We start from the raw sequence: 202,633 nt of genomic DNA, 5'->3' as shown, positions 1-202,633 counted from the left end.
ACAGCAGGGAGTTTATCCCCATTAAAGGAACAGGAAAGCTGGACGGTTGAATAAATGGACTAAAAAAGATCACCTTTGTAATAAAAGGAAGGGTGATGCAGCAAGGTGAACACTAGGTCAGCTTCTAACTGTTTCTAGGGGACAAGGAAACATTCACCTGAAACCAGGGTAGAGCTGTGACAGCCAAGTTGTCTGCAACGTTTGACTTAAGAGTGCAGCATGACTTGAGACAGTTTTAATGCTCTGCATGCATTGCTCCAGTGCCACTGTCCCTGGCACACACGAAGCGTGAGACATCCATGTGAAGCAGCACCATTGGTCATATATGTGCATGATGGATGAGCCATTTTGCTGCCAAAGGAACAGATAACTGCTGGGTGCTGCTTTTCCCTCACTTAAGGGAACAGGATCAGCTATTTTTTGTCTGTGCCACTACTGACTGTCAGGAAATTCATAGGAACTTAATCAACTTTGGTTTGATTCTATGAAATTTTTAAGAATGGTGGCAAATTGCAGTATAGTTCCAAAGCTCTTAGCAGAGTGATTAGCAGACTATGGCATTTCTGTGTGTGTCAGCTCATTAAGGAGCTTGGCCAAAACTATAAATGCTGTAGAAACAGGAAACAACAAAACATTAATTCAACTAAGCATGCAGGTAACTCAGAGGGAGGCTTGGTGCATCCTAAGAGACAAGCAAGTAGAACAAGCAGTTGCACCTTACAAGCTTTCCACACCAGCAACCTGAGAGGTACAGTGTCCCCAAAATGAAGGGTGCAAAAAGTTTGAAAATTTTAAGTTGCTCGTCATAAAACCTCTATACATATACACTACAAGAATGAAGGCAGCACTCAAAATGGCTTCAGATGTTCATGTCCTGCACCCACAGCCGCACTCAAAAGTCTGCTCAATGTTAAACATGTTTGTGGTCACCGTGAAGGCATGAGGGAGGTGCTGGAGGCTCAGTGACAAGTGACTAATCAAGAACTTTAAAGCCTTTCAGATATGAAACTACTGACTTACTTGATGCAATGTGCTATGTTGTGCTTAAGCTGGCTCTCATAATCAAGAAGTGAAAAGTGGAAAATGCACTGCAGTTTCTGAATGGAGATTGAGGAAATATGATCACCATACCCATCACCCTGGGAAGAACAGTATGGGTATAAAAAAGCTGAATGTCTTCATACACAGTAGGTTGATCTTTACAAGCAATGACCATAAAGTGCTTCTTGCATTACAGAAGAGGTGGGGGACTGCATGCAGATAGAAAATATCTCTGCCCTTCCCCTAGGTGTTAAAAGTTTTCTTTCAAGTAACAAATGTATATTCAACAAACTGAAGAAACAGCTGGTGAAAGAAGACATTTTCATGGAGCAAAGCCCAGAGCTAGACATCAAACACGTGAATTTTATTTTAAAAAAGCAACAACAACAAAAGAAACAAAACAAAGAAAACCACCCAAGCCAATGTAAGGTCTTGTCTCATTTCAGGAGGAAAATGATTGCCAGAGTAGCAACTCAAGATGTGAAGCCGCAGAAAATTATTCAGGCCAGTAGCAGAGTATTTGTCCAGATTCCAGAAAGAAAATAAAAGAAAGAGGAAAAGGGGGGGGGAAGGAGGGGGGAAAAAAGCACACCTGGGATATTGTTTAAACTACTAGAGAGCAATTATGCGTTGACACGTGCCTAAGTGATACTGAGCATACACTATTGACCACCTGATTAGGATAGTGGAATGAAAAGCAACTGGAGGACTTTAAGAGGTTGTCAGGGGAGAAAACTTAAAGATAATGGGAGACATTAATTACGCCCATACGGACTGGGTAGACACCATGTCAAAGAATGATGCAAAGACTGCATTTTTAGCCCTCATAAATGGATATTTCTTAGAATGACCACTCAGAGGAGCCAAGTAGAGAATGAACTCTTGATTTAGTCACAAGCAGTACATAGGAGGGAGTTTGAAATGTAATAATGAAGAGTCACCTTGTCTTTAGGAACACAATGTGCTCAAATCCAATATTATGGCAGGAGAGGAAAAAGCAACAGAAAAGTACACTGCAGTGCAATGTAATTTAAAAGGGAAATGGGGATATTCTCCTTCCAAAGGGAATAAGTGTAGAAGTCAGCAGAGTAATTAAAGAGGATTTTAAAGAAGCCGATGAAAGGACAAATGTTTGCAATGACATTGAGACCCTTCATTTAAAGCTTTAAATATGGCATCACTCGAAGTATCCTAACAACAACCTAAAATAATAAATAATCCCAAGTCTGGCACAGTTAATCAGTAGAAAAAAGATGACATTTAGAAGGGAAAAAAGAGAAAAGAAACTTCAAAAAGAATAAGCATGGCCAAAGAAGAAATACAGAAAATCCCAAATTCTGCCAAGTTAAATAAAAAAATAATGAAACCCCACAACCCAACACATTTAAGGCAGCCAAATTAATTTTCAAAGAACAGCTTTCTAAAAACATGAAGATTACTAATAAAGACATGTTTTACACAGTAGGGGGAAGCCTACAGGGACTCAGGGGCCCAACAGAGAGCTTTAAGGGACGAACAGTGCAGAAAAATGACCTTGACTAGAGGCTACTATCACCAAACTCAGTTGTGCACATCCAAACATTTTTTAGCTGTGGTTTAAAAGCAATGGGTATATATAAAATTTTTACTGAAGTTTGGGTCCAGCCTTGTAACTGCCTCACTCCAACATGTGTCTTCAAGCATGCTGAGAGAAATATTGCTGAAATAATAAGGTGGTGGCTGAGGGTCCCAGACCAGGTTTCAGTCCCTGTTAACTTACACACATTTCATTAATAGATAGCTCTGAAGTGAATAGTCAAATGGGAAGCACTGAGGTCTGAGGAATTAAGCACTAGTCAAAGCACCAGGAGAGAGAGAAAACAAAGACAAAACTGAGCCCAGCTTGTGGATCTGGGAGGGGTTACTGGTTCACCAACCTTGCTATCACATGGAGATGTTTAGAGATGTTGATAGAGATGGGGATTAAGAGAACAGCTGTCCATAGCAGTAAATGGTGTTGGCTGTTGTCCCCTCTTTCCCTGGTTGCTACTGGCACTCCAGAGATCCTGTCCTGCTCTGACCTATTCCTTTTATCTGGGCCATTAATAGCATTGCCTTCTCTGAAGTCTGCCTCCACCAGCATCCGGAGAAGTCTGATTTATTCATTTTCCTCCAGTGCCAGCTACAATTCATGAGCAGATACATCCTGCAGGTCTCTTCACTCACGTGAGACTGTAAGTAGAACTCATTCTTGTCCACTGGTGAAAATGGATCACAGTGAGGTCTAACTGTCCCTTAGCCAGCCTTCAAAGCCAAATTTAGCCTGAAGTAGTTCCTCATTCCTTATACCAGGTGTTTCCCCAAACATTATGATCATCTCTTATTCACTTAATGTGCATTTTTATAACAATTTAAGTGCTTTGCTTACATGCTAAGTGCAATCTCAGGTCTTGGAAGTTCTGATACACAGACATTGCCCAGTTTCCACATCTTCATTACACCGCACCATCAATGTTCTTTGTGCACTTCACAAGTCCTTTGATGGTCGTGCTCCAGGCTATTTGAATGATTCTATCAAGCATGTATGCTCTGGATTGCATGGCTAGAGCTGGTAAAGTCCTGTTTCCTGAGCTTATGCAGCATTGCTCTAGTTAATAAGTGGGATTCAGGAATCATTTTACCCCCAGGTACTTGAAGGAGAGAGCTTTACTTAGGGACAAGCTCCAACTGTCTCTTGGTAACTGAGAAAGTGTATTTTCTGCTACTTCTCTACATATTTCCTGCCTCTAAAAATATGCTATTTGAAGATGCAGTTTCTAATACTCACCAGTTCACCTGGGAACAGAGCTTGTATGCTATATTGATACCATACACGATTTCACAACCTTGTAACTCACCCATCGACTAAGCTTTCCAGTAACACTCAATTTACCTTGTTTAGCATTTTCACATGGACTGGTGGGTCTCCCTTGGATTAAGCTGAGAGGTGTTAAATCCATTTGTCCTACCAGCATTATCTCCTAAGGTTCTGTCGTCACCTAACCAGAATCTTTTGAGGTTAAACTGGAAGCACCATGTCCTTTATCTCCCTCATCCTTTCCCAGTACAAGTTTTTTCTCCTTCTCAGATTTTGTGACAGCCTGTGCTACTGATTTTGTAGGCTTCTCCCCAAGTTTTGCCATTTGCTGTGGCCACATCAGGCAAGCCAGACTGTTGGCATACTAGAAAGGTGCTGAGCCAGAGGATAGTGCATCCCAGCATGTGTTGGAACACTTGGCGCAGGCAGAGTGTGCCACCTGGAACAAAGCCGCAGAGATAAGCAGGAGTGGAGGCTGGCTGGCAGCATCTGGTCGGTAGGAGGAGAGCAGGAAGTCGTGAAGCACTGCTAGCAAATCAGGTCATTGTAAGGACATAAAAGGGAATGACATGGATAAGATACGTCCTGAGGAGGTGTGTGAAAGGGTGGTAGAAAGGACCCTGCACAGGTATTCTCAGGGGCTGGCTACACACACACCAGATGTAGCCTTGAGAATAAACTGTGCTGTCTTCAAGGCTACAAGACGAATAAAGAGTAGGAATTGTGCAATTATAGGAGTCTTTAATTTCACAGTAAATGCCAGGCAGTAAACAGTGCCAGAATAGCAGTGCTCAGATATCCTATGACAAGACAGAAAGCAGATTTCTGTATCGATTCAGTGTAACGTAAAACACAACATCATTTCAGACCTGGCTTCCGTGAATGGTGAGCCCGCTCCATCAGTCAGGGAACAGACCTGCCGGGAGGAGCAGACACCAAATGCAGAGCTGCAAGGAGAGAGGTGAGGGGAGAGGAGAAATGAACCAGCTGCAATCAAACCTCAAAAGTGAGTTTAACTCTGTTACAGTAAAGGTGATGAGGGGAACACGGAGAGTGAGGAGATGCCTAAGGAAACAGGAACAGCACAATAGAAATAATCCTTTAGATGAGGCTGCCAGTTTCTTAGACTAAAGCACTCAGTTCAGAGTTAAGGATGATGCGCTACAAACCAGGAGAAACTGCTGCTAAAGGTGAAGATCAATCCCAAGGTTGGAGAGGAGATACAAGAGAAACTGTCCAGGCTGCATTAGACACAAGCATGACCAGGCTGCAGGACAGATATTAACCACATATTCTGAGAATAAATTCAGGCTAGTAAATCCATTGGTAATTTCAGAAGAGCCAAGTGCAAGCTCCCAAAATGCAGAGGCAGCAGAGGGTTGGGAGGTACTGCAATTGCTGAGAGTAGTAGTTCCTCATAGGGGAAGAAGGGGACCTTGACCTTGTCAAGGGATGAGGGAAGTAAGGTGAAATTTAATGGCAGAAAGGGCAGATTAAACACTTGGGGACTAGCAGCAAGGACATTTGCTATAAACTGATGAAATGAAGGCTACAAAGGAATAAAAAGACCTTACTGCACTGAAGGATGAATATGAAGCAGCAGCGTGATGCTTCTGTGAAAAAGGAATGGCACTATGCTAGGATGCATCAGACAAGTTATTTTTAGCAGAGACAGAAACATTATTGCCATTGCGCAAGGCATTGTGAGACTTCCTCCAGAATATACTTGCAGTTCTACATCCAGGAAGGATAAATTTCCACTGCACAGAGAAAAACTATTTGGATGCTGAGACAAACAAGCACAAGGTGACTAAGAATCTACTAAAAGAGTTTGGTTTGTTCTGGCCAGACAGGTGCTGAAAAGGGACAGATGTATTTCTGAAGAACCCCTGAAAGAAAATTGTAAATAAAAAATGCTAAGAAAATATGTAAAATGTACAATAATGGCAAAAAATATTTAACAAGTTTAGATGGTGAATTAGAGAGTTTATACCCCTGTCAGGACTGATGTTCTGGACCAGCCTTCCAAGAAAGGTAATGAGGCAGAAAAACCTGGATCAATTTAACACTCAGTTTGATAGAATTCCCTCCATTCATTCGTAAGTGAAGGAGCCCTGGAAATGGGCAGCTCAGCCTGGGATACAGATCCTGGAGTTAGCAGTGCTAAGGTTCTTTGGAGGAGGTGTTGCTCTACCCCAGGCTTCCAGGTTTCTGCTGGTCATTGTGATGATGAAGAATAACCAATTTCCCTCTTAATTTGCTTCTAAAGGTACCGAGTTTTTCCTTCCTTTGGGAAACTAAAGGCAAGCTCTAGGTCTCATGCATTGGTGCTCCTAGCATTACAGTCCCAGAGGTCTGCTCACACATGGGGCTTAACGCTCTTGCCAGATTAGGGTCAGGAGGGAATTTTCCTGGATTGACAGAAAAATTGTGGTTGCAGTTTTTGTGTGGTTTTGATTGAGGCCTTTTTGTTTTGTTTTTCTTTGCTTTGGGTTTTTACTTCCCCAAGTTCACATCTATTTTCTAGATCCTATGTAATTTTTTTTCATGAATTCTCTGCCATTGCCAAGCTGCAGACCAATGGTTCCTTAATCTCCCTGCCTGCTTCCTGTAGCATGTTACAGCTGCAGGTTTTTTCTAAGAGGAGTCTGAAAGCACTTGCAGCACCTGTTTTGTGGGGTGAGTGGAGCAGGTGTCCAGACTAGAGGCACCAACAGGATATTCACTGCATGCTTACTCCCAGCTGCAGACGCTGGACTACAGGGTGATGCTGGAGGACTGCCCCAGTGCGAACACAAACACAGTAACTGCAGCAGCGGCTCTAAGAGGGAACAGGGGCATTAACCCTGGCTCTCAGCTGTACAAACACAGATTTAAAGGACACACAACCACTGGCTGGCCTCCAGGGCTTACTTGCAGGCAGGCAGGGATTTGGGATGAGGGGTGTGTAAGAGAGCGGAGTAGGTGTGGTGAGAGTGAGGGAGCCCCAAACCTGCAGATGCTGCATGCCAAAGTGGCATGAGCACCTCTCCCAGCTCTCTGGGGCTCCTCTGAGCCTGCCTGCAGCAATCCCAGCACCAGACTGCCATGGTCACTCTCAGCAGGCACCCTGGAGCTGGGTACCCCTGTGAGGCTCCTGGTGGAGAGAGCCCAAATTGGGGAGGCACAGATATGCCACAGCAGCAACCTCTGCTTTGGGTCAGGAGCTCTGAGCCCTTGGGTGTGTTGAATAAGTCTGAATCTCAAGGACTGGTGGTCCCAGAGACTGGAATGGGTGTCAACAGCAAGGACCATAACCAGGTTCCTGCCTGGCACCTCTGCCCACTGGGGTCCCTGTCAGCTTTCAGGATGAGTATGCTGAACATCTTAAGTGTGAATATCCTAAGCGTGGGAAAGCACACCCACCTCACAGCAATGTGGGTGCTCCGCACCTGGCAGCACCCAGCTCGTAGTCCCAGAATAACCTTTCCTGAGGATAAGGGACTCTGCTGTTGCCGAGGAAATGTTGAGCTCTGCAAAGCAACGAGCACAAGGGCTGTGCAGCCTTCAGCCCCAGGCAGAGGTGTGCAAGGAGTGCTGCTGTCAGACTCTCCTCCTGCCCCACTGCCTTCTGCATATGGGGTCCAAACCAGTTTATGCACAGAGCACAAGCCCCTCATCTTGCAGGTTTTACCCACTATGAAAGACCAATCTGGATGCCCTTCTAGCTGCTTTCTAGCTTGGAGATCATGTTCAGAACATACTAATGCACGAGAGAATGAAAAGGGAAAGGGAGAAGGAAGGTATGAAATCAGCATCAATCCGTTAGATATTTGTTCCAGAAGAAGACTGTAGATAGCAGGGCCTGGTGCAGGAAGGGACAACTGCTGGAGATTGGAGTCTGTAGCAGGAACAGAAGGGGAAAGGCTGAGAGTGCCTTGAAGAGAAACAGAGTGAAAACCCCAGCTCTGCTTAGTGACCTCTTGGAAAACACCCTCTGTGTGTTTCCCAGCCATGGGCTGCTGGACCTAGGGGCAGAGCCACTCACACAGGCAGCACAGGATGCTGCTACTTGAGGGAGGAAGGTCGGCTGTCCTATGGTGAAGCGAATTTGTTTCCAAGAGAACTGGGGTTCCTACAAAGCCTCAGTTTTGCTCCTCACCTCTGGCTTGCCTGACAGGGTGAGCCATGTGCTCCAAATGCTGCTCCTTGCCACTGTCCCCAATTCTCTCCAGACAGCTCCCGCCAGCAGCCACGCTTCCAGAGAGCCAGCTCTGCACTGCTTTCCACACTCCTGCCTCCTCTTTGCAACAGTGCCTTTGCCACTGACTGGGTGGCAGGAAAACGCCTTTCTGCAACTCTCACACCCTTGACAACAAACCTTAAATCAATAACCAAGAACACAGGGACAGGTTATTGCTAACGGAAACCATTAAACTATAACACAGGGGGATAAAGCCAACCTCTAACACTCAGAAGATTTATAGGGCACAACAGCAGGGTGTTAATTCTTTTGGCAACACAAACGCTTTCACACCCCCTGCCTTTCCTCACCCGCAGGAGCAGTGGGAGGAGAGGGGACCATGTGCAGCCCAGCTGTAGGAACACAAGGACACAGCCTTGTTCACACAACAATCAGCAGCACACATATTTGGGGTGATGCCATGCTCACTGGGCTGGCCAAATGCACACACCTAAGGTGCATGGAATAGCATATGCCGTGAGGTTCCTGGGGTTGCTGACAGCAGACATCCCATGGCCAGCTCCACCTTGCCTGTAACACTCCCCACTCCTGCCTGCCTCTTCAGCTGCACCACAGTTTCGAGGAAAGGCTGTAAAGAAACTTTCAGATCACCTAAAGTGTTTGTAGAAACCACCCCAGCTCTAAGGCACGCAAACCCTTCCTCAGGCCTGAATCACCCAACAGCTTGAGAGTATTTTCGCAGCTGGTTTAACAGACATTCTCCTTGTAACACTTGCTTGGATCCACATGACCTCAGTACTGCTGTGGCAGCTCTGAGACCAGGGAGATGCTGGTCAGCACCACCATCGATCCAGCAGTTCTGGGCAGGAAAGGGGCTGCAGGTGTGCTGCAGCCACAGGGCTTTGCATGAACTCACAGAAAGGGACGCGCATCCTCCCCACAAGACCCCACTGGGCTCTGGCTGTCACCCCCTCCTTCGATGTCCCTGGAAGAACTGCATTACTGATTAACAGCCCCCTGCCTGCCTCCCCCTATCCTGCTCACACCCTTGCCTGCAGCTGCCTCCTTGGACTCTCCCTTGTGCAAATTCCAAGGCCAGGCAGGAGACAACAGGGTGGAAGCTCATTCAGGGCCCACCTGCAGGCAGCCTCACTGCAGGCAGGAGCAGGAGCACCTCTCTCCATCTAGGGGAGCAATGAGGGAAGAGATGGGCTCCAGCCACAGTGCCAGACCATAAGATTGCTGCAAAGCACCCAGGCACAGCCACAAAGGGCTCAGAGCCTTGAACATGATCCAAATGGCAACATCAGCATCAGCCTGGCTGAACCCCCCCCAGGTTTATTGCCCCTATTCCCCTCCCTGCTCTCACACTATTGGAGTAGGTGCTGCCTTCATCAAGGAAGGGATCTGAAGGGACTTTGACCACCCCCCTCCCACCCCAAACACCATGAGGAACCATGGGAGTGGCATGGGGGTCCATCCCCTGCCCATCGCTTCTCTCCACACCCTCCCAGCTCTGCACTGCCCAGTTAGGCAGCTGCAAGCTTCCCTAACTCAGGGTGTGTCAAGAGGGGGCTCAAATGGGCACCACTGCACCCTGTCCCAGTCCTGAAGCCAGGGCACTTGGTGCCAGCTTGGGGTTCCCAGTTAGCACTGCCACCTGCAAGAGACCAGCTCCACCTGCAAGGGACTCCCAAGCTTGTCCCAGCCGAGAAGCAGTCCAAAGGCAGGGCTTTTCTCTGACTGCCAGCACAAGAGCAGGGTGCAGGAAAGATGCTTGGCAGCAGTCCCAAGCATACTCCCTTGGAGGCTGCCTGTGATCGCTCTTCTCCTCCATGAGCTGCAATGCACTGAGGGGGCCTAGAAAGGCATCATCCATCCCTCCCTGCCACTGTCCATCGTTTACTGCCAAGCACCATCACACTGCACACAGCTGTAACCTCTCTACAGTCACACAAACACCTCTCCCTCAGGGGAAATCCAGAGATGAGATGTCACTCCTCTCCTTCTGGCAAGCCAGAGCAAAGCCAAGGAGCAGGCTCGAAAGGGACAGGCAGACAGGGCAGTTGGCTCGGAGCAAGTGGAGCCCTGCCCGAGTTCTGGCCAAGGGCTACAGTCTGTTCCCAGCCCACTGACGGGAGCAGCGGTGGAGGATCGTGCACTGCCCCCCCGTGGCCATCGCGGGAGGTGCAGGTGACCCCCAAAACGGCTGGGAGCCTCGGGGTGCCAAGCCCTGCAGCCAAAAGAGCCCAAGAGACGGTCAGAGAGGTCCTCAGAGAGGCATTCACCCCGTGCCAGGCCATTGTGGGCTGCCACAGTGACAGTGATACACTTGGTGACCTCAATCCTGCCCCCCTCTTGTGCCCAGTCCACAACCTGTGCAGTATTTCATAGGGCCATATCACTGCAGAGTCCCTGGAGTCCTGAGAGGGGGACAGCCTGAACCCACACCTGGGAATAGCCCACACAAAGGAGGAGACAAGGCAGTGCTGCTGTTTGGGCATCCGCATTTATTATATGTCTGGGGCAAGCCCAGGGCTGCCACTTGCCTGGACCGCTCCAGATGAAGGCCAACGACCCGTCCTCCTTAAATATTGGTTATAAAACAAATTTCTTTTTTTCCTTTTTCTTTTTATTAAAAACCTCATCTCTCTCTCCATACTTTTTTTGCCTTTTGTATTTGAGTATAAAAGTGGGGGCGGGTGCTCCGCCTTGCCTGTCGCTACCTCCGCAGGCTGCGCTGTGCCTGCCGCAGCAGAGTGTCGAAGTCCAGGGAGTCAAACTTGCTCTTGACAGGAGCTGGGTCGAAATCCTCCCGGTTTGAATCTGGAAGAGATGGGGAGAGGCTGTGTTGAGCCCATGGAAACACTGGCACAGTTCTGGCCATTCCCACAGCAAACTTCTTATCTTATTTCACATGCCAGCCTCTAGACCCAGAGTTGGGCCAGCCTCCAACACAGTGCTGGAGAGACAGGGAGCCCCCATTCAACCTCCCTTCAGGGCAGGACCGTTCCTGGATGTGGCTCTGCTGTCAACCCTGACTGACCCCAAGGATGGGGACTCCTACTCCTCTGGAAAGGAGAGAAGGACCCAGGGTGCCAATCCCCCAACTTTGGAGACTGTGCAACTCACCCAAGTCAGCATAGTTTCTCCTGCAGAACTGCCTGCGGCCACCAAAGCACAGGTCGAAGGGCTGCTCATCTGGGCGCCGCAGCTTGTGTCCACTCTCGATGGCAGCAAAGGCTTCCTCAGCATAGCGGTAGGTGACAAAGCCATAGTTATCCCTGACACCGGAGGAGATCAGCAGCAACAGTTACGTTTGACCCCCCTTGGTCTGCACCATCCCCTTGAGTAATGGGAAAAGGGCAAAGGAGTCATCCCTGGGAATGGACTGACCCATCTCCCCACTGCGCTTACCCCTCGGAGCGGAAATGCAGGGTACACTCCTCAATGTCCCCAAACACAGAGAAGCGGTGCCGCAGCTCCGACCGTGTCATTCTGCTGGGGATCTTGCCGATGAACACAACTCGCCGCTCCTCCTGCAGGCAGGGATGCCCTAGCCATGAGCAGGACCTCTCGGACATAGCACCCCCCTGCATGGCCACCCACCACACTGTGCCCCAGCCAGGGCCTCCCAGCAATGCTCCTGGCAAGGCTACGCCCCCATGGCTTTCTCAAGTGACAAAGGGGCTGTGGACCCCCAAATTTCCAGCCCTAGATTGCCAGCCCTCCATCACTCACTATTGCACGTTCCTTCTGGAGGATCCTCTGCCTTTGGTAGTGGTCCTGTGCATCATAACTGTATCTGTCAGGGCAGAAACCAGGCACATGAGCTACAGAATCATGGGGGTCTCAGAAGATTGATTCCAAACACAAGGAATATCTTGAAGGAATGGGTCCATCCCTCCTCCACAGGAGGCTGGGAGATGGGTTGAGGAGAGCTCACACCCCCTGCAGGGTGGCCACACTCACCTTCTCCACCTGTTACTCCTCCTGTGGGGTGAGGGGGAGCGGGACTGGCTGCGAGACGTGGACCTGGACGAGTAGGAGGATGTTGATGATGAGGATGAGGACCTGTCCCGGGACCTGCCACATGACCCACAGCTGGAGCGAGAGGAGGAGCTGTGGGAACATCTTGAGCGGTACCTGGGGGAAGGAGAGATACAGCTGAGCCCTCCCTTTGTCCAGCATCATGAGGCTCCAAAGGAGAAAAAGACCTCCATCATCCCCATGGTATCCAGCATCCCACTCAGACAGGACCCATCCCCAGGATGGGAAAGCATCTGCCCAAGATTGCCAGGGCAGTAACAACACTACAGAAATGTTGCTCCACTTGGCTCCCAATGCCACAGAGAAAAGAGAGCAGGCTCACAGGAGGCACAGCTTCTAAAGAGCAAGAAATAGTCATGGGGGAACTGTGAAGCACAGGGCTGTGCCTGGGAGGGCCCAGGAAGGGCCAGGACTTCTGTGCTGAGCCCCACACGATGCACAGGACAACAATGGAGCCATCACATCCATGTCGTGCTCAACAGCTGTGTGAACGGAGACTGCAAGAGCTTCTCCAGCAGGGCCAGGGAAAGCTTAAGGACAGCAGGACCGGAACACCTCTGGGATTAAGCTGTGCTGCCTCCAGCCAGAAGCCCAGTCCCTCTCCAGACATGCTGGCCATAGGTGGTCCCTGCCATGGGCAAACCCCGGCCTGGCAGGGCATGCTGCCTGGCTCTGCTACGTATTCTCCTGGAGGACTGCAAGTCAGGATGGCACAGTACATGGGGACATTATCCAGCACAAGACCAGCTGATTTGCCAGACACGTTGCTTGACAGTCCCAAAGCTGCACATCCATGGAACATGGCATTTATATACCTGCTCTTTCCAGCTCCAGCCTCTGCATTTACTGGCCATCTATGGAGGAGTCCTGGTTGGACAGGCCCCTCATGCCCAGGGACATCACCAGAACTGGCTGAACACCAGGAGAATGACAGAAAGAGAAACCCTTCACCAGCTCCAGTGCCTCCCAGCCCAGCTGGGACAGGTTGCACATCACTCAGATGCACAAGGACTCTGAAAGAAATGCATCCCACAGAGACCAAGGTGTCCCACTTTCCTACACAGCCACCTCCATAAGGAGAACAGGGAGCCTCCAAGGCTGCCAAAGCAGACAGGTTTTTCCCTGCTTGCCTCCAGCAGCTCCCTCAAGAACTCCACTGTGGCTCCTCTCATTTGAGCACCAAGGGCTGCAGCAGCCCCACAGCACAAATATGAACACCTGCCATAATACCCCAGAAAAAGCATCCAAAAGCAAAGATGCAGCCAAGGACTTGTAGCACAGACAGGGTGTTCCAGAAGGAGTATGGAAGCCTGGCTCAGTCGTGGCTTTGCAGGCACACCAGCCCAGATGTGGGCTTCAGCCAGACATGGCTGGGCAGGGTGTTGCTGCAGCTCCCCCAGCCTCTGTGAGTCAAGCATCTCTTCAGAAGGGCCACAAGGACAAAAAGAACAAATCCAGCCATCTAGTAGAACCATAAAGATGTGTCTGTGCACCTGACCACCCACTGGACAACTGCCCCAAGAGCAAGCAACAATCCACTGCTTACCTTCGCCACCGCTTGGGGGGTGGAGAGAGCGACCGTGACCGGGATCGGGAGGACGAGGATGAAGACGAAGACGAGGACTCGCTAGCTCCATCCGAACTGGAGCTGAAAGAACGGCTGGCGCGGCTCCGGCCAACCCTCCAGCTGTCAGTGGAGGGGCTGGGTGAGTCCTGGGGTCTCCGGTAGCAGCGCAGGGACCTCTTGGCAGCAGCATGGCTGGGCTGGGCACTGGGAGTCCGCACCTCCTGATCCCGGCAGGGGGATGCAGCTGGAGACAGGAGCACTGAGGTGGGGGGACTGCTACACCCAGTGGTGGCCTTGTTGGGGATGGTAGTCCGATAATCCAGGGGAGCTAGGCAGGCCATCCCCACGGGCTCCTGGCTGTGCCCCATGGTGGTGTTAGGGGCTGGTGGGATGGGCTCAGGTTGGTTCAGCGTCCGTTTGGTTAAGGAGGAGATGGGTTTGATAGTGATGTCTCGGTGGTGTTTGACATTCCAGCGGGAGCCACCCTTGGCAGGAGGCTGCGTGCCAGGGATACTGCTGCTCTCAGGCTGTGGTGTACCCAGGATGCAGTAGTCATGGTCTCCCGAGCAGACGTGGCTGGGGGCTGTGCCAGCAGGGGCTGGTACCATGCTCTTCACCTGGATCTTGTTTGAGGGCAGTGGCTTGGCTTTCATCAGCTTGGTTGTCTTCTGGGTCCCTTCCTGGGGCATGGACCCAGGTGACTTGGTCTTGGCCAGCAGTGAAACAGCAGGCAAAGGCTTCCAGAGCTGGTGGGGAGGTGTCGCTGGGGGCGTGAGGCCTGAGAGAACACCAGAATGCTTACAAGAGCAGCCCTTTGCTGCAACCCACCCAGCTGGGGCTCCCTCATGTTCTGGCCCCCCTCACTCCCCAGGGTGCCCCCTAGACACATAACAGCCCTGCCAGGACCTGGCAGACTCCCCTGCCTCGCCCTAAGTATTCATTACCTGCCACATTGGCCAGCTCAGAGGCCTGCAGGCCATCCAGGGGCTTCCTGTCCTGCTGGGTTGGTGCATCTTGCTGGGTCTCAGGCCTGAGAATGGGAAAGGAGCCTTGTCAAACACAGCAGGCAAAGCCCAGCCCCTCTCCCCACACCTGGGGCACCCACTCAATCTGCCCCACTGGCCAGTTCACGAGGACAGAAGATCCAAGAGAGCTGCAAGGATAAAACTTGCACAGCCCAATCATGCCCATCCCAGTTTTTCCCCCCTCAATGCCAGCTCTGTCACAGTCCAGTGACAAACTCAGCCCCTCCTGGGCCAACAGACACAGCCCCAGCACATTTCAAACCCTGCCAGGACTGAAAGCTGCCCTGTGCCCTTGCTCTGCTGGGCTCCACGCTGGGCACCGCTGCCAAGGTCTTGGTACTCACCCAGAGCTCCCCATTAGCTGCCTTTCCTCAGGGGGCTGTACAGGAGTTTCCTCCTTCTTGGCTGAAAAGAGAACAGGTAGGTGAGAGTGGCAACAAGTGGGGGCCACAGAGCACCCCAGGAACAGCTCGGAAGCGGTTTCACAGCACCTGAAACCCCGCTCCCTGAAGATAGGAGCTGCACATCCCTTTTCCTTCACAGATACTTCCACCACCCCCTTGGTTGCCCTGAGGACCCCCAGGCGTTTCCAGAGGCCAAGGAGATGAAGGCAGAGATGGGACAAAACACCTGGGCAGGGTAACACGAGCCCACAGACAGCAGCATCTCAGCCCTCCCAGTACCACCCTGCCACAGGGAGCATGGACAGCCCAGGGAGGCCAGCATGGCATGGAGGGAGCCCTGCAGGGGATGGCAGGCCAGATCCGCACCTTCAGACTTCTCAAACTGCTCCAGCAGGCTGGACAGGTCAGTGGCTTCAATCCCTGGGCCAGGGAGAAAGCACAGCAAGTCAGATCAGCTAGAATTCTCCCAGCACCACAACGATGCACCCCCGCCCCATTCTCCCCCTGCATCAGCCTCCCTGGATGGTGGGGCAAGCACTGGGGAGGAGAAGCAGTGACAGAGCTTGCAGCAGCTCTGTGTCTCCCGCAGCAGGGACAGGAGCACCCAGCTCTGCAGTCCCAGAAGGGAGTAGTTTCAGGACAGCTAGCCCAGACCATCCATTGGAGGCAACATCCTAGCAGAGTACTGAGAAGAGACTGCAAGCCTGTGGCCATAGCTTTGCCACCCTCGCCCCCAGAAGTGCCAGGAAACTGGTCCTGCTACCCAGGTTGCCAGCAGCACCTCAGCCTTGCTGGCTGGTGACACTCAACCCGGCATCCTGCAGCCCTCCCACTCACCGATCTCGCTGATGAAGGCTTGCACGATGTCCTTGCTGCTGTCGCTGCGCTGGGCTGGGCTGAGGAGCGGCTGGTGCCTCCATGGCTGCACAGTGGGTGCCTTGGTGGGAAGGCTGCTCTCTCGACCTGCTTTCGGTGGTGGTGCCACAGCCTGGGAGGTGGATTTTTGGCCAGGCGACTCCTGCCCAGCAGCTGCCTTGGGCTCCAGCAGGGCTTTCTCCACTGCCTCCTTGCCTGGCCCTGCAGCCTTCTCCATGGCGTGGGTGTCAGGGGACTCCACAACAGGGGCAGGAGACACCTCTGCTGGACAGCAGATGGCAGCTGGGGGGGCCTTTGGGACCTGGTTGGGAGTTGCAGCCTGGGGCTCCTCCAGAGGCTGGGTGGGGACAGCCTGGGGGACTGGCACTGCAGGAGGGACTCTGCTGGGCTGAGCAGTGGCAGCTGAGGGGGCTGGCAGGGGCTGGGTTGGGGCTGGAGTCAGAGGGGCCTTGGGGAGAGAGCTCTCTCCTGCCAGCCGTGCCTGCCTCCTGGGGTCTGACACCCTGCCAGTCGCTGGCCTGGCCGGGCCACCTGCAGCCCCCGTGTCGCTGGCCGGGGTAGTGGGCAACTGGACAGGGAAGGCTGGTGGCTCTGGGCAGCTGAGCAGAGGGGTGGCAGGAGGCTGCCCAGGCAGAAGGGCTGTGCCAGGGTGGCTGCCAGCTGGGAAGGCAGTCGTGACTGGCACTGCTGCTCCGGAGTCCCTGTACGCAAGGGAAGGCACCGGAGGTGGCATGGGGATTCCTGGCCAGTAGGATGGTGGTGCCCACCCAACTGGGGCATAGGGGCCACCTGGGCCAAACAGAGGCGGGGGTGGCACAGGTGGAGGGGGCCAGGCCATGGCTGGAGGTGGGAGGCCAGGCACCACGTGAAAAGTACTGGAGGAGCTGGCACTGGGTGGTGGGGGCAAACCATGGCAGCCCATGGGCTGCGGGGTGAAGCAGGGCCAGGAAGGCACTGGTGGGTAAAGGGCATAAGCACCAGCAGAGGCTGGCGGCATCCCGGTGGGGGCCACCCCAGCAGCTGGGGGCACGTTGGGTGCTACAAAAGGCATTGGCGTTGATGGGGGTGGTGGAGCCATAGTGGGTGCTGGGGCTGAAGTCAGAGCAGTGGGAGCTTTGCCAGCAGGAGGAGGGACAGCAGCAGGGCTGGTGGGTTTGTCTGGTCCCTTCTGAGCACCATCTGCCTCAGTGGCAGAGCGCATGGGTGACACCAGGCAGGGGATCTCTGCCAGCTCTGTCGGAGGCTCAGGGACACTGGGCCACTTGCTGGCCACTTCCTTCTTGCCTTCCTGGCTGCCACCCATGTTGGGCTGACGGTGCAGCATGCGGATGCGGTACTCCCGTAGGCTTAGGGCCTTGGGTTTGGCTTCCTTAGGCAGGCCCTCACTCGGCTCTGCTGCTGGCAGGCTCTGGGCAGGCTCCAGCCCCACACCTTGCTCTGGGGGCTGAGAGGCAGCCTCCGAGACCCCACTGCTCTGTTCAGCAGATGGCTGTGCATCTTCCTGGCTCTCAGTCTGGTATGTCAGGCTGGGACATGCAGCTGCTGGCTGCCCCTCCATGCTTGGTGCAGTCTTCTCCAGGGGCACCAGAGTCTTGTTCTTCTCCAGGGCCACATTCACCATTTCTGGTGCTGGCTCCTTCTGCAGCTCCTGCTTCACCTTCTTGGGCAGGAAGGCCCCTGCTGTGCTCCGAGGCCTGCCCCGGGGTCGCGGTGCCCGCTCAGCATGCAGCTCCATCTGCCCCTCCTTCCGGGCTCGTTCCAGCTGCTGTGCCAGGAAGTCTGAGACCTGAACAGAGGGACACGCTGCCCGCTGCCGGCTGATGGCTGGCTGGACAAGAGGCTGTCCAGAGCCAGTGGAACGGAGCCGGTGGGCTACACAATCCCTGCCAGGCCTGGCCTGCTTGCTTTGGTCCTCCTCTGCTTTCTTTTTCCGACTCTTCCTTGCTCTCTCACGGCCCCGTCCCTTCTCAGAGCATTCACGTTTTCCACCTGCTGGGGCCTCTGTGCTGTGCCAGGAGCTGCTGTTGGGATGCGAGGCTCCACGTGCTGCTGTCTCCGGTGGGGAGGTGCCCTCTGGGGTACTGCATGAAGGCTCCTTCCCAGGCAGTTTCTCCTCCTCCTCCTCTTCCACCCCATTTTCCTGGGTTGGAGCTCCTGGCAGGTCCCCTTGATCTTCTGGGATTGACTCTCTAGTACTCTCTTCTGCTGCCAGGAGCTGGGGCTCCAGGTCATGGGAGCTGGGAGTGAAGGGCTGCAGGACCACAGGGATCTCCACACTCTCTCCCTCGCCAGGCACAATTTCCAGCAAGACAGGACTGCTCAGAAGTTCCTTGGCTACAGGCTCAGTGTCAGGGTCCAGGCACACAGTGAAGGTGGGCAGGCAGTAGGGGTGCATGGACTTCACGAGCTCACTCAGGGACACATCACCTGTGTTGATGATGCAGGGGTCTTCATGCTCCTCCAGCACTGCCCCAGCCTTGCTCACACAGAAATCCACAGCCTCCATGCTGCTGTCTAGCTCCAGGCTCAAGGTTGCCTCCTCCTCTTCTTCCTCCCCATCACTGCGCTGAGGCAGGGGCTGCTCTCGGGCTCGGTGCCGGCCCACCTTCCGCTCCACCCTCGGGGTGCTGCAGACTTGCTTCTTTGGCAGCATTGGGTCCTCCAGGCCATGAGCAGCACGGTCCCAGGCCAGTTCTGTGTCAGTCTGGGAAGGGGGACCACAGCAAACATCAGTTCTTGGGCTTTTACCAGCACCCCCCCAGGACAGCCAACTGTGGGTCTACTGCAACTCTACAGCAAAGCCCCATGGCAGACAAAAAGCTGGGACACATTTGACCTGCCCAGTAAGACACAACAGAGCTGGAAACCCGACACTCCTATGGGAGCATCCCCAGTCCCTGGCACCCACCACCTCAGGAAGACCCTGCTCCCACTGCTACTGGTGCCTTGCAAAAGCATCTCTTCCTGGAAAGGATGCCTGTGCCAGGAGGGAAGGCTGGGGCTGGGGGCTGCAGCAGGGACAGTTATCCCAGCACCACCCCAACACTGCTGCCTCAGCTTCCCCTGCTCAGCTGCTCACCTTCCCAACCACAGAGACACTGCTGCTGCTGCTGAGAGGCCTGAGAGTCTTAGGCTGTTCCAGGGTAGGGCTCTCGCACTCCAGCAACGGGCGGGATAAGGTGAGAAACTTCTGAAACTGGAAAGATGGACAGAAAATGAGACAGTGGCAGGTCCATGCTGCTGGAGGGGACAGGCCATGCCCAGCCCCACAGTGCCCACGCGCTTCACCCCACAGAGCCCAAGAGGAAACAGCTCTGTTTCACCCACAACACACACAGCTCCCATTGGGGACATGCTTCTCCCCAAAGCCTCTGGCACATCTTTGGCTCTACATAAAGACCCAAGGCGAAGGCATGGCCCCCCCAGAGCCCTTCTCTCACATTGGAACCATCATGAGAGTACATCTCAGAGTACTGGGGACCAGGGTCCTACTATTTCAGGGCACCATCGTGCTAGGACCTAGCAGAGCCCTGCCTGAACATCTTCCCATGGGCTCTGGGGGTCAGGCTGGATCTGCTCCCCAACTCACCGAGGGATTCTCCCGCTCACGAGGCGAAGTCAGCAGCTCGGCATCCATGATGGTGTCAAAGGGGGACAGGGTCTCATCATCCGTGCTGTCCAGGATCTCTGTGATGGCAGTCAGTAGGGACAGCTCGTTCTGTGCATCCAGGCAGGCCCTGCTCTGCTGCAAGGGTAGGGACATTCTCAGAGGGCAATGGGATACAACCACAAGACCTGGACATGGAGGACGCTGCCACCACTCCCACCCATGCCACCACCAGGGCCAGCCCGGCCGCCACATCCTGCATCTGTGTGTGAGCTCCCACCTCGCTCAGAGAAAGATCCTCAATGATGGAGATCACAGAGGAGTCGAGATAGTTCTGCATTGTCCCCAGGATCTCTTCAGCTTCTAAGATGGTTTCTGCATCCAACGATGTTAAATTCAGGTCATCCTCCTCAATGGAAAAGCACTGTCGAGGAGCGTGGGGAGCCAGGTTAACACTTTGCACAGCCCCACTACCAGCACTGATCTCCTTGCAGTACACACGTGCTCCCAACAACCTGCACTACAAATAGTGGCTGGGCACCCCCAGCACCCCAAACATGCAGGGGAAGCAGGTGGGACACAGCTGCAGATCAGAAGGTGGCACAGGGGACCTTCCCCCTTGTTTTCAGGAGAGTCCACTGCACAAAGACTTGTGCTGCTTTCATCCCGAGACCCTTCTGATTACCCAGGATGCCTCCACACCAAAAATTTCTGCCTGATTCACTCTGCATGACTGGGAAAGATGAATGGATAAAACCCCCAGGCTCTGCCCAACACCACACACTGGTCATGCAGGACAGGGAGGGGACAGGCAGGCTCCCACCACCTCACGGACTGTCACGCGCTCCTCCAATTCCAGTTGTTGGCGCTTCAGATAAGCCCAAAACCATTACGAAATTCATAACAAAAGTGCAGGAGTCAGCAACAGGGGTGCAGCCAGCTGCCACTGCCAGAGTCCTATCCCAATACCTCTGCTGCAGGCTACAAGGGGACATGGTCTGTGCTTGCAATCCAGGACCAAACCAGCTTTGTTACTCTTCCTCCTTCAAATTCCCAACCCCACATCCTTTCCAGTCCCCCAGCCACCTCCAGGGATGCTTGGGTAATTCTGAATAACTTCAAGAAAGTATTTGCACCGCACTCCAGGGTGCCACACAATTGTGCTGCAGGATGTCCAGATGCTGGGCGAGGCAGCTGAGCAGAGCTGCAGGACATACAGAGCAGAGCAGCAGCACAGACGTGTTACCGGCACGAGACAGGATGTGAATTCCTGTTTGTAGATGGGCTTAGGCAGAGAGATAATGGAGACTGGGAAGATAAGGCCACCAAGGACAGAGCCCTGGGAGAGTACACCTCCCTCCCAAAGCTAGCTGGGAGCAGCCTGTGACCCATCTTCCTGCCCTTGGAGCAGCACCAGCACTGTGAGAATACAGCTGAACCTTGGGGGATGCACATCTGATGCAGCTCGTGTTTCACGTAGGTACCACAGCTTGCATGAGCCTATGCCCATGCAGAACAAAATGTACCTTGTCCCTATAGAGAACCTGCTAATAATTTGAAATCCTCTTCTAGCAAGCAGTAAACTGAACCAGAGAGACAGCAGGAATTTCATTAAATAGGTGTTTCTAAAATACGACAGCACCAAAGCCACATGCCCAAACCCCTGGTCCCTGGGGCTCTTCAGAGACTTGCTCCGGTAAGACAGAGCAGGCACCTCTGGCCACAGCACAGCCAGGAGCCCTGTGCAACCTCAGAACACAGGCACCCCAAGACCAGGCTGGGAATCAAAGCCGGAACACCCACAGCAATGCCCCGAAGCTACTCATCCCAAATTGCCCTGGTCTGTGACATGGGAGCCCGAAAGACCAGGAGTCTGCAGTGCTTTGGGGCTCAGCAGGCAGCTTGGCAGCCCAGACCAGCCTCTCCCAGGGCCCTCTACCTGGAAGTGGAGCCCACCAGTGACACCAGGACACCACTCCACCCCACCATGCAGATCAGGCTATGGAGCAGTTTTAGAGCAGTTTTACCACTCAGCATCTCCAGTCCCCTCCCTCGCCAGTACTGGCTGTCGGTCAGAGCACAGCGCAGAGCCTGCTGGCAGCCCTCTAGGCGCAGCCTGGCTGTGATTCCCGGCCAATCCTCATGCAGATACTGGGAGAACATCCAGGCTCACACACCCAGCCCCGGCGTGCAACCCTGAGTCAGCGGTGACCGGCAGGCAGAAGCACCCGGGCCACCGGAGCAGCCAGCAGGATGGAGCATCAGCAGCCCAAGGACGCGGGGATCATCTGACCCCTGCCTGGTGATGGCAAAGGGATCCGGGGGACACCCCGGGGCTGCACAGCCCTGTCCATCTAGCCACAGGGCTGGCTGTCCCCAAGGAAAGCATGTAATAAGAGGTTTCCAGCTGTAATCAGCGCTGGACATTTGGAGGGAGGGAAGTAAAACCCTTCCACTCAAATGGCCTCTTCCTGCGGCTCCTGCCCACAGCCCGGGAGGGAGGGAGGGCAATCTCGCATGCCTTCCTCGACTCCCTTGACTCAGCGCCTTGCAACAAGGAGTCCCACAGCCGTGAGTCACCGGCCTGGGCTGTGACTCCCTTTGATCCACCTGGGGACAGGCACCTCCTGCAGCCCTCATCGCTTGAGCATCGCTTGGCTTGTGCGTCGGGGCGGGGGTACAAACCAGCCCAGCCTGCTCCTGTGTCCCTGCTCGCTCTCCTCCCTGCCAGAGACCCCTGTCACTCCTCACCCGGAGGAGAGGGGGAAACCCCCGTGCCTTTCACAGCTCCCTGTGTTTGCTTCACAGCAGCACAGCGGGGAAGAGGGTCACGGGAACGTTCAAGGACAGGCTTCAGCTCTGGCCACGCTGTGCCCAAGCAACCAGCACTGCCGGGGAGAAGGGAGGATGCCCACAGCCTCAGAATGGGCTTTGGCACGCGAGGTGCTGGGATTGCAGCTAACTGCTTGCAATGGACACAGTCTAAGCGTGGCCACTAGCTCTTGCGGCACCCACCCGGCGCAGGGTACACCACTGCGCTCGCTGCTCTGGTCCCCGGAAGGGACAACGGAGGCCCCCGCAGGCCGCTGGTGACACGTGTGCCCGGCGTGCTGCGGCTACGCCCCGAGCACAGGGCGGCCATGGTCTCCGGCTGACTGCCAAGGCCGCTCTTACAGCGCCGGAGCTGCCGGCAAGAGCGCGGGGTGATCCCGGGAAGCCGGGGGGCTCTGCCCGGTCAGCGCGGCACAGCCAGATGATGCTCCGTGGATTCCTCTGCTGCTTTCGGAAAACATCAGCCGGGAACACACCTCTCTTCCCCCATATGCAGCCCACTCTGCTCGCGTCGGGGAGGGGCGAGACGGGGTCGGCATCCTCCAGCCCGGGCTCGGGATGGCGGGGGGGGTGTTCTCCCCTGCAGCCCCTCGGCCACACAGGAGGACTCTGGCGGAGGCAGAAGCCTAAGGCTTCCCACAAAAAATCCCGACAAACGCACAGCGCAGGTGCCCCCGAGTCCCCTCCTGGGGTGCTGCATCCCCACGCTCCCCGTCCAGACAGCAGCGCACTCGCACCCAGCCCAGCCCCGGCAGGGCCCACTGAGGCCGGTGACAGCGGCAGCGCCGCTCCCCACACCTGCCTCGGCGCGGGAGCTTCTTGCTACGGGATAAGCCCCGGGTACGGCTCGGGGAACCTCCCCTGGCCCGGCGCGGGCCACATTCTGCACCCAAAGCTCCTGCCGCCGAAACCGGCGGGTGTCGGTGTCCCAAACCGCGCCAGCCCAAGCTCCCCACGGCCGCAGGTGGCAGAGGGCGGCGCCGGGATGGAGGGACCGTGGGGGAATGACTCGGGCGGCATCCCTCTGCCCCTCACTACCCAAGGCCAGGGTGTCTCCCGCAGGGGGCACCAAGCCACCCGTCCCGCCGAGTCCCGTGGCCGTGGCGGCCCCCCCGCCCCAGAATCTCCGCGCCCACACCCCACCCCGGCGGGAGAGATCCGGGCACCCCATTCCCCCCACCCACAAGAAAGGGCGCCCCACTCCGGGTGCAGCGGGGTCGTCGCCGGCCCGTGCTGCGCCCCCCGCCCGCCGCCGGCGCGGCGGGCCCGCTCCCGGCACACGTGGTGCTGCCGCCGCGGGAGCCGCCCCGGCCTCCACGTGTCACGGCGCGGACCGCCGCGCCCCACCGCCCCTTACCTGCAGGGGGCTGCCGGCGCGGAAAGGCGGCTCGCGCAGGGCTCCGCCGCTCGCCAGGCCCCGCGGAGCAGCCGCGGCGGCAGCGCCACCGGCCCCAGCCCCGTTGGCGGCGGGCACCGCTCCGCCCCGCCGCGCCGCCATCTTGGCGCCTCCGCTCCCAGCGCGGCCACTGCCAGGCGCGCCACGTGACCGCTGCCCGTCCCACACTACAGCTCCCGGCGGCCCCCGCACCGCCCCGCCCGCGCGCGGCACGCCGGGACCGCACCCTTTCGCCGCCGGCCGCGCGCCAAGAGGCAGGCACCGGCCTGAGGGGGCGCCCCGCCCCGGGAGCGCGGGCAGCCATCTTGAGGGCGGGCACACCCTCGGGCTTCGCCGCCATCGTTGTAGCGGGCGGGGACGAGGAGGGTCGGTCCCGCCCCGCGGTGAGCGGGGCGGTGCAGGCGGGACTGGCGGGAAGCGCCCCCTGGGGGCGGGGCAGACGCGCGTTTTCCCGCGGCGCCGCGGGCCCGCCCCGCTGATCCTGGCGCACACGTGTGCGCGGCCGACCCGCGTGTTCCCGCGATTCCCGGAAAGCAGAGGCAGAGCTGCTGTGGGCGCAGCGGCTCGCGGTCCCCCGGCCGTGAGCCTTCTCTGTGCCTGTGAGGTGCCTGTGCAGTACTGTAATGGTGCTCCATTCAGCTCAACCTCGGGTGGGGCTAGTGGAGGTGACACGCACACGTGGTGGGCACAGGCGGGATGAAAAAAACTATCGGGTGTGAAAGAAGGGATGGGCACTGTGAGCTGCCGTGCAGCCTCCTGGCTCAGCGATGGGGCAGGATACCCAAGTCACTGCTTGTGCCTAGGCTTGTGCTGCTCTCCGAAGCTGGCACACAGAAAATCACCTGGAGAATGTGAGGGAGCCAAAATCGGTTCAGTGGACACAGCTGCTGTCCAGCCTGGCTCCTCAGGAAGGCAAGGGATGCTAGTGTATGCAGGCGCTTGGCCTGGCTCTGTTTGGTACCCTCTGTTCAGGAAGTCCAGGGTCTCTTTGAGTGCCGTCACTTCCTGTGGCTCTTCTTCTGGCTTCCAGATGGGACAGCAGGATCATCTCATGGGGTTCAGGGATGTGCTTACAGCAGCACAGGTGCAGTGTGGACATGTGGTTGGAGCTCTGCAGATTTGCCTGGGGGGAGCTAATTGTCTTGGCCTCTACATCAGTCCCTGGGGCACAGACCTGCCCAGGCCAGATTCCCTTGGGAATCCACAGGATAGAGCTGCTTTTCTCAGCCTTGTGTGCCTGGTCATTGAGCTGAGCTATGTTTGACACATGCAGCCTCATCCTGCTGTTCTCCTTCCTTCCATCCCTGGCACAAGGGATCAAATGTGATCGCTCGTCCCATGTCACCTCCTGCCACCTCCTGTGGCTCCTCCCTAGCCACAAACTGGCTCTCTGTCCGGGGGAGCTGCTCCCCTCCACCTCCTCGTCCAATGAACCCATAGCACCTCTCACCAAAATGCCGTCCAAGCAGCATGCAGGCTGCTGTGTCCTTCTCCAGGGCCATGGATGCATGGCTGAGTGCTGCAGAGCACATGTGTTGCCATGAGGGGATGTGAGCACACCGCTGGGTGTGGGGGATTTTGCTGGATTTAGGCCAGTACCTGCCCCTGGCACTGCAGAGGAAGCAGGGGAGGCTGGGCAAGTGCTCCAGGCTCTCTGCAGTGCAGGTGTGGTTGCCCCTCTGGACACTTTGCTTCCCCTGAAGTCAACACATCTAAAGCAAGGAACAAGTCACTTTTGAAATGCCCATGTCTCTCTCCACTGGCCTGAGGAGAAGCTGTCCATAACCTGGCACCCAGAGACCTGCTGACAAGGATGTGGAACAATGTTCCCCTTGGAGCCTTGCAGCTTTCCTCCTCCTGCTCCACACCCTCCTCTCCTGTCATGTCCTCTCCCTGAGGCATATCCAGGGCATGCAGTGACCTGCCTAATCCCTCTGTGCCTGTGTGGGGCAGGACCCTGTGGCACAACAAAGCTGATCTCTTACAAAGCAAGCCTAGCCTGGTGTGCATCCTGCAAAGTGGGACCATATTCCTTGCACATAGGGTCCCTGGGGTGTGACCATAGGGAATCCCACCTGCAAGTACCTCCCTCCCCCAGTACAATCCTCAGCAGGGATGCTCTCTTGGCACAGGGCAACACCAGGCATTTCTGCTGGTTTACAAGGAAAAACAAACAACATCCAGAAAGGAAAACGCGCATTCTACATCCCTGGCTCCCCTCCCTTCCCTCTCTGTGTTGCGACCACTCCCTGGCCAGGCACAGCCTGATGCTGCTCAGGGCCATCCAGTTTCAGCCTGTGCAGCACCCAGGGTGGGCAGCTTGCTCAGGGCTAATAGGCACAGCCTGCAAAGGAGAGCTCAAAAACTCGTGTGATGCTTAAAGGACAGTCCACTCAGTGAAGAGTAATGTGAGTTCCACCCAGGCAGGAGCAAATGGGCTGGAGTTGGCCCTTCAGAGAGAAGAAAGAGCTTTGGCTCCCCAGGGCAGTTTGCTCAGCCCAGGACTGAGCTGCTCCCACCGTGGAGCTGGGGCTGCATTTTGGCAGGGCAGTAGAGGGACAGTGCTTGCCTTTGCAGACTGGGCTCTGGCCCCACAGCCGGTGTGCAGGATCCTGCAGAGCTGCATGGGGCTGGGGCAGGATCCCTGGTGAGGTCCTCTTGGGCACGTGCCCCCAGGGAGACCCTGTCCCTATGGGACTCTGCTCCTTCTGCCCTGGCATCTCTCCGACCCCAGGCCTCACCCGGGATGCTGTCACATCCCTGCCTGGCACAGTGTGCAGCACAGACCCGAGCAGCTTCCAGCCTCCTGTCTGGCAGCCTCTGCCATCCCCGCACAAGGCACAGCAAATGTTGGCTACGATGTCCCTGATTGTGCAAAGCGCTGCTGCTGCGAACCCCCTTCCTTCCTGCCCCCCGGTCCTCTCTGGCCCTTTCCCTTCCACCCACAACCTCCACAGCGCCGTGTCCTCCCCGTGCCCCGGGGCTGGGAGACTGGCAAGGTCCCAAAAAGCACAAGCCTTGAGCAGGCTCTTCCATGCGGAACAGCCGTGGCGCCCTCTACTCGTCCCCACGGCCTTCCCAGGTGGAAACCCCAACGAGCCGCCCTGAGACACTCGGGGCTCAGCCATGAGCCGGGTCCCTGAGCACTCGTCCCTCCAGTCGGGTTTCTCTCAGGCCCTGGGAAGAGCAGCCCCGTCGGGGGGGCGGGATGGAAGTCTCAGCACTGCGCCGCCCCCGGGAGCCCACGCAGTCCTGAGGACCCTCACCCACCCACGGGGGTCTGGGGACAGCGCTACCCCTCCTCCGACGGCTGCGAACCCCAGGGGGCAGCGCCGAGAGCCTCCTCGGAGCGGAGGGGGTACCCCTTTCCCCTTCGCTTCATTTTCTCCCTCACGGATCCTCCTCTCCCCCCACCAGAACCCCCCCGCCCCTCACGGTGACTGCGGGGGGGGGGGGGGGGCGCGTGCGCGCGTGCGGCGGCGACGAGCCAGGGGGAGGGGGGGCGCGCACGCACGCAACACGCACGCGCTCGCGGCGGGGGGGAAACGGGACGCCCCGCGCACGCGCAGAGGCACCCCCACCCGCCCGCCGCCGGCGCAGCCGCCCCCGCTCCCGCTCCACCGCCGCGGCCCCCGCCCCGACCGCCCCCGCCGCTGCTGCTCCTGCTGCCGTTGCCGCCGCTGCTCCGCCGGTTCGCGGCGCGCCCGCCTGCCCGCCTCTGGCCGCGGCGCTACCCGCCGCCCGCCGCGCCGGAGCCCGCGGCGCGCCGCCCATGCGAGACCCCCGCGGCCCGGGCAGCGCGCAGCGACCCCCGGCCGGGCCAGGCATGTGAAGATGTCAGTGGGCTGTGCATGCCCTGGTGAGTGGCGCGGCGGCGGGGCGTGGGGCGGGGGCTGCCCCTGGGGCTGGGGTCCCCGCGGCACCGGGGCTGGGTGGGGAGCTGGGGGCCACTTACGGGGTGGGAGGCCCAGTGGTGTCAGGGTCTGACTGTGGGGCTGCGGTCCCATGGTGTTGGTGTTGGGGTCTGGCTGTGGGGCTGGGATCCCCACTGCATTGGTGCTGCTGTCCTGCTTTGGGGCTGGGATCTCCAGCTACGGGAGATCCATGGGGTCTCCATGGCATTGGTGTTGGGGTCTCCATGGCGTTGGTGTTGGGATCTCCATGGCATTGGTGCTTGGTGTCTCCGTGGCATTAATGCTAGGGTCTCTATGGTGCTGGTGCTGGAGTCCAGCTGTGGGGCTGGGATCTCCATGGTATTGGTCCCTGGGTCTGCATGACATTGGTGCTGGGGTCTCCGTGGTATTGGTGCTGGGGTCTCCGGGGTATTGGTGCTGGTGTTTGGTTATGGGGCTGGGTTCCTGGGGCATGGCTGCTGGGAGCCGACTACAACACAGGGCTTTCAGCGTAGGTGCTGAGGTTTGGTTGGCCATGGTGCTGGTGCTGGGGACAAGCTATGGGAGTCAGCAAGGTGTGGGGACTGGAGTCCTAGTCACTATGGTGTGGCTATTGGGTCCAGCCATGGGGATGAGGTCCCTATGGTATGGAGCTGTTGGAATCCAGATGAATGGCTGGAGTCCCTAGAGCATGGATGCTGGGGTCTGACTGTGGGATTGGAACCCCATGGTGTGGGTGCTGGGGTCTGGTTGTGAGGCAAGGACTCCATGGCATGGGTGCTGGACTTCTTATGGCATGGATGCTGAGATATGTTGTACTAAGAGATCGGGGACCCAAAACCACATGGATGCTGGTACCAGCCTGGAACTGGGACCCCACAGGCAGGGTGCTGCAGGGGCATTGGGCAGGCATGCAGGTGGCACTGTGAAGAGTGACCCTGAAGCACCCCTGGGGCCAGGGCAGTAGGTCTGTGGGGTGCCATAGCTCTGCACGTGGGTGTGAGGCACAGTGTCCCTGGAGAGGCTTGGCAATGCTGTTGGTGGACATGGGTGCTGCATGGCCCCCCCACCATGGCCATTGTGGGGTGTCTGCTGGAAAGCTTCTTCCTGATTCTGGAGCCTGTGGGCTAGCAAGACCGCTGGACTACATAGGAGGTGTGATGAGTTGGTGAGGTCTCAGCACCTGGGAGGGTGCTGCCACAGGGATACTCATCTGGATTCCTGGGCTTGGGGGCAAGTTTGGGGCAAGTTTGGGGCAGCTGGCCTGGCTGTGTTGCCTGCTGCTGGGTGCAGAACATTGCTGTGCCAGGAACAAGGCAGGGCAGGGGTCTCAGAGGGCTGCTGGAACCTTGTCCAGCACCAGGTCCCCGTGGCTCTGGGCAGCAGATGGGGGAGCCAAGTTTGGGGGGCCCTGGGGAGGGGGTTCTGCCATTCCCCATGGCATCTGGCACATGAGGTCCCTGTGGGGGGACAGCGGGGATGCTCCTCAGCCCAGCTCCTTTGGCAGCATCCCTGTGGTCCCAAGAGAGCCTCCTGCCAGGCCAGAACCCCCGTGCTGGGGGGCTGCTGGAGGCAGTGGGGCGCTGTGACAGCACACGGTCCCCGTGCCTCCCCCGGAGCCGCCTCTGCCGAGGGGTTTGCAGCTGGATAACCGGGGTGGGGAAGGGGTGCCCCTGCACGGCGGCCCCCCGCCCCTGCGCTGCCTGCGCCTCGCCGCCGTGTTTCTATGAAGGCAAGCGGCCCCTTCCCCCATCCTCCTCCTCCTCCTCCTCCTCCATCTCCCACTGGAAGCTGCCAGAGCGCTGCTTCCTCAAGCAGAAAGTCACGTGAACCTCCCTGCGAGCCAGGCCGAGCAACCACAGCACCCGCCCCGCAGGCACCCCGCACCGGGGGCACGACACCCCTCCCGACACCCCCAGCCTTGGCGGGGGTCCCGCCTCGGCGGGGCGAAGGCCGAGTGACGGCCAATGGTGGGGCCCCGCCGTATTCCCCAGGAGCTGGCCCCATGCCACTGGGAATGTCATCGGCATGTTGGTGGGTGCAAAGAGGGGGGTCCTCCCTCGGTGCGGTGACGGGGAGCCGTGGGGTCACCCCTCACCTGGGAGTATCCCTGTGGATGGCTTCATGTATTGCGTCCTCCCTCCCCACGCTGCCCCTGCCCGCTGCCCCAGGGCAGGGAGGACACGCGGGTGCCGTGCAATGTGCGTGTCCCCCCCCCCGCCTCTTCCCCCGCTCCCCCGCCGGGGCTGGGTGGCACATCCAGAGCCTGCGCCCCCCTCCCCCTTCCCCTCCCCGGACTGTTTATCGGAATATAGAAAAAACAAGCTCTGCCGCTGGCCTCCCGCCAGCCAGAAACATTTAATGAGCCGCTCTGCCCAGGCTGCTCTTCAGGGCTGCATTAACTTGGAGGAGTTTCCTGCTTGGGAGCTGCTGCCGGGGGGGTTTTGGCTGCCCCCCTTCCAAGTTGTGCCCTCCCAGAGGGATGATGTACTCCTTGCCGTCCCTGGGGTTGCATCCTGCCCCACTGCAGCTCCTCTCGCACCCCTCCAGAGATGTTTCCTTGCTCCTTTCTTCCCCTCTACAAGAGCTTTGGAGCAGAGAGGCTGCTCAGCTGGGAACCTGACGCATTCTCATGCCCGAGGATGGTGGGGAGCTGCTGGGGCCAGTGGAGGGCTGAGGGGGGCTTTGCCCCCCACCTCAGATGTGGAGAGGTGAGCAGCAGGAGCATAATGGGCTCAGAGTGGAGGTGGCAGAGGCTGGGGCAGCAGCTGCCCGATGCTGGTGCCAGTGGTGCTGTGCCCAGGGCTGCTCCAAGCTGGGCCGGCAGACAGGTCTTGGCATCCAGACACCAGCGGGGCCCTGACCCCTGGGGGCACCTTTCACTCTCCCAGCATGCTCTGCACTTTCTTTCTTAATTATTTTTATTATTATCATTGTTTTTCCCCCTGTGGTGATGGTGTCAGTGCAGAGGGGGAGGAGGGGAGCAAAACGGAGTGGAGCTGTTCTTCCTCCCTGCAGGGCTGGCTCCAGCTTCATGGCAGGGAAGGAACTTTCCCAAGGTCAGCACCTTCACTGGAACACCTTGCAGAGAACCAGCCTGTGCACCCCTCTGGCAGGAGGGAGAGCTTCCCAAGCCACATGCTTCAGGTCCCGGGATGGACGTGCCCAGCCAGGGCACGGCCCATTGCCGTATCCCTCCCTTCTGCCGAGCTGGCGCCGTGCATCCCCCACCGTCACGAGGCCAAGCTGTGCCACATGCCTTCTGCGACAGATGCGCTGGGAGAAGGATGGCAGCGAGCAGGCTGAGTGCCGTGGCGGGGGGGCCAGGCAGCCCCGACCTGTGTGGGCTCTGGCTGCCAAACAGCCCTGGGGGTGCCCAGCACCTTGAGGTGCCCCTGGGCCTGTTGGGGAGGGGGGGAGCAGTAGGGGTTCCCAGGCCTCATCATGCACATCCATATGCTCTAGTTCAGGCTTTTTTCATGTTACCAGTGATGTTTGGAGGAAACATTTTACTTGCCCTGTCCCCCTCAGCAGAAAAGTGCCCGGCCAGTAGATACCATGTGTGCTGTGTTGCCTGCCCACTTCTGGCACACTCTGGCAAGGTCAGGATGGGTTTGTGGCTGTCTGGTGCTCAGTGAGGGTATTCCTCAGGGGTCCTGTTGTTGGTGTGAGGTACCATCACAGCGCTCCTTGGGGCCGGTGCGAGCTCACCCAGGATTTGCCTGGAGAATCCTGGATGGGTTAGTGCTGTACCAGTGCCAGCGGGTTCAGCACTGTGTATTTGTGCTGGGCCCCAAGTTTATTCCAGGAATGTTGTTACCTGCTCAACACAAGCTGCTCCCTGGGGAGGGAAGGGATGCCCCTGCAGGATGGGACCTCTGGGGCAGGGAGGTGCCCTTGCTACCCGGGAGGGCTTGTGGCCAGGAATGCATTGGCCAGGTGGCTGTATGCCCCCAGGCAGGGCAGGAGCCGAAGCAGCTTGAGTGTCCCCTGCCCATCCCTTTTGTGTCAGATCACTCCATTTCATGCCACCCTCTCCTCCCCCACTCTGCTCTGGGACTCTGCCGCCATATCCATGTTGCTAGAACACACAAGACATGGGTCTGCATGGTGTGCCAGGAGCATGCTGGGACACTTGGGAGCATGGTGCCCATGCGCAACAACTGTCGGTGTGTCCTGGGGCATGAGCTGCGCTGCTGGTGAGAGCCCCCAGCTCTGCAGGGTGACACTGAGCCCTGGGGCTGCCGTTGTGCACTGGGCCTGGGGAGCAGTGGGTGTGGGGACAGCTCCCGGGTGGTGGGGTGCTGGCAGGATGGGGCTGGGTGACCGTTATCAGCTGCCCGCAGGCTGCGGCTGTGGTTTCCTGCCGGTGCCGGTGGGAGGGTGCTGGGGAGCAGGCAGGGCTGCCAGGGGACTGCTGGGCCCCAACTGGAGTGGGGATAGTGGCAGCAGTCTGCCCCTCTCCCAGGATCTCTGCTGAGCAGGGTTGGGGTGGCTGCAGCAGGGGTGATGCTGGCAGGGTTTTGGGAAGTTCACTGGGCATGCTCCTGGAGGTGCGGGAGAGTGGGCTGTGCATCAGTGTTGGGTGTCCCTTTTGAGTAGGGCTGCTGGTGGGGCTCAGGAGCCCCCAAAGCTCTCAGACCGGCCTCCCACTGCAGCTCACCCCCTTCTCTCCCAGGCAGGTCGTGGATCAGGATGAACGTTAAACCCGGGGCGTAATCTCCCCTGTGGCAGGTGCTGGCCCCTGTCCAGCCCTGACCCTCCCTGCCCAGGGGCGACCGATAACACCCTGCCTGCACCCCTCTGCTGCCACTTCCTTGGGGGGGGCCCTGTGGGATGTAGCTCCTGCCCCCCTTTTGCAAGGTCTCTCTCTGCCCCAGCTTTGTGGAACCCACAGTCAGGTAGCAGAGGTTAACCTGCACCAAGGTGATGGTTCCTATGCTCCAGGATGGCCCCGTGGTGAGAGGGTGGCAGACAGGGGGTGGGAGAGTCCCTGTTTTCTGCAGGAGCAGCAGCCTCAGCCCCTCTACGACATACCAAGGGGCAGGTGTTGTGTATTGAGCCAGGTTTCTGCAGCACAGCCCAGGTGGCTGGATACAGTGCTTGCAGCCCAAGCCAGGCTGGGACGTCGGTGGTGTTGGGATCCTGGACCGTTCTGCTGCAGCCACTTCCGCCAACCTCTGCTCTGCTACATGCGTCCTCCTTCAATGAGGGTCTTGTGCACCCTGGGGATCTCCCTTCCAGGGCAGAGGTTGCTCCTGCCTGCTGTGAGAAACTGCAGGGCGGTGGGTGCCAGCTTTTGCCCACTCCAGCTCCTGCCTCCCCACTGGGAGCCCATGGCAGCTCATGGCATCGCAGGCACGCAGCTCTGCTGGGCATGAGGCAGGTCCAGGCACCCCGACCGGCCTGCTCCAACTGGCCCGGGGTTAGCCCGGGGCAGCTGCAGGCAGGGGCAGGCAGGAGCACGGCAGCAGGAGCTCTCTCCCTGCCGGGGATGGCAGCGCAGAGCTGCTGGAGGAGCCTGATGTGGTGCAGCAGTGCATGGAGTTGGGAATGGGGGTGCTGCCTGGGCATGGGGAGTGCCAGGCTGCCAAAAGTCCTTGCGGAGGGGCATTTCCCTGCTGAGGCTGGGGAGATGTCGTTATGCTCCTCCCATCTTGGTGCCCCTGCCAAATCCTTTGGGCAGCCACGGCATGTCGAGTCGCCCTGCCTGCTGCCAGCGCGTGCGCAGCAGGAGGCTTGGACAGTGGCAGGGCTGCCCCCCAGAACCCCAGGTTGCCCCCGAGTGGAGTAGATGGGGCTCCATGTCAATCCCTACAGGAACTGTACCTGGAACTGTGGGAGCTGCCATCACCATCCCACCGTGGCTGTGTCCCTGCTTGGCCTAGCTGGTGGGGAGGAGGCAGCCGCTAACAGGAAGGACACGCATGTTAGCAACGAAAACACGGCAGTGAGAGGAAGCAGAAGCAATGCATTATTGATGGAGCTATTTGATGCTGCTATATTCGGAGAGCTGCTCCGGAGTGTTCGGCAGCACCGTGGGGGGGGTGGCAGGGGGTGGGCTCAGCTGCTGGAGAGTTACCTGCTTCAAGTCAACCACATATAGCCATGGCCCTGTAACATGTCCCTTGCCTTCTCCCAGGGGAGCTTCCAGCGTGGGAGGGCACAGTGACATGTGGGTACCAGGAGGGATGGCAGCCACAGTGGGTGGCAGCTCCTGACTATGTAAATCTCTTATGGATGCCAAGGGTCCTCTGTAGCTTGGGAGACAGAGTGGAGGGAATGGAGGGGGAACAGTGGGCCAGGGAGCAGGGTGCTCTCCTACTGGGGCTGAGTTCCTGGAATTGCAGGGCCGGGTGTGGGTGTTGAGGATTCTGCTTTGGCTTCTCTTTGAAGCAGCAGTGCCTGTCCCTTGGAGGGTAGATGGTTTTCTTGGAGGACAGAGGGCAGGCGCAGGATGCTGGGGCTGTGCAGCCATGCTGCATGTCACCCCCTCCCTGCCGTGGGTTCCCAGGCCAGGAAAGGGGCTGTAAAACGAACCATTCTTGTAACATGAGAGAATCCACCTGGAGGCTCTGGAGGAGCCTTAAAACCCTGCAGCTCTGGCAGGCTGGCCCCAGCCTTCTGCAGAGGAATTGGGGCTCACTGCTGTGGGTGGCCATGCTGGGGCTAAGCTCTTGCAGGACGTGCATTGCGATATCTCAGGAACAGCATAGGAACACTGTGGGGCATTTCTCTGGTGCTGGTGCCACAGGGAAACCCCTTTCTAGCAGGACATGCCAAAGCTTGCTTGCAGACTGCACCTTCCTCTTGGAGCCCGTGGGCAGCCTAGCGGTGATGAGATTGACCCCCCATGCCAGAACAAGGTGTGATGTGAGGTGGACACCCCATATGAATCTCATGCACTCTGGGGTTCTGCCCCCCACTGTAACCTTTCTCCATCTCCTCTTGTTTTGGTGGAGATGGGCACCAATGCATGCACTTGGCTGCTGCTTGTCTGCTGCTCACATACTCAGATTGAGTTCTCTGTCCCATGCAGGATGCTCAAGATGTGACCCTGTAACTTCCCACCCTGCCCTGACAGCTTTTCCCCAGCTCCTGGGCTTTATTTCTGCCTCTGAGTGTCTGGAAGTAGTTCTGGTTTTGAAGGGTTAATCCCAGGAGCCCCCAGGATCTGCTGTCTGCCTGGCATGACTCACCATGTAGTTTCCAGCCTCCCCCAAGCCTCCTCTGGAGAGATGGAGCTGTGGCTTCTCCAGCCAAAAAAAGGGGCCCCTCCTGCCCCAGAACTCCCTTTTGATCTGGTCATGCATAGCTTTAGGAGGGAGAGAAGCCCCTCCTTGAGAAACAGGGAAACAAAGCATAGTTCTGTTTGAAAGGTGGTAGGATTCAGGGGGTTGACTGTTGTGTTCTGCAAAGGGGGGGCTCCAGGATGCATGCTGTGCTGCACTGCTGCAGGCTGGATCTGCGTGCGTGCGATGGTGCCCAGGTCTGGCTGCTATTTGGACAAGTCCATGAGGTTTGGAAGTGCCAGGCCAGTTTGTCTCCCGGTGCAGGCTGTGCTGTTTGCAGAGCTAGCAGATTTTTATTATTATTTTTTATGTAAGCGCGTGTCCGTGTCCCTGCTCTACGCCTGCGCTTGCCGGGGCCCCGGCCGGCTGTGAGCGTGAGCATGCCCTGCCTCCTGCCCTGCTCGCCTGGGATCCCTCACGCACACTCTGTGGGCACACCAAGCCATGGCCACAGGGATCAGAGAGAACTGGGCATCCCCTGGCTACCATGATCCCCACTGGGCTCTTCCCATCCGTTCGTCTGGGATGTATCCCTGTGCTCACTCCTGCTCCCGAGCTGCTGCCAGTTCCCTGGGCTGAGACCTGCACCGGGTGTTGGATCAGGGCTGGACTTTGGGGAGACCAGGAAGGCATGGGGCCCTTGCTAGGGGGAGAGCGGAGGCTGCGATCTGGGGGATGCAATGCCCTACCACAAAAACAGGGTAGCCCTCTGCTTCCCTCGCAGTGAGGGCGCGAGCACATCGTGAGGAAGGGGCCCCCCCACACCGTCGCTGCCACACACACTTCCCAGCTGCATCCCAGCCCTTCTGCTCTCCATCCAGCATCTATTTAATTATTAACTCGACTATAACCATAAACAGCTGGGGCTGCTGCAGCCACGTGGACCAGTCCAGCGCTGTCGTCAGAGCTGAGCAGGGACACGTGAGCAGTCCCGGAGGGCTGCTGAGCCCCGGGATAAATTGCTCCAGGCATGCTTGCTGTGGATGCACTGGGCCAGGCCATGGGGCTTAGGGATCAATGGGGGCTGCTCTCTGATCCCCCTGGCCATGGCACTGGTGCCACGAGTCTCTAGTACAGGGACAAAATGCCCTTTTTTTCACTGTTTTGCAGTAGCAGCATGGTGTTGGGTGGTTGTGCCTCGTGCATCTTTGAGCCTCGGAGAGGTAATGGGGTGCAGGTAGACTGTGTTTAATGGCTTGTCTTGGTGAGGAGGGCTGTGCCATCCCGTAGCTGTCACCAGCATTGCAGCCAGCACTTTTTTTGGCCTAATGACAGTGGGGGTCAGCATGCTGCAGCCCCATCTCACCCACTGCCACAAGATTTGGGCTGGCAGGAGGACAGGCAGTAAAGGGGCAGCATTCCGGGGCACTCGCAGCATCCCTGTGCCCAGTTATCAAGGCACTGACAGCATGGGTACCTCCTGCTGCGTGTGCTTTTCACAGAGTAGGGTGTCACAGAGGTTTTTAGGTTTACAGTGAGTTTTTCTTTCTGTCAGTCTGGAGTTTACGAAGACTTTTGCTATATTTAGCCAAGTGCCTATGGAAGGTGATACTGCAAGGTAGCCTTCAAGAGGAAGGGGAAATCACGATGGTGTGATGTGAACCAGGATGGGGTTGGAGCCTCACTCAGCTGATGAGTGTGGGGGACAGGAGTGAGGGGATGCTGCCTGTCCCTCTTCAGTGCTGGTCCTAGACAGCAACATGGTTGGGGAGCAGGGGGCTGCCCCCAGTCCTCAGGTGTAGGGCTTTGGGGATGCACAAGCACAGAGGGGAGGACACCCCCAAAACCTCATGGATGAGGTTTTGCACCCGCCATGTCTGCTCTGTTGACCGCGGGGGGAGTGTGCTTGGCAGGACCCAACTGGTTGTACCTGCATTACCCCAAGGCCTGGGGAGGGGATGAGGTGCAGGCCTGGCCCTGCAAGCAGGGGGATGTGGGAGGGTGTGCGTGCCCCAGGCATGGGTGCACACCCAGCCAGGGCTGTGCCGGGAGGCATTTGGGAAGGTGTGCAAGTGCTGGGTGAACACCAGCCCATGTGTGTAGGACGAGATGTACCAGCACGTGTGTGCGTGTGCGTGTGTGCTGAGCCTCTGAGCCTGCTCTTACTGCCCGGAGCTGGGGGCTGTTGGGGCTTGGGGGGGTGTACCCAGGCTGGGCTCTGAAGTCCTGGCTCATGTCCCTGCTGCCCATGGGCTTGCCGGCAGGGCTGGCAGCAGAGGTCTGTCCCAGTCTGACTTGCCAGGGCAGGAGCAGGAGCTGCAAGGGGCAGATGTGAGACAGAAGGGGAATGGGAAAAATGGGATTTTTTTAATAACGGAAATTTTCATAATGGAAATTTTTGTAAAATCTCCTAACTGGAAGGGGTTGCAGTTTTATCAAGGAAAGGAAAGACCCTGGGCTCTCCTTTCCTGGGATGGCAGTTGCTGACTGGCACATTTTATTTTTCATCCCCCCTCCCAAACAAGCCGGTTATATTTTTTTCTCGTCTGAAACTGGGGGAAAGGGAAACAAGTTTCAGAAAGGAAAAAAAAAAAAATCCTGAAAAAACTTCAGACACCCCGAAACCCAGCTAGGGAAAAGGTCTATTTTTATTGAAACTTTCGCAGTAGGGAAAAAATCCTTGCCCCGACTGGTGCCGAGCTCCTCAGCGGGACGCGGCTCCCGCATCCCCATCCCGGGGAGTGCCTGTACCGGCGCCGGGCGGGGGGGGCGGGGAACAGCTCTCCGGGGACCCCCTTTCGGGCGTCACCCCGGGCCCGTGGGGCCCCGGGCGGCGCGGGGCGGGGGAGCCGGTGCGGGGGGAGCGGGCCCCGCTGCCGCCGCCGCCGCAGCCATTGTGGTCCCGGCCGCGGCGCAGACAAAGGAAGCGCCCCCGCCCCGCCCCGCGCCCCGCCCGCCCCGCCCCGCGGCGGCCCCGCGCCGCCCGCCCGCCGCCGCCGCGCCGCCGCCGGACCCCCGCCCGCCGCCGCGCCGTGAGTCACCCCGCCCCCCCGCGCCCCCTTCCCCCCGCGGAAGTTTCCCGGTCCCCCCCCGCCCCGGTGGCGGCCCCGCTCGAACGGCGGAGGTGAGGGCCGGGGTCCCGCCTGCGCCGCCCCCGCGTCTGCGAAGTTGTGCGCGGCCGCACCGCGCCGCCGCTCCCCACCGGGGCCCCGTACGGCCCGGGGTCGCCGCGGCAGCCCCCTGCCCGCCCTCTGCTCCCCCCGCCCGGCTCTCCCTGTCCCCAGCTCCCCTCTCCTTCCTCGGCTCCCCTCTCCATCTTTACCCAGTTCTCCTGTCCCTCATCCCTCCCCAGCTGCTCTGTGCATCCTTGGCCCCTCAGCTCGTTCCCTCTCCACCAGCTCCCCTGTCTGTCCTCCCCCTCCCTGCCTGTGGTTCCCCCCTCTCCCCTGGCTCCCCTTTCTATCCACCAGGTATTGGCTTTTGGAGTGGCACCCTCAGCCTGGTGGGGTGCTGCCAGCAGCCCCCATGCCCTGCTGTGCCCTGCTCCATCCCAGCCCGCAGCTCCCTTTGTTCTTCTCCGGGTTCCTTCCCCTGCCGAAGCCCCTTGACAGCTGCCCCACGCCCTCCCGGTCCCCCTGCGTGTGCTGTCACGGGGTCTGCAGGGTCAGTGCCTGGCTCTAGGGGCTGCTCACCCACTGCGCCTCACTGTTTGCTGCAACTTCATCCTTGCTCACAGCTCAAAGGGTCCCACCAGCCTCCCACGGGTGCCTCAAAGGGAATAAAAGGTCCAAGGGGTGCAAACGCATGAGGGCCATGCACCTTCTCTCAGAAGCTGCCTTGCCAGGTGTCCAGGCTCAGGGGGCCATGGGCACAGGGGGCTCATCCTCTCTGGCAGACAAAGCACCAGCTTGACCTGGGCCAGCCAGAACTGGGGACAAGGCTGAGGGTGAGCTCAGCATCCTCGGGAGTGGGGAAGACTAAGCAGCTCCAGTTTAGGAGTCAGCATGCATGCCATGGCTGTGGAGAGGTGTCTTAGCTGGGAGGGTGTTTTCTTGGAGCCCCTTTTGTGGATCATGCTGTAGTAGGCTGCCCTGATCTCTCAGGTGGCTGGCCTCCGGCAGTCCCTGCCAGCCCGCCCACTCGGGATGGGTGATAAGCACCCCAGGGCAGCACTACTGGGGCTCCCTTGGCTTGGGCAGCCCCCAGTCCCATCTCTGCAGCCCTGGCTGGCAGAAGCCAGGCACCGTGGCAGGAGCCTGCTGAGCAACTGCCAGCCGTGGCCAAAGCCAGTGCCGCAGCAGGAGCCAAAACCAGAGGTGTCAGCCACTCCCAGGGTGAGGTGTGAGCAAAGGGTTCCAAGGCTGTGGGGTCTAACAGAGACTCACCTTCTGGGGGCACACAGTCTGCACTTAACGCCACACTGCAAACCCTCACCTGCTTTCTTCTCATCAGGAGGGTCTGAGCCTGCTTGAGTCTGGGCCAGACAGGTGTGAGAACAAACACCCCTTCCCAGGGTCTTCCCAGTTGTTCTCCACATGCTTTCAATACGGTAGCATCTTGTCTGAGCAGTTTTGCAGTGACTCCTCTGGTGCTGATCAGGTATCAGCTCTTACTGCTTCTGTTGCAAGTACAGGTAAATATCAGTGTCCTTGTTCCTTCTTTAAAGCCTTAGGTTTTGGAGTGTTCTCATTGTGGGGGAATTGTGGTTTTCACTGAAGTATAACTGAATGTGGCCTTTCCACTCCTGATGCTGTAGAAATTCCAGGTTTATGATCTGGGCATCCTTTAAAGGCTGAGAAGTGCTGAGCAGAATGACACATAAGTTGTGTTGCTTCAAAGAGGAAAACTTGTGATCCAAGGGGGATAGGCTGGTGCTGGAAGGTTTGGTGACAGAAGGGATTTGCTGTCATTTGGTGGGGACTTTTCCCCTCACCAGGAGCAGGTCACGATCCATGTAAAATAGGAAAAGGGCAGTGAAAAGCCACAGAAGTTCACTTCAAGCCAAGGTGCCCCAGGCTGGGGACCTGGAGCCTCTTTCAGCTTCTTTTCAGAGAGCAGTGATAGCTGGCAGCCGCGACCCTGAGCTTGCCCAGCCCCTCAGGATGCGGGAGCAGAGGGTGATGTGGACCGTCCAGCCCCAGGGCTCCTTCCCTGTGCCATGGCTGGCAGGGTGGTAGCAGTGCTTGTCCCAGAGTGGACTCTCTCAGCGTTCCATCTTTCATGTACTTGCAGCTCTACACTGGTGTGAGCTTGACATCTGCATTAATACGGACCTGAAATCCTGTGTGGTGGCAGAGCAGGATAGCTCGTCTGGCCCTCTCCCTTGGAAACCTCCTGTCCTCTGAGTGATCTGGGGACAGAGTGCTCCTGCTGTTGTTTGCTCTGTGTGTGTGTGTCTGTGGGTTGTGACGCTTGCTGTAACGAGGTTTGCTGCCCCATGGGTTGCTGTTGTTTTGGGTGGAGTTGTAACCAGGGGTGCTGGGGTAAGAGGGTTTCCCTGTGGCTGAGTTCCTCATGCCTTCAGGAGCGCCAGGCAGGTGTGCTTGACCATACCCTGTCCTTTCGCTTCCTGGGGTTTTGGCCCCATCCTGCACTGGTTGTCCAAAGGCCTGACACCAGTGGCAGGACGTGCTGCCAGCACAGCAGTGCGAGTCCAGCAAACACTGCATTTGCTCTGTCCCCAGTGCTGCCGGCAGCCTGCCTGTCCCTTGTTCAGCCTCTGTCACCTCTTAACTGAGTACGGAGGAGAGAGGAGTTCTGCCTGAGGGCAGAGGCTTGCCCTGGCAGCTCGAAGAAGCAATGGAGATGCTTTGTAGATTGCACTGAGGAGGTTCCCGCCACGCTCCCACTGTCCCTCCTCTCCGTGGGCATCTGTGAGTGGTCCAGACCTTGGGGCAGGCGCTGCACCCCAGCGTCATGGTTTGCCCCCGGGCTCGTGCTGCCCCAGCGAGGCCAGCTGGATCCCCGCGGCGGGAATTATCCAGCTTTTTCCCCGTTCCGGAGCGGGCGTCTGGCCGGCTGCCAGGGCTGCGGGGCTCCACCTAGGAGGCAACATGGAGCAAGGCGGCCGGCGGCGGCGGGGCCGCGGTCTCCGGAGACTACGCGTCCCAGCGTGCAGCTCTCGGCGCCGTTGGCAGCGGCAGGGAGCGAGGGGAGCGTTGCATCCCGGGATCGCAAGCCTCCATGCGCCACGTGGGGGCTGACAGCCTCCTGCGCTCCGAGGCAGCGGCACCGCGGTCCTGCCCGCCTGGGGGATCACTGTGGATCCCCCTCTGTGAGTGGAGGGACAGACCTCAGCCTCTTGCCGCTACTTTCCTGCGCTGTGGCTCTCGGCTCCAGCTCTCCCGGGCAGATCTTGTCCCTGTGGAGGGCTGCCCTGAGCAACAACCCCACAATACCATGCAGAGCTGTGTAGTTTTTCTCCACCATGTGCGTGGCAGGCATGCAGCCATGAGCAGAGATGTTGGCTTCGTGTTCTGCAGGGCCATCGGCATGGTTAGCTATGACTGAATTTTTCTGTGTTGCCGCAGAGCCTAGCAAACCTTTGATGATGAAAATCCTAGTTTGTCAGGAGGCTTTTATTCTAGGTATGCTGACAGGGTTTTTTTTTCCAGCCCCATGGTTCCCACACCACATTGTTCGTTTGTTTGCCGGTGCTGCACCGATGCATGCTGCAGGAGGGATGTGAGCTTGGTCGCTGCAGGGTGGCAGGGCCCCAGGGTGAAGGGGTCTGGGAGAGAGGAAAAGTGTCTGAAAATGTGAAAGGTGCATTCCTGAGGCTGAAACCGGCAGCATTTGATTATGGATTGTCTTTGAGACAGTGAACTGAAAGGAGTAATTAGGGACAGTGGGATATTTCCCTGAGAGTTGCAGGAAATGACTGCCTCGTGGTAAGTTGATAGTAGTGGAGCTGAAACTGGGTTATCTGTGGGATTGCATCTGGGGCTTGCAGCCTTGGACGTGATTCAATTTTCTGGCTGTTTTGCAATTGGCAGGGTGTGCTTTTCTCCCTTTTTCCCTCCTGGAGAATTCCCTGTCTACGTGTCTGAATCATCTGAGGAACAAAATGGGAAAGGGGGGACTCCTGCCATCCCTAGGTGCTGCAGGGCAGTGCCGTCCCCTGGGGCCCCAGCTGAATGTCCACCTCTGCAGGATGCCTTCCTGGGAGACCCTGGACTCTGGCAGAGTTGGGGCTGTGGGACTACGTTGAGCCTTGACCTGCAAATCCACATGCTGGCCAGGCTTGCCTCACCTGGTGCTTTTCAGATAATACTGCTTTGCAGCCTACATCAAGATTGTCACTTTGTAATAATTAGCTGCAGGTAATTATCCGTTCTCTGGCTGTCCCCCTAAATTTGTGACCCGATCTGCAGAGAAGAGCACCCTTGGGTTCAGATGCTTTGTGTGCTGCCGTGGGGGACTTTTGCACTAATATTGCAGGATGTGACCTGGAGCTGGGACACCATGCACAGCCACGTGGTGTGGTGTGGGCAGGGAGGCAACTTGTGGTCCAGATAAGCTCTGTGGATGTCTTGGATGTGCAGCTTGGGAAAAGTGAGAGGGTAATCCCTGCGCGCAGCAGGGCAGGCTGCGATGCAGGTTTTGCCTCTGGACAGGTCAGGGCCAGGTGATGTCCTGGCTGGGGTCAGCCTCTGGATGCCACTGAGTCCATGGCACATGGTCTCCTCCAAAAGTGGTATCTCCTCTTCCCTGGAGAGCCCAGCCTCCTGGGAGCTTCAGCTTCATCAGTTCTGCATTTTTAAAGCAAACGGGGTTTCTGCAAGTTGATATTGTCACTGATAACTTCTCTGGCCATGTCTTAGTGTGTTCCACCTGGGTTCCTGTGGGTTTAGTAACAGCATTGGGGTTTGCAACTGGCCTTGCTCCATCCCCTCCATTCCAAAGAAAAGGAGAAAGAGGTGAAGGCAGGCTTGTGGGGGCGGACCATGGACTTCTCCTTGTGCCTCTGCCTGTCCCAGTCACTCTGAATACTTCTCCGTGTTTGCCTCCCAGCCCTGCCAACTTCCCGTACACCAGGCACCATCACCAGGCAAAACCACGTGAATTATTTGAGAAGCTGCCCTGCACCCAGCCCCAGATAGCACCCTCCTGCCAGCTATGCCAGCGGGACTGGCCTGGGAAGATGTATTTCTTGCCGCTATCAGGGCTCCCACACCCCATCGAGGCAGCCCTGTGAAACAATGCCGCTATTTACACTTTAAAGCCTCGTTAGGCAGCCAGGAAGCAGGCACGGAGCATGCCGGGAAGCACCGGCTGCCTTTAAGGCTGGCCTCTCTTCTTCCCGGACTGCTGGGAGGAGCAGGATGCTCCCCGGCTGAGCTGTAACCGTGTGGCCCCTTTCAAGCCCCACTTCTTCATTTGTTTTTATCGTTTATGTTTTTAGCCTCTGCCTTGCTGCTGAGCTTTGCCGCTTGCAGAGAGAGCGCACTGGCTACCCAGACAGGGATGGCTCCTCTCTCACAGGTGGGCACCAATTCCTGATAGCAGCCACAGGTATAGGAGGAGCAAGATGTCGGTGCTGCTTTGCCTTTGTCCTCAGCAGTTCTTTGCTCTTTGATGGTGAACTGAAGCGATGGGAGTTCAGGCAGGGGGTTTTCTTCCTGCTTTCCACGTCCCCTGCCCAGGAGGCAGCTCCACGGCTGGTGCTGGTCTCTGCTCATGGTACCCTGCTATCTCCTGGCTGTGTTGGCTCTGCAAGGTGTCCACTGTGCTTTTGGTGCCTTGGGAAATCTGATGTTCCCCAGCTCTGTGAGCTTGGTTAGGATGTGAATTGTTCCTGCTCCAGAAAACCCACTGGGCAGTGCACCAGAAGAGCTTTCCCCATAGGCCTGATAGCTTGCAAGCAGGGACAGCAGAGGAGAATGCATGTGGAGGGTTGGGCAGTGCTGGGCTGTACATAAATCATGGGCAGAGCACCTGCCTTCCCTTCCCTGGGCACCCGCCCATCTGGAGCTGTTTACCTGCCCACACTTTTGTGGCAGGTCTGCGGACCTGGCCTCGGCAGATGATGCTGAGCCATGACATCCCTTCATGGGGTTCCCTTCTCCCCCACCTCCATGCTGAGGAGGAGCCACAGAGCTGCCCACCTGGCCATGAGCACTGTGCTGTTTGCCCAGACCTGCCTGGGCCGGTAGCTCACCAGCTGCAATGTCAGCCTGATTTTTTTCCCTTGCTGGCCATTTTTGTGTTGCTGGGCCAGCACCCGTGAGTGGCCACAGGAAGCATCTTCTGTTGGCTCAGGTTCCACAGGGGCATTGCATGCTCAGCCACCAAGCAGCATCCCTGTTTGCACCGAGCCTGCCCAGATCCTCTGTGCTCAAAGCAGGAGGCAGAGCAGGAGCATGCGGAAACACCAGCTAGGGCCAAGCACTGGGCTTGGCTTGGGAAGGGCCACATCCTGCAGGTGTGTGTCAGTGCACCTGGCTGGACAGGGCTTGCAGGCAGCTGGGGCAGTGTGAAGGAAAGAGGTGGTGATGGAGGGATGTCCGAGACCAGGCGGCATGACACTTGTGTGAGTAAAAGCTGGTGTTCCTGCTGCTGTAAAGTAACTGTGTTATTTCATGTAACTTGTGTAGTGTGTCTACAGTGAAGGTAGAATTTGGACAGCTTGTATCAAGTCCTAAGGCTGTTGTTAGTGTTATTTCAAACCACTGATTCCAGTGACATATTTTATGCTGCATTAAAAATAATACTTGGTCAGGATGCCAGTCTTGCTGAGGTCACATAAGAGGCTCTTCTCCACTCCTCTAGATCCTGACATAGGTCACTCAGTAGAGCTCCAAGTCCATATTAACCTGCTGGGAAAGGCCCAGGGCGGAAATTGAGGCTTGAGTAGGAGTGATGGCCTGGCTCATCTGCTGTCCCATCTCCAGCAACAGGGAGCTGGGGAGGAGCATGAGAAGCACAATGGATGGAGAGTGATGTGTCTCCCTGGTCTCACCCACCCCAGGAGACCTTCCTGCACCCTGAGAAACAAGATGGGAACTGAGGACCCCAAGAAGCCTTGGGCATTTAACCTTCCCATGTCTCATCCATGAATAAAAACAAAGAATTGAAGGATGAGACCTGCTGGGTCCGATTTTTTCTCCCCCTAAGGACATGATGGCCAGAAACAAGCAGTGCTCCAGCCACTGCTGTCTCTGCTTAATTAATTGGTTTGTTTTCAACAGAAGCTTGGGAGTTTTGGGCAGTTTCCTATGCATTGAACATGCTTCAATGTCATGTTGTATAACAATAGAATGGAGGAAATAGAAAGGCTGTGTTTCTAGTACAGTTTGGGCTGAATTATCATTTCTGTTAGGCACAAGTTGATGTGGATAGAGCAGAAAGCATAAATTCCTCTGCAGCAGCATCTGACCAGCACTGAACTCCTAATTAAAAATGTTTTTATCTGTAAAAACAATCTGTAGGAGCAAGGGGCCGACATTGTTAGCAGCCATATGAGAAATTGTGCCATGTCCCACTTATCCTCACTGCAGACGGGCAGGAGTGGGAACAGCAAGCCACAGCTGAGTGGCTGGGCTGGCTCCAGCCCCACAGGACTGGTAGATCCTGGTGGGTGCTGGAGAGAGGCTGGGTTCAGCTGCTGTGCGGAAACATGGTAAAAAGGCCCCAAGAAAATCAAGGAGTAAAACACATATTTCCCCTATTGCAAATTGGATTTAATGCTGGGGAGGTGACCCTCTCTATTTTTGACCAGCCCTTGCTCAGCAGTGTGTACAATCCCTGTGACTGCTGGCTTGGGGTCCCAGATGGCTTGGCAGGGGTTAAAGTCATTCCCTGGTCATTCACCTCTGTTGGCTAACAAGCTCCTTATTGCAACAAGCTGGACATCTTGGGTCCCTGTGCTGGTGGCACCGCTTTCCTTCACCCTGGTGCCTTTTGCTCCCCTCCTGTATCCATCGTGGTTGAGCTGCTGCTCCGATCCTGTCCCTGCACCCTTCCACACAGCCTGGCCGTGGAGCGGAACCCAGCCGGTGTGTCTGGCGTCTCCGGGACGCTTCCCTCCGCTGCTGGGTTTGCTTTCTGCAGTAGCGGGTGGCAATCCTGGCAGTTCGTGGGCGTTGGGAAGTGCCCGTCCCAGGGCTGCGTGCGGGCGGGCAGCCGACGGGGATCCCGCCTTGGCCCCGGCTGCAGCGGCAGCCCGGCACGGCCGGCTCCGGGCCCCCGCCTGCGGCGGGACAGGGGGAGACGTGTCTGTGCGGCAGGGCCGGCTGAGCCGGTGGAGCCGGAGCTGCCTGGCAGCTCGCCCACCGCTGCGCCCCGTCCAGGTCAGCCCGTCTGCCCGCCTGCCTGCCGGGAGGGAGCCGCGTGCCTCGGCAGCATCCTGGCGCAGCGTGCCGGGTCCTGCCAGCCGCGGGGTGTGCCGGGGCTGCCGCGGGGCTCGGGAGGGGAGCTGGCAGTCGCCGCTCCCGGGAACCTGCCCTTGTGGTGGGAATGGGCTGGTGAGTGTGGCAGCCCCTGGCTGCCCCTAAGGAGCCTGGATGGGGCTGGCTGTGCCTGGCATCCCTAATGCCTGCTGTTGGCAGGTCTGGGGGTCCCCAGGTTGCTTTCAGGATGTGGGTTGGTTTCACACATCGTGTGCTCCGTTGCAGACCCCATCACACCCCATGTCCTCTATGGGCTCCTTGGTGCTGTGGTGGGCAGTGAGGCTTTGGGGTGGTTTGATCACAGCTGGGGGCTGGCATGTGGCATCTCTCTGTCCGCCTGGATCTGGGTGGCCACTGGCCTGCCTGAGCAGCAGATGGTGGCTGCCTGGGGACCCGCCGTCCATCCCTCCGGGCGATTATTCACCCGTCACCATGACGATAGAAAGGTCAGCAAAAAGATCCTGTGTGATTCCCGGGTCAGTGGGATTAGGAGCAGTGCAGGAGGGAGGGCTAGAGCCCAGCCAGCCCCTCCTCAGGCTCACCAGCTGGACTGTCCCCCTTGGGCACATCCCCAGAGCCCAGCCAGCTGAGAACTGACAAACTTTGGGCACCAGTGAGAAACCCTTGGGATGGGGTTGGGCTCCACTGGCTGCTGATCCTGAGAGCTCAGCTCTGACCCTGTGAGTTCCATCCTGCACAGGGGAGGCCTGGAGCTGTGTGTGGGATGAAGGGAGTAGGCTGACATCAGGGGGGAAGCAGAGGAGGGATGGGGCTGTGCTGATGAAGGCTTGACTGGTCTTGCATCCTTCCACCTCCTACTCCTCCTTCTCCGTCTCACAGCAGCAGCAGCAGGGCATCTCTCCTTGCAGAGTGCCCCCAACTGACCCATGTCCCCTCTCTCTCTCCAGGCTGTTCCTCTAAGTCATTCAAGCTGTACTCGCCAAAGGAGCCCCCGAACGGCAACGCCTTCCCCCCCTTCCACCCAGGCACCATGCTGGATCGAGATGTGGGGTGAGCTGGGGCCCAGGGAGGGATCTGCAATGTTGAGGACGCTCTGCAGTTTGCGCCCCAGGGTCTCTGTGTTACACTTCTCGGCAGCAAACAGAGACTGCAGTGCATGGAGTTCAGTTAGCACAAGAGCAAAGAGGGAATTGGAGCAGGCACAGGTGATAGTGGGTTGAGAAAGAGTGATGTTCGGAATGAAGGAAGCCCCCAGGTCCTGAGCTCTGTCAGGCCAAGCCCTCTGCTAGGCCAACCCCCTGGGATCACAGGGAGCACTCCCAGGGCCAAAACAGCCCCTTCTTGAATGTCTGTGCTGCCTGGCACCAGTCACTGCTGCAGAGGAGCTGGGTATGTCCCCAAGGAGCAGTTGGCTAGGTCCCAGGAGTGAAGCAGCCAGTGATGTGGGATCAGAGCCCAGTTTTGGGCTGCAGGTCGCCCCGTGGGGCTGTCAGATATTGGCAGCCAGGATACAGTCTGCACTGTGGGGAGGGTCTCCAGTGAGCCGGACTGCCTGCTGTAGCCAGGGAAGGAGGAGCTGTGGTGAGCAGGGAGATCCCTGCTAGCACTGACCTGCCTGCATCTCTTTCCACTGCTAGACCTACTCCTATGTACCCACCGACGTACCTGGAGCCTGGAATTGGGTAAGCATGGGGGGGCTGGTGTGGACCCTGCCTGGGGGGAGCTTGTGCCTGTGGTGGGGGTGCCTCAGCTGGCTGGCTGGGGCTTGTGGCAGGGTTGCTCAGACTGCCAGTCCTGGAGGGGCTGTATGTGTTCCCCCTGTGGGCTCAGGACCCCTCCACACCTGTGGCTGCCTTCCCCTCTGATGGCTTTCTGTGCTCTCTGGGCAGGAGACACACGCCGTACGGGAACCAGACTGACTACAGGATATTTGAGCTCAACAAGCGGCTGCAGAACTGGACAGAGGTAGGGAGCCGGGAGAGCGAGGGCAGTATTTTGGCAGTGGGGGCTCCCACCGCCTTCTCCCACATGTGGCTGTGGGACAGGGCTTATCCACCCCCATCTCCAAGTGCTCAGCTCGGAGCGCAGCCCTCCATGGGTTGAGCATGTGGCTGCTGTGCCTAGCAGCCTGCGTTTGTCTGTCTCTCCTCCCCGTAACTTAGCATCTCTCTGCCATCCCCAGGAATGTGACAATCTGTGGTGGGATGCTTTCACCACAGAGTTCTTTGAGGATGACGCCATGTTAACAATCACTTTCTGCTTGGAGGATGGACCAAAGAGATACAGTGAGTACCACCTTGAGCTCTCTTTCCGAAGGGCATTGCCGTTCAGCAGGAGACAGTTGTGTGCTCAGGGGGATGTGGGTAGGGTGTCAGAGCGCAGCTGTTTTCAGCCAGAAGGTATGGGGGCACCCTCTTCATGTACATCCCAAGGAACATCTGGATGAGCCAGGTTTACTGACCTTATTTTCCTGCTTCTCCTGTTGCAGCGATTGGCCGGACTCTGATTCCCCGTTACTTCCGCAGCATCTTTGAAGGGGGGGCCACAGAGCTCTACTACGTGCTCAAGCACCCCAAGGAGTCCTTCCACAACAACTTTGTCTCGCTGGACTGTGACCAGTGCACCATGGTCACCCAGCATGGCAAGCCCATGTTCACCCAGGTACTGCCTGCACCTGCAGCTTCTGCTGCCCCTCCTGCCTTGGTTTTTTGTGCCCTCTTGGTGGCTACAGTCCCACGGGGCTGTGCATTTGGGGCTCTTGGGTATGGCTTCTGCTGAGTCTCCCAGGAGGCAGAGGCAAGCCACTATGGGAGTATTCCAGTGTGCAGCAGTGGGTTCCCAGGGGATCTGGGCTGGGGGAAGCTGGGGCAGCCTGTGCCTGACCCTTTGCCCTGCCCAGGTGTGTGTGGAGGGGCGGCTCTACCTGGAGTTCATGTTCGATGACATGATGAGGATAAAGACGTGGCATTTCAGCATCCGCCAGCATCGAGAACTCATTCCCCGCAGCATCCTTGCCATGCATGTGAGTACAGCTCCAGGAGCTTGCCTGGGTGCGAATGACACAGGGCTGCTGAGCTCCTCAGGCTGCTGTGCAGCTTGGCGGAACCTCAGCCCAGTCCCGCATCACAGGCTGGGGCATGGGAGGGCTGTTCCCAGCCTGGATGCAGCTGAGCTGTCTGTCCCTGTCACTCCTAGGCACAGGATCCCCAGATGCTGGACCAGTTATCCAAGAACATCACACGTTGTGGGCTCTCAAACTCCACACTCAACTACCTCCGAGTAAGTGTGCGAGAAGAGGGGGGATGCAGCTCTGCCATGTCTTGTGCTCTCAGCTGCCTGATGCCTGGCTGCCCTGGGGTGTGGGTAGGCTGCAAGGCTGGCTTTGCAAAAGCAACCTTACAGAGGGGCTGTTAGGGAGCTGTGGGGGCAGTGGGTCTACCAAATCCCACATGCTCACAGTGTGGCTTGGGTCAGTGCAGCACAGATGCCTGCCTGTAGGGGGTTAGGGTTAGGGTTATTGGGTCTCTGTTTTGCTGGGGCTCAGAGCATTGCAATCTAACCCAGAGTCTTTGCTCCCTGCAGCTCTGTGTAATCCTAGAACCAATGCAGGAGCTTATGTCACGGCACAAGACCTACAGCCTCAGTCCCCGGGACTGCCTCAAGACTTGCCTCTTCCAGAAGTGGCAGCGGATGGTCGCTCCGCCTGGTGAGTCTCACAGTGGCTGCTGTGCTACCTGGGGGTCTCTGGGACTGCCTGGTCAGGCCCTGCCCTTGGTGCAAGCTTGTCCCAGCCCCAGAGCTGTTCTTGGCCTCGTTTTGTGAGGCTGGGAGTGGTGAAACAGGCATTTAGCTTCCTTCTATGCTGGTCTGCCTTCCCAGAGGGCCAGAGCAGGACTGCAGGCAGCCAGTACTCCCTGCCTGGAGGCTGCCAGCTACTTGTGGAAAGCAAAGCAGGGATGGAAATTGTCATGCTGCCTCTCCTGTCCCCTGGTCTGGGAGGACAGCAGAGCTGTGGAAGTGAGGAGGGTGGTGATGCTGCCTGGAGGGGGAATGTGGTCCTTGAAGAAATGGGGTTTGCATAACAGGGGCTGGGGGGCACCAGCTTCCTCTTGTTGGGGCTGATCATGTATGTCTCTTTCCTCCACCAGCGGAGCCAGCACGGCAGCAGCCCAGCAAGCGCCGGAAAAGGAAGATGTCAGGGGGCAGCACCATGAGCTCCGGTGGGGGAAACACCAACAATAGCAACAGCAAGAAGAAGAGCCCAGCCAGCACCTTTGCCCTGTCCAGTCAGGTACCTGTAAGCATCCCGTTTCCATTCTCTCTTCCTCCTCTGGGGTGGAGGGGAGGGTTCTCTGCTCCTGCCCCTGGGAGCTGCTAGGGGGAGACCCCCAGGGACTGCCTATCTGAGCCCCCGCAGCTCTTCCCATGTGATGGGGAAAAGAAGGAGGGGGTGTCCCAGCTGCCTTCTGTAAGCCTCTTTGCTCTCCTGCAAGGGAGTGAGGATGTGTTTGCCCCACTCAGTGCCCAAGCTTGGGTTCTGCAGTGGAGATGAGGAAGTGGCCCTACAGCTGGGGAAAGGGGCTGAGCTGATGAGAGGGGGGTCTAGCGGCCCAGGCTCCCCCCACCTCGATTATGTTTCGGGACCGTCTCCCCTTTCAGGATGTGATGGTGGTAGGCGAGCCCACACTGATGGGGGGGGAGTTTGGGGACGAGGACGAGAGGCTCATCACCCGGCTGGAGAACACGCAGTTTGACGCCGCCAACGGCATCGACGACGAGGACAGCTTCAACAACTCGCCGGCGCTGGGGGCCAACAGCCCCTGGAACAGCAAACCGCCCTCCAGCCAGGAGAGCAAGTCAGAGAACCCCACGTCGCAGGCGTCGCAGTAACGGCCCCCCCGCCGCCCCGTGGACTCAGTCCCAACCAATCTACCTGTACATTTGCAACGGAGAGTGACTGGGAAGCGGCGAGGTACCGAGGGCGGATCAGCGCCACACGGATGATGGGGTGCATGGCCCGGGGTGCACACCAGGCAGGCAGCCCCCAGCCATCACCCCCGCCGCCTCCCCGTACCCCCACGCCTGCCTTCCCGATGGACCCCAGGGCAGGGGTGGGTTTCCGGGGCCGTAGCTTCGTTATTCCCCCTTCTCTCTTCTTTCCTGCTTCTTGCCCAGAGAGCTTCTCATCCCCGCCCCAACACGCCCAACCCCTCCCTGCCGAGTGGGGGGAATTAGAGGGGAGGTGTTGGCAGTGGCTGGCATGACCAGATGCCATGTGTTGAGGTCTGGCACAGCCCAGAGACCCTCCTCCCTGGGTCCTATGGCTGGTGTTTGCTGAGCAGCCACCTGCATTGGGGTTGTACATCTCTAGTCCAAGCTGGGGCTGGTTGGGGGGGGCAGTGATGAAAAGCCTTCCCTGTGCCTCGGGCTCTGCCACGAAGCCGCCTGCAACCAGGGTCAGATCCTGCAGCGCTGGGATGGTGTTGAGGATATGGCCCCGTCTCATTTTCCCACTCTCCTGCACCCTCCCCTTCCCCTCGCTCCCCAGAGCGAGAGCGCAGCACGGTCATGGGGGCACTCTGTATATAGGAAGTGCGTGGTGGGGGGCTGGGGGGCACGGAGGACCCGCAGCTCTGCCGGAGCAGCCGGTGCCCTTGTTCCCTGCCTGCAGCCCCTGTGTTTCCCTCCACCCTGCGTGAGTCTGCCTGGGGCCCCTTTGCAACCCCTGGCTCCTGGTACCTCCTACTTTTGTCTTTTTTTAAGAAAAAAAAAAATAATATTATTAAATTGTAAGTTTAAAAAAAAGAAAAAAAAATGGGAAAAGACTCCCTCAGCCCCCTTGCCCATTCCCCCCTCCTGTCCTGAGCCCTCTCACCCTGTCCTGACTTTTGTACAGGCTTCTTCTCTTGGAAGTCTCGTTTTATATCCAGTTCGGAGAGCTTCAAACCAAGGAGAGACTTTGCAGACTTCCTTTCTAATCCCTCCAGAGGTCGGGAGGGGCCAGCCCCCCGCCTCCCTTCTCAATGTAAATCTTGTGTGCTGTTGTCCCCGCTCCCCCCCTCGGGTTCGTGTACCTCGTGCTTGTACATTTCCGCGCTGTAGACAGTGTGTACGATACTGTTCTTTCAATGTGTTATCACTAGAGCAGGTGCCTCCATTGATGTTAGGGGAAACGATGAGAAAAATAATAATTTTTGGGGGGTTTTTTTGGTTTAAAAAAAAAAAAAAAGAGAAAAAAAATAATCCCTTCCAAGGAGAAGATGGGAGGTGCCGGGGGAGGGTGTTTGTGCTAACTAACCAGTTCACCCCAGCAGCCTTGGAGTGGGGTTTTGGGGAAAGACGGGAGTCCAGGCTGCCCGTGGGAACCCCCTGGCATGCCCCGTGGTGGGGTTGCAGCAAGTGCTGCCGTGGGGGGGACTGCCCTAGTGGGGGTGTACGTGTGTGTAAGAGTGTGTGTGCGAGAGGTTTGTGTGTCTGTCTGTGTGTGTAAGGGAGCCTGGAGCAGGCGGAGTAGCCCTGAAGTTCGGGGGAGTGAGGGGTGCACTCCATTCTCCCTGTCAGACGCCCCCAGTTCCCTGCCAGGGATCCCACGGTCCATGTCCCGCTGCCCCGTGGGGCTTGGGGCTGGCACGTGTCACTGAGGGAGCCGCTGCCTGTGCACAGGGGGCTCTGGCTGATGCAGGGGTCCTACTAGCACCCCATGTCTTGCCCACTCGTGGCTGAGACTGCAGGAGGCTGCTGAGATGGGGTGGGGGACACCCTGTGTTTCCTCTCCTGCTGTCCCTGTGGTTGGGCAGGGAGACAGAGCCTTGAGTCTGCCCTGGTCTGATCTCAAGCTGAAGATCCCTGGAGAGATGCCTGTGTTGGCTGCTGGGCCCCTCCATGTGCAGGCCAGAGGTGGAGGGCTCGGCCCCTCAGACCCCCAGGCATGGGGGTCCCCACGGCCCCTTTGCAGGTGGGGGTGGGATCCCAGGGTGGGAGCCTGGTGTTGCAGGGAGGGGGGCTCTGCATTGCAATTAAGGTACGATTCTCCACGCCGTGCCGCAGGGCTGCTGTGGAGGGTGCAGAGCCCTCACTGCCACGGGCACACTGTAATGCCTTTTTGTTTCTTCTTTTTTTTTTTTTTTTTTTTTTTTCTTCCTTCCTCCCCTCCATAGTTTGTGCCATTTATGAGTCATGTATGGTACCAATAAAATGACTTTTCGGTTTGAAGCTGTCCTGATCACTTATGTCTGAGCATGGGACCAGGCTGATGTAGGCAAGGCAGAGGGGGCTCCCCTCATGTCCCTGGTGCCCTGGCAGGGGGTGCGGGCACAGGGCTCACTGTGCTCTCAGGATGATGCCAGCTCGCTTCTGTCTGCTGGTTCCCAGGCAGGCCACAGCTGGCTCCCTGCCATGCCATGGAAAGCAGAAATCTCAGCAAGGGTAAGGTACAGGGCTGCTGGGAAATGTCCAGTCCCCAAGCCAGAGCAAACAAGCAGCTCGAGGCCTACCCAGACACCAAGGTGATGGGCACCTTCCCTGGGGAGCAGTGGGGGCAGTGCCATCCTGCCGTGGGAACAGGGCGGGAGCAGCTGAGCAGCATGGAGGTGTCCTGGGGAGGGCAAAGGAGGGACAGGGGACCAACAGAGGGCCAGCCTCCATGGGGACTAGACCAGTCTCCTTCCAGAAGCTGGGGTGCCCTGTGCCAGCATTGTTAGGGATATGGGGGAAGCCAGGCTCGTAAAGCAGGGCTGATGGCAGCAGAGGGTGAGGGCAGGATGGAGCTGTATCTTCAGAGTAGGGGCAGGGATTGGGTTGACATCTGCAGTGAGGGATGTCACCAGGCTGTCCTTTCCCCTGACAGGGCCGAGGTCGGGGGGGCTGCAGGATACAGGTGCTGTGGTGGGAGCTTGTGGCTAACGGGTGAGGGCAGGGTGGCTGCAGTGAGCCCGTGGTGTGGCACCCAGAGCTGGGGCATCAACACCCTTGCTCCTGACATGCCCCGAGCTCTGGCAGGCTCTGGTGGGATGCCGTGGGCTGGAGGGGAGCAATGCCTTGCAGGAGCAGATCCTGCCATCTGTGAAGGATCCTGCATGTGCCTGGCTGGATCCTGCCTGTGGACCTGAGAGCTGCTGGATGGCCCCAAGGCAACACCTCGGGGTTGACGTCTGACCTGAAAAGCCCAAGGGTACCTGTGAAGTCCCCAAACCTCCTTCCCCACATCAGCTCCAGTGCTATGAGAAACTCAGTTGTTGTTTTTTTCCCCCCCTCCTTTTTTGGTGGGATGAATCTGTGTCCTCTGCTGCCCTGCGGCAGTGCCAGTGCTGTGCCAGAGGGTCCCACATGACACTCTAGCACCCGGCATGGGCCACACCAGGAAGAAACCTAGAAGTAGAGCTGCCCTTCTCCCCGCACCACCTTCACCTAAGGTCACGGAGTGCAGTGATGCCTGCTTGTGCTGAGGAAAGTTAAGCAGTACCTGGGAGATGGTGATGAGCAAGCCAGGGCTGCTGGAGGGGCCAGGGAGCCCACCATGCAAAGGTCATTCAGGTACAGCTCACCCGGAGTCCCTGCTGGTACCTGTCCAAAAGCCCATGGTGTCCCATGCAGGGACACAGGGCAGGGGCCAAGGACCATGCTGGGGGCTCCAGCTACCCCGGGGCAGGGGGTGGGGGCTGCAGGGCACAGCTGACGGCTGGCATAGGTGGGCAGCGGGGGCGGGTACCGGCTGTGGCAGGATGGGGTAAGCGCTGGTGCTCTTAGGCAAGGAGGGAGCATCCCCTGGGCACGGGCAGAGGGCCTATGGGCGGCGGGACAGGGCAGGGGCCGGGGTCTCTGGGGCAGATGCAGGATGTCAGGGTGGGTTGGGGCCAGGAGCAGGGGTGCCCCCCGCGTGAAGTGGGAGTGCCAAGGTGCAGCGGGGAGAGCTGGGGCGGAGGGCTCCCCTTCGGCAGACGAGGGGGCCGGCGCGGTCGCACGCCCCGGACAGACCCCGGCTGGCCGGGGCGGAAGGGGCGGCTCTGTCCGGCCCTTCCCGCACCTCCCGGGGCCGCCCGCGCCGCGGGCTCGGTGCGGAGCCGTGCTGAGCTGTACCGAGCTGGGGAGCTCCGCCCGCCGCCGCTCGCCGGGACGCGACCCCCGGGGCACCTGCCCCGCGTCCACCGGGTGCGTCCACGGCACAACCGGGAGCAACCCCTAGCCCCTCCCCGCTCCTGCCCCCGGTTGCGGCTCCCGGAGCTCCGGCGGCAGGGCGGGGGATGGAAACACACGGCGTGGGAAAGCTCTGCGGGGAGCGGGGATGGAGCCGAGCGGGCGCCCAACCTTTGAGGAAAATTGCTGTCTGGGGGCCCCTGAGGCAGCTCCCCGCTTGGGGGGACCGGGACGCGTGTGAAAAATGCCGGGTTTGCCGCAGTGCCCCATTTCGGAAGGTTTTTAGATGCAAAACCTGCTTCTGTGTCTAGAGCTGCTTTGTGTTGAAACTGTGAACGGCTCAACGCACCCCATCCCGACGGGATGCAGATGGTGTGGGGCGGAGCGGGCGGGACGGCTGCCCTCGGGATCACCCCAGGCAACCCAGCTCCTGGGTCGGGACAAGAGGAAACCAGCATGGGCACGGGAGCTTAGCGGAGGGCGAGGAGAGGAGCTCTTCCCGGTGCCTGGGTCGGGACAGGTCGGTGGTGACCCTGACCCCGGTATGGAGAGGCGGCCCGAGGTGGCCGGGTGCCAAGCGCTGTAAGGGGGCAGGGTGGGGCGATCCCGGCATCACCGCCTGCCCGGCAAACAGCTAGTCAGCAATCATCGCTGAAACTTAAACAAACCACAGACCTGGGCGCTGGCACGGTGCGGCCGGACCCTGCGGCAGTTGTGGGTGCAGAGAGGTGTCAGAGGACAGGGTGAGTGCTCTGAATCCGCTTCATCCCCCACAGCCCCCCATGTCTCTCGTGGGCACCTTCTGCCTGGCTTCCCACCCCACTGCTCACAGGACTCCCCATCCCTTCCTCGGTGCTGTCCCGCAGCTCTTTCCTTCCGGGCAGGAGCTGGCAGGTGCCTGATTTTTTCTCTCTGCGTTTCCTGGTCGGAGGCAGGGCAGTCTGGGTGTTCCCGTGCCCCGACGACACCGGCAGCTCCTCTCTGTGCCCAGGAGTCCTCTGGAGCTGCTGCGATGGAGCTGGGGAACATCTCGAAGCCCACGTACGGCCCTGGCCCCGAGGCGCCGGGGAGCAGCACGCCGGGGCTGGTGACAATGGCACACAGCTTCCTGCGGCTGGTGCAGCCCAACCCCCTGCCCGTAGGTGGGTGCATGGCGGCGGGGGGCTGGCAGTGGTGGGGGGGGGCTGCTTGGGGCTGCTGGGTCCCCGTTGAGCATGAGCCCTCCTGCAGTGGTGACTGTCCATCCAGCATCCATACGCTGGGTACTGGGTAAGGAGGGATATGGCTGGGGCAATCAGGAGTGGGATCCCAAGGATTGTGAGCTGTGTCCTGCTCATGTACCATAACAGCTGTGGGGGTATCTTGGCTGGGCCCCAGGACAGGTGTTAGTGGTAGTGCCACCTTGCAGACTCCTGCCCCATCCTCCCTCCAGGTATTTTAATCCTAGGCCCCCAAAAATGTGCAGAGCAAACCCCACTCCTCCTGAAGGGTTTTTGCCTGTCTTGCAGCCCTCTGTGCTTGCTGGCCACCAAAAGCAGTGTGTGCAGTGTGTGGCAGCACGGTGTGCACTCCCTGTGCACTGCCCTGTTTGCCAGCACTTGCCCTTGCTCCTGTCACTGTCACAGCTCTGTCCCAAAGCAGCTGCAGGTTTGCACAGGTGATACCAGGACCCTGCAGCTGCTTGGTATTTGTGGGGCGAGTGCTGCCCACCTGGAGGGAAATGCCACTCTGGCTGCTGGCACTTGTACTTCCTCCTTCACTGGGCTCAGCCCTTGCTCGCCATCAATGTTCTGGCAAAGGTGTGGCTGGCACACACCTCGACGGCTTTGTGAACTTCTGTCATGTAGACTACAGGGTACAATCAATGACCCCATGTGTCATCATGGCTTGTGATGAGGGCTTAGGGCACAAGAGGGAGAGCCCTGGGAATGAAAGAGGCAGTGTGGCAGTGGATCTTTGCCCCAGCACTCATTCCACACTGGCAGTGCTCTTGGGCATCTGTGTGAGGCTGGGCTGCAGGAGGGCAGCGCCAGGGCAGTGTCCCTTATGCCCACTGGGGTGAGGAACCCCCTTGTTCTGTGGACCCCCTGAGAGCCTGGGGGCTGGCAGCACTTTTCCCAGGTGCAAAAATGCTGCAGGATGTGATGGCTGGGGAGGGCAGCTGGAAGGGAGAAAAATGCCAGACTCAGAGCTGGTCTGAGCTGCAGGTGATGCCTGGGGCTGGGAGCCCCTCTCTGGGGTGAGCAGGGTCTGGGGCCCTCCTGGAGAGCCTGCCAGGGCCCAGCACCTGCTCATGGCCATCTGTACTTCTTGTCCCCCAGGGCTGTTTAATTTTGGGCAGTCCCAGAGCAAGTTCAACCAGGAGGAAATCCACGAGGTGAGCAGGCAGCTGGGGCAGGGAGCCGGCAGTCCCAGACCACCATGCACTGGGGGATGCTGGTGGGTGCTGCTCTGAGGCTGAGCCCTGGATGCTGGGCAGCAGTAAGGGGAGATGTTCTGCTCCCTGGGGGACCCATTTTGTCTGTTTGGGTCTGGACAGGGCGCTCAGAGCTTGTACAGGGGCACCAGTGTTATGCTGCCTCTCATTCTTCCTATCCCAGCTGCTGCTCTACGAACTGGGTTTCCTGGTCTGCGCGGCCATTGGAGTCCTCTTCATCATCCTCGTGCCGCTGGTGGGATGCTGCTTCTGCTGCTGCCGCTGCTGCGGGAACTGCGGCGGCCGCATGTACCAGAAGCAGGGCCGGCGGATGGGCTGCCGGCGCCGGGCGCTCTGGGCTTCTGTCCTGCTGGTCTCCGCTTTCCTCCTGTGAGTGCGCTGGCCGGGAGGCTCCGGATGGAACCCAGGGGTGGCTGGAAATGCCGGCGCTTGGCGGCCGTGCCAGGAAACTGCCATTGTTCTCGAGTAGATCGCGGCACGGCGGGACAAAGGAGAGGAAGCGGCGGCGGTGGGAAGCTGGCCCCGGGGGGCTGCGCATTGGCACGGTGCAGACCTTTCCCGACAGCTTCCCCACGGGCTAGTGGGCTCCCCCGTGCCTCAGTTTCCCGCGTCCCTCCTCTTTGGTCCCTCAGTGCAGGGCACTGGCTGGGATGCACTGGAAGCAGGGTTCACTGGTGTGCTCCAGACCCTGCAGGCTGGGGTCTGTGTGGGTGGATTTGGAGGGTACCGGGGGGGAGCACTGGGACTGAGCTCCCCACATGCTGACCCTGCCACCCTTCCCTTGTAGGGCTGGTGGTGTCTGTGCCTTCATCAGCAACGCCCGCCTCTCCCAAGCTGTGAAGAGCACCTTCCCCAATGTGAACAACACTCTGGACAATGTCCACATCTACCTGGCCTCCATCCCCCAGGCACGTATGGTCCCCCTGCCACGTCTGGGGGGCAAGGGGCCAGGTGGGAGGAGCAGCCCAAATAGCCCCCTGGGGAAGGGCAACAGCAGGGCTGGCAGCAGAGAAAGGTCCCCACCCTCATTGACACCACATCTCTGTCCCTACAGCAAGTCAATTTTATCATCAATAGGAGCGACATCCCGCTGGACTATGCCAACCGCAGCCTCCATGGTGAGTATGTGCCACGGGAGGGGCTGGAGCATCCCCATGGCCATGTGGCGAGCTGCTCCAGGGTTGGGGGTCCTTGGGCAGTGGGGGTGCTGTGTGGGTTTGCCTTTCTGCCCTGTGGGTGTTTGCTGACCCTGCAGGCCACTGGGCTGGTTCTTATGGGGACGTCTAAAGGGACTGGGTCCGGAGGCTCCTCCAAGCTCCAGCTCTGCTCCACTTGCTGCTTTTCCCCATTCAGGGGGAATCCTCCTCTCTGGGAAGGGTGATGCAGGTGGTGGGAGACTGGAGATATCCCTATTGCCCCCCACCCGGGGGGGTGGGTGAGGGACGGGTGCTGGTGGTGTCAGTGTTTTCACCAGCTTTCCTGCAAGCCCTACGGCCTTGCAGAGGTCCTGTCATTGACACCACCTCTCCCATCTCTGCAGACATTGGGCCCAACCTGGGCAGCATGATCACCTCGCGCATCAGGAGCAGCACAGACGGGGCTCTGGGATCCCTCCAGAGCCTCTTGCAAGGTACTGGCCCCATCCCTGGGAGGCTGGCAGGGGCCTCAGGGGGATGCTGGAACTGAGAGCTAGGGTAGGTGCATGTTTGGGTAAGGCTCCCAGGGAGGCAGATCCCTCTGGCCTCCCAGCCACAGCTTGGGGCAAATGCTGTGACTTTGGGGGTGCCCTTATGTTGCATTTTTTCATGGGTTCCCAAGGTTCAGCTAGGTGAGAACGAGTCCCTGCCACACTGGCAGGATGAGGCCCTGAGCCCCCTGCTGTCTCTCCAGGGATGAAGACCCTGAAGGACACCTTTGGCAGCATTGCCATCAGTCGCTCAGACCTCGAGAAGCTGCAGAGCAACTACAGCCAGCAGCTGGCCAACCTGCGGGACAGGCTCAACCAGACCCTGCAGCGCTGTGGCCAGCCCTGCAGCCAAGTGTCCCTGGACGGGCTCGCCTTCACTGCCAACTTCAGCACAGTGAGAGGGGCAGGGTGCAGGTGAGGGGCCCCAACAGCCCCTACCCCAGCCCCAACAGCTCCCTCACCCCAGGCTCTTCCCGCAGATCCCTGGTGTGGAGCAGCAGCTGGAGGCACTGCGTGAGGTCTCTAACTCCAGCATAGAGACTGATTTAGAGGAGGTAAGGGGTGTCACCTTCACCTAGGCACAAAGCTGGGTGCTTCTGCAACTGCTGGGGCTGTGCTGACAGGGAGTGGGTCGGGAGGAGCTCTATCAGGAATTCAGTGTGTGACATGGAGGGAAGGGCTGGCTAGAGGCCTGCGTGCTGTCCCAACCATCCCTGCACACTGGTAGGGTGGACTGGGTGCTGTGGCAAGCCTGGCTGTCCTGTACTACTAGGATCTGGGGCAAGGGGATGTGCTGCTCAGCTCTGGATTGCAGGCAGGGAAGTGAGTTGTATGCTGTGCTCCCCTGGATGCAGGTTAACGGAACGCTGAACACCATCTCTGACAAGGTGCAAGAGCAGTCCCAGGAAGTGGTGGCAAGTAAGCAGGGCTTTGTGTGCTGATTTCTCCCTCTCCTAGGGCTCCCTCCTCTGTTTTCAAGCCATTCTTTCCCGGAGGTCTTTCCTGCAGCCCTGTCTGTCCCCAGGTGCCATGATGCCAATGTCATCCTTGGCCATGACTACCCCTTTCCTATCCTTTCTGAGTCCCCGCTGCCCTGCAGGACCTGGGCGGCAGCTCGCAGTGCCAGTGTATTCCCTTTCCTTGCAGAGAGCCAGGACCAGCTGGGCCTCATCAGGCAGGAGATCAGAAGATTGCAGGAAGAGCTGCCACTCCTGGATGTGGAGGAGAAAGTTGGGGCCTTTCTGAACAATGCCACATCGGTGCTGGAGGAGTACAGGGAGCCAATCATCGCCTGGGACGGGCTCAGGTGGGTGAGGGGCTGTGTCCCCAGCTCCGTTGTCTGGAGAGTTTTAAGGCTCCTGCTCCTCCAGTTGCTGGAGGTGGGGGCTTGCTGGGTGGTGGGCTTGTGGGTGCAGGGTAGTCAGAGCTACACATGCCCCTTCCTTGTTGTGGGGCCTGGGACCTTTTTTCCTCCCCATGGAAGCAGCTGGTGGGCTGGCTGCTGGGGTCCCAGGTCCTGCTGCCTGACTCCTGCCCTTTTGTCTTCTCCCAGGCTGATCGTGTGTGCCCTCCTGTGCTGCACGGTGCTGCTGGTGGTCCTCTGCAACGTTTTTGGGCTGCTGCTGGGGCCCCTGGGGCTGAAGGAAGGCGTGCTGCCACACAGCGCCAGCAGCCTCTCCAATGCTGGCGGGAACTTCTTCATGGCGTGAGGCTCAAGTGGCTGCCAAGGACATGTGTGGGATGGGTGGGATGGGCTGGCCTGGGAATGCTCAAGCTCCTAAATCATCACATTACTGCAGCCTAATGGCCTGCCCCATGGTGACTCCCCATGTAGGTGGTAAATTGAAGGTAAAACAAGGTGCTGGTGAGAGGCATTCGAGGGGGGCCCGTTTGCCCATGACAGCGAGGGCTGGCAGTGTGTGCGTGGTCCTGCAGCTCTATAGGGGAGTGCTGGCTTGTAAAGCTGTGGGAAGCTATTCTGGAATTCAAGCTCCAGGGTAGAGCCTGGTCATGCTCTGGGGGCTGAAGGCAGAACAGAGACATGTTTGTGGGACGGGTGGTGTTCCTGCAATTGTAGGGGGTGAGGGGTGTGCAGCCCCTGGGCTCTGTGAGCTGGGGGCAATGCCAGCATCAGTGCTGGGCCACAGGGCTGTGGTGCTGATGGCATTTCTGTCCTGGCAGAGGGGTTGGCTTCAGTTTCATCTTCTCCTGGCTGCTCATGCTGCTGGTGACGATCATCTTTGTGCTGGGGGGGAACATTTACATGTTCTTTTGTGAGTCCTGGCGCAACCAGCAGTTCTTCCAGGTAAGCTTGCTGTGGGGAGACAACCCTGCCTGGAGCCACTGGTGCCTAAATGAGGGCTGCTGGTGGAGCAGAGGAAGCACTGGCCATTTGGGATGCTCTTCCAAGCTGTCCTGCCATGCACTATGTCTAGTTTCTCCATCTCTTTCCTTGCTCTTAGCTCCTGGACACCCCTGGCCTGATCCCTGGCTTCAGTCTTTCAGAGCTGCTGGGCCTGGAGGGTAACACAGCGAACTTCTCAGAGATATACAGGTAGGTCCCAGGCCTGACACTGTGTCTTTGGGGGGAGTAGAGCTGCTCAATGCCCTCAGATGCTCTCCAGGAGCAGGGCAGCTTGCCCTACCTGCCCTGGCTGTGGGTAGGCACTGATCACAGGGAAGGAGCAAGATGTAACCTACCTGCACAGGTGAGGACATGCTCTTGGGAGGGGGTGGCCCTTACCTGCCCTGTTTTCAACCTTGTGCCCCCATCCTGCAGGCAGTGCCAGCAAGATGCTTCCCTGTGGCAAACTCTGCACTTGGACCAGAGTGTGCCCCTGGATGAGCTCTTGAATATCAGCCAGGTGAGCATGGGGGGTACCAGGGTCTTGAGGGCAGGGATCCAAACCCAGGGCTGAGGGGACAGTGACGGGCCAGCACATGTCCCATCACGGCCCCCTTTGCTCTGACAGTACACAGGAAACATCTCCACAGCTTTTGAGAAGATGAACATCACCCTCAGCCCCATCTCCCTGCTCAGCCAGAGCCAGAAAGACCTGCTGCTGAATGCCAGTCGGGCAGCACAGCCCCCCAACTTCACCCTCACCCTGGAGCAGGTGTTCTGGGTGCAACCTCGTGTTGGGATTGGGGCGGGGTGGATGTGGGTTGAGGAGGTCCACTGCTCTGTCCTTTTTGCTGCTGTGGGAGTCCTCTGCCATCTGTGTAACCCTTTAGGGTAACAGGGCACATCCTCTGCCTGCAAGGCCCTGGCTCCACTCTGCCCCACAAAGAAGGGGTATGGCTCCCCTCATGAGCCGCATTCCTCATTCTCATAGCTCTATCTCTGCCTTTTCCAGCTGGATCGGAATATGACACAGGGAAGCCTCCTGGATCTGGCTGCAGAGTTGGAGCAGCTGGCAGAAAAAGTGGTGAGAGACCATGACACCGCAGGGCCGTGGCCACCCTGTCCCCAAAGCCACTGGTTGCAAGGTCTCCTCTGTGCCTGCCTGGGTGTTGAGGGGAGCCCCTTCACTCTCGCCCAGCTCTTTTCCCCAGCCTGGCCCATCAGCTGGCTGTGGTGGGGCACAGAGCTGGGCACTGCTGACTGCGGCTCTTCCAGGGCACAGATGTGAAGAAGGACCTGGAAGATGAAGCTAGCAAACTGAGGGAGCTGGACAAGGACATGCAGGCCAGCTTCTCTGGACCACTGGTGAGTGATGCTGGGGGACGTCCTGGGGATGCTGGGTTGGGCTCAGAGCCTGCTGGCAGGGTCTTGTCTGAGCTGTGGGGTCTGCACCTCTGACCCCCCTTTCTCTGTCCGCAGCAAAGTCTGAAGGAGAACATCCACTTAGTGCAGACTGGGGCTGCCCAGCTAGAGGTAAGCTGCACAAAGGGAATGCACGCCAGTCTGGGGCACCCTCGAGGTCCTGCAGTCTGGGGGGCTGGTGGCTGCTGGGACTCTTCATGTGCTGCAGGGGCTGCTCATGGGGTAGAGGGAGGGAGGCCACAGACCCTGCCAAGTGCGGGCTCCCTCCACCTGAGGTACTTGGCACTACCAGCGTGTGACTACTGGGAACACCCAGCTCAGAGAGGCTGTGCCCCAGGGATTGCTGCTGTGCAGGGTCGGTGAAGTGCAGGGACACCACTTAGATCACGCTGCTGAGAGCATCTTTCATCTCAGGGACAGACAACAGCTGCACTAGACAAAGCCAGCAAAACTCAGGAGTTCCTGGAGAGGGAGACACCAAACATCATCAAGAACGTGAGCTTGCCTTACCCTGCTGCCAGGCCACACAGACCGGACTCCCTCACCAAGACTTCCCTCTGTGCAGGGAAGCCAAACCTTTCCTGGCTGCTCATCCTGCCTGCCTTCCCTGGGCATCTCCTGTATCCCTGGGTGCCCCCTTCCCTTATGGCATTTCTGGCAAGGGACTGGGGTGGGGTGAAGCATTGAGCCCTATTGCTGCTGGGCTGAGGTGGTCTGAGAGCCCTGATCCTGACATGGAGGGGACATGGGCCACAGAGGGGGCTGGTGGTGCAGCATCTCCACTCTGTGCTTACCCCTCCAGGAGACGTGGGCCTTCCTGGAGCAGCTGTTGGATTTCTTTGAGACCTATATTTCATGGGCTAAGAGCAGGGTAAGCTGAGCCTTCCTCAGTGAGGTGGAGAGAAAGGGAGGATGAGCTGCAGGGCTTTGTGGATGCTGATATATGCTGTCCCCACCATGTCCCCAGCTGACAGAAGATGTGGCACGTTGCAAGCCCATAGCTCAGTCCTTGGATAATGTGGAGGTCATTGGCTGTGACTACATCATGGACTCTGTGGTGAGTGGGGCAGCCATGTGTAGAGTGACACGTGTGTGGGGTGGCAGTGAGGTCCTCTTGTCCTCGTGCACAGGATGAGGGATGCAGGGAAGGATGAGGGATGCACAGGAAGCAGTGCTCAGCTTCTCCCCAGCAAATTGCTATGGCTAAGAGCAAAGGCCAGGCTCTGAGAAGGAGTGGGTGGTTACTGGGGAGCCCTGGGAGCAAAAGAGATGCTCCCAGTTGCTATCTGGGCCTAATGGCTCTTCCTCCACTCTACACAGAATGCTTTCTGGTTCAGCCTGGGCTGGTGCACCTTGTTCCTGCTGCCCAGCATCATCCTGGCCGTCAGACTTGCCAAGTTCTACCGCCGCATGGATATTGCTGATGTGTACAGGTGAGGAGCAGCCCCACCCCCTGTGACCACACTAGGTGTAGGGTCCCCCTGCCATCTGTCCCTTCATGTCCTGTGGGGCTGATGCTAAAGTAACGTGGGCTGGGGAGGACCTGAGACGTGGCTTGGAGCCCTTAGCTTTTGAGGATGGAAATGTTCTGAAGAGCTTTTCTCTGCCTACTTTGAACCTCCCCTTTGGGCAGACAAAGGTGCATCCCCTTTGGAGGAAGGAGCCTGGCAGGGCTGCAGCCCCAGCCTGGCTCAAGTCCACCACCTGACTCACTCTGTTTAGCACCATTTTTGTGCTGGAGCACTGGCATGGGAGCACAGCTGGATGCAGTGCAGAATGCAATGTGCTGCGTGGTTGGTGGCATTGCTACGAGGGTGCAGTGCTTGCTCACATGCCTGTGGCTGCCGGTGTCCTGGGGCTGCCCCCCAACCCTCTGGGACCCTCTGCCCAGCAGCTCCACCACCAGCACAAGCACTGACCCCTGAGGGTACTGAGTAGTTTCCAGCTGGATTTCCAACTCCTGAGGGCTACATCGTGGCCCTGCAGTGCAGCTGGTGTGCTGGGGCTTCCCCAGTGCCCCACCTGCCCACCCTCTGAGCTGGCTGGAGACATGGGCTCAGCTGCCCAGGCACCTCAGGGAACTAAAGTTGTGGCATAGGGAGCTGGGGGCTGCTGAGCTGTGAGCATGGGGCCCTGCTCTGCCTGCCTGGGGAAGGAGCACTGATGCTCTGGGGGGGGCCTGTAAGAGCCTGTGCTCCCTGTTCAGATCAGGCAGCCAGGATGGAGAGGACCACAGCACCCTGAAGGCCACGTTTTCCTTTTGTGACCCATGGGAGACCTTGTCCCACCATGAGATGCTGGGCTGTCCCACAAGGCTTCTTCTTGCCCCACTAACACTGTTCCCTCTTTTTTTCTCCCCTTTAGGAATGAAGACTTTGAGATGTAAGCTACTTACACTGCCAGGTCCCTGTGTGGGGTGGGGGGCAGCCCCTGTGGTATGAGGGGGTCAGGGAACAGAGGGAGAGGGATGAGGACCAGGGTGAGTGCCAGACCAAGGAGTGTGCTGGTACCAGGGGATGGTTGTGAAGGTGGGACTTTTGTAGAGCACACAGTTGTGGGGTCCTCTATCATCTTCCCACACTCCTAAATTTGGAGGTGCTGCTGGTCCCAGTTTCCTGAGCTGGTGGGTTTGGGGAAGCTGTCTCCACACCCTATTTCCTGTGGGGCTGGGTGATAGGAGTGGGATGATATTTGACCATCCCAGTGCATCCTGAGCTGTCCCTTGCTCCCCTCTGTGGCTGGGGGTGACATAGGTGACCTTGGTTTTGCAGGCCACCCACATTCAACTCCTACAAAATCCCCAGACCTTCCACAAGGCATTAGCCCCCATCACGTGCAGATGGAGGAGGAAATGGACAGACCCCCCTCACTTGAAAAATGTGATTATTTATTTTTGCAGGGAGCCTGCCTCTTTCCAAGGCTGTAATTTTTGGTATCAAACAATAAATGGTGTGTTTGTGTGCACTGCGGGATGTGACTGCACTCCTCAGGTCTAGATGAGATGGAAGTACACAGGGGTAGGGGCATGGAGGGTTCCCCATTGCTGGCACAAGCTGAGGCTGTGCCTGGGACCAGAGGGCTCTTTCTGGTGTTCCCAAGTGTGCTCTGCCCACAGCCAGCCTATGGGTTGATACAGGACCATTGCTCAGCATCACCAACACTGGGTGATGTTCCCCTCAGTGGGCAGCCCTTTGCACCTCTGACTGGGTGAGTGCCAGGTCCTTCCCTGGGAAAAGCCACACAAAGAGCCTCCTGTCCATGAAGTGCCGCCCCAAGCTGTCACCAGCGCGTGAGCACTTCCCTCTGGCAAGGCTGGTATGTATCATCTGTGGGTTTCCAGTGAGTTTATGGAGTGCCTGCAGCCCACACCTCCTTCCCTCTGCAAGATATGGTGGCACGGGTACTTTCTGTGCCCACCCCTGCACAGCCCATGCTCTGCATGGAAAGAGCTGCATGTGCAGATGAACAAAGGGTGACTTGGTCTAGAGCCTTGGGGCAAGTTCAGGTATTGCTTTGTGCTGCTCCTTGGTGCAAGTGCAGGGACCATCCCGAAAGCCGTGTCAGGCACAGGGGATATACGTGAGCAGCTTGACTCATTTCCTTTGTTGCAAAGTCCAAGTTTCTCTGGAGCAGAGTGAGAGGGCCGGGCCAGCCCTCCACTACGTGCATCTGCTTTATTGCTTTTCCACTTGCGTTCAGATCTAATTGTTAGTTTTTCCTTTGGGCATTATCTGAAGCTGCAGCAGCCTTGCCTCCTGCTGTCTTCCCCCCAGCAGTCTGACTGCAGAGAGAGCCCTGCGCTTGCCTATCACTCAGCTGAATCTGTCCTTCAGATTGGTTTGGCCCCTGCTTCCCCCAGGGATGGCCACTTCCTGGTCCTTGGAGTGAGACATCCAGCACGCCCTTGGAAAACATTCTGCTCAGTTTTGTCTTCTTGTTTTCCTCTGCCCTGAATCCTCAGCCTCCAGAATTCTGACAACTTCCTGCTTGTCTAGGGCCCACATGTGTGAGGCCCCAAGCCTCAGACTGTCCCTAGTGCATTGTGTTCCCTGCTTCCTCTTCCCTTGCTGTGCCTCAGGGACACCAGCTCACACAGGACTGCTGCTGGCTTCAGTTTCCGCTTGCTAGCTTTGTGGGCATTGCTTCTTCCCTGCTCTGCCTTCTCTGCAGAGCCAGTGCTGGAAGGCAGGGAGCTTGACCCTTATTCACCATGTCACTGTGGCCACCTGCCCCCAAACCCAGCCCTGGCAATGAAGATGTCTCCCCGAAATGACTGCACAGCCTTTGCCAAGATGTGGGGCTTGCTCTCAGCAGCTCCCCATGCAGTGCTGCTCCAGGGCAGTGTTCCAATCCCTGAAGCCATGGCTCTAAGAGGTGCTTGGGTCCATCCATCCATCATGCTCCTCCTGAGCAGCCCTGGGAGGTGGGTGAGAGCAGCGTCAGGCAAGGCCAGCAGCTGCCTGGAGAGGAGGCGAGGAGGCAAGGACAGCTCATTACAAAATGCCCACAGCGGCTGCCACCAGCTCTCCTTTCAGGCCACGCTCCCTCCGCTCATGTGCACGGCAGCTGCCAGAATCGAGGCGGCTCCACTGTGTGAGAGGGAAACTCACAGCACCCCATGGCCACGCACAAGGCTCCTCACAAGGAAGAGCTCATCAATAACAAGCCAGTCGCTAGGGAACCATTGCAGCAGTTCCTCTTTGCCAGGCCTTTTTCCACCACAGGGACTTTCCACAGCCAAGCCCTTGTCTGGGGGAGACCCTGCCACATCTTTACAGGGGTTTCACAAGCAAGAATCTCTCCAACGGCAGCTCTGACACTTTGTGACTGGCAGCAGGATTTCGCTGGGCCAGCCAGGTGCTTGCTGTTGCTAGCTTTCCTAAAAAATAGACGATTTACAGCTCTTGAGAAAAAAATCCTCCCTTCCTCAACTCTCTGTTGGGCCCAGCCACAGCCATGCACGGCCTGGATGGCCCTTCCCTGTGGCACACACGCTCCAGCCTGCCTGTGCAGACTCCTGCCTCCATGGCTTCATAGTGGTAAGCAGCTGAGTACCACAGAGGGAATGAGGTGTCTGGGCATGCTTTCCGAGCCCAGCTGTACCAGTGGTGAGCCACGCTGAGCAGCACCAGAGAGATGAGCCTAGCCACTTTTCAACAGAAGCAAAACAAAACCACCCTCCTCCTGAGGGTGTGTACCCGCATAACATCCACCACCACCTCAGCACTGCTTTAGGAACCTTTATTTTTAAAAGGAGTCTGTCTTCTACACTTAAGACCACTCTCAAGAGGATTAATGCAGGTGAATCTCCCACAGCCCAAAAAGGCAACAGACAGCTCCTTTACACCACAGTCCAGAATGCAGGGGCAAAGCCACAGCCATGGTTTCCCTCCTGGTGGAGGGGCCAGGCACAGGGCACCCGAGAGAGGCTCAAACCTGGATCTTCCTGCACAGCTGCTCTCAAGTTACACTGATTTTGCAAACAGAGGCACAATATGAGCCAGACAACCCTGACAAAGCCCCTTTGTATGCAAAGGGCAAAGACAGAGGAGATGGGAACAGAGGGCCCGGGTGTCCTGCAGCATAATCCAAGCTTCCACAAAGGAAAGGGAAAGGCAGGGCCAGCCCCAAGCTCACACAGGCTGCTGCAAGCTTCTCAGCTTCGAAGAGAGTTTGGGTACTGTCTGAGACAGAGAGATAAGGGAATTAGGCTGCTCTTTTCAGCTAAGTAGCTGCAATCAGTCACAGCTACAGGATTGATCCCAGAGGAACTGTGGAGAGACAACGTGTGGAATGCTGCAGCTGCCAGCATGTGTGCTGGGACCCCCAGTGCCATGGAGCTGTGCCACACTGGCGTTTAGCATCTGAGCCCAAAGCAGCAGGACTCAGTGACCCAGCTGCAAGAAACACACCCTGTTTCTCACAGGCAGAGCTTGGAGGTACCACCCAACTCACTGAGCAGAGAATAGGGGGGAAAGACTGTGGGTATCCCTGCCTACCACTCCACCACCAGTACTAGAGGATCAGGAAAGTAGAAGTGGAGTTAAAAAGGAACCAAAGAAGCCAAAACCAAAGTGCTTTGGGCAGGGAGCAGTTCTGTAGTCCTGTAGTGCAGCCAGTGTTTTCATCTGCAAATGCACCCGGCATTTGCTCCTCCACTGGCACACACAATTGCACTTGCTAGGAACAGCCAGAAAGCCTGCCCTGGCTCAGAGGAGATCCCCCAACCCCAGCCACCCAACAGCCTCTTCGAGATGCTGCTGCAGGGATGCTTTAGAAAGGAGCAGGCTTCCATACTGCCAGGACAGGTAGCATTTCCTAGGGTGGATGCAGCTTTCCCTTCCTTGTACACCCAGGGCTTGGGATCACAATGTTCTTCCCCCCCTTCACACACCGTCATCCTGTAGCAGTGCTGAGGGTGAGGAAGTCCTTGCCATGGGTGGCTGAGGAACATCATCGTCCACTGCTTTTGAGGGGATTTTGTGCTCTCGGGTGGGGTGGGAGGGGGGAAGGTGGTGCTCTGCAGGGCATCCGAGTATATGTCCTCCTGGACACTGGGACACTGCACGACCCTCTGCAGCAGTGGCTTAAGCAAGCCCACGGTCAGCTGGTTCCCCTCACTGGAGAAAGGCACTGGGTCCTCCTCCTGGGAGTGAGGGAGGTGCTGCAGGACCACGGTGAGGATGTCTGAGGCAGTGAGCTCAGTGGGGCACAGTGGCCACAGCCTGTCCAGGTAAGGGTCCAGCTCCCGGTGCTGGGCCAACTCAGCCAGGAGTGTGGTGAATATCTCCTTGTTAAGCAAGGGGCTGAGTTTGGAGAACTTCTCTGCCACCTCCACCACCCGCTGCCACTGCTTCAGACGGATGAGAAGGTGCAGAGCTTGTAGCACGGCCTTAGGCCTCTTGCTGCAGAGCAGCAGTTCCAGCTCCATCTCGTCATCTGCCTCACCATGTTTGTTCTTTCGGGCCAGCACTCCCAGTGCTCTCTTGTACAGCGGCACCCGGCCCTCTGGGCCCTCCTTGCTGCTGTATGACCAAGAGTTGCTAATGTATTGCTGGGTCAGCTCCACAAAGCTGGGCAACCACTTGGGTTTGAACCTCAGGAAGGAGGCGCAAATGAGCTCATAGAGTGGGACCATCCCATTCTGACCCACCTCCTCCAGTTGTGGCTGACACAGGACCTTCTTCCATACCTCTGGGGTGGCCCTGGCTACCAAGAGGCCGTCCCCATTCTGCTGCAGCTGCAGGCAGCTCCTTGTGGCCTTCCAGGCAGCCTTGGGGAAGGAGGCAAAGACAGAGTTCAGATAGGCCAAGTTGTCCTTGTCCATGTCAGACTGCAGAATGCGGCTGACCTCCTGCTCCACCAGCTCGTTGCAGTAGCTTTCCACCTCACTCTCTGGGGCACACACCACACAAGTCTTGAGGAGCTCCAGGCTCATGTAGCTCTGCAGCTCCAGGCTCAGTGTGCTCAACAGCTTGGCATAGGTGTCTTGTAGGCCTCGGGCTGGCTTCTGCTTCTGGTGGAGGCTGTGCTGCAGGATGGCAGCGAGAACCACAGGAGCCTGGAATGCACCACCTTTCTTCAACTTCTCCACCGTCAACTTGGAGCTGCTGAGGCTCCTCCTCTGGTAATACCTGCAGGCCTCCTCAAACACCATCTCCACCAGGCATGGCTCAGGCCTGCTGCTGTCCTCAGGTTTGGAGAAGCTAAAGCTGTAGATGCCAGTTTGAGTGAGGAGCTGGATACTGTCCTCCTCTCCCTGGGACTCCAGGAAATGTACCTCTTTCATGCTCAGGACTTCCTTTTCTATAAGCCTTCCACTGTTCTGGTCTACAAGGTACACTACTCCAGCCAGCACACAGGCCAGGATGCTGCCGAAGGTCTTCAGCCGGACAGGACTCCCTTGGGCCAGGGGGCCCCCCTCCAGGTCAAAGATATGCCTCTGTGTCCCATCTGGCTCCACCACACTCACAGAACCCTTTGTGCTCACCAGCAGCAGACCCCCACTGTTGGACACAGTGGAGGTGTGAATGTCCAGAGGTGCGAAACCTGAGAGAAGGCCCACAGAACCCAGCAGGAGTTTCCTGAAGTCTGACTCGCTGCTGGAGTGCAGCACCTTGCTGTGGATGAAACCTGCAGAGGGGGCTGTGATGGTGAACTTTGCCTTCTCTGGATGCCAGATGAGGAGGAATTTGGAAGTGGTGGCAAAGCCGGCAGCAGCAGCAGGCACTAGGAAGATGTGTTGGGGGGAAGCCAGGACCTGGTACTCGGGGCTGTTGTGCAGGACTATCCTCACAGCGCCCAGCCGCACGCCTTGCTCCCCCACCTCCAGAGCACGGGCACAGACACAAAACCTGAAGGCACACTTGCTCATGTCCGAGTGAGCACCCAGCGGTGGCCTCTCCTCACACCACACCAGGCTGGCTCCCTGGCTGCACACGGAGATGACTCGTGCCCGGGCACCCTGGCAGAGCTCCAGTGTCTGCAGCAGCTGCCAGCCCACGGCCACCACAAAGTGCCAGACTTCGGTCCGGCCATGTTCCCACACCACGGCCAGTACCCAGGAGCCCAGTACCACAGGGCTCTGCAGGAAGAGCCAGTTCCACAAGAGCTGGCTGGGGCGGCTGCCAGGTCCTCTCCAGGTCGGCTCCAGCGATGCTGTGGCGCTGGAAGGCCACCACCCGGGGCAGGGTGGGCGGCCGGCTCTTCTGCAGGAGCAGGAGGTGCTGCCCGTCCGGGGCTGGACTGGACGTGGCTGGGGCTCTTCTCCGCGGCACAACAACTCCCGCCAGCCAGTGGCCTCGGCTGAAGTCACTCAAGTCGGAGACCTGCTGCAGCTTCATCCTGTCAGCGACAGCGTGCACCAGGGCGAGCCGGGGCACGGAGCCACAGCCGCCACCCAGTCCCCTCCCGGAGCCCCGCCGCACCCTACTCCCTGGCGCCCTGCTCCCTCGGCCCTCTAGGAGACCCCCACGGACCCCTCGGGCACCTTCCCGCCGCGTCGAGCCGGTTCCGCGCAGCAACTCCCAGGGACCGGCCGCACCCCGAGCTCCCCGCACACCCAGCCGCCGCCCGAGAGAACTCCGCGCTGCCCCGGGCACCCGCGGGTCCCCCTCCCGCCGGGACCCACCTGCCGCGGCGGCGACTGCCGACCGGGGCCGGGGCCGGTGGCAGCTCCGCTCGGCGCTGCGCAGTCACGGGGCCGCGGGGTTTCCGGGCACAGCCGCTCCGCGCCGCCCCGGGCCGTCCCGCTCCTACTTCCGCCGCTGGCGCGGGGTGTGCCGTAGGGCCGCGTTCCGGGGACGACCCGCGGCTCCCCGCAGACGGCGGGGCCATTAGTTACCGGTGCGTGTGTGGGTGTGTGTACGCGTCTCAGTCCCCGAAGGGCGAGCCGAGCTCCAGCCGGCCCGGGGAGGAGCCTCTCCCGCCCGCCCCGCCTGCGGGAGCCGCGGCGGCGCGGGGAACCGGCGGGCGCACGCGCGGCGCCTGCGCGGTGTGCGGGGAGCGGCTGCCCGCAGGTGAGTGCGGGAGCGGCGGGGGGGACACGGGACCCCGCCCGCGGGGCCGGGCGCGCCCCCGCCGTCCCTTCGGCACCGGGGGCTCTGCCGGACCGGGGGCTCCGCAGGGCCGGCGCGCTCCCCGCCGCGAGGGGCCTCGCCGGGCACCGGCACCCCGTGCCAGGGCCGCTCGCTGCCCACCCGGTTAGCTGCGAGAGCGGCCGTACGCAGCCCGTGCAGCGGGAGCTGCTACTTATCTCCCGCCGGTAACGCCGCGGCGCCCCGGTGCGTGCCCCGGGTGCCGGCCCCGAGGAGGCCTCGGGGCCTGCCGCAGCCCAGACCTTGGGCTGCTCGTGGGCCTCGCTGTGCCCCGGCTGCCGGGTGGTTTGGGTTCGAGACAACTCCTTCTAGGAAAAGAAGGAGTGTTCGCTGATCGTTCCAGTTACACGGTTTCCCTCACGCTTCTCCGAACACTTGTATGGGCAAAGCAAGGTGGAGCAGCAAACAGTGGTAAAGCAGTGGGAGCTTGCAATGTTTATTATGCTGAAGGCAGAGGCACTTGCTAAATGAGCAAGCTGCGGCCTCGGTCAAACCCTGTTACGTATGTCGCTGTAAGAAAGTTTGCTCCTTAGCAGAGACTGTAATCTGAATATATGATGAGAGCCAATTAGGGTGAGCAGGTGGGTGGAATATGCAAAGCAATGAGATAATTTGAATCATTGCGATACGTGGTGATTGCAGTTCACCAGCTGTTTGAGCTCTAGCAGGAAATGTGACAAAAATGCAGAAGAGGAATTTCGAGGGGGGGGGAAGGACATCAGTTTGGCTTTCCCTTAATAAAAGGATGATCCACTGTGTCATGTGTGCAAAGAGATATTGTGGGCAGGGTATATACAGTGTAAAAATGTTAAACAGTTATTGGCTAACATGCACAAAAGGAACAGTGAGGCTTTAATGAGCTGCTGGGCTAAGCACTCATCTGCTCCCTTCCCCTGCTAACACACCAGGCAGCTATGCAGACATCCGTCAGGAGGGGAAGGGTCAGCCTGTGCTGCTCAGAGTTGCTGAGTTGCTATATTCTGGCTCCCTAATTTTTTTTTTTTTTTCTAGAACTTACACATTTTCATGTTTGCATTTTAACTCCTGCATACTTGCACTGCTGATGGTCTGTATCTCAAAAATGTTACCCACTCTGCAGCTCCACTTTTCTCATCTTGGCATGACTTTACTGTGCAGCTTCTTAGAACATAGCAGCTACCTCAGAAGTCAGAGCCGAGGTCATGCAGCTGCACTGTATTCAGCATGGGCCTTGGATCCACACCAGCAGCTGAAGCCATGGGAAAAGGGCAGGGGAAGGTTACAGGGAGAGTGTTTTTCTTCAGAAGGAAGGCATCTGAAAAGATCTGCAAGTGACATGAGCTTTTAGGTGGGAATGTAAAGGCAGTGCGGAATATTTAATGAAAAACTGTGTGGGATGGGTTCTAAAGGGCTCGAAAAGTGAAAACGCAAAGTCATTTTCTGACATGAGAGAGCTGGTCATGATAGCCAGGAATACAGAAAGAAAGTGTGGTGAAATGAAAAAATTACCTTGTATGAAAATGGTGTGAACAGATGCTGGTGGAATCATGCAGCATTCTTCTGGATGGACTTGACAGGAAGAAGCGTAGCTAGTTGGTGGTGTGAGGTGATGGACTGGGTGTTACTTTAACTGGACAGATAGAAATTAAATGCAACTATGGATGGAGTGTTAAAATCGTCGCTCAAATGTTGCTCTTTTATATCATTACTAAAGCAGGTGCATTGGGAGGTAATGTGGCTGTATTTGCATTAGGAAGCTGCTTTTCCCGTTTTTCAAGGGGGCAAAAATAGGTTAGCAGTGGTGTAACTTTAGACTGTACTACGTAGAAGCACATACGCTGCTCTGCTCTGAGTGGGATGGAAGGAATTTCTAGTAAAAACATATATACTGTGGCCGTGCTGGAGGTTGTTGCTTTGTACTGTAGAAAGAGAAGTAGGATCTCGATGGGTTTTTTGTCATCAGCACACCCTCAGAATATGTTTCTCATTACATACTGCCTGAAGGCACCTGGACATTTTGCTGCATGGATCCGAGGCTTGTATGCTGTTACTGTTTCCCTTGTTGGTGGGTTGAGCACCTTACAGTTGTAGAGGAAAGCACAGTTTGAGCAGTTTTTATTCCAATGGACAATATACAAATGAAATTGTAAAGAGTGGATGGAATACAAAAGCAGTGTGGCTGCACTTGCACAAGCTGTAACTGCCAACCCAAGAGTTTGTGGAGAATAAGCTGCAATAAGGCCTTATAGCAGAAATTTGGCCATGATGGTTGCTAAAACCTTGACAAAATCTAGCCTGCCCGATCTGTTCTCCCTCTCTTTGTTTTTAATAGTGGTCTGCTGGGCTGCTGGTGGGTGGTCCTGGGGGTTTTAGTAGAGGAGCTGGAACTGGGTCCAGGCGCTCCCTGTGCACTGGGATTCATAAACTCTTGTACTGGGTGCGGGTTGTCTGTTGCTTCCAGTGATGGATGAGCACTGGGACCTGTGTTGTAACTGCCTGTTGTTCAGCTCCAGTATTTACTCTGCAGATTCATCACATGGATTAAGTGCAAGTTTTTCCTGGTACTTCTCTGAAGAATTTAATGAGTACTTAGCTTGTAACACATTGCTTTAGAAGCTGTATGCTAACTTTTAGACAGGGGTTTATCCCTGCCTCTTGCAGGATTGAGGCAGTTTTTGAACAATTTTTTTTTATCTTGAGTGATATACCTGCAGAACACCTTGAAAGGCAAAGCATGATCACACTGAGTCCCAGGTGCATACACTCAGTGAGGGAGGAGGCAATTGCTGGCCTTGAAATGTTTGAACAAGTGAGTCCAATCTTAGTAGCTCTGGCAAGTCAAGGGACATTGGGTTCTAAAAGCAAAAATATCTCAGTTCTTATTCAGAGTCTTTATAAATATTGATTGAGGTTCAGAGCTTTGACATTAACAAATGAATAAAGATCACATCATTTGCACAGTCTTTTCCAGGTAGGGAATAAATGATCTGCCAAGCAAGTCACTATGTGAAAGTACAGTTTTGTGTCATTTGTATTCTTTTTGTCTAGCCAAGAAGTGTTACAGTATATTTTGTGAGGGGTCCACAATGAAAAGAATACACTTATTAATGTATGGTTGCATGTTGGGGTTTTATATGTGCATCTATAATCTTGAAAACTTTCAGGTTTGTTAGCCAAGGCAATTGAATGCAAACTGCTGTGCTTGATGGGCTGCATGCAAGGTTACACAAGTTACAAGTTTTGGATCCTGATGGTGTAGATGTGCATTAGTGTTATCCTCTCTATAGTATTTTTGCTATTAAAAGACAGTCTATGGAATACTGATAAGTCTGTACAGGAGCTGAGTGACAACGTGGAGCCTTGTGTAGCAGTTTTCAATGTGCACAAGTCTGAGTAAATCTCAGACTCAAAATACCAGGTTCATTTTCCCTGTGGCTGCTCTAACAAAAATCTAACAGAGCTGTGTTCATTGGAATGTCATATGTTTGGTTGGAATCTCTGTTATGAGTTCCGGAATGAAACAGAAAGGAGGTGAATGGCTGGATGTGCTCATCCCTTCCTGACTGGATCAGCTGATCTTGGGGTTGATGAGAGATAAAGCAAGAGTATGCCTGAACTTGTGTCTGCCATGGCTTTTAACTTTTAACTTTGAGCTGCCAAGACTCGTGCTCTGTCAAGTTTTCTTTTAGTTCCAGATGAAGCATCTTGGATCTTCTGCTGCACAGCAAAGTATTTGTTGTTCTAAAAATCCCCATGTGTGTGCTTCTCTTGGCCCTGAGGGGCAGTTCTCCTGTGCAGTCAGTGAATACAGCAGGATTCACTTAGCAGCATGTGTTAATGGGAATGACCTATTGACAGAATAAATTATCCATTTGAACCTAAGATGTGGAAAATGCACTGATGCTTTTTAAATGTGATGTTTAAAGGAAAATTGTTAATTATATTCAGTGTCATTGTTTTCATAAGCTGTCACGGCATTATGATAATTTGACACCTCTACAACTTACTTATAAATGTTTTGTGCATTTAGCTGTTGTTTTCTGCAGCTGCCTGGAAGGTCTCCATTAACAAAATGCAGTTTTCTGTTTGTCTTTATGACATCTAGAAAATGTAATTGCGTAAAGTGAAAAGAAAAGACCATTTGTATGGCCTGATCATCGTAGGTCATGAAACAAACACAGCCTAATAAAGCGTTGGCACGAAAGGCAAGGTTTACGTTTCTCTCCTTGCTCCTCCATGCGCTCATTTGTAGAATAGAAAATTATAAACAAGAACATTATTTAATCCTTGCCTCTAGCAGTTGTCTTTGTATGTGCTCTGTGCAGCTTTGGTTGAGAGAACGTGAATCCTAAGTCCCATTTTGACAGAGACTAGAATTTTTACATGATCGTGCGATCCTTCTGGTGCTCACCCTTTGTGTCTTGAGGTATTTAGATTTTTCTGTCTTTCTGGAAATGTAGGAAAAGGGTTAAAATGCAGCTCTGTAAGTCCAGGGACTAAGCAGAGCTTATTGATCCCCTCCTATTCACGTACACATTTGATGTGAGAATGCTGACCTAGAAGCACTGAGAGTTAGTTTATTAGTTTTGACATTGGGATTCGTTAGCTGTAATTCAATTAGAAGCACACTGATGGATGTGTTTGTATGCTGAGGCCGGCAGCTGTTTTAGGTTCAGAAACTCACAGTTCTAGTAGGAATATTGTTTTGTGCAATCTTACCCAAGATTTGTATTCCAAGACTAAAAGTGACATCACTCTTGATTTGGCTTTTAATAGATTTCTCAGTGTTTCCAATTATGTTTCTAACTAGAATAATGTCTTATTTCCCATGACAGTTTAAAAATAATGCAAGGTCTGTAAAAGAGAAACTATCAAGATGATTGAATAATGTTTTCTGTTTTGTTTGTTAGTTGGAAACTTTCTTCCATCTTAGTTGGATACATAGACCTGCTAGGCTACAGGAATAATTTTGGTGTTTACAGAAGGTTATGGTGCAGTGGTTGCTACGTTTTCTTCTGTCAGTGTGTCTTGGGGCTTTTCCCATTCTCACCCCAGCCCATAACCAGCCAGCTGGTTCCCTTTCTAGTGGGTAGACAGAACACCTCTCTGCCTATGTAAATGTTAGCTTTTCAGGTGTGAGATCTGCTGCTGTCTGTCCTACCCTTTCCCATCCAGGCAAAGCTCCTTCCCTTTGCACCTGAGGTAGGGTCTTTTGCAGCAGCATTGTTTCTTCAGGCCTAAAAATGTTTTTCTGTCACTTAGAACCAAGGTTTATGGCTAAAGGGGTGGATGTTTGAATAACTGACTCTGGAAGCCTGAGAGTCCTAGCTGAGAACATAGTTGTAAGTCAGCTAAAAATTCTCTGTAGGGGAAAGAATGTAAAAGAGATCTGGAACTGGTATTCAGTACTTGATGGATCTTGGTCTCTGAGGGAAAGACAGATCTAAACCTCTTGTGGTTGTGGGAGGGGGTTCAGCTAGTCTGGGATTGAGGCTACATCCAAAGTTATCTCCATGGCTGCCAGCTCAGAAAGCTCTGGGGTCCTAGATTCAAACAGTGAACTTACCTCTCTGTGCATAATTTATCATGGCTGAGTGCAACTACCACAAGAGCCTGCCCATGTTTTTGTGGAGCATGACTTAAGTCAAATCTCTGTGTGTGATATGCTGTTGCCATGTGTGTAATTACCTTTGGAGGTATGGGAGAAAGGCTAGACGCTCAGGGGTATGAGAACGGATGGCTCTCCCTTTCTGTTGAGTACTTCTGACATGCTGCAGTGATGGAGGAGGTTAGAACAGTGCTAAAGCTGTGATGCTTGCCAGGAAAATCCGTGATTGCAGATAAATGCGTATTTGCGAGGTCAGAGTAGTGCTGCATTTTGTAGCATCACACATGAGGTTGAGAATATGTGGCAAGTTGTGTGTTCTGAGTCAGCCCCTGGAGTGGGTTGTCTGTCACAGAAGGCTCAGGACCGCATTACTTTGTGTAATGGCTCATTTTGTAATAAGGATACTACTTTTTTTTTAAAGTAGTATAATCAGGAAGACATCAATTAATGATAGTAAAACTTCTTTGCCTTTTTAGAAAACCCTTTGCTGTCAAGTGGATTATGAAATTCATCTGTTTTAAAAAAGAAATCTCTGTAAAACTTGTCCCCTGTCTTCCATCCTCCTCCCAAAACTGAACCACATGGGATGCTTTTGAGGCTGGGGTTCCTCTCTGGCTTGATTTGCAGAGCAGCTGGAACAGATAAGGATGCTAAGGTGGAGAGGAAGTTGTGAACAAGGGTGGCAGGAGTGCTTTATGGAGGCTTTCCTTGTGTTGGATGCCACCTCAGAGTACAAAAGCAGAATTTGAAGTGCTTTGGTAGGCAGCAAATTAAACAGGTAAGAGAAGACTTTCAAATAGTTTCAGGAGCTTTTTGTCACCAGATGTCTTTGAGGCTTCACCAGCATCAAAAAAGACTGGGTACCTATTTGATATCAAGTATCACAATTCCTCCAATGAGATTAAAAATACCTAACTTTTCTAGAGGTAAACTGTGTTGGTCTGGATCATGAATCAGTTTCTAATAGAGAAGAATTAAGAAAACGAATTATTCTGTTTCTGTCTGTGTGTGGGCTTTTGCATGTCTTTGAAATGGGATATAGGACTAGATGGGTCCTTTGATCTGATTTCTTATCTGGTATAGTTACAAATGCCCCTACTTACAGCTTGTGAGAGACTGTTAGTATTTCAGTGCGCTGAAAAAGTCTTTCATGGTTGAGGCAGGCCAGATATGCCTTGAAGAAAAGATCAAGTTTTCTGAGCCTTTTTTGTCTGTTCTTACCTTCAGGGTATACAGCATGGCCCAAACGGAGAAAAAAGGTGGGCTGCTCCGGAAATCTTCAGCCTCCAAGAAGCCATTGAAAGAGAAAGTGGTGTTGATGTATGATGAAATTTTCACGGTAAGAAGTTGAACATCTTTTCTTTCTAAAGCGTTGTGTTAAATTTTCTTGGTTTAGTTTATGCCGAGGGTTTTTTTCAGTGCATTTCTCTCCTCAAGGTAAGGCCTGCACAGTGAAGGCACATGCTCCAGCCTCTCCTACTGTCATGCAGAGCTCTGTATTCTGCTCTCTTCCAAAATGTCTCCTTGTCCTGTTGGTACCAGAACCGTACCATCTGTGGGAAGTCATGGCTTTCCCAGTATTTCTCACAAAACAATTCAGAAAATAAACAGAGGCATCCCAATTGAGAGCTACTTCTGTTGGTCCTTCTTTTTTTGGGAATCTGTGTAGCCAGAATTCTGCACTGTGAGACCGCTTGGTCATCCAGCGAGTGATACTGACTCTGAGCTACCCGTGATATAGACATTCTGTAAATTCTGCCTGAATAATTTATTTGCCCTCATGCCTGTTCCTTTTCCTTTCAGACAGAGGATCCCAGTAAATGCAACCCTAGGTTTTGGGAGGAGCTATTTCTGATGAAGGTAACAGAACGTGAACATCCTGTTGCTGTTCTGCCTATGAAGTGGCAGACTGTCAGTGCAAGGACTTCTGTTTCTAAGGTGTTGGTGATGTGTAATGTGCATGAACTGCTTCTTAACCTGACAGGTCAACCTGGAGTACCTAGAAGGCAAGCTGGAGGCTCTGGATGGGGAAGAATTAATGAAGATAAAAGATAACATCAACTGCTTGTTTCAGCACTGCATCCAGGCCCTGGGTGAGGAGCACCCAATCAGAGTGGTGAACGCATTACAGGTACCACACTGGGAGACAGGGAAGGCTCTCTTCTGCTTCCGATGAGACAATATGTTTGTTGCTGGTATCAAGCACCTTGTGCTTGTTTCTTTGCTACTGAGAAGGAGTAATGTCTAAGGGGCGGTTGCTACTTACTGTCTGTGGAGGTTCCAAACGTTCATAGTCTCCTTACTCTTGGCAGAGCAATAGAAGGTTTCAGAATTCAAGAGGGTCTGATGGTGGAGGATGAAGTGGATGGCAGTGAGGAGACAAAGGGGCTTGTTCACATTGCAGGCTGTCAATTTGGGGTCTCAGAAGGCTGTGACCTTTGTGTTTTAGGCTGTGTAGCTTTTGTGTTTTACTTTCTCCTCTTCTCCCTCATTTCAGCTGCCTTCTTCAATTTCCACATGGGTCAAAATGAAATAAAGCTCTGGAGAAGTTAGTGTGAAATTTACGCAGGATATTGCCCCACCTGGACACTTCCTAACTGGAAGCTGTGAAGAATTATCACCCGGAATTAATAGCCATTTTTGTGCAAGTTGTTCCTTACCAAGGCTCTGCTGTTCCATATCTTGTATGGGAGACTCCCCTCCTCAGTCTCGATATTTGATGTTACTAGTTCACAAGCTGATTCTTACCGTTTGGTGAATGCATTTGCTTATCTTAGCTTTAGGAGTACAGGATATGAAATTCAGGTTTGGAGAAGTCATCTGTAGGAGACATTGGAGCAGCAGTGAGCTGGGAAAAGTTGATTTAAAACAGAATATTTACATCTCTGACGTACAATCTTGCATTGTTTTATTGTTATTTTTAGAATTAGTTTGAAAGGGTTCTATTAAAGTTTTAGTTATAGCTACATAGACAGCTTAGACCAGCCCCAAATTGCTAAACTTGTATCCAGACTCTTGGAAGAAGTTAGGGCAGGTCACAAGAATCCTGCCATTTGCATGTAAATAGGAACCAGGTAACACATCCTGAGCTCAAACTGGGACAATGTTCCCTTAATCAGACTGTGTTTATGTGGAAAATGATCCCAAAGCCAAAACTTATTTAAGCAATCATTTTTTGAGAATGAGCGTGGTGACCAAAGGTTTGTTTAGCCCAGTATCTGTTTCTGTCAGTAACCAAAAAAAGGATGTCTACCTTACCTTTTTGCTTCTGTATGGTTCTAGAGGTCTGCTAATTCCATCAGGTCTGTTTTGTCTCCAGCTTTATCTGAAACTAATTACTTCTCACTGGTGAACTTAAGCTGGAATCTAAAACTGCATTAGTTACATTCCTGCTCATTCCCCTCTTCACTGGCCTGAGAGGTGCCTGATGACAAAAGTCACCCCAGACATTTCCCTCTCTTAGGACAAATTAGTCATTTGCTGCCCATAAATTTTCCAGAGAGTCTGCTGGAAGCATAGTGTGCTGATACCTGTGTATTAGCAGTGATCTTCAAGAACTTGGTATGAAGCAGTAATTAAGCTGCCTAATAGACTTGGAGCCAATTTGTTTTGTTTTGTTTGATGGGGAGCTTGGTTCTTGTTGTTGACAAAGACACAGTTTATTGGTCTGACTTGGTATAGCAATGTGGTCACCAAACAGAAATTTGTGCTCAAACAAGAAAAATAGGGACAAATACATTCTTCTCCAATTTTTAATGAGTTGTCATCATCCAAGATCCTCTTTAGAAATGACAGGGCAGGAGGAAAGGTCAGACAAAATGTATGGCTTCCAGGCTGGTGGTATTAATTTCAGTATCTGCCAGTGCTAGGAGATGGTCATGCAGTGGGTTTTACTGTTGAGTTGGAGGTGTTGCCTTACATCTCACCTTCTGTTTTTTCCCTTTGCAGACTTTGTGTGCATTAATTCGAGGTGTCCATCAGAAGAACAAATCCACTTCTGGGTTTGACATCATCAACATGCTTGTGGGTTTTGATAAGGCAGAGCTGTGTATGAAGGTGAGGCCCTGGCAATGTAGAGGGAGCAGTTTGCACAGCAGCTGTGTTGCAAGGGCAGTGAGTTGCAGACAGGAGTGTCTACCAGGCAGCAGCTTTGCGGGGAAATATTTGAGCCACTTACTAAAAATAGCTCTCCTGTACCTGACAGTAGCACAGACATTTGGGGTCCCTGGGTTGGTTTGTAATGGAGCACTTTCTTTTCCTTTAGTTCCACACTGTGCAGTCACTGTGGTTTAGAGACCTTAAAGCTAGAAAAGGCTGTCACAGGCGATTACTACATAGTGTTGAACTTCATACCTTGTGCTTAATCTTTATCTGATAGTCATACCCTGTGTTCTCACATTCCATCAGCACATGTACTTTTTTAAACTTACTTGATGCTCTTCACTGTAAAAACGTTGAGTTTGGGAAATGACAAAGTAACCAGTGATAAAGCTGAATTATTGTTGTATCTTTTTCTTCTCTGTAAAAATTGTAGTCCATTTGGGGAAAACATTAAGTACTAATTTGCCTATCAGATTTCTAATCATAATTGATATATGTATTGTTAACTGGAGGTGTGCTGCTTCATCTAGAGAAAACTCATGGGAAATGTTATGATGTTATGCCAGTAGTCATTAAACTGTAGTTAACACAAAACAGTGTTGAGAAGTGATAGTATGACTATGGCCTGTGTAGAAGTAGTAATGGCTCAATTATTGACTTTGGAATAACATGGCTTTATATTGGTGCTCTTCTTGAATCTTCCAGAAAGCTTTTTATAAAAATATTTCAAGTAATTTAAAATACTGCTTTTGAATAATGTGACTGTGGTTCTTTAGAATCTGATGGAGAGCTTGGACTCCCTCCTCTGTGCAGAAGGTTCTGAAAGCCTCAAAAGCCTGTGTCTGAAGCTACTTCTCTGCTTGGTGACAGTAAGTACTTAACAGTTGTATAATAACTTAAGGGCTTATATGAGCCACATCTGAGGGATAGAACTGTTTCAAAACTTGAGCAGAATGCTGCAGTGTGAAGCTTAAGAAGGGGAAAGAAATTGTGAATGAGAACAAGGGCCAGTCCAGAATACGCATGATGGTTCTAACCAAGATGCCAACGCAGACTAGCAGGCGCTTTTCATCCTGTGAGATAGGTGCAAACTGGGGCCAAAGGGGAGAGGCAGGAGGAACTGTCAGTTGGATTCACAGGTGTGGGTTTTTTAAAGAAAAAAAGACATTTAAGAAGTCTCAGATAAATGGAAAGAAAGGGAGAAGGGTTGAGGAAAGACAAAAAGTGTGGAGTAGACCAGAATGGTGAGGATGTGAAGAATGAGGAGGTTGTAATAAATGGCCACTCATCAGCTCTTGGAGATGGTCAACTGTGACCTATTTTGACTGTGATAAGAGAAAATTGGGAGTGGGGGAGGTCTTCACTGCCCTCTTCATGATAAGATCTTGGTGGAGCATATGTGGCCTGTTTTTCATTCTCTGCCTCCTTTTTCACTCTCAGCCTGCAACAGCTGATGGCTGTTGTCATTCATGCAGCTGTGTAAAATACCACCGTGTGGAGGAACAAGGAGCTCTGTCTGTGGGTGGTGCTTGGCAGAGAGAGGGCAGGCAGGACGGATTTCTTTCACTTCATGTCTAGCTCTACTGCTAGTCACACCTTGACTTGCTAAGTGTGAGATTCTGGGTAAATGTGTCCATCTGGGAGCAGAACTCTCCTGTTCCCAGTGTGTGCCAGAGGCAGCTACAGCATGGGTGGAGGCTTTGGGTGAGATTTTAAAACTTGTGTTTGTACTCAGGTGACAGATAACATTAGCCAGAACACCATCCTGGAGTATGTGATGATTAACAGCATATTTGAAGCTATTTTACAGGTAAGGGTTCTTCCTTCTACTGCGGGTGCTCTTCCATAGTGAGAACTTTCAGTAATGTGTTTGCTTTTCAGCTTTTTCAGTGCAGTGTAGTTCACTGGCACTGTTGTTGCTTTTATTCATAGCTCAGTCATATATATATATTTTGTAATGCTCTCTCCCCTTTAGTCTGCTGTTTTTAGTCACTACTGACTATTTAAAGTATTTTCACTTGAAACATTTATGTACAGTTAGAATCTGAACAGATTTCTGGGCTAATTTCACACAGAATTCCTGTATTGAAGAAACTTTTTTCCAAAAGGCAGTGAGGATATATCAAGTTTTTTTCTGCTCTTGGATAAATTATACTTTTTTCAGTGGAACTGAGCCTTGGAGAAACCCAGAACACTTGCACAGGTAATGCTGGTGATTCACTGAGATACTGTCCAATCCTGTTGAGAAACATACATGCCCTTTATGCCCTGAAAGCCTACGTGCATCCTTTCTATGATAAATAAGCTTCTCTGTGTGCAGAACTCCCCTGAGGCACTGACACTCCCTTCACCCTAAATATCGTCTTTCAGATAGGACATAATTTGCTCTTGCACATACATTTCATGATTCTGCTCTGTCTGAGTCACTGCAAGCTTCCTGAAGCAGGCTTGAACAGAACAGTGTGATTGTTTATTCCAGATCCTGTCCAGCCCTCTCAGTCGCAGGGAACATGGATATGATGCTGTTGTCCTTCTGGCCTTGCTGGTCAACTACAGAAAGTATGAGGTAGGTGTTCTGGGTAGCAGAAACATCACTTCTCTCTACTTTATTAATTTAGAGTGGCCTCTGGATTATGAAGGCAGCACACAGTGCAGTTTTTAGCAGTGCACACTGTAGCATCAGGATGTCAGCACAGAGCTGCAGAAGCTTTGCAAGGCAGCCCTGTTATGCTCCCTGTGTCTGTCTCTGATGTATGTGTATAATCAAATGTGTATGATATTCCTACAGCTTGTTCCATGCCAGCATGAAAGAAACTACCTGGGGAATTTGCATTTCCTTTGTGGAAATAGTCTGAGGAAGGTCCTTTTGGAAGAGTTACTGTTGTGCCAAACCACATGTCTGCCTCTGTGTGTGTGTGTGTGTGGTTATACATAATCTCCAAAATAAAATGAGCTGTCAGTCATCCTGGGCTTCAGACTGAATTTGTGATTCAGAACCCGACTAGCTGACTGAAAGAGTACAGATCCCCAGAAGAGATGGTGAAGCTGTGACCAAAGAATGAACTGAAACGTCACAGCTAGTATTTCCAAGAGAAGTTTCTCTCTGTCTCTTTGATGGATTCCTCTTTGAGGAACTTTATTCATCATCGTCTTTATGTTTATGGTGTATTCCTATTTTTTTTCCATTACTCATCAGCTTGAAAAAGAAACATTTTGAATGTCAGAATAACCTAATGTTGGCTTTTCTTTGTATGAGGCATGATGCTTTAATGATCAGGATTTTTTTTCTTTATAAATAGGAATATCTTAGTATACTTCAGTAGGCAGAAAAGAGGAAAGTTCTGGAATACCCCCGCTTTAACAGAATTACTAGGAGGGAGCAGGTTTCAAAACCTACCTGGTTTTATAATAGGTCTTGTTTTGAATTATGAATAGACCTAGAGAATGTGCAAGGACAGGAGCTACACTTGGTGTCAAAGTAATGCCTGTTAATTTCTCATTCCTGTCAATGATGTCAGAATCATGAATTGCAGGTTCTGTTCAGCATTCTGTGCTGTGGTAGCATGGAACAGGAACATGGAGTTTGATTTTAATATATGGCTATGATGGAAAACTGTTAGGAATTATGTAAGTAGGGTTACTTAGGAGAGCAGACTGGGAAGACCAGAGGTCTCATTGCAACATTCAGACAAATGGTGGAGAGCTGTGTAATCCCATCCCTGAGGCATGGATTGCTGTGGACTGTAGTTTATGTCCTTAGTAAGGTAGGATGCTGTGAGTGCACATTGTCCTTGGCTCTTTGCAGTGGCTTTCTGGGGAGTACTGAGTTGGGGTCGAGTGAGGCATCTTGAAACTGGGCACTCAGAGGAAGGTGTGCTGATGTTTGAGAAGTGCAATCCATACAACCCAACTGAAGCAGATATGTAGCAAGGGGAACTTCAGCTTGAGCAGCTCCTCTGGCAAGGCTGAAAGCTACTCCCACAAAGGTTTGATGGGACAACTGCCCAACACTGCCCTTTGTAGCAGCGCTACAAGCCAAGCCTGTAGTAATGCAGCCACAAACTTTGTCCTTGAGTAGCTGCTTTCATTTGCTGTTCTCTGGCCCTTAGAGTCAATATGGTGGTTGTCTGGTTGTCAGTGGATTGTAGCACACTTGCATGCCACAGGTGCTCTGGAGTTCTCTTTTTAGTTAACTGGCACAGCTGAAAGGTTCTCTTTCAGTCTGAACTCCATTGGTTGCTAAGTTGTGTTTCCAGCTGCTTAAGAAAATCTAATAAGGCTCAAAATTCATTAGCTATGATTTTGTGTCTGGTTTTAGTGTAAATACCAGTGAGTTTTGCATCAGGATGTTCTTTCATAGTTTTGGGACATGAATTTTGTAATCTTCTCCCAAATTCTGTGGAGAGTATCTCTTCATGTTGTCATTACCAATGTTGCTGAGATATTGGCTTGCTTATTAATTTCTGTTCTCAGGATTTACATGTCTTTACTTGGAACATATAAAGGGATGGCCCTGACTGAAATCCTAATAATTTTCAGAAGTTGTTCCAACTATATACTTATTCAAGCCTTCAGCTATATTTTATGCTTTTTTTTTTTAATACTAGTCCTGATTTCAGAGAAAATACCTTTGCATTGATACCATGAGAAAGAAAATGCTGTGAGAAAAAGTATTTATTTGATCACTTTCCCAGTGTTTTAAGGGATGGCTGATAGGATAGCAAGTTAAAACATAAAATCAGGTAGTGACTTTTAAATACTTACTCTTTGATAATGTTTAGGCAGAAGTTTATTTGCCTCATGTTCAACCTGCTAGAATTGCATGTTGTGTCTTTTCTTAGAGCTGAAAGAAATTAGTTAAAATGTGGGGTTTTCCCTTTGTGTGCTTGTGTGGCAGCATATAATGTATCCCACAGCCCTCCGTGTCCAGTTTTGTGCACTTGCCTCTCCTTGATACAGGTAACTACAGGTGCTGAAGAGATACAACTTAGGAGAATCACAAGGTTCATGTGTTTTGGTTTTTTTTTTCCAGAGATCTTGCATAACTCAAATTATTTTTTAAAAAAATCTCTTTAACAAAAAAAGTAATTACTCAAGCTCCAATTCCCTGAAAAATTACCTGCCTGCAGATGAGACTTTTCTTCTGTGTCTTGATTCAAAATCAGCTTTTTTTAGTTTTGCACTGACACACATAAACGAGGAAAAATGTGCATTGCTAATCTAAAATGCTTCCTACATTATTAGCATTTGTCTTTGTAGATGGAGCCTGCGTGCTTTCTTCAGCTAAGTTCAAGGCATTTATATTCTCCAGAGACTTCCAGCTCTTAGTGGTCTAAACAAAGTGTTGATCTCTAACCCAGCAGCAGATGAGTCTGTAACATTGTCCTGCCTTCCTGGGTGCTGCTTTAAGCAGTCTTTGCAAGGTGTTGCAGAAGGGAGATAGCAGAGCACTAATGCTCCATCCCAGCGTCACTGCCTGTTCCCGCTGCAAAGCTGCGTGTGTGTCACAGATAACAGGCTTGCAGGACAGCTGCTCCACTTTCCAGACTGACAGATGAGCTGGTGGAGGGACAGAAACTCCCTCTCTTCCCAATAGAATCAGGGGACTGCCTGGCTGAGCCAGTAAGGAGGTGTCCCAGGCATAGCAGTCTTAGCATGTGTTGTGACTCTGCTTCTTTGTGTGTGTTCTGTTTTATGGGAAAGAACAGAGATTCTTCCCAGGTGATTGGGTAAACTGGGAAACATAATAGTGACTTTTTTTCCCCGAAGGCGGAACTTAAAACCATTTTTCTTTCTTCCTTCTTCCCCTACCCTGAGCAGTCAGTGAATCCCTACATTGTGAAGCTCTCCATTGTGGATGATGAGGCCACGCTCAATGTGAGTACTTGGCTTGATTCCTCTGTGCTGCTGGGGATGCTCTCTCATGTAGGGTGTAGGGTAATGAATGCAAGCATGGTGTATGGTAGAAATCAGGTCTCAGAACAGTGCTGCTCTAAGGAACACCAGTACAGTGCTTGTTCAGCCCTAACTGTGCTCTTGCAGTAGGTTAGGCAGCTCACCATTTGGACAGTTTGATCACCAGTTAAATGGTGGGGGTGGTTAAAAAGCTACGTAGCAAGGAACATGCTAAAGTTGATCTATTACGCATTCATGAACTGTCTGTACACTCTTTTCTGTCATGTGCCAAAGAGGCACAGGATGGTTTATGCCAAAGGGGATCTCATTTCCAGTGCTGTGTCACTTGATTTTATCAGTCCACAAGTCAATTCTTGTAACTCAGTGGAAGCTTGTATCTGAGAGTATCAAGAGTCCTGCAACATATTTTGGATTGTAGCCACAGTGAGTTTTTTACCCAGGCCTGGATAAAAACTGGCAGCAGACTGAGTTATGTGAGTTCTGGACTTGGAAGCTGCTCTTTAGGCCTGAAGTAAAAAATAAGGTCCATGCTAAATAAAGAATGAGAACTGTTATTCTGACTTAATTAAATTGGCTTGACAGAAAGGATGTGTAGTAGTTTTGTGATGGTGGAGGCTGTTTGCGAGAACTCAAAGGTTATTAGTGTCTATGACTCTTGTTTTGAGTTTTTGGATGTCCTTCCTCTGACATCAACTTCCTTCTAAATTTCTTGATGCTTTGCTTAGGCTTCTTGAGTGAGAGCTCTATCTGGAGGTCCAAGGAAAGTAAAGGTTCTCTGTTGAACTTAGTAATTAGATAAATAACTTTAAATTTTGTTGTCTGCGTTTTTGTATTATAATATTGTATCATAGCACTTCTTAATAGTTCAAACAGCTTCAAGGGAAATTCTGCATAGCATGCTAGATTATCTTGGGGGGGCACAGCATTGCTATGTGTGGTCAGTGTGTGATTTTCTCCCTTGAGATTTTAATGTGAAGTTTTTTTTAATGCTTTTTTTTCAGGGAATGGGACTTGTAATTGCCCAGGCTTTATCAGAATATAACAGGTAAAACCTGATTGTGTCTTGTTTATCAATACACTATTGTTGCTAAACATTTTCACAAACTTTTTTTTTTTGGTGTTAAAGCACTTGTTTATCACCTAACAGCCTTGATGCACCTGGGAGAGGCAGGGAATAATCTTATGCTTTGAGGTACTTTGGTTCAGTTGATGCTGTCCCTGCAAGTCTCAATGCATCTGTATCAGCTGGGCTGATGGGCTTCAGGAGAGATCTTGCTGTAGTGGAGGATATCCATTGTATGTTTTTACTGTCACGGATTTTACCTCTGTGTGAACTTTGTGTAAAATCTTAGTCACAAGCGAAAAGATAATAATTTGCTGAGAACTTCTCTGTGAAAAAATTGATTTAGCTGAAACACTATCTAAAACAAAAAAAATGTATCCAGGGCTGTCCTCATGTCAGATCAGAGACAATTAGGGGATGTAAACTCTTCCAAATGGTGGAAAGCAGTAACTGCTGCTGAAGAAAGAGCCAGAAAGTCAGCAGGAGGGGTAGCGTATTCTTAGCCTCCGCTTCATAAGCAGCAGCATAAAAGATGCAAGTTTTCTTAAGAGGAAAATGCTTTAGGAAAATTTGGAAACTTACAGCAATTTCACCTGAGAAACTCAAGAATTTTTTTTGTGCAGTAGGATTCTCAAAGTATCCAGAAAAATGTTTTAATTCCTTTGAAAGTCTGCTGTGATAGTTATGCAGGTGACTTGCAAGATAGGCAAATCACGTAGATGCATATAACAGAGTGAATGATTAGAGTAAAGCAGAAAAAACCTTCACCCACCCAACTTCCTTCATTCTGACAAAAGCTGTCTCAGACCATGGCCTATTTTGCTTAGCTTATTCCTTTCCCCTTTCCCAAGAATTTAGAGTTCCTTTCTTTGCATGTTACATTGTGTGTGATCAGATTCCTGTGTGACAGACAAAATAAATGGTCATGTGAGTTTTGCTAATCCATTTGAGTGCTAGATGAAGCAGTGTAGCTTAACTCTGAGGTTTCCAACCTATTTGTTGACTTCAGTTGCTCTAGTTCTAGTCTCTTCACTTGCTCCAGGAAAGTGGGATCAGGCAAGATCAGACCATGAACCATAATGGTCCATGTGGTGACCAACTCTGATTTCATCTGTAGTGGATGATGATTGAAATGAAACTGTTCTGTGGTTACTGACTCTGTGTTCTCATGTGGTTTATTACTCTTTGGCCAGTGCAGGACAAAATTTCTTAAGTTACTTGATCCCTTTCCTTCAGCGTTAGCCCAAACTGCTTGTGTCCTCTGTAACAGCACAAGCATTGTTGAAATTTCACATCTTTCAGCAGCCCCACTTCAACTTTACACAATTTACAAATATTTTGGTACCCTTTGTCTCTTCTTCTGTGAGCTCTTGAAAAGGGCTGTTGAATGTTGAAGTTTCCTCCATCTTATATGCTTATCAAATAAGAATAACTCATAGGGATTCAGGTGAAGTAACCCTAGTTCAATTTCTAACCCTGAAACTTCATCCTTATTTCTTTTTTGTTCAGGCAATACAAAGATAAGGAAGAGGAGCATCAGACTGGTTTCTTCTCAGCCCTAACTAACATGGTAAGCAAGGAAGTGGTGTTTTTCTGTTCTTAAAAAGGTGTATTCATGCAAGTTCAGCAGGCGAGTGTTCCTAAAAAGTGTGGGTTTGGAATGTGGGTTCTGGAGGTAGAGGTGGATTGAACGAATCAGAACTAAATACAGCTAAAATGGTTGTATTCTGAGGAGGGTGGTGTCTGGCTGGGAAAGCTCTTTCAAAGGACGAGATCTCTGTTCTTGTGTTGATAGCTGAAATTCTTTTCCTGCATCTTCCTCACCCTAGTTGACTTTATTTTAAAAATCACCTTATTTTAAACTTTTAATCATTTTTTAAACTTTCTTAATCCTTTTAAACGGCGATATATTTTCAAACACTAGTTGCTACTGTGGTGACGTGGCCTAAAACATAGTGGCATATAGTCTGGTCTGTCACTAGTCTTTGCAGTTTTGTTTCTTTACTGTTTTGTTTCTGAAGCCTGGATGCACTTCAGCTATGGAGTAAAGCTTGGATTCTGCCGTGGGCGCACTCTGCATTTTTGGAGGGATACCCTTCAAAAACAGTTGTGAATTTCTTCCTTGTAAAGAGAATCCACTGCTTTAGTCTGAGATTTAATTGTCTTCTGAGATCTAACTGGCAGAAAAATTTCCTGTAAGTAAGGATAGTTCAGTGTTGACAGCTGTCTGTCAGGAGTGACTTGGGTAAAACTGTGGCCACCCTGGGGCAAGCAGACAGGAAACAGTCCCTGTGTCCTGGCACACTAATCCAGGCTGAGATTCAAGAGCCAGTCTTTTTTTTTTTTCCCCCTTTTTCGTGATTCGTAAAGTGAAGCATTGGTCAGTGACAGTATGGCAAAATAAAAGGTGTTTGTATCCGTGTGCTGTCTCTTGCTAAGAGCTTTCCCGAATTCCTGCTGTGCAATGCTCTCTCTTTCCATAGGTGGGCAGCATGTTCATAGCAGATGCCGATGAGAAGATCTCTGTCCAGTAAGTGCACAGATGTTATTTACACAATGAACTGGTCGGTGTGATCCGCTCCATCGTGGAGCTGTTGAATGTCACAAAGCAAACTAGAGGAGCAGGTTCTCCTGTCACTAAAATGCTACCACACCCCTGCAAACTGTGGGTTTGCCCTTCCCTGAGAAGGAAGCAGCAGCAGGAGACACAGCTGAATAGCTTGTAGTGAAGTCTATTAAAAAAAAACCCTCCAGTGGTTTTTACGAGGCATTTATAACATATAATAGGTGTGTCAGAGGTAGCATGTGGTAAGTGATGGTTCATGCACTCTGGCCCCCACCAAAATATTTTCTAAATCCAGGGGTCAAGTGATAAATATGAGGGATTTTAGTGTCTTTAGGATCCTTTGCTCTTAAAAGAGAGGACTTCAAATGGAAAACACTGAGCAACTAGGGACACCTTCAGTGGGAAGGCAACAAAGACTGTAGTTGAGCTCTAAAAATAGCTGTTTTTATGGATTGCTACTACTTGTATTATTATTAGTACTACTAATAATTAGAAGAACAACTGGATTGCAGAGGCCGAGCTTTCCATAGTTGAAAAAAATTTTTCTTTTTTCAGATAGACTATGCTTCTGAAAACTTGGCTCCTGGTATTGTGATCACTAACTGTGGCTTTGTCTGTATCCTTCCCACAGAACAAATGAAGCCATCCTTCTGGCCCTCTATGAAGCTGTTCACTTAAACCGGAATTTCATCACAGTTCTGGCACAAGTGAGTTTCAGTGGAATGTTTCCCCATTTCTTTGTAGTGGATGTCTTTGAAATCGGAGAGCCATTGGTGAAAAGATGTTTTCTTTTTTTTTTCCTGTTGTATATTTGTCATAGGATCAGCATGAAAGATCAGAAGCTGGCCAGGGCCTGGGAAGAATTTTATGATATACTTTCTGCCTTGACAGTAAATAAGTAGAGTTTTGAGGTCACAGTTCATGTTGGAGTGATTCATTTTTGCCAGTGAATGGAAAGGACTACATGGAGTGCCTCCTGTGCCCTACTGATACTCCACTTAGGGGGAGGAAGGAGTGAGCAAACAGATTGCTGTAGCTCTCAGAGCAAATCACAGTTTTGTTAAGTTAGGGTTGAGAGAAAGAGGCTGATTCAGCTCCCAAATTGGATTAATTGTCCTGTATGGGTGTGCATGGACTGCATGTTATTGCCTGTTTTGGGTATTCTTCGCTTAGGGACTAATTGACATGGGACAGTTGTTGTTTCAAATGCTATTTTGTGTTCAGACTTCTGTGGAGAGCCCAGCCCCTTTGGCATGGGAACTAGTTGTTGGAGCATAGCACTTGTCCTTGGGCTTTCTATGGTGGAGAAACAGCCTTCTGAGAGGCAGTGGGCTGCTCTGATCACAAATCTCTGGATGCTTTTCTAAATGCTATGTGAGTTTGCAGAGGTGGTTGCTGCTGGGAGGCAGATAATGAGCCTGTCTGATCCAGTGATTGTGCTGAAAGGGTAGCCTGATGTGTTTAGGAAAACCTTCAGGTTCAGGTTTTTAATTTTGGTTTGTAGGTACTGCTTGTAATCTGTGAAAAGAACAACATCAGCAAAATGGTTAACACCTTTCCCCAGTTTATTCAGTTCCTCAGAGTGCAGCCATACATCACAGGCTAGACACTTGGCATGGCAGAGGAGACCTTTGTCAACTCCTGATAGTAGTGGTGATGGAAGAGGTCTGATAAGCAGATCTACAGCCTCTGAAGAAAGCTTCTGTTTCATGGATGGTTAATTTGCTGAGGTTCCCTGCTTGTCTTTTCCCAGGTTATTAATTTCTAGCACTTCTGAGAGATTTCTGCTCTTTCAGTTCTGTGTAATACCAACTCAGGCCATTGTGTGGTCAAGATATTGCTGAGGGAAGAGAGGCATTTGGGAGGGAAAAGAGCAGAGCAGAAAAAGATCAGCTAGAGTAAAAGCTCTTAAAAATAAAAGGATAGACTAGTTATTTGTGAAAGTGATAGTTGAAGCAGCCGCTGATCAGTGGGTTGAATTGGAGAACTGATATTCTTGGGTGGATTGTCTGTAATCCTTCATTTAAGAGAGGGCAAGGTAGGTCATGTCATGTTGAAAAAACATCGTAAAAGCTGATGAATGCTCTTGCCTAAGCTGGTGTCCATTGCTTGGTGCTGCATGAATGGCTCCCTGCTGCTGTGTGGCCCATGGGAAGAGCAGGGCTTCAGTTGTGTGGATATCTGGAGCGTTAAGAGTGCCACCCACCAGCTGTGGGTGCTCAGATTTGCTGCTGGGTGGCACTCTTGTCTCTCAATTGCTGGTTTACTGTTCTGGAGGAAGGAGGTAAGCCCCCAAAACCTATGGAAGGAAACCTGGCTTATGTAAGACTTTCAGTGAAAAATTGTATTTTAAATTTAAGTTGGTAGCTATAGGGATGTAAATTGTCTTTGAGTTGTAGTATGTGTGTCTGTGCTTCCCATAAAATACATGCATTTATAGTTGCTCATAAAGTGAGGTATTCAGAGGCAGTGTGGAGGATATCCACTTGTGAAAAATCCTGTGGAACTAACATCAAAGCAGCAGTTCTGTATCTTTCTTTTATTTTGAAGTTGTGATGATATATTAAGGCAGATGATACATTTATGTAAAACTTGCCCTATGAAATGGACACTCGCTTGGCAGCCACACTCAAAAATAGCATGGCAGATTGCCTACGCTCTCACCAGTGTGGATAGGTCTGGGAGCTTGCAAAGAGTGAAGTCAGAGCAGTAATTAGGCAGGCAACTATTAGCCAAGATGAAATGGGGAGAGTAACTGGCTGATGGAAGCTGAGAGGATCGATAATGATAGTATTATTTATGTTATGCACTGTTTTCCTGCAGTGCCTGGGCTTTACAGTGAGACAGGAAAGTAATAAATTGCCATCATCTTTGAATATGAACAGATTGGGGGCAGGAGTGAGGAGAATTTGCTCTTAGAAAGAGAAGTGAAAGGATCTTGGAGGAAGACTTCAAATGCACATCCTTGGGTTGTTTTGGGGGGAATTAGAAGCTATTAACATTGTAGACTTTTGCAAACCTTCTCCCATTCTCCATTAGGGAAAGGCATTTTTTCTGTCTGCTGGGGAGAGCCACCACTTTCTGATGTATTTTTGTGTTTTGTGGAATAGAGAAATTGATGTATGGTTTAATCGTTAGACATCCAAGGCCAGGAACCATGGCCTGGCTCTTTGGAGGAGAGGCTGGAGTTTCTTGAGACTTCTTTAGTCACGTCTATTGTGCAAGAGCATGGAACAGTACAAGTAGTGGTCTGTGTTTCTAGTGCCTGGGGAAGCAGTTGACCTGTGAATTTGTGTTTTTTCTCAGAGCCATCCTGAAATGGGCCTGATGACAACACCAACAAGCCCAATTCCAACAACACCTGTCACTCCACTTGGAACCACTCCGCCTTCTTCAGATGGTAAGAAATGTAATTTCTTAATTTTCCTGAGGAAGAATAATTTAAAACTGTAAAATAACCAGCAAACTATTTTCTGAAGATTGCAAGTAATAAGATCTGTCTGGAGCAGATGTAACTTGGTGGTCTCTTCCTGGAGTGGCTTGCCTTACTGAACATGAGCAAGATTCTTTGACTCAAATTTATTTTTATTTTGCCTTGTGTTTTGCTCAATTAAATTATGCTGATATTCCTTCTGAAAGCAGTACTGCCCCAATATCTGCATGAAGGTACACCCTGCCCATGAGTTATTCTATGTCAGCTTTTACTTATGAATATTTCTAGTGTCAGGTCCTTTGCTTGGGATTATTTGTCATTGGAACAGATTTACAGAGAATCGCTGTGGATTCCTGCTTGTAGTTAATGTATTTGTCCTCAGCTTTGAATTAATTGGGATTTGAATTCAGTCTGGGTGTGGAAGTATTCCTCCCTCTTATTCTTGCCTTTTCTTTGATAGGCTTTGTAAAGGACTGCTTACCCTGAGATATTTTCTTCTAAATGCAATGTTATGTGTCCACATAAATATGCTTTGAAATAATTTAAAATAAAACCCTTTCATTTTAAGGTATGGATAGATATAGCCTAGTTTAAGAGAAGAAATGAAATGGCTGTTTTCACATACTTTAATGGCATCTGAGCTGAGGAGTGTTTAATGAAGGAACAGAGTCAATTTGAATAGAGCACAGTTTGAAAATATTTCTGGGGAAAAGCAGCCTGGGTTTACTCAGTTATATCAGCTATTCAGGTCATTTGATACCCTAGTTAAGGATGATCCTCCTCATGGATGAATTCTATCTTGTTGCCATGGATAACAAAAGCTTCAGATAAAAAGTCCCCTATGTCTCAAGTCTCTGTGTGCATATAGCATAAAATGTGGAGGGATGGGCATTTTGTGGGCTTCTGTTCAATGTGTTCATTTCAAATGTATCCGCCCCCACACCATATTATACAACTGACAGAGTTTGTGCTTACCTACACCTACAGCTTGCTTGCACTTTTTTTTTCTTTTCTTTTTTCATTTACCACAAGACAAAACAAAATCAAAACAAAACTTCCATCCTGCTTTCAGCAGAGGCAGTGATCTTGTGAAGTTTGAGGCTTCTTGCGGCTTGTAAGGTTACTAAATTTAAGAAGAGGATCTGATCTTAATGTACAGCAATTACATTGGGAATCTTGCTTTATTTTTATCTGCTGTCACCTTGCTGATCCCTACTCTGTGATTTTTTTTTTTTTTTTTGTGGTCCTTGGCTTGGTTTAGTTTGGTGGTGCTTGAGTACTGCTGTTTTAAAGATATGTCAGAATTTTCCTCGTTTATTAAGGTCTTTCAATTCAGCTGTAAAATTTGCCCATGGCTGCCAGCTAGCAAGAGACTTTTTGGCTTTGGAATGAGAAGATTGCTTTCTTTTTCCTGCATTTTAAAAATGTGTAGTTGAATTGTTTTCGAGGTACAGTAACATGCAGAAATCCATCTGTGAGTTTCAGGTGCTTCTCTTTTATGCTGTCTGGGATAAAAAATGGGTTCGTATTCTGGTTTGAAATTTCTCTGGCTGTTAACCTATAGTGTGAATTAAGACCTCATAAAGTTTCCAAATATGTGTTAAAAAAAGGGTCTGTATTATGAACCAGGATAAGCAGCGATGTGTTCTTCAGTGTGATTTCTTCTTTTTTTTTTCTTTTTTTTTTTCCAGAAATGAGGCTTTTGCTAGAAACTGTTTATCCATAATATGTAAATCAAGTGTGCCTGTCACCATAGTTATCTAAATGTCAGTTTGCTTACTGTTGTTAAATATTCATTCACTACGTTCATTGTAACAGCTCAAGAAGGATCCACTGGGGATATAAATACATTTTTCAGACTTTTACCTGAGTCTCTGAGCTATTCATAATATTGGGAGTGAAAAAGCTTCCAGTCTTATTGCACAGACTTTGCCAACAGACCTGGCACATTAGCAACATCAGGCGCCCCAGGTCTTCAAGACTGAATGACCTAAGCCAGCTCACTCTTGGGGCCATGCAACCTTTGTAAGCTAAAAGCCCCATTATGATTTTTTATGTGATTCGAACAGTGAAGTTACATTGATCTGTTTGACCTGTTGTTTCCAAGGGCTACAGTTTTGTATTGAAGGTGATTGTATAATCCTGAGTTCTATGGGAACCTCTGCTGTACTCTGGGCCTCTCGGTGCATGGTTTAAAGAATCCTGCATTTTACTGTTGGCTTGTCTCCTTCATCCCTCTGTGCCTGCCCTTGCCCTAGTTGAAGCCTTACTTGCCTCATTACAGGGTTGAGCTACAAGCCTTGAATTGTGAAAGGCATTTTATATTAAAGCACACTTTCCTCTGAACCAAAATACGGTTGTGTACAGGATCAAATTACTTCCCTTCAGAGTCCCCAACCTAGTCATCCAACAATCAGATGTAATTCCTCACTTCTTACAAGGTCCAATCTCATGATAAATTAGTTTTTCTTTCCTCAACAGTGAGAAAAGCCTTGAGCATTCCTGAGGATAGACAGAAAAGAGATGATGTAATACTTAAGATGTGTGTACTAGTGGTCTGCAGATCTGTTTCCAGTGCAAAGGGAGCCCTGTCTTAGGCTCTGTTTATAGCATGAGAGGAGAGAGACTTTGGTCAATTGTAATTGAAGCCATCTATGATCTCCTGAATGTGAGAACTTGTGAGTTTGACCCCCTAGGCAGCCAAAACAGTCATGTTATTGTCATGTCAGGACAGTTGCATAGAGATGGAAAAGATCTCCTTGACTCCTGAGCTTAGTGCCCTGTGTTTGCAGGCATATCATCACAGAATCCCTTGAGTTTATCAAGCTCTGACTAAATCTTTTAAATTTGTTTCCCAGTAATTTCTGTTGGGGGGCAGTTTCAGCATCTCGTTCCTTGGTTAGAAATACTCAACTTTGCAACCTGCATTTCTTGTCAATTCATACCCATTTATCATGTTAACCCTCCCTTGAAACAAAGATGGCTCTTTTTCACCTGTTGGTTTACTCACCTGTGTGTTTTGCTGTCTCACAAGAAAGGTACTCTCTTCTTCTGATCAACACATTAGCCTGTCTTTAAACTTGTTCAAGTTTAAGTTCATCCTCTTTGAGCATGGCTTCTGCATAATTATACACAGTGTTTGAGACAAGGCCTCAAGACCTTTGAGACAAGACCTTCTGTAGGGCATTACAGTGTTTGTGTCTCTGCTGGAAGCGCATTTCTGGATGTGTGTTGTAGAACTGCACTCTTGAGCCCTTCATGTTGGTAGCTTGTCATCTCGTGATCTGATCATGGTATTTTGTTTGCAGCTGATGAGCTCTCATCTTGCCATGGAAATAAATCCCCGAATTCCTGACCCTATGGCTTGCATTGTTTAATTTTACCTTGTATTTATTATCTGTCCTTGTTTTTATCCCGTTCTTTGTGTGCAGCCTGATACTCCTCTGTGTTTATATATCCCAACTTTCTGCCATTAGCAGGTTTGTTAGCAAGCAGCTGTTTCTTATGTCCAGGTCATACAGAAAAAAAGAGAACTGATGCCTACAGAATCCAAGCAGTAATTTTTTCTCAGACCAGTAATTTCTCCAATTGTATCTTGTTTGCCAGATCTTTGATGTACATTAAATTTCTTTATGGGTTCCCACCTATTTCCTTCACTTTTAATTTTTTTACACATAACTGTATTAAGTGCTTTACTGAAGTGTTCCTAGGCTAAACTCCATCAGCCTGGGGATTTTTTTGTCTGAGCTACTTTATCTTAAATGGTATCAGACTTACCTGGCAGGATCTGCAGGTAAATGCATGATGGATGTTTCCCACTGATCTTTCTCCTCCCTTTCAGTATTTCTTGTAAAGCTTTCCAAATGGAAAGGCAGAGAATGGCCCTTTAGGACAGCTCAGACTCAGTCATCAGTAAAAATGTGGCTCAGTCACATGATAGAGGCTTGACAGCTCATAAACTCAGTGCTTCAGATGGTGCATGGGGAGTGGGGGAATGAGCGAGGAGGTACGTTGTGTAATTAGCTGAGGAAATGAGATAGCTTCTTGTAAAGTCTAAGGCAGATGATGTCCACTGTTAAGGTGTCAAAAGTACAGCTGGTGTCCTAGAGAAATGCCAATGAAGTGCTGTGGGTATGGAAAGTACATTTCTGCTCCCTGCTGGGTTGTGATGTATCTAGCACAAGCTGTTTTTTGCTTCTTGATTTTTATAAAGCTTCTGTTTCTGCCTTCCTTTTCTATCACTTCGGTCACGCAATAATTGTTACATTATGTCTTGTTGCTTTTGCAAGAGAGACTGTTGTTGGAAGGGAAGAATGGAATTGACACGGACCTTTTGGAACTAAAATTTCAAAATTGCTGAAACAGAGAAGGTCCTTTGCTTGGCATGTCTCTTTTCAAATTGAGAATGGTGTGAATGTTATCTGTGTTGCTTGTAAGAATTAATTGGATGTCAGTGCAGATATCCAGAGCTCCCTAGGTTGGGAATGTTGATGAGTGCTAAAACAGTGGGCTCATCTCCCTGGGAGGAGGAGCAGGGGCAGGACAGAAAAGGGATATCACTTTGCAGGGTACCACAGCCTGTGCTTAGAGCAGGAGAAATGGTCTCTGAGGGAGTGGTACCAGTCCTCATAACAAAATTTTTCCTGGGTGGGCCATGGAGGAGGAGGTCAGGTGCCCCTGCAAGTAGGCTGATCCTACCCTAGACCTCTGAGTCTCTGTCTTAGTTCTCTGTGTAATTATTTCTTGTATTTGTATGGGATAAATGTGTCTTATCTGCTTTGTTCCAGTTATAAGCTCTGCAGAGCTGCCTTTGGATGCTGATGTGCAAACTAGCAACCTGCTGATAACCTTCTTGAAGTACAGCTCAATTGTGATGCAGGACACAAAAGGTAAGTGAATTCTGTGGATGCAGCAAACAGTGTTTCTGTCAGAAGGGAGGGCACAAGACCATGCCTGATGACTCCAGAAATAGAAGAGGAGTCTCTTTAAAAGATTGAAGATTTCACCTTTTGAAAAAATTAAGTGATTTCTTATTGTGAGACAAGACTTAACGAAAGTAGGAGAGACCTAATGCTGGCGGGAGAGATGTCAGGTATGGAAAGAATGTAATAATAAATGATAATACCTAATAACCAAGCCTGTCTATATGCCAAAGGTATGAGTAGATCTGATACACAACTGTCAGAGAGGGGAAGTCTGAGACCAGAGAACTATTTTTAAGAACATTTAGAAACTGACACAGGGGGCAAAGCTCAGCATTAGAAGGAAATAACTTCCTTTCTCCTTTGGTTCAACAGGCAGCTCTGTAATTATAAATAGGACAGCAGTAACTTAGACTGCACTGGCAGTAATTTGCTTGAGGAAGTATCTTTCCATGTTGTGCTTTTTGTTTCTCCTGTAGTTCTGTGGGGGTTAATTTCAGCTTGCTGGAGTTGAAATACTGCTTAATCTCCTGCTCAGGGTACCCGAGGGTGCTGTTTTGTCCATTGTTTATATGGGCAGGACCATAGTGTGAACATAACAAGTGATCTTTGCACCATATTTCAGCCTATTACCGACTTCCACTCTTAAGTTAGATATAACAACAGAAATATTAAGGTATCTGCAGAGCTATGATACATCAATTACTGAACTTCATGAATGCTTAGCATTGAATGAGAGCAGGCCGTTTCCTTTTACCTACTAGCTTGCAATGAAATTGTGTTTGGCTGTCTTGCTCTTGTTCTGTAAGCAAGCTAGTTGAAGAAAAAGTAATAATTGGAATTAGGACCAAAAGAAGCTTGAAACAAAAGAAACATGAAAGTGTTTAGTGCACTCCTATCTGGTTTTGGCTGGGACAGAGTTAATTTTCTTCTTAGTATCTGGTAGAGTGCTTTGATTTTGGATTCCGTATGAGAATGATGTTGATAACACACTGATATTTTGGCTCTGGCTAAGTATTGCTAACCCTTTGTCAAGGGCTTTTCAGTGTCTGGTGCTCTGCCAGCGAGGAGGTGCACAAAAAGCAGGGAGGGAGCATGGCCAGGGTAGGTGACCTGACCTGGCCAGAGGGATATTCCACACCACAGAATGTCGTGCCCAGTATGTGAACTGGGGGAGTTACCCAGAAGGGGACCATTGCTCTTTGGGGATGGGATGGGCAGCAGGCAGCGAGCAATTGTATCATGAACTGTACTGTGCATCACTTGTTTCTCTTCAGTTCTGTTACCCTCTCTCACTCTGCTGATGATCATTATGATTATCATGATTATGATGATGAGGTTTCGGTTATTAAATTGTTCTTATCTCAACCCACATGATTTATTTCCAATTCTTCTCCCCACTGTGGAGACAGGAGAAGCATTGCAAGTGAGTGAGCAGCTGCATGGTATTTAGTTGCTGTCTGGGGTTAAACCACAGCTCCTTGGAACCAATGCAGAATCGGGTTTACCTGTATCTTTTCTCAGAGGTATTGCTGACAGGTTGGATGAAGACACTGTGATAATGGAGCACCATTTTCAGACTATCCATTGCAGGTTTAACTATCCTTATTGTGAGAAAACTTTGTGTGCTTCCTCAATTCTTTGCTGTGGTTCAAATTAATTACTAGTTATCTTCTCCAAGATAGATATTGAGAATGGATTATTTCTTTTTTCTTTGTGTCATCCCTTACGTATTTGAAGTCTGCTTTCATGTTTCCTCTTCCTTTTGTCTTTTGAACTAAACAACGTCAATCTTGGCTCAGTCATTTTAATAGATTGTGCACATGAAGAGGGCTTACCACCTCTCTAATAATTCTCATTTGCTTTTCTCAGGGTCTGTCTTGCTGATCCAAGTCTCTGATGGAACAATTTTATGTTTTTCAATTTAACTTCTGCACTTACTAGTCACTGTAGTGGGGAAAAAGCTAAAAGCAAGGGCCTTGGGAACTGCCACACTGGATTAGTTTCAGAGAGAGTGAAATCTGATAGAGGGGATTCCTTACTAAAGAAGCCAGTGAGAGATGAGTTTATTGTGTTATGAGACAGGAGTTAATGTTTCGTTCTTTCTTTACTTTGGTTCTAGCTTGTGTAAGGTTTGAAATTTGTGCATCTGATAGACCTAATATCCTTCCCACCATAGAATTTTGTAGCAGTGAGCTCCACTGATTGATCATTTAAAAAAAGTGTCCCTTCCAAACCAGTACTTACTAATTATAGTGGGTGTATTCCTGACCTTATATTTTGATTATAGATGGAGCACTGCCTAATTCTTTTTCCTTACAAGATCAAGCATGGAACAGACTGCCCAGGGAAGTTCTTGAGTCACAGTCCCTGAAGGTATTTGAAAGACAAGTAGATGTGGCAATTAGGGACATGGTTTACTGGGAGATTGGCAGTGCTGGATTAACGATTGGACTCCGTGATGTTAAAGGTCTTTTCTAACCTAAACGATTCTGTGATTCTATGTGACACCAATATAGTGAAGAATGAATAATTCTCATTTACTCCATGTGTCTTGAGACAGGTGGGAGCACTTAGAGGGGAAACTGGTTTGTTCCACATCCAGGACTAGACAGTTGTTTTGGTCCTGTCCCAGAGAGTATAATTTAATAGACTGTGTTTGCTAGATCCTTCTCTTGTTAGCCTCTCTTGTGTCAGTCAGAGGCAGCTGCCTTGGGAGAAGCAAAACCTCTGTGTCACTTTCTCCCATCTGTGAAACAGGTTCATACTGATACACCTCCCTGTGGAAAGTGGTCTGCTTTGTTGTCTTAATGAAGGGTGCTGTGAAAGTATGAAGTGTGTGTGTAAGTAATTGCTTGCATAGCTGCCCCATAGCTCCTGAAAATGGTCTGATGTTCACAACACATTGGCAGAAGGCAGAGTTCGTGGTGTCAAACAGGAGCCTTTCCAGCACGATCCCCAGAGAGAGAGGTGGTAGCAGCACCTACAGAAATAAACAGAGAGGCCTTACAGTATAAAAATAACAAGCCTCTTGTGTATCAGTGTAATTCTAGGCCGTTTCTCCCACTTGCTGGAGTATAAAACTTCACACTTAGACATTTTAGCTGAGGTAAGGAGATAGGAGAGACTTTTAACTCTCTAATTCCAAAATTCCTCTTCATCTTACTTAGTGCTGCGAGATGAAATCAGCACACTTCAGGGCACGTCTTGTTTGTAAATATCTGTCCCTGAGCAGCAAAGAAAAGAAAACAAGAGGTGTCAAACTAGACAGAATAGCTAGCTAAGCCCATTCTATCTGTTTTTATAATTACCATATACACACCAGCCAGCAAAGTGTTCATAAAAGTCACCTGCAAAGAAGGAATTTGGCTGATGCTGTCTTCTGATGTATATGAAAGTGTGTCTGTTTCAAATATCCCTCTCCTTTGAGTTTGACTCTTAAGGCACGTGTCTGGGATGGCATGTTTAGTAGTCCTGTGCTTTAGAGGAGCTGTTGGAAATCTTGGGAATGTGCACTGTTAAGCCTCCTCAGAATTTAGTTATCAGTATGTTGTTCTTTGTTGGTTTGTTTTTGTGGGTTTGGGGGTGTGTGATCCAAGTGCGGTGTTTTGTAGAACAAAGGTTTTTAAATGTGCTTGATTGGACAGTGCCTTGTACAACCTGATTTTACCTGGCTCTGCTTTGAGCAAGGATTGAACCAGAGATTTGTTCCATCCTACATTACTCCATGACTATATGTATCTTGGTTTTTTTTTTTTTTTTTTTATTCAAGGTTAAAATTGAGAGGAATTTTAAATAATCCAAATAAAAATTGCATTCTTCTGCCTTAGTCCCTCTGTTTTGCTCCAGCTATCTTTCAGGGCAAAAGCTGTTTGAAGTTGTGAGATGAATAAGAAGTTGGGGAACATGATCAGGGTGGAACTCTTGGCTTAAAATGCTAAGTCTTTGCAGACTCCCTTCTTTCATGGTTTTGCACAGAGTGAAGTAGGTCGTGTCTCTTAGTATTGGGGTTAAAACTTGGAACTTGGAGCGTAATGTCAGCAGTTGTTCTGCTACACAGTGCTGCATCTCTGTGAAAGCTTTGCTGCTTGTTTCATAACCTACAGCAAAGGTGATGTTTTGCTTTCCACCTTGTCTAAGAGAGGGAACAGTGTGTCTCTGCTGTGACAGACAGTATTTAGAATATCTGTGGAAGTAAAACTGAATGAGACAGAAGCCCAGTGGATAGTTACAGCGCTGTTGGAAGTTCAAATCCGAACCTTTGCTGTTGGTGCAGAGTGGTGACAAGTGGGTGGGATTTAGTGGCTAGGTTGGAAGACGAGTACTTAATTAGAGTAAACTATTAGCTATCATGGAGGAAGTAGGACTGTGAAGAATCTTCAAGCTGGACTTTTCTTTTGCTGCAACAGCTGTCTTGCTCTTCAGCCTTGCTAGGCTTGCGTGGCTCACGGAGGACTTGTTTTTTCTCCTTTGCAGATGAGCACCGGCTGCACAGTGGCAAGCTGTGCCTCATTATCCTGACATGCATAGCAGAGGTAGGTTTCTCGTGTGAAGCTGCCCAGCAGATGGTGTGTTACAGGGCTCTACCCCCTGCCTCCTGTGGAGCAGGAGCTGAATATCCACAGGGGTACTGAGTGGTGAGGTCCTCAGTCACTTAATGTTTGCTAATATACTTGATGCAGTACTGTTAAAGTTGACTTGAAACTTGAAAATTGGATGATCTTATTTGAGTTAGCCAGCTCCTGGGGATGAAGAGAAAAAAGACTGAACCTAAGCCTTTTCTCTCTTAGCTGTTAAGTGACCTTGTGGTGTGGCTTTTAGATGAGTAATGTGCTAATGGCTTTCAGCTCTGTGCTGTTCATGGTAAACATGGGGTGGGCCATATCCCTTCTGCCAAAGAAGGTTACAAGTCTGAAAGTGAGTCACGTATTTTTAGGTCCCTACAAGCAAGACAATTAGCAAATGTGGTAGTAGGATAAGAAAGCAGCATCACAGAGCTATGTCAGCAGTCCTGGCTGAATGTGGCCCTGTCTCATGGGGAGTATGTTCTAATGGCTGACTGATGTCCTGAATGGTGGTAGTGTTTGTGTGGCATTTACATTTTGCTTGCTTGCAAGACCTTTCATTCTTAAAGAATAAAAAGTAGCGAGGTTGATAGCCATGTATGGATTCTGGAATGATGTTTCTTCAGGGTGCAGCCTGAAAACTAATCATCTACATTTCAAATTTTTCTAATTAAATGGCTTTGGTACTTGTTCTTCTGGTGGATGCATAGATAACACAAGATAAGAAATTCTGTTTCTGCATAACAAGGGCATTCGTTGGTTCTGGTATTAAAGAGAGAGTATATTTATTACCTATTCTGGCTGTGCATTGTCTGGAGAAGCCTCTTTAATTTAGAGGTGGTCTTGGAATGAGATTTGCCTGAGGGGTGGAACAGCTCATAAACCTATCTGCTAGTACTGCAGTAGCTTCTGGCATCAAAATGCCAATTTAAACCTTTATCCACACAGTCGCAGAACTGGTGTGCTGGAGAACCTCCTCATGTGTTATGCACCTGGAGCACTTGTTAAATTTGCGACACAATGGTGTGTGCAGTCCAGGGTTTAAATGAGCAAAGGGGGAGAAAGAACTACTGCTTGTTTTGTTAGCAATTTCCTAAAGTGGAAGTGGGATCAGGAGGGGTTTGCTTTTGTGTGACTGGAAACATGGATGGGAGAAGAGGAAATGGACAGACAGCTTTTTAACTTTATGGCTGTATCTTGGGAGTTTTACACTGAAACATGTGTGATTTGAAAGGCAACTGTAGGGTGTTGGGCTTTTCATATCTCCTCCCTTTTCTTGCCCTTTTCAATAGGATCAATATGCTAATGCTTTTCTTCATGATGACAACATGAATTTTCGTGTAAACTTACACAGAATGGTGAGTCTTTTCTTCCAGATTGTTTTCTCTTTAGGATGCAAACACAGAGGATTTGAGTATGTATGAAAAGTGTATGTTGAAAATTGTGTCACAGATATCTAACCTAGGTTGCTAAGGCATGTGGAAATAGTGTCAGAAATGCAGTAGCTGGGGAATGATTTTGAAATTGCTCTCAGAATGTCTCCCTTCTTCAAAGAACAAAGAGCTGTTTGGCCTGTCAGTGAATTCAGAGGCCTGTGTAGCTGGCAAGGAGCTGTGTATTATGAGGTCTCTGAGGAAATCAGTGGTAAAGAGAATGTTCTGCCTTAATCTTTAGCAAGCATTAGCCCTCATGTGATATATAATAGCCAGCTGGAGTTACACTGAGTGCTCTTATTGGCTTACCCTTCATTCGGGGTGGAGTAATTCACCTTCAGGGAGGAAAGGATTTTTTCCAGAGCTTTTTCGTGTGGAGGAAGTGTGCTTACCTAGCTCATGAATCTCTGTAGTTACAAGTAACTTGAATGGTTATCCTTACTTGATGGATTCTGTCTTTGTGGTGCTGGCAAGTTCCACCTCATCTGACAGCAAAGCAGCATTTGAAAGTGTTACTGTTCAAGAAAGAAAGAAACATCTTACTTGATGGAGACCACACTCCAAGAATACTAGTCATTACCACTTAGCAACAAATTTACTGTCCAGTTAGCCTTTCTGGTCTGTTACAATGAACACCAAAGCCATTGACTACTGCACACACTGTTAAGAGCGCCAGTCAGACTTCTGGGTCAGAAACAAATCAGTATGTTAAGCAAGGGGAAGGAATTGCTGTGTGATTTGTTTTTGTCTTGGGGTCCCTCCCCTCAGTAGAACAGTGCCCTCCAGCTACATAGCTAGAGAAACAAATCCCCAGTATTAGCCTGCTGGAAAGCAGGCACAGTTTTGCTCCAGCCATGTCCTTTAGGGTTAATATGTGTAAGACAGCAGCTGGAGAAAAAGACAGAGGGAAGCCTCCACTGATGGTACTATTTGCTTGAAAAATACAATAATACACAGACTGTCACTTCAGGCTTCTGCTGACTTCTTTTCATCTTTGTGTCTTTGAAGCCAATGAGACATCGGAAGAAAGCAGCAGACAAGAACCTGCCCTGTCGCCCGCTGGTGTGTGCGGTGCTCGGTGAGTGTTGTCAGAGCACGTGTGTGCTTGTGGCTCCTGAAGCATCTCTTGTTGAGCAATAGAAATATGGGATTTGAGGATTAAATGGAGCAGTGGATGGACTTAAAAGAAGGACATTTACATACTAAAGATGTTTACAGCAATCCATGCCTATCTTTGTACATGGCTACCTCGCAGACAAATCCAAGAGTGCAGCTCTGTAGCAAGAAATCCTATATACATTTACAGAAAGTTTTGCAGAAGCTGCTTGGCCCATCTGACCTGAGTTATTAACAAGAGGGAGGGCAGTTGATTAATAAAGTCAGTGTTTAGGTGAGTGTGGTAACAGCGACAAGTACTTTGTAGATGATACGATGATGGCAAACCTGTGGAAGGTACACATATTTATGAGCGTGTTTGCTGGGCATTGAGCAAGCCTTTTCTGAGCAAAAAACCAACAGGAATGTTGGTTAGTAGCTAGGATTGGTTTTGCCTGGGGATATGGAGGCGTAGTTGAAAGCTTTTCATGCAGCACATGATTAAGTTGTGACTCTCATTACTGTGGAGGCCAAAAGCGTATATGGGTTCAGAAATGGATGGCGCCTGGCTGTTCAGCCTGATGGTGTTGAAGTCTTAGACTTTAACATTTCCAAAAGTGATTGTTGAAGCCAAGACACAACAGCTGCATGAAGAATCTTTCTAGAGCTATCAGATTTCATACACTCTTCATCTACACTGTTTTTAGTCACTTTGAGTCACTCTGCTGGGCTGTTACTGCCTTAGGAGCTTACAGCTCACGATTGTTACCACTGGCTTGGTATAAGCATTTCATGCTGAAGTTGAGTTGAACACACCCCCACACACATTCAATTGTCATTTATTAGCTTCTCTCAATTGTATTTCTATACTCTTTGCCTCTTATCTTCACCCTGGAAGCCCTGAAATGTTAGACGCATTCTCTTTTTTTTTTCCCCCGAATTAGTTTTGAGCTGAAGCTTAGCCTATGTTGAGATCAAACTAGCTTTGCTTGCTTCAGAATTTGTTTTAGAAAAAATAGGTGTTATTTACAATGTCTCTTTAAGTAACATCTAGGTTGTGCATTGTTTCTGGTAAGAGTAATTTCCTAAAATGTGCTTCTTAATGGAATTCTCCATTAGTGACAGGGCTTGAAATATGAGAGCAATTCTAGACATCAGAATTCATGGTGTATGGTCTTTATTTGACTATAGTGGGGGAAACCATATGGGGAAGCAGTGCCTCAAAGCAAATTACAGTATGTACCCTCAGTTTCCAGTAGTTTCTTTTCTAATTCTAGCAAATTTCTAATGTTCTTTAGAACAAACAAACAAAAAAGTGAAATCCCTTTCATCTAAGCAGGACTATTGTCTGGTAGAGATAGGTAGGTGGGGCAGTTTGACTTCCTTGTAGTCTACTAGAAGTTAACAGTAGCCAGCTCAACACTTACTTTATCGTTTTCTTTTCTGTCAGATTTGATGGTGGAATTCATTGTAACACACATGATGAAAGAATTTCCTATGGACCTCTATGTGTAAGTGTCTGTGGGGTAACTCATTGTGATTTCATTTGAAGTTTGAATTCAGGTGGAATCCTGTTCATACAGCAATCTTCTGGCTGAAATAACACTTTGTGGCTGGTGGGAAGCAGGATGAATTGCTTTTCATGAACTCTTCCAGTAACTTTTTCTACTTCAAAAATCCTCTGTGTGCCAGAAAATTGAAAGCAATTCAATTTCAGACTGTTTTCCTAATCTACTTGATCTAACACAAAGCTTTTCAGTCTAAAAGAAGTTTCATAACAGAGAGTCATTGCAACAATCCCCACTTCCCAGAAGATGAATCTTGGTCTAGAAACGGAAAAGGCAGTTTTGAAAAAGCAAAGATGACTGACATGAGTCCTGGAAGGCAGTGTGGGGAGGGAGGGAGGGAGGTTTAAGCCTGAAATAGCCTGCTAGGCAGCACGGGGTAAAACTTAGCAATGGGCAAAAGGAGAGAAGTGAACAGAGCTACTCATGAGCACTCCATGTGTCCCACAGGGGCCTCTCCAGTGCTTTGTACTGCTTTAGCCTGGAGGGCAGAAGGAGGATTTAGACAGTTTGTTGGCTTTGCTGTGACTGTTTGTACAGTGCTGAATTTCCCCAAGGCGTGAACAGCACTATATTCTGTAGGAAAGATAAAGACACATAGCATGTTTTCCCTTAAGGTAACTTTTCAGCATGTTCTGATTTTGCCCAAATAACCTTGCAATTACAGTGCCTTTTCAAGGGTTGTGCAGTTCAATTGAGTTTGTGAGAAATGGTTTTTTTAAATGACAATTGCAGAACTATTTGTAGATGGGTATAATGCTCCTGAATTTCACAAGAAAGGTGTGAAATGCTTGGACTCAAAAGCAACATCACATCTAGAAACCCCATAACACTAAAATTAATGAGCAGTAGCAGCCATCAGTGGGCATTTGTATCCATTCATTTTGGCATGTTTGTGCAGTCCTTTCACTGTACTCCTGTCTGAAACCATCCCATAGCAGACGCAGTTATTGCAGACCAAGTGGATGTTCTGAATGCACAAGTGGTGTCACACTTCTCTGCAGTACATTTAAAAGGTGACAATATGAAGCTGCTGCTCAAGGCTGGGCATATTAATATTTAAAAGAGAAATCCAGGTTGCTTAGACTAAGGGTACTTTTTATCCGGTATGTGTATTATGAATCCTCAGCACGAAACTTTTAAAAACCAGAGACACCTGACCAGGATGGATAATTTCATAACTTGACTTACAGCCAAGCAGATACAGAAGTGAAAAGATGCTGGGCATTGTCCAGTACCAGTAACATCAGAAATAAGAGGTTTCTCCCCAGAGAGATTGCTGTTCCTGGTTTGAAGACAGCTGTCTATCCTAGCTGGTTTGCTTCCTTTTCTTGGTTGAATTTATGAGAATCCAATTTGAAATATAGCACTTAATGTCATGCTCAGCAATTATAAATAGTTTTACCTTTATTCAAAGTTAGTTTTAGTTCCTACCTTATTGTGGTATTTTTGGGATTATCTACAGGTCTGAAAAGAATAATGTATACCTTCTGCATATTTTTTTGCCATAGCCTTATTTTTAAAGCCTTGTCTTGAACTTTTTGCCTCATTTTGAATAAATTCCATGCAAAGTTTTAGAATTTGATTTCTCCGTGTTTATCTGATGTGCAGTGTCTTTCATGAGTGTCTTTTCAGAAGGATGTGGATTTTAATGAGATAATGTGGCTTTGAGAAATAGGGATTGGAGAAAAAGGTATTTTTCCTTTTTGTAATGTTCCTTCTATTTTTTCTACGTGGCAATAGCTAAAAATAGCTTGGCCTAACACATTCAAATTTGTATGTATTTTTTGGCTTGTCCTTAATGATAGTGTTAGTGAATTTACTCATTGTATTATATTTTTAGTTTGGATGTTATGTGTGAAGAATGTTTGTGCACCTAAGAGTTTGAATGAACACTAGATGCTATAGAGACCTCCAGGATTTGGAGACTTTACAAGTGCATTGCCTGTATGTTGGGGGATTCTAGAGCTTGTTATGTGTATTGCATGATCATTCCAAAGCTTATACTTAAATTATTTTAAGTATGAGGGGACTGGAAAATTTGATAGAAATATATATATATATGAATGTAATTAAACCACACACCTCAGTCAGTAAAAATCCTGTAGTTTTTTTGACACCCTCATTTCCTTTAGCCTCATCACTGGGCACAGAGAAACTGAGAACCTCCATTGTGTCCCAATTTTACAATAATGTGCAGTCTCACATATATGGAGCCTGCAAGTTAAGTAACTCATTTTATAGTTTGAGGCCCTTAGGTAAAAGTAGCAAAGAGTGAAAAGTATTTATTAAACAGCAAACATGCTTTTGTGGTCAGTCTAATCCTGTTGAGCTTAAACTGGCATACAGGCCCCTTTCTTTCATTTTGTCAGATTCCTTTTTTGTGAGCGTTGGTTCCTCTTAGGAGGCCAAAGCCACAACTCCCATCCTCCTCTGATAGTCTTTGAGTTTGTTTATTTCCCTGCTGCTGATTTCAGAGATATTTCCAGGCTTGATGTAGAATTGCAGGAAGATGCAATGTCATTAATCCTTTTCCCTCTCTTTTCCAGACGGTGCATTCAGATTGTGCACAAGCTGCTGTGCTACCAGAAGAAATGCAGAGTGAGGCTTCATTACACTTGGAGGGAGCTCTGGTCAGGTACTTGGCCTCTGCAGAGACAGTCAAATAGGAAAAATAGCTTGTTCCATTGCTACAGGGTTAAAAAGCAAGCAGCAGTTCTGTTAAAGCATCATTATGTTGCTTCTTAGTTGCTACATGCAAGCTGCCTCCTTCGGAAAGCCATTTCATTATCATAATGGTAGCTAATTTACTTTCTTGTCTGTCCATGCTCACCATGGTATCCAAATGTCTTTGTTTTTCTGTTCCATTACCTGAGTCCCTCTTTACCTGATTGGAGAAAATGGAGTCATGTTTTATGGAATAGTGTTTCTCTCTCACATATTTGTGAGTAGAAAGGAGATAGGCTCTTAGGTAAAGGAGAGGGACCTTGCTTTTCCTATTACTGTAGCAGATGCTCACACTTAGAATAGTTGTGCTGCTCCTGAAGAAAGCAGCCTTGAAATGTCAGTGTGAGGGAAGAGAGGCTTTTAACTCTGACCTTTGAGTTGATGGTAGATAGTCTGGTTCATGCCACTTGCATCCAAAGATAGATAAATAAATATTGTGGGGTTTGACATAATCTAGTGGACAGCTTTGTAGGACTCTTATATGATGCAGTTCATTGCGTGGGAGGTCTGAGGAAGGGAGTAGGAGAATGGATGATGAGACCTAACAGGCGTCTTTGGTGGATATGGTATGTGCTTCAGTTCTTACCTAGCAAGCAATCAAGTAGCTCAGCCAGGAAAGTACAGTTAATCCCCTTGCTGTTGTGGCTTAAACAAGTGCTTTATGAAAATTCAAGGCAACATGGCCTTACCTGTGTATTCCTGGAGCTGTGCTTGAGACCTAGCATCAGTGACTTGCCTGGTGTAATGCAACTCCCTTTAAAAATTTGAGAGAGGGCGGCTTTTGAAAGAGGCAGTTATGAGTGGTTTGTGAAGCTTTTCTCAATTGACTCTGAGTACTTCCCTTCAGTAGCCTTGCCCAGCTGAGATGCAGGTACAGAGAAATGAACCAACAACCCGAGTCATTTTCAGTTACTTACTTTTCGCCTTGTGTGACATGTGGCCCATTCAGACTTTCTAAATTATTCCTGCAGAAGGTGAAGCGATGCCGCTAATTAAGGGATTAGCAGTTCCTTTTCAGTTGTTTTCCTCAGAACAGAGCCCCTAGAGGCATGGCTGCAGTGTAGTGCCAGCTCAAGAGATGAGTGTGTACATTGTGGATGTCTGTTGTGAATGGAAATTGCATCTGACAATGTGTGTGATATCTTCTCAGCAGTTACAGTGAACCAGAGCCATTTCTATTTGGCCAGGCTGGCATGGGTCTTTTCTACACACTGGCAGAATGGAAGTTTGAAATGTAGCACCTTTTGCTTGAAAGTATTGTTCCACAGTTCAGGGAGCACACTCTTAGGCATTTTTCAATCCTTAACTTTCCCTGTTTTAGGGGAGGGGAAAAAACAGAAATCCTTGGACACACTGAGATTCAGCATCTTGGGATATTCTTGTTAGCAGTCTCTAATTAACTGGTGTTTATATAGAGCTTTGGAAACATCAAGTGCCTCAGAAGTGTTAAGTACCGCACATGCTTTGAAAGCAAAGCAGTAACATAAAACCACTTGGATTGGCCAGGTTTCTATGAAGGAACTGGAATGTCTGCACACCTGATGTAGCTGCAGAGCTCCATGCTCACTATAGATTTCTGTGTGTTTAAGGAGATCCTCTCGTGGGAGTAAACTACCATAGAAAGTTGCAAAAAAATTTTTTTTATAGCATGTTGAGGTAAACAGAGTTCTTTGGTAACTGCTGAGTGGTTTATACAGGCTGGAAGGCCCTGGGTGAAGTGGTACACACACCTGTAGAAGGGCAGGTCCTGGCTGCCCCAGACATGCTTCTAGAATGCTATATATGTTGCAGAATAAATGCTAATTGCCAGCCCTGTCTTGAGATCTATTTCATACTTAACTCTTACCCTGTCAAGGTTGCTCTTGATTACCCAGAATGCTGCTGCCTTTGATGTGAAAGAATGTCTCTTTCTCTGGTTTTGTTCTATGTGACAGACAATTCCAAACCGGAGCACAAGACTTCTGAATTAATTTCTGTCTCTCATATGACCATCAGGCTTTTATTTTGGATTGAATAATCAGTTATCACTGCTGGAGGAACAGCTAAAAGGGAGCAGCTATTCACTGTAACGTCTGAGATATCAGGTTGTCCCATCAGGTGTGCTCTACAGAAGGTCTTCAAGCCCACACTTGTCTTCTAGAATGACAAAGTGTATGATGACTGAAGCAATGCCCCTGTGGTGCAGCGTGGATAATAGGAATGGAGGCCCCCCAACAGAGCTGAGCGGAACAAAGAAGCTGGAGGGAATTTGTGTAAGGATATATTGAAAGAAAGGGAGAGAGTTCTACCTGGCACGTAAAAGGAGGAGAGTTTTTTCAGGCAGAAAATTGAGTGGGAGAAGAAGACAAAGAGAATACTGTGGGGTAGGTAGTCAGTATAGGGTGCGGAGGAACTGAGATAAAGGTTGTAGGTGGAAGCAGTAGCAGTGTATGGAGCCTTCTGTTCACTTGCCAATTCTAATGTTAGCTAATCTCTAATTAAGGAAAGCCACTTGTGTGTCATCTGATGGATTGATGCTCTTCCGTTGTGGATGCTTTGTCTTCAGCATGGAAGGCCAGCAGCACTTTGAGAAAGTTTCTGCATTTACTATTTTTTATTTTAATTTGCAATGGTGGTAGAGAAAAGCAGTGGATCCAGGTGCTTTGGCATCTCTTGGGACACATATCAGGCTGTTTATGCAGTCTGTAAGACTTTATACTTTTTTAGATATGCCACTATTTGGCACATTGTTTCCATATGATCTTATTTCTGTTGAACTTCCTTTTGCAACATCTGAGCTTAAAGAAGAACAATATTGTTACAGAGTCTTTGGATGTGATCCAGCCTTAGCTTCTCTATTAGAATAATTTTTTCACGTTAAGTAAAGGGACCAGGGCACTCAAAGCAGTATAAATCTCTAGCTGTGCTGACCAGATGACCAAGAATGTTCAGGTGACAGAGAAAGATGCAAGGATTTGAGAGCTGAAAACAGGATTGACAGAAAGGAAAATCTGTGGGTGGCAAAAGTAGTGTGTAGAAGCTGGCTCTAGCTAAAAGTAGTGTGAAAATAAATATCAGATCACTAGTGGAGCTAAATTCTGGAACATCTTAAAAAGAGGGCTGGAGAGTGAAAAGAAGTTGTAATCTGATTAACCTATGAAAGTGACTGGCAAATGGAAATGCAGTTAGATTCAGATCCAGAGATGTCTGTTGATCTTGGTTCTTTTTTAATAGGCCTTTTCAGTTGTCTGTTCACTTCAGTTCCATCAGTGGTTAGTGTGCAGCTCTTCCCTTTGAGTGCTGAAGAAAACCTTCAGGTTTTTCACCACTGACAGTGTACCACTGCTGGTGACTAGCCTGGAAATTTGGCCAAGGTCAGAAAGTCTGTGTGGATATGACTGTGTTGACCTGTTTGCTTGCAGACATTTTGGCCAACTGGAAATCTCCTGAGCTGTTATGCCAGGTACCTTACACTTTTTAAACACTGATGATTACGCTTGAATGTCAAGTGTAAGGTACTTCATAGAGCCGATTAGGAAACTTTGGAACAGCCAGTTCCCTGTTCTCAGAAACAGCCCAATGTTCTTGGGCTAGTTTGTACAGCACTTGCATGATGGACAGTGCTATATAGGTGGTTGTTGTTGTCAAGCATGTATAAGCTATGCCAGAAGAGTTTTCATGAGTCATTTAAGCTTTTTATATAAAAAGACCTCATTCTTCAACTCCTCCCACCTCAAAATTAGCAATGCTTTAGCAATTCACTCTGAGCTTAGGGGATGCAGGTAACTTCTTTGCAGTTGCTATGGTTTGCTTTAAGCAAAAGCTATGTTTAAAGAAACAGAAAAGCAATACTAATAAAGACTTTTAATAGCAAGAGTAGAGCCTAAAAAAATCTGAACTATAATAATAATAATGGTGAAATAGCTGTTTGTTGGGGCAGTTGAATGCAAAGTAGGATTAAAAGTGGGCATTGCCATTAGTAAGTGTTGAAGATCAGTTTCCAAATTGTTTTAACATAAGGCTATAGTTCCTTACCTTGTAGCTTAGTTAATTTGGTAGATGCAGAATGCACTGGTAAAATAAGCATGCTTCAAATATGTAGTACTATCAAGAAGTTAATTTTTCTCCTTTTTCATTTTAGGGTCATCAAAGCAGACTTTTACGATGCTACTAGACAAAATACACTTTTTTATTCCCGTTTTTGTCCACTCTTCAGATCTTTTTGTCAGGTTCTGTATTTAAAGCAAGGATAGTACTGCATTCAAAATCTTTTTGGGTGAATACTAAAAATGTGAAAGGTTCCTCTGGGGAAGATTTTAAAATAAAGAAGCAATTTTTTGTGGGGGAGAAGCTCCCCCCTGACTTTCAGTGTATATAACACTGCCCTTATGCAGTGCATATTTAAAATGGTATTGTTTAATCACTTTGGTTTATTATTTCTGTGACTGAAACATTGATTACTGGGAGTATGTTATCTATGTCATTTCTGGTTCTACAACTGTTGATCAGGTCTGCTTCAGCCTTCTGATTTATGTTGCTGAACAGGCTGGAAGTCAGGTGATGTTGTGTCTTCCCTTCATCTCTAATCCAGCTGTCACTGTCACATTCTGCTGCAGCTACATGGCACGGGAAGCTTATCATCTTGCAGCTCTTGTGGAGGCAGGATTCACACACTGGTGTACTAGACAGTCTAGTTCACTGGCAGAGTTCCTGATCACTAGATGCCATGAGAGTTTGGAAGACCGTAGAGCTGCTTGGCCAGTTAGCAAATGGCTTAGTTTCTCACACAAACTAAAGGCTGTAGCTGTTATGTGCCATGGAATACATACTGGGAGTTTGCAGCCATTTGGGGGTCCTGTTTTCTTCACTCATAGGGGTGTTGGTGCTTGTGATATGTGGTACTGTGTTGGCACAAACTGGGTTCAGGAAGACAACTGTTAATCCTGTTACCTATTTCAGGGAATTCAGGAAAGGATTGAAATTGAAACATGGTTTTATAAAATAATTTTTTGTTTATAGTTGTGGTGTGTGTTGTGGGTTGATACTCACTGATTTATTTAATTTGTACCCCTGGGAGCACTCTATTACCCCAAAGAAAACCCCAGTCCCTTCATACAAAGCTCACTTACAGGCAGAAAGATGGGAAGGTCAGAAGGAAGACTGCAAGTGTCTACTTGTGGTATTCTGCTGTCATTCTCAACTGGTGGGACAATTTCATGCTCACCTTTCCATATGACCTCCTTCTATCAAGGCTAGAATATTTTCATAAGAACACTCCAGCCATTTGGTGAAATGTCCTGGTATTAAACTCTTAAAGAAGGTAGTGTAAGAAATGCAGAAACTCAGTGGCTTTTCTTGTAAAGGACGATGTTCTAAATTCCCTGCATGGGTCATTTATTGGAAGCATCTGCTTTTACTTAATTCTGGTTTACGTTTACTTTATGTTAACATATTTTAATACTGATGATAAAGAGTTTGACCCTGATAGCTGATGAACAGAAAAAGAATAATATAAGATTTGGTGCTGTTATTGATCCCCTGGTGAGATCAGGATGGGAATTTCTCAACAGAGCCTTGCTCAGATGAGCACAAAGGGAATTTAGTAATTTGCATGGATAAGTTTAGCAACCTTTTGGTCATCTTCCCTCAGCCTGGCAGGTCTCATCCAGATACCTTGCTCTGTCCTGTTTCAAATAAAGCTAGCAAATACTGGAGAATTTGGTTGTGAATCCCTAGCAGTTTGCAGATCACAGTGACCTTGTGGAGATGGTGTGATAGTTTCTCCTGGGAAACGGTCCCATTGATGATAGAAGTGTTACAGCTGTTCGAAGTTGTTTCTTTCTCTGCCCGGAGGGCTTGCAGCATTCAGAATGCAATAATTTATCCCTGGCCCCTTTTTGTGTTCAGGCAGTATCACTCCTAGGTTCCTTACCTTGCTGTCTTTCCATGTTCTCACACAATACTTCTTCTCTTTCTCCAGATTCTCCACCTTTTCTGTTTTAAAACCCCAGGCAAAAAGTGCAACCGTAACTCCCAAGACTACTATTTAACAGTGTGGACTTACACTGTCAGACAAAACAGAATTCAGCTCAATACTACCCTTCCCTCTAAAGAGGGATGAAGCTTGTAGGTCTGTGCTTTTTTTTTTTTTTTTTTTTTTCTTAAGAAAAAAGCATATTGTTCATCTAGGCTTTAGCTGAAGTTGGAAAATTTGTATTCTTTCTTACTGCTTGCTGGATTGCCATCAAGCAGCATTGCTCTGGCATCAGCAATCAGCATTTCCATTAAGCTTGCAATTTCACCCTGTTGATTCCATTTAGGTGGGAACAGTGAGTTCTGAGGATGGGGGCTGTATAAAGAAAGTGAAGGGTTGGAGGTGAAATAGCCTGCTTGACTGATCCTGGGAGCGATGGGTTATGCCAGCATGTGCTCCAGCCCTCTGGCAAGCTGTTGATTCTCATTAAGAAAAGAGCCTGCTTTCATGGATGTACCCCTGAGAGCGAGTCATGGGGAAAAGAGGGAACAGCTGTAGAGTGCTGGTGATGGGGAGCCTGCTAGTTGCCAGCTGCTTTTTGCCACAGAGCTGTGGTGGCTGGGAGGAGGAGCTCAGCAGTGCCTGTTGGCAGCAAGCCGGGAGGGTAGAGGAGCGTCCAGCCAGGTAGTTGTTACAGCAGTGAGCAGGGTGCTCCCTCCTGATCAGAGCAGAGGGAAGGAGCTGGAGCATGTTGACTAGTGATGTTGACAGAGCTTTTATTGCTTCCTCTGCTCCCCTGAGAGGGGACTGCAGCATTGGTGCAACAGTCTTGTTTTCTAGTGCTGTGGGTGATTGACAGGAAGCTGCAAGTGCTGTCCCTGAGTAATTGGTTCGCTTGTCCAAGGATGCTGGGATAGTTTGTGCCTCAGGGAGTTCTGGTGCATTAGTTTGTAATAGCAATGTAACTATTTCTTGGACACGCTTCTTATTCCTACAACTCTGTCTGGAAAATACCTCTGTTTGTTCTTTCCTGTCAAACCCAATCTGTAGATACTCATCTCCTCCTGAGTTTCTTTTGATCACTGTTCTTCTGAGTGCTTGCCAGTGCTGACTGTGGCCAGATCTGCACCATTTTAACACTTAGGTCATCTCAGAATGTCATATTTGAGCCTTTTGCTTCCCTAAATCTGAATTGCCTTTCAGGTATAGCATTTTTTAGAGGTGATTACTCTTCTGGGATCTCTTCTCCTCATAGGTGCACAGTGGGCTATGTGGTTATCCTAGCTTAGCCCTTGTGACTTCCAGTCTGGAACAAGAGAGTGGACTGGTCCGTGGTTGTGGTATTGTTGTGCTGTGAGAATCTGGTTTTTTCACATTCTGTACTGTAGTTCCCCTCGTGTAAGGGAATCATGCTGAATTTTGGAATCTGGAAGAACATATAAGAAAGCATTGTTTGGCCTATTTTTTTTTAAACAAGTGTTTGATGTAGACCATTTAGAGACAGAACACTAAGCATAGGTGGACCTTTGATCTGGCCAGGTACAGCCAGGGCTCCTCATTTTGCTCTGTTTATACTTCCAGTGCTGTTGCAGATAGAATGGTCCTGTTTTCTCTTGTATGTTGGAAGAACTGAAGCACAGAAAGACCAGTGATGCTTCCTGAAGAATCTAATCCACTTTATTCTCAGTTGTGGCCTTAGTTGCACTAAGCCTTAGCAGATCTGGCTTACCATGTGCTACAGTGAGTAGTGTGGACCTTGCCTTGAGAATACATACATGTGAACAGGGTGGCTATAGAAGATCCAGGGTGGTTATTGTTCTGCTGAAGCACTTGTAGGCAGAGGACTTCTGTGCAGCATGGAAGTGTTGCCCAGATGTCATGATCGGCTGCCTTCTAGTGATATATGCGTGGGGATCCTTCTAAGGAGGCTTTGATTTGAGACATGGGGAGGAGGACACTGAATATACTGTTGACTCAATGGTAACTTCTAGAGGGAATGGGAAAATCACTGTTCTTCCCAGTGTGCCCTGAAAGTTGAAGGGTAGAAAATTGGAGGATTTTAGTAGAGCACTAGATCCTGTTAATGGCTGTTACACTGCAACTGAGGAGCCCTCACATCTCTTTCTCCCTCGCTGCTTTCTTGAGGGCCATTATATGCACCATTAGAAGATTTTTGACCTGTAAGCGCAGCAGATGCAGTCACAGAGGCCTCTGTACTGTGCTCAACCCGTTCGAGCTCTCATTGATGAGTGTCTCAGAGCTCTTCTCTTCTGCTGTGTTGTGCAGTAACACATCAGAGCCTTCCGATGCTCCTGGCAGAGTCTGTGCTACATTCTGACTTGCCCAAGGGATGATACTACTACTTTTTTTCCCCCCCCCTTTTCTCTTGGTCTATCTCCGTGGTTCTGTTGCATTACAAATGATCCAAACAGGGAACACTGAGACGCTAAAAAGCCCAAAACTGTTGTGTGAATCCCAATTCACCTGGGGCTGAATATACTTCTGTTTGAAACAAGGCTTATAGGGAAAATTTCCCTTATATGCTGTGGGAATAGGAGTAGGGGAAGGAGGGAGTGAAGGGCATCTGTAACAGGAATTACCTCCTTCCTGGTAGAAGAAAAGGAGAGATGGTGGCTGCCTGCAGTTTTCTCACAGAGGATTGGTCTGGGGGAGGGCAGCAAATAACTGAGCAGGAGTACTGCTGCTCCTTGGCAGACAGAGTGGCTATGGGAGGTGATAAGGGAAAGTGTCTTCAAAAGCAGCTGAGCAGAGAAAGAGCTAAGAGGTTCTTTCACTGCAGTCATTTCAGTTTAAAAAGTAGGGGAGGGTATCTGTGATGTCACTTTTCATCCTTTTGCTGTAATAATTCTTTGGAGAGAAAATTGCCTAAGAACCAACCTGCTTTATACCACTTTTCACACAGAGCCAGTCACATGGCTCTGTGTCCACTCAGCCTGCTTGTCTGCTTGGGTTTCAGGCTGTAAACATAGTTGTCCAAAGCTGTGCTCTCTTCTTGTTGGTTTAAGAGGCATAGCCAGTGCACTCAGTTCAGGTCACTTACATGAAAATACTGGTGGCTGCTTGTTTAGTTAGAGCCTTCTCCCTTTATTGCTAAAGAAGTACTAGTGACCCTGTTGTATTGTGAAGTTATGGATATTTCAAGACTCACCACAGTGGGTGTTTGGGTCGGGCCAAGAACAGATACCTTTAGGGAGGAAAAAAAAGGCTCTAGAGGGTATTGCAAAAATGGTGCTTTTTTCCAGTTAATGCTGAAATAGATCTCATGCCCAAACCATCCATTGCTGTTAAATCCTGGAGCATAATTTGGGATAAGGTGGCTGAGCCCAAGCAAGGATCACGTTGTTGTCTGCCTGTGCAGCTGGGAGACTGAACTGCTCCTCTGTTGGGGAAAAAAAAAAAGGGATAATTTCCTGGCTAGTGTGCAAGGGCAGCCTGCAGGTGGGGTATGAGAGGCGAGCAGTTGATTGCAGCAGGGAAAAAGTGACACATCTGGTTTGGCTTCAGATTGCTCAGGAACAGTGGCATCAGTGCTCCCTTGGAGCTCGAGGGCAGAGGGGTGTTCAGTCAGTTGGACTTTCCTCTAAAGGTTTATTTTGTGTGTGTAATTGTTGCTGAAGGGCACTAGGCATATGAAGCCAGATCTAAAAGTTGTTAGTTCTGAAAACTTCAGGGCATAGCTGTCCTCATTTTCAGTACAGGGGCTGCCTTACAAACAAACTACAGAGACACGGCAAAGGGATTTAAAGGTTCCACAGTGTTCGTGTTCCTTAGAGACACTTGATAGAGGCTGCTGCAGAGTGTGCTGGCGTGGAGAAAGATTGGTTGCTCTTTTAGCATCAATGTAGTGTATATCCTAGTTAGGAACACTGCAACTTTTTCTGGAATGTGTGGTTTCCTAACACTTGATAAATTTGTCAGTGCAGGGCACACAGTGGCTGTAAACCTCTGACGGATTAGTTCTTCTGACCAGGCTCTGAGCCCAGCGCTCAGTTTCTTCTTCATGTGAAGCATGTTCCTCTCCTTCCTAGTTCTTAGGGAAGGAGCAGCACAGGTTGTTTTGAGTGGGCTGTGATGCAGTGCAGTTCAGGTATAAATACTGATTTCAAGCAGAGGTAATCTCTTGTCTTCTTTCTAACTGAAACAGGAAAATTAAACATAGATTCATCACAATGGCTGAAACAAATGTAGGGAGAGAACAGAGCTAGTTCTCCTTCAAGTGTTGTCACCAATACAGAGCAGTACAAGTGCTTCAGGGTGGTCTGTGAGAAGTATTGCAGTGGGCAGTTGTAGGGTGCTTGTCCTCATCATTTGGTGAGTGCTTGTGCTCTGGACAAATACGCTCATTCTTTTCAAAATAGTTCTCCTCATCACGGGCAGCTTTCATGTTCACTGTTTTTGGATGTTCAGTGGTGGCTTCTTGTCACGCTGTGCCATGACCTGCTGGCAAAGGCCATTCAGCAGGGCTCTTGCGGTAGAGTAAGAGGCAAAGAGATGAACATGAGGCTTCTCACAACTTGTCAGAAGAAATCCAGAGCTCTGCTACTTTGCTTCCACAAACCCAAGCTGCTGGTAGTTGAACAGCAGCACCTGTTCATGAGCTGTGGCCCTGTGGACTGGCATGGCTGGGAAGGAGGTAAAGCCTTGTAACTAAATGCTTGAAACTCTGAGATGGAGAGATGGCTGATGAGCTGCTGTGACAGAGATGCAGGGCAGCTGTCTGCAGTCCAAGGCACTGACTGCAGGAGACTTTTTTGCTGTGGAGGTTTGGTTACCTTGGCAACCTGTTTTTAGCTGGATCTTTGCTCCAGTGGAGAGCCCATCTGTACCTGCTACTTTGTTTTGAAACGTTTGTTTTGCAGAAAAGTAACTGACAGGGTATTTCCAGAGCTGTGTTATTGTGGAATCCAAGCTCTGGTTTTGGTCCCAGGAGTTTCTGATGATGGGGTGATGATGGTGTGGAGAGTTATGTGGCTGGATTGAAAAGGTGTGAATGAATGTGCTTTATGAGGTGAGCTGCAGACATGGAAGCGAGAAATGCTATTACTGATGGTTAAATCCTGGAATAGCTCTGAAAGATACAGCACTTGCACGTCTGGAGTTTGTAGAGAGCTTTGTTCGTTCCTGGTTTGCAGTTCAGCATCAGCCACCCACTGGAAGATTAAACTGAAGTAGCTTCTGCCTGTGATGAGTAAATACCCGGCTTGGGGCTGTAGGCTTCCCTTTGGGTGTGCGTATATAAACTTTTGATACTCATGGTGAACTTCTAGTATTGTAAAGTAGAGGTTGCAGGACTGCATTTAGAATCTGGCAGTTTCCTTTAATTCAAGATCTGACCAGTGTGTTCACATCATTTTGCTGTAGGTGTTTTGACTTTACCTCTGTAATCTTGAAGGGGATGAGTATCTAAATTCTGCCCATACCTCATTCCTGTTCCCTGTGCTTTATCTCTTCCTCTTTCATAGCCTGTACTTTGGGCTGAGGTGAATGGTTTTTTCTGCATTAGCTGTGGAGCTCTCCCAAACCACAGCTTATTTTCTCACAGGTTACTGGGTAGTGTGTGATGCTTGTGTAATGGTGGGGGGGAAAAAAGGGATTAACAAGTTCTACTTGTGCCTGTAAAAAAATTGGAGTCATGCCTGGTATTGTTCTGTTGGATGAAGTTACCAATTAGTAGATAATTAAGAACCTTTAAAAAAAGGTGTGTACAGTGTTCCAGCATTGACTTTTCATGACATCTTAATTCAGACGTTTTAAGTCTTGAAATCTGTTGACTTCAGAGCAGAGAGTACATTAAGAACCTCTTCCAGTCAGCCTTCAGCTTTTACTCTTGAACAGCTATAATGCAGAAAAGCTAGTTTTCTGAAAATCTCAACAACTAGAAAAAAAAAGATAAGGAACTTTACATTTTATTAAAGTGCATGGAATACAGTTGTTTATTGTAAAGTCTCTTTGATTAAAGCATTTTTAGCCAACCTTTTTGTTAATTACCACTGTTACTAACTGCTACTGGGTGGTTACAGCAGGAGCTTTTGTTGTTTTATTATTTAAGACAAGTTTGAACCAGATCTGTAATCTTTATGGCACAGCCCCAGATAACTGGCACAATAAAGTACTACATCCTTCTTTTTAGCAGTGCAGTAGCATTGACACAGAGCTACAGAAAAGCTGTGCTGTGGGGGTTTTCTTACCTTTTTTATTTTTTATAACTGCATGTATCAACAAGAGTGACAGTTTGGGGCTGACTATGCATATATCATGTTGGTGATATATGAAGCAGAAACAAGACAGTTGGATTCTCCAACCCCAAAGCTCACTCCAGGATCTAGCAGATAGAAAAATCTCCATGAGCTGACTGAGCTAACAAGAGATGTACCTTGAGCCTGAGTAGATTTGATTGGGAAGTCAGTGAAGGAGAATAAATGTGGGAAGGTAAAATAGCTGTCACTTACCTGTTCAGCCGAGTATTTTAGCAACAAAAAGCACCGCTAAACCCTACATATAAATTGATATATTTCTGAGGTGAATAGCTGGCATTTAGTTTAGCTTGCACTAGGTTATGTAAATGCATCTGTATTTAAGTGACTTGATGATGATGGCTTTGCTTTTTATACTATTTTAAAAATACTTACTATTTTCTCCTAGCTTTGATCAACTTGTTGAAGTTCCTCATGTCTAATGAGACTGTGTTGCTGGCCAAGCACAACATCTTCACCCTTGCTCTTATGGTGAGCATCTTTACCCTTGCACAAATCCTCTTATCTTTTAACAACTTAATTGTGAATTAATCTTAGGAAAGAATTGTAATCCTGAAAGGATTCCAGAAAGGATTGCTGGCTTGTTAAGGAGATATGAGAACAAGGCCATGAAGCAGAGGAGTATCATTGTGGTTGGTTTCTCTAGGTGTTTGGAAAGGACAGTGCTTGGACTAACTATAGGGTTGGCTCACTGAAATAAGTCTATGTGAGGAAAGACCTAGTTTAATTTTCCAGATTTGATAATATTTTTTTCTTGTTCTGTGGCCCTTTGTATGCAGAATAGAAATGTGTTTTTCTGGTCCCAGATAAAACAGTATTTAAGCTTCTTGTCTGTTTCTTTGGTACTATAAAGAAAATGATAAATAAAGCAATGAGGTAATGTCATGCTATCTGCTGCAACTGCAAGCTGTTTATTTGAAGGTTTTGGACATAGTTTGTACTGTTTCTGATGCAGAATAGATTTGGGATAAATATTCCTGTTGCAACTTCTTTTCACTTGTATAGGTTGTGAACCTGTTTAACATGTTCATCACTTACGGAGACACATTTCTGCCCACTCCCAGCAGCTATGATGAGCTCTATTATGAAATCATTCGGATGCACCAGAATTTTGACAACCTTTATTCTATGGGTAAGTACCTCCTGACTCGTCAGGATTGCTGCTGCCTGGAAGTGAGTGTGGTGGAAGAGGGATGTTTGTGTCAGGTGTTTCCTGTCTATCTGCTACTGATGTGTGTCATGCTGGGTGAACATGTTTTGTGTACTAGGGCATGTTGGTAAATTAAGAATTGAGAGAGGGATAAACTTGCTAAAAGGATAATTTTTTTTTTAAGTGTCAAAAGAATACGAATAGACTCCTTGCCCCTCTCTCTGTCACTTAATGTTGGAAATATAAATTTGTTTTTACAATGGAGTATGTGGTATTTCATGCATTTCTGTGTAGTTTTCCTCTATTACATTCAACAATTTCAAGTCAAAAGGCAGGTACGTGCTGCAGAACCACCCAGCATAGAGAACTACTGAATGCAAAGAAGAATTTGGAGAAGAATTTGAGAAACTTATAGCAAGAAGCTTGGTGTGCTAGACAAATCACATCTACTTCACTCTTTGCCAAAGCAACCAAGAAAACAGCCCTCACAAACCTGCTTGCAGTGACAAGTGAATCACTGGACTGAAGAATGTGCCCACTGGCAAAACAGGGAGAAGCTGCCATCCTTCAGCGAGAGAGGGAAGGGAGCCAAGTGACACCCAGCAGGAAAGAGGAGCAAAGAAGAGCAAGGAATGCATGGAGACAGAATCAGGCAGTGTTATACGCAGGAACCTGCAGCCCAGGGTAGCTGCAGCAGCACTGGTGTGCTGCATAACTTGAAGCTGTGAAAAAAAGAATATAGTTATGTTCTTTGTTTGCTTTATTATGAAAGGACCTTTCATTCATTTACTTTCTGTTCCCTTCTCAGCATGATCTCCCAATGAACAGGCGTTAATATAAGCATATAAGGAGAGTTAAAGGGCAGACAGTTGGCCACAGCCCTCTTCTGACATGAAGAGAGACATCCTCACCTAAATAAAAGTAGCCGACTACCCTCTGTAACTGCAGGCAGAAACAAGCTGCCCTTTTGTATGAATTCCCTACAGTTTTCAGCCATTACATAAGGATTCACTTGGCCATTTTTGTGCCCTCTGAGTGCATAAGATTTTTTGCTAACCCGTTTTCTACTCTCAAGAGTTGCAGCTAGTAAAATGAGGTGCTTTTACTAGCTAATAATTTTTTCAAACCCATCCCTTGTGGAAGCTGAAGATACGTGGAATAGAAGAATAATGCACTCAGATACTTCCTCAGTTGGGTTGCAAAAGGCACACCACACCTGACCTGTTAAAACAATTCATTTCTCACATGAATGTTTGCCATCCTACGCAGAGTAAACCCCATTTAATTACTCTTGCAGATGCCTGAATTGAAACTCTCTCTACATATATTACTTCAGATACTCAAGTACAGTACCTACTATTTGACAAAACAATGTTACTCAGAGCTGACAACTTTTTTCTGCAGATGACATGTAATGGTAGAATAGAAGGCGAGAAGGTAGCACTGTCTCAAGCTGATGAAAGCCACCAGGAGTCCTGATAGTTTCCTTTGCTTGTCAGCCCATTTCTGAGACTACAGTGACCCTTCTGTCCCCTAGCCTTGGGGTATTGGTTAGCGCAGATGAGAAAACTGCCGTGTCCTTTAGTTTTTCTGTTAATGTGGTTGAAACTTTGCATGTTGGGAGTGGAGGTGGAATCTAATTGATTTGGTTTTTTTTTCTCTTGTTCTGAAACTGAACTTTATCCAGATTTGCAGGACTGAAAGCTTCTGTCCTGCAATTATAGGCATAAGTATGTGGCCGATGTGCTTAATCATTCACTTGCAACATCCATGTTTCTGGATGATCCTAAATTCAGATGGTGAGCTGTTCCTTCACTTCTAAATTGAGGGTGAACTTTTGTTGTGGAATCTAACCCCCAGAAAACCCTGTATGTACAAATTAATAGAAAATTCCCTTTGTTCAGGCAATATGGAAATTAATCAAAACATCTGCTACAGGATCTGTTACTGTTCTGATGCTTATCAAGAGATGTGCAGGTAACTGCCACCATAAAAACACTACATATTTTGACCTAAATAAATATTTTTGGTACTCTGGCGGAAAAGAATTGGGTTCCCTAGTTGTTCCTGTTGCAGAATGTTTCAGATCTGCTCTTAAGTCTGTCAGAGACCATCTGTGCAAGAGAACACCACCTTTCTTCCTACAGGGAGTGTTTTTTCTTTAGGCTGGTGTGTAATTCCTGTCTGCAACTCTAGATAAATGGGCATGTAAAGAATTTCATCATTGCTGGAGAGGGTTTAAACTGCAGTATGTAGTCCAGTTCAGATGGAACCTTGCATAAGCAGGAGCTGGAGGAGAACAGCTGTGTGTGGAATAAAAGCTATTCTAAGCTTGGGACACTGCCCTGTTTCTGGGCAAAATGAGCTGTGTGTGATAATGAAAGCAGTTAGGAGGACCCTGGTTCTTCTGTCCCCTCTGCCTCCAAGTTGTTACTCTCTTCTTCTCACCCCTTCCATGTTCCTTATGTTTCTTAGGTGGGCTTTGAAGGGAACTTTTGCCCTGGATCACAGATCAACTCAAAGATGACCGTTGCTTTGATGTGGTTCCTGGACTGCCATCTTGCCAAAGCAGAATTTTTTTTTTTTCCCCCCTGTTTTGAATTATGAAATTGCCAGTTCTGTGCCAGCACTGTTAACTCTCTTCTCCTTTCAGTTCTAAGGCTGTCTACCAATGCTGGTCAATGGAAAGAGCCTGCAAGCAAGGTGACCCATGCATTAGTCAATATTAGGTAAGGAGTAGAAGTTAATTACTCTTTTAAAGTTTCTCATTTCCTGTGTGACTACATTTTTATCATGACGCTTTCACATTTGTTTGAATGAATTTTGTTTTCAATTTGTTCTAATTGTTGGGCTAAATTGTTGCTCTAAACAGGGCCCACAGGCATAAAGGAAGGATCACCAGAATTTGATTGTCCTCTAATAATTCTCTCCGCTCTTCTGTAGACTGAGTGCTTTGAAAGCATAGCACAAACTGTAATGAATTAATCCTCACATCGTTCTTGGGAGAAGTTACACAGTAGAGGATAATGCTGTGCTGGCAGAGCAATTGTGAACCTAATGGATTTCTGTTGCGTGATTCTATTGTAATTCCACAAAGCTATGAAGGGGACTGTAAGCCTGCTGTAATAAGCAGATTTGAGGCCTCTTAACATTGCAAGAGTTTTGTGTGTGTTTAAAACTGATTATTTAAGGACATTTCAGTGTTCTCTTAAACTTCTTCTTCCTGTTCAAGGGCAGAAGGGGAAAAGTTATGCTTTACTTGTAAGACTAAAGAGTGTAAATCTAGGTATGTATTCTTTCACAGTGGCAATAACTTATTTTTCTGGCACCTGAAGCAGCTACTACTGACCAAGCTGGGTACTGGGCAAGAGGATCATGGATATGATTGATTGGAAAACAGAGGAATGTTGAGAGGGAAAATTTACTTCTTAGCTCTGGCTTGTAAGCAAACCATAAAAGATATAAGTATTTATACTGAAAAAAAATCTGTCTACCGCTTCCCTAGTCACCCCAGACACTTGGTGTCTGTGCAACACCAAGTAGCTCACTACTGTTGTATTTCTAGGCTAGTACTTGTTTTCCTCACTACAAAAGGCATTGTGTAGGACAAACTCTCTGAGGGCATCTTTCAAGTCAATATGCATCTTACGTGTCTGTAAACCACCTTAAAGATTCCCTTAATAAGTCTGTAAGCTTGATAACATCATGTGTGATTCTAGACTTACTTTGCTACTATCCTTATTTTTGGTTTTTTTTAAACAGATGTAAGTGAACACTTGTGGGTAGATAGTGCACTAGGAGTAAAGCAGCAGAACAGGTGGCTGTTGACTAATGTCAGTGAATGTGACACAAAGTGTCTGCTTTGGGAATGCTGTGTGTAACCACGGAGGGAAGTCTAAGCTGGGAAGAGAGAAAAACCAATTGATCACAGAGGGTTTGTGCTCACTGCTGGTTTGTGGAACTGAGACTTTGCATGGGCTTATTTCCTGTTGGCTTCGCAACTGCTTCTGTGAAGATCAGCGTGCAATTGAGACAAGATGCAACCAAAAAACTGGCACTGTGATACCCCTTTGTATTGGTTCTGCACGGCCTGGTTTTCGGTAGCAGGGGGGGCACAGAGGTGGTTCCTGTGAGGAGCTCCTGGAAGCTTCCACCATGTCCAGCAGAGCCAGTCTCTGATGGCTCTGAAAGATGGACATGCTGCCGGCCAAAACTGGGCCAAGGAGAGAGGTTGGAAATGCCTCTGTGATGACATATTTAAGAAGAAAATCGAAACAAAGTCACACAGTTTTGCTTCTAGTCAGAGAAGACGAGGAGGTGAGAACATGTGTGTCCCTTCAAGGACAGCCTGTATCAGACATGTTCAGAATGTGGTGATGTCTGGAATCAGTGAAGCCTCTAGTCTGTTTCTCTTCTGAACTTCTGGTAGCTTTCCCCTGCTCCACCCAACTGCTCATCTGTGTTGAAATTTCATGAATGACTGCTTTTCATTCGGTGAAATTAGTAAAGTCTAAATTATGGATGATTCAAGGCCTTGAGAGGGATTAGAATTCTGAGAAGTTAGTCTGTTTGATTTATCCCGTTTCCTCACTCCCAAAAGAAAAGGAAGGAGGGAGAATTTTGTCTTTTGGTTTGTTTTCTTCTGATGGTAAAAATACTACATTTGAAGGGTTCTTTAGTTGACTAGATTTCAGAGCAGCCAGAGAAATCCAAGGGTGTAGTGTGCTTGTGTGAAGGTGTCTGACAGTGTGATGGTTCAAAGTAGTGACTGGGACTAGAACTAGGCTGAGCTCCCCATTATCTGGGTATCTGTTTGTTTGTGCCCCTTCTGTTTTCCCTTAGAGTGATCTTAGTGTACTGTGTCTTATTTGGCTGCTTTTGCCACAAAGGAAATGAATTTAGAGGAATCCACACTGGATTTTTTCCTCACCTTGCTTCATCATTCTGGAAAGTTTTTGAGTAGTGGTTACCTGCTTTTTCCTGTAACTGTGCAGTGCTAAGTCATGCTTTGGTTTATATCTTGGTCTCATTACACAAGCTATTTAAAAATAAATAAACATTGCAATTTCCTTATCCTAGGGCTTTTAGTGGGTTTTCTAAATGTAAAAGCATCTGCCTGTGCATGCATACAGTGGGCTTCAACAAGTGTCTTAAATCCTAGTGTACAGTTTTATGGGTATTTCTGCCGGGAGAGGAGTGGTGAGTTCTTTACAATGTTCAAAGGCTGCAATGCATTTGTGTTACAGGAATAACTGTTGAGGAGACACCAGAACAGTCCTGCTTGTACCCCACAGTGCTGGACTGATGAGCTCAGCTGATTAATTGTTTAAATAGAGAGTCAGGATGAGTAATGCCTAGAGAATCTTAGACATGTTCTTCTTTAAATTCAGCCACAGAGAGAGATCCTGCTTTGTGTATCCTATTATGGTATGAACAGTACCTTTTAGTTGTACTAAAAGTTCTCCACTAGACAGTCTGAGTTTTGTTGTTGCTGATTATTTGATTTTTCTTGTCCTTATTCCAGTGAAAAAAGGAGTCATGAATATTCTTTTTGAGTATTGAGAGATAGGAAGCCTATTCCTGCCTTCTCTCCTTTCTACAGATAATTCATAATTTCTGTCCAACCCAAAGAAAATGAAAAATTGAAGAAGAAAGAATAATAATATCCTTATCTGTCTGAAAATCTTACATACCAAACCGGAATGAGTGATTCTGATTGCTGTCCTATCTCATAATAGTCATTATGATTTCTGTCTGTGGATTTGTCTCTGTGGTTTTCATAAATAATTGAGATGTGGTAGACTGCAAGATATAGCTGCAGCACTGATGGGGTTGAAATAGGAAGGTGCAGCAGTTGGTGGTTTGAGAACTTACCTTCTCACCTCTGAGGAAATAAACACATTTTGAGACAAGTTTTTTTTTTTTTTAAACTAATGAGCCTCTTCAAGATAACATTGTGCAGGTTTGCATTTAATAAGAATTTTATTAACGCAGGGTTCAAAGGGGCATTTTCTGATTGCCTATTCAGTGAGAAAGGTGGCAGCTGAATCCCTGTATTCTTTTAATAGACTTTCTTCTGATCAGGATTTTTCCAAGGTGAATAAATAGATTAACTTGATGATTAATAGACTGAATTTCTCCCTTGTCTGAAATTCAGCCCCATCATAATTTTTAAAGTAATTCTATTTTTCTCACTGAAACACTTTTAATATGCAGAGAGTAAGTTAGCAGCATGGAACTAGGTGATAGGATTATTTTTTGAAGGTGTTTTCTGTGCTGTTGTAGCATACGCTGCAATCCTCGCTTGGGTGCTTTTGTTCACTCTTCCATCTTGCAGTTACTTTTGTTCCACTTGAGCCACCCTGTGTGATCCTCTTTCCTTGAATGGAAGGTGCTGCTTCTCCCAGGGCTGCTTTTGGGGCTGTAAAGGAGAGATGGGATTTGGGAGGAGCACTCAGAGCATTGCATGGATGCATGTAAAATAGTTGTGCTTGGTGCCAGTCTATGCAGGAGCACTCTGAAGGAACATTTGCAATTTTACTTAGGCCAAATTGGGCTGTGCTTGTTTGCTGTAGGACACTTGGCCCTGACACTAGAGCTCCTGATAAATTACCAGCACTCACAGCACTGCACTTATTGAAAACCTTGACAGACGACAAGGCTTAATTCAGATATTTCTTAGAAAGTGGGTGGCTGCAAGCAGTCCACATCATACCTTCAGCATGGTTCCACCACAATGAAAGGAATTTAGCATCTGTTTAAGGGGAGAGAAGACCAAAATGCTGGTGACCTAGTTATGTTGCAATGGCTTTTTTGCAGGATGTGTGAAAGTGGACCTGCTGACAGAGAAATGCATCTGTTTTTGTGGCGTAGGTGGTGACCTATGGATTACAGTCAGCTGAGACTGTGTACAAAATATGTTTACATCTGTACACACACACTTCCTTCGTTCTCTCTCTGTACAGACATAGTGGACATACAAACACATTTCTTGCCAATATGAGTGAGATTGAAAATGGGAGAGCAAGCTTAAAGCTTCTTTATGAAAAGAAATGATCAAGAAAATCGATGGGCATATATATTAAAAGATGGATGTCTGTGTGCACATTGTAGGTATATGCACTTACATAATGTGAATATCCATATAGGGTTGTCTGTGCATATATAAATACATACATAATACATATACAGACATACCCACATATATACACTTAAATTATATATATTTATTTACATGTAGAACACACACAAATATGTTTCCTTTGACAATGGGTTTATTAAAGCCATAATCTCCCAGCTGAAAATACCAAGCACCTGCTTGTTTGCAGCTTCTCCCAGATGAACCACAAGGGTTGGCTAAGGACGCTCAGGTGTTGCTCCTTCCAGCAGTACTGTTGCACTGGATGAGTCCCCTGGGACTGTGGGACCATGTGGAACTGCTCAGGGCCAGCCAGTGCAGAGCAGCAGAGGGTGCTCAGGCATGCAGATTACAACCCACAATGATCTGGAGTTCATTCCCTGCAATTCTTAAAACCACCTGTGAGGACTACACTGATGGAATAACAACTCCATTGAATTGTTCACTGAGGTGTGTTTAATGGTAATGACCTCTGACATGCTGTCACTGCTAATCAGCCTGACTGAGCTCAGATCACAGGATAGTACAAGACAGTCAACAATTATTTTTTTTAATAAGAAAAAAACCAACAAAGCTCAAAGAGAAACCCAGAGTTGTATATTATTGGTACTTTTAAATCATAACACAAGCTTAGTAAGATTATGGATCAGTTCTTACTAAAATGATGTAAGGAAGCTTCTGAGGTTTATGCATCCAAGCTATTTGAAGAATTAGTTCATTGCAGTTTTCAGGTGGTAGCCTGAAAAAATTCTGACGCTGAAAAATGAATAGCAGATTTTAGATGAGGATTCTGGCTTTGTTCTGGTTCTTTTTTAGTGGTCTGTGGTTGCTCCTCACTGAAGTAGCAAAACTAGCAGACCCTTCTTGTCATTTCATGTGTTTCTTGTTGCATGGTTTTCTGATTGCACAGGGACTCTGGCACAGCAGAACAGTTCCTGGAATGCCACAGTGGTTATAAGAGAGTTATAGTGGTTAGTCAGAGTTCACCTGCTACCACTGCTTGTTTTTCACTCGACCTTGCCGTATCGTGATAGGGAAGGTTCCTTTGCTAGGTGGAACAGATCTTGATGTGAACAGATCCTGGCATTAGCTGGCACCTGAACAGAGGAAGCAAGTGGTGGAAAGGGAAAGACCTTATGACCAGCAACATATTAACAGAAGAATCAAAAGGGAAGGAAAGAAGCATTCCTATCTTGGGTTGCAATGTTTCATCTTTTCTCAGCAGTCTTTATACATGTTTCAATTATTTTTATTAATGTTTAAGGCTTTCATCTAGTCTTGTAACTTCAGCGCTTCATTTCTTGTACATTATCTGATTTCTTCTCGAGGCAGCAGTGTTAGTTTTCAGTTTTTGCTTTTATTTACTAGCTGATTCATCTTGGTGTATTTGTTTTACAGAGCCATAGCCAATTTTGTTCTGCTATAATTTTCTTTCATTCTTTCTCATTCATGCAATGTCTTAATTAAATGTTGTCTCTGCCACTGGCCCAAATCCAGAGAGCAAATCTGTTGGTTGAGTGGCATTGTATGGACCAGTTCCACAAACACAGCAGCATGGTTCAGCAAGTCAGGTACAATCCCAGGTCACCTTCCTTCTTTCTGCTATTTACTTCCATTTCGGTCACGGCTGCCTGGGAAGGGACTCTGACAATGTCAAGCCTGTTTTCTCTTTAATCAACTTTTATTTTCAGTAGGTTTTTGGAAGGATTGATTTCTTTTTTTTTATTTTTTTCGTGATGACTTACAGTTTCTGGAGCTGATGCTGATTTTAGGCGAAGATGTTTGTATGGCAGAGAATGCCTCTGTCTGAGATACCATAGCCATGGCTTGCTTTCTTCAGTGCACTTGGATGTCATTCTGCAGAGATCACTTTTGCTCTAAAATTTCATCCTCAAAGTAAACAAGGCTTTTTGGATTGGGGTGGGGAGGATCTTGAGGTGATGTATTCCTAGGATGGCAGCCTCACTTAACTGGCTTTCTTAGCTTTTTTCCAAAGTCTGCAATTGTATCGGCTGCTTTCATCCTCTTTCCTCATGTCTCAAAGGCAGCAGGCTGGCCTTCAAGAGGGGACTGGGAGCAGGATCCACTTCTGTACTTCAGCTGCTCTGTAAGGTTTGCTGTGGAGGTGAGGCCTCTGTACAAGGGAGGATTGTTTGCTGGGTGGAAAGGACACTCCTCTGCAGAACAGCTACTGCTTGGCGGCCTCTTCCAGAGTTCAGCCGGTCTCTTAATTCACGTGATTCTCATAAGGTGAACATCTCAAAGCAGTTTGCCCACTTGTGAGCTTTTGTCCTCGTGGACATTTTATTGGAAGCATTTCTTCCTTGAAATCTTAAAGTTTTGGAAAGGTAGGCAAGATCTGTAGGCTACTTAGCAGTTTGCTGAGAAGTGTTGCCTCCATTACCGACATATTAGAACCCAGATTTCATTTGCTCTTTGTCAAATGCAACTGCTCTGTGAATAGGGAATTCCTGTCTTCAGATCTCTGCTGGACTCATGGGTGCAGATTGTAGGCTTACAAGGTGGAATTATAAAAATTGCTAGCAGATTAACTTTTTTTGAAAGCTGTGTGTGTAGCCTTGGGAGTGTAATGTTGGCAAATAATTTCAGCTTTCTTGCTGATGAATTTGGGGTGCGAAGCTTTGGGAAAACAGTAGAGAGAAGTCAGAGACTCCTCAATGCAATTGTGGTCTCCTATTTGATTTATGTAATTGACTGCACTGCCTGGTCTGAGGAAGTGTGGCACCAGGCAAGAAATTGTTTTTTGTTTTGCTTGCCAAATACCTTTCTCTGTAGAAACATAAAAGTAGTGGAGAATATGTGTTAGCATGGGGAGTACTTCTGGTTTATTTCAGAAGTAGATATAATATTTATTGGTCAGAAGTTGTTTTTCTGTCTCATTTGTAGATATTTTGGTCTTGAATCCCAGTGCTGGACACAGGCAAGTTATGTCTGAGCTCAGTAATGCATTAAAGCATGTACTACACACCTAGGATGCAGACTTGTAAACATCTTGGGTTTTTTTTGTTGAAGCTCAAAGTCCAGAAAGCTCTGCTGTTTCTCACTCTGAATTGTTGTGTTGTTTCCTCCTGTTTATGGGAACAATCTTAATTATTTCTCTGGCACTGTGGCTGGCATGAGTTCAGTTCCTAATTGATAGATTTCAACCTTACAGTCAATGTCTTTGTTGGTAGCTCTGTTGCAGCCAGGAAGCAACCAGATTCTCTTGGCCCCAAGAACTGGCTCTAGTGGAACATGATTGAAACACAGTTTGAAACAGCTGCTTATAGCTTGTCGAAACTTCGTCCATGCTGGTTTTATTCTTTGGGTAAATAAAAGGGACTCTGATCTCTGCTGGTCTCAAATCTAGCTTTCAAGATTTGCTTTAGTGGAGAAAGAACATTAAGCAACTTTCTTCATAACCCAAACAATGTAAAAATTATTGTGAGCTTAAATAACATATTTTTCCCTTGGAAAGTGATGTTGTATAATGCTGTTTTGCTCTTTCTGTTTAAAAGAAATCTGTTGCTCACAGCAGCAGCCAGAATTATTATTCCCTCTGAAAGTCTGGGCTGTGGGATGTGTACTTAAAAAAAAACCTTTCAAAAGCCAGTAACGTGTATTTCTTATTATCTTACACTAGTGGGGGGCCTAAAATTTGGGTTTACTCTAGGAATGTAAATGCCCTGTTCTCTTAATTTTTCTTTTAGGACTAAACTGACAAAGTACCCACTCATTAAGTACATCTGCTCATTAAGGTAATGAAGTACCTACCTTATCTTGAACTGAAAGCAAGGATAATACATTGTTAGCATGACTGTGGAACTACAGTCTTTTTTTTCTGGTGCCCTCCAGATTGCACCAGTATCTGGAACTCAGTTCCCAGGGAGCTGTGAGAGGAAGACATCTTGTTTGTAAGACTTTGTTCATTAAAAGAAATACTCATTCTAGCTTTTGAAGTGTTGGGGTTTTTAGGAGCTCTAGCCATGAAGGCAGAGAAGGTTGTATCACCCTACCAGCACAGGGGCTAACTTTGCAACTCCCAGTAAATACAAGTTGGCTAAGGTGAAAGTAAAATGCAGCTTTGAGGGGACGGGAAAAACAGCTTGAGTGAGTGTGATTCCCCCTCCCTCTTCCAAAATGTGAAATCGCTGTGCTCTAATATCTGTGAGTCCAGATTGAAACACTAAGATACATCAGAGTTTCTGGTGGCCTGAAATAAATCGACTGCTTGGGAATTCCAGAATGCTTTTCTTACTACTCTGTGTAGTCTTGATTTTTTTTTCTTTTTTTCCTAACCTTTGCAGCTACAAGAAAATTCAGAAAATGATGGGATAAGGCTTGAGCAGTAGCAATTTCTCCCTTGGCTCTGAGGTCAGACCTCTCTTGCCCATTTCAAGGGATGCTGACTGAAGGTTCAGCAGTCAGAAATGCCAGTGTGCTTGGCTGCTTCTCAGCAATCAAAGCCAAGCAGGTTAAGGTAACAGCGATCTCATGAAGAATTCATCTGTGTTGGGTACCAGATTCTGATATCTCATCCTGGTAAGGGTTTACTTAAGGTATGTTCCTCTGGCAAAACTGCCCCAAGTGTGCTTCCTCACCCTGTGCTGTGCTCACTCGGAGCAGGTGTAAATTGACAGGGTTCCTGCCTTCTCCTGCTCTCTTCAGGGAGCAGCCTGCATCGTGCAGCTGCAGGTAAAGGAGGAGACTGGGGACCTGACCCAGGGTAAAACTCTCTAGGCAGGACAAAAAAGAACAGAACAATGTGTTTTAACGTGTTCTGTTCTCAAGGCTTCGTTGCATACACATATGTGACTGATTGTGTCAGCCTGTAGAGGGTGGGGGAACAAACAGCTCAGTGTTTGGGACAAGAAGACAGTCTCTCTTAGCAGCAATGACCTGTTAAACTAGTTGTAAGCTGGAATGCTACCAAGTGTTTTTACAGTATGTCCAGAGTCATCAGAGGTCACTGGTGTGACTCTTTGCAGGCGTCTAAACTCATGTTCTCTTGCCTGTGCTGGTACAGTGCAGGGTGGTTTTTGCAAACTGTTCTTGCTGTTAACATCAGCATGATCGTTGCCTAAAGCTTTGCTTTAAGTACTGGGCTTGAGACAACAGTACTATGAGCCCAAAAAATGAGAACTTTGGTATTACTTGGCTGGGAGTCTGAAGTAGGAGATCACTGCCACATTGAAGGCACCTCACTGCCATGGAGTCCTGTTTGATAGGATATAAAAGCATGGTCTCAAATGTGTCTTATTTTCAGGGTGACCAGAAATGGAATGACCTTAAAAGTTCCCTGGCAATCCTTTTGCCTGACTTTGCTAGAAAACTTTGAAAGCCTAAAGCTTTTTCACGTTGCTGCTTTAGTGATTAATTAGGTCATCACTTTGTGTGTTAATTACAGTGACATTTTTCTTCTCATTAGCTGGATTATGGAAAGTTTTCGAGTCTGTGTGGGATGGGAAGTAATGCAACCTTTGTGGCCAAGGGAAGGATGATTTCAAACTTTAGAACATTGAATTTCAATGATGGCTTTGGGTACTGTAAAAAAAAATGCTGCAATCCACTATACAAAATGTGGCTCGTAAGTGCTTTGAGGGCAGGATAAATGCCTTTTATTCTAAACAAACGTGTTATGTTGCACACATTTTGGGTGAGGAATTTTAAACTGGAGCCTTCTTCTGGAAGGTTGTGTATTGTGTTAATTAATGTAAAGCTCTTGCTGCTGACAGAGGGGTGTGAATATGATATACTTCATATAATGTCCTTCATGGTGTGTCTGAAAAGACTTTACAGAGAGGTTGTTAAGCAAGGCAGTGTACATGAACAGTGGCAAATTGCTTTTACTTACAGTTTTTTCTAATTATTTAATGTCCTCCTCATAATTTTGCAACACTGTTGGCTTTGAAGTCTGAGCTTGACATTAAATGTTTATGAATATTTGAGATGAGCTTGTCTGAGGCAGACGTTCCCTTGTAAACTTAGAAAGCAATAGGTGTACCATACATTGTTCTTAATTCCTTAGTTTGAAAGCTGTGGTTGCTTTGAGGTTAAGCCCACGTGTGATATGTTGAGCCTTGCTGAAGGAGCAGAGTGTGCCATTCTCACTGGGTTGCACCTATTTTTCTTCCTTGTTTGGTGACTTTTACTCTTAGCATGAGCTAATGTCAGAAATAAAGAGTCACAGAACGAAATTGTTCAGGATCTGAGATTTGACTGGGAAATAAAATAAGTCAGATTGCTGTAAGGGAGGCTCTCCTCAATATGTGTGATCCAATAGTGGACCAGATAGCTCAGTGCAATCTCCATCCTTGGGAGTTTTTCATATCTTGCCTGAGTATAGCTGTGAGTTACCTGGCCCAGTGCTGAGTACAGAGTTGGACCATGGAACCTCCCAAGGTCCTTTTTAACCTGACCCATTTGATTTTAGAGAGCAGTCTCTACACTGCATGGTCAAATGGTAAAAGAAGCAAGAAAGCTTGTTTTCATGGAGTGTGTTGTGCTATGTGTTAACTCTGGGCCTGTCTGCTGGATGTGCAGAGTAGAGCACTTACTTAAATCAGTAGGTGCTTGGCATCTATTTTCTTTCCCTGAAAGACCAGTAAAGGGTAAAAACTACAGAGCTGGCTGTATGTGTTGCTGCAGATGCCCAGTATTGTCTGCTGTCTGTGATCTTACCATCAAATTGGATACTGCCGATGAGATCCAAATATGCAGCTCAGTCATTTGTGAGGAGAAACTGTTCTCAGTGTGATTAATGCTGTGGTTGATGACGGGCACAGAAAGCACTGCTTTGAATAATGCCCATAATGGCATATTCCCCTGTGTATGTGTTTAAAGGAAGAGTCTATGGTTATATGAGATTGAGGGCATTTAAGAGGCAGCTAATGACAAGTGAAAATTATAGCTAGGGTAGATTAATTGTTAAATGAATTGTGCCTGCCCTTGCTGTCATTTTAATGTGGTATTGGTCTACGTATGATGTTATGTAGCAGGAAGGCATCAGAAAACAATACCATGAACTTAAGTTCAGGTCAGAGGAGTTTAAAGGCTTAGCCATTGGGGGTTTTTCTCTAGTTTAGACATCTTTTTGGAGTGTGGGGTTTTCTTCTTCCCCTCTGGATACTCAAGGGACTCAAGGAGCCCTCTGGGACTACAAAAATCTTTGGTTTGATTAATTTTGGTTTAATAAAGTTTTTTTTCCCCATGCTTTTTTTGACTGTGGAGTAAAGCAGTATTTTCTCATGAGTTTAATATGAGCTTTGTATTAACTGTTTCTGGAATGAGATGATACTAACTGAACTTGGTCTGGAGCATAGCTCAGGGATTTTTTTTCTTATTTTTTAAAATTGTACTCTATCTCCAGGACTACATATTTAACTTTGATTTGTCATGGGGCTGCTTTATATTCATGCCTTCAGTCTGAGTGGAGCATAAGGGAAATTAAGCTGGAAGAGGACTGAAAGCAGCCAGGCCTAAGTCTCATCCTGTCATTGCTGTGAAGAAGTCTGTCCTTTGAATTGATTTGGAGTGATAGTGGGGCAGGAAGGCACTGGCAGAAGCTGTATGTCTCTTGCAAGCTTTTGTTTACACATGGCCAATAGCCTCATTTGAGTGAATTTTATGTGCTTTCTAGATGAAATGTTATCACATACGCTTCGGTAAAATTTAGTGGTCCTATCAAGACTTAACTGTACTAAGGGATTCTTAGGGCCCTTTTCTCTGTCTGCTCATGCTTTTTTATTTTTAAAGTATTTGCTGTATTTGGAGGGGAATCAGTTCAGGCCAAGGGCACTTAGAGGATGTGAGATTTGATTGCTTTCAGCCTGCTAATCTTCATGATTCAAACTGATCTTCTGCACTCAGGCAGAAGAAAAATATTGCCATCTACACAGGAAGATAGACTTTCTGTTAAGTATTTTCCTTTCCTAGGAAGAGAGGAGGCCTTCAAATTCATCTTATAGAAAGATAAACTTGTATGGGGACAGGTGCAGACAAGCATCAGGAATCATGATTTCCTTCTGAAGGACACTTGGCTCATGCTTTGCCCAATCCAGCGAAGAGAAAACTAGTGGATACTGCTAATGTAGTGGAAAACAAAGGTGATGTAGAACAGCTCCTGAAGCTGAAGGGTAGTTTGTAATGGGAACAGATGGATAGGGACGGAGTATCATGAATAAATAAAAGTTGTAAGTGGAAGGTTTTCTAAAATTAAAAGCACTGAGAGTCTGGGACACTCCTGTAATCAGTTAGAATGATGCAATCTAAACAGGGAAGGATTATTTTGAAGCTGAGAGTCTGAGAGAATGGGGAGAGCCAGAATCACAGACTTGCACCAGGAGGAGCCCAGGTGAAAGATGACTGCTCAGGTTCTCAATGAGCAATGAAGGTGGGGATATTTTGTTGGTTTGGATTTATTTTTTTTTTAATTCCCCCTCCCCCATCAGTAGTGTTATCTGCTCCAGGGCATTACAGAGATGGATCAGATCGTGTTGGTCCATGGCTTAAGATGTGATTCATATAGTGTGGTAAATACCATTGTAGGGTTTTCTATGGTATAAGGCTTGTAAAAACTTGTAGTTGCTATATTATATGTAGGTTATTTGCTTCCTGCATCAGTGATTGAGAGCCTGTTAGTGTTAATAGGGTAGCCACTATAGAAAGACTGATGCCACTCCCTCCTGTCAGTCAGGGATCACTTTTCCACTGAAGGAAGACAGTAAATGTCTTCGGTAAAATTCAGGGGCTGGCTAACAAATTGCAGTTTAGAATGCATTACAGATGATGAATGTGATCTCCTTAAAGGGAAATCTGTTCGTTTGACTTAGTGCTCTTACGATTAATTGCTTGCCAGCTTAAATTGCTCCATAAAATGCATGCTACTTTATTTGATCTCTTCATGATGAGATTAGCTAGGCCATGCTGGTTCTCTGTATGTTAATTACATTGGTACTTTCTTTTTCAATTTAATTATTAAATTGTTTAGCACAGCGTGCTTTCTCCTAGCCTCAAGAAAGTTGTCTATATTTTTCTTTTGACCACTATTTTGTAATCATACTGCCCTTTTTCCAGAAATATTCTGGGTTCCTTTATAGAAGTATCACACACTGTGGAGGATACATCCTGAGTTTTTTCTGTGTTTTCTTTGGTGTGTTGCTGAAACACAGAAATGGTGCTAATCTTGCACAGATTCATTATGTGACAGTCTAGGATGAGGAATGTCTGAACTGAAGCTGTGGAGGCAAATTTCCAGAGTTGCTACACAAACGGGAATTTATTCAGATAAAGTAAGCTTTCTGCTTCTGTTGAGAAGTGTAAAGCTCACTGAGTGGCCAGGATGTTTGCTTTTTATCTCACCTGGAAAATCAGTATTATAGCAGTTCAGTATTCTCTGTGTTGTTGATGAAGGACCAGGTATGCTTTCCTTGTTCTTGGAGGACTTCTCTGTACGCAGTGACCATACCCAGGACACATTTTTTCCTGAAAACCTGGAAAATGGAAACACAAGAAGGTGAACAGCACTAGGATTGTGGTGACAACTTACAACTACTGAAGGAGGCCAGCAGAAAAAAAATTAAGGAAAATTTAAGAAAAAATGAATTTAAGTTCTCATTACCAGACTTGCCCCAGCCTTCATGCTCCCTTCTTCAGTCAGGGACCTGACTACATGTGCAACTGCTCCCCACATGCACACACAAAATAACCCCCTGTTCTTTTGCAGTGCTATGACTGGGACTTGCACATAACCTAATGTTCCCATAGCAGCATTACAGAGGCTCTGTTGAAAAACTGTTGGTTTTATTTTTTAATTTTTAATTTTTTATTCTACTGTACCACTCTAGATAAAATATGTAATATGCATCAACTAAACTGTTAGTTGTGTTGTTTAAAATCATTCACATCTCTGTGTCTGAAATGGAGCTTCTCTCTTGCCCAGCTATAATAACTTTTTTTTAAAAATTGCTTCTCAATTTAACCCTTCTCGCTCAGAAAATTGTGTATTATCTTCTATTAGGATTGATTCCCAAAGGCAAGGCAAATTTTTGTGTTTATTAACCTAGCCTTTCATTTCCCATGTATCCAGAGCTTAGAAAATTCAAAAGGGTGTCGGAGGACTAGGAAGGTTTCAGAAAGGGGCATCAAGAATGACTGAAGGCATGGAACCAGATGTGTTATGAAGAACATTTATATACATGACAAGTCTTCAGGCTGGAAGAGAATATATAAAAGAGTTAGTAAAAATTACCAAATGTCAGAGAGAAGGTGAACGGGAGCTGTAAGAAGAGGGTGCATCAGAAGATCAGATAAACTCAAAATAAAGAGATATTGCTTCATGCAATACTTAGTTAAGCTGTGGAATGTCTAAAAGGTTATGTGAATTTAAAGCAATGATTCTACAAATTAATGGAACAGAATTTAATCATGGGTTACCGGATCATACAGATGTCACCTCTGCTTCACATATCATCTTGAAGTGTATGTGGCTGGAAGTAAGGGTTCTTTCTGGGACAGTACCTTTTTGGTTTTTCTGCTCTTATACTGTTGCCTGAGCTCCAAATTCTAGACAGTTTTGAAGCAGGGACACAGAGACCTTTGCTACCTCAGTATGGCAATTTTAAATGTCTACATAAATTTTACCTGTCAGCATTTTCTCAGGAATAAGTTACTTGCTTCAAAGCTTTTAGCCAAGGGTAAATCAACATGTCAGCATCCCTGTCCCACTGCTTTCAGGATGGAGGCGTTGCAGGTTACTAACAGTCACACATCTGGTCATATACATGGTTTGTTAAATCTGTCACTGCTTTCAAGATGAGAAGGCTGAATTCCCATGTTAGGTGTCCATAAGGGTTCATTGTTAGGTGAAGGAGTCTCTTACCTACTCTTTGACTCCCACTCTCATTGTGTGCAGACAGGAGGCCTACAGGCCTTTTTTGTGGCTTTCTGGTGTTACTTTGTGCACCTGAAATACTGTCTGTGGTAATTTAGAAGAGGGATGTCTAAGGAGGAATATGAGCTGGTCTCCTGTTTCTCAGCCTTTTGCTCTTTTCTGGGAGTGGCAGAGAAGTGTGTGATTTTCTGGAGCATTGGTGAAGAGTAGAATGATTAATCATGGAAGGTTTTTCTTCCCTTGTGATTTTCCTTTAGGGTTTCAGTCATCTTCACTGTTCATTTTTTCTCCAGAAAGAGCTCATGGACAGCTGTTAGGATCATGTACTCATAAATCTCATGAAAGTAAAACCCGTGCCAGCTGAGCAAGACATGATTTTAGTTAAGACTAACAGGATTTTTTGTATTTTTTTTCTTCCATGCTAACCCCAACCCAAATATAAAAGTCTTCTAATTTCAGTAGCCTCTTGTTTGTCAGCTAAAAAAGGCTGAGTTGATGGAGCCTTTTGATACTTCTTTGATTAAAAAAATTTAAAGGCCCTGTGGTTTTTTTATTTGGTTAAGGGGACAAATCCTTTTACTGCATCTGTAGAGAAAGGAGTTGAACGGGAATATGAGCAGGGTTTTTTCTGTTGCAGGTTACTGTTCTAAAGGAAATTCATGTTGGCTAATTTATCATTCGTTCCTTTTTCCTTCTGGCTGCTGTAGATCCCAATGCACTGCTCTATAAATAGATGTATAAAAGGTTCTTTTGCTGACATCTCTGAAGACAACTTTCGATTTCGCTAAATCCAAAGAAAAAAAAACCTATAGTGAATTCTCAGTGCACAGGTTAGATGAGTTAGGAAAAGAAGGGGATCAGGGTAATCTAACCGCTGCTGTAAGTGCCTCAAATAATGATCTGTTCTTTGTAATGCGTGTTTATCTATGAAAACCAGCCAAGGTGAATTAAAGGAGCATCTGAAAACAGGCACAAGTAGAGCCACATATCTTAATGTTGGCTCAGGTGTGGACTACCTGCATATGGAGGTGGGGAGGATCTTTCTCTTACTGAGGGACTACGACTGTGGCTCCAGCTGGTTCTCCTGCCCAGTGCTGGTCACACAGGCCAGTTCTACATCCCTACCTGTGCTCCCTACAACAAGCACCAACACAGTGGAGGCTAAGAAGAGTCTCCTTTGGAGCACAGTGCTGACCTGACTGAGTGCCAGGCTGAATTTGCCTCCCCAGCTGTTTCTTCCCCAGTCCATGGTACTTCTGACAGGGAAAGCCATCTGTGTTACAGCCTTTTTATCTTAGCTTGTGGAGGCAAATGAAACACAGCTATCCTGATGTTTGCAGACTAATGTTGTGAAGCAGTTCAAGCTGCCTACTCCGTACAAACCTAGTCCTGACTGTTTAGGCTCTGAACAATGCAGGTACAGTTCTGGGAAGGCTGGGTGCTGAAGATGTCTCTAATTCCTGACTTTCTAAACAAACCTTTCCTTCTCTGTAACCAGTTACTCAGCTGAGTTTGCTTGGTTTGGAATGATGCTGCTGTGGAACCCTACTAAGGCCCCATCTGCTAAGAGCTTGTATTGATTTGTGTCTTAGTTTATAAAAGCCTTCAATTCACCTGTGTAAATGCCATAAATAATGCATATGTACTAGATGAAATGTGCTGTGGGAACATCCCAGAAATCATTTTGGTCTGGTTTGAACAGAGCTAATCTAATCATGGTTAGGAGTTTCTCAGTAGCTGTGAAGCAGAAAGTGTATTGTCTTCTTCTAGCTTAATGTATTAGTCAGTACACAGGGGCAGGAAGATAGGTATTTGAAAGTGGTAATCAACTTTAATGAAAACAAGAGTTTCTAATGTTAAAATACTACAAAACTTCAGATGAAACTATTTGTAGATTATATATGTACACACATAGTGGAAGTGTAGTCAAGTCCAGTCCTGTGCCTGTGATTTATCTGCATAATCCTCACATTTGTATGCCTCTTTGTCACCAGGGCTGCAGTGCTTCAGAGGCTATATGTATATTTACTAAATAAATCATTTTGCCCACTCATAGCAAACAGCCACTTTGTGCCAGCAACATTGCAGAATGCATTTTAGTATATAGGGGACATTGATGAATAATTTGTCCTTTGAAAATTCCATGGGCTTTAGGGCACCAAAATGTATTTCAGGTTGGACTAGGTCCAGATGTGTATGAGAACTCCTTGGCAGTCTTGTAGAAAGCATATGGGAGTTTTAGAGGTGACCTCTTTTTAGAAATTTAATTGGATTTTTGTTCTATTCCATTATGTGTAAAGAAAGCAAAAAGGTAAAGGGATGTGGTATTTGTTAGATTGTTCAGTTAGGAATATCCATCATATCAAGGCAGATTTTTCTTCACAGTGGTCTGTGGTCATGGCATCTTGAGTTCTCTGCATTAGAGAGATCAGCTGATGGAAAGTGGTTCCTGTAGAGGAAAGAGAACGTATTTGTATGCTCATAAATTTATTCTAATCAATGTTTCCCTGGCAGTTACCACAATTACAAGATGAAGAATGTGTCTATGTGCTATTAGCATTGTTAATTCAGAGGAAACATGGATGCAGCCCATTGTCAGAGCTGAGACTTGTCTTCCTGTCACTTTTCTGCACTTGATAGCCCCAGAACTGCTGATGTGATCAAATAGGACATTGCAGACAACAGTGATACGACAAGTCCAGAACTCAATAATTCTGCTTCGAATTGTTTACCGTCAAGAGCTTTGTATTGGCTAAAGCAGACAAACCATACAAACAGTTGTCCATTGGCAAAGAGATTTTAGGAATTTGGGGTCATATGTCAGCATTCATTACTGAAAGGACCTCCAGGAACTTAGAGAGCCTAGAGGAACTTAAAGAGCTCTTGTATGTCAGCGCAGGGCAAGATTTCAGAGCTCCTTGAGATTGATGCTGGTGAGACTTGGCTTGATGTTGATTCTCCAGGTATTATTTGCTGACAATTATAGCTCATCTGCTCAACTAGAGAACTCGTAACAGTAGAGAGAAGTATTTTAAGAGCCTTTGTGTGTCAGTTTTATAGCAGAGATTACTGAGGGTCTATGGACATGTGGAACTCATCGTGTTTCCTTTGGAGCTCCAGTGGGCATCAGTGACAATGCTGGAGATTCTAAGAGTGAGTGATGTGACAAAGTGCTTGTTGTGGAGCATCCCTAGAAGACAAGAATGTTGAGGGTGCCCTTCTTAGGTGATGAACATAAAAATAGTCGTACATGGTAAGTTTTTCAGTGATCATAAGAATTTCTGATGAATGTTGCAAGTTACTGGAAGACTGACTGAAGGTTAAATCATGAAGTAAATGAAGCGTGTGATCTGAATTGCTTTTTAACCTGTCAGGCAGTGCAGTTCTTGAAAAGCAAGTACCAGTTTGCAAAAAGGGGCTGTATCTTGAAAAGCAGTGTTTCAAGAAGCATTGACTGACAGCTTTACTCTAGGTCTCGTGAAACGTTCAGCTAAAAAGGTTTATTTAACCCTGGAAATATTAACAAGAGACAGAAAGTGATTTTATGATGGTATATATTTTGCAATTTTTTCCAGTGTCTGTTTCAAAAAAGGGTATTGTGTAGGTTCTGGGTGTGGGTTCGGCAATCACGATGGGCGCCAGACTGTAGGTGCTTTGGGGTGGGTCGGACGGTCGGGACGGACTGGGATGAGAGATCTCTGAAGTCAGATCTTGGAACATGCGGTTTATTGCAAAGGGCGTGGGTATAGGGGCACTGCTCAGAGCTGCAGCTGGCAGCTCTGAGCAGGCCCAAGAGAGCAAGAGAGTAAGCGGGTAAGAGAGAGAGAGAGCGAGAGGAATGAGAGTGAAGAAGAAGTAATGAGAATAGAATGGAATGGTGAAGTCCTGGTTACAATACAATAAATCATCTTCTGTACTGAATATTCTAATTGTCACTAACCAATCTAATACAAGATACAAATCCTATAGCATTTACATACAGCCTATCAGAGTTCTTATATTACCATAGAGTGTTACATCTTAACTTCTAAAACTACTCTTTGGACCCCTTCTGCTGAGCTAGTAGGGTCTGCTCTGACCCTTGGACCTGCCTGCAAGCAGAGGGTATTGTTCCATCAAGAGGGGATTACCTTCAGTCGGCCATACCATTGTTTTCCAGTTGTTCAGTAACTAAGACTTGGTAATTCAAAGGTGGCTTTCATTTCAATGTCGCTTATAGTTTTCATATTCCTAAAATCTTTTGTCAGGCAATCACATTTATAAGGCTTTCCTGTTTCATCTTCCCCAACATATTGAAAATTGGAGAAAGGACAGAGAAGCCTCAGTTATGAGAGACTAGTGAGAATGCTTTGAAGATTTCAGTATCATAATCTCTTTAAAACAAAACCTGTGGTATGCTCTTTAGAGTGTTCAAGCATCTTTGACGAGATAAAGAACCAAAACAGAAAATGAATGTAAGGCTAGCCATGGAAACCAAATTGCAGCTGCAAATCACATACCCATTTCTTAATAGGTGATTAACCACTGTAGTAAATGACTGAAAGGATAGGTTTTCTTCTCCTGTTCCTATCCCAATAGAATACCTTGATAAGAGGTGCTCTAGCTATCTACTGACATGAGAGTAATGCTGTAAGGGTAATATTGAAAAATGTGATATACAGAAGTTCAGATAAGCTGATCTACTAACTTGCAGTGCCATGAATCAGGTAGATTGGATCAAAGATACCGTTTTGCCTTTAAAACCTAACAAATTCACTCTGGATGCTTGTGCTTTCGGCTTTATCTTTGCAATGAGAGATTTCTCCTCCAGTACATCAGTCACGGGCATACTGAAATTTATCCATGGAGCAATTAAACAGAAGGGCAGCCCTGAGAATTATTTTGAGACATTTTTGCTCTTAAGACCACAAGACAGAGGTAAGATTCAAGGAGATGTCAGTAGGCCACAAGCTTTTCATTTTTCTGCAGTTTGCAGTCACCATGATGGCTGTGCTGAGAGAGTAGGGGCCAGGATGGAGGACTTGTGCTGCAAGGAAGTGTGGAGAAATTATTCACTAGCTTAACCTTCAAGCAAAAATATTACACCTGTAATTTAAATTTTCAGCAGTACATGTTTCAGTTTTTTTAGGGGAGTGGGGATTTTTCCCATTGTGTTTCAGAATGGAAAGAGTTTTTGTACTCAGTTGTAATAGCAAAAGAAAGCTAGAGTGCTTCAAAGAGGCCTTAAAAAATAAGATTTCACTGAATGAGTTTTGCTCCGTTTTCCATGTTTAGTCTTGGAATTAATGGACAGGAGTAGTAATCATGCTAGGAAATGTCCTCAAACCCAAAGAAAGGTAAAAGTGTGCTGATTATTTCAGCAAAGTCTCTCTTTTTTAAAAAGTGCATACATATAGAGTAAGCTTAAGTGCTGGTGTTCTTGAACACTGTGATCTTGGGGATGCCAAGACACCCCTTGGCACAAGAGGACTGTTTATCAACTCTGGGGGGTCTTTAGCCTCGCACCTGGAAGAGGCCTCCTGTATCCGTGTATCCAGACACTCTGTGATTGGAACATGACAGTTCCAATTCTGGCAGTCCTATAGCAATGCTTTGTGTGCAAAGGTAGGGCAGGAGCTGAATCTTAATGATGCCCACCACCAGGAGAAAGGAAACTGTGCTGAACTGTGCCGTGGTGAATTGTGGTGAATCCCAGCTCCTGCCAGAGCTGGAAAAGAACTCGACCTTTAGCAGCTGTCTAAAACTGCAGTTTTCCTGGAATGGTTAAAAGTGATGGTGTGATTTATGATATGTTAAAAACCATTAAAGGAAACAGGAAAAGCAGTCAATACTTCATGCAGATCTATTGCTGGGTCATGAAGAGCTGCTCTGAGGGAGGGTGTAAAAAAGCCCTGGACAACCTGTTTTGGAGCTTTTAGTAGCTGCCCCAGCACGTAACTGCAGAGAATCTGCAAGGGCTGCAGGTCTGTCCTTGCTCTTTTCATGCCACCTCCTGATTCTGCCTGATGAATAATGGCAGAGGGGTTTTGGGGCACCAAATCAAACACTCAGGTTTGCCATTGGTATTCAGGAGGTTAAGCACTCTGTTTACTCCTGCTCTCCTGTGCCATTTGCATTGAGGCAAGAGGTTCTTTGTTTCTCTGCCAGACTCCCTGTTTATCACTATGCAGAATTAAACCTTAGAAGTTGCCTGAATATTAATTTTTCAGGCTTTCTGAGAACTGTGGAAAGTAAAGGTTGGGGAAAATATATGGGCTTCCATTAAGGCAGAATGATGAACATGCTGAGCAGTGAACAGGCATTCCAGCCTGTAATACACCCCAAACTTGGGCCTGCTACCAGCACCTCTGGCCTCCTGCCAGGACCCTGGCAGCAACTTGTACAGAGCAGTTGTACATCTCCTCTGAATGCAGGGATGTTGTGTCTGAAGGCTTAGAGATCCATAGATCTTGAGATGAGCATCCTGCTCCATGGCAAGAGGAGTCCTGCTAGAAAGGCAGGCAAACCCTTAGTCCTTGGTAGGTCTGTTTTGTGTATATGTGCAGTGTGCAAGGAAATATTCCATGCTGGAGCCAGTGGGTTTATTTTAGAGATTGCTTGGAAAGAACTTGGATGTAATCATTTTCCGGTGTACATTTGAAATCAAAACACTTCTCAATATTTGGCAATTCATATTTTGAGATAGCACTTCCTTTTTAAAAATAGCTGCGTGCTTTCAACATGCAGGTTTGTCACTTTTATCCCAAACCTTGTATTTCAAAATTGAACTGAAATCTTGAATTTTGTCCAAAGTTTTGAATCAACTCAAGAACAAATATGGGGAGGGGAAAACAAAACTTCTGAATTTTGTTCCTTTCTTGTTGAATTATTATGCGGCTTGTCTGTGAATCCAAATACAGTTCTGCCCTTTAGATAGCATTCATGGTTTTGTTCTATTTGTTTGGGTTTATATTTTTTTTTGCTTTCCCCATTTAATTTCTTTTCTAGAAAGAGGTTTATGCAGTTTTAGCTTTCTCAAATAATGAGCATGCTGCCAAGCCTTGGCTCTTGCAAACTGCTAAGTGCTGTTGCCCATTAGCATCAAATGCCACAGCCCATATCACTTTGCTCAGTTGCTCAGCAAACACATGCTGGCTGTTGTATTGGGTTTGTGTGGCATGGGTTTGGTAGTGGTGGGCTACAGGGGTGGCTTCTGTGAGAATCTGCCAGAAGCTTCCCCTGTGTCCCATGGAGCCAGTGCCAGCTGGCTCCAAGGTGGATCCGCTACTGGCCAAGGCTAAGCCCATCAGTGACAGTGGTAGTTCTTCTGAGATAATTAAGAAGGGAAAAAGTTGCTGCACAACACCAGCAGCATCTGGAGAGAGGAACAACTCAGACACCCAGGTCAGTGAAGAAGGAGAGGGAGGAGGTGTTCCAGGTGCCAGAGCTGGGATTCCTCTGCAGCCTGTGGTGAAGACCATGGTGAGGCAGCTGTGCTCCTGCAGTTTATGGAGGTCCGTGGTGGTACAGAGGTCCACGTGCAGTTTGTGGAGGATCCCTTACTGGAGCAGGTGGAAGCCCAAGGGAGGCTATGACCCCATGGGAAGCCCTCTCTGGAGCAGACTACTGGAAGGACCTGTGGCACCATGGAGAGAGGAGCTCGTGCTGGAGCAGGCTTGTTGGCAGGAACTGTGATCCTGCAGAAGGGACCCATCCTGGAGCTGTCTGTTCCTGAAGGACTGCAGCCTGTGAAGGGACCCACATCGGTGCGGTGTGTGAAGAACTGCAGCCTGTGGGAAGGACTCATGTTGGAGAAGTTCCCAGAGAACTGTCTCCCATTGGATGGACCCACACTGGATCAGGGGAAGAGTGTGAGGAGTCTCATTACCTTCTCTGATTTGGTTGGCACTTAATTAAACTAACTTCCCCAAGCTGAGTCTGTTTTGCCAATGTTGGTAACTGGTAAGTAATCTCTCCCTGTCCTTATATCAACCCCTAATCTTTTCATTATATATTCTCTCTCCTGTTCAGCTGAGAAGGGGAAAGACAGAGTGGCTTTAGTGGGCATCTGACATCCAGCCAGGGCTAACCCACTCTGGCTGTTAATGCAGCAGTTAATCACTTTGGTACTGAATGGGTTCTGTAATGATCTGACCTGTTATTTAAAATAATAATCAAAGTTCTCTAGTGACTTGCATGATTTAATTCCTTTAGGAGTCTTGCAACAGATGAGAAAATTTTGCCATGCAAGCTAAGTTACATTACCTGGAGAGCTGCTGGCAAAGAATGGTTTTAAAATACAGTCAGGAAAAGGATGTCGTAAAGAAGAGCAGTGTGGGTGAAGGGAAAACAGGGTTTGGTATGTGAACAGTGAGCAGTCTGATTGCTTTCTGTTGCTCTAACACGTTTTTTGCTGCAAGTTTGACTAGAGTTTTTGGAGCAAGATTTTTACAGGATTTTACCTGGCAGTAAATGCTGTATCAGTCAGGCTAGAGCAGTGTTGGATCTGGGTTAAGTTGTCAGAAATTTCTTAAGTGTGTGCCTATCAATAGTAAGTAATTATGCATATGCTCAGGAGAAATGCTAGCCAAGGGAAAGAAGACATGCAAATTCTTTTCCTCTCTGAATGTGGTGGAATCTGCAGTATCACAAAAGCATGCAGTAATCACTGACGGTTTAAAACCTTGTAATAGTGACCTGTATATGTGCTGAATGCCTTTATTTAAAGATATGTGCTGAATGCCTTTATTTAAAGATATGTGCTGAATGCCTTTATTTAAAGATATGTGTGTTCCTCCATGTTTTCTCAAATGCTTAAATTGGGCAGCTTTCCCTTCATGGTGTATGACAGCACTCCTATCAAACGTTTCTAGTGCTGGGCTGATTTTGCTAATGCTGGTTCACAAGCAACATCAGGAAAAAGATTCTGGCCCTTTGCCTGCAGACAGAAGAGTGGTTAGGTGGGACAGGAGTAGGAATCAGCCTGCTGCAGTGGGTGGACCACCAGAAAAGTGTTGCCTTCAGTCTTTGAATGGAAGAGCTAAAAGGAACTGAAGAAAAATCAGATAGCTGACAAGTAGTCAACACTGCATTTTTGACAATGTGAAATGACAAGTCAGGATTTCAACAGCCTTTTTTAGTGCTTAGATTTTGTTGTTTGCTAGAGCAGTTCTGAATCAAATAGAACTTAGAGAAATGAATGCAACCAAGTGTGGTGACTTCCTTTTTCGTATTAATTAATTCTCAAATAACTGCAACACATGTGGCTTTTTTCATCAAGTTTGCTTTTTTTTTTCCCCTTGCATTTTCACTTGATTATGGACAACTTTTGTGTGTCGCCAGTTGTGGTTGCTGAATTGGGAAGTTGTGTGGTCTTCCCCAACTGCCCTGAGTGTCTACAAACCTTTTCAGCAACAACTGAATACATGGATGCTTTGTGTTTCAAAAAGAAAAAGAAAGGACGGGATAGAACACAGACTGTGTTGCACAACTCAAGAGGTTAGCCCAAGGTCTGGAATGTTGAATTAGATCTGTTGGTGTAAGAATTGTGCAGCTTAAGCTTCACAAAGAAACTGGCTTGAGCTATCCAAAGCTACTGCCCTGGTTAGAACTAATGTACCTCTGTGGTGTGTAGTTGTGTATTAGCAATTAAAAGGAAGAAGCAGAGGCAAACCTTTAACTCTCCTTCCATAGAGAAAAGGGCTCCTTCCTTACATCTTGCAGATCCTCTGCCACCTGTGTTATGTCACATGTAACTGATTAAAAATCATGTGGCCTGTTTTTGCATTATGGTTTTGTAAGAGCGTTGAAAAACGCTTAAATTCCAAAGCACGAAAGACATATCAGTAGCAGAACACTGTAGGAGTTGGGCTTTTTGTTTGACTTGATGGATGGGAAAACATGAGCATTTAACTTTGAAATGTTTGGTGTGCTGCTGTTTCTAAGATTGGAGAACCATACTTGACTTTTGAAATAGAAAATGCACTTCACTGGCCTTGCTTTCGCTAACATCCATACAAAGAACAGAGCAGAAAAAAGCATATGTCTAAATTACAAACCCAAAGCTTTGAGGGAGGGGTGAACATGTGGAGGTATGTCAGGGAGGATGGTGGGTGATTTGAAAAGAAATAAATGCCTCTTCTGTGACATGGGTAAGTCTGTTCTCAGAGAGCTGCACTTCTGTGGCATGTTCAGCTGAATGGGTTTTGTCAACATCTGCCTGAAATTTGTTGCAGGATAAGGATGTGTAAAATGAAAGCAAAACCTGGAAAACCTAGCACCATTGAAGTGATTCTGGAAACTCTTGGTGAGGCACATGATAGAAAAAATAGTTGCCCCTTGTCCTCTGGGCTGTGATGAGTTGACCCCCAATCCTCCTTTTGTCCGGTGAACTGGGAGTGTGTGGGCACGGGCAAGTTTATCTCTGGCATTTTGCTCTGCAGTCAGAATGGATTTACTGCATGCTTGCTGTCAGTAGCTCAGTCGATAACTTGATCAATAAATCACTTGCTTCTGATCATCACCTCTTAGTGAGAGTAGAGATCGCAGTAGTGTAGGTATTTGTGAGATGTGTGGATATTGGGATGGAGGGAGCTTGGCTTTCAGGGAGATGGGTCAGGTTAAGGCAATTAAATGGGGAAGATGATTTCGTACTCATACATGAGTATGAAATACAGGAAAGGAGGTAAGATGAAGATCTCCACTGGTCCTTAAACCAGGCATCCTGTCTCAGAAAAAACAGAATCTTAATCAACTGCAGGTCCTCCAGCCTTTCAGACATGAAATAAATACCAGAAAAAGAATACCATTCATTCAGCTGTAATGCTGTTTGGCTCTAGCTTTCCTTAGCATTGAAAACCAACTTCACCTTGTCCCAGGTGACATCTTTACTGAGGATGTCATATTCACTTGGGCTGTGTCTGGGGATGTCAACAGAATCTATTGCTTCAGTCTTGGTCCTGGATTTTTGAATTCCACTAGGCATTTTTCAACAAATGTGGTTCTCATTTGCACCTGTCTGACAAGAAAACATTGTGAGGTTTGCAGCATCTTGTATTTTCAGAGGTCTGGACTGTAAATAATGGGTTTTGGTTGGCATGGTAGTTGGTAGCATCTCAAAGGCTGATATTGTGAACTCTGATTTACTTGGCTGTGCAGGTACAGCCATAGCTGACACTTGGTGTAATTAAGTTAATTAAATACCATTGTGGGACTCTTTTTAATTTCCTTTGCAAAGTAGTTTTGACTGTAGCTGATTCTTGCTTAGACAATGTTCCTTCTCCTCATCTCTCTGTAATTTAATATCCAGCTACTTCACGACTCGATTGCATTGTTCTAACCCTTTACTCGCTCAATACAGACAAATGCTGATGCTTCAGTGCCTTCCTTTTCCTCTGGGACTTCTGTTGCAGGCACAGGTTTTACTCTGAGTCAGTAAAATAAGGTTGTGCTCCATGACCTAAAGAGATAGGATTGTCTTGCTGCCACAGCCTGCAAACAGGGTGTTCAGGACCTCATGCAATATCTGCTGGCTCACACCTGACAAAAAGAGATAAGAAGAGTAATTTCCAGTGCACTCTAGATAATACAGGGTTGATGGCAAGTTTTCACTTAGTTAATTAAACTAGCAGCCTACTCAGAGCCTTTCTCAGAGAGCTTTAAAAGGTCCCAGTGGGATGGTTTATAAAGTTTCTTAGGTTTCACTCCTAGCTTGATGTGTTTGGAACTGGTGTGTGCATCCATACAGTCTTCTGTGCTACGTGTGGCCTCCAGTAGTCCAGGCTTTCCTCAAAGTTAAACATCCTGTGATTAAATACTAACGAGGATACTAAAAGTAATTTTAAAAACTTCAGGTTTTGATTCTGTTCAAGGTTTTGCGATGTGTCTTGTGTCTCAGGAGGCTTAGATGGCATCCCATAACCTGAATTGTGAAGCAATGGGTAGATGCTGACCCACTTATAGCACTTGCAGAGAATAAATATTTGCCATAATGCTTTACTTCAGGTCCTAATCAGAGAAGGTGGCCATGCAAACATGTATGGTAAACTACTGTCAAATGTGCTTTTTTCGCTTTTTTTCTAGTCTTTGCTTTTTTTTTTTCCCCTCACCTTCTGGATTTATTGTTTCTTCATACCTCACTGTTTGTTTTAGAGAGCAGGTTGCCTTGTACATGGGAGTTAAAAGCTGGTGTAGCTGAAGGGCTGTGTTTGGTGTTAAGGCAGTGTTCTGTAACCCATTTCACTGCTCTACACCACCTGGCTGCAGGAGACTATCACTCTGTTTGCATCACAGAATGCTTGGATACTGGAAGAACCACAGCCTCTTTGGCCTGTGGACTGTACTTGTTTGGTACACCTGAAGAACTTTGGACAAAGGAATGTATATGAGGTGAGAGAACTGGGAAATAGGTGCTACAGGAAAGGTTGTTAAAGCTCTGAAAAACTTAGTTCCATATTAATATTGCTTGCTATGGCTCTGTGCAGATATTAAGCCAGGACCACAGCCCGAGGGCAGTAGGTGTTTTTTAAAAGTATATATTAAGGAAGTTTCAAAGAAGGACTTCTCATTTTAAAAGTTGGCTGAATCTTCAAAATTGGTAACACAGATGTGGAAGAAGGATAGACATCATGCCTAAAATCCCATAAGCTGACATACATCATGGTTGGCTCTCACACCTTGGACATGCTAGACTGAGCTGCAGGTTTCAGTGCTGGCAACCCGAGCCTGGAGGGCAGGCTTGCTCTCTGTGATGTTTATCTATTCCATCACACAGCTCCAGCTCTGTTTGTAGTTAGAAGTGAGTAGGTATAGCTGGCTGCTGCTCTCTGGAATTGAGGTGTTATGAAGGGTTGGTTTTTTAATGTTTTTACTTTGGTTAAAGTAAACTCTTGCCACACTCACCACTAGTAGCCAGCTGTTTTAGAGCAATGAAATGTGCCATAAAATATGTCATTTGATCTCTCATAAATGTTTGAGATGAGAAATGTATTTGCTATCAAGTGATAGCTTTGTTGTAGAAGAGTCAGTTGCAGATCAGGAGATGAGCAGGAACACAGATCAGGCTGGTGCCCCATGCTTCAATATTTTCACTCTCAGTGCCTAGGTAATATTTTCTACTTTCATTCATACCACTTAAACTATCAGTGCCACTGGTTATGGATACTTAAGAATTCTGATGCTTATTGAGAAAAGGGAACAGAAATGCTTCTAGATTAGTTTCCAGTGATGCACTGGCTGCATGAAAATAGGTGAGTGGATAAATTCCCTAAGTTGTAGTCTCAAGTGAGGTTGTGCAGCTGTTCCAAAAGATGAGTTAACTGCTCACCCATGAGGACTTCCTTAGTTAAAAAGACAAATAGAAGTTAAATGAGGTATTTGATTTGCTTGACTTAAATTTATAGACATGAACCATAAAAAGAGAAAATCAGCATATGCTGCAAGCTGTGGTGGTACCAGGTTGGTATCCAGCAGACAGTGAAGTTTCAAGATGCACTGCGTAGCTGCCTGGTGGTTCAGAAAGCACACCCTCTGCTTCTGCCCTTGCAGAATGCAGCTTGATAAAACCATGCCAAGAAAAGTGAGAAGCTCAGTTGCTGTGTGTGCACTCTTTTGTCCCCTCCTTATTAAATAAATAGACCATGTATCTCCGTCTGCCATGGAGCCTGTCATCACGATCAATAGGTTTTGGGATGGCAGAATTGAACAGGTGTAGCAGTTGCTTCTCCTGTGAAATTGCTGCAGTGCTGACTCGGATATTTTCAGTGAGCTGTAAAGCAAGTGCTTTTGACTAAAATATCCTTTTGTCTTGGATTCTTCCCTGCAGTTTATTATTGTGTCTGGAAGATGCCTCCCACTGTGAGTTGTGGACTTTCAGCTTAATGTCAGTACTCATTAAATTGTAGGAGCAAAAGAAATTTAACAGACTGGAGTTAAACTACAGTAGAAGAAAGAATTTGATACAGAGTTCCAGGGAGTTTGCTTGCTTTTAATTGGTGAAGACAGCTTAGGTATGGTAGGTATGTGTACTTTATAGCAATGCTTCATGGATGTGTGTTAAAATAATCTAAACCCTCTCACCTCCTGCCAGGTGGGGTTGTACATACGGAGCAACTCAATCTAATTGTTGCAGGCATGGAACAGATGGGGTTTTATTGTCTGGAGTGCTGGGAGTGCCTATGAGAGCAATGTCAGCAGGATCCTTGCCCCAAACAGCACTTGCTGACACACAGCTTGCTGCAGGAAGATTGGCTTGGAAGCTTTACACAAGTCTCCAGCAACCATGGTTGTGATGGCTTGTATAGGAGAAAATGATATGGGAGAAAATGTGTAATTTACTTGCTGCCTTGTGCTTGAGCAGTTTCCAACATACCACATAGTAGAACACTGAGCTCTTACCACCTTGTTGTTTTAAGACACTTTGTGGAAATAATTGCTCTTATTTCCACTTCATAAAGGAGAAACTGAGGTGTATGAGAGGGAGAAGGAACTGCTGTTGCAAATCACAAAGAAACTGGTTACTTATTGATTCCTGTTCCTGAACAGTAACTACTTCATCTCAGGCCTTCTTTTTGTAGTAAAGCAGCTTTGTGGAGTGTGATGAAGGACAACTATGCCCTTTCCTGCTTGCCTATCCTGAGCCTTCATCATGGATGAAGCTTAGTGCATGCTGGAGTATTTGTCCATCTCAGATAGTGCCAGTTTTTATTGCAGAGGGCAAGTGAACTGGCTGCCTTTGCTGTGCATTCAGTTTTACTCAATGAAGACTGAGATGCATTCCCTGCTGCCCAGTGCACTGCTCTGGCACAAGCAGATGAGAAGATGAATGTCTGCAGTGAGTACAAAGTTGCCCTCAATTTCCTGTGAAGGGGTAAATACCAGCCAAGAGCTGCTGCTTTTCTACTCCACTCTAACAAAATGTAGGAAGAAGTGAACTTGTGGTGTTGCTTTTATGGTACAAGAAATGTTTGGGAATCCACAAGAATACTTCATGTCAGGCACTGCATGCTGGACCTGTGAAGTGCAAAGGCCAGGTTCATGCCGGGAATGATGGCTCAGCATTTCCATCTCTATAATAAGCTTTGCAGCCTTTCTGTTCTTCCCTTAGCCTACTTTCAGCACCTCCACAGTGCTTCATTTTGCTGCTTAAGACAAGAGGACAGTGTTGTCTTATGGGACTCTGGAAATGTAGCTGCTGTCAGGCAAGAGTGGGTATTAGACAGCTCATCTGCAATAACTTGATGGGGAGAGTCTGGAGGTCAGAGAAAACGTGCTGAAGAAATGCTGCCTGCCTGAGCACAGTGATTTTGCTTTCCCTGCACATTGGACCCAGACCAGCTCATTGTGAGGTTAAGGAAGGCGAGGTACCTTCCTTGCCATGGTGGATCACCTGGGCTGGAAGATCCTGTGAACTGTGGGACCAGTACCTTCATGCTGGTGTGTTTCAGTTCTCATATCTAACGTTAAAGCTAGTGGCAAATGAAATTGAGGAGTTAATTAAACCTTTTCTTTCCATACATGCCATATTGGTTTTCATAGGAGCCCTTTTCTATCAGCAGACTGTGTTTTCAGAAGTTATTTTACTCTGGGCCCCTCTGCAGGGCAGCACTGGTTGTTTCTGTTTATCGAGGAGTAACTCTAGGCAGTTTCTAAAGACAATAAACCCAGGTTTTTAAATGTTGCTGTCTGGAGAGCTACTGCAGCCACTGCAGAAGCAAGTCCTGTTGCAGTGAAAACAGTAAAGGGAGGGGAATCCAACTTACTTGTGGGGATTCCTTCTCTCACCATAGCTCTAGGTGAGAGCCACAGTGGGATATCCCTATTTGGGGAATAAAAACCCCAGTAGGGCCCACATGGAGATTCTTCTGTTTCTTACCTTCCAGCATATTTTGAGGGAGAAAGGGCAAGTAACAGTAATTTCAAGACTGGCCAATTTCTGCAGCTTCAAGAATAGCCAAAGTAGAAACTTTCCACCAGCTAGAGCTTTGCAGTTTGCAGAGGACAGACTGCTCTGGGATCTGTTGCTGTTTCTCTGATCCTCGCTGTTCTGCAGTTTTTCACTTCTGTTTTTCTTGATCCTATGTGCCCTTCAGTCTCCTTTTTCCTATCTCTCTGCTTCTTCCTTTGGTATTCTTTCTGTGTTTTTTCCATCCATGGTTTATGTCAAACTGAAGTCTTTCATGATGCTCAGTGAGTAGCAGCACTGTTACAGATTCTGTTGCCAATGCACTTTTCTGTGCTTTTCCTGTTCTCTTGCATTTGAGATCCTTACCCCCTGGGACAGAAGCTTTCCACCACTCTGGCTTGGTACAATACCTGTTACAGTGGGACCTGCTTTTACTGTCTAATAATATGATTAATGCAGCTAATACAAATAAATAATCCATTTGCACTTCAAGGTTTCTAAATCAGGGTGATTTCTCCTGTAATCGTTCTCCTCTTCATGAAGAGTTAAATGAATGCAGTAAATATGCAATAAATGCAAACATACATAAATGCAAGTGTCCTAGGTCGTTCATCCTGAGAAATATGCACATTCATATGTGTCTCTACATGCTTCTAGCATCATGGTGTGTAGGTAGCTTGAAGAGCTGCATGAAGAAGTGATGTGAGTTGTGTTTTTTGGAGACCATTGGTATGGCTCATGTATTTATTGGGAAATCAAGATCTCTCCCCGGGAGACTGAGGAATAAAGAATGTGGAGATGGCTTGTGATCTGCCTTAGAGCACTAAGCATTAACCTCAAGACAAGACACTGGGAGCCAGGTTTTTAATTGCTGAGCCTTCTACTTATTCAGCATCCTTCCTTTCTCCTGTGACAGTCTCCTCTTGTCAGTTCACTGCTGAACTGTGGATCTGTCAGAGGAGGCAGTGTTGCTGAAAGGAGGCAGTGTTGCTGAAGTGATATCTCTCAGTCCCTGGAGAATTGTCCCACGAGTGCTGTGAAATTTGTATGACAAATGGCAGCCAGCCCCACTGAGGGAGGGACTTGGCAGTGTGGAAACATGTAAGTGCACGTACTATGGAAGGCTGTGTGGGAACTGCAGCGTTTTGTCTTTCAGTTGATACTTCACCATTTCCTTGCTTTACAAATGTGTTGAAGATGTCCATGCTTCATGAATACCAAACACAAGGGTTTTCTTTTTTATCTCCCATGATCAGTATGAGGATCTCAGTAGAACACATCATCACAAATCTTCTGTAAGTGCTTTAACTGCTCCCTTCCCCCTCCCCAAAGCTACTGGCTAGTATGGCAGTAATTGAGGCAATCACAGTGTAAAAATAAATCATTGCCAAGGATCAGCTGTTACGTGAACTAATGGTGGCAGAACCACTGGTCTCTTGTCCATTACAGGGAGACTGTGTTTCAAAGCTCTGGTCTCCCGTTGTCTCCAGGATCAAAAGCCTGTGAAGAGGCATCTCTGCAAAGTGAATTCCAGCTGTTAATCAGTGAATATCCCAGGAGGCCAGTTGCTAAAAACATGCCCCAGGGACAAGATATATTTTGAGAGATGGAAGAACAGCAGAGGTGTATGAGAGTAGCTGATGCAGAAAGTGCCGTCTGGGACGGATAGCAATGGAATTTCTCATAGCAGATGAGCGAGAAGGAGCTGCACCATGTGCAAAGCCTGGCCCTGGTGGGCATGTTGGGCAGTAAGAACTTGGCTACACAGAGCCAGGATTGAATCCAAGCTCTTCATGCTTCTTTACCCTAGGCTGCCTGTGAGTTCAGGGAAACAGCTCTGCAGATGGTCAGGTTGGGGAGGAATTCTTCATAGTTAAAACAAATTAAACAGCTGGACTTCATCTAGTCACTGAGGACTTGTCCATTCACCTTTGAGGAAATGAGGAAGGAGACTTGAATTCTTTCCCTTCCTTGATGTCTTCTGATTCTTACTGCAGTGGCAGCTGGTTGCTGGTTTTGCTTTCACTGGGTGAATCCCAGCTGTGATTGCAGCTGCTGCTCCACTAGCTCAGATCCAAGCAGAGACTTGTGAGCAGGCGGCCCATGTTGAAGTGCTTCACAGCAGTGGGTACAAATGAATGCTAAATCTGTTCCCTGGTAAATGTTGGAACCATGTGAGTGCACTGAACCCGTCTGAGCTGCCAAACCTTCTGTCAAGCCAGAAGTTAAGTTGTTGTAAGTCTGTGTTCCATTTTCTTTCAATGACTTGTAGTGTGTCCTGTAGGAGTATAAATATGACTCCAACCAGGCATGAAACGTGCAGCTTGAAAGCCAGAGTGTTGGGGAGGCTGGGTAATGGACAGTGTGATTGTGACTCACAGGAGCTGCTTCTCTGGTCACACTGAAGTGGGAAGAGCCTGGGCATGCCTCTACCTGCCTGTTTGTCCTTCTCCAGAGGGAAGGGGGTTAAGGGAAGCGTGGTAGAGGCAGTGCTGAATTTGTTTTCTGGATGTAACTGTCAAGGCTGGTGAGAAGGCAGAAGTCCCCCTGTGCCTAGTGTGTACAGATGCTGTAGGAGCAGCTGCAGGAGAGACTGGCCCTGTGTGCTGACTGGCACCTGGTGTGCTGGTGAGGTGTGGCTGGCAGTGTTGCAGTGAGTGTAGCACAGCCAGGAGGGTGAGGAAGATGATTCTGTCGCTCTGCTCTGCTCTCATGAGACCCCACCTGAGGTGCAGTGTCCATCTCTGGTGTCCTCAGCACAGGAGAGACGTGGACATGTTGGAGGCAGTGCAGGGGAGGCCATGAAAGTGTTAAGAGGGACGAACCCTTTTGTGAAGACATGCTGAGAGAGCTGGAGAAGAGAAGGCTGTGGGTAGACCTTATCGTGGCATTTCAGTACTTAAAGGGGACTTAAAAGAAGGCTGAGGAAAAACTTTTTAACAGAACTTGTTGCAACAGGACAAGAAATAATGCTTTTAACTAGGAAAGTTGATATAGATTATATATGAGAAATAAGTTTTAAACAATGGGGGTGGTGAGGCATTGGAACAGGTTGCTCAGAGAGGTGGTGGATGACCCATCCCTCAAGGCATTCAAGGTCAGGTTGGATGGGGCTCTGAGCAACTTGATCTTGTTGAAGATGTGTCTGCTCATTGCAGGGGAGTGGTACTAGGTGAGCTCTAAAGGTCTCCCTACAACTGAAACAATTCTGTGAACCTATGAATTGCAGATTCTGTTTGGGTTGGGGTTTTTTTGGGTTGGTTTTTTTTTTTCCCCCTCTCCTGCTCTCCACACCGTCCACACTGTTTATCTGTGTATTTAAAGAAGTAAGGATGCTTCTAGGCAGGTTTTTGTCCACTGGCTCTGGTTGGCACCACTGAATATCACGTATTCCTAGACTGAGGCACAAGCTCTTAGCTGTGATGAGGTCTGGAGAAAGCAGCTGAAAGTTCTTCTGCAGAGGGAGGTGTGGGGAGGAGGGAACCTATTAGAGTGAATTTTTGTGCTGATGCATATGAGAGTGGAAGCCCTGACTGCTGCACTGTAATCTGGCTGAGCAAGAGTTCTCCAGGCACAGTTAGAACTCATCTGTGCCTAGCACTGACATGGCCTGTTCCCATGATGAATACTTACCTCAGCAGTGGGTCTCTTGAGTAATATCCCAACTAGAGCAGTTGGAAACTCTGTCCCAGGGAGTCTTTTACTGTCCTGCCATTTATCTTCTCAGCAGCACCTGACAAGCAGAGGGGAAGGCTGAGGAAATATTCCAGCTGCAGTTCGGTGGGTTTTTTTCCCCAATTGCTATTTTACTTTCAGTTTTAGATTTCTCACATCTGCTTCTAGGTCTACCTAGAAGGGAAAGGTAGTGGTGCAGGTTGGTTTAGGCAGTGAGACAAATGAGGCAAAGGAGCAGGAGTGACCAGTATTCACTGCTGTGTTTGGGACACTGACATAAGTTATCTGTAATGATCTAAACTGGGGATGAGGACTGAAGTTATTATGGTAAGAATTCAAAATGTAGTGGTTATAATGATGGATGACTACAAGTAAGAGCTAGCTACAACATTTTAAATTGAGTGAAAATCTGAAGCAATAAACCATCAGCTTCATCATACCAGGCAACAAAGTTCCACAGAGCAAAATGTCACGTGACACTGATTTTGGAAGGGATGAGGAGCTGCAGTTCCTGAGCAGCATGGGGCAGTGATGGCCAGGTTTGCTGCCTCTCTGCTGGAACATAGAGCAGTTTGCAGCCTGTTCCCAGCAATTCCCCCTGCCAGAGCAGCAAGCACAGTCCAGTATCTGCTGGGGCAAATGCAGCCACGTGTAGGACAGTACCTGTGCTTGCAATTTCCAGCAAGCTCATGTCAGAATCTGCATTGGCCTCAGCAGGGAGCATGCCTTCGGCAAAGCAAACAGTACCGTGTGGTGAGGGAGGACTTTCTTGCAGGACTGCCTCCATGTGTACCTGCTCAGACTGGCACGGAATTTCTGCTGCATCTGTAATTTGTTCCTGAGACCTCTGAAAATTTCCCTCCTTTGTTTCAGAGCCATCATCAATCACTTCAACCCGAAGATAGAGTCTTATGCTGCAGTGAATCACATATCACAGCTCTCTGAGGATCAGGTAAGCCACGCATGCCATGGCCTTTTGTCATGTTGGCCTCTGGAATATGGGTGTTCAGGAGTACCTTGTGCTCACTGGGACTGATGATGTGGCAGCAGTAAGAGAGATGCAAGTGGGACTCTTGTGTTCCTTGTTCAGATGCGTGTGAGAGAAAGAAAAGCAAGAATTGCTGTAGCCAATTTTACTGTCACATACAGAGATTTTGGTCCTGCAAATGTAGAAAGACAGGTATGATCAAGGAAAATATGCAGCATTGTCAGCAAGTGTGTTTGGAGACTGAGGGTGCTGGCATTCAGAGTGGGACAAGAAGTTTCTGGCAGCAAACTTAGTTATTAGAGAACTCTTGAGCACAGTTTGATTTTTGTCTTTTGGTGATATTGGGGACCCAGAACTCTGGCAACAGCTGGTAGAAATTTTCTAGGGTGTAATTGAATTCAGTTGGGTTAGATTTTAAAAAGCAGAGGTTTTTAATAAAGAGGGTGATTGGGTTAGGTTTCCCTTCCTTAATTTGGCCTGGTTTGCTTGCTTCATGTTCTGCTTGTACTGCATAAATTTGTAAATGTGGCTTTTTGAAAATAGGCTACTGTGAGTGGTCTCAGGAATGGAAGAGATGGCCTATTTCCCAAAATAAAATATTGGAATTATACATTAATCAGTCTTGGAGAGATAAATGACTCTGCAGGAGCATGTGGTGGACAAAATGCAGAGCTGCCATGCGAGCTTGGGGAATCATCCTAGACACAGCTGCATCAACAGCTCTGGACCTTCTGGAGAAGAAATTGTTTATGCAGTCTGGGACGGACCTTGGGTCTGTCCTAGGTAACCTAAATTACCTTGGGTTATCCCTTCCACTGGATGGGATTCCATACTTGTGCTTGCTATAAGGTCCTGACTGTATCCTGCTCTGCAATTCATTTCTCTTTCTGTCCAGGATATTTTTACTATTTCTTGATTATACCCTTTCGTGTTTCCCACTAACCTTTTCATTTATTAACGTACTTGATCTGTAATATGTAACACCCCAAAGACTTGGGATGAATGCTGTACTGATGCAGTGGGGGGAAAAAAGGTGGCCTCTACTGCTTTTTATTCTCTTCTTGGTAGAGTTGGATAGAGGAACATTGGTTTTAATTTACTCGATTTTCCTTATTATTCTGCCTCTGAGAGTCACTGTATCCGCAGCTATGCTTTGTGATGGTTCATGTTATCAATCCTCATTCATTGATGATACACTGATTACATCAACCCAGGCCTCCGAAAAAGAAAAGCTTTGATAGCCCAATTTAAAACTGGAGGCTTGGATAGAGGGGAATTTTGCATAGTCTTTGAGTTAGTCTGAGAAAGGAAATGAGCTTTTCACTGTCAGCTCTGTGTAGTATTCTTCCCCCAGCAGTTCAGGGAGGTCAGGTTAAATCCTTTCTTCCTTGTGTGTTATTCGTTAAATAAAATCCCTAGCAGCAGGCAGATAATGAAATCAGTGCTGATGCATGAAGCATTTTGAGGAAGATGATTAGGAAGTTGAAAGACAGACAGATTTCTCTTTTTTCTTTTCTCCCTTCATGCTTTCTCTCAACATAGGGAGAACATCAAACAAAATAAAGCAATAATAGCCCCAGATGAACTGCAGAGAAATAAGGGAGATGTCACTGTGGTGAGGGAGTGTATGGTCTCAGGGTGTTTAATCAGCACTCTGCAATTTGCTGCACAAGGAGGAGAGGGATGGAGACTTCTTGCCTCCACTTTCCGTTGCGCCAGTGAGCTCAGGTCTGTGTGTTGGACTGTGGTTTCCCCTCTGTCAGTAGCTGTAAGTACATGAGAGGTACTGGTAGTTGGCCCAGATCAAGCCCAGGGTCTGGCTTTTGTGGGCTAACAGAATTTGCTGCTTTCATTGTGTGAGCTGTTCAGCATGTGAGTGGGAAGGGGAGGGATCAAGCTTGCCTTTTGCCTGCTGCAGTCTCTTCCCTTTTTTGTTTTTCCTTCCAGCTGTATCTTTTGTTTTAACTTGTGTGTTCACTTAATTACCTATTTCTTCTCTCCTTAAATATTTTCTACACGGCATCCACCATCCTTTATAGCCCTGTCTTTTGAAGTGTAGCACATTGAAATATTTAATGCTGACATTTGTGTGTCCACATAGATACTACATTTGGGACCGGTCATTTTCTCCTTTGAGTTATTCCAGTAGTTTCAGGAGAGTGGTATTTCTTTACTGTAAACATTTGTTTTTACAGTTTCAAGGATTCAACTTTTCTTTTAATGAAAATTTCCTTCTCAGACACCAGTCTTTGACCAGATTCTCATATGCCTCCTTACACTCCTCTGTGGTATCTGAGAATCTGCTGTTAATCACGCAGGCATAGCTTTGACATAGCTTTGTCTGAAGGGGAATTTCCAGCTGCTCTGATTTGTTTCAAATTTACTGGAAGCTAAGTTGTGACACCCTGTTTGTGTGTTAGATTATTTTTTTTATTTATTTCTTCTTATATTTTAATATCCTTAAAAGTAGCTAAGTAATCAGCTCAAAGAGATTTTGCTCTATCTTCTTCTTTTCCTAATCCTATTGGAGCTTTTATTACCTTGTTAATCACTAATGTCCATTTATTACTATTCTAAGTCTGTCATTTCAGCGCTTTCTCCTTTTTTATTTACAAGCATTAATTTTAACAATATTACATGCTGGGGGAATTTGAAAATGTTGGGCATGGGATTGTTTTAAGCATAGACTGTTAATGCCACTGTATGTTCTCAGCCCTGGAGATTTCCAGGAACCATAGTCTGAATATAGAGGTTTCTGGTCTAGGCAGGTGTACTTGTAAGACTTCATGGTACTGCTTTGCTGACTGTTGTGGGGTTTATCCACTGTTAAGGGGTTTATCCAATGTTCTGATCAGAAATACTGGGAAGAGACCTTTTCCATCCCATATTCTCTCCAGCAAAGAGTGGGAGATTCCCAGGGGCAAGCAAACGATGAGCCATTTCAGTCTATAAACACCATGGGATCCTCAGTGCCTTTCTGCAAAGCATTTCCTTGCCAAGGCAAGCTCAGAATCCGTCCTAGTCATTAGCTGTTTTGACCTTGCTGTAGTTCCTCACTATGAAGCAGGGAATGTCTTAGCCAGTTATTGGCATCTTTCCTCACTTGCTAATTTGTTAAACCTGACTTCAGTGTTAATTTGTTGTTTTGTGGTATTCTCTCTCTCAACACATTTGGCTCCTCCCTGCACATCCTTCAAGAGATTGAAAGATGCTGCACAGTCAGAAAGAGGAGATTGGTCGTTAACTGCCAGTATAATTTTAGCTCTTCCATGCAAGTGATTATTCCCATGTCTTCAAAGAGGTTTTGGTACATTCTTGAGTCAAAGGGCAAAATAGCCTTTTATGAAATGAATTCATAAGCTTATCTGTGCTTTCCAGATGATTGGACTGCCTTGTACTTAATATGTTGGAGGCAGTAGACTTTCTTGGTGCCATATCTGATCTGAGAAGCTCCCAAAATATTTTCTAGCATAAGCAGTTGCAGAGAACAGGGTCAAGGCAGTGAGGAAACGGCAACACGAGAGTTGCTCTGGAAGAGCAAATGCAGACAAACAGAAAGGATGAAAACACAGCATGAACGGTCTAGGTGGGGTCTCACTTCTGCCTTTTCTGGATGTGAAAGAGCAGCTGTTGGTAGGGAGGCAGCTCTCTGCCTGATAGCAATGTAGTACAGCTTTAAAGAGAGGCTAAAGTGAGAGGAATTTAGTCGTTTTGGTTGGATCTTCTCTGAGCAGGAATGTGTTGTGGTGCCTTGCATGCCAATCAAGTCCTGTGCCAGTTAGAAAATTGCTCACTAAAGTCTTGTTTTCTCTTTGGCACCTTTTCTCTCCACGATTTCCTCTCTAAGGGTCTTAAAATTGAGATGGGAGACATGCAGGACTGATAATGCTTGTTAGTCAGGAACATCTCTGTGCTTTTTTTAATAGAAGCCCCCTTCTCAGCCACACTGGGGACATTATGCCACCTCCAAAATGGAGGTAAAGTTCAGTGTGAGAGACTGCTGGGAGCACCTGTTTTATGTCTGATAATTGCAGATGGGAAGTGCTGGGAGCCAGAACAGATTGTGATGGAAAAACAGGACAACTCTATTGCTTCTGAAATTGTGACAAATGAGTGTAATACTTGGGTTGTTTCATACTGTAGTACCTTTGTAACCGAGGTAGAATCATAGCATTGTTTTAGGTTGGAAAAGACCTTTAAGATCATCTCGTCCAACCACTAACCCAGCACCGCCAGTAGCTGCAATCCAGTTTGGTCAGGCCATCTCACAAAGCCATTTCCCTTTCACTGAGGTCATAGCTCAGCTGTTGAGTGCTCCTCCTTGCCAACCCAATCCACATGGGCTTCTGTTACCTGGTAAGGCTCTGAGGGACTAACCTGCAGTACTGCTCAAGGAGGTTCCACAAGCGACTTCCACAGAAAGACACAAAAGGGTGTAGCTGGTTTTAGGTGCCCTAAAGTGTTTTAATTCCAAGCCATTGATGTCAGGGTTTATTCAGCTTGTTCTGGTTTCCATAACTAGTAGCAAAACCACTGGCAGATACCAAATGCTTTGTCTTTTTTTAGCACTGCTGGCAGTGTGTTAAAAAGCCTCTTGGCAATGTCTGCATTTGATATTTTTTAAATGCCGAGTACTGTCAGTGCTAGGTACTACCACAGTAAATCCCCCTAATCTCTTACATTAATATAACGAGTCATGAGGGCTTGAGAAATACTTTATAATGGTGCTTCACTTCTGAAATGCAGTGAGCTTTGGGGTAGAAAGTCTCAAGCCTGCCAGCGTTGTGTTGCACACAGTAGTGGGAACATGAAACCCCAGCTAAGGAGGGATCACCAAGGCAAGGCCTTAATTTAAAGTCATCATGTCTTTGCAAATGAGGCAGGGATGTTGGCTTTCATGGTCTCATTACAGACACCTACTCATGACTAATGGCTTGAAACAGATTTTATCGTTTAAATAGAAAGAGCAAAGCTGCACTGGGTGAAATTGGAAAGGATCTATATAAAAAGTCTTCTGGAATTGGCAAATTGCTGGTTAGCTTAGCTGATGGGAGTTTTCTCTGGTTTAGCTATCTTCCTTTTTTTTTTCCTTTTTGTTTTTTTGGTTTATCAGAGAAATATCCCTGCCATTTACTAACATCTCAGACTGTTTTATGCAGTGTGCCAGACTGAATGAGTCTGAACAGGCTCCAAGGTCTGATCAGCTTTGCAGCAAGGAGATTTGAAGCTGGAGGTGAGCTTTGGAGCAGTGACATTGTGCTGTGTAGTGCCTTTTATTAACATGCAGAATGCAGTAAACTGTGCGTCAGTGGAGGAGAGGGGACAACTGTGGTAGGCCGTTAGAGAGACAAAAGAAGGACTTTGATTTTTAAAACAGCTGCTACTGGAGAGATGCATCCCCATTCCAGTAAGAAATGGGAGAGAAAGCCTTCCATTCCCTTCCTTCAGGCTCAACACAAAGGTGCCCCAGCATCCTGCCTCTCTTACTGTTGGTGGCACTTTTAGCTGCTCTGTGCCTCAGAGGCAGCATGACCCCCAAACACCTTGTCTGCCCCTGGAGCAGAGCAGTCTTTACACCCTTTGTGCACTGCAGATGCTGAAGCATGTCTTGCTTTCCACCACTTTTGTGAGCTGCCCTCTTGGCACATAAGGGACTGCCTTGAAGTACAAACCAGTAACAAAGTAAGTTCATTAAACTTCAAAGCAAGGCTTGCCTTCAGTTCTTATGGCTGTTTTCACATCCTTGCCTGGCTTTGCCACTACCACTGATCAGGGCCAAAGACTGCAGTAGTACAGGTGACCATTAAATGTTGGGGACTTAGCTTGGAAGAGCTGTCTTGGGGAGCTGCTACTCACTTCTGGCTGCCACTGAGTAAAGTCTCCTGGAGCTAGATAAGTTTCTGTGCTGAGGCTACAGAAGCTACACTCAGTGATGTGAGTTACGAGCCCAACCTGATTCACAGCTGGGAGTGTACTGAGCAAGAACCATAGGTTTAACTTTGTAATAAGCTCCCAGTCCACATTGTGGAGACAGGCTGATGTTGCTCTAGTTCCAGTGCTTGTCCTCTTCACCAGTGAGTTTGCTTCACAAAACACTTTACAGAAGCCTGGCAGATTTGCTTTGTATGTGCTTCTTTTGCACGTATTTGCTTTTTATTGCTTTTAAACCTAGAAAAGGGGCTGTGGATAGCTAGAGGAAGGGGCTGCCGGGTGGGGTCTGAACTCCTTCCTGCTGTTGCTGTGCTGCTTTGAGCAAACCTTGAGCCCTGTGTCCTCCTGAGTGAGGAAAGCCAGTGCGGAGCCCTTGGGGAGCCAGGCAGCGTTTGAAGTGCTGTGTGGTCTGCCAGGGAAGGCTGCTGTGGAAGCACAGAGCGATGTTACGGATTCCCATCATTGTTAAGTGCCTGTATAGGGCAGGGAAAGCTCCACAGAGGATTGCAGCAGAATGATCAAAACAGTCTGCATTTATAAAGATTAAATTACAACTCTGCACATCTGTGATTAAAGCAGAAGCTGTCAGCGTCTGGCTTGTGTGAATGCACAGTTCAATTTGCATTTTGTAAAACTTCAGGTTGAGAAGGCTTTTTAATCCCTTGTGAAACAGGAACAATAGGTGTTGGCTGTTGCCATAATACATATAGATACCGTGCAAACTTCTTTGGTCATCCTCTGTAAAGCTGGATTTATAGCACTATGATTTGTTGCTCTAGTCCCGAGCTCCACCCCAAGCTTCCTTACACTCAGTTGTCCCTCTGCTCGGGAGTCCTAAAAGCAGACAGGCTGCAGCCTGCTATGCCAGCTACAGACAGCAGTGCGGCTGTGAGCAACCACTCCTGGAGTCACATTTTCCTCACAAAAGGGGACAGACTGCAGTGACTGCCAGCCCTGCTCATTCTGGGGCTTCTTTAGGTTAAAACTCTCACCTTTAGGGACTGCTACTCTTCCTTCTCTCTGGTAGTATCCTGCTGTTACAGATGATGTTTTTCTGCCGTCCTTTTCTGGATTCTCTAGCTGAAGCTGCAGCTGTTTCCCAAAAGTGACAAATTGGGTCATCGCTCTGCTTTCAAAGTGGGAAACAAATGGAGCTTTGTGGTCTCCATCCCTCTCAGAGCAGGAGAGTAAATGCTGCTGAGCCAAAAGGTGCCACATCTGAACGGAGCTCCACATCTGAACAGAGCTTCCAGTCAGCTGGAAGATCAGTTTTTTTTGCTCTCTGACACTTGACATTTGGATGTTAAGACAATACGTAGAAATTTATTGTTCACTGTAAGGACCTCAAAGGCAAACCTTTTAATAGCGGAGAGGATGGCATCCCTGATGTGTATCACTCTTCCTGGCTTCATGGTAGGTCTGAGGCAGGCAGTGGGATTGCTCAGGGAACCAAGATGTGCCACTCAAAAGACAGCAAGCTGGGAGAATGGATGTCCAGAGGGATGGAACTGGGAAAGGTGGTTCATCAGCCAAGTGCCAGAGGCTATAAATCAATTCTACTGCCTTAGAGGGCCCTTGGATTCCCCCATGGCTCAGTTAAGGCACAAATAAGCTCCTGGGGAGCTAAGTATTGCTGGCAGCACATGCTGTTTGAGCAGCAGCATCTGCCTCATAGCCAGCAGGGGTGTAGGCCTGCAGAAGGATTAATTCATAGCCCTGTGTTTGCTTTCACCTGAGCACCTGTTCGGAGGAGTTCCTCTTTCACTTCTTCTGATCTGTGGATTTACGTTCTCCACTAATAACTGCTTCACAGCAAGAATTTCTAAGAGGAAAAGTGTATTCTGGCCTCCCAGACAAGAAACTGCTAAATTGTTGTGGAGCATTGTCTGACAGTAGATAGGATTTCTGGAATAAGCTGATACGACCCAGCAAGCATCACTTGTATCAATGTTAACTGGTGTGTCGCAGTTGTATCAATGTTAGTTTAAACTAGCAAGCTTTTCTCTTCCATGAAAAGAGGTCATAGCTACAATGACCTCTTGCAGTAAGATGGATAAGTATGGAAAATATGCTGTTATAATCTCAACAATTGGAGAAGGCGATAATTTGCAGACTGTCACCTAATAACATTGTTTCCAGTGGCTCCTGCCATGTGCTTTAGCCTCTGAGTTGGAAACTTTGCCACTAATTGTCACTCTGTGTAGAACCCCGCTAATGAAATGTTGTGCTGAAGGCTTATTTGTGCACAAACCCTATCGTGGTTTCCCAAGTGTATTTCCCTCAGCAGCTGCAGTTCAGCAGACTGCATTTGTTTTTGAGTTGGATGTAAAAACACACAGAGGATGCTGTTGAAATCATACTCTAGGGCTTCCTGACTACTCAGAAAATGTTGGGTTTGGGTCCTCTGTGAAAGCTGTAGAAGTTCTTCTGAGTGCTTCTCCCACTTGTGATGGCATGAATGAGCTTCTGTCTCTGAGACAGTGACAGCTACTTGCAGGGACAGACAAGGCATCACTATAGCAATGAGATTTAGTGTCAGGGAGCTGACATGACATGACTAGCTAACTCTTCTAGGGGTGCTTTGGCTTTCGGAAGGTCTGCAATACCTTTTTCAGAGCCAACTGAGCTGCCCTGGAGCCCCCTGAGCATGTTTAACACAATGGAAAGCTGGAAATAACAGTACTGTGGGAATACTATGAGAATCTGGGCACTGCTCACAACTCCCCTCTGGTTATATTTCTTCAGCATATTGTGAACCAAACTATTGCTCTTCCTGCAAGTAAGGCACCAGTCTTTTCACTTAGGTAATGCATTGTACTTTGCAGCCTTCTCCTAGTTCAGTGACAATGAATGTTCCAAACCCAGGACGAGTCCATCCTTATGTGAGTCTGGAGGTCACACAGAGTCCTGAGATGTCTCTCATTCTGCCAGCAGTTCTCTTTCCAAGTGTTTAAAGGAAGAGTGTGCTTAGCTGGCTAATTAAGGACTGCGTCTCCCTTTCCAGTTCTCTTCTGCACTAGAAATATACCCCTCCCCAAATCTAGGTACCAGCCTCTGCTCAGCTATGTCATGTTGGTGGTTTGCTGTAGTCAGGCATCTGTCCAGCTTGCAAGAAACATTAGCTGTCCCTGTCACCCCAAGGTTTATCTGTCATTTTATATAACAACTTATAACACAGAACATGGATCTAGATGGAGCTTCATGTGACTGTATCTGCAGGTGTTTTTGTCCCTTTCATTTCTTAAAAAAGGTAGTTGTGAACTGCAGCGTAGAGTTCTTACGGCTGTGTTTTGTTTGCAGTAAGTGGTCTCTTTGTTGAACATCTTGAAACACTAGAACAGGGACAATCTTCCTGCTGATGAAAACAGAAATGTGGATTTGTTAGGGAGCTGAGGTAGGCATGCTGGAACTTAGACTTTCTGATTGTCTGGTTTAAATTTTTTGCATCTAGGCTGCTTTGCTGGGAGTTTTCTACCCTGTCGTTAATGTTCCTGAAAGCTAGTGACTTGATGGAAGCATCTCGCTACAGAGTCTTAGTTCTCACCTCAGCTGGAAAGATGTGCCTTTCTATTTTAAGGGATGAACCTATTTAATTACAGTACCACCTACAAGTCACTTTATAGGCATAGAAAGGAAACTTAGGTCTGTTGCTGGGCTAAACTCCCCTTCTCAGAAGAATAAAAAGAAAGCTGCTGTAATACTTCATCTCGGCCTCTTTGCAGATACCTGAGTGTGACACACTTTTTGCAGGGGAGAATAGTAACGTGATTTGAACTTAATTTCTCTGGCTGATGACAGTTTTCCATATCATGCAGGTTTTGCTGAGCTTTCCACCCTTAGTAGTGCCCAGAGGGATAATATTCCTGGACTGCTTGAGTCCTAAAGTGCTTCTGTTGCTATTTAGTTTGTTGATGCATCAGAACTAGGACTAAGCGGTACTGGGGCTGGGCAGTTAATGTCATACCAAATGTTTTAGCATAAAGAAATTCGTCACTGACCACTCCTGTCCTAATTGCTCAAGAAGTTAGTTGTTAATGTGTGGTCTTGTCCGCTGTATTATTAGCTTAAGGTATAGCCTGGTTCCTCATCATCATCCAGAAACCCTTCAGTTGAGTGAGGCATGACTTGAAGATGGAGGTTTTGTTTTGAGATGGGGATTGACACTGCCGTGTTTTTCATACGAGATCATAACTCAGTGTGACTTCAGCTTAGGTATGTCAGGAAGACCTTTTTCTGTGATGAGTTTGGAAAAGGTCAGGTTAAGATGCTTGAAGAAAAATGGCCAGTTGGCTTGATTCTGATCTTTGTTTTAAAAAAGAATGATGTAAAAATCTGCCAAGTCAAATCCGGGGAATAAGTAGTTTTTATTTTTATGGTATTCATCTGTAGAGACCTGGGGGATGGAGGGTGGAAATCACCTGCCTACAGTCTCCCCAAGCCCCTTACTTTCCAATGCTTAACAGCATTGTCATCAAAGAGGTCAATCCAGACTCTGGGCTGTTAACCCTCTCCAGTCACCTTACAGCCTTGCACCTGTGTGCTTACAGACTGCTGCACGTTCTTCTGCCCTGCTGCTTGTAACTGAGTCAAGAACAGATGCTGGGGAAATAGCTACAAAATGTTTTAAGACACATGCCCTCTGTCACTCGCTCTTGGAAAAGGCGATTGGATTGTTCTGATGCTCAGTGTCCCTCCCTGGCAGAGGTTCTAATAAGCCTGCTAGGATAAGGGTGAGGAGCATTTCAGATCTCAGGCTTCTTATGTTCTCTATAGCTCCTACTGTACATTCCCTTCTCTCTGGGTACTGAGCTGTTGTTCTGGCACAGTATTTGACTGGAGATTTTTCCCTGCCCTTGTTTTTTCTGTGGGTGGCTGAGTGTCATCTCACTGCTGACAGTGCACGCATTTGAGAGGATTCCTTTACATGTGCTTCTCTGGCATTTTATGATTCTGTCTCTTTCAGCATGTGATAACAAAATATAAAGTAGGTCACTATTTCTTTTTTTCTTTTTCTTTTCTCGATTCTGCAGTTCTTGTGATGTTTGAATTCTTTCTGATACCAGTTTTGGAGACTTGTGACGAGGAGAGTTCAGTAGGTTCCTAAAGCCTTGGTAGTCATCTTAGGATCGGGCCTTAACAGGACGCTAGGGACATCTCTTTTTGTAGCCTTTGTGTGCCTTGGCTAGCCTGTTAATTAGTGCCCTTTACATGTTTTAGAGAGTTGAGAAGGAAAAATGATGGCGCCTCTCCTAATGCACAACCATCACTTGCTGCTATGCTGCATCCTGTGGCTGCTGCCAGCCCTGCCCTGCTGTCCTCTCTGAGTTGATTGTAGATGGCAGTTGTTGTCTAGAAGCAGTAAACAAAGTGAACAGCTCTACTTATTGCAATTTGTGAAAATGCACCAAACAAAAGCTCTAGGCGCAGTCACAAGTCAGGCCTTAAAAGGGCATATGGAAGAAATTTAGTTGAGTCAGGCCAGTTCAGGCTACAACAAACCCCAGACCTTTAAAGTACCTGAATTTTTCAACCTGCAGACTTGCTTCTGTGTTTTATTTATTCAGTTCAAGAAGTGTTGGGGTTAAATTATAGCACAACTTCACTGAAACTCCCTTTAGCAAATGATTCTTAGAACTGTAAGATCAGAGTCGCTACAGAGTAATTTAAAATGTGGTCCCCTTCAGCTTCTGCCACGGGCTTTCTCAGCAGGGTAAGTGTGGTACCAATTTATTCTGTTAGCCCAGGGTGAGGATGGATCCCTCTAGTTTATCCTGCCTTAAAGGTGTGTTGTTATGTGGTCAAATGCAGGCAAACATTTTGTAGAGCTTCTCTGAAATATGAAACCGAGTTGAAGACACAGAGAGACCTGGTCCAAAGCTTCCACCCAAGCTGCCTTCTAGTGGCGTTGAATTCCTGAGGGGACTGCTCAGCTGAAATGCCTGGTTAGTCAGGAAAAGCCAAGCAGAACTTGAACTTATGTATTAGTATAAGGTGCAGTTTCTTAAGAAATTTTCTAAGCAAGCATGAAATCCTCTGTACGTATAGTCAAAAATTCAGATGTGAGAATAACACCAAGAGGGCAATGCAGCAGCATTTTGGGAAGAGCAGGGTTTGATTCCCATTTAAACAAAAATAGTTGTGCAAATAAAACTACCAGCTGATGCAGTACAAATTAAAGGTTTTAAAATCTGGAGAAAAAGCTGCTGAGTTGTTAATCCCTGAACCGAAGCCCTCAAGTCCTTTTAGTGAGTGACTTCAGCTTGTCATCTAATCCCTTTGACTCATAGAAAACAGACCCAGTGTTGCTCTCTGTGGTGTAGGAAGAGGAAATTAAACCAGTGAACTAAATAAACAAATTGATTAATTGGCAACAATAAAGAATTGTGTATGCACTGTATCTAATTGCTTTCTTTATATTGTCTTCCTCAAACTTCTGGGAAGACACGGGTTTATGGGTTGCACATGCAAAAATATGCTAAAAAACCCCACCTCACCAAGGCTTTGAACCTTTAGCTTCAAAGATCATTTGCGGATCATCTTATGTTGCTTTGGCCAGTCTCTAGCAGGGACATTGCTCAGCCAAGCTGAATTTATGCAGTGGAAATTCAAGCTGAAATGGAATATACCTCAAGATCACAGAGTAAATCAAATCTCATTTCCTTGCTTGCAGGCAATGTGGGCTGTGTGGACTTTCTTCCTCCTTCTCTTCCTCCTCAGTAATTTTAATTCTACCAGATCAGAGCTACCTTTTTCTCATAAGAAGTACTGAGCAAGGCTTCCCTGAGCCTTATTCAAAAACCCATCAGAGCTAATAGTTTTGAAAATGTTTGATGTCCAAGAGGCACTTGGGAGCATTAAATCCTCACACAGGGATTTTTAGGCTGTAGAACACTGGTGTCCTCCAAGCATTGCAGAAATTACAGTGGAAATATTTCCATCACAGATCCTGCAGGTACTGATCCATGGAATATGGCAAAAGAGAAGTATCTAGAGAAAGGAGAAGCATTGGTGATCAGCTCCATATCCCCAGGACAGTGGCGTCATCTTTGCTTAAGTCTTCAGTATATCCCATCTGTATAGCCAGCAGGTTCTGTTTAGAGCTGTGACAGGAAAAGGTACATGTTTTTGATTCAGAGGGACAAGTAGTTCTCTAGCTTGCTGCTCACCTTGCTGATCAGCTCAACTTGAGGAGTCAACAGCTGAAGCTGCTTTGGAAAGGAAGCATAGGTTGTGTTCTCCTCATCCTTTGGAGAGAACAGGTGCCAGCACATGTCACCTTTTCCTTGATTGTCAGCGGTGGGTATACAGCCAACACGGTGATCTTCTCTGGCCAGTCAGCAATAAACCTCACCTTTCTGTCACGTCCTTCCTGCCCATCCAGCATCTGAATGTCTGTGGAGATAAAAGCTCGCTGTCATAGAGGGAAAATGCCTCTTTTCAGTGTATCTCAGCCACTCATTCTGAAGAGATTTGTCTCCTGTAGTGTTTGGGGTTGTTGTTGGGAGCATATGAATCGTGAGAGTGCTGGGCTGAAGAGCTGGTAGGTCTGATATTTTAAGGACTTAAGTGGAAGAAATGTTTATGGGATAAACAGTGTATTCCAGGGCATACAAGGCCTTTTTGTTCTCCGGATATGTTTTGATTGCAAGATGCCATTTAACCATGCCAGGAATTCTTCTTCAGAGGCATAGCTATTATCTTGGACTCTGACAGTTTCTGTCACGTATAAGGAGAAAGGACTCAAAACAAATGAGTGTCAGCAACCTTTGGTGCCTCTGTGTTTATTCTAGAGATTGCACATGAATGTTTTTCTCTGAGAAGGACAGTAATAAGCAGCAGACAATTTGATTTCTCAAAAATATCAGAGCTGTTTTCTGTGTGTGGTCCATGCCCAAGTCTGCTCCCACTCAGCTTCACCTTGTTGATTGTCTGCTGCCCAACTTTCCAGCACATCTCCATTTCAGTCAAAAAGTGTCTCAGCCTACAATGTTCAGCATCTCATCAGGCCTGCTCTTGCTAGTGATTATCTTGGATAGTAGCTTTTACATTTCCATCTGTCCCAATAGCCATTTAAATGTTCCTTTTAAATTAACTTAGCAGTCAAGTTTAAGCAGTTCTGGTTTTGCAGGCAGAGAACGTTTTCTGTGTTGGCCATGGATGCTTCCAAGCATTAATGGTGTCATTCTGTTTCAGTTCTGGGCATTGCCCAGATGGAGTTTCAAAAGAATGACACATTCCAGCAGCACAAAAGGGAATAATTCAACAAATTAAAATGTTAACAAGCTGATATCCTTCAGCATATCAGAAATTATCTGGTTTCCTTATTTCTGCCCTTATCACAGACTTTGTCCATTCCTTTTCCTCCAGCTGTGCAATGCAGATTAGTCTAAGATCCCAAAGTGTGTCTGGGGTTTGTGAGGAGTCACTTAGTTGGGACAGATTTGGTTTGATCCCATTGTCTTGGTAGGAATTTCATAACTGCTGTAATTCTTGTAAACCTGACATGCACAGCTGCATTCCCAGTATCTTAGCCGTCTCTACTCCTTTACTTTCTCAGTCCCTCCTGATGTCAGTACGGCCTGGTCCCCAACACCCTTGGTGCTTGTGTTTAGGACGAAGAGACTTCTGACTTGCACAGTAGAATGTCTTATTTCTGCAGTGAATGCCTTTGAAGGAAGAACTCCAGACTCTGGATTGCAGGCTAGGTGATCTGCCCTTAGATTGACTTAAACCACTTGTGGAACTGCAGCCTTAGAACCAGACATTTTGCAGCTGAAGTTTTCTTTTCACTACAGCATTTTTCTGTCTGTAAGGATCATCCAGACAGCTTATAGCTGTCTGTTCCAACTCCAGATTTGCAAAAGCCTTAAGAGCTAGAACTTTTATATAGGTTGAGTCACACAAACTTCCAAGCACTGCCCACCTTTCCTGATTAGCTTGCTTCCATAACATACTGCTACTACAGTCTTTCTAGCTATTTGTAGCTACAGCTATTTGTAGCTAACCAGTTGACTATAGATCTTCTATTTCTTTTGGGCTCTATCTTTAGAAGGCATTTTTGCAGACTGAATTTTAAAGTCTCTCAGAATCGTTAAACTGTAGAAAAGTATGCCAGATATTGTCATGCAGGAAAGGACTCCTGGAGTCAGTGATAAGCCTGGAAATGTTGGCTCAAGACTCAACAGTAGTCATAAAGACAAATTATTAGAGAGAACACCAAAATAAAGGAGGAGAACTGTGTTGTCACTGTGTAAGTCTTTAATAACCCATGTTTCAAATCTTGTGTATTGATTCCAGTGACCTTAGTTCATAAAATATACTGCAGAACTGCAAAATAGTGCAAAGAATCAAGCAGCTATTTGCTCAATGGGTCTCTTGGCTATCCAGACTTCTTGCTTGTATTCGAAAGTTTTTATTTTCCCTGAGAACAGACTTCAGTTCATTTTCCACATGTAGTCAGTTAGGCAGGTGAGCTTAGTGTTTTCTCTTTCTTGGCTTCATTGCATCTCCTCAGGCCACTGAATGACTGCCTTTTATCACTTCCACTAATTGCTGAAATGTAAGTAGCAGCTAGGGAACTGATCTTTCTAACATCTGCCCCTCCAAATATATACCTTCCTTCCCCAGTCCTAGCTCGTTTTCTCTAGCATGTCCTATATTGATTTTGACTTTAAATACAAGCATCCACTTGGTTTATGGCCAGTTTTTTAGCATATTGGTATTTAGTTTTGCTGCTTCCTTTAATTAAATTTATTCATGCTGTGCAAACCAAGTTTAAAAATATTTCTGATCATTAAAAAAAAAAAAGTCATGAGCTAGATTAGCATCCACTTTTTCTCAGCAAGCATCAGACCCAGGGCTGTACATTCATAAAGGCCATTTGCTTGCTAGTTGCTATAAAAGATCAAAAAAGAAAATCAAAATGCATGGCAAGCTCCCTGGCTTTTTGGACTGTCTGTGTTCTCCTTTCACTTGTCTTGATCTTCAAGTCAGAGTCCTGGTGAGTTTTGATATGGTTTTGTTTCTAAGTTACTTTGCAATCATTATATCCCATAGAAGTCCATGGTGGCTGTGTGAGGGGCACAAGCTCTCTTGGATCCTCTACTGATTACTGTGAACCTGACATAGTTCCCGAAGCCCCATGTGACTGTAGGTGTTTGATTAGACCATAACCAGAATAAGCCTCCCCATTGTTTCTTCCATGGGCACAATTAGGTTTTGGTTTCCTCGAACTGGAGCAGTGCACTTGCTTCTGTCTGGATTTGATTGAGCAGAAAGGACTTTGTTGCATATCCTGCCTTAATCTATTCTCTAAACAGCCTTATTCCTGAGCTAACTGTCTTCTGGGCAAATTTGAATTTCTTTACTGGGAATGAGTTTCCTCTGGTGTACATCAGGTATCCTGTTGTCATTTCATCAAGGCAATCTCAACTGAAAGTTGTGTATTTGAGTTCCAGCATTTGCCAGGATGCTTTCTGGCTACTGGTCCTAGAAAGATTTTCTTTCAAACCTTTTCTTAAAATCTGCAGCAACCATTTTTAAGGTTCTTATATCTGTTTTTGATTTCTGTAATAACTTTGTTTGTCTTGGCTTCTCAGTTTAGCTGGAGCAGCAGTTCACAACTTAAAACTCTTTTATCTTGTCTTGAAAACTAAGGTTACTGGCCTTGCTTTGGTCAGTTAAATGGTGCTGAAGAGCTGCTGCTGACTATTTTTTTCCTCTGTGTTCAGGAGGACAAGGTCTTCTGTAAATAGAGAATTGCACCAAAGGTTGCACACAAATCACAGCATTCATTTGCTGAATGCTGGTTAGCCACTTAGGCTGAACGGGCAACATGAATAATAACAGTGAGCATAAGGATGCTCTTGTCCTCTTGTGTGATGTTTTGATGACAGCAGTTGATTTACTGCTCTGTGAGAATGCAGCTGGTAGATAAAAAGCTTCTCCTGGAATAGCCCATCACATTTCAGCACTTAAGTTAATTGTAAGCACAAAGGAGAAATAAAAAAATTAACGGTCCAGTCCATAGCTATCTGCAGTGCATTTCAAGCCTTGGCAGAATTGCAAGTGCTCTTACGTACCTAGCAGTGAGAAATGTTTTCATAAATGCCACCAGCTGGAGATAAGGGTTCACAACTCCAAAATGGGCTGTAACTCCAAAATAGCAAATCTATCTATCTCATGGTTTTATGCTGCTGCCATCATCCTGGCCTTTCTTATGCTGCCTGCCTTTCTCAACAAAATTTCTAAAACCAGGCAATCTCAGTGGGCCTCATTCGGTTTCTGGCGTTATTTCCCCTTCCAGATCTAAATGTCTGCTCTGGAGACTGCTTATTTTATTAACTGATAATTTTAAAGATATTTTGTTTCAGGATCTTTGACTTCTTTTTCCCTGCCTAGGTTTTGAAAGTGCCAGCATTGTGCAGTATATGGATGCTTTTTCCCTTGGCAGAAGCCCACTGAACCCGTTTTCCTCCCTTGAATGGCACAGAGCTTGCCTCCTTTATTTTCCCTGGAGAGCCTGTCCCTGGAGTCTGGCAAAGGGCACTCAGGGTCCCACAGAGAATGCCAGGTTTTGTGCCAAGTGGAGTATGCAGATCAGTATAAACCCACTGACCATCTTTGAAACTGGGAAAGGAGGATTGGTCTTGAGAAAAAGCAGTGTGAGGCTACGTGCATTTTTGCTCCGTGTGCTCCAAACCTCAATGGGTTGAGTAAAGCACATTTAACACGTGTGGGAGTTGTGTGTGTGTGTGTATAGACGTGACTTCTTGAAATTACTCTGCAGCAAAAGCATTCCTGGCATAGGCTTTCTGGTAAGGTGGGCAGGCTCTCAGCTGCCTGACAGCTGGAGCTCAGAAGGTATTGTAGCACAGCACTACCTAGTCCTGGTGATGGCTGCAGGAATGTCCAGGGTTATCACCACATTAATCTGTTCTGCTTGTCTGTACCTCTTACAAATTAAGTGCCCTGCAAGTTGTGCACATAGAGAGACCATATGTCTCCCTTGTTACTTGCCTTTGTCCTTGTTTGCAGCCTTACTGCTTCTTAAAGTAGCTGTTGATTCTTGGGAATGCCTGTCCCATGGGAGCTTGGAATGGGCACTGTTTTGTACATTTACAGTTGCTTCTTGGTGAAGCTGGATAACAGTTTTGGCTTTGAGACATTTCTGAAAGCTGAGTGGTTTCCAGATTGGTTGGATCAGTGTGTTTTTTTACCACCATTAAATAAGAGTTGAGCACCTAAGGCTTCTAATGGATTGTGGGTTTAAAACATTTCTGAAGCAGGTAAGTCTTGTCCCCAAAATAGGATGCCATTTCTGCTAGCAGAGTTCAGAGAACAACAGTAATTTTCTGAGTGAGCTTATAAATTATTTATCTTTAGAAGAGGCACCTGTGGGCAGAGGAGAAAGACTGTAACCGAACCCTCACACTCCATGGATAGAAACTGTTGCCTTTGTAGGCTTGTTCCTTTAAAGATCACAGATCCCTGTGAGATCATTGAACAAACATCTGAGCTACTATATATTATCTGAGCCTGGCAGGCTGGCTGTATGCTGAGGTGAGAAAAGGGGGTGTGAAGTGTCCCTCCTTGATGTTGCTAAGTAAAATAATAATAATGATAATCTTTTATGTACGATCAAAATCTTTTGCCTTAGGTAGAGAAGTGGTGAGGCCTGGATTTCGATACCACTCAAGTGCAGATGTATAAAAGCAGACCTCAGGAAGGATTTAGGACATTGAGAGTTAGACTTATGTTTAGTTGGGTACAGAGCAGTTCACTGAACACAGCAGGACTGTGAGAAGTGACTGGCAGGGACAAAGGACAAACTAGTGGGCAGAGACAGTTCACTTCCAAACTCCTGAAAGTGGTGTCCTGGCTAATGCTCAATGAGCTGAGCAGAAGGAGATTGGCAAACACAAACTAAAAAGTGTCAGAGTAGACCTGGTGGGAGCTGTGTGCAGGGATCCCTGCACCAACCTTAGCAGTGGAGAGCAGGGTGAGGCATCTCCTGTCCCTATTTCCTGGCTCACTCATCTTTGCTATGTGCTGCTCAACTTTGTCTGTGTGTCCAGCTCCAGACACTGAACAAGACTCCCATGAGTTCCATCAGCTTTGGATTCTCCACAGCAGGACTGGAGCAGGTACTTATGTCCCATTGATACCCTGGAGCTCGTGGGCAGCTGCATCCACCTCTGCAGGCTGTTCTTCCCCCTAGTGACCTCTTAGAGTCTTACTGCCCAGCAGTGTTGGTGCATCCTGTGTCAGTGGCATCCTGTTTCATACCTCAGAGGAGAAATGCATGTTTGTTTGCTTCCACGTAATCTTTTGGTCTGGCTGAACTTTTTACTATTGGAAAAATACCCTTCTTCCAGGAGTTTTTCCTGTACTCAGGGCAGAAAAGTTGATGCCTTCTACTCTGGGAATGACAGATGGTGGGGGCTGTCTTACAGCCTCATGCTCTCAGCCCATGAGAGGGCCATGGGTCCTTCACTGCATGTAGTACAAGCTGCAGCTGCTGTATGCAGATCTGAGGCACCAGAGCAGGATTGACAACATGCTGTGTGTCTTACACATATGTGGCATGATTACACTTGAATCTGCAGCCCACATCTTTGTCTTTCCCGTCAGACCCACTCCACATCCTCTGGATCCATAGATATGTGCTGCACACGCAGCATGTCTTGGAAATCTGAGTTGTGAAACTATCATAGCAACATCCTCCTCCTCTTTGTCTTAGCATTCATGAACATGGAATTAATAGTCATGGCTTGATCAGTGTGGGGGTGAGGAATGCTGCTAAAGCATCAGCACTGCATTTAGCTCCAGGATAGCTGCAAAGGTAAGGTAGTGTTGGGTCAGACAAAAGCTCTGTGCTGCTGCTAGTCCTGGATGGGTGCTTTCCTGGAAGCCAGTGTGAACGGCAGCTGCTTCCAGCATGTGTGTGTAGCATTGGCAGCTTTAGTGGAGCCTCTCTCTGAACTTGGCTCCTGCAGACAGTGAAAGAGGAAAGGGAGAAAGAGATCGAATGCAGCTGGGATTTGGACAGAGTCTGTTGGGAAATGTGGCAGCTGTGTGTGTATGTTTTTATTTAACTTCTAATTATTTAGTTATGTTCTTTGTCTGTGGTGCTTCTGGGGATTAATTTCAACAAAGACTCCAGCCTGCATCAGCAACTTTAAAGTTGCTCTGTGAGAAGTGTGATGGCACTTGGAAAAAAAAAATCATTTTCCATATTAATTAGAAGTTACTACTGTAAAATTGGTATCAATTATCCAGCACTTTATTATGGAGAGGCAATAGCCTCTTTGTAGTCCAGGTGTCAGCAGCCTTTTCATTACAATGAGAAATGTTGCTATCTGGTTGAATTCATGTGGAGAAACACTCGGGCTATGAGCTGTTGTGAAGATTAGGGAGGGAGAAAAAGGGGAAGATTTGCACTAAACCTGGAATAAACAAGCCTGTTTGAGGACTGCAGTGTGAAATGCACATTTCTACTGGAATAGGAAAACCCTAGTGTCTCTTCCTACAGCCTCCACCCTCTGAGCTGAGGGGATAGACTGCTGTGTTTGCTTGTGGTGTTTTGGGCTTTGCCCAGGTTTGGGAGGTGGGACTGCCAGAATTCCCTCTGTGTGTGGTACACAGGCAGTGACAAGCACTCTACCACTTCTGCAGGGAGGACAGAAGGCATGTTTGGCTGCCTTCAGTCCCTGTGCCATGTCGTGCAGTAGCAGTGATGAGAGGTTGGCATTACATGCCCCATAGACTGGCTGCTCCATCCCCTGGCATGGGACAGATGGGAAAGAGCCCCTGGCTTTTCTGTCCTGTGAGGGCTTGCTAGTCCTGACCTGGAAAGCCTCCCACATCCCAGCCACGTGAGCAGCAGGGAGTTGGTGGGGGCAAAATAGTGCATGTTAACCTGGGCATTGTTGGGGTGGTTTTTTGCCTTTTGCTTGATGTGAGATCATTCAATCAGTGGTGTTCCAACTGCTCCTGTCGTGGTAGGTAATGACTGTCTTATGGGCATGGAGAGGCTTTAGTGAGGTACTGGTGATGCTGACTGATTTCATTCTTGTGCTTTCCTGTGCTGATTAAAAAGATGGTGTAGAGACATTGATTTGTTCTTGCTTCTGTTTTTCCTTTTGTTTTTCTGTCATTATCTTTGCATGCTTCCTGGAATCTACCCACCATCAGCTCCTTTGCTGGGTGCTGTGAATTGCTGGTGCTCTCTAATTTTATGTTCCAGTAAGGCAGAGACTGCAGTTGCAGATGATGAAAGATTCTGCAGGTTAAAAAGTTACTAAGCAATGAAGCAAATGATGTCTGCCAGATAGATGGGCCCTAGTACTGCATGTTGCCCATTAGGTTTTATTGCTGGTGCAGCTCCCCCTGTGGCTTTGCTGCTAGCAGTAGCTGTGTCCTCCTGGGCACAATGGGGATAGGAGACTGCTGGGTGTAATCGCTGTGTTTCCCCAGGACAGGCTCTTCCAGGAGGTCCAGTCTTTCTTGAGAGAGTGCAATATGTTGGCTCCTGTTGAGGATTAGTCAGAGGGAACAGCTCTGGTGCAGTAAGGAGGAAGTTGGTTTGGAGTGACTAGTGCAGCAAAACGATGGTCTGTTTTGAATGCTGAAAATTTCAGGGCAGGGGCAATTGCTTCTGGGGGAAATGGTTTCAGAGATCATGTTCACAAGAGGCCACTGACCCAACCAGCCCAGGTTGTCCATCCAGTTTGCAAGGTAGTGGTGAGCTGGTGGATGGAGCAAAGTAAGTAGCCACAAACTGTGAAATAATCTTGTTCCTCTGGGTGCAGTGACCTGGCATGGCTTGGGTAGGATGCTGCAGAGAGCTGAGCCCTTCACATCAGTCTCTCCATCAGAATCCAGCCCTCCTGCCGTGTTCCTAAGGGGATGCCTCTACGCACAAGTTGCTGATGTTACCAGGGAAGGAGAATTTTATGGGGCATGGGCAGTTGTAGCTGCAGGAGGAAGCTGAAATCTGAATGCTGCAGAAAGCACTTGCTGTTCAGAGGAGCTCCTGAAAAGTTGTTTTGGGGACACACATGCAAGGACCTGAATCCCTAGCATTTCTCTGGAATTTCTGGAAAGCAGTCAGTGAGTGAGTGGTGGGGCAGGGGTTAATTTGATGGCAAATTATCTTTAAATTACAGTTGTGCAGGTCCACTGAGTTCTGGTTTGTTGCAGTGGAAAAAATGAGCGAATGTAGCCTCTGGGGCTGATACAGGTAACTGCAGGAAGGGAATTCAGCAGCCTTCGCTCTTCTTGTATTGACCGTGTCTGAGTTGCTTGCTTCCATCATACTGCTTTTTTAAGACTCTGATCCCCCTAAGGTAACCTACAAAAAGAGGTTTAGATTGTGACTCCATTAGGGTTTTTTTTTTCCACTGCAAAGATCCAGTAAACCATTAAAAAAAAAGCTGAATAACTATTTAAAATCTTTTTAGAAGAAGACCAGCTAAAAGTCCCTTCCTTAAAGTCCCGTCCCATACTTGACCATCTTGGAATTCATGTTTTCTAGACGAGAGACTTCCAAGAAGAATGGGTTGAACAAGACTTTGAAGGAAAAATGCTTTAATCTCAAAATTAAATTGCTCTAGTTCCTTTGGATGTGACAGAAAGGTGCAGATAAAGATCTTGCGTGTTTAAGGAAAAAGGCTGTTCTTTCTGCAGTAGTTTTCCTGAGCAAAAGTCAAAGCAACATGTAAGAGGGGCAAAGGATGCTATCACACAGTCTTCTATTACACAGAGGATGTGAGTTTTTTGTCATCTGTGTAGGAAGCTGATGTCTTTTAAACCTTCCTGTTAGACATTCTTAATGCCTTCTGCTGCTCTTTGACCTGTCCTCTGTCTAGCAGCTGCATCTTAAAGAGCAGATGAAATTGTCTCAAGGATGGCAGGTCCTAATCTCAGTAACAGTTTCTATCCATTACAAGGTATGAAGTTGAAATGATCTGTGAGTGGGTTTATCTCAGATCCCACGTAGCATTTTTTTTCTCAGCAGCAGCAAGAAAGGGAAATTATCAGGCAGTGGGGAGAAGCTGTTTATTTTTAACTTACCCGTTTCTTTTAAGTTCTATTTCGTAGTTAAAGGAGATAAGGAGTGGAAGCCAATGGAATACATAGCTAAAGGGATAAGCTGATCTCAAGTTCGCTGCAGAGATTACGATAAGTAACAGAGTAGAGACTTTGGGGCCTCTTTTTCCTTCCCTGTCCTCATCCTAAAGTATCAAACCGAGTTCTTAGCTGCCTTTCAAAGGTGATGCAAGAGGGCAGACTTAAAGGTATGGTTACAGAGCTCACTACTGCCCTCAGAGTTTACTTCTCTTCACCATGGTTTGAGGATACCTCTCTTGAGTATCTGAAGAGATCTCTGCTCAGAGCTAGCAAGGAGGAATCCTGATTCTTCCTAAAGAAACGTGCATCCATTAACTGATCACGCGTGTGTGGCACTGTGCATGCCTGTGTGTGTGGGAATACAAGGAGACTGAAGGGAAGGTTCCTGGGGAGTGAGGTAGCCCTGAATAAAATGCCTTTGCTCTTGAGTTACTGCTGGAGAAGCCTGTTCAACTCCTCACCTTTCAAACCAGGTTCTTGCCCTGCAGCTTATTAATCTTGGTCAATTTGGCTGCTTCTGATTGACAGGAGCAAGCTGCCAGATTTTTTATTGCTCAGAGGAAGGTGCATTATGCTATTACACTCCATCCTTAGTGGATAGTTATTCCTGTGCCCAGGTGGCTTTCTTTCGTCGTTGCTCTTGGCTCTGCAATACTTCTTGCAGCTTCTGCACACAGGAACAAGAAGGGCAGGCTGAATTTGGAGATGGCTGTCATTGCAGGGGTTTCTTTCTGCCAGTGGAGCTGACAAGCAAAACAGCATTAGGAAATGAGTCCTGGAGAGGAGGCTGCGAGCCTTTGCAATACTGGCAGGCTGTTCTTAAATAACATTGCAGAATCAGAATCAATGCAGTTGGAAAAGGCCTCTGAGATCTTCAAGTCCAAATGCTTATTCCTGTCCCTAGCTTGCCTCTGGAATGCTGGAGGACAGTTGAGCTGCAGAGATTTCTGTGTGACCATCTCACCTGGGAACCACTTTTGGAACCCCTTTTTTGCCGCCAGTCCTCGTTTGGGTGATTTCCCTGTGGCTTCTGCCACCTCAGGCCCTAGCATAAGTGTCTCTGTGTGCCACTGCCACATGCAGAGTTTGGGGGAAACAAGCTTTTGAAGGAACCCTAAGCAAGTTTAGATTACTTAGAATAAAGGATGTAAGGACAAGATTCAGTCCTGTAAACAGCAGGAGCTGCCAGCTGTCTAAAGGGGCGGTTGAGAGTGGTGCTTACATTGTTGGGAGTACAAGAGGAGAAGTGCAAGGGCTGCTTGTTGTTCTGGTCACTGTTGTCTTAAACCCTCTACAATGCTCTTCTTAGGATCTTTTTTGAGTTGTGATGCCTTGGAGCAGGGTCCTTTTCCTTTGCACCTTATACCATGTATCTTCCTGACTGAAGCTTATCATAAGCAGGGGCTATTGTAGTGCAAACCTCAGATGATGATATTCTGTTTAGCTCTCAGAGCAAATGGAAACAGCCTGAGAAAGAAGTTTATGTGTATAAGGGAATTGTTTCAGGCATACGTTTGCCCAGGAGTGTTGAGCTCTATGGTTCCTTGTAGAAACATTATTGTCACTAACCATCCCACAAATGCTTTGAGGAATATGTTAGTCCATGCAATGCTTTAAAGCTAAAAATCATTGTGGGAGTCCCTCTTGGTGTTCCTTACTTAGGAAAATGAATAGTTAGTAGCACAGAGATGTGTAACTATGAATTTGCAAGTATAGCCCAACACTGGGAGCAGAGTAGTAATAAAAGCTGGAACTGCTGTGGTTGCAGTGAAGGCCAACAGTAAAGTATCTCCTGGGCAGAAAGACCTGAATTCATGTCTTCATCTCTTTCTAAAAGCAGCATCCGTACCAAGGCTGATCTTCTCTTAGTGCCTGTCAGAAGCTTGTTCCCATCAGAAGAGACATACGGTGCTCTGTATGGAGGCTGACCTGAGCAGCTGTAGAAGCTGGTGGTTTAGCAGGCTGTGAACAGTGATTCACAAGCCAGGAGGGAAGTGTGGTGGCAAAACTAACCTTGGAAGGACTGGGTTTGGGCAAACCTGTGTTTGTATAGTGTTTCTGTGTTGTATCTGGGTGTACATGTGGTAATTAGCTGCTTGATTTATTAATGTGTCTAATTCTGATGACAGAAAGCTGCTGCTGTCATGGGTATAGGTTCCATCTACCATTCTCAGGAATGGAGAAATTCTGTAAATTTCAGGACTGTTCTTGGCATTAGGAAGGCTTTAGTGCCCACCTCCGTGTTGTTAGTCATGAGCCAAATATTGGCTGTTAAAGCCATCTCTGTTGTGAAAACAGGTGCCAGAGCTGTGATCTATCTCAGTCTTGCTCCTCCTGTGCTGAGGCGTCCGTGGATACTGATTCCTGTGCTGTGCTTGGCTGTTTCTGGCAGGTTTTGGAAGTGGTACGGTCCAACTACGACACGCTGACCCTGAAGCTGCAGGATGGACTGGACCAGTACGAGCGCTACTCAGAGCAGCATAAGGAGGCTGCCTTCTTCAAAGAGCTGGTAAGCTGCCTTGACTGCACAACCAACAGCCCTCTTCCAGAGCCTTTGCTTATGGCCTGGGCAGTTGTGTTTGGGGTATAGCTGAGCAGTCCTGTTACTCCACTGGACTGCCTCCAAAGACAGGGCACAAGCAGGATCTGGACAGACACTGTATGTCTTAACTGAGAGCTTCCTGGAGCTCTCTGCGTGGCTGAAGAGGAACCTCCAGGCTGCTTAGGCCAGCACTGGTCAGACAGTCTCTGTCCCTTTTGCCACAGGGATTTGCTGTGCTTTGCAGTGGTAAATTTGTATGGGGAAAAGCTGACTGAGCTGCCTGCTCCCACCTGGGGTTTAATCACAGAGCAACTTTGCTTCTTTGCTGTTGTTAAGGGGACCATGAAGTTTGGGACTGAGCAGAGCATGTGATGCCGGTGAAACATGTTCCTGCTCATTGCTTTCCTCCATCACTCACAAAATAGGGTTCCCAAGCAAAGAAAGTGAAGGCATTCCCTAGAAATGTTTCCATCTGCAAGAGGAGAAGACTGATGGTAGGAAGCCCCATAAAAATTATAGAGCAGAGACAAAAATGAGTCTAAATAGTTCAGGTTAGTAGTTATAATTCTTGAGCAAGCCAGCTTGCTTACCCTGATCCAGAGAGCCCTGATGGAACTTTTCTTGTCCGACAGCCACATGAGCATGGAGGCAGTGTTTTGGTAGTGGCTGATGTCCGAGGGAAGCTTCACTCTTGAATCATTACAGCTTCAGCAAAGGGAGGGATCTCTAACTTTGGCAGCCTTCTCCACCAGTCTGAGAACTGATTCTTTCTCCCAGCTCTGTCCCTGCTGATTGATGAGTAATTGATGCCTGCCCACTCTGTCACGAGTCTCCATGAGTTTGGGCATGTTGTGCATCCCTCTGTCAGCTCTGCTCCAGAACAGGCATCTGAATTGGTTTTGTTTCCTTTTATAGAATGCTTTTAACTGTCTTGGGGTCATTCCAGCCCTGACATTGGGTAGTATATGGGCAAAACCACTTGCAATTGCTTCTGTGCAATTTTTCAGTGGTTTTTTGTGCTTGTTTTTGTCTCTCTGGCCTGCTGTTTGATCCAGCTTTCCTGGAATACATGCAAAGAAATTTGGCCATAGCCTTCCTGTGACACAGGCTTCTTCTATTACTGTACCCTGGAAGAAAACCACATTTCTGTTTCTGTTGTCATCTCTTCTGTCCCAAGGGCTCGCACCCTCAGCCAGCATCTCTTTCCCCAGCCTCTTGGCCACATGACTGCTCTGCTTCCTTCATGTTCCACTTTCCACTTGGCCTGGCAGAAGCTCAGGCTGATCATGCCAATTGATTAAAATGACATTCGCAGTCCTATGATCATCACAGCCACAACAGACTTCACCTAAATTATTTTCTTTCTAGACCAATTTCCTATTTTTTCAAAATCCCAATTTTGTATCATTTAACAATCTGTTTATCGTAACCAGCCTGTCAACTCCCATCTGAAAATTGCCCATCCAGGTACCCCTGGGACCCTCCCCTCAAGAGGATATAAAAGGCATATAAAAGCCTGAATAATTACTGTATAAATGTGCTGATTTGACCCAGTTGTGAATCTGTTTAATCCACATCTCTAGATGCCCTGAGAATTGGGACCCTATTAAATGTTCTTTACTCACAGCTACAGAAAATCCCCTGCATTCCATTAAGCTGTTCCCTCAACACAGCAGGAAATTAACCTGATACGTTATGATTTGTCTTCAGCAAATCCAGTTGGCCTCCCAGCCTCCTTGCTCTGTTTTTCTCTAGGTGCACAGTAACTGATGGCTTTATTAATTGTTCAAACAACTCATCAAAAAGGCCCTAATCTGCCCTGTCCTCCCCATAGCCTCTTCAAACCAGGTACTTGCTTGCTTTTTGTGAAGCTTCTGAGTCTTTACTTCAGGTTCTGATGCTTGTCTGATGTTGGATAATAGCCCCCTGCCCAATGCTTTGTGTTTAACCTCTGAAGTTTACAGGATGTCATGGAGGGGGCAGAGGGAAGTTGCTGCAGTTCTCTTTGTGGGCTGTACCAAAGGAGGAGGGCTGGTGGTGAACTACAGGTTTCCAAATTCACAACGGTCCCATCAGGTCTTCGTGGACAAGGATCTCTTTGCAAGTAATTCTTTCCAGATTCCACCAGGTTTTTTATCACTATCTGTGAATGCATCAAAGCAAACCCTTCTTGGGTGGGGAACGACACAGAGGAGACATTTTCCTTTTCAGCTGCCTTTTTATATCTCTTTGCTCCCATTAAGTAGGTGAGCAGAAGCTTCCCCAAGCCATTCTGTGGGCTCCTTTATGCTTAGAAATCTTGTTCTCACTCCTTTGACCTGCTTTGCTAATGCACTGCTTCACTTCTCTTGCTTTGCCTCAGTACTGCTCTTTCTTGCTAATCCCGAAGAAAAATCTGCTTTCTTCTCCCATTCCCTTTACACAGAGGTTTTTAAAGGCTGCGATACTGCAGCCACATTGTGGTGGAAGGTGATGTGCAGATTGTTTTATCAACGGGGTTTTTTGGCATGTTGTGCTGCCTTTGAGGGGCTAAAGGAAGGAAGTTAGGAAGTTTTCTAACACTTTTTATTTCTTTTCCTTTGAAGCCTCAAGGATGTCATTTAAGGTCTGGGCTGCTTTGACAGAATGAATGGTTTGGATGTGAGCTTTTGGACCGTCACATTGCAGCTGGAGGAGTGTGTGGAAAGAGATTTCAGTATTTTTCCAAAACATTCACTGTCTTTGCAGTTAGACAGGTTTCATCAGTCTCAACATAGTCTGATTAGGGATTGATTTCTATGGGGGAAATTATATTAATTTGACTTTTAATTAAATGCAGTAGTCAGTGTAAACCTTCTTCCCACTGTACAAATAAATTAAGGGCTGCTTGTTGATTAGAAATAGGTTTAATTGATGAGACTTGCTGTGAAATAGGAGTGTCAGTACAACCTTGCACACTTCCAGCTCTAATGACACAAAAGTAGAACTGAATCGTGTTTTCCCCCCATGGTTAATGCCATTGTTTCATCCATTCTTTCATTCATTCATCCTTCTCCAGATGATGTCAGCGTTTCATGCATTTCCTATTTCTTCAAAGTTTGTGGACTAATAGTAAGAAAACAATTTAAAAGCTCTTCTGGCCCTAATGCTCCTGGTTACTCCATGCAGAAGCAAGAGAGGATGTGCTCTGCTTGTACTTCCTTGCAGAATGAATGTCAAAGCTCTGACCCTAATTTCTGCAGTTTTGGGGCCCTTGTGTAAGCCCGTCTGGAGGGATCTGGTAAATTCCAGGCTGGCAGCCAGGCCTTGGCTGCCCACTGCACCATGAGCTAGGAGGAGTCCTGGGGTGTATTGTTATGGAGCAGCTTAGGTAGACTACAGGAAGCTTCTGAAGTTTATCCTTGTTACAGACTGACACCTCCCTGTGTAACTGTCTGGTCTTCCAACTCCAGAAGGGAGATGAGCTCTGGCTCCCTGTGCTGAGCTCTGGTGCTGGAGATAACTTGATTTAACTCTAATTTGAGCTACTCTTACCTTTTAAGCGGGTTGGCTCAGGCTGCCTGATTTCTCACAGCAGAAGAAATGCTGGGCAGAGATTTGTGTAAACGTCACTCTTGTGTGTTACCATGCCCACTCTTCTCCCCAAGTTGTGTTGAGGCAGATCTGCATCCATCTAGACTACTCTTGACCAAAGTCTGTGTCTAAAGCTTCTCTTGAAACCTGAAGTTGTCTTTAAATGAAACTAGCTCCGCAGGAGCTCCAGGTGAGCTACTTCACTGCTTCACAGCCCATAGGTTTTTAAAAGTACTTCCTCTTTTCCTGTGTAAATCTTCTTTGTCTTAAATTAGGCTGAATATTTCTTGCCCCATCCCTGGGGAGCCAGATAAATATTACTCACTGTTCTCTTTCTGACCTCATTTTACATAATGGAGTGTGTTTGTTCTGTTCCTCCTTCTCTTTGCAAACTAATCAGACTAATTAATTTCTTGTGCTTTACCCTATAGCTACAATTTTTGCTAAGCCCTGTGTTCTCATTGTGCCACTCCAGCCTCCCTTTCTGGGCTTGCAGAGACTCCTTGGAGACCTTGATTTGTATACAAGCTGGGAATGTTCTACTGTTGGTGCCTGGCCTCTGGCAGCAGTTCCTGGGGCCAGGAGCTCATTCCTGCTTGTTCTTTCTGTTGTTGGGACCCACAGAAATGTTTCTAGTCAGAATAAGGATACTGGCTTACACTATGTGTAGCATCTGTCCCTTTTCTTCAGGCAGTCACTTTCCCCAGGGCAGAGGACTCCCCACAGCTTGTTACCCTTGTTCTTTCCTTCTTGTAAGAACTGACTGGATCACTGGCATGGGAGCACTTGGTAGGACTGGGACCAGATCCTGTCAGTGGGACTCCTGTCTCCTGGCAGCACTGCCAACCAGTGTTCTGGAGACCACTTGCAGTGGTGTTTAACACAGGGTACAACCTGTGGTTATCTTGCAAGACATGGTCCCAAACTATTTGAGGATGGAGTAAGTAAAAAGACACCTAAAGAAAGAGAGTTGAGGGGGTGCTCCAAGGGAACAAAGATGCTTGGAGTCTCTGCCAGCCATCCTGATGAAGGAGAGTTTGTGGTTTCTGCAGATGACGTAAAACTTAAGTGCTTTGTCTTTAAGGCTAGACATCCTTTCTGGCATGCTCAGGTTGTTAGGGTCTATGCAATGGGGCTCACTGGGGCTCATTTCGCAACTTTCCCTGTTAACCTTCCAAGTTTTGGTTTCCTTCCCTCTCTTACACAATTCTGCCTTTTGGGTAGCTTTCTGCCCTTTCCCTCTTTTTCTCTCACCAGGGCAGCAAGTGGGACCCTTGGCAGTATGTGTGTGTGTGTGTGTGTGTGTGTATATATATATATATATATGTCCTCTTCCAGCCCCCAGTGCTGGATTCCTCATTATGCATCTCTATAATTCTTCCCCCAGTGCTTTTATAAAGCACAAAACACTAACCAGGTCAGCAACAACCTTATTATCACAGGCTCCAAGTCTCTGGGAACTGTAATCCTGTTGTTTGGATGAGCTTGTGTCAGTTTTGCTTTCTGTCACTGCTGCACAGTCGCTGACACAGATGATGTTTGACTTTGTTTTCTCGTTGCCAAGTGTAGCTGAGACTGAGCCCAGTCTGGGGCCTCTGTGTTTGGCCAATGAGTCTGCAGGCATGAGGGGGGAAGGGAACCTGCTGTCAACAGGGTTGCTCAGCTCTTCTTCATGCTTTGTGGGTGACCAGAAGGCTGGGTGTCACTGAGGGATAAAGGTGTCTCTTCTTCAGAGACAGTGAGTGAGCCAGCTGCATGTGTACGGCAGTCAGAGTACACACAGCTGGCTCTGGACCTGGGGATTTCTTGCCAGCCTGGGTGATAATTTGTGTTCACAGCACAGTGGCATGGCCTCTGTCCTTTCCTTCAGTCTGTATCTTTGGCTCTGTGGGTTCTGGAGCAGGACAGAGGCCATGGCGCTGCATTAATCTGGGAAATGCTGGCTTGCACTCCAGTGGGCACTGATAGAATATGATCTTCAAGCTGCAACCTGGGAGTGCTCATTTCCCCCATCTCTTTGCCCCAGAACAGGAAACACATCATAGCTCATGCATTCACATAGAGCATCTTTTCCCATTCCTGTCTCATTGGGAATTGACGCTGCTTGCTGGGATGTCACTGTAGACATTCCGGTTTTTCCAAGAAACGGCTGAAACCTCAGCATTTCCTTGCTAGAGTCTCAGTGAGAGCTTGCTGCAGCAATTTCTGTGGAGCTGTAAATGCAAAACAGCTTCATGCTGAGCATGGAGGTCAGCAATGTCAAAACTACCAGGCTCATGAGGAGCCAGGAGGAGTCCCGTGGCTAAAACATCTCGTTTTGTTTCTGTCAGGTTCGGTCCATCAGCATCAATGTGAGGAAGAACCTTGCTTTCAACACGCTGAGCCAGGAACTGCTGCTGAAGGAATTCTCTACGATCTCCTGAAGCGGGGCCACTGCCGCTGCGCCGGCTGAGCAGAGACGGGCCCGTGTGGGCAGGGACACTCCAGCTCTGCGGCCGGTCGCCCCTTGCCTCCTGCCTGCAGAAGGGACTGTGTTTCTTTTAGGGGAACGCCTTGCTGCTGTGTGTTTGATCCCGAAGGAATGTGTTTTCAACAGAACTTGGGCTGAGGAGAGGTGATTGGCATGTTGAGGAGGAAGCAATTTTTTATGGTGCCACAGGAGTGGGCAGCCGCTCCTGTGACATAGCAATGGGAGATTCCCTCCACAGCCTCAGGGAAGATGCACTGGAAACCTTTGTAGCAGAGCTGGGGAGAGCTCACAACTGAAATAATAAAACCAGCCCAGCTGCGTGAAACTGTTCTGGGTAGAGATTGCTCACCTGCTCTATGGGGAAAGCTCTCTGATCCCAAGTGAGGGCTGTTCTTTTCCATCAGCCTGTGTCAACGTGTCCTCCTGTAATGTAAGTCAAATCCACTCCCATCCCATTGGGAATGGCTTTGGATTATAAAACAGTTTCCCCGAGGAGCAGGCCTTGCTTACTGCTGTCTCCTGATGTCAGAAGGTATCACTTCAACCAAGCCATCAGATTACTGGAGAAGGGGAAACTTTGCCTCCAAGGCTGTTGGCTTACAGGGTCCAGGGTGAGCCAGTATACAAGAATATGGGTCATCAAACAGAGCACTTTGTTACTGGAGACCAGCTCTGCTTGGGGTCACTGTTCCTTGCCCCACCTCATCCGCTGTTTCTAAGGTAGAGGGACATTTTTAGATATTTGGTTTTCATGGGGCAGAGGAGAGGCTGACTCCTCCCCACTCACCTTATTGCCCATCAGAGACTGCTTTACGACAATCCTCCTCTTCTGCACAGGAACATCTGCCTTGCACATGTTTGCAGGTGCCTGGTGACCTTCATGCATGAAGTCGTCTCCAGTTTTTCCCTTGTGTGTAGCACACAGTTAAAATGCATCTGGAGAAGTAGTGACTTCACTTTCTTGCCCCTCCTCTCTTCACCAAGCGACTTACAGCCCCGGTCTGCTGAGAGCTTCCTAAGGAAGAGCTCTGGGATGATGCTGTGGGGCACAGGCAGACCCTTCTGCTCCAGAGCAGGTGCTTCAGAGGTGCCCAGATCTGGCAGAGCCTGTTCAGAGTGCTGTGTCAGGCTCACAGCTCAGGAATACACAGCATAAACACCCGTTCCACACCTGTTCCCTGCTCATGCATTTTCAGCTCCCAGCAGTGATGTTATGATGTTAGGATCTGGCCTGACTTGGTGGACTGAAATAGAGAAGTTACTTAATCCCAGATCCACAGGGTTTTTTCCCCCCCTAGAAAACAGGTGTTTTTTTTAAAAAGTGCCTAGTCCTGCCCTTAGCCTTGTAGGTTAGTGTGAGTAATGTGAATGTCATGCTCATTTACTACCATTTTTAGGCAAGGCTTTTTCATGCTAATGTGCGTTAATTGTGTTAATGTTTCATCTTACTTGCTATGAGCACGGGAAACAGAAAGCTGTGTCCTTGGCCACCCACTGGGCACAACACCTGATGAAGTCCCTGTGTTTTCCTTGGGAGCACCGGCCTCTCTCAGCAGAAGATACTATTCCTCAGCAGGGAATTGTCTGGCTTTTAACAGCTAAACCAGACACTTACTTGCTTTCTGCCATGCAAGTATATGGAAATATGTATGTGTCAGAGGGACAGTGCTTAGGAGAGCAAGCAGGCTCCATAAAATCACTGCTTGAGAACAGGCTGGGGCATGTAGAAGAGGCAGCTTCTCCAGTGGAAAATGAGGAACAGTTGTTTGCAGCACGAGGTGCTTGTCTGGGGGGGATACAGAGGGATTTCACCTCTGAGGGGGGAGTTCCTTCTCAAGGGGACTTGAGGTGCAGTCCCCAGCATTGTAACTGTTGGAACATTGAGTCATCCAGCTGTCTCCAATGCCTCCTGTTGTCTGAGCCCATTTAGGCTGAGCCTGGACACATACATGAGAGAGTTTGGAATGAGTCTGCTTCTGACTTGGCAACCTCTGGAATTTTCAGCTTCTCGCTCTGGGCTCAGCTATCAAAAGTCTTGTCTCCCTGAGGATGCTCCCTTGCTGGGATGATCATAGAAGCCCAGGCTGTGTGTGAGATCAGCTCCGGAGCCCAGCCCTCATCCAAGTCTGAGCTGGGGAAGACTGTGATACATGTCCTCTTGTCACACTGTCACTGAACCAAGCACTGTAAATGGATGTACATACAAACCTAGAGCTCAATAAATAGCAGAGCCCTGCCTGCCCAGCGTGTGCAGTGTTTGTCATTCACAAGGGGGAGAGTGGGGTGGTTACGGGACTGGCCCTGTCACCATTTGATGGCACACTGGCTGCAGCAGGGCTGTCGCCTGCCCTTGGGCTCTTCCTGCCTGTGCAGAGGGAGGTGTGGTGCTGCAGTGATGCTTTGTCCTTGGTCCAGTCTGCAGGTACCATCCAGTAGTCAGCATCCATCTTCCTCTTATGTGTCCCTGTGGCTGGCAGTAAGGAAACCATGAGCAAGGCTGAGAGCCCATGAGCAAGGGACCTGCCTGTGCATGGTGTGATGCTCTCCGCTGCTGGTGTCAGCAAACTCCTGCTCACAGATTCTGCTGCACGTTTGCCTGCTTTGTTAAACACCCTGCTACTATTTGTGTTTTGAGGTCAGCTTGAACTGAGCAAAAAGTAATTTAAAGCTTAATGTTCAGCTTCAGGATGTGTGTGATGGCCTCAAACTTTCCCGCATCTGATCTGAGCAGGTGAGTGTATTTTGTTATATCTAATTCATAACTCTGTCTGTTACTGGAAGAGCTGTTTCTGAGGCTTAGAGAATGTGGGGAGAAATCATATTGCTGCCTTTAAATTATGCAGCAGCTGCAGGGAGACAAATATTTTACAAAATAATGACCGAATTCTGGAAGACAGTTGAATTTGAGCTAAACTTCGGAGGGAGTTACTAAAAACTGTTTTGTAAGTGCCACTGTGATTTTTGATCTCTTTTTCCTTAGCTCTTACAGGTCCAACTTTTCATGCAGACTTGAGAGAGAGAGGCAGCTCCTCAGGAGCTGAGTCCTCCCTGCACGGGCTGGCAGCTTCCCATGATGTTTTGTCTGTTCTTTGGGGCTGCCAGGAGCACGTAGAACCAACCCTGTGATCGTGTACAGCAGCCAGAAGGTAGAGTGCACCTTTGCCCACCTGCTGCACTTGGTTTGCAAACCTCTTTGTCCTCTTCCTTGTCATGGCTTTTGCCTGCTCTGGTCCCGTATCCACGGCACAGGGACTGAGCTGCCTTCCATGTGAGCTGCCTTCCATGTGAGCATGTCCTGGTGTCTGTTGTGGGGTGCTTTTCTCTTCCTGCTTGAAGAATTGGACGCTTCCTGCTCCAGGGTCCTGTAGACTGTTGCACGGTGGATATCAGGAGGAGAAGTCCCAGAAAGGGATGTCTCCTAGAGGCACTTGCACAAGGGATCAACTTCAGTGTGCTCCACCTGCTTCCCTGCACTTCCCTCTCAGGGTGGAGCTGCTCTCTTTCCAGTCCAGGGCAGGCAGAGGAGTGGCTGTCCCCCTGCCAAGTCACAACTGCCAATGTGTGTATTGGGACAGTGTGTGGCCAGCAGTCAATTGTAACATTTACAGCTGGCTCTTGGCACTCAAAGGCAGCTCTTGGTGTCAGCCCTGATGCCTTATGGCTATTTATTCTCATCTCCTGTCAAGCTCTGTTTCCCTGTTTGATACTTGCTGGGATGAGCAGGGTCATGCTGGACAGAAGTATGATGGGGTTTTTTGGCAGATGAACCATTGCAGTAACCTGGAAGGAAAGAGGTAAAGCCCAGCTTTGGGAAGTGTAGAAATCCAAAGGGGCCAGGATAAGATGTGCTTTTCCCCTGGTGGCAGCTTACTAATGCCTTTGCTGATGCTTTCAGGGGGAGGGTAGGCAGAAAAATAAGGGATGAGTGGAAGTCTGGACCAGGAGTCTAGAGAAGGGCTGTTCCCAGGCTGCTCAGAGTCCTTTGTGCTGGTCAGAGCCCTGGGTCTGCCCACTACAGCACAGTGTGGTTGTGCCCAGGGGGACACTGATCGAGCAGAGGGGTGATCCCAAATACATATGATAGGCAGCACACTCGAGGGAGCATTGCTGAATGCTGTTGTCTTCCTAAAGCTGCTTTGGGCCACCCTGGCAGGTGCTCAGGAATGCAGACCTCAGATCTGACCCAGCGTGGCTGTCACCCCTCAGGGTTGTGACTGACTGCAAAGAGAGATGCTCAGGATGGGGTTTCCCCAGCCTCTGCCCTACAGCTGCCCACACATCACTCAGGACCAGCAGCTTGTGCCCAGAGGAGCCCTTGCTCTCCTGGACAGAATGGTGCTCCTCTGGATCCCCTAACATCTCAGCACATTCCAGAGGGCCAGAAGAAGCACAGGGTCCTATGCTGCCCTCTCCCAGCTCAGCAGCTGCTGGAGCACGGGCTGGGCCATGCTCTGCAGCCTCTGCTCTCTGTGCTGTCCCTCCAGGGCTAATTGAATCATGTGGCTGGAAATTGAATCCAATTGAATAGATTAAATGAGCCGGGCTTGCCGCTCACTGCAGCACAGCTCAGAGCCTTGCCAAGCTGCTGCCAGAGGCTGGGAGCTCCCAGGAGTTCCGTGGGGGCAGGAAGGGGCTGGGGAGGCTGCTGGGAGATGGACACCCACTGCTCTGGGCAGCTTCTCCAGTTCTGCTGTGACAGATGAACCCTCAGCCATTTCTCAGTGACGTGCAGCCTGGCTGTGTCCCAGGGCCCACGGGTCACTCTGCTACAGGCATACAGAGGTTGGGCTGGCTCGTTTCCCTTCTGAAGCAATTAATGACTAATTAGCTGGAGCTGCCCTGCTCCAGGGTTCAGCCAGGGCCCTCCCAGCAGTGTATGGGGCCAGGATGCTCTAATGACCTGTGGCTGCTCAGAAGTTCCAATCCCATTGTTCCCCCAGCCTACAAGTGGAGCAAGTGGTGCTCCAGCAGCACCCACCTACAGCACCCCAGCCCCACCCCCTGCTTTTGGTCCCTCTGCTGTGACCATTGCCCGGCCAGTGGGATGGGATAGGATGGAATGGGATGGGCAGCTGAGAGCAGAGTGCTGAGACCGCAGTCACAGCACAGACATCCCCTCCCATGGAGGTGAGCTCGGGCACAGGGCCCTGCCCTGGCAGAACAGGAGGACACGTGTCCGCAGTGTGGACTTGCTCGTGACAGAGACGCACGTCTGTTCTTACAGCAGACTTGAGCTGCTGAAAGGGTCCCTGGTGTGGCATCCAGCATGGCATAAATGAAGGTTGGAAATAGTATCTAGTTCCTCTTTAAATAAAAGCTGAGCCCACAGGCACTGAGCACACAAACATGAGATGCTTTGTAATGCTGGGAGGGCTTGTGAGACTCAGGGTATGTCCTGAGCCCAGGACTGCTCCAGTCTCCACTCCCCAGACCAAGTCTTTTCTTCACACAGATTTTGTATCTGTTATGCAGAAGTGGCAAAGAAACATTCTGGGTGGACACAGCCCCACTGCAGCCCACCCAGCAGTGAGGCCATGCTGGGGAATCCCTCCTTGCTGGAGGCATAAGCAGAGGCAGGTTACTGGCTTTCGAGGATACAGAGTGTGATGCAAAGTCCTTTCTCCCTCCTGCACACCCAGATTTCTCACACCTGCTGGTTTGCATTTGACTGAGGAGGTTCCCTTCCTCCTGCAGCATTCCTGCTTGCAAGGCTCTCCCAGCAGCTTGCAGCATCATCTGTTCCTCCTCCAGCTTTGCAAGATTTCTCAGCAGCTGAAATTCCCCCTGGGTCTGAATCTCACAGTGGCTCCCACCTGCCTATGTGGCTTTGCAGGGTGGGTTAGTGGAGATGGGAGCTGCCCTCCCCTGTGTGTGTCCTGGCTGATGTCCTCCTGGGGCATCACCTTCCAAGGACCTGCTGGTCTCCTGTAGCTGTTCCAAGATCCCAGAGACCCATCTCTCTGCAGAGACCAAGGGGCTCGTCTTGGTCTCGTGTCACCCAGATCCATTTCCTCTGCAGCTGTAGTAAATATTGTGGTTTATTCCTGAGTGAGGCCATTTGCCCTGCCTGGAGCCCTCCCCAGACACTTCCATGGCCATGACCATCCCTGCTCTGGACTTGGGGGCCTGTCTGGGTCCTGGGAGGGGAATAGCCCCTGGTGCAGAGCTGCTCATCTCCATCTGCTTGCATATTTGCAAAGGGTGAAGCTGGTTTAAGGAGCTCCTGTTTCTGCCCTCTGCTTCTGGAATCAGTCCCTGGTTACTGCACCCCTTGTCCCAGCCCGGGAGCTGCCTGAGAGCCCTCTCTGCTGTGGAAGCAGAGCTGTCCCTTGTTGCCGAGGGTAAATCTGAGCCCAGAGACAGCAGGAGACCGCAGCCAAAATAGGATTAATGGCATCTTCTGGGAGCACATCCCTGATGACTGCTGTTGATGACCATGGCTTTAAAATACAGTTAACAGTGGATAAAGCACCGTGATTTCAAGCACTTGACGATTACATCTCTGTTTGAAATTTCCTAAAGATAGGATCAGACTCCTGAGTCCTGCTCTCTGCTTTTTCGACAGAACTAATAAGAATGGAGATATGCAATTAGAGAGTGTACAGGCTGGTAGGGCAGATCAATGCCTTGTAGTTACCTAATGAGGTGTTAAATTTTGTCTTTCCCTCTCCGTGTCCCCCAATCATACCCACCCCCAGCTGTTTGCAGAAAGCAGAGGGCCTGGGGGAGAGCTCCCTGCTCTCTGGGTGCAGACCCCAGTGCTCCTGCCTCCTCTGCAGGGTCTTCTGTGGTTTGGGACTGTCTGGGGTTTTGTGTTGAGCCTGGGGTTTTCAGCAGGAGAGTGTAGGGCCTCGGGCCCCCAGAGCTGGGGTGTCCCAGCAGGGAGCAGGAGGCAGAGATGAGCTGAAGGATCAGCCCAGTACTGCAGGGTGAGTGTCCTGGAGGAGGAGCAGGGATGTGGGTGGGCTCAGCTCTGTCCACCCTGGGTCTGGACGAGGTTGATGGCAGCCTAGCACAGTTCTGCCTCTAGCCAGGCTCTTCATAGGGTGAACTTCCAAACTTGTTGCCTTCCCCAGTTATGACAAGGCTGCTGCAGTGGCCACACACTGGGCTGGGGACAAACAAGGCTCCTGGACAGCATGGCCCTGCTCGTACGTTCCAGCCTTTCTCA

General features: G+C 48.5%; 5 protein-coding genes across 11 annotated transcripts; 3 read left to right on the top strand and 2 right to left on the bottom strand.

Moving 5' to 3' along the window:
• Positions 1 to 10,550: 10,550 nt before the first annotated feature.
• Positions 10,551 to 24,157, bottom strand: PPRC1 (PPARG related coactivator 1). Its single transcript, XM_039553984.1, has 15 exons — positions 24,139 to 24,157; positions 23,779 to 24,083; positions 19,870 to 20,013; positions 19,572 to 19,724; positions 19,062 to 19,178; positions 15,944 to 18,686; positions 15,473 to 15,526; positions 15,047 to 15,107; positions 14,622 to 14,707; positions 13,657 to 14,455; positions 12,033 to 12,206; positions 11,802 to 11,865; positions 11,478 to 11,599; positions 11,193 to 11,344; positions 10,551 to 10,886 (listed from the first exon to the last, which is right to left on the bottom strand). Exons 1-15 carry the CDS (start codon positions 24,155 to 24,157, stop codon positions 10,783 to 10,785), a joined length of 5,097 nt encoding a protein of 1,698 aa, XP_039409918.1. The 3' UTR covers positions 10,551 to 10,782.
• A 3,283-nt stretch (positions 24,158 to 27,440) lies between these two features.
• On the top strand, positions 27,441 to 53,505 carry LDB1 (LIM domain binding 1). Of its 3 annotated transcripts, none has more exons than XM_039554015.1 (11): positions 27,441 to 27,676; positions 47,241 to 47,343; positions 47,931 to 47,975; positions 48,183 to 48,258; positions 48,476 to 48,578; positions 48,782 to 48,954; positions 49,193 to 49,315; positions 49,489 to 49,572; positions 49,876 to 49,999; positions 50,442 to 50,584; positions 50,953 to 53,505. In XM_039554015.1, the coding sequence occupies exons 1-11, from the start codon at positions 27,652 to 27,654 to the stop codon at positions 51,181 to 51,183; spliced, it is 1,230 nt and encodes a 409-aa protein (XP_039409949.1). In that variant the 5' UTR covers positions 27,441 to 27,651; the 3' UTR covers positions 51,184 to 53,505. The 3 variants fall into 3 exon arrangements, with proteins under 3 accessions (XP_039409949.1, XP_039409948.1, XP_039409950.1); XM_039554014.1 differs by having other exon boundaries at positions 50,442 to 50,590; XM_039554016.1 differs by lacking the exon at positions 27,441 to 27,676 and adding an exon at positions 37,954 to 37,974 and having other exon boundaries at positions 50,442 to 50,590.
• Positions 53,506 to 55,335: 1,830 nt separating this feature from the next.
• LOC104697893 (prominin-1-A-like) lies at positions 55,336 to 66,279 on the top strand. Of its 4 annotated transcripts, none has more exons than XM_039553636.1 (26): positions 55,336 to 55,440; positions 55,737 to 56,168; positions 56,361 to 56,567; positions 57,747 to 57,802; positions 58,026 to 58,231; positions 58,650 to 58,770; positions 58,917 to 58,980; positions 59,403 to 59,492; positions 59,753 to 59,943; positions 60,029 to 60,103; positions 60,404 to 60,467; positions 60,696 to 60,855; positions 61,102 to 61,254; positions 61,731 to 61,854; positions 62,012 to 62,103; positions 62,329 to 62,413; positions 62,522 to 62,665; positions 62,906 to 62,977; positions 63,169 to 63,258; positions 63,373 to 63,426; positions 63,730 to 63,810; positions 64,118 to 64,186; positions 64,283 to 64,372; positions 64,636 to 64,748; positions 65,680 to 65,697; positions 66,087 to 66,279. In XM_039553636.1, exons 3-26 carry the CDS (start codon positions 56,438 to 56,440, stop codon positions 66,136 to 66,138), a joined length of 2,394 nt encoding a protein of 797 aa, XP_039409570.1. In that variant the 5' UTR covers positions 55,336 to 55,440; positions 55,737 to 56,168; positions 56,361 to 56,437; the 3' UTR covers positions 66,139 to 66,279. The 4 variants fall into 4 exon arrangements, with proteins under 4 accessions (XP_039409570.1, XP_039409573.1, XP_039409572.1 ...); XM_039553639.1 differs by having other exon boundaries at positions 56,357 to 56,567; XM_039553638.1 differs by lacking the exon at positions 55,336 to 55,440 and having other exon boundaries at positions 55,535 to 56,168.
• Positions 66,280 to 69,601: 3,322 nt separating this feature from the next.
• On the bottom strand, positions 69,602 to 72,737 carry HPS6 (HPS6 biogenesis of lysosomal organelles complex 2 subunit 3). Its single transcript, XM_039553635.1, is given in 4 exon segments — positions 69,602 to 69,805; positions 69,808 to 71,911; positions 71,913 to 72,159; positions 72,446 to 72,737. Coding segments are annotated over 4 exon segments (2,661 nt in total). The 5' UTR covers positions 72,652 to 72,737; the 3' UTR covers positions 69,602 to 69,701.
• Positions 72,585 to 197,704, top strand: ARMH3 (armadillo like helical domain containing 3). Of its 2 annotated transcripts, none has more exons than XM_039553642.1 (26): positions 72,585 to 72,660; positions 79,726 to 79,837; positions 80,302 to 80,358; positions 80,483 to 80,629; positions 82,447 to 82,554; positions 83,376 to 83,468; positions 84,335 to 84,409; positions 85,079 to 85,165; positions 88,420 to 88,476; positions 89,517 to 89,560; positions 91,088 to 91,148; positions 92,062 to 92,108; positions 92,776 to 92,851; positions 95,451 to 95,544; positions 100,365 to 100,466; positions 104,976 to 105,034; positions 106,357 to 106,422; positions 107,506 to 107,575; positions 109,043 to 109,103; positions 111,707 to 111,795; positions 124,501 to 124,583; positions 125,118 to 125,244; positions 127,916 to 127,991; positions 163,720 to 163,798; positions 189,291 to 189,407; positions 195,323 to 197,704. In XM_039553642.1, the coding sequence occupies exons 2-26, from the start codon at positions 79,736 to 79,738 to the stop codon at positions 195,413 to 195,415; spliced, it is 2,070 nt and encodes a 689-aa protein (XP_039409576.1). In that variant the 5' UTR covers positions 72,585 to 72,660; positions 79,726 to 79,735; the 3' UTR covers positions 195,416 to 197,704. The 2 variants fall into 2 exon arrangements, with proteins under 2 accessions (XP_039409576.1, XP_039409575.1); XM_039553641.1 differs by lacking the exon at positions 72,585 to 72,660 and adding an exon at positions 72,780 to 72,833 and having other exon boundaries at positions 195,323 to 197,703.
• The last annotated feature ends 4,929 nt before the right edge of the window (positions 197,705 to 202,633 follow it).

Source organism: Corvus cornix, chromosome 6, assembly GCF_000738735.6.
Source record: "Corvus cornix cornix isolate S_Up_H32 chromosome 6, ASM73873v5, whole genome shotgun sequence".
In the NCBI taxonomy this organism is placed as follows: domain Eukaryota; kingdom Metazoa; phylum Chordata; class Aves; order Passeriformes; family Corvidae; genus Corvus; species Corvus cornix.
Note: the sequence above shows the minus strand (reverse complement) of the source record. Positions and strands in the feature narration are given on the sequence as shown.

Coding starts and splice junctions, on each gene's coding strand:
- PPRC1 (XM_039553984.1), bottom strand. Junction 19,725..19,869: donor AGGATCTTTCTCTGAGCGAG/GTGGGAGCTCAC, acceptor CCCTTGCAGCAG/AGCAGGGCCTGCCTGGATGC. Junction 10,887..11,192: donor GAGAAACTATGCTGACTTGG/GTGAGTTGCACA, acceptor CATCTCTTCCAG/ATTCAAACCGGGAGGATTTC.
- LDB1 (XM_039554014.1), top strand. CDS start 27,652: ATGTCAGTGGGCTGTGCATGCCCTG. Junction 27,677..47,240: donor AGTGGGCTGTGCATGCCCTG/GTGAGTGGCGCG, acceptor CTCTCTCTCCAG/GCTGTTCCTCTAAGTCATTC. Junction 47,344..47,930: donor ATGCTGGATCGAGATGTGGG/GTGAGCTGGGGC, acceptor TTCCACTGCTAG/ACCTACTCCTATGTACCCAC.
- LOC104697893 (XM_039553636.1), top strand. CDS start 56,438: ATGGAGCTGGGGAACATCTCGAAGCCCACGTACGGCCCTGGCCCCGAG. Junction 60,468..60,695: donor GTCCCAGGAAGTGGTGGCAA/GTAAGCAGGGCT, acceptor CTTTCCTTGCAG/AGAGCCAGGACCAGCTGGGC. Junction 62,104..62,328: donor AACTTCTCAGAGATATACAG/GTAGGTCCCAGG, acceptor CCCATCCTGCAG/GCAGTGCCAGCAAGATGCTT.
- ARMH3 (XM_039553642.1), top strand. CDS start 79,736: ATGGCCCAAACGGAGAAAAAAGGTGGGCTGCTCCGGAAATCTTCAGCC. Junction 82,555..83,375: donor AGGCAGAGCTGTGTATGAAG/GTGAGGCCCTGG, acceptor GTGGTTCTTTAG/AATCTGATGGAGAGCTTGGA. Junction 83,469..84,334: donor TACTTCTCTGCTTGGTGACA/GTAAGTACTTAA, acceptor GTTTGTACTCAG/GTGACAGATAACATTAGCCA.